General features: G+C 41.9%; 10 protein-coding genes across 15 annotated transcripts; 7 read left to right on the top strand and 3 right to left on the bottom strand.

The window, feature by feature from the left end:
* Positions 1-10,717: 10,717 nt before the first annotated feature.
* LOC308120791 (uncharacterized protein) lies at positions 10,718-15,700 on the bottom strand. Its single transcript, XM_080481618.1, has 3 exons — positions 15,596-15,700; positions 13,190-13,553; positions 10,718-13,084 (listed from the first exon to the last, which is right to left on the bottom strand). The coding sequence occupies exons 2-3, from the start codon at positions 13,537-13,539 to the stop codon at positions 12,835-12,837; spliced, it is 600 nt and encodes a 199-aa protein (XP_080337744.1). The 5' UTR covers positions 13,540-13,553; positions 15,596-15,700; the 3' UTR covers positions 10,718-12,834.
* A 224-nt stretch (positions 15,701-15,924) lies between these two features.
* On the top strand, positions 15,925-18,242 carry marveld1 (MARVEL domain containing 1). The gene has a single exon (XM_080481619.1). It carries the CDS (start codon positions 16,548-16,550, stop codon positions 17,043-17,045), a length of 498 nt encoding a protein of 165 aa, XP_080337745.1. The 5' UTR covers positions 15,925-16,547; the 3' UTR covers positions 17,046-18,242.
* Positions 18,243-23,921: 5,679 nt separating this feature from the next.
* LOC308121020 (phosphoglycerate mutase 1-like) lies at positions 23,922-29,005 on the top strand. Its single transcript, XM_080482039.1, has 4 exons — positions 23,922-24,194; positions 25,178-25,452; positions 26,566-26,746; positions 27,436-29,005. The coding sequence occupies exons 1-4, from the start codon at positions 24,056-24,058 to the stop codon at positions 27,603-27,605; spliced, it is 765 nt and encodes a 254-aa protein (XP_080338165.1). The 5' UTR covers positions 23,922-24,055; the 3' UTR covers positions 27,606-29,005.
* Positions 29,006-32,085: 3,080 nt separating this feature from the next.
* Positions 32,086-44,754, top strand: slf2 (SMC5-SMC6 complex localization factor 2). Its single transcript, XM_080481211.1, has 20 exons — positions 32,086-32,223; positions 33,461-33,507; positions 33,605-34,188; positions 36,788-36,836; positions 37,206-38,599; positions 38,730-38,812; positions 38,913-39,026; positions 39,133-39,300; positions 40,678-40,783; positions 40,871-40,958; positions 41,065-41,206; positions 41,290-41,374; positions 41,455-41,631; positions 41,786-41,880; positions 41,978-42,065; positions 42,193-42,303; positions 42,442-42,519; positions 42,626-42,712; positions 43,564-43,632; positions 43,739-44,754. The coding sequence occupies exons 1-20, from the start codon at positions 32,189-32,191 to the stop codon at positions 44,060-44,062; spliced, it is 3,924 nt and encodes a 1,307-aa protein (XP_080337337.1). The 5' UTR covers positions 32,086-32,188; the 3' UTR covers positions 44,063-44,754.
* A 1,507-nt stretch (positions 44,755-46,261) lies between these two features.
* Positions 46,262-57,136, top strand: washc2c (WASH complex subunit 2C). 2 transcript variants are annotated; one of them, XM_080481988.1, is made up of 31 exons: positions 46,262-46,413; positions 48,383-48,526; positions 48,684-48,848; positions 48,993-49,061; positions 49,158-49,331; positions 49,474-49,567; positions 49,650-49,711; positions 49,816-49,872; positions 49,962-50,063; positions 50,211-50,295; positions 50,504-50,563; positions 50,682-50,803; positions 50,897-50,987; positions 51,081-51,134; positions 51,223-51,399; positions 51,506-51,666; positions 51,744-51,854; positions 52,102-52,191; positions 52,277-52,378; positions 52,474-52,575; positions 52,670-52,842; positions 52,984-53,098; positions 53,222-53,647; positions 53,751-53,879; positions 54,015-54,116; positions 54,237-54,311; positions 54,454-54,513; positions 54,920-55,135; positions 55,231-55,938; positions 56,030-56,201; positions 56,286-57,136. In XM_080481988.1, exons 2-31 carry the CDS (start codon positions 48,383-48,385, stop codon positions 56,429-56,431), a joined length of 4,344 nt encoding a protein of 1,447 aa, XP_080338114.1. In that variant the 5' UTR covers positions 46,262-46,413; the 3' UTR covers positions 56,432-57,136. The 2 variants fall into 2 exon arrangements, with proteins under 2 accessions (XP_080338114.1, XP_080338115.1); XM_080481989.1 differs by lacking the exon at positions 54,454-54,513 and having other exon boundaries at positions 46,266-46,413; positions 56,286-57,134.
* Positions 57,137-57,757: 621 nt separating this feature from the next.
* Positions 57,758-70,699, top strand: zfand4 (zinc finger, AN1-type domain 4). 2 transcript variants are annotated; one of them, XM_080481658.1, is made up of 10 exons: positions 57,758-57,991; positions 59,506-59,813; positions 61,714-61,789; positions 62,508-62,575; positions 62,669-62,855; positions 63,145-63,289; positions 63,908-65,101; positions 65,752-65,806; positions 68,923-69,040; positions 69,619-70,699. In XM_080481658.1, the coding sequence occupies exons 2-10, from the start codon at positions 59,528-59,530 to the stop codon at positions 69,752-69,754; spliced, it is 2,265 nt and encodes a 754-aa protein (XP_080337784.1). In that variant the 5' UTR covers positions 57,758-57,991; positions 59,506-59,527; the 3' UTR covers positions 69,755-70,699. The 2 variants fall into 2 exon arrangements, with proteins under 2 accessions (XP_080337784.1, XP_080337785.1); XM_080481659.1 differs by having other exon boundaries at positions 57,758-58,087.
* A 6,170-nt stretch (positions 70,700-76,869) lies between these two features.
* marchf8 (membrane-associated ring finger (C3HC4) 8) lies at positions 76,870-162,323 on the top strand. Of its 3 annotated transcripts, none has more exons than XM_080481834.1 (7): positions 76,870-76,963; positions 98,375-98,578; positions 138,387-138,437; positions 148,512-148,591; positions 155,821-156,001; positions 156,908-157,043; positions 161,184-161,626. In XM_080481834.1, exons 2-7 carry the CDS (start codon positions 98,477-98,479, stop codon positions 161,486-161,488), a joined length of 855 nt encoding a protein of 284 aa, XP_080337960.1. In that variant the 5' UTR covers positions 76,870-76,963; positions 98,375-98,476; the 3' UTR covers positions 161,489-161,626. The 3 variants fall into 3 exon arrangements, with proteins under 3 accessions (XP_080337960.1, XP_080337961.1, XP_080337962.1); XM_080481835.1 differs by having other exon boundaries at positions 76,948-77,262; XM_080481836.1 differs by lacking the exons at positions 76,870-76,963; positions 98,375-98,578 and adding an exon at positions 125,914-126,405 and having other exon boundaries at positions 161,184-162,323.
* Positions 162,324-165,922: 3,599 nt separating this feature from the next.
* alox5a (arachidonate 5-lipoxygenase a) lies at positions 165,923-172,969 on the bottom strand. The gene is made up of 14 exons (XM_080481833.1): positions 172,601-172,969; positions 171,577-171,775; positions 171,376-171,457; positions 171,178-171,300; positions 170,665-170,777; positions 170,413-170,585; positions 170,191-170,337; positions 169,881-170,084; positions 169,718-169,804; positions 168,171-168,349; positions 167,888-168,009; positions 167,272-167,372; positions 166,679-166,849; positions 165,923-166,545 (listed from the first exon to the last, which is right to left on the bottom strand). The coding sequence occupies exons 1-14, from the start codon at positions 172,748-172,750 to the stop codon at positions 166,366-166,368; spliced, it is 2,031 nt and encodes a 676-aa protein (XP_080337959.1). The 5' UTR covers positions 172,751-172,969; the 3' UTR covers positions 165,923-166,365.
* A 2,938-nt stretch (positions 172,970-175,907) lies between these two features.
* Positions 175,908-182,798, bottom strand: slc25a16 (solute carrier family 25 member 16). Of its 2 annotated transcripts, none has more exons than XM_080481061.1 (10): positions 182,540-182,798; positions 181,524-181,670; positions 180,506-180,598; positions 180,262-180,395; positions 180,007-180,070; positions 179,646-179,767; positions 179,495-179,561; positions 179,230-179,392; positions 179,063-179,131; positions 175,908-177,520 (listed from the first exon to the last, which is right to left on the bottom strand). In XM_080481061.1, the coding sequence occupies exons 2-10, from the start codon at positions 181,615-181,617 to the stop codon at positions 177,364-177,366; spliced, it is 963 nt and encodes a 320-aa protein (XP_080337187.1). In that variant the 5' UTR covers positions 181,618-181,670; positions 182,540-182,798; the 3' UTR covers positions 175,908-177,363. The 2 variants fall into 2 exon arrangements, with proteins under 2 accessions (XP_080337187.1, XP_080337188.1); XM_080481062.1 differs by having other exon boundaries at positions 176,486-177,520; positions 180,319-180,395; positions 182,540-182,659.
* A 2,889-nt stretch (positions 182,799-185,687) lies between these two features.
* Positions 185,688-217,178, top strand: tet1 (tet methylcytosine dioxygenase 1). Its single transcript, XM_080481852.1, has 11 exons — positions 185,688-187,991; positions 206,915-209,141; positions 209,536-209,626; positions 210,197-210,290; positions 211,586-211,794; positions 211,901-212,051; positions 212,738-212,827; positions 212,973-213,110; positions 213,236-213,412; positions 213,668-213,812; positions 213,922-217,178. Exons 1-11 carry the CDS (start codon positions 185,820-185,822, stop codon positions 214,983-214,985), a joined length of 6,558 nt encoding a protein of 2,185 aa, XP_080337978.1. The 5' UTR covers positions 185,688-185,819; the 3' UTR covers positions 214,986-217,178.
* The last annotated feature ends 222 nt before the right edge of the window (positions 217,179-217,400 follow it).

Genomic DNA, 217,400 nt, shown 5'->3' with positions numbered 1-217,400 from the left:
GAGATGAGAGGATCTGATGATGGAAATCTGCCAACCTTGAAAGCACTGTACTCTGACAACCCCCCCCCCCCCCCCCCCCCCCCCCCGCACCCCTCACACCCCCCATACCCCCCACCCCCCCCCACACACACACGCGGCACGAATCCTCCTGTTCAGGGCCTGAAATGTGAGTAGTTGATGCAGCTGACTGAGCGTTACAGAACGGTAAAGTAATCACCTTGATTAACGCACAAAGCCATTAGGACCATCTCAAAGTATCACAACAGATGGTAACAGGCCAGAGATCTGTCACATTAAACAGATCACATCAAAGGTGAGACAGGAGGAATCAAGATATGGCCATAATTCCTTTCCCCTTGATTTTCTAAACCTTTCAACCTGAGAGCTTTAAATAGGGTGGCCAACAGCAGGCTGAGCACTTCAGTTAAAGCTCTCACCTGTCAGACACTTCATATTCTGGCCGTATTATATTGTGTGAACGTCAGCCCTTTCCCATTGTTTTAAGTCCTTACTTTCCACCGGGTATCCACTTGTCTTCTACACCGAACCTCAATCAAGTTCTCTTTTCAGAAGTGACGGTGCCTGCGGGGAACCATGTTCAGACATATTTGCGTTCCTTAGCGTTTGAATTAGCTCCTTTTGAAGAGAGTAATCTGAATGCGAAGCGATGAGGTGGGAAACGTCTGAGAAGGTGTGCAGGGTTTTATCTGCCACACACATTCTTTGTGTGCTCACATCAAATCCAGGAGGTTTAGTTGGCTGCAGGGGTCTTTTTCCATTAAAGGTCTCATTCGTTTTAGCCCTCTGCCGCGTCCTCCCTGGGAGCTACAGTCCAACTTCAAAGGTGTTGGTGGAAGCCTTGTAACAGCGGCCTATTCTTACCATCCATACCTTCAAGTGCATTATGTAAAACTCACACGGGAAGCTTTAGCTTTCCTCATAATTTGTCAAATTAGAGGAAGGTTTGTCACACATTTCATGAATTACATATTCATGCCACAAACTGTATCAGTGTGGAATTTAATTTGGGGAATCGTATACCTAAACTTGGCCAGGAGCTCTATAAGATGCAAACTTACACATATTGAGCTACTATATTCCCTATGCTCTTTTTAATTGAATTCTATTCATAGCCTAATTGTTTAGAAGGATTATCTGCAGTATTCTAAGGGATGGGTCACAGTCTGTTTAGATGCTCCACACCGAAACCCAGACAGTCATATTTACAGGAGGGTTTTTTTTATGCAGGAGTCAAATTTAACATCAACAATGCAAAACCTGGATGAGTGTTAGAATCTATGGAATTCATGAGTGTTTTTTTTATCACTTTCATTATAGTTGTACTTGTCCATTGACTTTAAAGACATTCTGTTCTTTCATTATTTCGCTTTTCTAAGATCAATGTTTGAAAAAAGCCTTTTGCTATTTTAGGCCAACGATTCAGTTCCTATGTTAACAGTATTTCACATTCCACTTAACTTAATTTGTCTTTTAATTAAACACGAACCTCAAAGAGCCACTAAATAGGAAGCATGGAAAGCAAATAAAACAGTCACTGGTAACACATATTACCAATAGTTTGTACAAAAGCGTAACGTGTAATGGTTATTCTTTTTCTATGTTGGCAAATCCCTGCCAAAATGAGCGAGTGCAAATGAGCTCCGCGCCCACGAATACAGGGGAAGCGACGAGTGCAACTTCAAGACAGCTGTGAATATATTATTTTCCCTACTTTTCTGCAAAGTTCATTCATTATTTCATGGCAATCCCAAAATTAGTTTTCTCCCGAGTAAATAATGTGAAAATGTTTCCACAGCTATTGTTGGGGAAAACTTCAGGATCGGTATAAAAGTTTCACTAGCTGAAGAGAAGTGCTGTGCTCAGAGCTGCTTTTCACCTCGCGAGACAAAATATTGAGTGCTGCGAAGACTATAATTAAAATAAACTAAAATAGACTAAAATAAAATAAACCGAGCTGATTGAGTTGCACTTGGCTCCCTTATAGATCATGCATGGATATTATTTGATCTTGCACAGTTTAGCAGGGAATCGTCGGCATATTGAGCTCAGCTTTTACATCAATTAGCCATTTCTGTCATTTCTGCAGCACAATATATTAGGAGGATCCCACCGTTGTGGTCAAGTCAAAAAATGTAAGACACCTCATGCAGCAGATGCACCATTTGGCATTCATTTATTGGCTTCTGTGTACCAACGCAATTACTCCATCTTTCAGCGAGCACCACGCAGCCTCAACGGTGGAGAAGGTGTAAACAAACTGCAGGGGATCTGCAGATCAGAGCCTACAGGTGGATGCTGGAGATGGAGGATGAGCTTATAAAATGTTTTCACGGCAGCAGCAGCAGTGCTCAGCTGAATTTGCAAATAAGCAGTGTATCAGCACCGACACAGCAGAGAATGAAAAGACCATAATAAATTCCCTGAAACCGCACTCAGGGCCCTGATATAAGCTCCTCCTGTTTTACCTGCCTTCTTGCATTTTCACTTATATATTTATATGCTTGCCCTTATATCACTCGTCTTTGTCCCCGTCCTTAAGCGTCTTTCAGCAGCACATCTCTGTGGCTATAGCTTAAGGGGTAATCTTTATAGGGATTATAGGATGACAGTAATGCCAACTGATCTTTGTTCTTTGTTCTTTTTCCCTTTTTTCATATATATAACTTTAATGTTTGTCCTTGTGTACGCATTGCTTTGATGTGCAAACCAGGATGAGAATGTTTGAAGTGTGACCCACACAGACGTACCTGCTTTACTGTGCCATATGCTATCTGTTGGTGCATTTGCCAGGAACGAGAATGCTTTAAAGGCCAAAATAGGGTCGATTAAAAAAAAAAAAAAAAAAAGAAATGTCTCAAGAAGTGCCTGTTATGTACTTTATTGATTTTATATACCCGGGTATTGTGGTGAAGAGGGAGCTGAGCTGTGAAGCGAAGCTCTCTGTTTACCAGCAAGTCCACATCCCCTCCTCGCCGATGGTCAGGAACTTTGGGTCGTGACCGAAACAATGAGATTGTGGATGAACTCGGTTGAAATTAGTTCTCTCTGCATGGTGTTGGGCCTCGCTCATCGTGACAGAGTCAGGAGCTCACTGGTGCTGCGCGCTGAGCGGACACAGCTCAGTTGGTTCGGGAAGATGTTTTAGATGGCGGGCACATCCCACTGGGAGGGGAACCCGGGGTCAGCCATGGCCCTGCTGGAGAAAACATGTCTCTCAATTTATTTGAAAGGAATGTGGGATTTCCTCCTGAAGAGCCTGAAGAAGTCACATGATTCTTTGTACTGCTGTATGGATGGATGGATGGATGGATGGACGGATGGACGGATGGACGGATGGACGGATGGACGGATGGATGGATGGATGGATGGAACATAGGGGATTACTGATGTCAGGTCCAACCTCTGAACATTTATTAAATCTGCAAGACAGAACACACACAAGTTAAGATTTGGTTTTACTCATGAGGAGAAACGGACAGAGAGATGTTTCAGGTACAAATCTCCAACCCGCTCTGAAAAACCTCTGCCATTTCCTCTCCATTTATTAGGGTTCCTCCCATCTGAAAACACAACACTTCACCATTTGCTGACCACTTCTCCTTATCATAATAGATCACAGGGGTCCTCTTATCTTATTACAAGGACTTCCCATCTGCAGACCACATTCCTCCTTACCATAAATGTTCACAGTGGAGAAATACAAGTCGTAGCAGATGAGAAAGAATGTTGGTACAATGAATGTGATAACCTTTCGTAAGATTATTCCAACAACTGAAAATGTTTATTTTTCATGCTTTGCTGAAGAAATGTAAATGTTTTATGTCTCTGTAAGAAGTTTAATTCAGACTGATTTTGTCAGGTGAAAGTTTTATTGATTATCACTGTCACAATAAAAATCACTTTGGCACTCTGTGTACGAGCAGCATTATAATAGAAATTATATAAAGCAATATTAAAAAATCTATATGACCAAAATAAACAACCATAAATATTGCAATTAAGCCTAAAATTTACACTTGACCGTAAATATTGCACTTGTGTGTGCGTGACATTATCAATCAAGTTGGAAGGAGAAGAGATTTGACAGCTTGGGTGTAAAAGCTGTTTTTGAGTCTGTTGGTTCAAGTTTCCCGTAGCGTCTACCTGAGGGGAGGTGTGAGGAAAGAGAGTGTCCTGGGGGTGAGTGGTCCCTGGTGATTCCCCTGTCTTTCCTCTGAAGTCTGCCAGTGTAAATGTCTCTGAGGGGAGGTATTGTGGTCCCAGTGACCCGCTCTGCTACTCTCACCAGCCATTGCAGGTCCTTCCTGTTCTCAGTACAGCAGCTGAACCACACTGTACAGCAGCAGTTCGGTAGGCTCTCAATGGCAGAGTGGTAAAGGTTGACAGTGGCTGGTCGTCCATGTGGTGTGTCTGTGCTGACATGGGCTTGACTAAAAATAAGCTCTTGATCTAATAAGAGCGAAAGAATGAGGAAAATCCATCTCTTCAATCAAGTAAAGATGTGGGTTCTCTTGTTGTACCCTCGTATAACCGGATAACCTGGTCCTGATTATCTGAACCTGTAGTGTCTCTGAAAACAAGGTCTTACATAAAAAGAAAAGAGGTGCACAGGAAAAAAAAAGAAAGCCAGACTAGATCTCTTGCATCTGCTTGTAAACATTTTCAATTTCTATTCAGCAGCAACTTCTCTCTCTGATAAAACCTTGAGCTTGACATCGACAATATCACTGCAGCGCTATCCTGTTTTAACTCCTGGATACATTTAGTGGATTTATGTGATTTTTTTTTTTTCCCAAGGTCTGCAATGAAGCTGATTTATTCGTATATATCCAGTCGCTGAGGTTGTGTTGAGGCATGACAAACTCAGTCAAATTCCTTCAGGTCGCTGAACAAACTCCTCTCCTGTCCATTGCTGTTTTGTGTTTAGCAGATATCACCCGGCAGGACCGGCAAAAACAGAAGCTTGAACAAAAGCTCGAGGAGGGCTGAATTCTCTTGCATGGTATTGGGACATTAGCTGCATGATTTTAAGACTGCGCACTCACGCATGTCGCTTCATGCATGCAAGCAAAAGAGTGCCCAGAGTGTGCATACGCGGATGTGCGATATATGAGTGGGCCTGCATGCCACTTTCCTCATCAACTCAAGGTTACTCTGCAAATACTGTCACTGGCTCTGAGCGTCTGTTTTGAACTGAATTATTCAGATGTGCTTTCCCTCTTACTTCCAACCCAGTGGTACATGTTAATATGAAATTAGTCCCATTTTACCCTGCTGATCTTTTTGTGCTCGGGCTGCTATTATACGTGACAATAAAGTAGACCCTGCAACCAGATCTCTGAATAGGCTGACGCCAAAGCGTGCCACATCAGTGGGCCATAAGAGCTTTCTCCTGTTGTTTCTCCTGGTGCTTCACGCAGTTTGCACTGAATCTGCAAAGCTGCACTGATAATATTGACAATGTCTGTTTACTTTTTCATGGCTCAGAATTGTCACAAAAACAAACAGACATTAAGAATTGCAGTTTGCAAATAGCTAAAACAACTCAGGGGACTTCTGCCCTGCACTCTGCACCGTCACATGACTCCCACATGCTCACAAAGAAACTGAAGCTAAAAATGTTTGAATATGATCTAATATAGAATAGAATAGAATAGAATAGAATAGAATAGAATAGAATTACTTTATTACTCCCAGGGGGAATTTCTTGAAACCGTGCAAGGCGCTCTATCCATCCACTAGGAGCAGTTTGGGGTTCACTGACTTGCTCAAGGACACTTCAGCATGTGGACAGAGGGATATGGGAAATCAAACCTGCAATCTTGCCATTAAAAGACGACTGCTCTACCAACTGAGCCACAGCCACCGCTACATGAAGGTGATAGGGTTCAAGCAATCAGTCAAAGAAGGTTCATTTTCAATTTCCAGACTTCGCAGCTCAATACAATTATAAATGACACATATAAACGCCACTTCATAAACATTTACATCTGTTTCAACCTGTTTCAACCTGCGAGAATTATGGTTTCTAAAGATAACACGTTTGAAAGTTAATCCCTGCGAAGCATGAAAAACGTTTCCAATCTTTCTAGCAAGTCCTTCAGTGGATTTGTTCATCGCTGTTCGTATGTTGGGAATGTGACAGTGACGTGACTGAGATGCTTTTGGTCGTGTATGTGGGAGAGATGATCGCTATGTGTAGAAAGGGATCCCGAGGATGATGCTGCTGCCAGGCAGGAGGGGAAGAGGAAGGCCAATGAGGAGGTTTATAAAGGCAGAGCGAGAGGGCGTGGAGACGACTGATGTGAGGAAGCAGAGAGAGGGTATTGGAAGAATATGATCCACTGTGGCAACCCCTAACGGGGAAATGCCCAAAGACAAATACGATTCTATATTATGGTTGAGTGTGAGAGAAATCAGCAGGCAATTGTATTTGTTTCATGTTCTCTAGTTTATATAAGTTATGGTAACATATTTGGGCCACACAATGCTCCAGTGGTTGGTACTGTGGACCTCGAAAAGGCTTTTTTCGTGCAGAGACTGTACAGTATATTCTCCCTTGTATGTGCAGAGGTGTTTGCAGAAGACAGGTGGAGTGATGAATGCATATCACCATATGCAACCCTGCATTGTCCCTATTTATAAGTTAATATCATCTTTAGTTTCTAAGAAGTGAAGGCTTTAGGAGAGGACATCATCTGCCAAACGAGTAAAGCTTGAAATGTAGTTAAATTAAAAGTCTCTGGCTTCTAAAGTCGCCAGCTCACCATTAAAAACTTGCCGGGTTTTGTGTCAACATTATAATTGCAAGAAAAGACAATATTCCATCTTCATATCTGCACACACATATCAGCCAAATTGAAACTTTGAACATTTTCACACACTCATCACACTCAAAATGAACTAATCAGGATTTACGGTCGGTTGGTTTTGGAAGGTGTTCAACATACAAATTGCTGTGGTCTAAAAATAACGCTGCAGCCCTGTAACCAAAAGAACAATGGTGTCTCTGAGGTGGTTTCAGTGAAAAGACAAAGAATAAAGGAGCGACACACAATCGTGCGGCATGTGAAACCACCGACTGTAGTGAGAAGAAGCAAGGAGGCTGCTCTGAAGAATCATGTCGACACCTCCTGATCTAAATAGAGCTTGAATTCAGGCGACTGGAGTGGATGATGTGGATTTGGTCTGAGTTTTGGTTGTTCTTATTTCTTCCAGTAAAGAATCACCCCAGATAGACCAGCTTTCATTGTAAAAAGTGCTTTGGCCTTTACCATCAAATTAAAGACAGCGGGCAGGTGTTGGCAGCGCAACAACGTTTTCTTCGCTGGGCCTGATGAGAAGGATCTTTCTTCCTCTTCCGTCAACCAGTTTTCATTTCAAATAGAGTTGCTGAGCTCCTCTGGGTTGAGTAAACTGAAAAGGTGCCAGTCCTTCGCTCAGCAGGAAACTGTTATTGAATCATGTTTAATGCAGAAAGAGAGCAGGAAAGCAGTTCCTTGTTCACGTTTAGATACGACCGAGAGCGTTGAGAGTTGTACAGTACTGAGAATAAGAGCAAAGGCACCCAATGACTTAAAGGAAGGAATAAGAGTGAGTGCAGTGGCGCAGTGTTGTGAGATTCTTCCATGAACAAAGACACTGCGTGTGGCACAGCCGCTCTATATATATATATATATATATGTGTGTGTGATTTGGGGTGTATCATAAGAGCACAAGGAGCATGTATTGTATTTCATTATACTAATTGCTATTCTGTCTTCTGATTGCAGTGCAGTGGGGACAGATTCTACTCTGATCTTTGCCTGTGCAAAGTCTGTATGTACAGTTTCTTTTAACAATCACACACACACACACACACACACACACACACACACACACACACACACACACACACACACACACACACACACACACACACACACACACACACACACACACACAAGTGGAAAAAGTTTGTTTTCATTCCCTTTGAAAATCAGACGGGCTCCCTGTCCTCCTCAAAAAGTTGTCGCTCTTCAATTTCTTCATCTTCAGCAGGCCACGCCTTGGCTCATCGACACAAACATTTCTAGAATATAAAACTGCACGAGCATGTGTGAGGTTTGCACTGAAAGAGCATGTAAGGGATTGTTGTCCATCACAATGACATCCCTATGACTGGTTCAGAGGAGGGCAGCGGGATGAGCCCAGTTTATGAGTACTACAAAGGAGGATTTCATCTAGATGCAAAGTAGATGTAAAGTTGGTGGCCCACCACTGGCTTTAAAAGAGAAACTACACACTGTTGATCCGATGTTAACTCACTTTGTCCATTTAATTCTAATACAAATTCACGGAACAAAGGAATGGGGCTACAAAAAATTAAAAGGCAGGTTTCTAAGAACATCGCAAGTAGATGCAAAATCTATTCAAACAAAAGAGAGGGGGGAAAAAAGAAAATGCCTAATTCCGGCTTATCGTACTCAATATATTATAAAATCATCATCAGATCGTAAACAAGATGAATGGATGGGCAAAAAAAAAAAAATCCACACAGTTCAGAGCACCATCTATGTTTCTAAGCAGTTAAATAATAAATTCCTCAGTAAACAAACACTCGTCCATCATCTCTGCCAACTTTGGTTCAAACTGTTTTGTAGGACATGTGCCAGAAAGACACATAATATACGAATGGCCTCAAAACATTACACTTTATTCTGTCATTTTTCATTAACTACTAAATTGGATTCAGAATTTTTGGAAGCATAAAGATATTCATTTACATGCACATAACTCAGAAAAGTGTTAAGATATGCGTGCTGCCCAAAAGGCAACAACACGCCACAAAGAAATCTGAGTTTGCTCAATTCAATGCAATTGTGGTTTCAGAATTATGATAATTAGTAAAGAGGTACAGAGGCCAGAATGATTAATGGTTTTCTCCTGCTCTGGGAGAATTTTCAATATTTAAATTCTAGTTTATACAAAATGCTAATGTATCGGTGCATTATAATAATAACACATTTTATTTAACAGCACCTTCCAGGGCATCCAAGGTCACTGTACAGAAACAAATTAATAAAAAAAATGATAAATAAGGAAGATTAGAAAGGCGAATCAATTTATTATGATGTATCTGTACATCTGACCAGTGAAGAAAATATTAACAAACAGTAGCACGTCTAAACACGCTGAGTCTCCACAGCAATGGTTCACTCCTTTAATAGTTTCCAGGAGGAACACTGGTAAGATCATTATGAACTGTGGATTTTACCAATTTCGGTCCATAGAGATTGTCCATGCAAAATACAGAATATTACAATTATGTACAAGACATACTAAATAAGAGAGACATTTAAAAGTATTGCACATGGACCAAGGTACGTTTGCAAGTCACTACTTCTCTTTTGTTCGAGTAATTCGACAATTTTTTCTAAGTAAAGTAAAGTAAGGTAAGGTTGTTCACTCTGCTGGAAATGTACCACATAGGGTCATTTCAATGCTACTGAAGCGTGACAGCAGATCTCCACCTGCTCTATCATCATTCATACCCTGGTGTTAGTCACAATGTTTACCATGATTATAGAGTTAGGACAACCTATCACTGCATAAAAAATTTCCTGTGCAAGGTGAAGAGTTCAGCAAACTGAGGATTACCCCCAAATCAGTTTACAGCTTTTTATGTAATTGAGGGCGTCTGTTAAAGTTTCACCACCTGAACTCTCACTTTTGTTGTTGTTGCACCAGTTAAACGCGGGTAAATAGATCCAACACACACAGATAATCACAGATGACCTTTAAATCCTGCAGGGTGCGCTGAGGAAAACTAATGGAGACAGCAGAACAGTGAAGAACAACCTTATAACAAGGCCTACTTTCTCATCTTTTGACCGGAGTGGATAACAAAGAAATTGATGCAAAGATGACTGAAGCTGCATATGGACACAGGTGTTTCTCAGATGCAATTAATACTTAATATTAATAACTCTCTTTCTTCATTTTAGGTTTTTCTGCAAGAAATATGTGAGATGAGTGACAAGCATGAGTTATTCCCTGGCTCGCCATAATGTTTCTTCCTCAAAACGAAACCTTTTGTGCCATCTAGTGACTGCGAGTCGACCAGCAGGGCAGTGAGTCCTGTAGCCACTAGAGGGCAGTGCTGCAAAACTGTACAAACTACAAAACACCTTCAATTTCAAATTCTGTTTTATTTTTGTCTAATGTCTTTTTTTTATTCTTCTTTTTACCTATCCTGTGTTGATACCTCTATCTATCTATCTATCTATCTATCTTTTTATGTTTTAGAATAATTAGTCCACTCAGTTGCTTCCTTTTAGATGTGCAGTATATGAAATTATGTAATGCTGTAACTGGATACAAAAAAGTGGTTAAATTGGAATAAGTTAATCGGTACCATTTTCAAAGAGTTTACCAGTTCTCTCTATACATGCATGTGTTTTGTCTGGGCCCTCTGGTTCCCTCCCCCAGTCCTTTGAGTTTGAGTTGAAATTCTGAAATTGCCCATACACTTAAATTAAATTTGTACGTGAGACTTCTTTCTCTGTGTTTCCCTTGAAACAGCCTGACAAGCTCTGCGGGACACACACTGATCACCCGTCGTCACCCTGCGACCCCGACATGGATAAAGTGGGATTGATAGATGATCGCGAGCTGCGATGTTAAGATAAATAAAGACAAGAAAGCAAACCAAAATAAAATACATTTTCCTTTATTCTAAAAATGTACACTTTTAAACAGTCAAAACATTTGATCTAGTTTTTTGAGGCATGTAACATTTGTCTTTCAGAGAGGCAGTGGGCAGTTTATTGTCAACAGGCACAGTGAGGCCCTGAACTCACTTTGGTTTCCAACGTGACTCACTTCCAATAAAAGAAGCTTTAGAGACGATCCATTAAAGGTCTTTTTCTCTCTGCACTTTTCCTTCCAATAGGGAATCCTTGCCATTGTCTCCTTTCACATTTCGATCTGCTCCACCACGCCCTCTTTCTCTCACTGTGGAAATTCCTTTTACTTCATCTGTGATGGCCATGTACTGAGCTAATCAGTCTGCTGAGGCTTGCTTTTAAATACCACTGTGCTTCTGGCATTTAACCATAATGACCTACAATTATGTAAACCATCAGGTCCCCATCATCACTCTGTCCTGCAGGATGTTGGAATAAGAAATTCAACCCGGTTTCACTTCGCAATCCGACCAGTCGTCCCATCCTCACTTGCCTCTGCTTATTGAGTGTCCATCACATTAATGATGTCTCTTCTCTACAGTCATCACTTTTGTTGTCTTATATTCTCACTATTGGTTGATAAGAGTCCTGATTCAACTACTGTATTACAGCACACCTTGAATTGGCAGTGACATGAATGCTTCCAACTCAAATATATAAATTATTGAAACAAACTATAAAAATAGCTTTCAAAAACCAGTTGTGGTGCATCTTTTTGAGCATCTGTGGCCATTTCATTTGCTTTGAGTTCCTTAAACTGACATTAATAACTACCTCGAACAGCATTGAAGAATAAGAACAAGAAAACATAAGTTTGAGGCAATCTGTTTTTGTTTGGTTTCAGTTTGTTTGACCAAAACGTCTGTTTTCATACTTGTGACTTACATTACTCACTCGCCTACCAGTTATAAAATTGTGTAACATCACAAACGCAGCAGGGACAAGCTGGGTAAATATCAAAATATCTCAACGTGACACTTTGAACCAGTGAGCGTACTTAGAAAAGTAAGAAAAATATTTTAAGGTTAATACACATCACATTTATCATCCAGCACCACATACAGTACATGGGTTTTGGTGGAACAAAATATCTATAGAAATGTTGATAAATTGCGTGTGCGGTCACACATGAGGCTGTATGTTCAGGTCAGTGCGTAACTATTGATCTGTTCACTCAAAACATGTGACTGTGCTACATACAGTGTTTGTTATTCACTTCCACTAAAATCCTACTGAGGCGTTACATTTTCAAACTGTGAGCTTAAATCTATTAAATCTATGTGGAATTATTTTGTTGTTTAAAACTCCAATTTACTTAAATCGCCTTATTTTGGGAAGCACAGACGTGCAAAATAGCCTGAAAACCATGTCCAGTTTTACACATTGATTACTTGAACAGGGACAGCTGATTTTGACAACCTTTGGAGAATTATCCAACAATTGATTGGCGTTGACTTTCCCAGTACATCTGCATGTACAATGTGCTCAGTACAATACACAAAATTCACATTACTAAAACAAATACGAGAACAAAACAAATGTTTCTATGGAAGAAACATTACAAAGTTTGGTAATATTGGCAAATTTTCTGGTGCTATTAAGACTAGAATAAAGCTACTAGACCTGAATAAAATATATGCATACCTCATGTTCTGGAGAAATGTCACAGTTGTGATACTTCATGAAACAGTTTCAGAAAAGTTAAGATCAATGCAAAAAATAAAAATAAAATAAAACCAAAGTGACTGACAAAAACTAAAAACATACACACACATACATAATTTTTATGATGTGTGTTTAATGTTGTCAGATGAGTTGAGGAAAATACATAAGGCAGTTTTTAAGAGGTAATAATCTTCATGAGAGACGTTGAACTAGTCGCTGCTTCATGCTGGAAGCAACAAACACAAGTGCAGTCTCCATGTAGTGTCTTTGTGAGTGCAGACATGCCAGTGTGAGAAAATATACCTTTTTTTTGGGGGGGGGGGGGGGGTTTGAGCCAGCAACAGTTTCACTTCAAACTGCAGAAGCTGAGATCAAGCTTATCTGAACCCACAACATCTCCCACCGAGTTCTGACTGTGCAGTCAGTGGAGTATTCGGTGGAGGTATCTCTCTGGGTTGCTTTCTCTTCCCCTCCTCAGTCCTAAGCTGCTTCTGACTGTCCGCTCGGAGGTCCCCGCAGGACCCGGGCTCTCGTTTAGTGCTGAAGTCGCTCTTCCTGTTGTCCCTACTGAGGTGCGTCTGTGAGGCTCTGGACTGCTCTGTGCTCCTGCATCAGAATCACTCTCCTCCCTGGGATCAGGGCCCTGGCTGCTCGCCGAGCCCTCCCCGATCCTGAAAGACAAAGATTCATTACAGATACAAATCAATTACAAAGTCCTAATGCTTAATCTTACCAATTGATGTGATTAACTTTTTTTTTTCTTTCTTTCTTTTTACCTGAGGTGATTGAAGGCTCGCAGCCAATGTGAACCAAGTGCATCTTTTCCATTCGCTCTCAGCCCTCGCCGGTGACCCCGGGCCCGCAGACTTATCAAAGCCTGAGCCAGCTCTGCCTCGTCTCTGTGGCCCCAAACCAGCTGGGCCCTCTGCTCAGCGTCCTCGTCCCCCGCTGCCCTGAACAGTCGCTGGAGCTGCCACAGATTCACGTTGCTAAAAATGTTTCCCGAGCCCGCTTTCCTACACCTCCTGTCGGCCAGCCGCCACAGTGAGGGGGGGCCCGCCACCACGGAGGAGGAAGGGGAGGCAGGACTGGTATCCATCCAGGGAGACACGGGGAAAGGTGGCATACACCTTCTTTAATCTGTTGAGAATTTAAAAAAAATAATAATTAAAAATCAAGAGTATAAGCTGACAGCCACATCAGATTTGTCTTTTATATTTTACATAAACAACACAGCATGGCAACGGAAAGTTTAACACTGAAGTCAGGTGTGAGACGTCTGCTCTGGTTCTGTAATCCTACTTCACCAAGCGAGTGATGACGAACTTTGCTTTAAAGCCTATTAAACTGCAGATGGCATCTTTATCTTGCTTTACGCACATGTGCTTTTCACTAAGACCTAAGTGGCACTAGAGTGACCAAGGTCATGGCTGCATGTCAGTCAGTGGTTCACAAAATATCCTCAAACCAAAAGAGAACTCTCTGCCATCATAATGAACTTTGACAACAGGCTGAACAAGTTTAAACTGCGAAGGTGGAAATAATGAATTACAGTCACATTATTGTAATTAAATACCAGTTTGGGTACTTTTTCCCCAAGTGTGCAATATAGTCATACCAAAGTACAATTTACACCATGTAATCCATCCTTTTACAATTTTTAGGCTGCAAATGAGTAGACCCACAATTTTCACAATATTCAAACATTTGATCAGTTTTTTTGTAGGCAAAAGATTTGATTGTTTAACAAAGAAACCTTCTGCTTTATTTACACAATAGCTATAGTGCGATTTTCTTTTTTTTAAACTGAGAAATCGGCTTTGAAAGTAGATATTTTAACACAAATAAATTCAGTAAAACACTTGCGATAGACAGTGCAATTAAATAACTAATACTTAGTTTTAAGGAATGGTAGAGTCCATCCATCTTTTATATCATTATATAATCGTTAGATAATCACACACACACATTCACACTTTGGGGGGATTTTCAGAGTCACTGATTAACCTCTAATGTATGGTTCTGAATTGTAGAAAGAAACCAGAGAATCTGTAGAGAACCCACTCGCACTCTGGGAGAAAATTCTAACTCTACACCGAAAGGCTCCCAAGCACAGACAATCTGGGATATTCTCTTGGTGAGGAGAGTATTATTTACTGCACCACCGTGCGGCATCCAATAGTACTTTCATTTGAAATGAATACAATTTACAGCTCCAGTGCTTTGTCTAATATGTTGTTTACTAGCACATTTGCTTCCGTTTCTGCTTCAGGAACGCTTCATTCCACAGGGTCTCCTTGCCCCTGTATCAGTAGACAAATAGATTGCTCTGGTCAGCACTTTTAATATCCTTTGTTTTGCCATTTCCTGCAGGATGTGTGTATCATGTCAACAATTCCCTGGAAGTGAATTCCCAAATAATCCAGACAGCTGCAGCGCATCCTGACCAACACCAAAAAAAAAAGTCAAGCACATTACACAAGCACTCAAAGATGGACTTTGAAGTTCTGTTACCTATAAAGCAATAAATGGTCTCAGCCAGGGCCTTCGTTTTACTCAGAAAGCATCCAAACCCTACAGCTCATCTGGACCCTACAGCTTGTGCTTTTACCTTTGTTTTTCAAGGTCCTGGAAATTAAATTCAATGCCATTTTAATGTTTCATTGTAATCTAATTCTGATTTAAAATGCTCTGTGCACTTTATAAATGCATAAACTTGCTTTGCCTCTCTCCTGTGCATAACTCATTAACAATAATGGGTCATTTGAGGACATCCTTTACGCTTATTATATATATATATATATATATATATATATATATATATATATATATATATATATATATATATAATATAAAACAGCAAAACATATTTACGCATTTGCAGACCACTTCTCGTTTGTTTTAGAAGTGGGTTAACCAAACGTGACTTACTTCTCTTTTAATCCACCCTGCACCGGGTTACGACAGTGTTGAGGTTGAATAACAAATGATTGCAGCTTACTAGTGAAGGCAGCGGGAGTTTCTGAGAATACATCTTCAAAACACTGGTAGTTGAACCGATCAGCGCAATACAATGACGCATTGTTGCACTGTGCCGTGTCGTTGCCACTATGTGCTGAAGGCAGTAAAAACAAATCGCATGATGGTCATGTGAAAATATAAAAAACTGGATACGAACTTACCAGCGGATCCCTGGTCTGTTCGCTTCACTCTTCGCTCTTGTTTCTCGCAGAAAGCTGCAGCTGTACAATGAGAGAGTGCGTCCAGTCTCATTTGCGAATAATTTGTGTCCTTGAGCTGTCTGTCAATCATGAATGGTTGCCATCAAAGCGACAAATAGGAGCCGTGCGGGTTGTTCCTGCGGCTCAGCGGCTTTGTTTCGTCCAATGACCGTGCTGGAAGGGGAGGGAACGAGGTCTGGCCCGGCCTCCTGGCCACGTATAGGGCGTGGAGGAGCGCGCAAATCCATTGACGTCAATGAGCCTGGCTGGCATAGGAGGCATCTGTCAATTATCTGAGAAAGAAGTAATGTGTGAGAGTCTTGCGCAGAGAGACACAAACACCGTGACGCATGGACTTATCTATAAACACAGCGCGCATTCACCATTTCTCCAAACATGGGGAAAATACCACTGAAAAGTAAAGAACATACTGGTTCATTCAATTAGTCATACGTCTGCATGACTAAAAGATAAGAGGGCAAACGGGATATCGCTCAAGATTAAACAACAAAACAGAAATTGGTAACCAGATGAGTGGACATGGATGAGTCCGTCAGTCCAGCAGAGGAGGAGAATGGGTTTGAATTACAGGCCACCCCCCCAATCCATTCCCAGCCCCCCTACACAGACGCTACATTCAACAGAGGAAACGGAAAAGACGAAACATACAAGAAGGTTTGTCATTTCAAAACCCCGGGGCTGTGGAAAGAACAGAGAGTTCCCTTTTTATTACCCAAAACTTCCCCACATTTGGCGTAATTTATCGGAGCGCAAAACCCGGGCCTTCCAGAAGTCTTTTTTCCACTTTTTGTCCATCTTTTCAACCAGCTGTTTGCAGCTGGCAAAAAGGCACCCGCCCTGTTCGGGGGGAAAAAGGGACCGATCGTGATCGGAGGAGGAGAGATAGCGAGAGATGCCACCCCAACCTCCGCAGCCGCAGGTGAGGAAGAACATCCTGAAGTTCCTCAAGAGTTTTCTGGGAGTCGTCCGGATCCTGCAGATCGTCTTCGGAGCCGGGTTGTGGGTCACCATCGCCGCCAACAAATACGAAGGGTCAATCCACTTCGTGCTGTTCGTCGCCGTGCTCTTCTGGCTCCTCACCCTCGCCCTGTTCTTCATCACCCTGCTGGAGAAGCAGGACCTGGTACCGCTGCTTGGAGGGGACCGCTGGTTGGCCACCAACCTGGCGCACGACGTGGCCGCTGCTGCGCTCTACCTGCCGGCGATAGGAGTCATGATCTACAAGACGGACCGCAACTCGTACTGCAACCTGGACCTGTACAAGCACCTCTGCCTGTACAAGGTCTACCTGACGGCCGCCGTGTTCTCCTGCCTGTGCTGCCTGGCCTACCTGCTCTCGCTTATTTATGGGGCCTGTAGAAAGTGTCGGGGGGAGCAGACGGTCATCTGATGGGGTAACAGCCGGGTGTGGCGATGACAATGGGGGCCAAAAGGGAGGAGGAAGAGGGTTTGGATCCATCCACAGCAAGATGAGGAATAGTTAACTTCACTGTAATTTTATCCAAAGTTACTCTATTTGCAGATTTTACTCTACTGTCTCCCTTCTTCCAGCTTTCCACCTGGGTGTTGATTCAAAACTAAAGCAGCTCCTGCAAAATCCCAAACGGGAGTTATATTGCTAAGGTGCCACAGTGACATGTCTCCGAATTGAATTTATTGTTGATGTTAGGTTGTCTCATGATAATGGAGTTCATGCAGTTTTTACACTTGAGTGGCTCAGTATATTTAATCCTAAATTGTTTCTACTTGCAGTTGAATCAGCTGCATGCTGACCTCAGGCCTCCCTCAAACCTCCTTCATTTAATCTTGTTAGTGAAATAATATGATTTTCTTTGCAGTCACAGTCAAAACACTAACACAAATATACTTGGGTTTTAGCAAAAGATATGTGCAGGGGTCATTATAGACGATAATGACACTTGTATGTAAACAAAATGTTGAAACCTCTTATTTTGTTCTGAATGAGACTATTTTTTTTTTATCCAGAAGTAGATTAAGTAAAGTGATCTGATATTGAGAACTTTCACACTCATCATACAACCATCATCATTATTATTTAAAAGCTGAATTTCTTGCCAAAAGCCCAAAAAGGCACTTTTAGAGCTTCCAGCAACTCAGGTCACTATTGATACCTGCCTGCTGGTATTAAACGGGTTAACATCATTTTGTAGATGTTATGTTGGTACTGTCCATCTCAGACCTCTCATAGCTCACAGTTGTTGTCACATGGGAATTTGTTTTCATTGCCTTTTTAAAGTTTATATTTTTTACATGTTTTATAGGTTTTTGGATGACAGCAAGCTATACTGAACAAACATGATGGATACAAGCACTTGTTGATGTCCTTTTTTTTAAATACCAGCTCTGTTTTGGTTTTGTCAAGCTCAAACATTGCGTTCAGTATTTAATTTTTTTATTATTTTTTTTTTTTAATCAGTATCTTCTGTCAGAACGCTGTTCACTCAAAAACAGCAGTCCAACAAGATGGATGTGATTGGTGCTACCAAGTGTATGCTGAATTTAAAAAAAAATAGCTTATGTGTAATACAAAGAGGAAAAAAGACCAATAATAAAGATGAGAACGTGAACTATAGAGATGTTTCTTGTCATCGTGTTTTAAGTGCATAATTCTTTAGATGGTTGCATGAGGGTTATGTTTCTAAAATGCTGCGACAATGTGGTTTCAGTAAAACTTGGAGAAAGAACTGTGGGTCTGACACACAGATTGTGTTCCTGGTGCCTTTCCCTAAATGAAACACAGACTTGGAGCAACGGAAGCCCTCGGGTACTTCCTGTTGGGAGATAAAAGCAGCGGCCAATCAGCGGGGATCATTTCTAAGCTGTGCCACTTTACCACATGAAAGGCCAACTGTAGAACCTTAGACCTGTCTGAGCCCCCAGCAGACAGTGAGGGAGTCACTAACTCATGCATGCACATACACCATGGAACTAACGGGAGTGTGTGTACAAACTGAACCTTACTGACTCGTTTTTCGAAACAGCATGCATGAGGTTTGTGTTGTGTGAACAATAATCTGGGAAAAGGCTTGTTCTTACCGGAAAAGTCTGCTGGGGGGGGGGGGGGGGGGGGGGGGGGGGGGGGGGGGGGGGGGGGGGTCTGGAGGTAGGCTTATACTCAGCCAATGAAAACAAAGCCAAACTGTGGAAGATGAGTCAATGTCTCGCTTATTCCAGTCAGCAAGCAGTTCCCAAGAACTTGAAGCAGCTTTTACAGCACCCAAAACTGCACCCTTTTTAAAAAAAAAAGCTACTTTAAGATTTGATATCTTTATAAGATAAACTTAATACTGGAAATGTGAAATATTATGAAATCACAGAAAGTGTTGTTGAACTGAAACTTAGTTTTTTCTGTCTGTGGTCTTTACTAAAGATTTTTATTTGTAAACAGCTGAAAATGATGTGAAGACTTGTATAGAACAATAGGGAGACTTAAGAATGGGAAAGGGGCACTTTTTGTATGGGACGTCTTTAACAGGGAAAACAAGTGGCCATATGCCTGAAAGATCAGAAGATGTAGTGCAGCAACATAGTCCCTATTCATAGCTTTAAAAAATAGTTTAGATGATCAATTACAAGGACACACGCACACGCCCACTGGATCTGTATGTTTACTTTTTACTTTGAGAAACTCTTTCTTCCCTCGTTTGAGTAAATAAGTTCAACCATTGTTTTGTTTTTTACTTAGTCAACATATGCACTTCTAATCAACTGAATTGAAAGCTATACTATTCTTGAATTAGAGATTATATACACGCTTGTTTCTGGCTAGAGACTCCACGCAATGAAAAAAAAAAAAAAGATTCACAAAGAACATTTTCCTTTTATGGTGCTTGGCTAGTGCATGCTTGGCACTAAACATGACAAGTTCTGGAAAGGAGCATTAGAGATAAAAATGTAATTACCAAAGGTCCGGAGACAAAAAAGGTGGAATAAATGTAAATTCATTTGATAAACTGGGTGCATTCAGGGTGACATCCACAGCCGGAGTTGCAGGAGTGGAAGAGTTAATGTTAACCAGATGCAGTAGCAGGATATAAATCTTGTACTTCTAAAGAAAGAAAGAAGCCCCCCTACCCACCCGCCACCACCTCACACTCAACCTCTCCCCTCTCTGAGTGTTGTCCTGTCCACGTGTCGGCCCCTGTGGAAACACACTGTTGTTTACACCCAAGGCAGTACACAGCAGCACCGTGTGTGATCATAAACAAGGCGTCACGTCCACGTCCGGGCTTCAGTTTGATACTGAGAGAAACCATAGGGAATCATTTAAGTTCTGGCCGACTCACTGCTGCAGCGTATGCTGACAATTAGGCCAGAAAAAAGGATTCTGCACATCTACTCCAAAAGACTTTATGAATGTGTTACATTTACAGGCTACCTATCGTCACAATGACCACAATTAGATTTTGTGGAGGAAAAAAAAGGCCGTTGGACATTTCTTCCTGAAACAACACATCCAGCACATGCAGTGAAGTCATTTAGTCACAGGTAATGAGACTGGAATACTCTGTCTCAGGGTGTGGACATCAAAAGAGTGAGACATTGAAGAAAACCCAGACAACTTGTTATAAGGACATATTGGGCCAGGCACTGCTCTGGAGTGCCAACTGTGTGATATTTATACTGGCCAGTCAACCAAAATGACATTTCCTGTATGTGCCCTCCCACCCGTCTGCGAGAGACCAGCGTCCACAAGCGGTCATAACCCCTTCTGATTTTCTTTACCTCTCGGGAGGCACAGCATCTGTGGCTGTGGACTCATGTTAGTCAAATGAAAAACTCATCCAGAATTCTGCCATCACACAAATGATATTCACAAAAAAGGAAAAGACAGTAAATCCTTCACCGTTGTCAGTGATTGTGAAAGGTTTTGGTTGCGTCGAAGCACAGATATCAAGTCAACTTCCTGACTCAAGTTATTTTAGCCAACAGCCTTAAACATTTCTCCCAAAAAAGGGCTTGGAGGGGGAAGTGTTTTTGCCTTGGAGAAACAAGGACATCCATTTGCAAGAAACAAGGCCATGGATGGTCTTGTTTCTTGTAAATAACACCATAGATGGAGAGCGTGTTAGTATCCTGGATGTACTCCCTCTTTACCTGATTCTTATTTTCAGTAAATGTCTTGTTGCTTGATGGATACCCAAAGGGATCCTTGTTTGAATATGTTTGGCTTGTTGTAATGAGTTTTAACTATGACCTTTTTATCAATTTTAAATCTACACGAGCGGGTCCCTCGGTGAATGTGCTTCAGACGACTTTCACTTGAGGTGCTGAAGCATCTTTTGAACTTCAGCAGTCTCTTAAAAGTGAGCAAAAGATCCTTCTAAAATAAGGTAATGTCAGTATTATTTTAAGGCAGACTTGAAAAAAATATGCATGATCAGCACTGTCAAGAGGGAAATTTTTACACCCAAAACACACATACGTTACAAATCTGGAATCCAGTCTTTTCACTGTAGCCTCTCGTGACTTTCATCTCAGCAGCTTTGTTTTTGTTAGACCTTCTCACAGACGAGAGTGTGGTATTACAGTGTAGTGACCCAGGTGTGTCTACTTGAATGGTAAAAATCCATTCAGCAGCAGCCCCTGCGGCAGGAAGAGAAGACATCTATTCACACACACCCAAAACTCTGGGTGGGTAATCCCCAAATGAAGCTGCTTCAGGCTATCAGCGCGTCTGCTTCACCTCTCGTCCTCTGCAGTCAGACCTCATGTCCCGTCTCGCTCGGGCAGCCGCATGTACTCACATGAAACATGAAAACACACACACACACACACACACACACACACACACACACACACACACACACACACACACACACACACACACACAGCAGTGCCCTGTTAACCACATTTTCATCGGCTACTGCTGAGATGCACATTCCAGGGCAGCAGAGGAGAGGGGAAGAGGGGAAGAGGGGCTGGGAGACCAGATGGAGGCCAAATGAACAAGTGAATGAGCGCGGGGGGGGGGGGGGGGGGGGGGGGGGCAAAGAGGGAGATGTACTGAATGTCTTTAAAGTCTGAGCAGGATTCTGAGACTGACATTTCCTGTCTGAGTGAGGCATGAATTGACACAGTGTTCCAGGCTGGGAGGCCTTGTTTGCCTCTGATACCATTCGGTTTACTGTTTCCCAACATAGTGCCTGAGAGATTACTGACTCTACATTTGCTACAGCAGCTTATGCCCAGATGGTACTCGTGAATGGACTCAGTGTTTGTGTGTTGAGTGAGAGCAATGGCAGCCAGTGGTGGGAAAAGATGATTCCTATTTATAGGGCATTGAAACTACCACAGCTTCCTCCACTCAGCCAAGACTTTGAGAGCGTCTTGCAGAGGGAACAAGTCTTGAGGGAAAGTTTTTCGTCACTGGGTGGGTGAATTCTCTAATTTCCTGCCTGACATTTAATAAGTCATTGCGTGCAGTTTGCATTTGCAACACTGCTTTCATTCGTCACCTATAAGCTCTGGTTTATAAGATATCTTTATGAAAGTTCCCATGACTTGAACGTTTTTCAGACAAACATGTTTCGCAAAGTATAGGCAGGCATGTGTTGGGAAGTTCAACAAACATTCCTTCCAAGTGTGGATCATGGAGATTCTGATAATAGGTCCCACAGTATTTCCCAGCAATTCTTTTTTTCACAGTTTTTGAACGCAAGAGTCCAATTCCTCTTTGTCACATCAAATGGGTGTTATTAGAGGAGAAAAAAGGGCAAATTTAAACGCATATTTAGCACACTCCAGAATAAAATGTTACCACAATTATACCTGAAGGGAAGAAGGAAAAGAACAAAAAAACAACATTATGCAAAAATATTTTGTGGCAACGCCAGGAAAATTAGGGTTAAGTAATATTGTCCACTGCCTAAAAAGGAATTGTACAAGAGAAGGTAAAAGTGGTCAAAGTAAGTTTGAGGTGTTCATGTTTGATGAGATCTATTTGTATAATTATTGAGCAAATATGGCTAATTATTCTACACACAATCATCCAGAGAAAATTATAATTCTTGTAATCAAATAAACACGATTCATCACTTCTCAATGTGATATTTAGAGTACAGTGTTAGAAGCAAAGTCTTTTACAAAGTTATTATTTCAAACCGGGGAAAAGTCCCAAGAGGCATATTGTCCCACAAGGGGACGCACTTGGGTCACACAGAATGTAAAAATTATTTCACCTCAACGTTTCAATTTATTTTAACCTTTAATCAGTCCTATGGTTATTGTGACTTTTAATCTCAGTCCCTAGTTACTCATAGTTTCATCAGGGCACACATGCTGAACACAATCAAGGACTGTTCCTGATATTTAGAAAATGATGACATAGTATCCTCAACTTACTAATTAATTTTATTAGTGAATGCAGTTGTTGGCTTCAAACATACTTGTAATGACATGGTCCTGGCATATTCAAAAATACCTACAATGACTTACTATTAAATAACATGCAATGTTTTTCATCTCACGTTAAGATACATTGTCATTAAAAATGGGTTTGGTTTTTTTAAATTGCTGTATTTTGTACAATTTTGAAACAAACAAAGCAGCTACTATAAGTGTAAAGGTTCCCTGTTGTGGATGACAAACACTTTCCTCATCAGTTAAGTTAAGAGAATATCAACAGGTGACAGTCTCACTAAGGTGTTTAGTTTGCTGTTCTTTACATATCAGAATGAAAGTAGTTAAAGTAATTTACACCTTTTCTGGAGGTATCAGGGCACAAAAAGTGTGTTACTTCAGTGACTCAGCTCCTATGTGCTCAGCTCTCACTAACCCTAACTGTAGCCCTAAATATATACTGCCAATGTACCATTGACTTGCAAAAACAATTCTTCTCTTCACCCTATTCCTTTCATACCGCACTCGAGATAAACAACTGTTGCACAGGCACCACAGCTATCATTGTGTACAGAGGCTCTTGGAGATTAATGTAATCATCAGGATACAGTGAGAGTAACAGTTATTTGGCAACTGTTGACATATTAAACAGAAGTAAAGCAACAGATAATTGCTAAATGGGTTTCAGGGATACTTTATTCCGAGATATATTTTATTACGTAGCTAGATAGATAGATAGATAGATAGATAGATAGATAGATAGATGAAGCTCAATGTTCCACATGAAGGTCAGGAGTCCCCTCCGCTCACGCCCACCTCTTCTATTGGTTGAAATCAAACGTACGTCATCTAGAGAAATCTCATTGGCTGTGGAAACCCGGAAGTACCGGTGGGTAACCAATCCAGAGAATAAAAGGGTCTGACGGCTCTGAGCGGACCTTCTGCCTCCACCGAGTTCACGATCCACCTTTCAACAACCCTCAGCATCCCTTAAAAAGAAAATATTACATCCTTTGTTGAGTCCTCTACTTACACACAATGGCTGCTTATAAGCTGGTGCTGATCCGCCACGGAGAGAGCAACTGGAACCAGGAAAACAGGTTCTGCGGCTGGTTCGACGCGGATCTGAGTGTAACCGGGGAGAAGGAGGCCAGGAGAGGCGGACAGGCCCTGAAAGGTGAGGAGAAAGTCATGCATTTTCACACCATTTCACTGTGATATCTCTGACTTCCCGTCGGCGGCAGTCAATTGCATAACAACGGCCTGTACATGCATCAGGTCGCGCAGAGAACCGCCCCCCTGAGTCAGTGCACAGTGTGCGGACGTGCAGGAGAGCTGTCTGCAGCAGCAGGGCTGCACAGCAATGCGCAATAATGTGTCTGCTCGAGGCTATTTTAAATACCATTGTAATGCAAGCATAAAGCATAGAAGGAACACGGCATGTTTTGTTGTGTGTCAAATAATCCTTATTCCACAAATAATGGCATGTAATATGGAATAGTTTGAAAAAACTGTTTTGTTTTACAACAGTCAGCTTTAACAAAATATCTGGGTGAATTTTTTTTCTATATAATATTAAAAATGAAAAGACAGCCTCACAAAGTTACTAGTTGATACACTTTGTTGGCAGATTAGATGTCATGCTACTCCAATCTCTGCTTCCTCTGTTTGTCAGGGGGAAAAGTAGTGTCATTCTGTTCAATTAAATATAGCCCACAGCATGCTAATAGTTCCTTGAAACAAACTAAATTCAAAGATTTTCATGAATTTCTATAATCCTACTGGACCCCCCTGATAGAACGTGAAAAGGGGACATGTCTGAGGAAAAACAGGATGCTTTGTCAACCTATTATACCTTTCATCTGAGAATGAGTTAAGATGTTGTAGTTAACAAGAAGCTGAAGACTTAATCTTGTTCTAAGGGGAAAATGCCATTTTCCAAGTTGTGGCTTTTAGAGCTGCCATGCAACACTTTGTGATTTCAGTATTCTTTGAACACAATCTTTTCTCTTTTCTGTGTAGTATTGTGTTCATTACTTTATTGTATTTGTTATGTATTCTACTTATTTTTGTAGAAGCACTGGAGATGTACTGACAAAATGATGCAAGCAAAAACTGTAGTAAAGAAAATATGTATCTCTCCTTCTTTTAAACTCACAGACGCTGGCTTCGAGTTTGACATTTGCTACACCTCAGTGCTAAAGCGGGCCATCCGGACGCTGTGGCTGGTCTTGGACGGCATCGACCAAATGTGGGTACCGGTGCATCGGACCTGGCGGCTCAACGAGCGCCACTACGGTGGCTTGACTGGGCTGAACAAGGCCGAGACAGCTGCCAAGCATGGAGAGGCCCAGGTGAAGATCTGGAGGCGCTCCTTTGATATCCCTCCTCCTCCCATGGGCCCGGAGCATGACTACTACACTATCATCAGCAAGGTGAGATTTGTTATCTGCAGTGTATAGACGCACAACCAAAGAGCTTTGTTGGTTTCTGAGACAAGAGATTGGGTTGGTACATATTGGCCAACTTGATCAACTGCCTCAGTGTACCTCTAACAAAGAGGAAGCGTGACCTCAACTATAACCAGCAGAATTGGCACAAACCACAAGACTGGTTGAGGAATAAATAGTGAATTCAAGGTCAGTTGTCTGTCTTTGAGCGTACAGGACAAATAGTCATCTAAATATTTCAATCTCTTACACAATGTGAATGAAACTTGACAGCTTAAGCAATGGGATGTTTTTACTCTTTGAGACCAGAGGCCTTCATCTATTACCTAATGGCACGTCCAAAGTTAGTTAATATGTGACTGACAAGATGAGCTCCTCTGCACCGGGTCAAAGTTCAAACGGAGACAAACTGTTCTTCTCCACACATTGGCAAGCCAAAGTTAAGATGCACTGTGTCTGTAGTCCCCAATGACAATAGAATTACATTAGAAAGCAAGAATTGTTTTTGAACCACCAAACAAAAGCACAATAAACTCTTCAAATCTTTTTCAATTCAGGCTCCATATAAAGCCCATTTGAACAAGCAGTTAGCCGGACCACTAAAATGATAGCATAAAAAGAGTAAAACTTGGAACAAGAAGACTATTGAAATGTGCATATTTAATGTGCTTTTTACTAATAACCTGTAATTGTTCTCTCCCCCAAAAAATAAATGAAAATGTGAAAGCTTCCGTGCGACAGTTATCTTCTGTTTCCTGATGTGGGTATAAGCCTGTCACTTCTCAGGTTTGAGATTTCTGCAGCTCTCTTCCAGCAAGAATCCCTTCATGCTTGCTGCTCTTCTGCCATTCTTCACAATGTGTTTATGACTCTTCCTCACACTGGCTTTAGATGAAGGTGAAGCCAACGTCTCAGGACTGCAGTCCTGGTCTTTGTGACCTCTAAATGAGATTACGTTGTAGGTGTAAATAGGTGTTATTTCAATTTACGCAGGAAAAGAGCTGATTTAGAAAAATAAAAGAAATACAGGGGCCAATCATTGCTTTATGGTTTCTACTGTCATTGGTGAATGTATATCTGACATGGCTCTATTTGCAGGATCGCCGCTATGGAGACCTAACGGAGGACCAGCTGCCTTCTTGTGAGAGCCTGAAGGACACTATCGCGAGAGCGCTGCCCTTCTGGAATGAGGAAATTGCCCCTCAGATCAAACAGGGAAAGAGGGTCCTCATCGCTGCCCATGGAAACAGTCTGAGGGGGATCGTCAAACACTTGGAAGGTGGGTGGTGAATACTGACTAGTCATGTGGAGGCAACTTCTTTACTATGTAAACAAATTTGTTATGGTATGAACTGTTTCTGGTTGCTCACCGCTATGGTGGCTATCACTCTGTCCTCATAGCAGGAATGAGTGAGTCTTGGGGTCCTTTCTTTGTAGGGATAGCATGTTCTCTGTATGTATGTTTGTGTGTGTGTGTGTGCTCTGGTTTCCTCACAGAGACTAAAAACATCAATTTGAGCTTTAGTGGTGATTCTAAAATGACTGTGGGCTTGGTTTTGAGTGTGTGTGATTCTTTTTCTCTGCTATGTGATAATGACCTGTCCAGTGTGAAACCGGCCTTCAGCACCCCGCAGCCCTGAGTTGGATTAAGCTTTATATTGTGTTTATGTTAAGTCAGTTTTTATGTAAAGATGATCTGTGGATTTGGGAAGATGCAGACATTTTCTCTTAATTCAATCTTGGTTAGATATTAAAGCAGTTAGGGAATATACATTTAGCAGATTTGACTTTTTACACTCAGTTTTAGTCCTTCAACGCCGATTGTTATTGAACACTAACGCAATAAAGTCATAATAGTTTGACAAAACTAACTGTACTATTTTCAGTTTAGTTTTACTTTGCCATAGGTAAGTACACTACATCTTCAAACGGTCTCAATGTTTAGTTTGTGTGTGCTTACACCTGCAGGAATGTCGGATGAAGCCATCATGGAGCTGAACCTGCCCACAGGAATCCCCATCCTTTATGAACTCGACAAGAACTTGAAGCCCGTGAAGCCCATGCAGTTCCTGGGAGACGAGGAGACGGTGCGCAAAGCCATGGAGGCTGTAGCGGCTCAGGGAAAGGCCAAGAAGTAAAGCAACAGAAAGGCCCCCCCCTCTGTGTACCATGGTACAGGTCATCCAGACAAGTGTTTTTTCTGAATCCTAATTTATTTTGGGTTGTAATATGTGATGAAAGTACAGAAAAGTGTCATCAATGGCAAAGTCAGAGCCGTAAGATGTGAACAACTGGGGTTTGTTTGAGCCACGGGGGACTAAAACTCTCAAGAGATTGTAAATAAATGTTACTGCAATGGTGCTATAATATCAAAATGTCCGCTCTCTGCCAACATAACCAACACTGTCACACAATGTAATTACTTATTATGTCTGTAATTAGTGAGTCCTAACACTGCAAAGCTGAGAGTGTTTTGTTCAAAGCTGAGTGATTAACTGTCAGAGCAAACGTTAAATATTTGTTGAAAGACTTGAATGTGTAGTGATGCACATGAAGCAGAGGAGGCGCTCAGGTACTGGTGCTTTCTCTACATTGTGTGTGTGTGTGTATGAGCGTTTGCTTCTCAAGTGCAATGACAGAGGTAGTGTTCACTTTCTTGGATGACTAGTCGGAGGTTTAACTTAATTTTTTGGGGAGAGTATGGACACTGTTGAGCTGAATTAAACAACATATACAGGTGTACATGCAGTAGTTTGCTCCTGGACTGTCTAAACAACTAAGAACCTGCAAGAATTAACCATGGCTCATATACATGTTTCATATTATATACAATGTTTGGGTCTTATTGACCGCCATTACTGATGGTGCAGATATAGAATAGGAATACTTCCGATGTCGGTTTGATTTCCGGCCTCTCCATCGGGAGATAGGAAGTAAATGTAAATTCTGACAATTCCATCACACTCACTTCTTCAGATTCAGTACGTAATATCTGCTTGCTTTCTTTTGCATTCCACTAAAGTGATGACATTTTACAATCTCTTGAGAACAATATGGGACCATTAAGACAGTTTGACTTTTATTCCCCCCATACTTGTCTGTAAATGTGTCTTTGCATGTCATTGTGTCCGACAACCTTTTTTTTCTTTACTCTGTCTACATGATTGATTCAGTTTTCACCTTATGGTCCCCCAAGTTTCAAATTCATCGTTGTGAAACAACATTTACAGTCGATCTGAAAATCTTGAGTTAGGCTATCTGCAGTGTTGGACCATCTTTGGCTTGCTGTTTCTTCTTTGTGTCATAGTATATATGTGCCTCATGCTCCTAATCTTACAGTGAACGCCTCCTGCTGGACTTGCAGCCTAAAAAAAGCAGCTGTAGTGTTGTTGCCCCGCAAAATAATTTGTGAATGGATCATTCCTGTTTTGTCTTAAAGTATCGACAATGTTACCAAATGTAATTCCCTTTGTGTTGGGTAATTATGCCCTAAAATCTCAGATCTAATAAATGTGCCAATTTGGGCATATCGACTTGGTGTGCGTGCATGTATTAATCTATTTTGTCATCTCGGATAAGGCTTTAATTCCAGACATTTGAGATTGGAGTTGCATGGCATTAACCTTTACTGGTAATGAAACGGTAAATTCCACTTAAGTGTATTTACTGGCAGGATTTTAACACGCTCTTAAAGCTATGTTCAGTCAGAATATCAATATAGATAAATATGACTTTAGTAGAATATTTGTATCATTAAAATAAAAACACAAACAAATACGGTTACTCAATACCAAGGGTTACAATGAAGAAAATACTTATATGGACTATGGTTACAAGATAAGTATAAGAAATAAAAAATATGAACTTTAGAATTGTGACTTCATCCTCAAATTTTAAAATTGATTCTTCAATTTATTTATTTCTTTTGAGACTGAAATGTAAGCAATAGCCTTTTTTGGGGTACTTGTCATCCACAATTGAAAGCATGCTTGGATAAAACCTAGGTATATATATATCCCTTGTATTATGTTAAGGGTCAATTTGACCCATTTCAGTTTTTGAGTTGACTAAAACATTGGTTCCCTTTTTTTTTTCTTCATGAAATTTTGTGACTTTTCCTCATCTAGGGTCATCAACAGGTGTGTAAAATTTGGAGTCTTTGACATGTAGTGGAATGTCTGTGCAGAGTTTACATACAAAGATGATGTTGCGGGTCATTTTGACCCGGACACTTTAATGTGGGTAAGTAGCTGTTCACATCCAACATATACCTGTCTCTTTGATGTACTTTGTTTTGACTGCCTCTGAACAGCCATTTAGAGAGCAGAGATTCAGGTTTCTGTAGGGGAGGAACTTTCTCTCCCTTCTCCTCGTCACTTTTCTCATGTCATTTCTTTGACGAACACACCAACAATGAGCTCCAGGAGATTTACCGCTGAAGAAGCTTCATCACAGATGTTGAACTGGGATCGTGATGCAGAGGAAGAGATTTCAGAGACAGAGGATCTTTCAGAGACTGAGGACCATGTTATTGATGATCCTGATTGTCAATTTTCCTACGATGATGAGGATTCAGAAGAGGAGTCTCCCGCCATCTCTCCATCAGATGAAAACCAAGGACTGCAGCGATCCCCATCCACAGAGAGGACATGGGCATCTAAAGACGGTAATATAAACTGGTCAACATCACCACACCAAAGCCGAGGCAGACTGTCTTCGTCTAATATTATCAAAATGACTCCCGGTCCAACAAGATTTGCTATCACACGAGCTGATGATATTCAATCAGCATTTCAGCTCTTCATATCCCCACCAATAGAGAAGATCATACCAACTTGGAGGGGAGGCGTGTATTTCAAGAGAAATGGAAGCCACAGGATCAGACTGACTTGCATGCTTACATCTTTCGAGCAACAATGTCTTTGGAGACATTTCACATGATATCTCGTGTGATCCGATTTGACAACCGAGACACCAGACCTGGTCGACGTGAAAAAGACAAACTCGCTGCAATCAGAGATGTTTGGGATAAGTGGGTCGAAATTCTACCTTTGTTGTACAATCCTGGTCCCCATGTGACTGTAGATGAGCGCCTTGTTCCCTTCAGGGGGCGCTGTCCTTTCCGACAGTACATGGCCAACAAGCCTGCCAAGTATGGCATCAAGATATGGGCAGCCTGTGACGCAAAATCAAGCTATGCAAGGAATATTGCAAGTGTACCCTGGAAAGTTGCCTGGAGAAGCATCTGAAAAGAATCAGGGGAGGCTTGAAGGGCTGCAAGGTCATAACATGACATGTGACAAGTTCTTTACATCCTACCGCCTTGGAGATGAACTTCAGAAGAGAAAGCTGACTGTGTTGGGAACAGTCAGAAGAAATAAGCCAGAACTTCCCAAGTCTTCTAACAAACCTGCGGTGGATCCAGTGGATCCAGGTGTAAAGAAATGGAAAAGATGCCATGTCTTTCCCGCTCGAGAGGACAGCAAAACAAGTACCTCCTTTGTGAAATGCAAGAATTACATCTGCAGGAAGCACAGTTACATTCTGTCCATCATGTGGACAACATTGGAAATGTTGGACAGAAAAAATCTGATCAAGCGGGGCAAGTTAAATAAAAAAAGAGAAATTTGTTTGTGATAAGAGAAAAACTTTAAATAGTTCCTAAATATAGAGTTGAAATTTAAAATGTATTGTATGTCACTTTTTTAAATGTTTATATAATCTTAAATAAAGTTAGTTTTGGTTGAACCTTGTTTTTTGACTGTTTTAGTGGATTTACACGGTCCGGGTCAAAATGACCCGCAACATAACCAATGTAATTTTTTTTCAACATAATACAAGGGATATATATATATATATATATGTGTGTATATGTGCAATTGTTTACCATTCTGTCATTCTTGAGCAAAGCAAGGCAAATCTATTTATAAAGCACTGTTTGGACGCAAGGCAAAGTGCAAAGTGTTTATGAGCAGCATGAACAAGGATAGATAAAGATAAAGCTAATACAATAAGAAATGTGTTGTTTAAAGAAAAGCCTAAGCAAATAACGTTTTAAAGCCTCATTTAAAAGAAATGAGTGTGTCAGCAGACCTCAGGTGTTCAGGAAGTCTGTTCCACAGGTGAAGAGTGCAGGAACTAAAAGCTGCTTTACCTTGTTTCTTCTGACTCTGGTAACACTTGGTAAACTTCTTCCTTGGGGTCTAGGAGGTCTAGATGTTTCATAGTCTACAGATCAGTCTGAGATGCATTTAGACCTATTCAAAACCTTATCAACAAGAAATTGAATTTTGAAATCGATCATAAGAAACGCAGGCAGCCATTGCATAGATAGATGACAGGTGTACTGTGCTTTTACATTCTTTAGCGTACAAAAACGTACTTTGAATACAGATATTTTATACAGGAGAGTTGGATTAAATGCCTGTTTTTGACATTGTACCTTGACTCTAGTGTTTCATGACAACATCACTTTACTTGCCACTGGGTGCAAATACAACTGTGACAGAAGTTGTGCTTGGGTATAACGCTCACTTCTCTTTGAACCGTTGAAGTAAACGAGTGGACTACATCTCCCACGATGCATTGCCAAACTGTGTCTGTCAAAGCAAGTACCGGCGGGAGCGTATGTTACAGATGAGCTCGATTTTAGCACTGGAACTCTGCAATGAGGCACTGCTACCGCTCTATGTAGCCGAAGACCACCTCCACAACCCGCAAAATGAGGAGAGCAACAGAAAACCACGCAAACACCCGGTAAGATTGCTCTAGGGGCTTTGTTTTGCGGCCCATTGTTATGTTGCATGCTAGTTAGCCAGCTAGCTCGCTAAACACTTCCTGGAACGACTTTACAACGTTCACCTGCTGCAAGAGTGCAGTAAATACATTCTTACAGTACTTTTCCGAGGCCGGGATTTCTTAAGTATAACCGTGAGAGTGAAGCAATCTACATGCATGAAAGCCATTGATTGTCATGTTGTCAAAACTGATCACTTTTATTGTCGTGGCCGGTGAAGTGACCCTGTCAGGAATCGATCCCCTTCGAATGTGAACCGTAGTGATCATATAACGACAAGCGGACTGCGTATCATATCATTTTCGAGGTTTATTTTCATCAGCATTCATGGCTTTATCGTATGTACACAAGCCTCTCCCATTTGTGGGCGAAACTGAAAGTGGTTGCTTGAAAATACGAAAGCCCTATGATTTGACTCCAACTCTTGGAGGACTCAATATAAAGCTGCCCAAATCCATGTCCATCCCACTAAAAGTACTACTTTTTGTCTCACCTTTAGAGTAAGTTGCATTCACATCATGCTTTCAAAGTCTGGGTTAACAATGGGCTCGTTGTATTCCCTCTCTGTCAGAAGTTACAGGTGAATGCAAATATCAGGCAGGAGTGTCCTGAAGAACATACACTTCTAACGCTAATGACCATAATCATATACCAATAATTATGCTCCTCAATGTTAGAATAGAGTGCTTTTGTTCAAGACGCTTAAGTAATGTCTGGCAATCTGTGTCTTATCGGACAGTAGAGTAAAACCATTAATTATTCAAATTTACAAAACGGTATGATACAGTCAAGACATCTCCAGAAAAATCCGTCACGTAATATTTTCACACGTGGACTGATGGGATGTCTATTCTGCTTGGCAACAAGATGTCATTTCCCAAACTGACCACATGTGTAAAGTCCAGCCTATTGTCAATGGTTTGTCCATACCCACGACAATCGATAAAGCGAAAGTGATTTTAACACTCATTTCTCAGCTCAGGACATGTCGTGTCCCCCTTCCATATTACGGTGTGATTGGTAAACTGTAGGAGCAGAACCTTCTTCGCAGATGTCTACTTTGGTTTGCGCGGTTGGTGGACAGCTCGAGCTTGGGCTGTCGTCTGTGCTGCAGCGGTGTCCTTAAATGTGCCACCGAGGTGATAAAATCAGCTTATGTGTGTCAAAATGTGACAATTTCTCTCTGTTTTCGAACAGAAAACTTGCAGAATACAAAAAGAATACAATCTCCAAGAAGACTATAGGTGAGCACAAGTGATGGACTAAGGATTGGTTTTTGGGGGATATTGCATTCGATCAAGCCTTTCATAACGCAAACATCCTTTTGTCTCTGTGTTTCAGTGAAGGACCTTGGAGGTCAGCAGTGCTCCCTATATTTCACATCTTTCCACCAGGAGACTCCAATGAAGCCCTCTCAGGTCCCTAACTGGCTTTCTCCTCCACTGTCCAGAAAAATATTACCACATTCCGGACCTGAGCTGTGCTGCAAAGAAAGACCAGGTGCACAACGGCACCCAACTCATTCTTCGGGGCCGGTTACATCGAAAGGATGTATTCCAAGCAGCCATACTGGTTCCTTGGTAAATAGACCTCATTCGAAGCCAAAGGACAGACTGAGTTCTCCAAAACACTCGGTTAAACCCCCAGGGCTTTCTTCAGGCGGACCAAATCATATTTTGAACTCAGGACCAGTGCAAACAGTACTGGGGTTTGTTCCAGTCAGTCCTATAAATGGTGACGGTCCTTCCATGCCACAGCCCTCACTTCCACATTTACTGCTCCCTGATTCTCCTCAGTTTGTGAGGAAATCAAAGCATGACTCGCAGTCCTCTCACGTCAGTGGAGACCAGATTCCTGAATCTAAAGCTACTTTGTCCACCTCCGGAACCAAGAATGAATCGTCACAAGGACACGACTCTGATAAGGTACAGTTTGCTCTTCTTTTCATGATTGGTCGAAGCCTTTGATGCCGTTCAGATATCTTAACGGGATGTCTTCAGTAGTTCAACACGGCTGAACATGCTGCTTATGAGTAGGGCTGCAACAAGTGTCTCTTTTTATTGTCGAGGTCATCGACTATGGAATCAATTTGTCAATTAGTGGGCGGTGGTGACCTGGAGGAGATGTGGACTCGGGATAGGAAGTTCACAGGTTTGAATCCCACAGCAGACAAGTCACCACTGTGGCTCCCTGAGTACTCGTGACCTCCACCAGCTCCCGGAGCGCCGTAACGTGGCCGCCCACCGCATCCTAGAAATAGGATGGGTAAATTTCCCCGAATAGATTAATTAACTATGGTTAGTTTAGTTAATTTATTATGTACCACAAATTATGCAGTGGTTATTAAACAGATATGAGCTGGTAAATTTTGCATTATACAGTTTTGATAGATTGCTCAATTGATATAGAAAATGACTCTTTGAAAAATGTAATAAAGATTTTAAGTATTGATACAAACTGGGGCTTCTTCCCTAATTTTCTTATTTAAATACCATAATGTATTGGCTTACATTTTATTTCATCACCTGGAGGTGAAGGTGGTACTTAGAATGACAAGTGTAAGGCAGGAAACGATGTTCTGCCAAAATATCAAGCGTAGGGCCGAAAGATAGTTTGTACAACACCAGCAACCTGATCGCCATTGAGATCTGGTTAGTCCGATGTCGCTCTTTAGTTTAACTGCTCAGCACGTAACTCTGAGCCATGCTGCATGCTGAAGAGTTTCAGGGCTCACACACTAGCGCTGCTACACGCTAAACATAAATTGTGACTGATAACGAAATTAGGCTTTATGGTGTTTTATAAGTATTTCCGGTATCAGCAAGTAGCTTAAGGTTATTACTGGTCTTTAAAAGAAGTGGTATTGGCACTCCTAAATATAACCTCTTATTGACCATGTGACTACCAATATCGTATCATAATCAAGTTGTTTTACATATTCAGTCCACTAGATGGCGGATTTTTTTTTTTTTTTTTTTAAAGTTAAAGGAAGTCGGGTCCTCAGTTACCGGGAAACCAGTAAAACCATAACACCCAATCTGACGGTTGCAGGTAAGTCACGGGAAGAAAGATAGCTCCAGCCTGGCCAGCGTGTAGTTTTATCAGGTTTTGCTTATTCTGCAGAGACATTTCAGTTGGACTGTGGACATTATTGTTTGTATTTTTCTGTTTGTTGACACAAAGCCACAAAGATGTTACGTGACAACATAATTCACGTGCGGTTTAGCTAATGCGTTAATAACGAGCGAGAACCGTCCTGCTAACATATTAGGAAATAATTATAATTAAAAAAAAAAACAAAAACAGGTCGGATAGCAGTAGTTACAGTGAAATTAACAAGGAACACGTTTTAATTTATTTGTTCAGGGGACGTCAAACTGTCCATGTTTTGACTTCTACTCGCCCAGTTTCAATTCAAACATGACAGTAAAGTATTCATCACTTCAATACTTTGTATTCTTTTTTGTGTATTTATTTATCTATCCAGCAGCAGTTAAGAACATTATGCTGTGGTATCCTCCCAAAAACTGGGGGCTTGACTTTAGCTTCAAACTAATAGCTCCAAATCCTCACAACTAGGACATCTTGTGTGCCTTCCTCTCCTTTGGTCTCCCTGCATGGCAACAGATACTGATCTCCTCTCCTCTCCTCCACGAGGTGCCTCTCACATCCGATTTTTGTGGGACATTTTTTCAGTTTTTTTCGTTGTCGTTTTTTTAACGGTTGCCGAATCGGAGCAACCTATTCATGAACGTTCTACACGTTTTGGTGTGCATTTTGTGTCCATGCTCCCAACGGTGCGGGACTAGTTACCGCAGAAAAAAATGAAAAATATTAAAGTTAAACGACTACCTGGGATAGCGCGAAGGCAGGCACAAGAATGAAACATCCCATGCAACGTGCAATAAATGTAATATTGTTGCAGAGGTCAGAAATGGGCTACAGCTGTATTTTATGCTCACAAGTGTTTGGCAGGTTTATACTTTCTGTGTGGTGTGATTCGCTTGTCTGGTGCAAATTTGCATGGGGAAAAGAGACAATGTTGCTCTAGTTTGTTTCGTTTCCTGACTTGCTTTGGACCAAGGGGTTTCAAAAAAGGTATTCTGGACATCTTTTGTTGTATATATTCTACAACATGACTTTATACAGTGACGGTCTACGTGCAATACACTAATTTCCAGATAGTTGTTACGATATTTAAAAAAAAAAATTTAATATAGGAACTGATCATCAGCTTGTAGATTGTGGAAAGATGTTAGAATAGCTGGATGAATTTCTCCACATGAGTTATATTCTGCTGGAAAGACAAATGGAGTTAATCTGCTTCTAGTGCAGCACACCCAAATTCAGAGATCATCATTTATACTGTTATTCTTACAGTTGTACAGGGTTTATTTTACTCTTGTAAAACCTGACAAGCATTAACACATGTTTAGAAAGGTCAAAAAGTACTCTATTTTGCAAAGGAAATGCTCATGTACGGCATTTCTCCCTCATGGAGTAACTGGTTTTTTTCTTTCGTAGTGCCAACAACAACTTGAATGCAAAACGTCAAGCCAAAATTTGCTTACAGGTAATATTGTTCAAGTCCATTCTATATCTAGTCTATTTATTCTCATTGCTCTATGTTAGATAGATGTTTTACAGCACATGATTGATTTAGACTTCTTTTTTTTTTTTTTGCATTCTTATAATTTACGTATTTTTCATACTGTTCTATTAACTGGAAAAACAATTGTACAGTCTGAGAAGGTGATAAATGTTCAGTTTTAATCTGAAATAATTGTAATGTTATCTCACTGATTGTAATCTATTCACAGTATGTGGTATATATGTCAATTCCAAGCACACTCCAGACCTGCATCTATCTCCTGTACACATGTGTTGGCAAACACCAAAAGTAGGCGGAAAAACTGTCATCTGTGCCTTTTTCTGCCTTCAGTTGTGGAATTTGATGGTTCATCTAGCAAGAACTACATGGACTCTGCGACGTGTCACGAGAACGGCAAGAGACTGCATCTTCAAAGTCCAAATTCTGGAGAAACGCAAACTGTTATTCCAACTGCTGAGGACTCACAAGGGAATTCACTCGACCCTCAGAGATACTCGTCATGCCTGGAACAGGCCGTCAAAGCCAGAGATAGTCCTCTACAGGCAGATGCATGTGAACAGTCAACGTGCTCAGATACATCGTCAACAAACAAACACAAGCAGTCACACGACATGTCGTTGCCTAAACATCACACACACATGCCTCCAGCAACGGGCGCAAAACAAGTCTTTTTAGATTCCGCTCAAACGGCAGCACTGACATCTCCACATCCAAAATCAGGTGAAGACGGTGTGAAAAGGAGAAATTGGGTACACAGCAAAACGGATAAATCTCACTCTTCAGTGTTCCCTCAGCTTCCTCAGAAAGACAATAGTTGCTTCACTTACAACCACCACTCGGGTCAGACTGCAAATACTACCTTGACTTCAGCAGTTAAGCCTGTAAACGGAAGTAACCAATCTGTGGAGAGAGTGAAACCAGACGGCAACCATCCGAAGCCAACCTCAAAACTAACTTCAGTGTCCTCGAATAGGCCAACAGTGGAAAAATCGAAAGCTCCACGTGCACGTAGACCTATAGTAATACCCGACGACACCGATCAGCTGTTCACCCCTGATCCCCTCACTTATGTAGTCGGCCCTTCGCAAAAGACGCCCAAGTCCAAGATTGAAGAAGTGCCAGATAAAACGCCCACCTCCGAGAAAGATGGTTTATCGCGAGCTGCACCCAGCTCCGGTGCCCCTGCTACTGGATCTTCATGTCACAAAACACAAAATCCTGCACCAGCCGCAGTGGCGTTGCACATTTCCCCCCAGTGTCCGACTTCAAAGCGACGGAAACTTGATTGCGTTTCACCTCCCTCCACAAAACCCGAATGCAGCCCAGTTCCTCCCTCAGGTGTGGAGCTTAAGAAAATTAATGTTAAAGTTGAAAAGGCTATATCGCCCCTCTCCAACAGTGCATGTTCGCACATATCATTGGACACCGCTGCTTTGGAACGAACTCCTGCATCTAGTTCTCTGCATCCTCAACTGGGAAGGCAGGCAGGCGAAAGGAGCAAAGTGCCTGTGAGTGAAGAGGACACCGTCGCCATGGACCTTGACTTGGACTTGAGCTTGGCTCTGGATTTCGACGTGACGGAGAGCTGTCACAGCAGCGATGACGACCAACTGATTTCCTTACAGGAAATAATTGAGCGGGCTACCAAGCCTCCCGAAACACCAGAGAAGAAAGCCTTTTCCGAGCCTAGTACACCTGGACATCACAGCTCACAAACGAAAAATGTAAGTTTCTCACAGATTGTACTTGCAGTGCATACAGTTACTAGTATATTACAATCATACAGTGATTTAAAACTCTTAAACTCAACGTTTACATATTTGGCTTCAACGTGTATCTTTTCGCTTCCTACAGAGGCTGTTGCCATCCAACACAAGGTCAGGCACCTACAAGAACAATCTGGACGACATGTTGAAGGAAATTAACACCACTAAGAGGTACATCGATTAGGAAATATCACCTGTTGACATTTTAGTTTTTGCTAAACTCTCCACACCAAGCAGAGGCCACATTCCCTTTGCTCTTTTAATCCTTCAGGACTAAAGAGATTGAAATGGAACATCTAACTGCTTGTGAGTCGGACCTGTTGAAGATCGCTGAATATGAGGAAGCCGAGGAGAACCGTGCTGAGGGCATCTCCACTGAAGAGCAGTAAGGCGCACACGGGCATGTCAATGCAAATCTCGTCATTGCGATATAGTTTGTAATTAAGTGTGTTGTACTTTTCTTTTTTCTTTTTTAACCGATTGTTTTGTAGAGAATTTCTGCAGCGCTACTCGCTGATGTCTAATGCAATCAAGGAAATGCCCCCGGGAGAAGTGGTGTTCAACACGGAGAAGGTTGGCCGGATCTTCAACCAGGACACGCTGCAGCTTCGGCATTGCATGGTCAATCCACTGCGGACAGCGCAGAAAACGATGCTTTGGTGAGCTGCGTTTCTCTGGACACATATGAGTCATAGGTACACTTGATATAGGAAAGGAAACAGTTGGAGATAGAAAGAGAGCGCAGATGAACAAGCAAACAATAAACCAGTTCTCTTCAGAGGGCAAACTGCTATACATAACTGCTAGTAGAATGCAACTGCAGAGAAACGATACATCATCACATGCAATGTTGATTTTCAGGTTTGTTGCATATCAAATATTTGTCTGGCACATTTTTCTCAGGTCACTTACGTGCCAGCGCTGCATCAAATACAACATAAGCGAATGAATCGTCAAACATGACCTTCACACTCGCCATAAGATAAAAGCATTCCTGGTTTTATCTTACCAGGATAGACCTCCATGAGCGTTTTCTTCTGCACTCAAAATTTCTTAAATTGCTTGAATGCAATCGATCAGTTTTTATTTATAAAGCGGAGTCTGACTCCCTATCGAAAGGAACCCATACCCACATACAAACTCTTAGACACACTCAAAAGATCAAGTGGCTGAGCACAGATAAACCGGGGGAGGAAACGCCGTCAATGGGACTGGCTACATCAGGAGCCATCACAGATGTGCCTGTCAGACACAACTTAGGCCCCATTTACACAAGGTGAAAAGTGAAAACGGCAAAGTTTTGCTGTGTCTTGGGAGTTCATTTACATGACAAACTGGCTCCGACTATACAACTTTCTGAAACTGCTCTGTCTGTACTGGTACTGCACAGGCACACTAGGGTCCTGATAAATAGTTCAATAACAACGAATGAAAAACAATGGATTTTTAATATGACATGATAGTTTTTGGAGGTATGTAGCAAACAAATAACAAAAAAATGTTAAGGTGCACACCTTATGAATGAATGAATTCATCTTTATTTTGAACATACAAACAGGAAAGGGAAAAAAAGAAACGTTTAGGCGAATAAAACAAAAGAAACGACACAATCCACTCAATCTACATTTGTGTGAATGAAAAGCAGTAGGAAGAAGTAAAACACTTTTTTACTCCGAACCCTCAAACACTCCTATATCCCCGTCAACAACTCAATGACAAAACTTCCTTCAAATTAAATTCAACACCAACAGATGCTTACAATAAACTATGGTACATTTTGATGCAATATTCTCCACTGAACAAGCAAACCCTGACAAATAACAGAAAATAAAGTGAAGAATAACTTCATGTTTCCGTTTGAGCACATCCCATTTCCAGCCGTACCACAAATTCACTAGAGCATTCTTCACTCACACCCCTGAACTTTGATACGTCATCCGTGTTTTGTTGGATCGCTCGGCTCTTTGCAGTGTGACCTGAGCAAACCTTCAGACAGTTCAATCTCTCTCCACCTGTCCTTCCTTGCTGTCCATCAGGTCCAGCCCTGATCACCTGAGATTGCATGTGGCCATTGAATTGTTCCAGAACGCATATGACTCTCACTCCCCTTGTCCGTCTCTGGTGACTCGTTTCCTGTTCAAGGTAGGCTCCGCACACCACCGGCACGCTGCAGTGGTTCTGTTGTCGATGCTTACAAGTTTGAAACTGATGATGTGACGATCTCTCCAGATGATGTCCATCCATAGTGAGAGGTTGGTGTCTGACGGTATGTGTCAGGCGCTGTTTGACATCGCTTACACCGCTGCTGATGAGAGAGGTCAGCCTTAAAGTTGTTCTTCTTTCGAAGTTGAGATTTATCATTTGTTTCATTGATAAGTGTGAACATGTCGCGAGTGTTTCTTTCTTTGTGTTGACTTCCTCAGTGAATAACGGGAGTCACCGGTTCAGAGTGTGGGTGCCCAGTTTAGCTGACGTGACGCTCATTCTGCTCAACATGGGAGCGGCTTTTGTGACACTCTACCCTTCTGAGAATCTGCAGCCTTTGTTTGCGGAGAGAGATCTGTTGTGAGTAGCATTGCTTCGCAAATCACTCACTCATTTGTTTGCGTTTGATTTCAAGAAGTGAGGAGTTGAAGCTCTGCTTGCAGGGAGGACGTCTATGTCAAAAGGGAGAGCGCCTTCAACAGGGAACAGAGTGGCTTTGCTGAACACAACTACAACAATGTGTTGAAGGTAAAACACAGCAGGAAACTCATAATCACTGTTTGAGCAGAACATCAACATTGCAATTCATCACCTTTGCTTGCTTGCAGTATTTGTCTTTCAGTTTGGGCTTGTGCCCCCGTGCATACAGCGACGACGAGTTGGTGCTGCTGCTGACCGTGGTGAGCCGGATCAGCCTGGACCCGCAGCTCATCCTCCTGTCCAGTCTGAGTCTTTACTCTGTTCACCATCGCATCGTCAACAACCTCATGGACTGGGACAAGATGGTGAGGACATCCGCAGTACATCAACATGTTGTCGTTATCTTTTGATTCATTCAAACTATGCTCAAAACGTTCTCAATCTGCTGTATAACCATTTTTCTTTTCTCTTGTGAATTCATCGAGCCAGTTAATTACTTTTTCCCCCCAATATTTGCAGCTGCCCAAGATCTGTGCAGCCCTCACTGACTTGACAGATGACCATCACAACATGTGCCATCTTGTTCATCTCCTGCCCAACAGCAAACGTGGAAGGTAAGTTGTCATGCTTTGTATGTAAGGATAGTTTAAATTTGGACTTTTTACCATTTTTGTTAAATGTTCTTTTTTTTTGTTTTTTTTTTTACAAAAGGCAACTGCGTCAACATTTAAGCCTGTCTATGATCTCGAAGTTAATCGAAGGACACTGCAGGTATAGACCTAGACAAAGCAACTTTCAGGTAATCCCTTCATTGCAACAAGTATTCATATTACTTTTGAGCTTCACTTTACAAACCTTGTTATATTTACAGTAGTGTTGATATTGATAATGCAAAGAATCCTTCTTGTCATTTGTGTGGTGATTAGCTCTCCGAGCTGAGGCCGTACCTTCTCCGCATGCAGCCCTCCTCCCTTCTCCAAAACATGCGGAAGTCAGGCGGCAGACACAGAGATAAAGAGACCACCCTAGACCAACAAGTGAGTGTGGGATTGGTTTGAAGTTTTAAAAAGTTCCACTGTAAAATCAATTTGACTGTTTTGTTTTGTTTGGGGTTTTTTTCTGTAAAAAGTTGATCAAGTGGATTAAACCATTTAACGCCATTTCTGTCGTTTCAGGCATACTACCTGTGCTACAGTCTTCTTACATTAGTAAATGAAGCATCGAATTTACAGTTCTTCACGGCTCAACAGAAGGTATTTTGGGACCGAACTGATTTCTGGGACTTTGAATTGTTAGGCTGATGATATCATCAACGCTTTAGTTCCAAAGAATGACCCACTATTTGTTTCTGAATATCAGGAGCAACTCTTGGGTTTATCATCGGAGCTGGAGATGCATGTCAAGTGTGACATCAGAGAGAGTGAAAAATGTCTTTACCGGAGCAAAGTGAGTACAAGTTCAGTTTTTTTTCATTGTATTTTTCTTCTTTTGAATGCAGGAAGAAAATACTATACATATACGAAATAATTGTAAACGTGCAGCTTTGCAAGGCGCCTGAGCTTGAAGAACTTTTTTTCTTTTTAAACTAATCCAACAAAGAATGAATGAATACATTGATTAAGCAAAGGGACACAGACGAGTAATGGAAACCAACATGTTTGTCAGTTCAGACAAACCTGATCAGGATTCATGGATCTGACTGTGATGTTGACAAATCTGCGTAGCTACGGAAAGATCACAATAATTATCTTATTAATCTGTCAAAAAGACTCAACCTTTAAATTTGTCATTGGCAAAATATGTCGAGTGGCAAACTTTATCCTAATGGTCCGAATCGTATTTCTGTGTTGACAGGATTTATATATTTTTTTAAATAAATAACTTTAATGGGCATTGAGTTGCCAGCTGTGGTGAGCATTGGGTACCTGGAACAGGACGAGAGCACGGACACGTTGACATGAACGCACGTTTAACTTTGCAACATTGCTGAACTGTGTTCCCGGTTACATACAGTGTCCTCCGACTAATCCTCATACACATCCTGGCTCGCTGCTTCAGTTTCAGGTGTTGTCGCCATCATGCTCCTAATATAAGGCAGCTTCACTTTTTCAGTTCAATTTCCAGTGAAACAACCTGCCGTGTATTCATACCAGTTTTACGTATATTTCAATCATTTGAGGAATTTGAACTAACTTTAAATAAAATATCAGCGCCTATTATTCAACATTGACTGCTTTCCTCTTCCTCTTCCTCCTCCTCCTCCTCCTCCTCCTTCTCCTTCTCCTCCTCCTCTTCAGGTTAAAGATCTTGTGGCCAGAATCTACACCAAGTGGCAGATCCTCCTTCAAAGGACCAGGCCTCTCCATGTACAGCAGTCACACACAAGCACTGTTCAAATACTTCTTATCCACTCTGTTGTTGTTTTTTTTTTCATTCTTAATTGCTGTTTATTTTTTAATGTTCTTCCTTTAGAATAAGCTGTACGATTACTGGCAGCCCGGGGATACTTCGATAAGCCGCCAAGAAGAGCAAGAAGATGGGGAGATTACTGTAATGGAAGTGGACGAGGCCACTTTGACTGAAGAGAGTGACGAGGAGATGGAAAAGGAAACTATGGAGCCAGAAGAAGACATGAAAGCTGGTGAAGAGCTTGTTGGAATGGAAGAAAATCCTACAACAAAGGATACAAGCAAAACAGAAGAAGCAACCGAACCAGAGTCTGACAACTTGAAGCAAGCAGCCCGTCACACGGAGAATGGAACGCACGGCGTGCCTCGACCCGTGGAGATGCAATGAGAAGCTGATTGTGTTTGCATGAAGGACGACTGATAAATGAATAAATAAATAAATGTCTGGAGAAAAGATCCTAGCTGGAGGAAGCAAGTCATTTAGTTTCAGAGATTTCGGAGTGGATTTATTTAGTGTAATATTCAATGTTTAATTGTTAAGTGAAGCTTTGCACTATTTGAATGTTCGATCTGAAACTTCATGTTTTATAGCTCGTTGTGTGTTTATATGTGAAAATATTTGAAAAAGAGTCTTGAAGCCTCGTTTTCTTTTTGTCAATATCCCACATTGAACTAGACGGGCTCTCAGTATGTAAATAGTATCCTTTCTTCCATTGTGTGTTCGATTATGGCTTCACATGCGTCTTTTTCTCCTAATTTCTTTGGGTGGGCTTTTTGTTGCTACTGGTTAACACCGGTTGGTTTTCCTACCAGAGAAAGTGTGTTAATTGTAACATTAATGACTGTTCATATTAGTTGTCTCTAACGTCTGATAGGAAGCCAATATAACGAACGCCACTGTTAACTTTCTTTTTACATTGCCACATTGTTTTCCTGTTGTAAAAAGATGTGAACATTTAAAGATGCACGTTCACTTGTATTATTGAATTACTGTAATTACTCTGCTGCACTGTACATTTAAGTTTCTTATGGAAGATTTTTTTTAATGAATAAAAATATTTTGATATCAGTCTCCACTACAGACAGTGAATGTTATTTGCAAATTCATGAATAATTTAATGATTTTATAAACCATATCTGAGTGGCGTTGCAGATTTAGTTTCACATTGTTTTCACTGTTCAAAAAAAAAAGCTTGTCTACATTATCTCTGTCTTCAAAGCACACAATGAAGTAGTTTGATGTGTCGATAGTCAATCTTTGTTTTTCAAATGAATTTAGCAAGCTACAAACATCTCAGAGAAGCAGATTTTGTAAAAGTGTGTTGGCCTAACCCATTATCATGTGTGTATGGTTTTGTGCAACCAGCACATGACTCCACTCATGCCTTTGAAGACAATTTTTTGATTGCAATGCAACATGGGTTCCAAGATAGAAAGGGCTCAAAATGTGGATCTTATCTGGGACCTGACTACAGGTTATTTAAAAGGTAGCACAAGGGCTTTGTATGCAGCAATTATTATGGAGACTGAGGGAAAATAATTCAAATACAGGAAGTGCAAAATACTGAAGGCCAGCATGATTTTGTCAAATGTACAATTACTTATGGATTACTTGGCTGTGCCACCATACCGACGTATGTCTGTCAGTCTAAGTTAAACGTACTGGAGTGTCTTACCAGCAGAAAAAATTCTAATGTGCGATATTTCATATCTGTTAATATGCTGTTAAAACAACTGAAAAAATATTTTATTTGTTGCTGTTTTTGACAAAACTTTCTATTTATTTTGATTTGATTCGTTGTTTTGAGGGATCAAATTAAAAAAAGAAGCAGCACTTCTTATTAAAGACTATCTGTGCCTCAAAAAGTCTGGGCCAAGTGCAAAGAGTGCAGATCTGGTGTAAAGGAATTTAAGTATTGAAAGAGTCCAGATCTGTTTTGAAATGTCCAGGTGATTTCAACAGTCCTGAATCTAGATTTATGAGTTTCTGTCGTGTTTTGGGAGAATTCACGTCTACTTTTCAAATGATTCAGTTCTGTTTTTAAAAAGTCAATGTCAGGAAACCAAGAGACCTGGTTTTAATTTTCAGAGTAAAAAAATCCTCTATCAAGAGTCTATTTCTGGATTAATAATGAAATAATCTACTTCTGCCAAGTTAGTTTATCAGAGTCTTGGTGTAGTCTAAAAAAGAGGTCTCTTAGGAGTACAGGTTTAGTTTGAAAAGTTCAGGTCATATATTAAGTGGACATGGGAGTCTGGTTGTCGTTATGTGTGCGTTGATGAGTTCAACTCTGGTCTAAGTAAATATTAGTTCCATTTCTCTTTCCTCGGAGAGGTGATGTTAAAGGGTTAAAACATTGGAGTCAATGAAACCAACCTCAAATCAAGTCAAATTAAAATGGTTTATAATGCGATTTATTTTAGTTTTGCTTTCTTCTTGCACCGTTATGTGAACTTTAGGGACATTAAGGTAAACCTCGGGAGCTCAGTTTGATGAGACGGCTGATCCGGGATCAGTTTCCGTGCTTCAGACTTTGGTTGGTCTCTTCCACTCCGCCCCACTTTCACTGGGTTGCTAGGCAACGGTAGTCAGGTGACTGTCTGCAGACAGAACATGGCTGACCTGTCAGAAGACCAATGAGGGAAAGGCCAATTTTTTTGCATAATCGATCTTAATTCTTTGGTCTTTTTTGACAACAGTCGACCGTCGCGGACAGCATTTGACCCGGTTTGTTCGAGGTAAGCCAAGGAGCGTTAGTTTGCGGCTGGATAAATCTCTGCGTGTCGCCTGACACAGCTGCAGCTGCCCGTTGTTGTTGGCTAAGCTAAGTTCGGCTAGCCGTTAGCCAAACAGTCGCCTCTTTCTCGGGGAAACTTCGTTCTAGACGCAGGAAACAACGCTTTGGAAACTTTATGCGGACACAGCATATTTCCTTCCGCACATTTTGCTGCGTCGTTGTTGTTGCGTAAGTCACGTAGCGTGGTTGTCTTGCAAGTGTGCCAGCAGAACTACACAAGTTGAGGCGAAGCGACAAGTTCAGAAGAGGTTTGATTTGGGATGTTTCACTTCAGATGAGTCAATATCATATACATATATACATAAATACGAGCAAGGCGCTTTGGATTTCCTTCTTTTATTAGGTTAACGTATGTCTGATCTTAGTTGTTTTGATTTTCGGAATTGAGCTATAATTGTTTACATCAGAATGGAAATCGATATGCATTGCCGTGTACACGACAGGAGTATATTACCCATCATTTACCTTGTGCTCTCTGTGTTTACGCTTGTTTCGTAGTGGAGAGTTTTAAACCTTTGGTCATGTGGTTGTTATTACTTCCGGTATGTGAAACAGTGTTGCAGTACTGCTCTGACCTCATTTTCTGTTTTCTCTTGTACGGAGGATGTAAATAGCAACACAGAAACACTGAAACCAGCAAATTATTCATTTATTGATTTCTCAGATGATATCAATGGATTTGTGATATTTTATCTTCAAGTCGTATTATTGTCATCTGGTTAACAGCCAACAAGACCACTTTTCAGAGCAACATTTTCAAATCTTTTAATGTGAAACTGTTAATAATCATCCAAGTGAATGTTCTGTTCTTCTGACATGTTGTCTCATGATCCCAAAGTGTCAGCTCTACCAAACATAATGATTCAACATTAAACTCGGTTGCCAGTTTTAAAGAGATCAGACCACTCATGACTTCATCAGTTTGGGGGAAAAATAAATATCCGTAGTAGTCCAGTCATCAAAACATCTCCTGTACCGCTTCGTCCAACTTGCAGTTGTAGGGTGGAACTGATGGCAGCCGTTTATAATAGTGGGTAGAGTACACACCAGACAGGTTGACAACCAGAAAGACAAACAGACGGTCCGATTAGAGTTATGGGTCAGTGGTAATTTTGCAAAACAATGATCCGTTTATAAAAACTAAGCTTGTCATGTATTTCCATGAGTAGAAGTAGTGTTCTGGTAACTTGTATTTCTTGTTTGTTTCTGCTGATCTTTTCTTCTGTTTGATTTAGATGTACAATGACAATTAAAATCTATTTTTGAACCTTTCTTTCCTTCACCCCACCTTTTAAATTGGTTGTCACCTGTAGAATATCAGTATATAAACTGACTTTGTACATAATTTCAGGTGTTTTATACTGCATGCTAAACTCGCCTGTTTTAGCCAGATACTACTTGAGACTGCGTACTATGAACCAAGTGATGATGACAACGTTTATTTGTTTATCACTTACCGAAACCAGCGTCACAAATTGCTCTACCATAAACATATAAAACACAACCACTATGAAAGTAGATGGATTACAAGCTAAAATAACAGGAAATGTGACTTTTAGTAATTGTCCAGGTAAAAGATCACCTATGGATAATTCAGAGTCACCCATTAGTCTCAGATGCTATTTTTTATTAATTGTGGAAGGAAACCAAAGTACCCAAAGAAAATCATCTTTTTCTGTATTGTCTATCTTTTTTATTTAATTAATTTGCACTTCTACCAGTTATCCCTGAATCTTCATATTTGAATGACAAATCAGTTTACGCTTCCATCTTGCAGATTGTAGTATTACTTCGGTTTATGACAACAGTCAGAGAATCATTTGCTGTTCAGTTTGATTTCAACCTTCATGATTCAACAAGCACTTAGAAGCATGTATTAAATATTAATTCCACGAGCAATCTCTTTGCAGATGAGTGGGGTGCCGGAGGGATTGGCAAATGGCCCAAGCAGGAGCGACCACTTTGAGAGAGATGCTCAGGTTTGGGAGAGGCCGTGGACTCTTGAAGAAATGCGGCAGAGCAGCGCCAACTGGTCGCTGGCAGCTGACTCAGGGGTACGTGCAAAATCTTTATCCCAAATCTGAAATACAAATTTACCATAATTTTTCAAAGTTTCAAAGAAAAGCAGTTAGAACTCAACGGGTGATCAGATTGTGAAATAGCCTGGGTGATGAAATTTCAACTGATTCTGTCTCCACTTTTGTCCCTCAGCTCTTTCTCTTCCTCCAAGACTTCTCCCAGAGAATGCTGTCAAAGACGCACGACATCGAAAAGCAGCTGGACAGTCTGATCCGGGACACCAAGGCCACAGATAGCTGCTTGCACTCGGTCTTTAATGACTTCCTGATGCTCTCCAATACCCAATTTATAGAAAATGTAAAGTATAATCATTCAAACATTTAGTTGCAGTTTACTTTTAATTTGTGTAGAAAATGATTGTCCTCCTGGTTTATGCACCATGACGTGTTGTGAAAAGCTTTGCAGCTCTATTTAGTTTTTTTACTTTGTGTGCTTTTGCAGAGAGTGTACGATGAAGAAATAGAAGAGACTTGTCCCAAAGCCGATGCCTTAGAAAAGCAACCTGAGCAGGTGTGTTACCATAAATAAGCTATAATCACATCTTATGCGTATACCTGAATAGAATGTTAAGAATTGTCTTTGCTTTTGTTTTTATTTTTCCTGAAGGAGAAGACTCGAGAGCAGAAAGAAGCAGAGTTGATCCCCAAGATGCAGGAAGCTGTGAATTTTGGTCTGAAGGTGCTGGAATCAGCTTTTGAGCATCTGGACATCAAAGCAGGAAATTCTGACTCCGAGGACGAGGAGGTGACAGACAGAGTGGAGTCTATACTAGAGCCCAAGGTTTGCTTTTTTTTTTTTTTTTCTTCTTCTTCTTCTTTTCATTGTTTAAAGCAGTGGAGTGGATTGAGACAAATTCTGCATGTGGTGGAAGATTGTTACGTTTGTGTAATCTGTCACATTTTGTTGTGTCCTCATTGGCTAGGATCTTTATGTGGACAGGCCACTTCCTTACCTGATTGGTTCCCAGGCCTTCATGGAACAGGACGATGTTGGGCTGGGTGATCTATCAAGTGATGGTAATATATCATCGTTTTTGCAGATGCTGTATATTTCCCATCAACATTCACACAATTGATTGATTATTTTCCATGTCCCCAGAAATGTCAGTTGACAGCGACAGAGACAGTGTAATCGACAGTGAAGACGGCAAAGAAGCAGTCGTACGAACATTTTTCTTAAACTTTCAAATAAATTTCGGGTGAAATTGAAAACCTGCTGATTCTATTTATTGATGTGTGTCTTTGTTTTTTTTGTTTTTTTACAGCATTCAGATGAGGACTTCATTCAAGATGAGGATGATCAATCTATCAATATAAAAAAGGTAACCATGCACCATTTAACCTTGCATTTCTAATAATAAATCAGTTAAAATCTTATATCATTTTGAATTTCCCCTCTGTGCTCTCCTAGAAATCCTCCATGATGAGTTATGACGATGATGAAGAGGAAGAAGATGAGGATTCTGACATATTTGGAGAATCGGACAAGGAGGACGACGATGATGACACAAAAGTAAGGCAGTGTGCATAATGATTAAATGAAACTTATCTGAGTTCAAACAGTTTATCTTTGAGCTGAGTTACTTTCATCGAAGACATTTCATTTTTTCAGCTCCACGTTACAAAACCTCTGATGAATGTGTACATTTCTCTCATTCAGAACACAGGCCCTTCATCCTTTGCAGACGAGCTTGCTGCCCGGATCAAAGGTGAACCAGTAAACAAACCTGAGGGAGACCGTGCTTGTAAGTCCCCGTCATTGCCAATCAGCACTGACAGTTTCTCGTATTATCTCACTTTGAATTTGCATTCCTCTCACTCATCATGTTCAATTTGACTACAAGTAAATTCATCCAAGTATAAGTTTTGGATTAACGTTGAAAAGCATGAACTCCATCCCTGCATGTGCATGTTCATGGAGCTTTTCTTTCCACCCTGTCATATCTCAAAAAGCATTGACCTCTAAGAAGAAGAACAAAGGCAGAAAAGAGTCAAAATCTTCAAAACCGCCGGGTAAGACGCTCATAGTCATCAGTGCATTTCAGCCTTTGTGTTGTGTTTTACACAAGTTGTTTCCGTTTTTTTCTTCAAATGGAAAGCTAATTGCCATTAATGTGCTTTGTAACTGCAGCTGACGAGGACAGTGACGACATGTTCAAACCACCAAAAATGGAGGACGACGACTTCTCCCCATTTGGTGGGAAGAGTGGCCTCTTCAGTGGAGGAAGAGGTCTGTTCGACGACGATGACGAGGTGAATTATTTGAATTTGCTTCTTTGGATTCATTATATATTAATGTCTCCCAGACAGAAACTTATTTGTTCTGTATGACACTGTGCCATTAAGGGTGATCTTTTCTCTGAGGCGCCAAAGCCGCCTCCCTCTGAAGAGAAAAAAGCAGCGAGTGAGAGCACGATAAGCACAGCTCAGACTACAGGTAAGATGAGGCCCTGATATCGATATGATATATACAGGCCTTAGAACAAATGGCTTTGGTAGATGTTTGTATACCTTTTCTTTTCTGTTCCAGGAGCCAGCAAACCTGGAAAGAAGATTCCAGCTGGTGCTGTGTCAATCTTCCCAGGTAGTTACAGTTACTATCTGACGGCTGATGTCGGGCTCCCGTCTGCCTCATCAGCCTCAAACAAACTTAAGTCTTGTTCTGTCAACAGATAACAACCTGTTCAGTTCAGGGAATCAATCTGACCCTGAGGAGAGCAAAGAGAATGGGATTCCACCTCCGAGGACAAACACCATCTCTCAACAGGTTGGTGGTGGTGGGCTGTTTGATGAGGAGGAGGAGGAAGATGACTTCTTTGGCAGTAAAAGCCTGAAAAGGTCTGATTCAGGTAAGTTTGTGAAAACACGCAACTTAGTGTTACAGTCCAACAGTTGAAGCTGAGGTTTGATGCCTTCCTTAAACTTCTCTGTGGGGACTTTTTTTCTTACTTTCAGCTGGACAGGAGAAGTCCAAACCCAAGAAGGCTATTGACCTTTTTGACGAGGAGGAGGAGGATGAGGATGGTGACATATTCAGTAACAAGTCCAGTTTACCTGCAACAAGCCAGAGCAAGACAGAGGCAGTTGGAGCACAAGTTAAAGCTCCCGAGAAAAAGGTACACAGACACTTTATTCTAGATTAGTATGAACGTTGTTTTTGTACGTTGACAAGTTGATAATCGATTATCTCCAGATTCCAGCAGGGGCTGTGTCTCTGTTCGGCCCAGGGACCAAGAATCTGCTCAGTGAGGGCCTGAAAAAACGTCAAGCATCTACCAGTGAGGAGTCTGAGAAATCTGAAGAGGTCTGAACAGATTTTCTTTTTTTAACAAATATTCTTTTTATCTAATTTATCCTGATAAAATCGAATGTGTTGTCAAAACAACTCGGTTCCAACAAAAGATCTAACGTCTATTTAAGCTGCTCTTTACTCCTGTTGACAAAGCTCAGTACTTTCTCCTTGGTTAAAGCTCGGACCCTCTTGTTTAAGAAGGAAAGTTTGAGTTTGATTGCTATCCTCTATTTAGTCTCGGTCCTATTGTGGATTTCAGACTGGTCCACCTCCAGATGTTGGCCAAGCTGCTGTCAAGACACACATACCTGAGACCAGAGGGCTCTTTTCTGATGATGAAGATACACAGGTAACGTTTTCCAAACACCACGGGCACAAACGCCGTAACAGTAACCAGAGTTTCGGTTCACAATATTTGTATTTGACATCCACAGGTATTTCCAACAATCCCTAAGAGCCAGTCTCAGCCCGAACCTACAAGCCAGAAAAGAAACGGCAAGGACACTCTCTGTTTGTTTGACGATGAGGAAGAAGAGGTGGGAAAGAATTTCACATTACAGAACAGAATTACATTTGGATTTTTTTTTTTTGTCTTGGAGAGCCTCACTCTAATCTGGTTGCTTCCTTGCAGGATCTGTTTGCATCTGCAACCAAATCGAAGCCGAAACCTAATCAAACTAAAGCCTCCACACCACAACCCAGCAAGACTGTGTCCCTCTTCAGTGATGATGAGGTATTAAATCGAGGAGAATTGTAGTATGTTCTTGTCTCTTTGATGTTTTCTGTCATCCGTGTAGTACAATACATACTTTTCTTTCTGATGACAGGACCAATGGCTAGGTTCTAAAACTAGTGAAACAAAGTCAGAGAAGAAGATTGGAGGGATGAAAGCCAGCGTCAGTGCTCCATCCAACCTGCCCGGCACCAAAACAGCTCAGAGGAGTAGCCTTTTTAACAATGACGAGGATGACGACCTGTTTGCTCCAACAAAGGAGTCAAGGTATGCACAGAAAATATGATTTTCCTGCCTTATAATCCCTAAACGATTATACAAAACTTAATCTGTAATAAATCCACTTCGTTCCTGACAAAATATTCCCTTGAAAAGTACACTTTCTGTATAACTTTGCTTCTTAAATAGTCAGAAGAAGCCTCAGAGGGTCGCTCTCTTGTTCGAAGATGAGGACGATGATGATAAAGGATCCCTCTTTGGCATCAAACCTGCCATTGGCGCACACACTGGTGCACCGGCTAAAGTGGGTGCACAATTGCGTTTTTATTGCACATAGAAAATGATCTTCTTTTGAACATTCTGCGATTGGTATTTCATCTTCGATTCATGCCCAGATTAAATAGCTTTCATATGTGTTTGTATTCAGACACCTGATGTGACTACGAAGTCAAACTCGCTGCCTCGGAAGAGTGACGAAATTACAGCGTCTGAGACGACACCAAGAGATAAGTCATCTGCGCTGGAGAAACCCGCATCAAATCCCCCCGACATATTCCCAAAGTCGCAACCACCGGAGAGCAGTGAGAGTAAAAAGAAGCCTGCTGGAGCGGTCAGTCTCTTTGGAGGCATTAATGTTCTTGCCAGCAAACAGACAAAGAGCCCATTGGATGAAGTAGACCAAGATGACATTTTCAGCTCCAAGGACAGCCCACCATCAATCGTGGAGGAGAAGAAGGAAGAGAAGGTGAAAACCAATGCTGTTAGTCTGTTTGATAATGAGGAGGAAGATGAGTCTGACTGGAATGATCCAATATTCACACCCAGTAAACCCACAGAGAGAAAGACACAAAAGGTTTGTGTGCCCAACTTAACACAGGCCTGAAGCATTTCTTTCTGCCTGTCTCGTTTCTTCTGCAAGAGTTTTATCACCACATCTTTTTCTGTATTGATGGAAGGTCATAGAGGAGCGGCCGCAGGCAAAGAGCACTGGTGTGTTCCAGGATGAAGAGCTGTTGTTCAGTCAGACGCAGCAGAAGGACAACGACCCAGATGTTGACCTCTTCGCCAGCTCAGGGAAACCAGCAGTCAGTATCTCACATGTTCTTAGTATTTTAATGTGCTTGTCTGCAAGTACATTGTCCGAAACATTTACCTATTGTGCCTATATTTACCTGTGTTTCATGGGAAATTAACAGAACATGTCTGTCTTCTCCTCTGAGAGCTCTAAGCTCAGCACAGCAAAGCCAGCAGCACAAAGCTTGTTTGCGGACGAGGATGAGGATGACCTCTTCAGCTCGCTCAAGCCAAAACCACCTCCTCCGGTACCAACGAAAAACAGTTTTAAGTGGCTCTCTTGGAAAGCTGGCCTTTTTACATGAGATGGAACCATCAGCTACTGAAAGAATCATCAACCCTAACTCTGCTTTCATTCTCATTCTCAGGAAATCCCAGAAAAACCCAACAAACTGAGTGAACAAGCCCCATTAGCAAGTCCAGAACCTTCATCAGAGAGTCAGGTAAGTCCACTGTGTCCATACCATATGGTATGGCAAAAAACACATCTACTTTTGAGTATCTTTTTAAAAAATATATTTTTTAGAACAGACGGATTGCTTTGCTCTGTTACATGTCTGATCTTACTGTAATCTGACCACACAGAAGCCTGCAGCAAGCCCTGTAAAACCTAAAGATTCCTCATCAAGGATTGGGAAACTCAAAGTAATATATTTTTGAATCAAATCAAATGTCTTCATCCTTGACATTTCACTCTGATTCCTTCTGAGGAGGAACTATTCTATTCTCCACTTACATATTTTCTCTTTAAAGTCTTCTTCTTCCTGGGCTTTTTCATGTTCCAACTTCCAATCTTGTCTCTGATTGAGTGACATGGCTGTCAAAATGAATATTCTCAGAATTTCTTGTCGTTTCAGAAGTTGTTTCTCACCCGTTTTACTCTGGCTCCATTTCCATTCATAGTCCTGATTTCTCATTTTGTCTTAATCTGCTTCTTTGGAAGATTTATAAAATGGGTATTCTGATGAAATCGTTTTAGCGCTCAAGTCTAACGTATCTTTTCATCTAAATACCTTAAATCTAATGCCTATCTGGGTTTTTCTATGTTTAGGCTAGTTTAATGATCAACCCAGCTGCGTTGCTGCCTGGTGCTGCTCCCAGCATGCCGGGGTCCAGTGGAATGGGCCCGAGTTCTTCGTCAGGAGTGTCCAGCTCCAGCCTGAGCCCCAGCCCTTTGACGAGCCCTGCAGGGCCACCGACAGACAGCGAAGGGGGACTGAGCTTTGACATTCCTGTCCAGGCCCCAACACTGCAGAGTGCAAACAAGGTGTGCTGCAGTATGGCACTCGCATTCTCTTATTATTTCTTTTACAGGTGGGGGGGTTTGTGATGTGACATTGTTCTGAATCTTGTGTTGTATAGAGCCGTGCCAAAGGTGCTGTACATCGTAGACCCCAGTCGAGAGCAGCGAGACAGCAGGCAGCTCAAAGATCTCTGCAGGATAAAGAGGAGATAGGAGGTGGTGATGTTTCTGGGCCAAAATCCGGTCTGTCTGGATTAGTTGTACCTCCTCCAGACAAATCCACCCTGACAGAAGTCAGTCCAACATTACCCGACAAGGCTGCGTCTCCAGCAGTTCCTGCTTCCACCATGTCTCAGCCTTCACTCTCCCAAATTGTCACCAGACCTTCAGAACTCACTCTGCCAGTATCGAAAAATGCCACAAAGAAAAACTCTGCTAAAAATGGCAACGATAGCAAGGGAGCGCAGTCTTCTGATGAGGAGGATCTTTTTGGCTCCGACGGTCTGTTTGGGGCAACTACCATCACTAACTCAGCTTCCACCAGACCAACTAACAAGACAACACATCCTCAGGCCAGTAGTGAGGTGGGAATGAAGACAGACAAGGACAGAAGCACACTGCCATCCATTTTTGATGACAACACTGATGATCTCTTTAAGAAGGTCAAGCCAAGGTCAATCACTAAAAAGGCTAAGGCCTCTGCCTTTTTGGAAGAAGACGACGACGATGAAGACATATTTGGCCTGAGCAACAGTTCCACTCCCACACCTACAAGTAGTAAAGAAATCAAAAGCAGCAGTAGTTTGTCAAAGCAGGATATCTTTCAGGTATGTTTCTACAGTGGTCTTGCCAATGGTCATCCATTGTTTTGAATGAATTTTCCTATTTTGATCTTTTATCGCCTCTCTATATTTTCAGGACGAAGTAACCACTGTGCCTAAAGTTCACAAGAAGCACAAAGAAAAGACCCTCGATGCCAGCTTGTTTGATGATAACATAGACATTTTTGCTGACCTGACAGACACTTTAAAATCAAAACAGAAGCCCAAGACGAAGGGAGAGACCAAGTCGATATTTAATGATGATATGGGTAAGCAAGCCTACAATCCTGAATTTATTGTGTGCCTTAAACCTATTTAACTAAATATTTTCTGTGTTTCTTTGTTCTTTCAAGATGACATCTTCTCACCAAGCACAGTAAAACCAGTGGCGAAGGTTTCCCATAAATCAAAGAAAACAGCACCGGCCCAGGAGACCACCACAGCATCAGAGTCAAGCAGCATATTTGATGATCCTCTCAATGCTCTGGGTGGGAACTGAACTGTTGTAGCAGGATTTGTATAAACGTGGATTCATTTTTGTCATTTGGATCACTCGAAGATATCGGATACACTGTTGATAGAGTATTTATTCAGATAAATTCATATAAATACTGTGGCTTATTTTTGGCAGAGAAAGACACAAATGAAAAAATATTCCAGTCATCATCCAACAGCATTATCAAAATCATAATACATCATATTATAGCCGCTTAGTCCTCATTGTACATGATAGCACTTTATAAGCATATCGAATGCTTTGCCTCAAAGCCGCAGAAATTAAACAGGTTTTTTTGTGTTTTTTTTCTTTTTTATATCTTTTGGCTTTGCCATGTGAGATTCCATGTCTTTGGGTTTGTGCCATATCCCATTTAAGAGAAATCCTTGTGTTTACTTACAGTCTTAGTCATTTTGACATCGTTTTTATTAAGAAATCCATCCATTTCTTAACTTTGGCTGTGATAAAGAAGAAATTCCATTTTTAATAACTAAAAAGAAACATATTTTATCCTATGTGAAATGTGTGTGCTTATTTTTTTAATACATTGGATTTCATATTTCTTGTCGGTCTAGAATCTAGCCATTTTTATTAATCAGCATCCTATATGAGTAAGACATCCATACAAACACAATGAATTATTGTTTTCATTAACACGATTTCAAATTTACTTGTATGTCACTATTATTAAAGCAAGGGTATCAGGAATGAAGCTCTTCATTCAAATTGTAAAACTGAACTCATCCTAGTAGATTAATCCACATAGGGAAATTCTTTTTTCCACATTTACCCACCCCAGTTCTAGGATGCAGTGGGCAGCCACATTAGGGTGCTCCGGGGATCTAATGAGGGCTCAGGGGTCTTTTGGTGACCTGTCAGTGGTTCATCCACTGTGGGATTGCGAACTTTCAATCTCCAGCCTCTCTGCCACCACTTCCACTAAATGACCTAACTACATTTGTGTAAATACAGATATACATATTTTCCAAAGGAGTTCATAGTACTATGAGGTTTTTTGTCTAATATATTAGATGGAAGATTAGGTATAACATTTTGTGATATCATCAATCTAAATTACATTAATTTAAAGCATTTCAAAAGCCAATTCAAGTCATACAAAAAGATTATAAGCCTGTGATGATTTTACAGAGGTAGAAGTGTCATACAGTAACTTACAGTTTTTTCTAAATTACCGTGATAATTATAGTAGAAAAGCTTTGCTGATTACAGATAAATTAGTATTTATGGATTGACTGATTGGCGGAAGTGACGCACTCTTCCATTGGGCGGAATTCCCGCCCACATCGGCCTGCCGTGGTTGGCTCCTTTGTCTGTCAATCACCTGAAGTCTTAAAGGTGTTGTTCAGCCGTCGCGGGCAGGTACGGTGATGTCGCCCACCGGGCCACCGCGGCGACCCACCACGGTCGGCAGTGTGTGCTCTGTGTAGTGTCTGTGGTTGAACGGGATGCCGCGGAGGTTTGAAACATCAACTGTTGCACTGTGCGGACTGAGCCGGAGCCCGTGGATGTAGCCTAGCAACCTGCTAGCGGCCACGGAGAAAGGTAGCCATTGTTTGAGTTGTTGGCTAACATGACAACGAAAAGCTAAGGCGAGCCGCGGCGGCTATGCGAACTATTGTGTCGTGGTCAGATATACTGGTAAGCGGTTTTCGACAGTAAATATATTAATGACGACTACAAATTCGAGCTTCTACAACAATCGCGAGTTGTGAAAAGTAGCTGTTCGACCTTTCTACGCCGACGATAGCCACTGAACCGATCTCCATTCATCTCCGCTGTCAGGCTGCAGGCTAACCTTGTTCATATTTACATACCTGGCTGTGCTGTGGCTCCTATTGTGATGGTTCAGGCTTATATCGTGTTGAAATATCTATAGGAAATCTCCAGATAGAGACGTCTGTAAATGTACGGCTTCTTCGTGGAAAGGCCTGATGTGGCTTTAAACGTCTGAATGTGTGAACTCCAGGCCCTGTTTAATAACACGACAGAGTCGATCTTCAACACGAGTTAGTTTTCATATTTGTTAGTGGGCTTTGCTGACGATCTAAATTCCTGTCAGATTAAAATCTTCGTTAATGATAAAGGTCAAACTTTACATGGAAATGTAGTTTATAGTGCCGTGTGATCAAACCTATGGAGAAATGTATTGTCAAAGAAAACTCCAACATCTGGTATGTATGTTGTTTTTTCTGCTGTAATACGATGCAATTGTGGCCACATCTTAATAAAGTCGTGAGAACAATAACGAAGCCTAATAATAATTCAATATAACGGACAACAGAGCGAATCGGTAAAATTAACAAAAAAATCTCAAAGAAATTGGGTCATGAAGTGTCGAAAATCCACACGCTGACGGTAAACAACTAAAGGACAGAATCACATTTCAACTGCACTAACGTAGATTTAAAGCAGTGAACCAAATAAAGCATTGACCGTGCCAATGTTGGGGTTTAGATCAGGACTCATTCAACTTTTCCAAACTGAGCTTCTTCAAACCTTCTTCAAATAAACATGTTGGGTGTACTTTCAGACTTCACACAAGGTCTCTCCAGGTCACCAAATGTCTGCAGGCACCACACTGCCGTCCCCAAGTTCAGATTTACTATTTTCTACCTTGCACCTTTAGTGCCGATCACTTGTTTGTTTTTGTTTTTTTGAGTAAAGTACCACAAGAGATGATCTATCGGAGTCTGTGGTCAGCCAAAGGACACCTCATACCACTCATGGGCTTATGTAACGCACCTGATCTTGAATTTTGGCCAGAGCCTTTATTGCCGCACTGAATGTTTTATGAGACGGTAGCATGCTATTAACAGAACAAATGGGAGGCTCTCTTTTGGAAAAAAAGTTTTTTTTTTTTTTTTGTTTTGTTTCTAATTGAATGTCCTGTAGGTTGTCGGTAATGAAGAGTTTGATTTAATGTTCCTCAATGTCAGAAACATCTGTTGGATGATATAAAAAGTGTACTTTGAACACCACTGTAGGTATGAATCAAAATTATAAGCACACCTGCTGCGATTGTAACATGTCATATTTTGACTTTTTATTTTCCACAGCTGTGGTTATCCTACAGGATGCATGCCTGCCGTGAGGCTTGTGAGCTGTCCCTCTCTCCCTCACTTTGGTCCACTCCTCCAATTTCACCATCTTCCTGAAGTCTCTCTGTCCCAACCCTCAAAGATGACCGACCGGAAGGAGCCGCCCTTCTTCAATGACGACAGCGTGGGAGCTTTTCAGTACAAGCTCCCTTTCTATGACACTATGGAGCTCTTCATCGAGACCTTGACGGGGACCTGTTTCGAGCTGCGTGTGTTGCCTTTTGAGGCAGTCATTTCAGTCAAAGCAAAAATCCAGAGGCTGGAAGGTAAAAAGTCCACTAATCTAAGTGTGCATATTTCGCTCAGTGCAGCTTCTTGTTAAAAAAAAAAAATAATCTATTGGTCATTCTTAGAATGTAAGGGCCGAAGGTGAAAGTAACACCTGCTGCATTGGTGCTTACATGTGTTTTATCTCTAGCTGAATTTAACTGAATATACCATTCAGGGTGGTGAGTTTAGTCCTCAGCTGTATCTAACTGCTGTGTGTCTCACTTACAATGGATTCTAGTCTCTTGTTGATTGTGGTGTTGTCTTTCCTTAGACCTGGTCAGTGTAACTGAGTCACTTTAGAACATTCAGTCTGTCGCCACTCTTGTTATTTGGCTCTTCTGGACTGTACAAAAGCAGAAATGGACTAAAAGCTCCCGTTGTTAAGTCTTTAAGCATCAGAAACAAACGATGCTCTTTTTATATAAGCTTTGAAAACTTTACAAAAAGGACTCCATAACTAGTAATTGTAGTGGTATTTTATTTAATGTGGTGAAATCTGTTGGCTTTTAATCAGTGTAACTAAGTTAAAACTGTGGTACTAGTTCTTGTGGTGAACATACAAGTGAAGTTCTTCCATGATGAGACAATAATTATGACCCGAGTGACGATTTGTGCTTGGTCTTTCATCTTGTAGGGTGGCCTCTTGGCCTGAACCAAAGTAGGAATAAAGAAAGGTGAAAACATATGCTCAGTAGTCCTTTCATACAGTCTTCTGCACTTTCTGAACAAAGGCAATGCCGAGTGTTGTGCTAAAAGTATGTGATTGTATTTTCACTCAGCAAATCGATAGAAAATGTAAGGAAAACAATAATGTTACAGAAAGTATTCCACCAGTGAACATCTATTGATGTTATCCTTTTAATGCTTAATGGAAGTTTTATTCATTGGTTTAAACAAAAAAAAAAGGAAAATATAGAATGACTAATGCCTGATTCATTGTATAATCTTGGCATGCTTTGAAAATTCATCAATTTGCTTGTCACATGTTACTGAGTCATTATTTGTTCTGTTGGTTTGTACATAATTGAAATGCTAACCAACAAGCTTGCTGAATCACAACTGCAAATCGTTTTAGGTAAGATGTGTACTTGAATGTTTTATTTTACGTCTAAAAGGCTCAAAGGTCAGGCAGCTTCTCTGAATTTGAAAAAGAGGGAATAAAATGTATATGTGTACATAAGAGTAGCAATAACTATCTGTGGATTCAACATCCAGATTGAACAAAGCAACATCTTTGTGTGCCGTGGACAACACTGATGTCTGCGTTATTTGTGCAGGAGTAAAATGTTTTTTAAAAACTTGACACACGCACACAAAAAAACATCTCTGTCACAGCTGTTTGTTTTTGAGGTTGCTTTGTTGTAAATCAAAATGATCTCCCATGCGCTCCTTCTGTTTTTAGCGTCTTTTGTTTTTGCTCAACTTTTGTGTTTGTGACGGAGCATACTACTCTACAATAAGAGGAGCGCTGCTCACTCACTGACACTGGCTCACCTCCAGCACAGAGTTGGCCAATCCACTTTTGTGGGCTCTGTGAACTTCATGACTGCACATACGCTCCTCTTCGTTCCAAGCAGTCCCTCTCGAGAGCCTTGTATTCATTTAGCCGGCTCTCTCCTATGGGAGTCTTTGGTATTCTTTGTTAGAAAATCAGATGAAATGTATCCAACCAATTCCAGGTTTCGTTTTTGAGCCGTCGACTTCATTGTATTGCACAATTCTGCTCGGTGTAATTTGGGTTTCTCTTTTACAGTACTTGCATAGTTCTGCCTTAAGGGGGCAGACATTAATCATCTTGGAGAGCGTCTGGGTGGCACTTCAGTGCGACTGTCTTTTATCTGAACATTGTTTGTTTGTAAAAACTGGAACAGATGCTTGTCAACTCTGTCTGTTAAGGTATCCCTGTTGCCCAGCAGCACCTTATCTGGAACAATGTGGAGCTGGATGATGAGCATTGTCTACACGACTATGGGTAAATCTCTTCCTCCGAACCTTTTAGTGCTTCAGATCACTGCCACGGAGGTAAAATCACACAGACAGCTGAGCTTGTCAAAGCTGTGTTTGAAAACACACAGTGGTACATTTAGAATTACTTGCAAGCGCACATTGAAATCCCCCCCCCTGCTGTGGCAGTGCCTCAGCAAGACATTCGACTCACCGTGCTTAAGATGAGGCAGGGAAGTAGAGCAGGGGGAGATGAGTGACATTCTGGTCATATTTAAAGAGCGTGCCCTTCCAATCCTGTCAGTTTATGAGATGCAGAACTCACCCTCCAGTGCTCTGCCGGCTGCAGATGGCGATATTGTTATGAATGCTTGTCACTTAATTTTCCACTCAAATGGCCCGTGGTGAGATGTCGCCCGGCTCTCCAATCACACGGCAGCATGCCTTTTTTTAAAGTTTCAGAAGCAGAGGGGGCAAAGTAGGCAATGAAACATCTGCTCACAGGCAACAAATGTTCCAGTGGAATTCCCAGTTCTGTACTTGTCATTATCTGGGAATCGTCGTGTCCCTTGAAGAGCTGTTTACTTTAGATCAGAGCCACAGTCTCACATGAGCAAAATTTTATTCTAAATGGAAATGGGAGAAGAGAGAAGAAATTTCCTTCTGTTATATCTTTGTACTCGTTCTCAATCACTGTATATTTCACACATCCGACTCTACTGACGAGCGTTTGGTTTGTCTTGTAGCATTGCGGAAGGCTGCACTTTGAAACTGGTGCTGGCTATGAGGGGAGGCCCAATCAACACCAGGAGAGGTAAAACCAAACAAGCGTGTTGTCCTAACTTTAATTCTGTGAAATCTTTTTTTCTAGTCACATTCAAAGAGCCCTCTTTCTTTTCTTGATCAGTAACAATGGAGGAGCCAATCAAAGACGTTGCCGACCTGATGGAGGGTACCAAGGAGGAGAGCTGGGAAAAAGGCCCGGCGAACAAGCAGGTCACATTTGTGGTGTATCGTGAGGGCGACCAGCTGAATTTCTTCCGGGTGGTGGACCGGGGTGACGGTACCCTGACGCCTCTGTCTGAATCTCTGAGGTTGGAACATGATTGTACTGTAATGTGTGTCGTTTACAATTCAGTTATCTTATAATCCGTCCATATCGGATAATAATAGGATGTTTGAGCCGTTTGAGTCCTTAAAGACGGTGTAGAGTTGACTGATGTTTGTCTTAGAATATTTGAAGGCTTTGGCAGCTGAGGCCATGTTCATTGTGGTGATGCGTGTAGAAGTGAGCACACCCACCACCAAGGGAACAGAGCTGCTGCTTTGTTGTCAGGACACCGTTAGATCGCCAAAAGGAAAACTCTTTGTCATGTTTTCCAGTGGCGGCTCCATCTACAATGTGTACGCAGATGAGGAGGATCGAGAGAGCTCTGCAGCCGCACAGCAGAGCCTGGAGAATGCCATCACCATGAACAAAATGAAACTGCTCAAAGCAAAGATGGAGGACATGAACCTCAATAAGAAAGTAAATAAAAAGCTCTCGCACAAACCCGCTGAAGTTAGACCCCCACCCCCCGTCTGAATGCAAACACGAGTTAGAAAAGGTCCTTCATCCTGATGGTACATTTAACGCGTCTAAAAAAAATGTTTACTTTTGCTTTTAAATTAGCCACAATATATAGATTTGTTTTTACTCCAAATTATGATGCGAACAATGTGGCTCTAATACATTCTTGGCGTACACTCTAAAAATATCTTCTTAATGAAAACATAGTTTATTAGGAACAGGCTTGACTAGAGAACAGTCGAGCTCAGTCCAGAGACTGCGAGATGGAATTATTTACTCATACAAATCCAATCTACTCAGACTTATTTGTGCAAAGCCTTTCTTTTCCCAGACAAAAGCTTTAAAGCTCAGAGTTTATTCCTTCACTGATTAAAAAAACGGAGGTATAATATTTAAACTTCCTAGAATTCTGTTGCATAATGTTGACACACTAATGGGAATATTTTTGTCAGGGATTGGACTTGATTACATTTAACTGTACTAACTCTATATCAAATTCCGTGATGAGAAAACTACTATGGTTACGAAAAACTTTTTTAGCTTTCCCTTCTGACGTGACTCTCTCTGGTCCCCTAGAAGTCGGCAAAGTTAAAACCACGGGCACCAGTCGGCCCACATCCCAGCGGAGGCTCCCATGGACCTTCAAGCACAAGACACCATCATCGCCTATTTCGCTCGCTGTCACAGATGAACCAGCCTCGGCATTCGAACGCCCCACTACCTCCTATAGTAGACCACGATTCAGTAGACCACTCTGCTGCTGTGACCTCTGCCCACCTGTCCCTCCATCGACGGCCTCCTCCCTCTTTTCCGTCACCCTCTTGTTTTATGCTTCAGGAGGAGGAGACGTGGGAGCCGTGCCCGACTTTTGCAAAAATCCGCCCTCCTCCCAAAGTGTCCCGGTTGGAAATTGGCAGCACCAGGTTGATGAGGGACTGTGTGTATCCGCAGCTGCCTCCGCTGTGTACAAGAGGGGTCCCTGAAGCCACCTTCGACCCGGTCGAGCCTAGCGGAGAGGCGCTCGGCCTGGGTTTATTAGAGGAGTCTGTTGGTTTGGTGGGACCGACACAGGCACCGTTTGGGGAACTGTCGGACCCGCTGGTTCTGGATGTTTCCACCCAGCCGGAGGAAGGATGCCAGCCCCTCGATGTCGGCGCTCAGCACCAGCTGCCCCACTCACCTTCTCCACTCAGTCCCTGGACACTTGGAGCGAGTGATACTCTCACCAGCAGAGCCGATGCGCCACAGCTCGGCACATCGTTCCATATTGGCCCTCCCTCCCCGTTGCCGACGGCCTCATCATCAACCAGACTGATGTCTCAGCCTTTTGATTCCACACTGTCCTTCTTACAGCCCAACTTTCAAGCACAAAGCTCTGTGAAGCCAGACAACACATCGCCCCATCGCCCTGCCACCTTGTCCACTCACTCGCCTCGTCTTCGATGCGTTAAAGTCGAGTCGCCTGGCAAACGGGCAGAGCTCATTTCAAAGAGAGAAGCAAGAGGCATCACCAAGATCGCGAACCACGCCTGTAAGGAGCCACTGGGGTGTCTGAACAACTCTGAGCTCTTGGCTTCTTTCTCCACAAGGACTCCAGACAGCAGCAGGGATCACCTGGAAGAGAGTCTGGGACTTGCGTTGCCTCCTGCCACTGCCTCGGGCCAGGGCAGCCTCGGCTCCAGGCTGCCGTGCATCCCCTCCAACAGGCTCCTTCAGGATGAACTCATTAGAAAAATGTCGCCCTTGCACCGAGCAGCTGCCTCCTACATGGTAAGAGGGTCTGTGTCGTCAGTGTCGGTTTTAGCTGCGAGTGTTGTGTTGGTGGGGATATTCTACATTCAGGATGTGTAGTCTTTCTTTTTTCTTACACAAAAGTGGGAGACATAATTAGAATTTTTACTTTATCCTTTTAATTAAAACTGAGTAAAGGTGAAAGCTCGATGATTGGAATTTTTACCTGTATTAAAAAGGAAAATCTCGATGCTCCAATATTACTGTTTTGAAGCACTTCAGAATCACAGCAGACTATCTGCCAAAAATTGACATAATATGCTTATGTTGTATACAATGAAGATGGAACATTAGTTTCAATTACTTTATATTATAGTTGCCGAATAACTGCAAAATGCGATATTAAGTGAGTTGAAACGGAGAATATTGAATGAGAATTGATGAAACATTAGAACTTTAACATTAACAAACACTCTTATCTGGAATGTGTCTCGCTGAACACTTGTTGCATTAACTAACACTTTTCACCTTCGTTTTCACAATGCATGGCTCATTAACTGGGAAATGGACTTAATGATTCTCATCTATGTAGTGAAGTGCTGTGCTGACTTTTAGCTTTTTATTTTTAGAACCTTTGACTTTGTGTTGATTTTTTTTATGACTAATTCATGTTACTGTCGTTTCCTCAGACCACCAATACTCTTGCATCAGTGGGCGGAGTCCTTTCTCCATTTGGAACAACAGGTGAGGAAGACACGCCGACGCCTTCACGTATGCATCGCGCATCCAGATGTTGTTGAATTGTGGTGGTTTGTAAAAACACATCGAACTTTGCATCGTATCTTCTGAGCTGTTGTCGACACAAGTGCTTCGCTAATGAGTCCGAACAAAGCTGGTCTTTCAAAGTGCAGCCTCCTGCAGAGAGGATGTCATTTTGCATGAGTGCAACAATAAAGCGCCACAAGGCTGTTACATATTCATTATTCCTGCATCGGCACAATAATCATACGGCAAAGCATACACCCCACCATGTCCACTGATTGATACTGGCTGATGGCATGTTTGGTTTGCTCGTACAGAGAATAGATCAGTTCATCAAGCAGAGAATCGGTTCTCTCAATTTCTAATACCACTGGACATTGTGCATCGGTTTCTCAGTCCTTTCTACAGGCTGATGATTTAATGGAGGCAAAGTCCTCTGGTGCACCTGGTATTCCAACCCGGGTTATTCATTCATCAGGTTCACTGATGCATGCTGACTGTGGTATTCATACCTGAATGAGTTATTTAAAAGAAAGAAATGTCCCCAAGCTCATTTTCTAGATTGAATTTATGACATCTGTTTTCAAAGACCGAGACGTCTGACTTTTCTTTTTTTTCTTTTTTTTTTAAGATTCAGATTTTATTTAGTGCTCAGCAATAATTGCACCACATGCTCTTTTGGGATCACCCACTTCAGTTTGACTCATTTTCCTGTGCCGGTACCATCGGGATTCTTGACAGAGAGGCTGTGTACTGTCAGTCTTTTCAAGTTTGTCCTCTTGGGGCGTCACTCGAAGTGTCAAATTCAAATTCACCGTGTTGTTTTGCATACGTTGTCGAGCCTAAGAGTGCTTCGTTCCTCCACACAGAGACTGTGCACAGTGAACTGTGTTTTTGTGCCTCAAAAGGTCTCCTTTGTGTTTTTGCTCAGCATGATATATTCCACCTCAACATATCCAAGGTCAAGGATTCCTCATCATCAAACAGTTTGCAACCTGTGCATCATTTTTAGAGAAGAAGTTCCAATATCAATCTGTTGCAATTCACGTCTTCCTCAACTCCAGTACAGTAATCCAGTACTATCATGCAATTTATTAAAATTGAATGATTTGACTAAAGTAATTTTATCAAGGTGGTGATTCTGATCAGATAACTGGTAAAACCTCAGTGAGCAGCAGGTGCTTCACCCTTCACGGACGTCTTCATTAAAACAATGTAATGTTCTCCCCCCGTCTCCGATGACTGAACGGCAACAGAAATATCTCGCCACGTACGACGACAACAGGCTGGGGAGCCTCGAGTCACCTCATTCTAGTTTTATGGTGCTCCGCAGTGCTGCCGTGTGCACAGAAAATGTATGAAGATTGAATGACTCCTGGAGGATGAGCAGGACAGCAAAAATGTTTGTTCACAGCAAAGACTTTAGTTGAATAAGGTGAGAAGAAGCGTCGGGCTATAATGAACCTGCTGCATATCTGTATGGTGGCAGACGTACAGTACGGTCCTTAGAAAGTGAAACACCAGCATGCTGCGCCTTCATCACACAGCAAGGTGTCGGGTTTATCTCTGAAAGCTGTGAGAACAGAATCAGAAGGAGCAGCGTCATGAGTTCCCACATTCAGGATTATCACCGATACACACCTGCAAAAAGTTTCCTCAACTTGTAAAGGGTGTTTTTTTTTGTTTCCTGCATCAATCTGCTTCCTTAACTCCACATTTACAAAAGACAATAGTCATGATGTGGACATTTTTTTTACAGAATTAATTTATCATGTCAATAGTACATCCGGGCATTGACAAACAGGAGATTCTCTTTAAATCAACATTTATTCAAACAAAACTCCAGATTGTTTTTCAGAAGTCAAAGAAATGATTTGGTCAACACAAAGACTGAAGAGGACATGAGCGATGAGAGAAGTGTCTGCTGCAGCAGCGCCTCATACCAACATCCCCACAGTGCAAACATTGATGCTGGAGAATGCTTTACTTTTCCCCCCGATGTGACGAGTCGGGATCAGAGGAAGGTCATATTCCCGGGGGTCTGAGGCACAAAGCCTCTGCAGAGTCCAACAGAAAGCCACATCCACGGTAATCCGGTCCAGGACATTGTGACAACCACTGACTTCACTGCAAAGGGACAAATCCAAAGAAAAGCAATCCGACTGCTTTGCTTTTATTTGTTCAGATCTTTCAACACACTAAAGACGGTTATGATATGAAATAAGGGTACCGCCTCCAAAACAAACATCCCCGCTCAAATCATGGAAAGCGATTCACAAGCTTGACTCATGTAGAGCAGGAACAGTGGATTGTATTATTCAGCAGAACTTCGTCTACAGACCTCCGTGGTCATGTTGGACGCGGGCCGCCTCAGCATAATCAATTTCTCACCTTTTGCAGCGGTCTCATGTCATGTGGAGCAGCTCTCGGCCTTTATGACAGGTTTCCTGATCTCACAGCCTGCGAGCTTCGTCTTTGACCTTTCTGACGTGTGATCAAAAAAACCTGGATGTGACTCAACACTTCCTGAGAAACCGATACAAGGACATATTATCGGTGTCGGGTGACTTCGGGCTGGAAGAAATGTGATATGAAAATGATTTGCTTGCACCTGGTAAAGTTTCAATAAAATAGTCCAAACGAAAGCGGATGAAGACAAAGCTTTCAGAAAAATGTTTATTTGCGCCATTCAAGGTCGTGATGTCACGATGGATGTTTTTTTGTTTTTTTTCTTGAGACAGAAGATGAAGATTGCAGCTTTCACGTCTCCGCTGTGGTTCAGTCGGAAACTCGATATGTCTAAAAGCACTCACTAGAAAGGAATGCTCTTTTCCTGCTTCTCTGCCTCTGGTGTTGATAGAACCTTTCAGAGCTTCTCGATCACTATGACGAATCTGACTTGGGCAAACGTGAAATCTGAGAAATGTTAAAGAAGCGCAAACGAAAGCAAAATGGTTCTCAGAAAGTAGGAGAAAGTCCCCCGTGCTCCTGATTCTTCACTTCTTTTTTTAAAAATAGTTTTGCCTAAACTACTACATTTAAAAAAAAAAAACCCTATCTGGCAGAGTTACCTCAGGACTTGTCTCCTTTGCTTTCAGGCACTCCAACGTACCACCTACCTCCAGTCAAGGCCCCCACCGGCACCAAGAAGAAGAGCACCAAGCACTGCTTCCTCTGTGGCAAGAAGACGGGGCTGGCCACCAGCTACGAGTGCAGGTAGGAGAGCCGCCAGCGTTTCCCACCTGCAGCTCATTCCCTCGCCGCCCCGCCCCGCACCAAATCAAATCTCCCGCCGGTTTTTCTTCATCATTTTGCCTTCCTGCCACATCTCCAAAGAGAGTGCGCCTCTGCTTGTTCTGCCACAGGTTATTAGCTTTATCAAAGTTTTCCCTCCACCAGCGACATCAGTATGGATCGTTTCCGCCGCTCTGGCTTTGTCCCGCGCGCGCGCACACAGTCTGACGCAACTGCGTGAAACTCTAATCTCTCTACATCCACCACTTGAGGCGGTCCAGCTCCCCGCTGCGTTCAAAGACTCGCCAGTTTAGTCCGCTTGTGAACCTATTTTTTTTTTTTTTGATTAAACAATAAGTGTCATTCCCTCAGTGTAACGGAAAGAAATCTGTCTGGAGTCGTTTTTCAGTCACGGTGAGAATGAAAAGATTAAAGCACAATAAAGACGCGTTTCATTCGTCTGTGATAGAAAATAATACCGGGGCTGTAATGCGGCACTCGGCCGTGTTTTATTTGCCGTGGTTTAAAAGTAACCCGTCGGCGTGTTTTGAACCTCTCAGGTGCGGCCACAACTTCTGCGCCACCCACCGCTACGCTGAGACGCACGACTGCAAGTACGACTACAAGAGCACCGGGCGGCGGTTCCTGCAAGAGACCAACCCTCTCATCAGCGCTCCCAAACTGCCCAAGATATGAACCGCCGACACCGATTCACCCGCCGCCGCGACGCGGCGGAACCCAACGGCGGAGGCGTCTAGGTTTTTAGTAGATATGAAACACCACTTTGTGCTCTTTTTCTTAGCCAAGTTCACTTCATGTTAAGGTGACTCTCCGTAAAGCCAGGTGTGGACTGAAGTGGTACCAACTAATTCTCTCCTCTTGACAATGTGAAAATATTTATCCGTTTTATGTTACTTTTTTTTCTTTCTTTTTCGTTGCCTAAAAACTAAACAAACAAACAAACAAAAAAAAAAAGTCCTGCATGTATTTAGGTAGGTTTTGCTAAATATATCAGCTGCACGTTAAGACATGCGTTTCTGTCTTGATGGCCTTTATTTAATTTTTTTTCTTAATCCATTTTAAGTTGACAAGTCTTTGACAGATGCACTTTAGAACGCTCATATTTATACGTCTTTGTCGTGGGGCGATACGCTGCATTCATTTCTGTGTTCGTCTCATCAAGTGTTCATGTTATTCAGATTTGATTTCTTTTTTTCTTTTTTTTTTATATATATATACCGTGCACATTAAAGCATTTCTCTTACATAGGCACATACATACGAACATCACTAATGAAATCTTTCTAAAGGGAACACTACACCCATGTATTGATGAAATATTTATTAATGAATACTTATTTAAATTTAACGGTTGGTTTTTGAGATAGCAAGTATGCAATGTGTGTAGGTGTGAATGTCAGTATGTAACGTCTGTATGCCTATCGAGTAAATTGTATTAGGAAAGGTGGGGTGGGGGAGGGGCATTATGGTATTTATGATGTGTCTACTGTGAGGTGGTTGCCATAAAAAAAAAAAAAAATCTTTTTTAAGTCTTTTTTTTATCGCTGAGTTGTTGCAAAAACTTTAAATGCTGTTGAAGTATCTACAGGGGTTTGATCTATTAAAGTTTCTTTCCATACTTATTGTACGTTGTCGGCGAGTGTGTGTGTGTGTGTGTGTCTAAAATTACATCACAGACTGATTGTTCCACGTTAAAGGAAATCCTGATTCCACCCACTTAGAGAAGCTCTTTCAATAATTTCTTGTAATTTCCTTGCTGTGTCCTCGAGTCCAGACGTTTCCGTTCCTCATTATGTGATCATTGAATATTTGACCTTTCCTGCTCCGGCTCTGAATGCTTCTCGACAAATCGCTGTGAAGTAGATGGGGAAATGGGTTTTCACTCATTCCTGTCACATTAAATACAGATTTTCTCCCTCTGCCGATTTCTAAGCAACGGAAATGTTTTTTTTTCTTCAACCTGTTGACCTCATCAGAGCTTCAACTTTCCTCATTCCAGCCACAGTTGGAAGAAAGCGTAACCAAGGACGGCTCCTACTGTAGCCATAGATCCACTCTTGTTACCGTCTCGGAAAGTCAGATCTTATGGAGCTGCTAACTGCTCCTTTCTGTTATTCAGGAGGCTGTGTGTGAAGTGCTCCAACATGTTAACACCTTCTGATTAAGAAAAACGTCTCTTCACTGACACATCAGGGACGCTGCGAAATGGTAATTTGTTCCGAGAGCTTGTGTGTGCAATTACATGTAAATCATACGAGTGGGCTGTACGGAGGGGTGGTGATTACTGCTCTGGAATCGTTGCCAGAACATTCAAGTCTGTCTGTGTGTGTGTGTGTGTCCCCTGTGATGGACTGACGACCTGTCCAGTGTCTGTCCTCACTTCAAAGTGTTGATAAAAGATGGAGAATGGTTGTGACGGTAAATGTATGGCGAGGCATTCTCGACACTTGAGGGCTTTCTTTTAACGGAGCCTGGAGCTATCCTGAGGAGCCTCTCGACTCTCCGGTTTGTTTATATGCATGCATGCAAATTAATCCTGGAGAGTCGAGTGGAGATAATATTTTAATCAGAGAGTACGAGAGCGCTCTGCGCCGTCAGAAGTGTGTTTCCCGTCTTCACTGTGTGGAAATATTCCACCGAAAACTCTTTATTGGCCTTCCTTTCACAGTGGAGGCCGTTCCCATGCAGCAGAAAAGGCCTGACCTGAGTCACGTCTCAGTGCTTTTTATCCTCACTTTCCTCCTTCATGTTGTCTCCCTTTGATCCATTATAATTGGGCCGTGCAGCGTGAACTGCCGAAACACTGCTCGGCAGATAAATGCACCTCTACGTGAAGAGGATTGAGTTTATCACATTTTCTGCTGAATTTTTTGAGGGAAAAAACAAAAAACAAAACATCATACTGCTTGTTTTTCTTTGTATTATTTCAAAACCTCTCACCGCAGCGGCGCCAACCAAGTTTAACAAAAGCAGTGGATGGACATATGGAAATGCACCGATTGGGAAAACTTTTAATCGGACGACTTTGATTGTTGTGAGGCGTGTAAAAATATCATCCTCACTGCCGAATTATAACTGAGCACGTCTATCACAAGGATTTCTGAGACGTATAGCAGCTAACATGATGAAGGACTAGTTCAATCCCTTTTTTTAATTGACCACCATTACCTGCAAAACGAACATTTTTATCGTTTTTGGAAGTTGATGAAAGGGTCCACATGTGGGCTGCGAGTTGCCAATGTCTGTTTTAAATCACAGCACCCCCTTGAAAGCTTGATTATCACAGTATTAATGTGACGCAATAGATGAGCTGTCAGCACTGTGTGGCTCAGTGTTAATGGTTCTATATAAAATCATTTCATAAGAGTAATCGCCTGACGCTAAACGTTAAGGCGTCGTAGTTAGTTTGTAACATCTTTGTACAACATTGACATCCAAATAGTGTAAACTCGCATGATCAATGTAGAAGTTGTTAAACATTCGGATGTCATAATTTCACAATACTTGCTGCATTTCATTATTAGAGATGATGTTTCATCAGCTTCTGGTTGAATAAATTGTCCAGTTATTGCAGATGCTGACACAATAGATCAACACTACAAGACACCAACCCCAGGATAGTAAACCAGTGAGTTCAGGTCTCCCTCTCACTGGATATTTGACAGGAACCACTGAAGTTTACAGACTTGAGCCTTTCTGTACTGGCTTGGTCTCGGAGATAACACACTATAAACAAAGGCTGCGATACAAACCAGGATGGTGATTTAGAAAAACAAGGATATTTATAAATCATCTCAGCTCGTGCTGCATCGGGTTTGATCCTTGTTTTTTTGCCTTGTGAGTCTTATGAAAGCGCGACGCGAAGTCACGGCTGTGGGTTTTCAACAGTTGTGCTCCTTTTGTTCCCTTCGCCGGCTGTATCTTTTCAGAAATGTGCAGGTTTTGTGTGAGTTTGGCATTTGCCTTTCTTCAGCTGCTGCTGCGCAGTGTATCACACCAGCGCACCAGCCAAATGCCTATTTTCTACTTTCTGTTTCAGGATTGCTCGACTGTCTTTTGCAACTCAGCCAAGTTCTGCAAGTTTATACTTTGCACACGCTGAAAAACAATGACTGTCTTTTTTTATTTTTTTCCCCCGTATGGTTACACATGTGATACGCCTGGATGCCCATTTATAGACAGTGTGTGTGCGTGTGCGTGTGCGTGTGTGTGTGTGTGGTTGAGAGTGTGAGTATCGGGGTGTGAATGTGTGTCAAAATGTCTGAGTTCACAGTGAGAAGAGGGTCTCGCCTGTACTTCTCTATTTCAACACATGGATTTGAAGGTTGTATTATTTATTTCACTCTGATATGTGTACAATCCCGGTGAGCACTACACAATTGAATAATAAAACAGTCAAGCTGAGTAATTTTCCTTGAAAACTGTCAAACTATAAATTAGCTTGAGTTGACATGTAAAGAATCGGCGGTCACGAGTTGAAACCAACCAAGAGAATGACAACAAATAAAAGGCAATTCATAGTTTTACTTATTTCATGCATCCGTCTTCTGCACTGCTTCCTCCAATTCAGGGTTTCAGGGGCCTGGAGCCTGGAGCCAGTCCCCAGTCCCAGACAGTGTGCTCTGGATGAAGGCACAGTTCAGCCTGTACATGCGGCCAGTCCTTCAGAGTCACACACACTCTCCTACTCGCCTACAGTCAGTTTCGAGTCACCAGACCACCTCAAACGAAGGCTTATGAACTGTTGGCGTCAACTGGAGTGCTGCAAAGCCCACACACGCAGTGGGAGAACATGCAAACTGCACTGAAAGGAACCGGGGATCTTCTAGCTATGGTTGAGCCCTCACCACTCTGCCCCTTCACGACCTCTGCTTCTGCTTATTTCTATTCAACCTATTATGACTCTTCTCAGCAAACTGTTTTTTCCAAATGTGAATGAAATAAATGCCTCTGCAAATGTGACTCATGCACGCAGGGCGATGGAGCTCAACTCGTCTGACAGGTTTTGAAGGAGAACCGGAACCGTGTACAACATGAACATGTTCACGATTTTTTTTTTTTGTTTTTTTTTTTTTAAATATATCATCGCATCTGTTGCAGTTTCAGTTCCACCTCCTGACAGTCGACTGACCCCCCGGGAGGAACCCATCTCACTCTTCTTAGTATCTATTTCAGCTTCTCCTTTCTTATGAAGACATTCTCTCTGACTCTACAGTCCTGGGTTGTCAAGTTAAGCACACCCTTCCCATTGTGAAATAAATTGTATGTTTGTTGACCTGATTGGTAGGTCAACCATGTAAGTATCCTCACCCCAGTTTAAAAAAAAAAGAAAATCATTGTGTTTTAAATGTGTGGTGGGGGGGGGGGGGGGGGGGGGGGGCTGTTTAAGTACCAGCTGTGCTTCGCTCTCCTGCCACTGTGCACATTCATCACAAAGGCCACGTCCTAATCCCTCCAAGACATGCAGCAAGACAGCCTGTATCTCTCAGGCGCAGAGACACATGCATGACAATTTGGCAGACTCACTTCTGAGGTGCCCACTCCGTCCAGACGGAGCACAGAGGCGCCGTTGTCCCACCCCAAGGACGTGGCGGCGGTCTGCGCATTAGTAATAAGCCCAAACACAATGACAGGTTTCACAGAGATAGAGCCGAGGCACTGAGTCAACAGAGGATACATTCCTTTTTTTTTTTTTTTAACAAGTGATGCTCTCCCAACATACTGCCCCGGGGGGGGGGGGGGGGGGGGCAGTATGTTCTGGTGTGGAATTACAAAACATGTTGGGATTTACTTGAGTCACACTGCAGGCCGTTCACAGCCTGAAATAATGATTACTGTACCACACTCTATTAAAACTGTGCAACAACATGGAATTTTTTTCTTGTTTCTTTTAATTATTATTATTTCCAAATGTGGTTTTGTTCAGGCCAATTACAGATCCCCTATAATCTAAATCAAACCGTAAGCTTTGGTGGGACCATTTGAGCAAATTGGTCAATCAAAATTGCAGTTAGTTGCTCAGCTTGTTACTTTCATATCATACAAATATGATTTAGGTGAACCGATGACAAAACAGATGATTAAGGTTTGGGGTGGGTGGTGGGAGAGGGTAAAAAAAAAAGGGGGGGGGGGGGGGGCATGCTAGTCAGAGCTATCACAGTTCACGTACGAGCACGTCTATCATTCTGTCTTGAAACCCAAGTGCAAATAAATAAAAAGACAATTCATGGGTATGTGATTCATGGTTATGTGATGGCTTATTTCCTGGACAGGACAATCCTGGAGCCTCCATTTGTTGCCAGGCAACTGCTCTAAGTCACTCATCCATACAACCCATATAAAATGTGTAACTGTCAATTTTACATTTCCATTTTCCATTTATAGAGTAAACAAAGATGATATCCATCTATCCTCAATACAATGTTGGGTCGCAGGGAGCCGGAGCCAATCCCAGCGCACTCCGAGCAAAGGCAGTGGACCTGTGGACTTCTTAGCTCCGTTTTGGCCTCGTGTCAATAATTAAAGGGGAAATCAAGCTTGCAGTCTCACAAAAACACTTTGTTTTCTCGTCAGTCTGCCGTTTGAAGAAGCAACTGGTTCTGATGTGTTTGATGGAACAATACTGCTAACTAAGAGCCGGTTACTCTGAGAGGAAGACTGAGGGCAGACTGAACAGTGATTCACAGCTACCACATGCACAAGAGTAGAGTTTTATTTTTAAGCCCCGCTCCTTGAAAGCTGCAAGTGGGAAAAGTTACACTGCGGTAAACTGGAGGTTTGGACGAGCTCCCAGAAACGGGCCTGACGTCACACAACATGGCGCAGGTTTTAGTGAAAAAATTGCTATTTTCATCTTATTTTCGTCTCATGCTCACAGACATATAGCATCCCCCCCCCCCCCCCCCCCCAACACACACACACACACACACAAACAGCCCCCCCACCTCAGTTGGTTATTATAGGAGCTTGTTTTTCTCTTTCTGTTTCGACATGAGCAATAAAGCAGAACTGCTGGAGGAGGTGACTTTGCTTATTTGTAATACTCATGTGATCACTGTAAACTGGAACGTGCCAAATGGTAAATATCCCTGTTCCCAGCAGCAGGGATGCAGTGTTTGCTGGCAGATGTGGGATAATGAGTTAGTTCTCTATATCTCATTTGGATGAAGCACAATGAGATGACTATTTTGTATTCGGAGCTACATACATGTACATGTACATGTACATGTGAGATTGACAATATTTACTATAAAAATGTGGGTAATTTGACACCAGCCTCTTGCTGGCTCCTACTGTATCAGGATAAGGAAACGTTTTTCAAACAAACCAAGCATTTGCAGTCATCCGAAGGTTAACACAATGTGATTATTCTTATCATTTCACCCTGGAGCAACTTCTAAAACAAACGGCAACAATGTGATTGAAAGAGAGCAACATTTCTCCTTGAAGTGCTCGTGTTGTTTTCAAGAGGTTTGTGGCTTAGAGCTGAAGAATTTGGACAGAAAGTTGGATTTCTTGACTATGAGCAACACTTTCACATCACAGTTGAAGGCACACCTATAAAACATTGATTATTGCAGCATTAAATATTGCATCCATCTGGACTAACATCAGCAGTATCACACTGATACAGACCAAATCCACAGCCAGCAGTGTCATCATCCCCTCCTTCATCTTCTTGAGCTCCATCTCCTCATCAGCCCACAGACCCCGGCGCGCCCGCGTGCGCCACCTGTCCTTTAAATTTATTATTTTCCTGGCGTTTTTGTTTTTTTTCTCCAACTCCATCTTAACGCGGAAGTCGGTGACGCACCACTACACTCAGCTGCTCAGCTGGGGGCAATGAAATAAACAAAACGCCGCGGTTCTGTGCAGAGGACAGTTGGTGAGTGTGTGTGTTTTTTTTTCTTTCTTTTCTCCCGTTGTATGTGTGTGTGTGGCATGAGGAGCAGCGTTTGGTCCGGCCGGCGCGTCTTTGTGTGCGTCCACACTGAAGCTCCTGTGTCCGCTGCGCCTCCGGAGGCGGTGAAGACTGAGGACTGAGGAGGGGGTCGCACGTCTCTGGACTATGCTGGGATGTGATACTGTGAGGATTTGCTTTAAAAAAAAAAAAAAAAGAAGAAATTGTATTAGTCCCTTACAATCGGCTCCCGGAGACGGTGGCTCTACTCTGTTGTAATTAAGGTATGGACATTCAGTTTAATACGCGCAAGTGCGCTCTGCAGCAAAAAGCAGCCACGCGCTCGTATCTACTCTGCACAGGTGGCTTCGTTTTTTATGTATTTTTTGTGTGTTGAATGCAGTTGTTTGTTGGGGTTTCTTCCTGCGAGTGAGGAGGTAACTGTGTGTGTGTTGTTGGCCGTGCAAAGCCTTTGTTAGTTTCGCGGAGCGCAGCCTTCATGACGCGCCGCCACTTTGCGGCGGAATGGGACACCACACCGTGAAGACATCGTTTATAGCGAGGAGACAAGATTGAGCATTACACAGGCGATTGTTTCGGGATGTCCTGCCATGCTATGTTCTTAATACATGCAGGGGTCACAATGACAGCAGGCTGAGTTCACTTAATTAATGTTGTTAAATGTGCAGGTTGCGCCCCATATGTGTGCAGCCTGTGTTCCTCTCCAAGCCCTTTTTTTTTTTTTTTTTTTTTAATCTTTATCCTTACAAAGGCGATACATACTCATAAGGAGGCGCACTTCCCAGCCGGGTGTTGCCTTATTATAAATCATGGAGCTCTAACTGGTTGATGGGCGCCCCTTGTATTCTGGCATCAGTTTCTGTCACACATTTCCACAAACTGTAGCTTCAGATCTGCTCATTTGCCTAAAATAATCAAGTCAGCTGTTACATTATCTCTCCCAGCTTGTTGGCTGCAGGATCAGAGCTCTCCTCCATCATCACTCCCGTCATGCTGCGTGACTCTTATCCTTTTCAGTCCACCACTTGTGCTCCACAGTTGCAGTTTGTTTTAAGGCTTCCTAACGCCTCACTCCAGTCCACTTTCAAGCTCGCTGCTCCCACTCCCTCTGTGCGGCTGCCTGCTGTGGAATCCGCCTTGTCCCTGGGAGGGCAACCCTCTTATTCCTCATCAGTTGGTGGTAACAACTCCAAGCTCCATGTCAAAGATGTCTTCTTACAATGCCATCTGTATGATGATGCAGCGTTCACTGTGTTGGCGTTTTGCCATCATTGGAGGAGGAAAGAAGAACCAGCTGTGTGTGTGTGTGTGTGTGTGTGTGTGTGTGTGTGTGTGTGTGTGTGTGTGTGTGTGTGTGTGTGTGTGTGTGTGTGTGTGTGTGTGTGTGTGTGTGTGTGTGTGTGTGTGTGTGTGTGTGTGTGTGTGTGTGTGTGTGTGTGTGTGTGTGTGTTACATCACTTTAGCCCTGGGTTATGTCTTCACCAGTGTTGTGAAATACTGAGGGCTTCTCTCTATAAGAGGGCTCATTGTCACGTTGGTATCTGGAGTGTGCATGCATAAACATGCCAACAACAACAAATTGCTTATTTTGCGTGCGGTCCTGCCTCCTCGCGTGGGATTACTACAATATAGATCGGCTTCTGTTCCAAACGAGCCCAGTTCAAGTTTCCGGCACGGCTGAGCGTTTGAACTGTGGTGATGGACGGCTGTGGTCTTTTTTTTTGTAGGCAAGCAAGCAATAGCTTTGATCTTGGTTTTATAAACGAGCTGATAAAATACAAGTCTCGTCCACCAAAAGGTAATTGGGAGGGCTTTTAATCTACAGTTGCAAAAAAAGTAAAAAAAATAAATAGATAAAAAAAAGGCAACTCAAAACTGGTTTATTCATGAGGAGCTTTTATGTGGTCAAAAGTTCAGTTCTATTGTTATTAATCAAAGCACACCTTGATATCAACGCTGAAGTGTACTTTTTTATTCGTAGTCCATTTTAGGTTGAAAACCATATAAAGTGAATATTACAGTATTATTGCTCACAGCTGTTTTCCAGTTGCTTGACGGTGAACTTGTTGACTTGCACAGGTATATTGTCACAGTTCCTCATAAAGACATAAAGACTCCGGGTCTGGTCCTCCGTCATGAGCAGCCGATTGTTTGCTGTCTGACAATGAGGGATCTTGCTGGTATCAACAAGCGTTCTGCTGTTATAAGAAACCTCATCTCTCCTTTAGCCGGAGCCGCCCCGGCTGTCGGCTCGACTCTCAATTCGTTGGTCGTTCTGGCAGACTGCACGCAGAAATGAAAACTAAAGCCATAGTTTTGATTTCAAAAAAGAGGAAGAGGCTGATTTGAGGCTTCGTCTGCTGAGCTTTTTAAAACTCTGCGGAGTATGCAGCCTTAATGGACTTGCCATTGTGCGCACCTGCAAATTAACTCGTACTTTCTGTCTTTTAGAGTTGGGCTCCGAGTAAAGTAATTGTAGGGTGGAAAAAATGCAATCAAAGGTATCTGAAGGCTCTGATAGGAGCGTTCTGCCAATTAACCACCGTCATTGTTTGACACAATTCGCTGTGATGCGAAACGTGCCTCCCACCGTATTTTACAATATGGAACCGAGGACTCGGTTGACAGCTGCTATTCTGTTGTTCTATAGGGGCTTCAATCAAATTACAGATAACAGCAGGCGAAAAAGCAGTTTGACTGGAGGAAGGGCTTCAGAACAATGTTTTTCATTCTGCTTCATGTCGTACGGCTCACATCTTTGTTCGAGCGGCACAGCAGCTGATCAACACACGGAGCCTGTTTCAAAGTCAGGGGTTCTGAAAATTTGACATTTTTACTTTTGTCGACTTATTTTCAAGATGGAACAGTTGATGTGTTCTTGTTTAAGATAGAATAGAAACTTATTTTGACCTTTCAGCTATCAGTTAATCATTTTCTGGTTAGGGAGAAGAGGTGACGTCCAGGATGGGCAGGGCCCGCTAAAGTAACACTTGACTTTCTCTTGGAGTTGCTCAGTGTCTCTGGGGGGGTGGGGGGTCCCCTAGTCTGCTCTGCTGTCTTTTCCACTTGTTGCAGGTCCAGGAGGTTGTTTGAGCTTCCTGAGCCTGAGTTCATTCTCTGCAGGGCCTTCTTCGCCTGTAGCAAGAAGTTTCTAGTCCATCTGGTGTTGGTTGAAAAGTTTAAGCTCTGCGCGACAAACATACTGCTGGATAAAACAAGTGTAGGATGAGTGACACGTTTTGAAGGTGTAGCTGATGTTATCCAAGCCATTTCTTTGTTTTACCAGTGGGACTTGTCGTTTCCTCAATGCAGCATGAACACCTGTTTACGCGTACCGAGTTCTGCTTTGTTATCCTGACGCCTCTCAGTGGTAATTCAGGCTCCAGCCAATCAACAGCATTTTTTTTTTTTTTTTTTTTTGGACCCTGCTATATTTAAATATCTATTTTTGCTCAAAGTCCTTCTTCAAAATGGCACTCACTGTCTCGTGCTGCATTTCTGTGTTTCACCACGTGCCTCCATCTCTTCATTGCTTATAGAGTATGCGTTCCCTTTCCTTTCACTAAATACATGTGTATTGTCCACAATGCAGATTTTATTTTCCTGGACTTCCAGTGGCTGTTAAAAAGTTGTGATGGCATCAGGGATTGCATCCCTTTCCAAGACCTCTGCATTAGCAGGTTTTACTTTTCCTAATTGGTCTTAGGCTGAACTAATTAAAGCTTTTTGAACAGTATTAGCAACATATGGCAGCTGCAATCATAGCTCAAGGTTTCCAGGGACATGTAGACTTTGTGCAGCTGCAGCACACAGCTTCTGTTACCTGATTGCAGACTATAATTGTAGGAATATGTCCCCTGCTAGTATAGTCGTATCAGCGTCTGGCTGAGCTGTAATGCAATAATATAATAAAGGTATCATACTGCTTTGCTCTCTGCCGTGCACTAACCCACTCATCCTGGCCTGCCCCGTTCCAGTTTCTCCCCGTGGCCGCTCTGCTCTGCTCCTGTGGAGGAGTATTGCTCTATAGCCTAATGACTTCCTCCTATGGATGATGGCATCCACCTCTGTGGATTGAACCTCACTGGCATTAAGCTAATGGTGGTATTTGAAGGTGTAAAAAAAAAAAATGCAATAAAAGGTCAGTGTTTCTGATGGGTTTCTTTAGGTGTTAAGTAGCTGTCCTCACTCAGACTTACAGAATTTGTGTGTGTAGTTGTGCATGTGTGTGCTTGCTGCACCAGTGTGATGAAAGTATAATGTGAGATGAAGGCGGGGGGGGGGGGGGGGGGGGGGTGCTCGACAGCTGCTATACATCAGCCCAGTAAAGGTGCTGGCTCAGCTGAACGGTCCGGGGATGGCACTGCCGCAGGTTGCTGGATATGGTTGATGATGTCATTAGGGCTTTTATTTTCTCCAAAGGTTTCTGTCTACTGATGGAAATGAGACAAGAAAAGGGGCCCCCCGGGGGGCCTGTGGGGTTAGGAAGACGCAATGGTGTCATGCTGCGTGTATGATGGTCAGACGCAACACATATTGGTGGAAATGCAGCCCTGGAGTGTCGTCACGCAAATAGACAACGCAGTCGGGATTCTGCAGAACTTTGTGACGACACGCTGACTTAAATCATGTGTCCAGCGGCAGGGACACATAAAAAACATGCAGACTATTTCCTAGAACCACGGATGGACTTGCTGTCCACATTTACGTGGACTCTGCAGAATATTGAACCTGAATACTGAATCCACAACCCAAGCTGAATGACCCTCATTCAGTTTAAACACGGTGGGTTTAGTACATTAAGGCATTCTATTAGCTTGATTTTTGATCTTTTTGAGCAAACAAGGCTTCCATAATTTAAAACACATGAATTTGATGAGTTCACCTTAAAGTACCTTTGCTTGGCCAAATGGACCGGTCTTCAGAAATGCACCCAACAGAGGCAAAATAGATGCAAAACAACTTCAATTTCATGCTTCTTTGAGGCAGATTACGATGTTACCCCGAGGTCAACATTCTCGCGCAGGGCTGTCCGCTGTCTGGTTTAGCTAATTGTTAAATGCAGCTGATACATCAGTGTAGATGGCGCAAGGAAAACACCCAATTATCTGAGCTACTCATCCGTATCAGAAAACCCTCCCACCTGTATTCTGCTGCTCTGCTCTCTCTTCGACTAATAGGTGGGAATAACACATTTCTCTCCTCAGGCTTCCAAGAGTCAGCAGGCCCAGATTGTCTCTTTCTCTTCTCCAACTTCCTTTGAAGTTTTTGATTTGGTGTCTGTCGGATTGTCTGTAATCTGCTGCATTGCAGGAACATTAAATGGGTTTTTTTTTTTCAAAAGTTTAGCTTAATACATTTTACATAAGCATTTTGCAATAAAGACCAATAAACTCTATAAAGTATCCCACTGCCTGCTGTGGTATTCCGTGAGAAGCAACAATGCATGTAAATAGGGAATCGGAAGACTCGTCTTTATAAATGACTTTATTAAGATCAGGCAGGTGTGAAAAGTTCCACAAACTGAGAACAGATGGTCACACCAAATACTTGATTCATGATTCTTTTGCGTTTGCTCACGTTTGTTGTAAGTATGATGCATCTACATATTTAGATTGTTTAGTGCACCCGATCATGTGGTATGCCCAAGCTTTAGCATCAGGACCATGACGTGAAGGATAGGTAGACAGTGTAGGTTGACAAGAAAAAGGCAATTCATTAGAGCGATGACAAACCTTTTCTTCAAAACACGGGAATAAAAGGTGGTGTTGTGAAGAAAAACAAACTGCAAAGTATCAACCAGCAACACTTGCTAACTAAGGGGGGGGGGGGGGGGGGGGGGGGTGGCTGCGAAGCTGATCTTCATTAACAGGATAAAATGGTGCAAAAGGGGACGTCTGCTCACCTCTATGGCTGAAAACCTAAAATCTAGTTGCTACTTTTTATAATTGTATATACAAAAAGTGGTCTTTCTAATTATCTATTCACACATTGGTGTGTTTGTACATGGGACATAAATCCCAGCAAATACTCCAAAGGAATCTGTGTAATAGTGGCAGTTGATCTTTATTCCATCTGGTTAGTGGATTTCTTCCCTGTATTTACTTTAATTGACACCACACATGTTATAATGAAACTAAAGCTATTCTAAAAGTGTGATAATATTTAATAACAACTCTTAAACAAAATATGCTGACCAGTGAAACTTGTTTATTCATTAAAAACCTTCCATCTATATTTAGAATACATACTTTTTTTAACTCTGAAGTATCTTTGTACAACTCTCATCAGATGCAGTTGTAGGTATAGTACACCAAGACTATTGGTATTATATTACTCGCTCACATTCGCAGCTGCATCCCATGACATCTGATAATGTTCATGTATCATGTGGAAGCCGTGGGACTGTGATGAGGCATAGCAATAAATGTAAAGCTTTGTGTAATATTACGAAAGTATTATGAAGCTGTGCGAATGCAAAGCTTGTCCAGACTCGGTTGAGTTTTTAGTTTTTAGAAGAACTGAATGCTTTATCTCATAATCATCATTTTGTTTTTATTCAGACTTCAGAAAGCCAGTCAGCCGTCTATTCCCATTACTGGTATTAAAACCTGACTAATAGAGACTGCATAGTACGTCATCTACCACAGTGGCCATACTTTACTTCATAATTTATCTTTTTTTTCCCTCCGCAATTCAACTGTGTTGCAGACTTTCTTTTTTTTCTTGTACTGATATCTTCTTGTATGACAGTTTCCACATTCAAATTCCGGTTTATAACATTTCTGAGTAAATGGGAATCATGCAGTCGTTCTCAGTCGTTTTTGTGATCCTGGTCCTGGAGGTGCCACTGTGCTGCATGTTCCATGATGTTGCTCTACACCATCACACCGCGTTATAATGACGGGCTCGGTATCGGTCTTCTGTAGACCTTCATGACGAAGCTTTCATCATTCAGGTGTGATGGAGCGGTGACACACTGAAAGACGCCTACAGACTATCTCACATTTATTACATGTTACACTTTGTGACATGGACTTCTCAAACTTGGGTACAGCATTCGTTTGGCCTGCGCAATGTCCACCTCCACTGAATCGCTGACGGCCCACAGCAACCGAATGCAAGAATTGCAACATCATCTACGGCTGGTGTAATCGGACAGAAATAAATTCATCCAACCAAAGCTCAAGCGTTTGGTCAGGTGGCATTTCTGTACATAGAAACATCTTGGTATAGAACGCAGACATGGCCCACTGATTTTAAAATAGAATATAAATACTTTATTATTCCCAGGGGGAAGCTCTTGAAGTCTTACCTCAATGGAATCGATTTGTTTTCTTTGATAGTTGCATTTCGGGTAGTATCAAGTATACGTAGGTGCTTGAAATTACCAGAAATGTATCTTAGGCTCAGAGGACTCTGACAATGTGCATCTGCAACCCCTTCCCACTGTTCCACATAAGACCACAGTTGTTAAACCATGAAAAGTGAAATGTATAGCCGCCTTAAAACAGTCCAGCGAGGCCTTTTCGGATAGAAATTTGACACATCTGACATACATATAGCCAGGGGAGTACATTTGTAAAACATAGAGGTTCTCCCGAGTCTCACTTGATACTAATTCCACCTCTGGAACACATTAATGAACCTTGTGCTTCTTTTTAAAGGCCAAAATGGTGCTTATGTATTATCGTATATAGTGAATTATTCATTTGTTTTCACATCAGCTGTGTGTTGTTGATTAGGTAAAATATTGATTTACTCTGTAATTCTTTATTTAAGATACATTCTGCTTTAGCTGACTTGAACTAAATGGGCTACTTTTATTTTTGGAGTTTGCAAAATGGCTTCAACAGTAAAAGTAGATGAGTGAATGAATGTAGAGCAAGCCCTCACTTATGCCCACAATAATGTACTTGGTTTACATAAAAGGTTAGACATTTTAGTTTAATTGTATACTGTTCAAATGCATGGAAATTACTGGCTGAATTGTAGTTAAAAAAAACAAAACAAATTACAGTACACAGTTAAACTGTTTATCCGTGACCTTTTTCTGCTGACATTATGCATGAGCAACACAACCTATCCGCATCGCATAAAATGTCTGTATCTGCTTCTGTTGGGGTTTTGCGGAGGGAAAAAGCGTAATTGGTCCGAGCAGCAGCAGCCACTGTGGAAACGCAAACAAAGAACATAGTCTCGGCATCATTGTGTACTAAACTGTGGCTGTAATGTAATCTCCGGGAACAGCCATGCCAATTTTTTAGATGTAGTTTTTTTTCCTTTTGGAACGCGATCAATCTCGCTCTTCACGTGTAATTACCTTGGCTGTTTGTAAACAGCGGAGAGAGAGAAACCAACCTCAAATTCCCACCAGCAGAACAAGCCCCAGCCGTCATTTCATTATGAATATCAAACGAGTTTTCATTACTAATGACTTCTCTGCTGTTTGCCACTGCCACCGGTGTTTGCGTCGCCACAGGAGGTTCTGCTGCTTGTAGTTTTTAACTAAAGTGTATTCACGACTTAAATCTCATCACAATGCATCCATGTGCGAGACGTTCTCCATTTACGGCTGCAAAGTAATTCCAGCCTGAATCTCTGCTCTGCTTAAAAAACACCCTGCATTTCTTTGATCTTTGTAATCCAACCCTGAGCCTTTTGCAGTTATTAATATTGCCTTAAATAATTAATTCACCATGCTATTGCTCATTTAAATTGACTTTGCAGACATTGTGCAATGCAGCGGGCTTAAATTAGTTTTTGAGAAAGAGCGGAGGATATTAAACCAGCTGATTGAACGCAACAGTCTGTATGTGTGAAGCTGCTGTGGCCTCACGGACAGCTGTGGCAACACTCAGCCTGCAGCCGTTGCATTAATGATTGGCCAGCGTAGAACAGCTGCTTGTCTTTAGTTGGCAACCTTCGGCATTGTGTTCCTTCAACAGAGGGATTAGGATCCTCCTGTGTCAGGTCAGGACTGTGAAGCTATGTGACTGTTTGAGTAGTTCCTCACTACAAAACTAGCAGAGGGTTGTTTGACTGACAGCTGTGCATGTGGCGTCTCGGTGCTGCTCGGGAGAAACTTTCAGTCTTGTCAGGATGTGCACTCTCAAGGTCGGATTCCTGGAGTCAGGTATTTTGGATTATCTTTTTTTTTTTTTCTTTTTCTTTTGGGGCGGGTCAGGGTGGGGTGGAGAATGCTTCTCCTCCTTGTCAAACCAACCCGACACCTTTATTTGCTGTCTTACCTTGGGTAATAATATGTGGGGAACAAAAGGGGTGACGTCTGAGACGCTAAGGCAGCGGTCACAGTTGGACGGTTCGGCTCAATTAAAATGGACTCTGGTCCAGTTACTGTTAGTGCAGTTCATTTGTGAAAGTATGAACATGGCCACAACCGTGAACCCTGTCGTGCATCGAATAAGTGGACTATGACGCCTTGAGGAGCCGCTTCCACACCAGTTCTGACATGGTCCTACTGAGGTACATCATATAAATGTAAAGCAGCTAAAACCAAAGAGACAGGGATCAGAACTGTCATCTCATTTTAGAAGATCTTTTTTCTTTTTCTTTTTTGTCCTTGTAGTTGAAGAGTTTGTCCCATTTTGACTATTTCTATACATTTTCTTAAGCAGTCAGACATCTCTTACATTAAAACTTACCTCTGCTGTAATCCGAGTGCATTTGCTACATCATTGTTGTGTAAGTTATGAGTTGTAGTACAAGTTCAGTAACGTAATATGACAACCTGGCAACCTGTCCATGATGTCCCCGGGTTTCTGCCCATAGTCAGCTGGGATCTGCTCTCTTAATGTGACATTAAAGCAAAGTGAAGTCGATTAAAATGTGTTTTCTGCTGCTTCGCACTGACTCACTTGGTTCACAGGAAGAATAAAAAGTACCATTTTCTCGTGATGTCGAGTCATGGCTCCCTGATCTGTACCAAAGGTGAAAGTTCCCACTTCACACTAAGTTCACTCTGTAATTGGGCTTCTGAAACATGCTATCAGAACATGTGCTTTTTATCTTTTACAATGCTATGTGCTGAGCTAAATGCTTGATGATTCATGTTTGTTTGTTTTTTGAGTAGCTGAGTATTTCCCAACAGCTTGGAAAATGTAGTGAAGGTGACAACTTTGGGTACCAGATGCAATGACTGTTTCAAAATGTTGAAGACATGATTTTTGCTTTATTTGAATGGAGAAAGACGAAAGGGACAGGAAGCGTTATTAAGCGGATATTTGTTGACAAAGGGCCTCTGCCAGAATTGCAGCGACATTTCTCTTGCATGGTAAGCTTTTAAATCCCAAGGCTGTGAGGATGCACTGAAGCTACTTTGTAACAGGAGTAATCCTCAAACCACCACACATAAGTGACAAAGAGCAGGAGCCCTAATATAAAGACCGGAGACGATTTCCTTCTGCCAGCTACAATGTTGTGTTTCCATAATTAAGATTCAGTGCTTGCAGTGGCGTGTTTCATTGCAGAGTGTATTTGCTGGTTAACTGCTGTAAAACTGGCTGCTGGTGGCCAGTTCTCCAACTGTCCTCCACACTGTCATTTAGCTGCTTTTTGCTGCTGCTGGCCTCCGAGTCCCCCACCAGACAGACCAGCAGACTCTCAAGCTGTCCCCCAGTGTGTAGTTTCCTGAGTCCACATGGTCATTACTGACGGATACACACACACGCACACACACACACACACACACACACACACCGACACACACACCTTACACTTCTGCTGTGTTCATGGAGCACTGTGGTGGGCCGTTGCTGCCTGCTGCTCCACAACTCCTCCACACAGAGCCGGGTTACTCTGCACGGTAGAGGCAACACAAACACTCGCCTGAGGGACGGAGCGGCCTGTGTATCGAGAAGCACACCCCTACCAGGAACAGCAGTAACAGGGCCGCGTTTACTGGTAATGTCAGGGACAGCGATCGGGAACAAAATGCGTTCAGTTTTGTTGGTGGTGTGCAAGTTTTTCATTTCCTTTTTCTCGAGCTGAAGTGGCCTTCTTTCACTGAAGGCCGGTCACAACATCGGAGAAAAGAACGAAGCTGCACAGATCGACAGACTGTCGGTCGTTTTCAGACTGCAAAGAGGGAAAAAAAAAAGACTGTGGATACACCAGCAGCTGTAGTTTCCTGGAGAAACGCAGCCTGCATCCTGTTTGATTCAGCTGGACAGATGCTGCTCATGTCCTTTTTTTTTTTCTTTCTGTGGTTAAACTCAGGTTAGTCATATTGATTACAGGGAAACGTGAATTCCGCATTCCTCTTGAGCTGAGATGGGACATTTTTCAAAAAGAAGCTTCCTTGTATGATGGATGCCGTAAAAAGCGAATTATTTCCTTTTGCATTTCATTAGAGATTAATGTGGAAAGTCCTTGCTGATATAGTCCAAATGAAATAAGTGGCGTGATCTGAGGAAAATGTCCACCTGTGTTCGCCGTCTCCTACCGTTTTAAGAAGCGATTACTATGATTAGTCTTCTTATAACTTCCTGGGTTAAGCTGCAACTTTCAAGTGCTAACATTTTTTCCAGAATTGTGGCTGTGCTAAAATCACAGCGAGCCACAAGTATATGTTATAATAAAGCCTTTATTCAACACATGTATTTAAACCAGCCGCAGAGTTCATGCTTAAATGTCCCGAACTGATGGTGTGAGCGCTGCATTTATGAGATCAAGTGCAATGAGGCTGTGTTTACAGTGCAGCGTCGCAGATAAATAACAGTGTGACTCCCTCTTGTCCTAGAGAGGAAACGTCCCACCTTGTCCTCAGAGGTGCAGCGATGAGAGGAGACTGTGGGCTGTGATGTGCGGCAGATACATTCAGTATTTAGCAGGTCTTTAGCTCGCGTTATAATAACAATATCCCCGGTTCTGTGTTGGGATCGGCTGCAGCCCTGAGTTGTAGAAAGCGATATATATACGAGATGAATGGAGGAGATGTTTGCTCCTTGTCCATGCAAGGACTCTTAAAAGCAAGGTAAACATGCATGCTTACATTGTGAAGCACTTTATATTCAAGGCTGCAATGAAACCTCTCTCCAGAATCCATCTTCACCTGTTCATACACATGCTGTGTGCGTTTGTGAAAACAAGTTTGCCAGGTTTATCGCCGTGGTTTTCCTGTAACAGCCTCCAGTGCACACTCTCAATCTATTGTTTTCATGTTGGAAGTGACTGTTATTTCAACATGTGCTGACAAAAAGTGAAACTGAATGTCAATCTTCAAATCTGCCCGCACACACTGAAGATAGAAGCTCTGGCTTCCTCTATTCTGCTTCCCTTCATTTACTGTTGCTGTGAGATTTTCAAAAGCTGTTTGCATCTTGTAAAGTACATCTACAACGTGAGTGACCGTTCTATCTTACAATGTCATTCCCTGTCTCATTTTTCTGGATTTGTGATGTGTCTGCACTTTTATTTAAGCCTTTTTTTCTTTCCCTTTTCACATATTTAATTCTGCTTTTCTAGCAGAATCGCTGCCCGTCCAGCTTGTACTGTATCCACTCTGTTTACTCTCTTGCTCTTATCCTGTCATCACACACAAAGCTCCTATCAAGGCGTCTTGTGAGTCAGTCGTGCATTGATATTTTCCCTTCATTTCTATTTCTTTTTTCGCTTGATTAAATGCTGTTTACTTTCAGCTCCTCTGGTTGAATTATGTCCGTAATTCCGTATAGTTTTCTGTCAGAAACATGTTGTTTTGATATCACATGTATCTACAATTGAGGTTCGGCATCTCATGCATTCATTTGAAATGGAAAATCTCCTTGTGTGGAGTATAATTAACCAAAACTCGCATCACTCTATTGAGTTAAAGACATGGCGAAAACACTGCAATTCAAAGGGCAAGCCTAGTGTTCCCCAACAATACATATTAACCAAAATTTCAGCTTGGAAGGCCTGAGAGGAATTAACATCAATTACTTGCAGGCTAAAGCAGATAATCTGCTGTTGGCAAAGTTTCCCTGAGCTGGAAATCCACAAGCTTCATTTTCACAAAATGCCAGGCCTTTTACCTGAATGCTCTTTGCATAGCTCAGTGTTAATGAAAAGAGTAAAGAGACAGGGTTAAAGATCGTTTTGTACTGGAGGACATCTGCCTACTTCAAACCAAGTTAGAAATGCAATCATTACCAGTCCTAGTCACTCCGCATTTTCTTTTTGTCTTGTGATTAAAAAAAGATTTTTTCCCCGGCAGTGTAAAATGCTTCCTCTAAACGGAATATATTATGATTGTTGTCACCAGTCAATAATATTTCAGTGAGGTGTTTGTGTTAGTCGGAGATAAATTCTCCCCGTCAACATCTCTAAAGCTCATTAACACGTTTTGGTTCTTGTTTTTGTAAAAAAAAGAAACCTGCGTGAAGATGAAAAGTAAAGATTCAAGTATACTTTGGGAACGCTTTATCTGGTTCCTTGATCTGGATCCAGAGGAGGAAGTCCCTGCAAATGATTCCTGTAAACAAGAGTGACTCTTCGTCGGAAAGTCCTGAAAAATGCCTGAGGGAAAATGAACCCTCATTAGGTATGAATTCTTAGAAGCCAATTCCGTGTTGTTTCCAGGATTATGTGACGCCCTGAAAGATTTAAAATGTGCTTTCATAAAAGTTACACCAAAAGGTGCATCGTCTTAATTTGAGGGGTTTTTTTTACTCAGCATGTTCCCAGTGACTTTTATTTTTTATTTTTTCACAAACTTTTAAGGGTGAAAGCTTCCTTAATAATTTAAATGTGTAAAACGAATGATCTCGTCTGGGCTCCAGATGACAGTGTGGCGGTTCGCACAGTCACTTTTTCACAATGAGAAGATCAAGATTGAACATTGTTTCTGCAATTCCAATTCGAACGTCCATGTTGGGACAGGTGTCAAATGTCTGCGCTGAAGGAAACATGTGACACGATATTTCATGTGTCGCACAAAACTTTGCATTGACACAAACCTCCTGTACAAAGGAGGCCACTGCTTCACCACCATTTCAAAACCGATACACATTTGTTGACGTCTCCGTTGACTTCATTGAACACAGCGTGTTTGGGAGAGGAGGAGAGAGAGGGAGGGAGGGAGAGAACGGGAGAGGAGGAGAGAGAGGGAGGGAGGGAGAGAACAAACTGATTCCTTGAAAGAATTGTCTGAATTAAGTATTTAGTTCAACTTTGAATGACCCACTTCGGTGTATCCGGAGCAGAGTTAATGTGTCTGTTCTTGCACTAGAAATAGAACATAAAGTGTAAGATAAGGAATCCTCCATCCTTTGTTTTACCCCCTGAGATTTGCTGAGGAGAAAGTTTCAAGGATTGCCTTTAATGTGGACACAAAGGACGCAGTTTGTCTATTCCTGCTCTGGTCCTTCACACCTTCCCGGAAGAGTGCAGTAGAATATTATTGATACCAAATAATTTAGTTGGTGTTTATGAACAGCTGCAGCTCCTGCGCTTTTCCAGTCAACAACGTTCTTCGTCTCAGACGTCTGTTCAGAGTTTACATTGCCCAACTCCACAATGAAAGTCATCCAGAGTGGGACTTATCGGCATTTAATCAAATGTTACAGCTAATAAGCCTTATAGATGCATTGAATTTGATAATCCAGCATATAGAAGAAATAGTTGTGGAGACCTTGGAGCTGGAGAAGAAGCCACAGTGATATTCAGACTAGACCAGTGATGATAAATGATGTAGCTGCATTTGAAATAGCAATGATCCCGAAAAATGATGATGATTTATTCCCAGGACGTTGTGAAAAACTGTTCAGGTAATCACCAGTTGTCTATCCCAGTGCCACACGTCCCTTTGTATTTGTGGAAATGTATGAAATTTTAACACCTCATTTTCAGTGAAGATATGAGAGATAAATTGTCAGATCTGTTTAGGGGTTTATCTAAACTGCAGTGCCGGATTTGATGTATTTGATGCATTTTGTGTGTGTGTGTGTGTGTGAGTGTGAACGGTAGGAGGCTTTATCCAAAGAGTCCATTAGAATTTACTGATGCTCTGTTAATCTATGTGTCGACTGGTGAGTGTCTGATTTCTGGCGCGGCATTAAGTCCAGTCACTGCTGCCAACACCGTTATAGCATCTGCACCATGATGAAATTAATTCCTGCCTTCCCTCCACTGACTCCTATTTTTCTGCAGAGGCATCAGTCCAACATTAAGCCAAATTTGTAGCTTTTTTTTTTTTTTTTTTCCCTCCCACTTTTTTTTTTTTTTTTTTTGTAAAGTCACTCTTCTCATAAAGGGATTCGGTGACAAAGTGACACATCCCCGGAGGGAACAGCAATCAAAGCAAGAAAATTACATTTTCATGCGTTGTTCTGTACTTGCCAAGTGAACGCTGAATACATCTGTGCCACTAAAAATCCTGAGAACTGTCTTAATTAGGGACACCACACATTCGCCTGCGTTACCGCCGTGGCCACTATACTGTCCCATCAGTGCTTCATCTTCCTCACACGGTGTGAAAATCGTGCCGCGTTATTATGTATTATCCACATAAAATCCCTCTTAAGAACGCAGAACGAACTCTTCCTTTTCTAACAGAGCTGTGAAATTCATGAATTCAAACTTGCTCGAAATCAAGCATACAGTTCGTTTTTCTGATTGGTGCCGTAGCCCTCTATTGTTCCTCTGGGAGGACACCTCTTTAAATCTAAACTATAGGCTCTACTATAGTGGTGTTGAGATTGATTGATACACAGCTGAGGTTTTCTGCCTGGTTGCGCATCAGAACGGGAGGACGGGCTCTCGGCCATATCTCAGGTCTGATCTGACAGCAGGGACACAGAAGGGCCTCTTGGCAAACTGAATAACAGCAGAGCTCAGCTGAGCAGAACGCAGAGGAGACAGGCCTGTGATTTACCTGGCACGGGAGCACGGACGGGAAGAGCTGCAGGGGAAGGGGGCAATTGTCTTTCTTTAAAATAAATTGACTTAATATGAGATAATATTTGGACGGCCTCGTCTCCCAGTATGGATCTCCCTCGGTTAGGAGCCGCCTCTGGCAGGTGTGTGGTCATCGAGAAATGGGCGGTGAGATGGGCCTTGAAACCACTTTTAGGAATCGTTTTTCTTGCTTCTTCAGTGTCCAGGAAAGAGTGATGGCTGTTCTTAACAGCTCACAGGTTGTTTTTTTTGGTTGCAAGGTTGTGGATTGGACTCCTCATCTTGTCCCGTCCATTTGTTGAAGTGTCCTTGAGTGAGACATCGAACCCCAGATTGTTACAAATGGAGGTCAATCACCATGCATGGTGAAGTGTGTGAATGTGATTGGCCGTGTGACGCACTTAGGTGGATATATGGTACGTAATATAATGATTCTTTAACAATTGCAAAAGGTATTGTGTATCAAATATATATGAAGCATCTGTAGCATATAAAACTGGTTAACAATCGATCAAAAGGTCCTTGAGCTATAATGACTGGGAAAGACTTGACGTTTGAAATTCAATAAAAAAGTCTGACTTATTAGTTGGTAATTAATTAAGCTTTTTAAAGTCTTACTGCTGCTCAGTTACTATTACTTTTTTGTTTGTTCTATTTTTGCGCAAGGTTCCAATGCCTATTGTCAATCAATTATCCACTGTGATTATTCGAAGGGAAAACCTTTCTCGTCTTCAAACCTTCTAATACAGTTTTTCTTTTCTCTGACTGGACATCCATATCCTCGTCTTTTAATGGGCAAACTACTTTAGTAAATCACTAGTTACAAGGTGGGCACAAGGTTCAAACTAACAAAAATAATTTATAAACGGCAGGTGTCTGCTGAAAACCACACTTGACTTTTACTTCAGCAGTCTTGTAACTCGCCAGTCTGTGCATCCATTTATCCTGAGCTATCGTCCCCTTAACAGCTTCGTGTGACCCCTAGAGCTGCTGCCATGGCAACAGGTCAACTTTAAATTGGAGCCACAGGAGGCCTGAGATTGGTTGGAGTGCTGCTGGATTTGTAGCATTTAATATTGTTGCAGTGAACTCTTTGACTGGCAGGCGGCCTGGAGGACGGACGGACACACACACACACACACACACACACACACACACACACACACACGGGAAATGGCCTCGCTGCATTAAAAGGAACCTTCTGACAGCTTGATTGACAGAATGGGTTTAGCTTTATTAATCCTAAAAATATTCATGTTGGAGCACTGGAGTGGATGTTACTAGATACTGTAAGTGTGGCCAGTGTAGTCCTGTCCGACTCATTTCTTCTCCCATTAGTGCTCGCTCTCTGGCCAGCAAAGACCTTAGGCCTGAAACACAATCCTAATTAGGAGTTGAGTTCGGGGAGGGAGGTTTACTGCAGTTGTTGCTCTTTGCATGTATAGTAATGAGCTCGTCGGTGCAGCAGCAGCCTGTGTTGTGGCCGTGGCTATGGATTATTTGTTCTTGGTTTTTGGTTCATTGGAAACATTAAGGTGAACCGCTCCTTTGCACACGCGATGCCTTCTATTTTCTCTTAGTCTTTCTCGTTTCGGCTCAGGAAATGACACAAAGTGATTTGTAATTGATGCAGACATTTGCAACTGAAATCCAGCAGGAGCTTTAACGATATTTCCATCTGATGACTCCCTCGAGCTGTAACTTTGCTGCTGACCTACACTCATTTACTTTATGTCATTGTTCCTGCACACACACACATCTACACACACAATCTGACTCCAAGTGCTCTCGGCTCATCAGCGTGACCTGTATTCTTCAGCTCTAGTTCGTTGACTCACAGCATGGCCGTATAATGGCTGATAATACACATATGAAATTACCAAAAGCGTTTAAATGACTGAACTATTCATGCGTATAGGGCATATTATACACTTGATTTCAGAGATAATAAAGACTGACTGTTTTCAATTGGCGGAAGGAAGGACTGTGTGCGGAGAGTACGGCAGCTCATTTGGCCTCTAAATGAATAAAACAGGCCATTCTAGTTTTTTATTGATGATGATTTCCATTCTACAAATGGGAAGAGCTGTAAGCCAACACTGTACAATCGAAAAATAGACTTTTAGATGTGAAGTAGAGCTTCAACTTTGGGTTAAGGATCAATTGAAAGAGGTGAGTCATCCATGCTGCAGCATCTGAAAAGCTCCACCATGACGACCTCCACATATGGTAAAGGGCACGCCGTCTCCTGCAAGAGCTCGGCAAATTGTGCACTGGATCGTCAAATAAAAATGCTTTTTGTTCCCTCTGGGAGGCTGCTCTGCTTTGTTTTTATGTTTCACAGCACAGAAACATTTTTGGTGGTGTGTGATTCAGCAGTTCAAAACTAGAATCTTTGTCTCGAAAGTGCTTGTTTTCAGAGTTAAAATTTTTCCTCATTGTGGTATTGAATTTACCTTGTTTTGGCATAACTTTAATTTAAAAGGTAGGCACCTTCTTCCATCAGGTTGTGTACTGTAACAGGAAAAACCTTAGTTGTTTTTAAGCATGTATTGTGATGATGATGCTACAGACTGCTTTGATTATGAGACTGACAAAATGCTTCTTTTGTAAACAAAAAGTGCAAAAAGTTTGAATCTCCCTGTTTATATGGTCGGAATATCATCTGATTCAGTCATCAATCCCATAATGCTTTGCACAGCAATCTTGTGTTTTCTCTTTCATTGTCCAGCTGTGATTTCTCAAAATGCGGTGCAAATGGACGTCTTGCAACGGACATGTTACGGATATGTTTGACACGATTTTAATCAGACGAGTGTTTCAGCGGATTACTCAAGCATCATTTAACAATGTGTGTTTTTTTTTTTTTTTTAATGAAATTATGTTAAATTATTAAATTTAGCAATTGTTTCCTCTTCTATAAGAAAATAGTAGTTGTATATCGAGGTACACATCTGTTTCAAGTTCTTTTATATCTGTCTGCTAATATAAATCACTGGTCGACAACTCAATGGCGTTTACTAAGTAAATTTGAAGCAAATGGTAAATACCGATCTAAACTATACAACCCACAGTCTACTGGCATGAAGCTAGAACTGCCAGCTGTTGCACAATAAGCTGATATAACCACTGGTGGTGCCTGTGTGCGTGCATGCACGGGCTGATATTTGCGTAATCACCCCTCCATCTTAATGAATACTTATCAGAGATAGTCCGGTGCAGCGAGGAACTGAAGTGACAGCTCTGGCTGTGCTGGCCGGCCTCACAATCTGTGAACCTGCGTTGGATTCTGATTCCAAAGAACACGCCCACAACACCAGCCAACCCAAACCCAACATCGGCTATCCTCTCCGATTACTGCCATTCTACGCCCCCGTTTGTCTGCTTGCTTTTTGGTTTCTTATTATCTTAATGCTGTGGAGGTTACGGGGTTGTGCTTGGCAGACGTTTCTGCACACACACACACACACACACACACACACACACACACACACACACACACACACACACACACACACACACACACACACACACAGAGCTACAGCCCAGTAGTGCGAAGGAGCTAAAGCTTAATTGCTGTCAGTGGCAATACAGATGGCTGCATTAAGTGAAGTTAAAGCGACCCCATTTGTAAAACCTCTTGTGTAACTCTCCAGGTCGCCGTCGTACTGCTACTGCTGCTGCAGCTGCTTCACGTCTCTGTCCGTCTGAATCTGTCCAAGACTGACGGGGAATCACAGTCACACCTCTCTCGCTCTCTGCTGTGAAAATCACTCCTCTGACTCCAGGTTCCTGCACACCTCTGTGACTGTGTATTACACATGGCAGGGATAACCTCTCTGTTGTGGAAAATCACAGGATTCAGCCTTTTTGAGTCTCGAGAGAGATGAAAGTTTTTGTACTGTGGAGGGGAAGGCCTGAGGTAGAAAAGCGCAAGATCCTGTAAAATTTACAAAGCTTTCATTTTAATAAAACCTACAGAGACCTTTTGAATTTTCTCCTTGAAGTCTGGCTTCATTATTGACATTAGGGATGTTCCAGGCGACTAATTCTCTGTCAATGAAACCCCCCAAAAAATTGGATAAAGACTGTTTAAAAAGGAAAAATGCTCTGAAAACAGTCCAAAGTTTTCACAATTTAAAATGCTGTTGAAGCACGACACACTGCTTTTCATCCTGTCACATAGTATTCATTTGACATATTCCATTAACTTCCTGTAGTTTGTACCTTCAAGAAAGTTAAGTGGCAGCATATTGATTTTGATGACGGAGATGTGTTGTTTCGATATGGATGACAGTTCAGCAGTGCCTTGTACATTAATAAAACACGTAGAAACTAATAGTTTGTGCTGAGCGACTTAACGAGGGGGCAGATGTTTATTTGTCTTGTCATAGCCGCACGCATCCCTCGTGAACATACTTTTTGACATTTTGATTTCAGATTTAGACACTTTTGTTGTTATTCTTGGCGTCAACCTCAAAGCGAGACATGAAATGTCCAATGTCGTGTTTTCCTCTGTAGTTGACATTATGATGCAAATTAGGGAAAAAATGTTTTATATGACTTAAAATTGACTAAATAAACATACATTTGTTGGCTATACCATAAAGATCCATAAGTGAAAAAAGTTTTTTTGTCCAAATTCATGACCATGTGTAAGATTAGTAGTGGCTTCAACAGGCTACATCACGAGCCATTTTTAATTTGAAAACTATGTGACTAACTGTTTTAAGGGAGCTGTGGGCATCATCGCAACACTGTGAACTTTAAATTTGCTTAAATTTAGCAAATGCATTGCATAAAACTATCAAAAAGTGAGGTTTGTTTACTACTCCCCTATCAGTGTCTGTATGTGTGTATATATATATTTAGATATTTTTCCAGATGGAAAAGTGCCGGGAAATTAAGTTTTCAGACCCATTTTGTGCAGCAAAATAGCAAAGCTTGACTTTGAGAAAGTCAATATGACTCCCTGAAAGTCATGTGTGAAATTAAAACATAGTTATTGGTTCCCTTTGGTCTTCCTTCTCTTTTTAAAGCATTGCGTCATTCAAATGGATGCACTGGAGATGTGACGAGCCAAAAATGTGTGTGTTGCCTGAGGGCACCATCGTACCACGGAGGGATAGAATATGGATACCATTGCAAATTACTGACAACATATTCACATCCAAGAAGAGATCTTACGGTTTGGTTGACACACAAGCTTTCAGAATGTTTCTCGGCTTGTCTCTGCAGAGGTTGATGAGCCGCTCTCTGAAATTGAATTTAATCGATTTGATGTCCGAGCTGAAGAAGTGTGAAGCATCAGAAAGAGTCAATCTGATGATGAGCAGAGAAAATGAAAAATACACTTCAGTATTGAACTGTACCACTTCACCACTGTCACTTGTCTCTCTATTGTTTTTTGTTTTTTTTATTTAAGCTGAATTTTAGCTGTGTGTCAATAACATCCAATGTGGTTTGTGTCCTCTGCAGGGCGGTGCAGGGCGAGGAGTCGAGGTTAGGACCATCATGCCCTTTGCTCTGGCGGTGGGACAGGAAGTTTGTGTCTGAGTGTCGCCGTTCGGCTCTGCTGGGATGAACATGCCACTGCACCAGATCTCTGTCATCCCCCGCGATGTCACCTCGTCCCGGGTGTCGGGCAGTGGGAAGGCCAAGGACAAGGACAAGGACAAACAGGTAGGTGAAGAGTTAACGGATGAACTGGGTCACACGGCGAAGGAATGTAGAGTGGGTTCATCTTCAGTTTTCATTCTGCAGATGTGTCCCACAGAGTCATTTTGCAGATTTAATATTGCACATATAGTTTGTGACCCAGCGTTTTCAGAGGCGCTCGACACGTCGCTGAGAGTTGGAGGCCGTTTTATCAGTTGAGAGACGTTCTTTCAGCAGATAGCTGAATGTGACAGATTTGTAAGTTAATTTGACTGAACCATTTTTGGAATCGCCAGTCTTGTCCTCGAGGTGCAAATGAAGTAGTCACATGCTGTCCGATGCCTTGTAACCAAGCTGTGATGCCTTTGTAACCATGACAACACAAATCCTTTCAGGTAATGAACTATTATGTCTCTGCATCAATAACTTATATTCATTCTACTGCAAATCATCTGGAAAATCTTCCCAGCCAGGTTCTTATTTTACTAAAACAAACATTTTTATTCATATCTAAGTACTGTATGTACAGTACAGTATGTGTAATATTCCTTTCACCAGTAAAAACCTTTTCTTGGCCATTTTTGCTTTTATGCAATATAAGAAATACTCCCCTCAGTTTCATCTTGAGACTCATACAATGACAAAACAACTGCCACAGTAAGCTATAACACATCGTTCCCACTCATAAGTGAATATTAAAAAATAACTAACAAAATGTTTTTAAATTATTATCTAATGAGATCGTTGAATCAATTAGACATGGGATAATTTGAACGTTTATAAGAAGTAAGCGTAATTATTTTTCCATTTGTGTTTGATGACAATATGACCAAAATAATACATTTAATTTCTTATGTCTTAAAAATGACTCTACATGGAAACAAAATAAATCTCCATTTCTGTGAAAAGATCTGTGAAAATGTATTTTTCTACATAACTGCACTTATTAGTCCTGGGGCAGAATATGATGGTTTATTTGCAAGAAAGTAGACTGGATCTGACGTATTGATGCACTGGGTTCAGGCTTAAAAATCGGTATATAGTACCTTGTAGTAGTTTGGTGTTCATATCATAATATATGGTGTCAAAGAGAGAAGTATGAAGCAGGAGCTTTTTACCTTTTAATGCAAGATATGCCTATTTTTGTCCTGCACCATTTTAATTATTAACTTATCTTTAGTTTTAAGGTTATAGGAAGAAATGTGAAATTTCCAAATACAGCCAGTTGCCTAATAAAGAGTTGAAGAAAAGCGCTTTGTTAAATAGACTAAAATGCTGAAAATCCATTGAATGGAAATGTCAATGAAACATAGACGCGGCAAGCATGTTATTAATTTTAAATGACAAAATGCTGGATTGACTTCTGAGGAGCCGAAAATGAAGAACGTTGTCCCTGGTGTCCTGCCAGAGAACAATCAAAAGTTAATTTTTCATTGCCAGAGGTGCCAATCCCAGCGCAGCAACATAAATTCTTCATTTGCAACCTTTTTTTTTTTCTCTCTCAAAAACAAATTATTTCTGCGCCGCCTGTGGCTTGAGCTGAAGTTGTTCATCTAACGGGCTCAGTTCAAGTCCGAGCAGCTCTTTCATTTTGGCCCCGAACCTCCTCTGGGCGATCTGGTTTTGCAGTTTCATGTTGGCACCACACACAAAGTCGTTGGCTACTCGACTGACAAAATCAACCGGAACTACCAATACTTGTTTTTCTAATCTTTGGTGATTCCATGACTAATTCATTCCAGTCGATATAGTTAAAGTATTCAGAAAAAAAGACCAACTGAAAATACACAATTATTGTGAAAATAAAGAGCTTACCTATCGAGCTAATCCCACGACTGTTTATACAGGAGATGATCAGTGCCACGTCTGAAAACTCAACTTTATTGATCTTAACATTGAGCTATCATATTGAAGATTTCGTTTTTTTTTTTTTTTTTTAAACATTTTCTGGTGTCATCATGTGTGATTTACCAGCAACTAATACAAAAGAAAAACTGATGTATCGTGGCTCACTTCCGCCTCGCGTGCACCTTGTGAACTTCTCTGTTCCTCTTACCTTTGGCTGCGCTCCGGCGCCATCAAACACTGCAGTGAAGTGCTCTCAGAGTGCGGGGAGCTTTTTTTCGAGCACAGGAACAAAGCGAGGTGCTAAGACAATATGTGCGTGACCCGCTCTCTCGCCTTGCCCTCCTCGGCTCACAATAGAGCCTCAGCCGAGTGCAGCGACACAGGTGTTCTTAAGGGGCTTCTTCATGCTGCGTATGGCAACACGCTTCACGTGGTTTTGCAGGGAAAGTGATACAAAATGTAAACTGCACTGTGTATTTTTACTGGCGTGCACGCATGCGAGTGACGGCTCATTTGGTTTACCCATCTGTTTTTTGTTGTTTTTCTTTTACGAGGAAGCTAAAAATGTTTTATCATCGCACGCAAGTGAAAGTGCGTTGGAATTAATTGAAGCAACCATCAAAATACCTTGAAAGGTCAAGGTTTTTATCAACGCCAGTTATTTCCCATTAATGTGGCTTGTTTGGAACAAAGACCGTTGTTTAATTGCCCCCGACAAGAACCAATTAGACCAAAAAGTGGCATTGTTGTGCTTTTTATTTGTGTCCACGCTGCAGTCAATGAAATGAAACCAAAAAGTTTGAATACACTCCATAATGAAGCATTTGAGTGAAATTAACACAGGGCTAGATTTTCCTCTGCAGCACACACAAAGATCTGCTTTGTGTTTGTGGTTAGTTAAGAAACCTTTGGTCATACTTGAGTTAAACCACTTTGTAAAGAGGTGGAATCCTGGAGAAGTCACTTTGATTCCACTTTTTTGGGACATACCGGATTCAGGCCACGTTTACATGTACCCGGGCGTTTACATATAAACGCAGATACGAGTCACCACAAACGAGGATTCCCGAAAACTCCGGCTACAGCGGAGATCTGGGAAAATGTGTCTCCACATGTCGCCAGTTCACTGTTTTCTTTCTTTTGCCCACTTTGGAGAGATACTGACCACTGCAGACTGGCAACAGCCCAGAAGAGCAGCAGTCTTGGAGAAGCTCGTCAAGAAGTCCTCTCGTCATCATTATTGATCCTCGTTGGGATTATGCAACGCCAAGTGTGTCAAAACCGACCGTTTTGCTAAATTTGTCCGAGATTTTTATCTGCTGATCAACTTGACCACTTGTTTATTCTTCCACACATGGCAACTGGTTTACATAAGGGTGTAGCTACAGTCTGGACATTTCTCATTATTCATGTAAACACTACTTTGGAGAGGTACAGAAACACCTTCTTGTGATACCTGATAAATGATGTTCACGTTCCAAAGGAGAGTTGTTTTGTGCAAAATGTGCACTACACATGATGTCGCAATGGCCATGATAATGGTGGGGAACAAAAACAAGGATTCTCCTTTGAATGTTTGAGGGAGTTTATGGACACACTGCACCGTTAACAGGATTAAAGGTTTTAAACTCCTGAGAGCAGTTTTGGAAAGGTTACCTCAGTCTGTTGACCAATAAAAGTGAAACTGTAAGCTTTGTGATGTCTGTGGGGCGTTTGGTCTCCTCGCCGCCATGTTTGCCAACAGTGAAAAGGTCCAACCCTGCGTCTCTGCTCAGCATCGTCTTCTGCTTCCGTCTGTCTCCTGCTGGCTGAGCCTCCTTTTTCCTCCCTCTGGGGAATAAGTGGATAAACGGCAGCAATTCTCAGCCTCCGTCAGTCGATCCATCGGCCGAGTGGAGAAAGGGGATGACGAGGGTAGAAAAAGAAGAGCACAAAAAAAACAAAAAAAAACGGCTAGTGCTTACTTTGAATGCTGATCAACTTGAGGGTCTTGAAGGTGGGTGTGTGCGTGTGCGTGTGTGTGTGTGTGTGTGTGCGTGTGCGTGTGGTTTAGTCACAGAGCACAGGCCCATCTGGCCCTCTTAGACAACTAAACTGGTCTTTTACTGCCTCGAGGAAAAAAAAAGAAAAACAAAAAGCTGAATTTTCTGCTGTTTAGAATTCAGAGTTAGTCAGCTGCTCCTTTAGAGAGCAACACATCTTTAACTGTTGCTGGCCCCCGTTTGGCCTCGCTGCTCCAGCTCCACTCAAGTTCATTTGTCATCTTAGAAACCCTCTTTGGGTCCGTGCTCGTGGGCACTTTGTGCACCGTGGTCCTTGTGTTTGGGTAGATATATTAAGGTTTGAAAATATTTCGAAAAGAGCATCAAATGACTCTTAAGTATTTTTTATTTTTTTTGACATATATCTTGTGGAGGAAAGGAAAACTTCCTTGACAGTTCTCTGCCGTTGTAAATAATGCGGTCAGATTTATTTGTGTCTGCAGGTTTTGATAAGGCGTGCAGAGAATGGATTATGCATGAATTGACAATAAAGTGAGCTCCTGCTCCTGTTGGCAGGTCCGGGAGAGAAAAAAAACCCCCAAAACAACAGACTGACTTTGAGATTTATGAGAGCTGTGGGAAAGGTTTTCAGAGTTGTCGGTGTGTGCTGATTGTCAAACCTCTGTAGCTCCATCCTCGATGCCACTTGCTGGCATATCTACTGTAAATATAGTAATTTACATGAGCAGCATGTGATCGCGTCCACAGAGAAGAAGAACTCCGTTGCAGCTTTCATTTTCACAGCAACACGTAGATTCACACAAACATACAAGACCTCACTAACACCGCCGCTCATATTTAGCATAGACTCTGCGACTGTGCCAACGCTCAACAACCGACACTCAATACCTGCGACTATTGAGGCTGCATTTATTTTTCATGAAAGCAGAGAGTCCTGCAGGCTTTGTCCTTCAAGAAGTGTGTGTCGGAGTCAAGGACAGCAACGACTTTTTCTCCTCTGATGTTTGGTGGTTTGATAAGCGCAGCAACCCGCAGAGCTCCTGGGCACCGACCGAGCGCTGCAAAGCTTTTGTAGAGCGTGAGATCAAACACTGGCCGGCACGGCGAAAAAAAAAACTTTTAACACAGCCCCTAGGCCAGACAGGGACTATTTAATGCGTCTGTCTTTGCTGACTTAATGAACCACTTCTGTTATGGTGACATAACCTGTTTTTGCTCCTCCAGCTGGATACTGTATGTCCACCACGTTTGCAGGAGTGCTGCTCAGAGACAGGAGGCAGAAAGCCGTGCTTTATTTATGAACATTGTCCAAAGAAATTCTTCAATGGAAAACTACAAATGTGGATGAAAAGTAGTTTTGAAATATGTTGCTCGCTCCTGAGGCGGAGAGACATTTCCCAAACATTTGGTGGATCAAACTGTCGGCATCATGCCCCTCCGGATTTCTCTGCCCACAGGCTTGGAAATGGAAATACCAGGATAACAATTATCCAGAGAGCCTTGGGGTGGAGGAAACTAGGGGTAACATGCTGAATTACAAGGGGAAAAGGAGTGTCTGCTTGTGTGACTGGAGTGAATCAGCTGCATCTTTTTGTCAGAGGATTCAGCCCATCAATTATGCACTAGTTCAAGCTACTGTTAAAAATATATACTTTCTGTTAATAACTACGACTAAGTGATCTCTCTCTAGACGGTACACTGGTGTATAAACTGTCTCCTTTTGACGCAGTGTCTATGACTACACTGTTAACCCAGGTTATATATATTCAGGTTACGTAAAAGCAGACATTTATGTGGACAATTTCCCTCCTATATTCCTCTTTTGTCTCTTACCTACACACACACGTGTGCATACATGTACGACGCACACACAGCTTTGCACTCGTTCCAGTGTGGATGTTCCGAGGCCAAAACAGGTGCTCAGCCTGTATGTGAAGCAGAATCTGCAGAGAGAAGATAACACGTAGGCTTAATGGGGTTCTCTGTATTCTGGCAGCACTTTTCATAAAGGTTTGAATGTTGTGTGTCAGCAAACTAACCTACTTTGCATAGAACAGAAAATGATTTAATGAAATGTAGAAACTCCGCACACATCCTGCCTTAAGCTTTGATTATGAAAAATGGAGACTGAGAAAAGTTATGGCAATGCTTTAGATCATCGTTCCGTGGGAAATTAGTAGTTAATTGAACTTCATTTATCGGAATGCTTTGTCAGCAAACAATTTAATGATAATAATGTGGTTAGTTATTAGAAATGCTGTTTGATTCAGCCACAACACATAATAATAACCTAATCTAACAGTGCTTACAATCAAAGCTCTGTATTGAATTTTGAGGGATTTAAAGCATCAGATAAGTTGTCATAAACTTTTGGTTGATTAGAGTTGTCTGATCATTGTACTGAGTATATTAATGAAAAGGAAAGTTCTGGTAATGCATTAAACGATGCCATAATTGTTGAATTATAAATGTACGTGTGTGGGATTATTCGTTTGAAGAAAAACAAAATAATATCCGGACAATCGACAGAATTTGAGGACATTTACATCATGTCAGCATTGTTAATCGTATTTAGGAGTGGTGCTGCAGAAACACTATCAAGCGAACAATTCGCCCCAGTCTTGCAATACCAGTTTGTACCACAAGATGGTGTAGTGAGCCAGTATAGCGACCAGCCTAAGGTCACGTGTTGCAAACGCCCAAACTGTGAGCAGACAAGAAGCTGAATAGACGAGAAGTTATATTGATTCAACAAACTACAGTGACCTTACTTAAATCTGACATAAAGCCCGTTTTTATTTTATGTTGCCAGATACAATCCCGGACACTACAAATAGGTGATGAGAGATAGGTGAAGTAGGGTGGTGCAAATAATGATTTGTAGAAATAACGGTAACAAAACAAAAAAACTTTGTTAAAGATCAATTTATGATCTAATATGCTGTTATTAGAAAATTAACTTCCGCTCTTTGTTTGCTTGTTTTATGTGCTGGTTCTTAAATGGGTGCCACTGTTTTAAATGATCAGATTCAAGAATCCAAAGATACAAAAGTTGATTAAATGAGCTTACTTCAAGACCGACTTGCAGGTTTTCCTACCCGACATCGACTTCTCTGTGAAACTGCTAGTTTTGCGAGTTTCTTTCCCCTCCCTTGCTTCTTTTCTCTCCCCCTCGCTCTCCTTTGCGCTGCCTCGCTCTCCCCCATAGGGGGATGTGGTCGGGATGCAGGTACACACACGAACGTCCCGGCAGCTGGTGTTGTTAGTTGGTCCGTCTGTGCAGAACTCTCGCGAGTCTCCCAGAGGCCCCGGCTGCGCTGAGCCACTTGAGGATGGAGTGCTAAAAAACATAATTAAATGTGGAAGAGCTGACATGACAGGCGGGCCTTTGAGGGCCTTGACTGCTGCGAGGAAGGACTTTACTTCACCTTGTTCAGGATTTCATTTCATTAGCCCGGGTGATTGCTCTATGGGTTATTTTTCTTCATTCTTGTAGTGGGGACAATCCGCACTATCTTAAGTTTTATATATGTGATTACTGGTGACCCGTAGCTGCAGAAAATAGAGTTAGAGGCACGGCGGGGAATAATTACAGTCCCCTTAGCTACTCTTTGTGCTCGTACTTGTGTCATAATGTGTACTGCTGCACAGTGGAAGGAGTTTACTTTGTCCCCAGAGTGGAGAACTTCTCAGTGAGACTTTCAGCTTCAGTGTCAGAGGAGAGGCTTTCGGGAGAAAGAGACTCATTCGAGAAAGACTTTATTTTCTAATTATCCCCTGCCACGTTGCCTTCCACCACCTCCACTCGCCTACATGCACATACATCCAGTACAAACACTGTATAAACTGTCACAGCTCAAAAATTAACACTTCGCTGTGAAGAAAAATAAGACTCAGCAAGTAAATATGCCTATACGTTAAGCTGCTCTCAGATGTACTGTTTGGGAAAGCACACATTCAAAAGATAATCTCATGATTTACATATTATGTGGGCGGTTGTATAACTTAATCCGACAAATGCATACAGCCATTAACCTACTAACCCACAGAAATTTGTTCAGCCCGTCAAACACAGCAGGAACGGTGCTAAGCTAAAAAAAAAAACCCTCAGGTGTGAATTAGCTAGTTCACCAGAATGAAATGAAGGGAGCCAATTTCATTTCTGCACTGTTACCAGGGTGCAATCCTCAGATTGTGGATAAAGCAGTGAGTCTGCTTGCAGTGCGAAGAAACGAGTGAAGAGCCAGCAGGTGACCACCGAGCATGACGCATGAATAAAAATGTAGATAAAGTTAAATCCATGTGGAGGAAGACATGAAATCACCACACGAAACCTCCAAAGCTGCCGGTGCTGCTCCTCTCTGAAACTCTGCCGCTTCTGTTTCTGTCCCATTTGGAGCATTCTGTGGCGCCTCTGTTCACCGGAAGGTGCCTCTGCGGGATGTCTGAGGACGCCATTTAATTGCCTGTGACATGCTGACTCGACTCTTGTGAGGCTCTTGGCCCCAAACGCTCAGCCAGATCAACGAGCAAAGATTTCTCATCTCTCTCTCTCTCTCTCTCTCTCTCTCTCCCTCCAAAAACCTGAAGTCATCTTCTTTTTGAAGAGGTTTTCCCCGCTGTTGCTCTCGACAGACTCTGATACAAAATGATGTACGCCGTTCATACGGGGCCGTGTAACCCCAGGTGCATGACGAACGTCTGACAGGCCTCGCAGCTCCGTCACACTCCATTGTGGTGACCAGTATGTAGTGTGCACACGCACATGATGAGTCTCTTGTGCATGAAGTGGAAGAAGTAGTGGGCCATCAGGCGATCATTTGTCCCAGTAAGATATGATAATGAGATTCCCAGTTGTTGGACATTTGAAGAGATACTTTCTTTTTTGTTTTCTTTCTTTCACGGGCCACAGACAGCCTCTTTGGCTGCATTTCTGTTCTGGCCGATTCCTGACTCACTTCAATGTCTGGATCAGTCTTCAGGTTCTCTCTTTCTTTCTGCGTACTCCATCATCCTCTCATGGCGTTATCTGGGGGAAGATTAGTGCCGTTAATCTCTGCCTATAGACTCAGTGCTGTGACCACGCTGTGAACTCCTTCTTGTTGCTGTCTTTCTGATGAAGCATATGCCCGGCAGCTGTAAACGTGGCTGCAATTCCCCACTTGTGTGAAAAACATGCCAACCGCTCGCACTTCTGAATAATATAATGTTGTGATATTATTGATTGGAGAGTCACTAACCCTGCTGGCAACATGTGTCTCTTTGATTAGTAAAAATGTTCTTTTAATTATAAGCTTTACAAAACCTTTTAGGACCTTTGATTATTATGGCATATACAGTGAGTGTGTTTATTGTTTCTTTTCTGTTGTTGGTAATTGTTTTTTTGGGTTTTCTTTCAAGTCTTGTTTATTGCTTGTTAAGTGTCATGACTACATCATCATCATCTGCTTGTTGTTAGGCGGCATTAAGCTTCCTGACTGGCAATTATACAGCTTTAATGTAATGAAGTGTTACTGTGCATGTCGCACCTCCATTAAAACAAAGCTAGAAAGACAGATACTGTTTTGTCTGTGTTGAAATACTGATTCAACGTTTCCCTTGACTTAAGATGCAGTATGTGTTACTACTTGTGTATTAGATGACAGAATTTCGACATTTGGTTTTTTAGTTCGTGATATTCAGGACTTCCGTCCTATGTTATATACCATGTTATTTGTCTTGCTATAGGATGGAATTGCAGAGCTGGTTCCTTTGTTATTTTAAGTACTCACACCTCCAGATGAACACTGACGTCAAAAGAATTATATAATGACTGTTTGTTTTTAATAACTTGTTTTTTAAGTATTAATACAAAGTAGACGGTTCTTAAAGCATTACGTTTCAAAGCTTACTAAAGAGCATACTTATTTGTGCTTCCTCCACTTTGAGCTGATTTATTTATTTTTTAAACCATGTGTTGAGTGTGTTGCTGGTGTGATAATGCACCATTGACAGTGTTATGTGGTTGTTCAGCCTGGATAGTTAAGACACTTTGAGCAGACAAGATTATGGTCAAGAGACGTTCTGGTCTCCTACGTTCTGGTGCTATTATCCCTTCAGTTTTTCATTTGAGTTAGTTTTATAGAAATAAAGTAGCACTGTCAATTTAACATGTAAAAGAAAAACAAACTAAGTCACACTTACTATTTCCACATGCACAGACCTGCATCACTCCTAAATTTACCCGAACCTAATTTTAGGAGCATTACAAGGGAAAAATACAGTATGAAACATTAAACCTGATCAAAAGAGGCTGATCTGGCAAGAAACCACAAAAGAGACCATTCAGGTTGAAGTCTGTCTGGATGTTGAGAATAAAAATGCTTCGGTGGTCAGAATGTCAGGTCAAAGCCTGCATGAGGTGGTTGATGATGGATATTTAACGGTCATTTATGAGCAAGATGAATTGAGCTTAGTTGCTTCAACTGGCTCAGTCCTGTGGTATCGGTTTTCAGTGTCATTTGCCAGAAGAGAATAGAGGTATTTTGTTAGTATTAATTTGTGACAAAAAACTTTTAAAATGGGACTCTTAAGTATTAAACATGGGTTTCATACATGAGTCTTCAGTGGCAAAAACTACTGTGTGCTCCCAAAAGAGACTTTACAGTCGAGTAAACATTCATTTTCAAGACAATTACAAGGACTTCTCTCAGGATGGAACGAAACCGGACCAATTTACTGAGGCTGTTTATCCCATAGACCAAATAATGGAGACTATAATTGGCACGTCCAGAGTCACTCTGAGAGACTGGAATAAGAGCTGATCTGGATACATGTTAAATAAAGAAATCAGCTGTACTGTAGTTAACCCAGAATGATTCCAGTTCTTGTCCTAAACCACCACATTGCTGCACGACTCTGCCACGCAGGCGTCACAGAGGTTCACGTTTTCAAAAGCTGCAGTGCAGATCAAATGTATGAGCTGCTTCAAAATGGAAAAGAAAGCACTCCAGACATCACTCGCAATATTTGCTCGGCCCTAAATACTGGTTATGAAAATAACACAAGTGGTTATGGGATTGCTTTTGTCACAGTGTTAAAGAGCTGCTTTAAGTGCCTTTTTTCATAATTGGAGGAAAGAAGCAAAGAATGCGTCTAGTTTTTCTGGATCAATGAGGCAAATCACAGATGTTTTGTTTTTCCTACCTGGCGAAGCTAACAAACAGTTCAGCGAGCAGTAAAGACGTCTGCCATGTCCTGCTCTTTGAGTTTGTGGTTTTAGATTAGTGATATTACGCAGTTTCAGAAAATAAAAAGATCAAAGCGCGAGAGGCGCTTCAGTCAATTTTCCAAGCAGAACTTCAATAAAGCCGAATTGCTTTTCTCCCTTTTAAGTGTGCCGCAGCCGCCGACGTCGGATATTCTACAGAATAACCGACATGCAACCGCCAGATTGTAGCAACAGATCAGGGACATTTGTCGCTGTTATTGGCTGCGTGTACTTTGCATGTAAAGCATCCATAATTCAAAAATGTTAATCAATTATGAAAAATGTCTCTTCCTTTTAAATGATCATCCTCGGGGATAATTGCTGCCCACATGCTTCATCTGTTGACGATGAAATTTCATAACCCCGTGAGAGTGCTTATGCAACATTGTCATAACGGATCTTCCAAGGAGCCAAATCAGCTTCAGAAATGCATCTGTCATTCACATTATGAGCAGATCACTAGAAATCCATCAGCTTTCTGTGTGATGCTTCACAATTTGATTTGTTGCTACTCGATGGGAGGATTTGATCCTGTTATCCAAAAAAATTAAAGATGACAATCAGCGGACATTTTCTACAAGGAGACAAGACTGTTTGGAAATTGTAAAAAAAAAACAACCTCAAAGCAAAGAAAAGACATTTTGAAATATTGCAGTCCATCATCAACGTTCATGAATGCACAGAGTGTGGCTGTTTAAGTAGACAGTGCCTGCTCGCTAGACTAAACGGTCTTCATGTGAATTAGATTTAGCTTAAAACAAATGTTCCCCTTGGCCTGTGAAGAGGACACTCCGTTTCCCGCAGCCATGCGCCACTAGACAAGTTGACAACGGCGGTATCCAGATAAAGATAATGGGCAGCAAGAGACACAAGGACATGTAACACGGGTCATGAGTTGCTCTTGAACCCATGAAATTGTTTGCACGGCGCTCATCTTCTCCCTGCTTAGCCCGGCGGACGCCGCAGCTGCGTGAATACAACAGCTCCGGGTCTTCTGACGAGGCACTGCGGAGTGCAGAGGACTGCGGCCCGGCATTGACATTCACCTCCACCGACCAGGAGGGGGAACGAGGCGCAGGGAGAGTGTGCGCGGAGAAGAGGAGTCATGTGAGAGAACAAAGAGATAAGGTGGAAAGAGAGCACAATTAGAGTATGTTGTTAACGGCGTGAAGGAGAGCCTGTGTGAATGAGAGAAGGGGAGCCTGTTGTTGCCGTAGAAACAGAGCAGAGACTGAGTGCTGTTGGTAAGACTGAAGCGGCAGAGGCAGACTGTGGAGAAATAGTTTGCCGTTCATCATAGACGTGCCTCGGCTCGGCTTCTGTCAGAAGCTCTGTGTGCCAGCAGGGCTGTGGGTTCCCGCTTTGCTCCGTCAATGAGTACCGTATTCTGGTAGTGGGTCCTCTGAGGCGCGATACACTCCACCCTCCAAGCCAATGCTTCATATTGCACATCTCTTTCTTTCACAAACAAACAAACAAAAAAAAAACCTACGTAAATCTGTAGAAAATGGCCTCTCTGTGAAATTCCAGGTGAAGCTTGTAAGAGCAGGAGCTGCGGATACTTGCTGTCAGCCCATTGTGGTTTTGATGGATGTGTTGATTTGAACTCACGGCTCTCTCTGAGCAGGCCTAAGGAGGCTGGTGGCTGCTCAAATATCGTTCCCTCTCAGGTCACGCTGCCAGGGGTGACGGCAATCAGGTCGGGCCTTGCAAGTGCTTGTATGCATGGACAAACTTTCCTTTACCCTCCTCGTCCAATCTTTCTCAGTCCCGTGGCCTCCCTTGGGCTTGGTAATAGATTATGCGGCTGCTATATGAGAAACATGAAAATCTCAGGCTCCTGAGACAAGATAAACACTGGGCAAAGCAGAGAAGAGTGAGTTTGTCGTCACGATGGAAACCACCTCCCAACGACTCTGCACTGCTGTCTGTTGGTCCAGAGGCCGGGCCAGAGCAGTGCTGTTCACAGTTATAACACTTCTCATCAGGTGATGTCTTGATTTTGCTGAGGTGTGTATCTCAATAAAAGTGTTCATCCTGAGAACATTGTCATGTTATGAGTCTGCATGTCGAGCTGTATCAGTGTCTTCTAGCCACGATTACAGTCCAGAGTGATGACTAATGATCGACTGTGGGGGATAACTGCTTCTTGTAGAGCGCATATTTAGGAGTTGAGAATATTTTGCTCTATTTTTGTTTCTGGATCTCGTATGAAAAGCAAATTTCAGGCAATTTTCTTTTAACATTTATATTCCCTTTTTTCCCTATTGCATTTTCACCCATTGATTTTTTTTTTTAATTAAATAAATAATGTTTTCTCATTTCAACTTTTCTGTAAAACAGAATTCATGTTGAGAAAATATTTATCTAACATAAAAACTTTATGCCAGAGCAGCAATGAAGTTCACACTTGATAATCATGAAGCCAAATGTATTAGCTATAAAGGCGCATCTTTAAAATGTAGAAATGAAAAGCTTATTTTTCTATTTCTGCATTCATATAAACTGAAAGTTTAAACTTTTTTAAGGTACTGAAGTTAATACTGTACTTAGTCATTTTCAGACTTATGAGCAGGGATTATTTCAGTTATGCGCTCAAATTCTAGTTTCACAGTTCAAGAAATTAATTTTCTAAGATCTGCACACATTTATTATTCTATTCATGTCTATCACGCTTTAAAAAAGAATCTTGTTCTTACTATGCTATCAGTTATTGTGTTGTTTCCTGCACCTTTTTTTTTTTTTTTTTTTTTTTAAGACATCTCTCTTTTCAACTCTCCATATAGTAATAAATTACTTGTTATCAGGCTTTTTTCCAGAGCACAATGATGTTGCATCGATTATATTTAGGTGACATGTAGCAGTAGAGAGACATTTAAAACATACAGCTAAAGGATCTGGGACCTAAATCCAGACACCCATTGTTTAGACCTATACTGAGAATTGTTTTTTTTTTTTAATGTATTGCACATTACATATTAATCATTACAGTTTCACCAATATTACAACACCGTGCATGTTTGGCCCAAGCTAAATGACTAAATCAGTGATTTTCCTCTCAGCTGTACAAATCATGTTTACTTACAATTAACCACTCGTTACAATTTACGGTCAAGTATGATTCATCACTCGGCACAGCGAGGTCATACTTAATAGGTAAATACAAACGTAGAATTTCTTCTCTCAACAGTGACGAGAGTAAATTAAGAGAACGTCTATGGCAACTTGCACTACTGTAGGGACTCCAAAAGAATCTAACTGGCTTCCAGAGAGCTAAGTTGTGCCTGACCACACGCACTACAACAATATGCAGAAATCATAGCTATTAGATATATGAAAAAAATAAAATAATTTTAACTGCTACTGTACACAGATTACATCAGATTCAAATGTGGTCAAAATAACTTTCCTCCTCTTGGAACATTTGAAACCATTAATGTGTTTATTTAGCTAAATTTGCCTGCATGCTGATAAAATAATGGGGATTGGAGCCGCTCGTCACACGGCCTCAACGCACATGCTTGTTCTCAGAGAAGAAGACTAGTTTGGTTCTATTGTTTGCTTAATTTATTTGTTTTGGATTTTTTTTGTGTTGGACTAAAATAGTTTACCGCATGCTCGCAGTTTGCTGTGGTTCAAGCTGTGCAGTTCTGTCCCGGACCGAGGGACTGTTTTATTGGATTAGCAGCAGATCTTTTAAACACAGGATGTTTGTGTGTGCGGGCCACGCATCTTTTTGCACATGCTTGACAAAACAAAACCTATCACTTGGTTGAAAGCTGAAACCGCTAAACTATAATGGACTAACACGTGGTCACACAGGACCAGGCAACTGCGTCTCCAAAGCTTGTGGAAGAGGATCTCCTACGTCGCTCCTATTGACGTTTTAGAGTACTGCTGTCTTGGCGCTGATCTCCTTGGGAGCTGTTTTTCATCTCTGAGCAACCATCTGGAAGCTTTAATGTAGAACATTGAGCCGTTTGCATGCAGGAGGAGAAAGCAAAAGATCTTGTTTCCATTAAAACGTTATCACTGCTCTTTACCTCGGGACATTTGATATCCTGCTTAGTGGCTGATTGATGTCGCTTCTCCCTGCAGTGTCTCATAAATCCTAAATAGAATTCTTCATCTTTGAATCTCCGTGCAAAACAAACAAGTTTGTCTAAGGGAAATGAGAACGTTGTCACCGCATAGCGATTTAGTTTAAAATAGTAACAAGGCACTTTTTTTTCCTCAGCTTGGTACAGAGTCGTCACGTAAAAGGTTTGGCGCTAAAAATCATTGCCGTGCTTGTACCTTTAACACTGTTGGCACATTGCAGAGATTAAGGCTCAAGCAGCTCACAAGCTTCTGAACTTTCCGGAAAGTTTTTTTGAAGTTTTTTTGTGAGGCTGCCATGTGATGAAGGAAGGAAAGATGGGAGCAGTAAACATGAGGTCTCATTTAAAAGCCAAAAGATGTCATCAGGAAAGTATCACCATCTGCTTCCTCTCCGAGAACTGATTTCAGTCTCATTTTGTGTGGAGACGCTGCACTTTTACCGAATATATTTGCTTAAAGCCGAGCGCACACAGACGGAGACCTGACCAGACAAATATTGACAGGGCTGAGCGCGGCTGCAGCAGTGATTGGAAGGAGGCTGGAGTAAATGGAGTGTTTGCTGAAAATGTTGATGAAACGTCAAAAGAGACAATGTAGAGGAGGATGGGGAATTACAAAATGTGTTTCAGTTGGCAGCAGTGGGAGATGGAAATGTGGTGGGGGGAGAAAAAAAAAAGAGTGGAGGATGGAGTGTGGGCTGGCTGGGAGCGATGGGACTCTGCCTTCATGCTTATCACTTAAGAAATGTCTGCTCCTCTGCACACCTTGCTCCATCTTTCTCGCTGTCTCTCTGCTTCTCACCCCGGGTGAAGTGGATCATTTGGCCCTAATATAAACGGTTTGATTTGCTGTGCAGTTTTCTTTTCACCGAGAAACTTCTGTCCCGGGGAGCTCGCTCATTCAGTGCCGCATTTAAGCCTCGGCACTGCTTTTCTCTGCTTATTGTGAGCCACCGCAGTCATGGAGTACAACGATTTCACGAGTGTGTCAGTGTTGCTGTAACATTTGGGGCGGGGCGGATGGGACCCTCCGGGGGGGGGGGGGGGGGAGAAGGTAATCAAATTCATGCCATGTAAACACGGGATTGTGCTTTAAAATATGACTCTGCTTTGTTTAACGCCGTGATGTGCTTTTCATCAATTTTATGATCACTGCGGTGTTTCATAGTGTCATAAAAAATGATCCGAGGAAAGTTCCGACAGCACGCTCATCACGAACCTGTCATGCGACATCGAGCAATCCCGAGGGATACCGCGGGATCGTCACAGATGTGGGACCAAAATGGCGGCGAAACATGTTGATGAGCACAGGGCTGGTTAGGACAGGAAACCAGCGCTTCTGTTGCCCGTTAGTAGAAAACCACCAACGTTGTGCCAAACACAGTAATAAGGTGGAGGGATGTCAGATGCTACATGAAACGGCAGGGAGGTCAGCAGGGGTGTGATGTGGGAGGCTTGAATTTTAAAGAAGAAAAAAGACGGTCATAAGGGAGCATGAGTCCGAAACGTGAGATACTGTACAAGTCAAAAGTGCATCATGATGCTCAAGTTCAGTTTTTAATGGAAATCTTTCGAATTAAATAGTTTAGGTATCTGGTAGGTAGCGGCTAAAAGTAGATTAGATTAAATGTTCCTTCATTCATTAGTCCCACATCTGGGAAATCCCCCACTATATGTAAATATTAATTCAGGCTCTACTTTATTGCACTCTGTTTATACAACCTTATGCAGTCAGTTTCAATTGATTCCAAAGAACTATTTTACTCACAAAAGGAGTAAAAGGAAGTAAAAGGCCCGAAATGTTTACTTGGCTTGATGAGAATTGTCCGTCTCTCCGTCTCTCCGTCTCTCCGTCTCTCCATCTATCCTATATATATCTATGTATCCACTGACAAGAGCGTATGGAGGACAAGAAACATATTGTAGTCAAATTGTATGACTTGGACTAGATATATATAGTTGGATTCCCATAATTATACCAAAAATTGTAATAATTACGAGCTTCATAAAGTAAAATATAACAATTCGTCAGTATTGAGCTGATTGTGAAGATGTACCTAATAATGTAGTTATTGATAATCATTGTAATATCATAGAAATTCCCTTCTGAAAATCGTGTTCTTTTTATTATCTTTAGTCAGGACTAATTGTACTGACTAAGGAAAAAAAACCACTGCATATTGCCAGCCAGTTATAAAACAAGTGTAAAACTGGTTAAACCTGACTCCTTCAAGTGAAGGAAAGTCTGTGATGTTTTGATGTTGGGTTGAGAACATGTGCTGGACTAAGTCAGCAGGGGGCAGTAGAGGAGACTGTGTCTGAGCTCAGAGGAGATCTTTGTCCCTTCTGGGCCTGCAAAACCTGTCAAATCAGAATACAAATCTCACCTTTTGCATCAACTTTCCTTCTAATTATGAGTGAAAGTTAGACTGTATTGCAGTGTGATGGACTGCTGATGACTCAAACCTCAAGTCGTGAGAGATTAAATCCTAAATGTGTCTGTGTTCCTATCTAACTCTGACTCCTAATCTGAACAGTTTCTTTTTAATCACGGGCAAAATGCTGCAGTCAAATCCCAAATACTTTAGCTCCTTGCTTTCACCTTCAGCTGCTTTTTGGGTCTGAGGGTTTTTATGCACCTTCCAGCAGATTGCAGGCGCGAGGCCAGAAGACGAACAGCCTTTTAATGCAAATGACTGCTGCTGCTCTGGACCATATTTATCTGGAATCCCAATGAGACTGGACCTTAAAGTGGTGATTGGAGAAGGTGGGTGGAGGACAGATTCATTGCTCCATTCTTCATCCACCATCGGAGCACTGAGGTTGGAGAGGAAGAGGATGTGTAAGTCCAAGGTGAATTGCCTCAGGTAGCTGTAGTGGTTAGGGCTGAACACACACACTAGTTTACTGAACATCAAAGCACACTGCGCTCCAAACAAGCCGAGTTGGGAAGAAATGAAGCTGTCTGAGGAGTTTGTTTCATGTGGTCTTTTGTTCATTGGCAAAATGACTCCCCTCTGAAGATGATGTCCTCTGATGGTTGGACTTTGAAGAATTATTTATCCTCTGGCTAACTAGATCAGAGCTCAGAGCAGCACAATGCCTTTTATTGTTATGTCCCCATTGTTACCTATTGTCTTAAAACATCATCTCTATTTAAATGTATCTTGTCACCTGTTTTCTTTTTTTTTCAGCCTTTTATTCTACTGATATGTTTCTAATTTTCCAAACTGTTTTGCAAGATGTTCCTCCGTTTTTCTCCGTTTTTTTTTCTTAGTTGCAACTTGCATTTATGTGGTTTTGTTAACCTTGTGACAAGTTTTGTTGCGATGCTGTGTGCGTGCGCGCGTGTATCACAACCACGGGTGCAAACAGGCATTTGAAGCTTAGAAGTTGGACAAGCAGCTTTGTAGCCCCGTGTGTGTTTGAATGCCAGGAGCCCCCTGCTGAGGACAGGGAATCAGCACACAATCCTGAAATCCTGATTAGGTCCTTGAAGGCATGCAGGACATAGAAAATCACAGCTTTGGCTGAAGAGGAAATTGTTTCTTTCTTTTTTTTTTTCTTTTTTTTTTCTGAGCATGCATCCATTTAAAATATCTGCATCGCTGTATTTGCAATGCAGACTTCTCCACCTGTTGGGGTCAGTAATGGGGCGCCATCTGTTCAACAGCAGGAGATGACTGATGATGTCAGGGCTGTTGGATGGAGTGTGGTGGGCAACAAGGAGAGTGTTGCATTAGTGGTTTTAAGAGGCTGAGGTCATTCCTGCAGCAAGAAGAGGAAAAGTTGAGCGGATGATAAATTTAATGATGGAGAGCTTCACTCCTGCACAGTGTCTTTGGGAAATCCTCCTTACTCCTCACCTGCAAAGGCAGAGCTGACCTTCATAAATCTTTTCAAGCCACCGTCTTATTTGAGAAGGAGACGATAGCATACTTAATTCTTCATCAGGCTGCTATCTTTATAGGAGACAGTGCGAAAGCTAAACTTGGTCTGCCTACTGATTATATTTCAAAGGATGGATACAGCTACCGTAATAACCTCTCCGGTGTGATTCAGAATGAATCCGTCCAACACCGAGCGGCGGTGGTCGTTTTGTCTTAACTCGGGAGTATCTGAGCTGGCGTTTCAGCCTTTCTTTTTCTTTTTTACTTTGTTCATCTGACCTTCGATCACACTAATTGTCTAAAGCCGGAGACATCGGGTCAGCCGGGTCGGGAGTTAAAAAGTGCGATGAGCTCTGCCACCGTGGCTCCGCGCCGCCGTCTGCATCTCAATGGCTGTTTGACGACTCGCTTCATCAAGCGCACACGCATGCATACCGTGGAGGTTTAATGAAGTGAGGAAGGTTTTCGTCATACTTACCAGCACTCTGCCGCAACTTGAATAGATAGCATTTAGGATTCATTGATCCACTCCTGCTGAAAGTGATGATCCACATCTGCTGTTGTCCTGCGCTCCTTACAGACCATGAATGCGCCACTGAAACACTTATCTCATTCCGGGGGTTATCACTCGCCTCGGGTGCTGAGGTGGGTACAGATAAACGTGTTGCTTCAGTCTGCAAAGCAAAGACTGCAGGTGCTTTTTTCCACAACCTGATAAACAGAGATGCTGGCAGACTTTTAAATGAGAGCTATGTGGCTGCTGGCTAACACAGACCTTCAATGTGACATATAGAGGCAGGAAAAAAACGAACTTATTGGAATTGTCAGGATTTGTTTTGATAAAGTTTTGTTTTGAAATGGGACCAGATCTTAACTTCATTTAAGAGACAGACCTCCAATACAGATTCATAGAGGTGGGTTATGACTTGCATTGAACAGATTAGAGATTGGTTGATTGGAATGCAGTAGAAGGAATTCTCGAAAGTAAACTTGGTTGATTTGCAACATCCTGCCATTTTGTCCAGTGTGAAATGGACTATTACAAGAAAGCATCCAGCCAAGAGGATTTCTAAAGGCACAAGAACTGAAGAAATAATTCTAGCGAGCTGCATAAATATTTCCTTTATTCTACTGGATATCTCGTCTCATTCTCTTCTTGCTTTATGAACAACAAAGAAACAAAACTTCTCGTCTGAAGTTTGTCAAAGAGCAAGTTCATCTCACACAACACTGCAGGAAAGAAATGTTATTTGAATGAATAGAAATCAAATATTTGGGAATATATGTGGATGGTCAAAACCATATATACGAAACTAAGTATGATTATTCTCTCCTGCCTGGTTTTGACCATGTTGCATGATCAACTTAATATAAAGTACATGAGAGAGTCGTCATAATTCCAAACTTTCTGTCAATCTGACAGTATAATATCAGGATGGTTGTCCAGCACCTGGGTAGCAGCTGGATGACGTAATCACAATGAAAGTGAAGATCAAAGTAAATCCAGTGCCAAACGACTTCAGACAATAATGAAAATCGATCTGTTGGAGTGGCTCTGTCGGCACCTGGCTTTAAAATGGCAGAGATGTGGGAAGAAGAAAACACACACTCAAACCTAGATTGAACCCTCGACACTAAGCTTGGGGTTTTTTTTTTTTCTAACTTGAAGTATTTTCACACCAGATCGGTGCTTTTACCTGCGCTATCATTTCAAGGAGGAGGATGGAGTTCTTGGCTTGATAAAAACACCTCGCCTCCCCTTTTCGAGTGTCAATATATCGCAATGACATTCACACCCATTCCACTTTTAGAGACATCCATCCATCCATTCCTCTGTCTTCTACACCACTTCATCCAACACAGGTGTGTGTGTGTGTGTGTGTGTGTGTGTGTGTGTGTGTGTGTGTGTGTGTGTGTGTGTGTGTGTGTGTGTGTGTGTGTGTGTGTGTGTGTGTGTGTGTGTGTGTGTGTGTGTGTGTGTGTGTGTGTTGGCAGCAATCACATTGAGATTGGAGAATATCTGCGAGCCCAGAGAACTCGCGCTCATAGAGAACCCCAGGCCCAGAATCATCTTTGAGATCCCCCCCCCCCCCCCAAATAGAAATAGCCACTTATTAGATATTTATTGCTAACATGTATTTTCAAATGGATTAGTATTGTATTTAAGATTATTGTCATTTTTGTGTACTTATTAGATACAGCACAACTCGGCCTAATGCATTATCTGCTGATTGTCCTCCGGCGGCTGTGCTGACATCATGGTGTTTATCACCACATTCCTGCTCAGTACAGGACATGTTTGCAGCTGTCTGATGGTCTCCGGCCAGGATAATACCGGGAGACTGTGAGAAGACTCTGCATCGTGACTGACGTGTGCAGACCGCGCTTTCAGAGAAGAACAACGTGTTCATAATTTCCTCTTAAGAGGACAGATTGGGCGAGACGCAGGCTGAATGAAATCGAAAGTGTCTGACGTATATGTGGTGGCTGACTTGTTTAAGGCTGAGTAAATAGAGGATTAGGGTGGAAATTTCAAGCATGTTGTTTACAGCTCCATGCTTCCATTGTGTAAATTGGGTTGTCTGAAATATGAGCTCAACGAATAGGCAGGAAATAAATTTGTCTTTATGTACTTTACGTTGAATGTGAAGCTTCAGGTAAAACGTTTGTATGAACAGACAAGTCCTAAGAGTAACTGACGGGGATGGCTAATAAACATCAAAATGCTTGTAAATGAGTGTTACATTATCAACTCTCTGCTTGCTGTGAATCCCTTGTTTTATTTCCAGGATGATGGCCGTTTCTTTTAAATTTGAATACTTTTTTTCCACATTTAAGCAAGGTTCAACCAGTACTTGACCTCTTTCTTCTTTATTTTTTTTTTAATCCTCATGTGCTTCCAAACCAGTAATAACATTTCTTATATTACAAACATTGAATCAATTCCTGTTAAAGAAAACTTAATTATTAAAGAAAATTTATACATAACACTATATCAGTGAATTATGTATGAATAGATAAAAACCTATATAGCATCGTATGCTCATGCTTTTAACATTATGGTTAGTAAGTATAGTGAGTTCATTTAAATATGCTCATTGAGCAATTTCATTATATCGAAGACAATAGAGGACAAAATCATCAGTGTGTGTTGTGAAGCACAGTCTTGGCATGGAATCAAATGAAGCTGTCAAAACATGCGGATCTACATCTCAGTAGAGGTCAATTTTACTTCATGTTTCTCTCATAAGTCTGTTTAAAAAAAGGGATTTAATGATGTGAAGACTTTTGTTTTTTGTTTTTTTTATCCAGTGAATTGAGCATGAAATAGAATATTTCACTTTCAATCCTCATTTGCTCACCATTAAACGTTCTTAGCATTTTTTTTTATATTGCAGATTGTATTATTCCATTTGTTTATCTGAGGTTTAAACTGGGCCATATTTTGATTGAACGAATTTTCCTAGTTAAAATCTTTTTCTTGTTTTGTGGCTTGTCAATATGGGGTGATGGTGGGATCTGAAACCTGACAAGAAACACTCAATATCAACACGTCCATCTCACATGGTCTATTCAATTCACTAATTATTCGTCTTGCATGTCATGAGATTTTGACTTGACGTACCAAAAAAAAAAAAGGACTTTATTGTTTTTCTGTTTAAAACCAAGAACTTATTTTATATTATTATATAGTTATTTTAAAGACAACTTTTACATTTGCGCCACATTTGACTTTTTTCACATTTAGCGCCATTGAGCATAGCAAGTCGTTTCCTGGAGGTGAATAAAAGAATCACATTGCACATTTCAAATTGGGTAAGAATTCCCTCATGTGCAACTATCAATAAGTGATGCTTCTTCAGCGATTATTTACATGTGCCACCTGCTGAGCAGTGCATGTTTTGTGTAGTTACTGGCGCATGTGACACGCTCTGTTGTCCTGTGTGCGGCCTTGCAGCTCGGATGGAAATAGCCTGTAAAACTGTGGCTTCCAGAAACGGGTCACTTTAAAGTTTGTGTCCCTCTCGGCCTGACCGTCCTGCTGCCCGTCACGTGCGTGTACAGCAGAAGCCCCTTTTAGCAAATCTCCATCAGCTTTTGCGGGTCGTGATGGATGTGCTCCGTTGGGTGTGAGGATTTAGAAGATGCGGAGATAGAAAGCAGGGGGACAGTGGGGTGTGGGGGGAAAAGCTGCAAATCAATAAAGCTGCTACAGTCAGCCACTTGTTATTTTGGGATGGTGAATTGATGGCTTTGTGCTGTGCCTATGCTGCCGCAGTGACGGCACATTTAATGTCTGTGCATGTGTATTTTTGGTCTGGAGATTATTTTCCGTCAATACACAAGGCTTCAAAACAATTCCCTGCCGCATCGCGCAGAGATCCGTGAATGAAAAGCTCCATATCAAAGTGGGCCATATGGTTAAAACGGATAAGGAGCAAAGAATCTCCTGCAATTATTCTCCATTTTACAGAGAATTAAGCAAGTTTAAAAAGAAAACTGGAAGAGTTCGCTTTTCTTATGGACCATCTCTCCTCTTCTTCATTTCCCTGGTTCCCCTTGCCTCCTCCTCTTAATTGTAGGTAGATTTGATTGATGCGGCAGGCATACAAGCTGTAGTGTTGTACTTCTCTGTATGCATGACTGTATTTGAATATGAACTGAAAAGGCTATTACAGCTCAATTTCACGCCCAGTGGGATATCTGACATGTTCTTCCCTCTGTAGAAATCGGACTGTCAAGAGTTCTCTTTCCACTTTCCATCTCTCTCTCTGTCCCTTCAAATTTTGCCTTAAATTTTTTGTCTTTGCACTTCTCTCCAACTTTCACGATTTCACCTCCTCTTCTCTGACCTTGTGCGGCCATGCTTCATCACCATATACTTCCAACAGCTCTGATTAGGAAGATTGAACAAGTTTTTTTTTTTTTTTTTTTTTTAATTTGACATGGCACAATTAGATACAATTTTACACTGAAGCATATTGAGAAGACATAAATTACAGTGACACAATTATCTGCATGCAGATTGATTGAATGATTGGTTACACCACTACATAATTCCATATAGGTATATTTCTAATACATCCTATAACCTGGATGTTTGATTTGGCACGAAACCAATTTCTATATCAGAACTTCTATAAGTTAGTAAAATGTTAGAGGTGGCACCCGGTGCTCTCTGAATCTGGCTGCAATATCAACTGACCAGGTCAACTGTCTGAGGCGTTATGGGAACCTGCTTTTGTCCTTTAGCATGTATATGAAAAAAGGAGTGAGACAGCACACCTGTGCAAATGTTATTTCATTCATTGATGATGCTTTTGGAGTTTTGATGATGTGAAGGAGTTTTCAGTCTTTACAAACTTCCTTCTTCTCGTATTTGGCTTTTTTTTCTCACCTTGAATTATTAATCTGCTCTTTTTTCTCCTGTTTTCTTTCCATTATGCTCGATGACTCAATCCTTCAGTGGGTTTCATTTGTCGCAGCATTTTCATTTTTAGGAACTGTGCCACTGTGAGTGGATTTAGGAGTTAGTTCTACAAACCATCCACACTCTACAACTCTCTTGTTGCTTGCTGTTGCCTCATTATTTACCCTAACTACTGCCGGCTTCCAATTTCACAGAGTTCGTTCTACAAACCACAAACTGAGGGGCAATGTGCTGCTTCTTGTTTTGCTTATTATGAGTTTTTATTCATCATTAACATACACACAGGGGAATGTGTATGCACAAATATCAGAAGTGTTTCAGGGGAGCATTTCACTTTGCGTAAAAAAAACAATCCAAAGTGGATGTGTAAAGATTTAATAAACTGGATTTTGGCCATTGATGAGAAGAAAACTCATATGATCTGACATTTCATACAATGATGTAGTGTTTTTGGGGAGTCTTTCCAACATCATACATACCCCGTTTATCCAAGTTAGGGTTGTGAGGAGCTGAAGTTGATCCTGGCTAACATTTCAATCGATTTGAAATGAGAACCTTGGAGAATCCCACATGGTCACAGGGAGAGAATGCAAACTCCTCTACTGTTGTCTTTGCCATTGAAAGTTGGGCGAAGGTTACGGTTTTGGCCATGTTTGTTTATTTATTTAGTTATTTGTGTGGTTGTCTTTTGTTTGTTTGTTTGTTTGTTTGTTTATAAATAGGTTTGTTTGTATTTTACCAACTTTTCACAAAAACTATTGACCCGAATTGCATAACATTTTCAGGGTTGATTTGTTGACCAATCCATTAGATTTTGAGATCGATAGGTAAGGTGAAACATCTTGAGCCATCAGTTCGACGGTAGAGGACGAAGTAAATATCAGGGCTGCTGCAAGAAAGCTGCCATTAGCCGTCTGCTAGCACACTGCTAACTCTGCTCCGAGCTCGCGGCTAATATCTCGGTTCAGCAAGTATCTCGAGACACCGGTGTGAGCACATTAACTTGGGTGGTGGTTCATCTGTGTGCCCCCGCTCAGTGTTTCACTCAGTGATGTCGCTATCTGACATTCTTTAGCATCGATATTAGCTAATGGCTAACATGCTAGCAATACTAACTCTGCTACGAAAAGAAATGTGGCGTTGGCGAAAGCATGTGCGCTACCGAGTGCCCGTTCTAGTTTTGCGATGAGAACAAGCTCTAACCTTTGCACAACTATGTTTTGCCATTTCAAGAATGTTCCATCTTAATTTATGGACATTCATGTCAGCTTTTTATACTGTAGTAAGGTTTTAATATGTATTTAAACTTAGTACTTTGCACAGGGTTTTTTTGATTTAGTATACATTTGTATAGATACTAAAATCCTATAACTGTTGTTTAGTAGTGGTGATAAATAAGTAAAGTTCTAGTTCTAGTTCTAAGAATATATCTGTTCCAAACAAGGTTGATGTCGTTTACATTTTAAGATGTCAGTGTCCAAAGTCCATGAGCCAGATCAGCTGCTGTTAAACTGTATTTAGACTCCAAAGCTGTTGTTAAAGCAGTGTTACTCAATAAATGTGAAGGCAGCTCATTATTCAATTGTAAGGACTCAATCCATTCTCAAAGTGTGAGTAAAGAACAAAAACAAAAAGCACCATCTGTTGGAAAATACTTTTCCTTAACTGTGACATTGGCAGGACTTAAACAAAACCCACACATGCATACAGAGAACTTCACACACAGATGAATTCACAATAATGTATTTGAAAAACAAACCAATACAGGCCATTTCACCCAGGAACACATGTAAAAATGGATGAAATCATTCATAAGAATGTAAATATTACAAAAAGTGTGGCCTGGTAGCATGTTTTAGGACCTTGTGACCTAAAACAAAATATGAAATTGTCTTTATGGTGACAATAAACGATCTTCATATAAAAACCTCCTCATTAGGACGCTGAGCTTGTAGAAAATTCAAGTATGAATCCAAATGAGCTCTCTTTGGCAATGTTTTTCTATCAATACTGACCTCTCTGGAGAGTAAGAGAAGTCCAGACTGTGAAATTAAGTACAAGAAATGGTATACACATCATGAATTAATGAGTGTTTGTGCTCAGTAACACTGCTTCAAATGCTCTGGGCCTTCCTGGATCACTCTTCTGCTGAGCACTCTGTATAGGGAGACAGGCCCGGGGATGTTTACATGCTTACATCCCATCCATACACTGCTTTCTACTATCCTTCCTGTTTGCTTCTTGCTCTTAATTGGTTTATGTTTTAAATCATGGCACTACCAAAGTGCTTCATCAGTGTGTTTAATAGTGAGCTTCGGCCTGTAACAGCCCATAGTAGTTCTCCATGTTTGAGTAATTGTGCCGTGCTGTAGCGTTGCCCTTGAATTCAGCTGTGAGGATGCATGTTATAAATGACCCTCTGCCTTGTCTTGCTCCACCTTGTGTCCCTTGCTACCTGCTGGGGATTGGTGGAGGCTGCAGTAAGGGCCTCTCTTATTGGTGTACAATGATGCGGGGGTTATAACAGGTTTTGTTGCGGTTGAGTTTGTCTCTAAAATAAAAAAAGAGGTGGAGAGGGAGCATGTGCGTTTGGGAATAAATGTGCGTGGTAGTGCGGGACGGGCCTACGAAGGGTCAGAGGGGAGGTACTGTGAGGTTAAGCTCAGTGTGCAGAGCAAAGGGAGTCTATTTAAAGGACACCACCTCCCTCCACTGAATGATTCAACAACAGTTTTGCCCCTCCCCCACCTCTCTCATCAAGATCAGCTGGAGGAAGTGGAAGCTCGGCCAATGGGATTACAGTAGCGGATTGCCTCAGTGTGTATGTGTGTGTGTTTTGCAGCTGAGAGGGAGACAAGCCCGGACAAGCAGCAGCCTCTTTCTCTGTGTTTGGATGTCTGTCTGCATGTGCGGGGAATATGTAGGGCAGCCACTTGTCCTCCCTCCCTCTACCGTCTCTCTCCCCATCTTCTCCTCTGTCTGTCTTTGTCTCTGAGCTCTGCTGCCATAGCTGCTGTCGCCACAGCGACGGCTGACATTGTTGCCACGGCTCCACTTCCGTATTTGCGGAGGATCTCGTCTCTCTTTCTCTTTCTCTCTCCCTCGCTCTCTCTCTCTGTCTCTCTCTCTCTTCCTCCCTCTGTCTCTCTTGTCGGCATCTCCCTCCGCCTTGACTAACCTCAAGGATTTACCGAGGGGGCATGTAACCTCCCTCAGCAGCCATTGTCTGCGTGTGTGATTGTATGTGTGTGGAGATGTGTGTGTGAGACAAGAGAGGTGAGGTGCCTTGAGGATCCAGACATGAATTCCTGTTGGAAGATGAAGATTCAGGTACAGATTCTTCTTCTCCATGATGCTCTGGGTGTCGTGTTTTGTGGATGTTGCTGTAGTCGATGCTGTCATTGTTTTGATTCGATTTTTTTTTTTATTCTGCAGCTTCCCCTCAGCAATGTGTAGCTAAGAAAATGCATTTCATGTCATATCTGCATCCATGCAGTGGTCGATGATATTTCTGGCATGTGTGGAGAAAAGACGACGATAACAAAAGAGAATCGAGGGCTCATTGTAGTTTTCTCTCAGTGGTTGTTATGGTGAGGCCTTCTGTCTCTGCATTTCTGCTGCAGTAGCTGAAAGAAGAAAGAATTACCAGGAATGTGTGGTTTTATCTCTCTATGTCTGCATATGACTGGAAGGAGTCGATAGATTGAGAGCAAAATGAGCTGTGTGTGTGTAAAATCTGTCAACCGAGAAGCAGCAATGTTGGGGTTATTGGGTTGTGGATGCATCACAACATATTTTGTCTGTCTTTTGTGTCTGTTAGCATATGCAGTCAGCTCCTCTCTCCTTCTGGGACTCTGTCTCTCTGTGTTGAGTTTCACATTCGCTGCATGTGTCGGGGTGTGCAAGGCGCGTGTGTGTGTGTGTGTTTGTGCAGTTTAGAAGAGCATCTGCCACCTCTTCAGTGTGAAAGGTTGACCCACTTTCTCCTGTGTCACTGGCCTTTGTTCAGCACGAGTGGGGGTGCCCGGAAATACTGTATATCACTTCCTATTGTTGTTTATCTGCATGCTGATGCCAGATTGTCAAAGTACACGATGCTGTAAAACCTTCATATCTAAACTGACTCAGTACGTATGAACTCGCTTAACCCTCTGCTTTGCCATGGTGTGTTTATCTGTTTAGTCTGTGCTTAATGGCACTCCTTGTATGAAACCATATCAAAACAAAAAAAAACTCCCTGAAGTGACCGTTTGCTATTACACACTCAGAGAGGCTCTAGACAAACACACGAGGCATCAGTTGCAGAGCAGTCCGATATATAAATATATATTTTCCCTCTCAGTCCACAGCTTAGCATATCACATCATCGTCTGATGCACCAAATCATGGAGCTTTGTGTCAAATCTGCAGCTGGGGGAGGGTGGGGGTTGGATTAGTGCAGTCACATGTCATGGCTGAGCTTGAAAACCTGTTCTGCAGGAGAGATGGAGGGACAAATCAAGAAAGAGATGAGGCCAGACAGGAGTTATAAGCCAGGCAGAGGGCATTTAGCACACATTAGTGTGGCTTTCCTGCACCGCTGTGACCATGTCACTTAGTAGCTGGGGTGTTTTGCAACATGCCCACATGACATTTTCATCGGTTTCTGCTTCTTGTTCCTCTCTGGAACGTCTTTAAAAATCATGCGTGTGATTTTAACATTTAGATTACGTGAGAAATGAGCAAGCTTAATAAAAGAGAAGCTATTCGGATGTTCCTATGTTTAAAAAAGGGTGTTCATAATCCCAGCAGATAATGCTTCCCTGTCCTGCTCGCTGTAAAGAAGCTGCTCAGTGGGACTGAGCTTCTTGGTGTTGATGGACTCCTGTGCACAAAGTCACCAGTAGAGTTTGCAAACTTCATGCCTCCATTTATTGAATACTTATTTTCTACCAGTTGTTTAATGTGTACCTCTGTCTGTATGGCTCTGCTGTCTTTTCCCTGTGAAATGTTCGATCTCAAGTTGACACAAAATTGACGAGTGTCAACCTGCGTGCCTCTGGACTAATTATATGCAGCTTGACTTTTCAAACTTTTTATTTATTTATTTATTTATTGTTAATCATTTACGTCACGTGAAAGAGCACAACCCCTACAAGTGTAGCTGTTGAAGAAATGTTGCTTTCCTGCAAATTCGCAATATGTCCCATCTTTGTAGCTGTTTCTTTCAATATATTTCACCACCTGCCCTTTCAATCTGTCATCTTTTGCAGCCTTCATCATACATCCCCAAGAGATGACTTTTGATACTCGCATCTTATTGGATTCCGGCTTCGGATCTATATTATTGCCATATGTCCGTGCTAGCATAGGTCACGTATTGTGGCCACTGTCTCTTTTCTTCCATATGGAAATTAAAACATAATTATGCTTCAGATGAAAGAAGATGAGATGAAGAAAAAGGTGGAGGTGGAGGAAGAGGAGGAGGGTTAGTGGTGGTGGTTGTGAGAAAACCACAGGCTCCCGTCCTGCTGATGGGAGCAGACAGACGTGCTCAGTTACACACACGCACACACAAAAGCAGTTGATTTGCGCACAAACCGAGTCTGGGGGTGTTTCCTGCCGTCTCACTTTACTTCAGTTTGATGCGGTTTTACAATATGATCCCCACACAAATACTCACAGATGCTGCGCGCTCACATTTTGCTTGCTTTAACGTATAAATGACCGACAGAAGCCTTTAAATAATAAAGTAGACACGTTAGACCGACGTTTAACTGCTTAGTTCATTTTTGCACGTCTCTCCAAAATGCACGGCCCTCTTGCATTTCACCACCAGATGCACTTATCGTAGTTTTGTTTAGTTGTCTGCGGTCAGGCGAGCTCTCAGGTAATTGTTGTAGCTGCACATAGTTGAGATTTCGCATCGGCCTCTTCTCTCCTGCCCAGCTGCCCACTCAGTCGCCCTGCATTACCTCCTCAAGTGGCCTCTGGACACTGACAGTGAGAGGAAACCACTTAAAGATCAACTTCCTCTCTTGATGCCAGTCTTTGTTGTGGACGTTTGATATTATATTGCGATCATGTGTGAGTGCGACCCCAGGACAAAAGAGGAAATCACGAAGGCAATGTTTACTCAGCTTTTCTGCCTCTCATATATCTGTCTGTGTGCATGTTTCTGCATGCCAGCTGTAAGTTCCAGCCACCAGGGTATTTATAAGTTCCTTCCCCTGCATTTCTTACTTTTGATTTATGTGATTTCCGTGAGGGTGGCGTCAGGAGTTGGAATTTCAGTTATCTATGTCGAATAGTTGGTAATCTTGTGTCAGCTTGCCTGCAGTAAGTTTTAAAGTTGGGTGGTCTGCATTTTAGATTTGCATTTAGTCAAAAGATGAGCCCCCAAAAGATATACAGTATGCTTATACACATACCAGGAGATTCAGGAGTTTTCTTCCTTTAAACAAAAGTTGAAACTTTTGGTTTAGCACAAGGGTCTTTATCTTAGAAGTGAAGGATATTTTGTTTTTGTTGGCTTTTGTTTCAGTAGATTTCCCTTTAATGACGATATTAATCACAAGACTCAAAACGAAACTGTTCTGTTGAACTAGAGATGCACATACCCATGTGCAGAGGACAAACTGTGCATACAACTGTGGTGCACTAAACCACATAAAAGGCTGCCAGTACTGTGAAAGTAAAATTTACCATGCAATGTAGAGCAGTTTCACGCTAAATGAAAGCCGAGATGATGATCAAGGGTATATCACAACATTGTGCAAATTCCAGAAAAAAAATCAGATGCACAAAGTGGTCAAAGTTCATTGATTGCCAGCAAATGATCTCTAAAAATGTCCCTTTTTATGGTGACAATGAGCATCAAGAATTGGATATTCTACTGTGCACTAAACATACATTTTGTTTATTTCATTGTATGACATTTTCACTGCTTTTGAATGACTAGTGCTCAATGCGGGTGTGCTGGATCACACCGTTGAATTCACATACAGGTACACTGGGGAAAGCCAGTAACATATTCTGTTTGAGTTGCGTGAATTTAGCCTGCACATGGGACTCATACTTTTTATTATGTAGATTTAATTTTTATAAACCATTTCCAATCCAGCCTTTTTCCGTCTATTCACTTCATATTTAGGTTTTATGATTCGTCCTTGCTGTAATTTGTGACCCTTTCCATGTACGTTTTATTAAACCTCTTTTATACAGGCAGCCTCTCAGTCTTGTCAGCCTCCATAAACCGAAAAGACTATTTTTCATTATTAGACCCTTGAGATAAACTTTTCAAGGATTCTATACATGGTTGGCCTGCCAGACTGATTTGATTGTAAATTATCTGCCATGCTTTTGGTCAGATTGTGACACTAGATGTCTCAATGTTGCCCATAATGTTTTATGTTCTGCTGATTTTGAAAGTTTAACATACAACAATGTGTGCAAGACACTTTGCAATTCCAGTGGTTGTTAAACCTGTCGGAGATGGAGGTGTAGGTAAGCTGCAATCAGCTGGGATTGAACTCCACTTAGTAGGACTACTGAACAGTCCTACATGCTGAAGGCTTCATGATGTTAGTTGAGTTGGTTTCAACGCAACTTAATTGTCATTTCAGTCATGTGCACAAGACGGGCGCAGAAGGAGGACGTATCAATGGATCAAGAAACTCCACCTATGTCCAGCATAGTGTAGAAAAGAGTGAAGGTTTGAAGAAGTTGTTAGAGAAGCTGTAAACAGATTGTCAATAGGATATAAAGCGACATTGTGAATGGAAGCAAAGACATTCAAACTGATTTTACAATTAACATAGTACCCAGAATTAGATAGAAATAGGCATTTGCATTCTTTTTTCTTTTTTTAACATCTTTTCTACTTCTCTCGGTCTGAGAGCTTTGTCACACACCAAAGCTCAGAGACCGGTTGTTCATGCAACAGTAGTGATTAAGAAATTATCCGGCTCCTGCAGAATGGAAGAGTTCAGCGGCTTTCAGAGGTCACTTAGAGATGTAATGAATTTATAGAGGAACAACAAGGGAGGAAGCAAGAGATGTCAGACTCAAACACTTCTCATTAATTTCACTGATTTAGTCCCTTCGACAGTCACATCATTACTACCGACCGTCTTGTAGCTATCATTCATTTTATCTTTTCCTTTTCTTAGTTTGTCTGGTCTCTCTTCCCTTCCTTCTCGCCCGCCCTCGTCTCATTGGGATGTCAGCAGTTTGGAGCGAAGCTGATGATATGATGTGCTTTGGCATATTTTCTGCCGAGAAGCTGCCACAGTACAAGTCGGTGTTAGATTACTTGTTGTTTGAAATCTCTAAAGTGGTTTTAACTTGGTATGTTGTGAAACTTAAATTGTAATCAGGATATGTGGCTGAACGTTTTTCACTTCAATACATGAGGAAATTCTGTCTTCGGGTTGTTGTTTTTCTTATTATTATTATTATTATTATTGTCTTGACCTCCTGAAGCAAGATGTTGTACTCCAAAAAGCTTTGTTCTCTGGTGTTGGGTGGTTCTATTAACTGGTAGAAACAGGTCATTTGTTACTCCTGTTGACACTGGGGTTGCAGTCTGTGATTGTCTCTGAGGGAGAGAAGGGAAGCTGAAAGAGTTATTTGGGTCTCTGCAGCAACTTTAAAATGGTTGGAGCTTTTTCTTTTCCAAGGATAAAACATATTTGAGTATCTGTGATGCATTTCTATGAGATGAGACTGCTCCAGGCATCAGAAGTGTTGGTTATTGAGCCCCAGCTGCTGGAAATGATGAGATCTTGAAGTTGATTTTTGGGTTTTTTCTCGCTAATGGAGCCAAATAAAGTACTGAAGTTGGTAGACTTACAGTAACTAAGCAGCTGTAATGATGCTTATCCACTGTGGGGAAAACAAGCTATAGTGCTGTTATTTCTATGAGTGCCACAATTACCGTCAGACTCTTGACTGAAAACAGATTCAACAAGTCCATGCTTGTCTTGTGTGACAGGCTGGAATCCACTGTTGGAAGTGAAGAGTCCTAATGAAGCCGGTTTGTGGAATGAGACCTGGAAAAGAAACTGAAACGAGACAAATCGGAATTTGCGTGTGTTGGTTGTTTTAGAAAAATGTCTCGGTATGTACAAGACGTAAACAGCCGTAAACTAGGCGAGCAACTTTCGCTTGTAAACCTGAGTGGCGCGTGTTAAACCCGTCTCACGTCTGGTTGGACCCGGGACTGTTGTGCAGATTGTGTTTTTCAGTAGCTGGAGATTTGTAGACGGTGACTCTGTTAACCTCAAACAAGATGTCTGCTCTCTGGCATTATGCTGCTATTAAATGATACTGGAACCGCAGGGAGGCATCAGCCGGCAGGATTTACTTCTTAAAAATCCATCTGTCCGTTCAGTTAGGGTCACAGAGAGCGGGACCTGAGAGACGGGGGGCTTTCAGTCTGGAGATGTTACTACTCCGTCGCAGGTTGTCGAAAGTGTCAATTGTGAATTCAATAACATAGTTTACGATTTGGCTCGTCTCTCAAGACTCTAAGTTTTTTTTAAACTTCACCGTTTCCCAGATGATACACATCATTTCTCTGCTTTCTATAATTTATGTAGATCTGCAGTCATTGCGTGGTTCGACGCACGGTAAAAGCATCGCTTTGAAGTTGTGCACTAGTTTCAGTTTCAAATATGTTCGTCAGATTTGAAGCTGTAAATTATATGTAGACAAAAGTATTTGTTTGGATAATCCTAGAGAAACAAATCCTGCACATTTATGGTATCAGCCAACTAGAGTAGAACAGAAAATACCATATATTATTCCCAGGGGTGAATTCCTTACAGCATTGCTCCACACAGATGTTAATCGAATATTAGTGTCAAATAAGTAGAAAAAGTTAAATATTTAATAAGAAAATAATAGTATGTACAAGGCTTAACAGTGAATAAATACAATTTAATGTATATATGAAGAAAGGCTTGACAGTAAAAAACAAAACTCTATTTATAAGGAAGAATTATAAAATCTGATGGCCTCAGGAAGGAAGGATCTCCTGTGATACCCTTTGGTAGAATAAAATCTATTGTGGTGCCCTTCACCCGTCTACATTGTCTGTTAGTGAGCTATAGTTAGATAATACCTTTTACAAGATGAAAGACAACAAGTAAACCATGTCATATGTCTCCTTTTGTTCAAAACATGAGCACAAAAATCTGCATATTATACCATTAAAGAGGTGAAACCAACATGTTTTTAATTTAGCTTCACTGTCCAATTGAAAATGTCCATCAGCTGACTGAAAAGTGAATCTATTCATCAAATATTTCACTTCGAATACAGGGGAACTTCTATGGTTTATAGAAACTTTTTTGAAAACGCAGATTTCAGGGTTAAATCCACAAAGGTTTTTTTTTTTTCTTTCTTTCTTTTTTTCTTGAGATTCGTTTCTGAAAAGCGAGCTGAACCCTCGTCCCTGTGGGCAGAGAACAGAGCCCTCAAAAAACACAGCCATCCCTCTGAATGTGACCTCCTCTCCTCTGTTGTACTCTCTTAAGCTTCTTTTTTACAAGCTCAAGTCTTCAGAGTCCAGTCTGAAAGTTGTGTTATCAAAGGCCGGGGCTGCTAACAGATCCACAGAGGAGGCCGGGGAAGACGGACACAGCAGACTGTGAAAGCTAAACCCTTCTTTATCAGAATTATGCATGAGGCCAGAGAATAAGGTGCTTTAAAGTCTTCCAGTCATGGTGGCAGTGAAGGTGACTCCCCGACGGTGTAGCTACTGTAGGTCGGCGAGTGACGGCTTCAAAGGGAAATTTGGGTTTAAGAGAGAGGACAAATGGAGACATATTTGCCTTCTCATTTTTCCTCATCTGCGTTCAGTTCCTCTGCTCTAATCACTTCTGTCTGTTAAAGCCACGACTTCATTTGTGGCCTTGTTATTTGCAGAAACTCTCAGTGGAAGTATATCTGCTTGTTACTTCATTTCTGGACCAAGACGGAAGGATTAAGTGCAAGGATCATCAATTTGTTCTTTTTTTTTTTTTTTTTTTTTTTTTTTTACTTTTTACTGCATTTTTTTATCCTCAACTGTCATCTCTTCACAAAAAAATGGACTTTTTATGCCCGTCAACTATCTGACAACTCATTTGCTGAACAAATTTCATCCACTGGGCTTCTTTTTTTGTTTTTTTAACTAAACCACTTTATGATATTGTATTGAATGAATTAAGGACTTCGAAACGGCTTCATTTTGATCTGCTCATAAACCAAGTCATACTTTTCCAGAGTTGTGTCGATAATAACTAAAGATAAAATCAAAACTTCAGGGCAATTGGGTCCACTTTTGTCCCCAACCACAAGTGAATTCCTTTGTGACCACCTACCTCAGGCTCATTTTTAGACACTAAAATATGATGTTGTATTATGATGGTCCATCCGTTTATTTTAAGCTATGCTCTTAACATGTTCCTTGAGATTTTCACTTTATTAAATGGAGGTTGCTTTTGAAGCTGGTGTGTATGAACTGTGGCCATCCGCTGGCTTGGGATGCACTTTGTTACATTCTTAAAGCCAAACGCTCCAAGGTGACTTTGACATGCTGCCACTTTAAAAAACATTTTCAGGAATCGGCGGCGGGCCTTGCACTTGTACCGTCATCTGTTATCAGGGAGCGAATGGGCCGAGATAGACGTTGGTGGTTTGGACGTGTCAGACTAAAGCCGTGATATATGCTCGCACACCTGATCTGACCCCGTTTTGCTCGTTCCTACAGTTTTGTACTTGGATTTATCGTCTGTCAGCCAGCGCCGTGTGTTTTACAGGAGGACGTCCGATTGAAACACGAGATTATTACTGGGTGAAGATTGGAGACAATCTCCATGAGCTTGTAATCAACGTGACAGGAAAGATGTTTGGAGACTTTTGTCCTTGTTCAGCTCATTTGCCTCACGAGGCGTTGAAATAGCTTGTGCTTGTTTTTCAGAGCACTGTACACCAGCCTTTTTCTTAGCAGGGCAACCAAAGAAACTTGTATCTGAAATGTAATCTTGGTTAGAAAGAGGTGTCGGTGTATGTATGCATGGAGCAACTACAGTGTGAGTGTGTGCGTCAACCGTTAAGTGAAATGGGAACAAAACAGTGATGGAGATAAAAAGGAAGTGGAGAGTGAGCACAGAGCCTCACTATATGCAGGAGCCATTTATCACCATGGAAACTAGTCACAGCTCACACACACGTGAAGCACTCAAGTAACTGTGGTTGGCCGTGTGTTTCACAGTCTTGTGTGTGTTTAGACTCCTGATTTAGTTTTCTTTTGTCACTTCTTTTAACAAAGTGAAGAGACGTCTCAAAGTTTGCAGAACTCCTCCCTGTCAGTCCATTTGTCCGCAAAAGGACATGTTAACTGAAAATGTCTGTCACCTGCTGAACCTTTCAACCAGAAAATTGGAAGGGCCGTCTATCATTTTGACAGGTTAGATTACTGGGGGCAGGGATATTAGTCGATGACATCTCGCAAACCTTCAGAGTGAAAACCGCTGTCGCAACCCAAAACAAACATGTGAACGTTGGAATGTGAAACCGAGACCGTCCCTCTGTTTTCTACATCGCTTTGTAAAACTCGGGGTTGTGGGGTGCTGGAGCTGATCCAGCTGATTATGAGTGAAGGCAGAGTACAGCCTGAACAGCTTGCCAGCACGTCACAGGACAAACAGAGACACACACGCACACACTCGCATTCATTTTGAAAATTACACCACTGCACAGCTTCAAATCTGCACAAACCTGCACAGCTTAAATTACTTGTAACCTGCTGAACTTCCACTACAGACCGTATTATTTTACCTCATCTCATGTTGTGTTTGGTTAGTTTTTCCACTATAACTTGAAGCTTTTCTCACTATAGCTTCATAAATGTATATTTAGTATGAGAGTGTTTCATATCATATTGTCATAATGTATCACCACATCAAAATATTAATTTAGTGAAAGTATCTGCCATGGCAGCATTATGCTTCTCTAAATTGTCTTATCATTTGAGAACAAAAAGGAAGGTAAGGAATAACCGGTAATTCTGACAGAATTTTTACTTCTATGTCTGTAACAACAATATGGCCCAACACAACCTCTCTGTTGATAGGCATGTCATCATGCTTCTCGTTGTCTTTCTATGCGCATATGTCCTTCATTTCGTCCTAAATTCAGTTTCAGGACAAGCATTGAATAATGTCACTGCAGAAAACTTTTGATTTTATATTGCGCCAATGGATACAGAACGCTGATATACTTAAAGGTATCATAACAAAGTGTTGGTGTCTCTCAGGAGGAAACTGAAGTTTATTCCTTCACTACGGCACAAACATCTTTAAACCTAATGACATCCCCGTCCTGCACGCCTGACCTTTATGTTTGATGCTAAATTACAATGCATTAGTGTTCTCACAGGTTCAGCTATGACGCTGCATTGCCTTGCAGCTCAACATTAGCCTGTTTACATTGTCACATGAGGATTAGAATCACACTTCTAAGTTTTCTTTCTTCAAGTTTCCAAAATTGGAAACCATTAATTCAGTGTTGTCTCTCTGAGCAAGTCTTTTTATAAAGGAATAATCTTGAGGAACAGTACAAGAGCCATAGTCTGAATATTTCTGAATCTCTGGATGTACACTGAAGCTTCCTTGTGTGGTCTGCAGAGCGCAGAGGGAAATGCAGCCTCATACTAACAATTTTCACCCCTCAGTAGTTTATTCAGAGCCTCCTTTTTAATGTATTAATAAAGTTGAAAAACTCTCCCTAAAGACTGGAGCTCTCTTTGCAAAGATGCCTGTGTGTGTCCGAGGCGCTCCCACCCTGTCAGCCCTGGTGTGAACCCAGCATTGTGTAACTATGATTGATCACTCATTAGAGAACTATGCAGAGCTTTAATGCCAACACCGAATTCATCGTCAACATCCCAGTGGCTCTTTTTTTTTTTTTTTTGCTCTTTTTTTTTTTTTTTCCCCTTCTGAGTCAAGAGCATGGAGCAGGAAAAGAGGATCATTACAGCCTCAAAACAAGACTTGACTGCACCGAGCGCTGGAAGCATAGGCCTGCTTTTTGCTCCCTCAGTAATGATACAAATATTGTGACACCAATATGATTTGGAGTTTGGACAGATGTGTTATGCAACCTCCTTTAGTTTTCTGCCAGAGGATTGGATTCACCAAGTTAAGATGGCAAGCGGCTCCGACTCACCGAGCCCCTTGGCTGCTGAGAAATGTGGCTTTCCTGTCCTCATTACACAGAAACGATCTCAGAATTAGCCTTGTTTAATCCTCCTTTATTCAAATTTCCTCAGTCTTACTACCACGTTAACCACTGGCAGACACTGTTAGGACTACTTGCATCGTTCACCTTTCAAACAGCCCGAAAGCTTTTTGTCCAGATTCAGTTATGTTAGCAGCTCTGACAGGAAAGTTTGTAGAGACGAGACAATTTATGAACAGTTTTATGCATTCTTTTGAAATTTGGTAGATATTTATCACCCCGTACAGGATTAATTATATCCTCTTTGATGATGCTGCGATCTCAGTTTAAAGAAAACACCGTTATTTTCATTGATGGTAAAATTTCAGTAAGTTTAAATGACTGTGTGAATCAGGTGTTTACAGTCTGACATCTTTTCATTGTATGCCACAATTCAGTTCAGGAAAAGTTGATTTTTGAAAGCGATCATCAGTCTGACAGAAAATCAGGATTTTGAGGTTGTGCTGATTCAAAAAAATAAAAAAAAGTCTTACATTTTTTCTTTATTCTCTGAATCTTTACAGCATGATGACTGACTGGAAGTTGTTGAACTTGCAACACTATTTTGAAATTTCTTCACGCTGCTGCTTATATTGCACTATGAAAAGAATGCCAACAACAATAACAAAACCCAAGACTTGAAATGTTTCCCCATATTTTTTCCACCACTTTCATCCCACGTTCCTGCACAGTGATAAATAGACATCAATTTGAGCACGACAATATTCATTAAAATCTATTTTCGACAATTATCTCACTTAATGCTTTCAAAGTAATGAACTAAATCTCAGAGGTTTTCTGCCATTGATGTAATTTACTCACTGCATTTTCGGAGATTCAATAAAAAATTACTTTTCTTAACTTGAAATCTCGGATGAACTCAAATAAATTTTTTATTGCTGTGTAATGTTTTTTACCCTCACATACGCAGAAGTTTTGGGACCACATCAATAATGAAAAAATGTCTGTGAGATCTTGGGAGAGAGTCGAACCTGGCATGTGCAGATTTTGGACCAATTCTGAATGTTTCCACTCACTGCAGCAATGTTTCTCTTCTTTTACAGAATGAAAAGCCTCTGGGTCACTCTGCAAGCAGGTCCAGCAACATATCAAAGGTGAGCAAAACACATTACAAAGTTTGTCCAAAAAAAAAAAGAAAGATGTGAATAAAAGACAGGCCGTCAGGCTCTCTGACAGAGGGAACGGATACAAGCATAAAGACAAGAGGGGCTGCCTCAAGGTGAGCTGTGGGAAAAGACAGCGATTGACAGAAGTACGAGACAAGCAGTGGAGTGAGAGCAGCTGATGGATCGCCTGCCTCCTCCTCCTCCTCCTCCTCCTCCTCTTCCTCACGTATCATCCCAATGAGTGCCGCCTCCCTGTTCAGCCTGTCTTTCTTTATTTCCCCCCATGTCCTTTCTCCTCCATCACTCCTACAGGAACAGCTCCAGATCCCATTGAATGTGGCTCCACTGTCTCAACCCACGTCCTCCTGAGCTTCTTAGAGGATAAACCCTTTACTTGTGCTAATCGATGTCGGAGTCATTTTGTCACTAAGGGACGGCTCCAGTGACGCCTGTTTGATCCGTCGGACGGTTGCTCTTTAAACGCGAGCGGGACCGGAGTTATTTGCAGCCGAGTGGCGGCTCTGTACCGATCCTATCGGCGAAACTGTGGCGGTTTGATATGAAAACGCTTCTTAAAGACCGCGCGCCGGCTCAGGACTGATGGGAGTTGACAAATACTGGCTGCTTTCCACCGACTGACTCATGCCGATGGTTCAACATGTTGGTCTTATTGTGTTTGGCATTAATTTATTGAAATTAATTCACAAATTTGGAAAAGACTGTTCCAGTTTGTGTACACACAGCAAATGTTTTAGTACATTCGTTCTTGACTTGTCTCCAGATAGCTTCATGAAATGAAAGCATTATCGAGTTATTTTACCTATCATAGCCAATTTTTCTTTTAAAGGATTTAATATTTCAGTATGTGCCGATAGATGCAATGTTTATGTATTCCTGCCACTCGCAGTGCTTTTTATTGCTCTGAAACAATTGCATGATGTAAAATGTACATTTTGCATCAGGGGAGCATACGTTCATCTCAAATCATGAAGCCGTATTCACATGTTTGCATGGGATGTGCAGGACTTTTATAAGGGACATTAACTTAAGCAAGATAAAGAAAAAGTGTCTATTTCAACGTTTCTTTTAGGATATTGCAAAGCAACATTTTTCTCTGACCTGAACCTGGTTAAACTATCACAGCTTCATAACAGACTTCAGTCTTCTAACCACAGGAGAACAATACACTTGAGACAAACTGTGATTCATCCTCTGAACCTCACAAGAGGGTCTTTTTCTCACTGAGACCATCCACAGTCCTTCATCTTTTTCCTCAAGTTGTAGAATTTTTCCACTACCACAATCTTGACAAACCGTACTAATACCAATGCAGAGATTAGCATTCTTTTTTCTTTTTTTTTTCGGATTCTGCACAATTACATAGAAATATGTGCCGTAATCAGTCATGATTTTGAAATAATCTTACTCGTGTGATAAATTTGTGTCTCCAGATTCCGTGTGACCTTTAGTGGTTCATAAAAACCGAAACCTGAGATCATGAAACTGAAACGGGCGTCAAACGAGCTCTGATCAGAAGGAATTGTTTTTGCTTTGTGGGAAAGCTGCTTGCTTTTGGTGTGAGACAAGAAGATTGATGCACTGAATGTCTCTCAAAAGTGGAGTTGCAACCAGCTGTCCATCGTACTTCACCATCCTTTAAAATACACCTGCATGCGCCGGTTTTCTCGTGATTTCAGTTGTCAAGTAAAGCTTCTGGTTTAATGGACCAACAGTGTTTTGTGCCGCTCCGGTGGAACGAGCGATGTCGGTCTGAAGATTTCTCTCTCTCTTTCTCTTTCTCTGGGTTCCACTTTATTTCTCTGTACAAAAAAAAACAAACCAAGATGCAAAAACTGGTTAAAGTAAAAAATAACGTTTCATCAGTAGAAATATAACCCCCTTCAAAATGAGAAACCTAATAAATGGCTCTTCTTGTTTTTCTGAGCCAACAATTTGAGACGTTTCTCTTTTAAAGAAGGTCACAGACGAGGAATGTGTTGCTGCTGTGAATCTGCTTCGTCATGATTCTTATCTGGCTTGTGGCTCCGAGCTCTTCCTCTCGCACACAAACTATTTAATGATTACCTCGGCTCCATGGTCATGTGTCCTCTCTTGTCTTAATCTACTTTGCACTGTTGTGTATTTAGGGATTGTCTTCTCTTTGTTATGTTGTACCATATATTTTGTATGAATTTTTGCCAAAAAAGAAAGTACAATTTCACAATCCTTCACAAACTGAAGTAATGATGTATTGACGATATAAGCGGCTAAAACTGCCAATTCAGACGTTTATATGTGGAAACATATAAACAGTTAGAGCAACACATGTCTGGACAATGACACTATTTTCAAGCATTTCCTCTCTTTCCTCCGCATTTCCTCTCGTCTTTAAGTAGAGGCTTTCAAATTTATTTTAAAGGTACTATTTTATTCAAGTCAGATAAATGGTGTAGGACTAAAACACATTTTACCATTCACTCTTCACAATTAACCATTTTTAACAAAAAATAATTGGACAATTGCCTGCTAAGTTGTTCCATGGTCAGGTGTGGGTTATTTGATTTATAATATATCAAAAAGGTCATGTGGAAGTGGGGTTGTGGATTTCATTGGTTTGAGACACACTGTACTGTTTTTTTTAAATGTCCTACCTTTCCTGCCATTTGTCTGACCGTGTGTGATAGACACAAAGCGAAAAGAAAGTTCTCAGGTTTGACAGCTTTAATTAATAACCAGCAGTCCCTCTGCCAGCTGGTGAGTCCCGCTCCTTTCTAAAGAGAGATACGACTGACTGGCATGTTTTAAATTGGTATTAATTGTTCTCTGGACGGACAGGTCTGCTGAGAGTCGGGAGTTAGAGCCTCCTTGTGAGTCTGAGAGCGCTGGTTTGAATTAGCAGACCTGAACAAAGAAATGGTACAATAAACTTTTGACAGATGCGGTGAACGAGTCAAACTGAAAGCTGAAAAATTGAACCGTGGATTAATCTACGCGTGTAACATATTTTCAGTCGCACACCATCTTCCTGCTACTGCTCACCCTGGAAGCTTGAATACAAATATGATCTGCAAGACTACAGAAGATTATTTTATGCATATATGTGCTGCATTTACAAGTCTGCACTCTCACTGCGGTAAAGATGAGATGAGAGATTTTCATATTTCCAGCAGTGAATCAAATGTTCCTGCGTGCTGAAAGAATACCAAATGTAGGTCAAGTTAATTTATGTTGCAAAGCTGGATCATTGGTAAAATGCGTCACTAATAAGGTGCTCACATTATTTCCGCATGCTTTGTGAGAGGATCTGATGAGAGTTTTCCTGGATGAAGTTTGACGGCCGCTCAATTGTCGTCATTCACTTTGATCCGAACTGCAGCCCGACTCCATACGACGACGACGGCGACACAAGCGCTGGATTGCCATCTCACGGCACAGACTCGAGCCGAATCAGATCAAAAATGGATGTGCTCCCGTCCAATTGTTGACCTATTTAAGATGCGTCTCTGTATAAATAACCACAGCCTTGAGAGCAATGTTTCCTAACTTCTCCAGCTTGGCGTGACGTTGCAGTTTGGCTCATTTGTTCACACTCTCAAAGCTTCTGCTCTAGTTTTACACCGCAAACCCGGCAGGATTCCTGTGGTCCCCATGGGTGTCGATACTTCTTTTGGGGTGTGTAAACCGTCAACAAACTGCTGGAGTTGTCTTTCATCAGGGAGTTTGAGGGCGACATCTAATTTCCAGGCTTTCGGCTGCTTGTGAGACTCCCAAGAATACCTGTCATCAGACTTGCATAGCGGTCATATGGCAAATTCTTGAGACTGTATATATATTTATATTTATATATATATATATATATGTATATATTATCTCAAGAATCTGAATTTAGCCATTTGGTAAATAGTTTCCAAAAAGGGCTGTTGCTTCGATCACTGTTTGCTACTGGAGGGGATTTAGGTGGTGATTTAGATAAACGTACACTTAGAAACCTAAAGCTACTCATTATCTCCAATCTACTTCATACTGGTTCCCCCCACTGGCGCATGTATTCAATAGGCGTATTTTATCAAGTTCTTTGCGAAGGAATTGCTTTGGGGAACGTGTTGGAAAGAGGCCGTCGAGGGCAAATAATCAAAAAAATAATAATTCTCTGTGTTGAAAATGTATAAGGGCAGTCCTGAAAGCTTTATCTGAGCTCAGTGTGGGCCGAGGATTGCCCGCTGATTTGGCGTGAGTTGATTTTCCGCTCGGTGAGGTCAGGAGGCTTAGCTGTAGCCGTTTCTCCCGTTCGCACCGTGCCAGGGAGCTGTGCTATGCCTCCTACACAGTTTGGGAAGGAATTAAAGTATTACCGTCCCCACAAAGACACAAAACAGTCAGTCTCCGCTCAGTGAGCTGCCGCCAGTCGTCGGCCAAACATCTGGTGGTGCTCTGAAAATTCAAGCTGCTGCAGTTTTGTAACGTTTCAGGCTCCGTCGCTGCAGTACATGTCCCAGTTTGTCCTCCAAAATGTACGCAGGACAGGGTCTGCTGGCCACTACCAAGACCACTGCTGCTAAAGCCAGGCGCTTAGCCAAGCTATTATTTTTTGAAGAAAATGAAATCAATTGTTCTTGGAGCAAATCAACGTTTGTTATGTTTGTCTATCTGGCTCTGTTCTCTGTTTTTATAGATTTAGCTGAACCACATGTTTTAAAAAACAAAACAAAAAAAGGTGAACTTTATCTCTGAAGCAGCCTGTTGACATTTTTAATCACAGCTCCAAAAGTTAATCGTATAATTTTACTGTGCTGAATTACAAATTGTGATTTCTCTTGATTGAATTGTTAATTTTACATTTTTTTATTCCCCCCCCCCCCCCCCCCCCCCACACCCCCCAGCCCCCATCAGATAAACACAGAGTGGCTTCCCAGACAACATCATGATAGTAACTTCAGCCAGATTGCTTTATATTATTTAAGCAATAAAATGGTAAAATTGTCACATTGGAAAAAACCTGGGAAGTTAAAAACCAGCACATCCATCTGATCTCAACTTCATTCACTAGATCTGATTCCTCAATCGGGATGAATCAGGTATACAAATAAGTTTCCATGTAAATGCGGATTGTTTATTAAAATGCAAATCATCTTTACAGATTACAGTTAAATGTCACATTTCCAGATGAATGTGAGATATTTGGTACTGCAAGACCAAATAAAATGTTATTAATGTTTAGAAGAAGAATAAATGTCTCAAGTCTTAAATAAAAAAAGTCATTATAGTTTTTTACTTTTCACCCCAATGACTGTTCAATCATTCAGTCTAAAATATTGTTATTAAATGCTCTAAAACGGTTTATGCATCCTGAAAAGTTATAACCATGAGAATATTTCCCTTTGCTATCATGCAGACGTTTTCTTCCATCTATGCGTAATATCCCAATTTCATCAGAACTGGCTTTTTTTGTCAATGATTATTTTCTTTGATAAGATGTGTGGCTATATTTTTGGGAGCCGTCGCTTTAATACCTTCCAGTTGTCGTACATGAAGGCAGATTTAGCCGCATTAAAATGACTGAGGTCTTTAATCTGTCTCCTTTTAAAGAGCGGCGTAGCCACATTGAAACCTGTCCAACAGTTGAAGCTACGGCACTGATTGCCAGTTTGTAGAAGCTCGCATGAGGTCCCATTGAAGCAGATGGATAGGCATGATTTTAGATCGTCTCAAGTGCCAGAAAAATGATTGCCCAATCAAATCAATCAGCTTTTCTGTGCCTTACTGCTGCCAAATCACCCTGATTAACGCCTTAATGTGCATGTAGTTTTTCAATTTAAAAAAAGTATTTTTCTATGACTTCTCCTTTACTGAGGAGTTTATATAAAGTAACACCTTGAAGACAGTGGATTTCATGCTTGGTGGCAGTGGAAGAGATTAAGAATGTGATTGAATTTTTGTAGTGATTTAGTGATTTGCTCCTGCTTTATAGTTCAGTGATGTTACACTGTACCAGTATGCAATCGTTGTAACTACCCTGTCCTCCTGAACTATTTACATGCCTCGTTTCACATTTGACTTCAAGAGAATTGGTTCTGAAATCTGAACTATTCCTACATTTTTCCCTTCGTCATATAACCGCAATGGACACAAACTGATCGGCCTTGTCATTATGACCACTGACAGGTGAAGTGATGAAAATATGATCTCATTGATTCAACACATCGTCATGTCAGCATTGTCTTGAAAACCAAATGGGCCCGACACAATGAGGCATCAAATTGTTGTGGCAGGTCAAGTGTCTGTTCCGTCTGGTTTTATGAGGCAGGCAGGTGGAAAAATGAAACAAAATGAATTGAACCTGCTAGAGATTGTATGTCAAAGAATTATTAACTGCATCTGCATGAGAACAGTAAAAGAGGGCGCTGTATAAAAAAAATCTAATTTGTCCTGTATTTGTAAGGGGCTCCTTGAGAAAACATCTCAGCAGTGATATTCATTTGTTTTGTGATTATCTTGTGCTGAGGTTATTATCAGATACGTCTGTGGCTTGATCTATAGCATACAGATCTGAGTGGTATCGACCCTCTCATCGAACAAGCAAGATTAATATTAAACCTTTTTTTTTTTTTAAATGTCAAGTCATTTCTGAAAAATTAATTTATGACCTTGAAAACAGCCGTACAACTTATCTCGAGGCCGACCAGCAGACGTAGACCTTGAATCTGTTGAAGCTCAGGCTGGAGGCCAGATTGTGATCTGAAAGCAATGTCTGCAAGTAAACTTTAACACCTGTGCATTGATTTGTTCTGTTTCTATAGCGGAGAGCTCACTCTGTCTGCTGCACTGCTTCTCTGCTGGTATCTTGTCAACATATGGTCAACCCACATTGTATGTAAGACTTGCAGGGAGCGTCTCAATGGGAGCCAGTGATTCATTGCTCCTGTTGGACTTTAAAGGTTACTCCTTTAAAGGCTCCAATGGCTGGAAAACGAGAGCTATAGTCCTCCCCAGGTAGTAGGCCGTAAATTGTGAGCCGGGGGGGCCAAGGCGGCAGCAGATGTGAGAAATTAAGTGTTTGAGGGAAAAACAGAAGGTCTTCCAAGTAGAAAAAGAGGATAAATTATGCAGGGTTGAAGTGCGTGTGAGTGTAGAAAGGAGTGGGAGCGCTCAAGGAAAGAGGTTAAATAAGTGGTTATTATAATGAAATGGGAGATTGTTTCCGCACACACAATAAACAGGTGTTCATTAGAGGGGGTGTGATGTTGTGAGGTTGGATTATATCTAATTAGCACATCAGAGGACGCCGAGGAACAACAACAACAGAATGGATGAATTCAACTGTGAATATGTTTTCTTTTTCACATTTTAGTCTTAAGAATGAAGTGTGGCGAGCAGCAGCGCTGCCTGAGACCGTATTTCACCAGCTGTGGGAATTTAATTAAATAAGTGTCTTTGTTGCCCGTTAAACGCGGTCACTCATTGACTCATCAAAGGTCCTCGTCGCAAAGCGGGGCCGCTCCGAGAGCGAGAGCAGATGTTTAATACAAGTCTGAAGAGTCATACATGCTGTTAGCAGGAAGTTAATCATTACTATCCCGTCTGTGTTATCTCTGCCTCGTTATCTGCAGAGCCGGGGCTGGTTATCTGTTGGCCAGCTTGCATGAGATGACAACGTGAATGATTAACAGCAACCAAGATGAAAAATAACAAATAAATACTGCCAAGTGCCGCCACAGTCAACATTGGGATTTCAGTTGTGTGACGTTCCGGTGCCACATGAGTTCTCGCTGTGCAGATAAATGCGATGCGGCGGTGCTAAATAATGCCGCTTTTGTTGCCTTTGTTTTGGTCTTTTCTCAAAACTGTCTCTTTATTTCACATTTATAGTTCCTGAAGGAACGCCCCCACCCCCCCCAAAAAAAAAGTCAGCCTTGAATGTGGGAGCGCTTGAAATAAGAGCAAAATTAAATAATAAACAGAGAGGTAATAAAAGATTTAATAAAACTAAAACCTTGGATGAACTGTTAAGACTGAAACAAAAAACCAAAAAAAAGAGAAGGAGCTCGTGTCTGTGTGTTTGCATACAAGTGGAGCTGAGATGTTCTTGTACAGACGGACGGACTGAATCTGAAGGGCAAAGCTGGACATTGAATTTTCTATTGATCAGGCCATGAGCTTTAAATTTTCCCTTAGTTAGAAATCAAATCAATAGGTAATTAGTGTCTAGATGAAAATAGTACCCGTCCACCCAACAACCACCCCACCCACCCCGGTGTCGGAATGTTTAGTCACCAAAACACTATCGGATCCCATTCTTTATTTTCACATTATTGTGCTGTCACTTTGCAAAAACCTGAGAATGGAGCGTTGAAGGAGCAATTTTGTCATTAGGAATTCTTTTTCTTCACTTTATTGATTTAGAGTTTGAAGAGAAAGTTTGATTTAAACTTGACGCTTGAGTGAAAAATTGACAGAGGTGACAACAAAACCAATATGGAGTCCTCACACTAATGCTTGTAGCTGAATTTCAATAAAACTATATTAATACCTAAGGAAAATAAAAGTCTTGCCAATTTAACACTTGGTTCGTATCCTGTTTCCTTTGTTTTGGGTCACAATGCATTTCCTGAGGTCGTGCTGCACTGAAGCTCACAGGCAGGCTACACCATGCACTCCCTCTTCGTTCAAACACACCCACTCCTCACGTTCACCCCGTTACCATCATTAAACCTTATACCAGAAGGCTGTGATTTGTAGGTGGGAGATAGAGATTTATACCCCCTTCTGGTTTTCATACCTCCCTTCGGATGCAACTTTTATTTTTACGACAACTTTGCAAGTCATGTGCAGTTTGCATGCATGCCCATTTAATAAGACTGGCAACAAAACATTGGATTTGTTTCAGCATTAGTGTTTCACTGTCCTGAATTGATTCATTCAAAAAAGGGGATCAAATATGTTGTTCATCACTTTTAAACTTTTTGACACGACTTGGCAGGAATATTTCTCATAACCTTGTCACCTAGACTTCCCTACCGGAAAGCAGATGAATAGATCCCTGCCTCCATTATTCCTGCACTATGACTGGAACACATTTTCACGCTGATATTGATTAACTCTCAGATAGTGAAGCTTGTGGTCTTGTTAAAATTGGCAGAAGCATCCAGTCACTGCATTATTTTTTTTTTTTTAGTTCTATTATTCTACAACCTTAAAATGAAAATAAATCCATTCATCCTTGACATAAAATGGCAGAACATTGTTGTTACTAATATACTTCTTCTGTGTCACCTCCAATGTTTCTAGTATGGTAAATATGCTCTTAAAACAATACCGCAGCACTATTATATGAGGTTTTCTTGCTTAATATGGTTCATTTTCTGGACTTTTTGTCTTAGTTATTTTCTTCCAAGCAATGCAGCTCTTGTTCTGCTAAACTTCCGGACCCCCCCCCCCCCCCCCCCCACACACAAAAAAAACAAAAAACTTTTGCTTGTTTTGTTTCTTGCCTTGTCATACAGAGCGGACACTTTTGTAACGGACGCTGCTGTCGTGTAGAATAAATATTAGCGAAAGCTGCAATGCTACCACTGATGGTATTTTTATGATGGCAGCCTGGTTCCTGCAGGTGCATCTGTTTAAAGATTCTCAGTGGAGGCTGAACAAGTCTCTGCAGTTTTGTGTCCTCCAGCTGCATCTTTCTCTGCGCCTCGTTCTTCATAACTCTCCTTCTGTCTCGTCTTCTCCTCTTGCGGCGGCTGCCTGGTGTTCCTCTTGTGCCGCGACGCACCCAGACAGATTCTGCCTGGCGCAACTTTAATCAGATAGATTAAGTGCCAGTATTGTGTTTTTCCCTTTTTATCACCCTGTACTTTGAGTATGCAATGTGCTTTTCACTCTTTATGTGAAGATAAGCTTCAGACAGCCTGTCACTTCTTCTTGCACAGGACTTCTTGCAGCGTTATAGAAAATAGGATTTTGGCTCAAGAGAGTATTTGTTTTGCCATAGGGTTTTCTCTCAGAGTTTATGATTGTACTCACTGTGATAAACTTATTTTTCTGTTTGTGTGTTTTGCTCCTCAGGCAGGGAGCCCGACCTCAGTCAATGCTCCTTGCAGTTTCTCCAGGACCTCGGTGTCCCCCTCCAGCCAGGATATCTGCAGGTACGGAGTACTTCAGTCTCAGTGCAAGCTCGTAAATTTCTTTTCTTCTTTTTTTTTTTTTTTCAGTGACATAAACTCCCAAAGAATATGAACTTAATACATTTATTAGCCTGTTATAGGTGTAGTAACTTATCAATGGGTTCTGTTTGTTTAGCCTTGAGCAGAACAGTGAGAGTCGGTCTCGTTGTGTGTAGACTGCTGTGAAAAGGGATTTTATAGTAATACAATTCATCCTGTGCTTGGGATTGTGATGCAGAGGCAAACCTCCCCAAACAGCTTATCTCCTTTTTGTCAAATTCCTTTATTTTCAAGTGCATGATGGCTTTTCCATGTCTCTCTCTTGTCTTTTTCCATGCCTTATCCCGCTGTGCTTAACCGCTGTTGTCGTTCACCTGCTCCTTTTCCATACATGCACATGCACAAACAATCTCACAACAGCAGTCAGGATCAGGACACTCAGAAGCAGACCGCGGTGGTTCTGTTGAATTCAAACGGCAAAACCTGTCAAAGTTCAGGAGGTTTCTCGGTGACCACCCTCTGTGTCGATGCCCTGCCGGCCGGCAAACATGGCAAACCACGAGACTGGCTCTCTCTGCTCCGCTCATCCTCCGTCAACATCCGGCCCACCAGCTCGCTCAGGTTTTCTATGTCTCTGAATGACGTAGGCCAGCGTGTGGACAGTCTGTGCCGCGGCCTGCACTTTATAGATCGCACATGCTCCGAGGGCGAGCTGGAGCTGAAGTCCGAGCCCGCTCAGTCTCACTGCTCAGATCGAAGGGCGCACACACTCAATGGAAAGCTGGGCGTACCCCCCTCACACCAGAGCACAAATCGGGCCCTCTCAGCCTGCACGCACCCTCACCTCGTCCCCTCCTTGACCAAAAACCACATGCGGGTTCCCACCGATAATTTCCCATCTGACTCCACTATTGTCACCCCACCTCCTCCTCCGTCCGGCACACTCCTTCACCCTCACTACTCCCCGAACTCCAACTTCCTGCGTCTCCTCCTTCCCTTCTCTCGATCCTCGACATCGGCCAGTCTGCAGTGCTCTGAGCTGGGCAGCTACGCTTCACACCTCCACATTACCAAGTCCTCTAGTGGCCTGCTGGAAGGCAGCGAGTCAGGGTTTCCCGCTGAGGATCTGCTGGGAGATGACGACGTGTTTGAGGAGGATCGATCCATTCCGGCTCTAAAGGCTGCGGGCCAGCTGGAAAAGCCCCAAGAATCATGCACTGCGGCAGGGTCAGGAGCTAGTCTGGCTCCGCTGTGCTATATGGACGAGGACAGCGACTTGGACGGCTGTCCGTCGCCTTTTTCAGTGAAAACTGAGCCCCTGTCACCTTTTTCTCTGTCAGGGGACTGCTGCAGGTGGGTGACTGTCTGGATGCTGTAATTCACACCCGCCCTTCCTTGTTGGTAATGCAAAGACCATCCTTGTGCTGTGGCTGTGAATCCCAGAGCCCCGTGGAGTAGTGGAGTGCTTCTCGTCTTGTAGTCCCACAGATATTGCTTACTACAGCCACGCTTGTCCTCTAAACTCCTGCAGCTGTTACTCAGAAGAAGTTCACACATAGATGCTTTAGTCTACACACACACACACACACACACACACACACACACACACACACACACACACACACACACACACACACACACACACACACACACACACACACACACACACACCTCAAGCTCCTCTTCTTCCTCTTCCTCATCAGTGGTCCCATTTCAACCTTTCATGTGCTTCGAGAACAAAAATCTGTTTTAATATGATTCCATACCATCTCATTTCACCTCACAATATGTGGATGCTCTCCATGTTTTTCATTGCGCTGTCAAGTTATGTTTTTTAAATAATTTTTCATAGTTACAAGATCGATGAGGCAGTAAAGTGTCTCGCATAGAGTGCACAAAAGTATGATTGATTTTGCTCATAAGCCCGAAGCTTTGCAGGGGGAATAGGGGGCAATGGTGTTGTTGAGGAATGAAATACAGGGCCAGAGGTGATGGTAGAAAATGTAATAGTCTCGAGAAGTGGAGTGTGTGTGGGTGTGTGTGCTGTGTGTGTGGCACAGCAGCAGAAAGTGAGCCCTAAATGGTGCTGAACCAGTGTGTCTGATTGGGTCAATGTGGCCCCCATCAGTCTCTATCACATGACAAACCGCATGTATTCCTATTGGCAGAGTCAGAGCATGTTACACAGGGCAGGTTGTGAGTAATATTTGATTAAAGACCTGGTCACAGCCACATGGCACCAACAGATGAGGCCTGCTGGCAGCTGATCTCACAAGGTCATCAGGAAGGGAAATTCTGAGCATCACATCGAGCCCTTCTGGGTTACAGTTTTTATCTGTCAATACTCTGTCTGGCAGCAGCTCACTGCATCGATTGCGTTTCAGTCTTAAACACAACGACATGTCATTTACGTACATCTGTCATTGTTGTCCCCTCAGCTGTGGTCTGTGTATGTGCCGCCATCCAGATTACTCCTTTTACGCGTCAGCTGTGAGCTGATCGAGAAACACGAGCTCGGAATTGGCAAAGGTGAAGGCTAGAGATCAAGAGGCAGATTATTGGCTTCAAATAGCCTGTGTAGCCTCTGACTGTGTGCTCACACACACACACACACACACACACACACACACACACACACACACACACACACACACACACACACACACACACACATCGTGCCAGCTTCTCTGTCAGGTGGCCCAAAGCGTGAGCTCCGAGCCGAGGGCAACCTCACTTATAAAAATGCGTGGGTGGTTATTTTTCCACTGACAACTTCCTCGTTAATGATAAGCCATCTTTTTTATTGACATCATTTCAGCAGCTGCGAGCAGTCGGATAAGAGGTGACCTGGTCTACTTCCCTTTCATAAGAAATGTCACGTTTTCGAGAAATCCATTGACCAAGTATCACGTCACCTAAAAATCCATTAACAACCTGAAGTGACGACGTCAAAGGCCTGAATTTGATGCTTAATAGAATAGATTTATTTATCGCAGAGGGAAATTTTGTTTGTCTGTTTGTGTTTTCATTATTTATTTATTATTAGAATGGTATTACTCACCTTTTTTCAACAATCAACTCAACTGTTGATTTTACCCTTTATTTTTTTGTAAAATAAGACTCTGCTGCCTGCACGGCTTCTTCATATATTTTTTTACCTTTTGCTCTTGCATGACTGACTGCCAAAATCGTCTGGCAAGAGGGGAAACAATTGTTGCATGAATGCAAGTGTAATCAGAGATTTTATGTAACATGAGGAATAACTATTTGATTTATAGCTGCTCACTTAATGCACAAAATAAACTTGTTGCATTTCTGTGTTATGAGTGAGATCCGGCCATCTTGTGTACCGTTTTATCTAACTGATGGGCACAGGTGAAGGCAGAATACACCCCGGATATGAGACGGGCCATTTAAAGTTTCCAGTGAACCTCAACAGTCAGTGTAATTCACTAACCTTCCTTTCGTCTTAGGAAATTTAATATTCTCTTTCAAAGCAAAGAATGACCATGCAATGAGAGACAAGTAGCCTCTTAAGACATGTAGAGAGTGGGAGGGAGGAAGCTGCCTCTAATTGAATTGTTTCTCTTACTGATCGGCGTGTCTCTGGCTGTGCGGAGGATAAACCGTTCAGACTGAAAATACCTCAGATGTTGCACTCTGCGCCATATCATCCACATGAAAATATGTTTTGCAGGAAGGCAATAGAAAACAGATTAGTTTAAAAAAAAAAAAAATCATTTGAGAAAAAAAAATACATAAACATTTTAGGCTGAGGGGAGGAGGAGGAATATCTGGCGGTGGGGTCTTAAAGAGAGACATAGAGAGGGTACGAAATGCAAAGGATGTCTGAAAGACACCAGAGTGGGGGGAAAAAAACATGAGGAAATGAGAAAAGAGAGAAGAGGAATAAAGTGAATGCCTCAGCGGGGCTGTATGGTTTGCCGAGCTTGTTTCCTTCTCAGCTTGTGGCGCTTGTGATTTCCTGACTCTGTTTTGCTTCTCACATTTTAATGTTGCCATACTCTGACGGCGCCTCTGCCATCTCAAAATTACAGATGAACAGGGTGTGTTTTGGCTGCTCAAGTGACGCAAATTAAATTTTAACTTCCTATGTCTAACAGGGCTTGGAATGAGACACTGCTCGGGCAAACACCGTTAAATTAGCTGTATGTTTGCGAGAGGGTTTGAGATTACAAACGTCACTCTGTTGGATGTATGGCTGGTATGTATACATCTTTTGAGAAATTTAGGCTTGTTGGTAAAAGCTTCACAAAACACGAGATTTCTTTGTTCTCATTCTTCTCCCTCACTTTACTCCTCCATGTGGAGGTGTTGACACTTCACTGTGGTTATCCCCTCCTACATGACACATACAAATCCACGACAATTGAATAATTTGTCAGGTTTTGTTTATTAATATTCTTTATATAAGACAGTCCAGTTCCTGAGGCATTTTTCTTTCTCTCCATTAATTAGAATAGGAATACAGTGTGCGTGGGAAGAGAAGCTGTGGTTCATCAGCTCGTCAACCATACAAACGCACAAAGCAGCCTGTCCTCGACCAGCAACAAGAGAAGTCTTTCAGGCGACTCATTCCTAATCATTCCACTCCTTGTAACACCTCCTCCCTCTCCTTTTATTCAGTAACCTGTGGAATCGACTTATTTTTATCCTCCCTTTGTTTACCCTACCTTTAAATCTGGTCACGCTTTGGCCAGATCAGAGACGTCTGCAAATAGACGGGATCTGACTCTCTCACATGGGCAAGCGCATGTGGGTGTGCATGTGTTTCGTCATGTGTTCTTAGCCTGAACCCAGATAAAGACAATCCCATCTGAACAACCCGCTCCTGTATACTCCTAATTCTCTCCAGGCTTCCCTCCTCCCCAGAGTGGAGCTGCTCGGCTCCCAGCATCTCACTTGTGGGGGAAACACTAAAGAAAGAGGCTGGTTTAATGCACTTTCTGCCGACAAAAATCACTGGAAGAAAGTGGATTTGAAAAATGGATTAATAATGCTCGTACTTGCTCCTTGAGGAGTTTGCTTTCATTTATGTGTGGAGGCATCTTGTGCACTATATTTTAAAGCACCTTAAAGACGTCAGATACGCCTGCCACTGCTGCCTTCCAGGAGTAAATAAATGAAGCTTACCGATAATGCAGTAGTCGCATCTATACTCATGAAGGAATCTACAAAATATTTTTGGGGGATCAAGGAATTAGCTGTTGTCACAATTGCCTACCGATAGCCAACATTGCTAACTGCCTTCACAGTACAACGTTTTAATTGAGTTGAAAGTCCAGGCAGAGACATTAGTGTGACCTTTTAATCAAAGACATGCGGTGACACAAGCAGCTGCTGTGTTTGAAGCTTATTGCTTATTCACCAAGGACTCTGTCTGCACGGCCATGACAAGGTCAATGCCCTGACATTGGATTTCTGGATCATAATATCTTTTTGCTTTCACAAGTGAGGTGTGTGTGCGTGCAAACGATAATGACTTCACTTGGAAATAATTCTGTCTGATAATCTCCACCGACCACTATCTCTGACCTTTACATCGAGCAATCTTTGTGAATTGGTAGACTCTGGCTCACAGGTGGAAGTCTTCGTACCATAGTTTCATACCGTATATCTATCTTGTCAACTGCACAGACACACTCTTCATCACACTGAACAGACACACACACACACACACACATCCTTGGTAAAAATGACTAATGGCTCCTACCGATGTCCTCCTACCTGTCAGACAGTGTCCGTTATGTGTGATCTCTGAAAGAAGCACTGCTTCGGTATGAGATGGAGATATATATATATTTAAAAGGATTGGTTCCTCTCACTTACAAAAGGCTGTCCAGCAGTCCTCAGAGGTAGCGGACGCCTAATCAAATGTTCCAGTTGTCAGTGTGTCTGTGCTCAGAATATCTCACAGAAAAACTTTCCAAGCCTCTACAGAGGCCAAACACAGTGCGACCAAACCACTGGTGAACCAAAAACAAATACAACCTGTAACATTGGAAATAATTTGGTACCCAATTTAAATCAACAGAGGTGTGTTTTATGGGCACTGAAACAAGAATATTTGTACAAGGAGAGATTATGAAGCAATTCTGCCCATTAGAAGTCAGAAATATTCATAATCTCGCATTCGAGCACCAGATGTTGCAGTTAACGGTCTGAGACAAATAATAATGACTGAAGTCAGTGAAACGAACAAGAGACAAAAGCAGGATCACTTTTGCAACAATACAACGTCAGTATGGTTGTGGGTGAATAATCCATTCATCTGCTTCACAATGACAGGAAGAGCCAACGTCAGAGGATCAAAACACTGCCGTGCACACATCCATCCATCGAGTCTGTCACAGAGACACACACGCTCACATTCACATTTACAGGCAATTTCAGAGTCACAAATCAACCTCCGATGTGTTTTGGGGCTGTTGCTCAGGGAGAACATGCACACGAAGTGAGATCGAGTGAAATTATGTATGAAACCTAACAAAAGTATTTTGACAGTGTTGGGTGGATTTTAAATAATATCAAGCCCATAAATTTATAAAGATAAATTAACCATTAAAAAGATCTTCTTTAAGCTTGTTCAACTTTTCAAATGCCAGCTTGTGGGAGTTGGTTACAAAACTTCATGTTTCAGACATTCAAGCTGTATTTTAAAACCGTTTGCAAAACAAGCATCTGTATTAGTTCTGGAAACACTGAAAGTAGGCCTCCGTAATATCTGAGATCAGGCGGAGCTGTGTTCACATTCGTGTCGCGACTCTGTAAGAATGTTGACTATTTTCTGAAAACCCTGGTGTGTATTTGTAAATGAAGTGCTCTGGATCAAATTAGGTTGTCTTGATTGGTTTTTATTCATGTGGGGCTTGTATTGTCTTCTGCAGCCAAGGAAACTAATACGCTTTTATATTTGTGAAATCGTATTCCCACCTGTCATGTTCTCCTCAAGCTATGCTAAGTGTGCAGACAATGGCAGTTTCTAAGCAGTCTTAACACAAATACCACTAGAGATGACTACAAATTTGCTGACATTCGCTCCGTCTTTCAGACCTCAGGTGTCTCAGCTTTCCTTGCCAACTTCTCTCTTTTTGATCTTTCCTCTCCTGTCTTCCTCTTGCTCCAGCTGTCTTGCCTCCAGCTCCATGCTCACTGTATTTTTTTTTTTTGGGGTGGGGGCGCTCCCACAGGATTTGTCACTGTGAAGGGGATGACGAGAGTCCTCTGATCACCCCGTGCCACTGCACAGGGAGCCTGCGCTTCGTCCACCAGGCCTGTCTACAGCAGTGGATCAAGAGCTCCGACACCCGCTGCTGTGAGCTCTGTAAATACGAGTTCATCATGGAGACCAAGCTCAAGCCGCTGCGCAAGGTAAGACGGTTTGTTCTGCCGTGTTTAAAGTTCACACCTCTTTTTGCTACAAATCTGACTGGCAGATAAGAAGGACGTGACAGCGAGCTTCGAAGGCTTTCTTAATAAGCGGAGTTCATTGAGTGGGTTGTGATTTATTTCAGATGGTTGAAGCAGTGCACTTTCTTTAAAGGCTCTTATCAATCGCAGTAGCCCAGAGATAGCAGGACACTCTAATTAAAATTCCTCTGCCCTTCATTAGCTGCACAAAAGGCCTTAAACAAATGTGCCGCTGTTAATGGCTTCTGAATCCCACTAGTGAATATTGAAGTTGCCCAACGAGTGAGTGCAGAGAGACGTTGAAGATGAGAGGGAGATGCTGCTCCAGGTATGAAGTGTTTATCAAGGAATTCTTGGTTTCACGTCGTCTTTCGACACCCACCTCTCGTAAAAGTGACCCTGCAACCGTGGCGCTCCATCGCTGAATTCACGAGTGCTGCGCTTGTGAGAAGCTATACTGTTTATTTGCAGAGCTGATCTGCTCGGGGGCTGGCATTGTGTTTCATGTGTTCTTTGTTTTGTCGGGCTCATCTCCAGCCTCGGTGAACAACAAGGTGCCGCGTGGCGTTAACCGAGCTACCTGGCAGGAGCCCGGCCTCGGTGTGCTGGGCGCCACATTTCTTCTTCAGTCTTATCCTTCCTGCCAGGAAGCAGTGTGTGGCACTAGATCCTGAGCACAGCGGCTGAATGCTCGCCCATCAAATATTTAGTGCGCCCCCTGAGCGGCTCCAGAAAGCGTTCAAGAGAGCCAAGAGTTTAATTGCTTCAAGTGTTTGAATGATTTTTTTTTTTTGTGTGTGCGAATGTATTATTGTTGCACCATTTTTGACATCCTCATAAACTGCTTTTGTCTTTCGTGTCCCACAGTGGGAGAAACTACAGATGACGGCGAGCGAGAGACGAAAGATCATGTGCTCGGTCACCTTCCACGTCATCGCCATCACCTGCGTAGTGTGGTCACTCTACGTCCTCATCGACCGAACGGCAGAGGAAATCAGACAAGGTCAGCGCAAAAAAAAAATCGAACACACAAACTCACAACTAATCGTCGTCTGTATTAGATGTGTCGGGCGTCGTGCGTTCATCCAGTCTCTCACCACCTCCACGTCGATTGTGTTGCAGTATTTAGTAACAAGTGTAGTGTTTGATCAGTTTGTGAATACAAGTAGTGTGAAGTGTTTCCTGAGACTGGAATATGTGTGTGGGTGTAATTCACATGCAGGGACTCAGCCGGTATTAAAGTAAAAAAAAAAAAAAAAAAAAAACATGCAGATGAGTTTTACAGCAATTTCCGTCTTTGTTGTGTTTGTGTGCCTCTTACTTATGACTTGAATTAGTCTGTGAAATTCGATTTGCCGATTTGGAAACAAAGAACATCCGTTTTGGGAGTCTGGTGACGATTTCTTTGGGATTCAGTTGTTTCAGCTTTGCCGTGTTGAAGGTCAGTTAGTCTTCCTTGTGAAGCAAACCGTGCAGTCAGCAAAAGATCCTGACAAGGATGGAGTGTGTGGGTGGTTTACGATCGTGTGCACCTGCGTGCCTCCAAAAACTGTTGGTGTAGTATGAACGGCGCGGTCTATCAGCCGCGTGACAGCGGTAGATGTAGAAAAACTCAACTCGATGGAGAAAAAGCAAAGAACCTCTGTGAAAATAGTATCATTCTGATTTCTTCTGAGATCATTCGTTGTCGCATAAAGTGGCCTGGCTTTGTTAATTAAATACAACAATAATAGTGGCACCAAGGTCGTTGGTTGGCGTTAAACCAGCACTTGTGTGATTCTTCTATCAAGACCTTATATTGACATTACATTGAACAAGGGCGTCCAGGATAGAAACTTGTGCCAAATCAAACATGTGCAGGTCACGTGATCCGTTACGGCGACCCCCAGAGGAGCGATCGAAGCGGCTCTCACTGAGTAAATATCGTGAGCTTTGAATGTGCCGCTGTCCAGAAGTTATTTCCGTGACCGTCAGCTGGGTCTCCTTGTTTTCAGTGTTTGTGCATCAAGCAGCTGACAGACTGCGATTGTTCTAAAACGTACCAAAAAGGACTAAAAGATGAATAGTTAATGATTCTTATTCTTTAAAAAAATTAATTAATTAAAGATACCGTGGCAGCTGTTTGGCTTGTGCAAAACTTGAATCCGCTCTTGAGATATATATTAAAAAAAAAAAGGACAAACATGAAGATTTAGTATTTGTCACTTTAAAGTAAACATATGTGCACAGTATTTACCGAGTGAATACAAGTATTTGATTGAAGTGTTGTGAGTTCATCGGCAGTGTTGTTCATTTCAGTGAACAATAAAGCGAGGAGCCAGCCGCCCCTCTCTGCTGTAGAGCGCAGCTCCTTCCATCCGTACTGATCACAGTGGACAGCAGCACTTAGTTATGGAAAGACTGACGCCACCGCCGTCCTCGCGCTGCTCCCGAGCCATCGGGGCTAAAAATGGAGGCGGCTGCCGTAACGAGGGGCTGTTGTAGTGTCCGCTGGCACCGCGTCTGCTGCTGCTCATCCCTCCCCGGCGTATTTGGCGCTGCTGAGACCGTGTGCAGATGGAGGAGCAGGCTGTCCCTGTTTAGCCCAACCTGATGATTCAGACTTGTTGGAGTCCCTGAGGCCTGTCAGGTTCGGTCGCCATGGTGATGCCAAATTGTTTCTCGCCAGCCCAGCTTGTCCTCTGCCAAGTCATACAGAAACCGGTTATGCTTCTTTCTTTTTTCTTTTAACCTCTCTTTGCTCACTATCGGAGATTGCAGACGAGAGGAAGTGTCTTGAGTTTTGAATTGCGCAACGGCTTCAGTGTTTGTTTGCATGATAAAAAAATATACATCCTCATATGTGTGTAACATTTGACTTCAGTATCTTCGCTTTGCCATTTTTTTTAACCAAGCTGTTTGTGTGTCTTTGGTAATACATGATACTTACACTCTCTTTACTCATGCAGCCGGAAGAATCCCAGGTAAACATTTCCACTTTAACCTTTTTGACTTTGTGTTTTCCCTCGTCAGCTTCTCTGTCGGCTGTATCCAGTTCTTTTCCAACTTCGCTTTTTTTTTCTTTTCTTTTCTGTTTTTTAATGCCCCCTTTTCTTCCCCCACCACCCAACTCCTGCCTTGATTTTAAGATAGAAACCGTATCTCTTCCCCCTCAAAGGCTGGTTACGTTCACACCGCTTCATGTTCCAGCCTAATGAACGCAGGCAGACACACAGTGGAGGAACACGCTGTGATTTATTTGGCGCGCTATACTTTGCGACTGAGGGTTTTGATTAAAACCAACCTCGCTGACATATTCCTACACAACAAATGACACGTTAATCCCGTCTCATAAAGTTGGATAGGAACCGTCTGACATTTCTGTCCTGCATAGTTAATACCAGACTGATTATATTATATTTGCCTTGTTTGAACTGGCATTCCTCCCCTCGACACGGCCATGTTTGTCTTCCTGTCTGTATATTTGTTCCATCAGGCTTCAGTCTCACACTTTGCAGACTTCTCTCCTGATCACGCCGTAAAATAAGACGGATGGGTCCGTCAGGTCAGCTCGAGTGTCCCAACCCCCCCCCCCCCCCCCCCACCCAAACAACTTTTCAGCCTCTTAGTTTTTCTGTTGGATTTTTAATACAATTCCGTTTAAATATTTATACATTCCAAAACATTTTCACCTCCTAACTCGCAGCAGTGGGGTTAAGGAGTTTTGCATTTTGCAGAAATCCTGGAAGAGCCTCTGGGGTTACAGGAAGGTTTTCGCAGTTTAGCAAATTCACTACAAATCATATCCTCCTCATTGCTGGTAACCATCTTGTGAAAGCTGCTGGAGCCGTCTGTGTGCTGTTCCTGTTTCTCTTCATCAAGACTAATTATTTTTGGGGGCATTTTGTGTATTTTATTATTCGAGCCAACGAGAGCGAAATATAACGATGCAAGCATGACAAATCAGGTGTCAGACTTAAAACTCACTCAAGTACGGCAATTATGGCGTGAACACTGTCATTATCATGTCATGATTTTATTTTTATTGCTACTTTTATGTAATGTCATGTAAGTGTAAACTGATTTGAGAAGCCAGCACGTCATCAAAGATGAGAAATCCATAACACTTTAAATCTCAATATTGATCTGAGACGGTGTTTTCTGAAATGAATAATTCTGATGACGGAACCATTTTGGAAGAAGACATGACATAAAACACACTTTCAATATATGCCATTATTATTTACATGTAATATTTTATAGTGCAGCCATGTTGGTTAACCGCAACCACAATCCAAAGAGACACCGACATGTTCTGTCAATGTCAATAAAGCATCATGAATGCATTAAAGACGATAAAAAAACCAGCATAATATATGTTGTTGCTTTGTAACTTTTATTGAAATCGAGCTATATTTTCAAATTGTGCAACGTTGAGAAAATATGTAAATGTTTTTAGCTTTTATAGCATTTTTTTTTCCCACTGATTCAACAGTCCCTTAAAAAAGCTTCATGAGTCACATTCACGCACATTTGTCTTCTCGGTACTCTTCAATGTAGGGATTTACGTTATCTACATTTGACACTCAAGCAGAATATCCCACTTTGGTTATTATACATTTTCTAATGAACGGTTAAATTTCTAATAACTTTAAGACTAAATACTGGGCAAAATGTGATTATATGAGAAAAAAAAAATACAGTTCAACCTGAAAACTTTACAGTTTGCTTGACAAACTAGTAATAGTAATGTGAAATACTCAGAATATACAGGCAGAACTGTGTGGCCTTGTTAAAAACATGTTAGAAAGAAGAGGAGTACATCACATTACATACTGTATATTGACTGATGTTTCCCTTTGTGTCCCCTCGCTTCCCCCCGTCACATACCTCCCCAGTTAGTGCATACTGTAGGTCAGGGTCGATATATTGAATGATTCACTGAGATCCATTAAATTTGCAGCAGTTTATTGAGCTGTCCCGCACAGTTTTTTTTTTCCCCCTCCTGTGTATTTCGATCTCCTAAACTTGAGTACAAATTAAGTACATATACCAGAGTACATGTTGTGCTATTTTGTTTAGCTTTTCTTTTTTTCTTTTTTTTTTTACTGTCTGGCCGGTATCTGATCGGTGCATTTCTTTCTCTTTTGTCGTTGCTCCTCAGGAATCCTGGAGTGGCCTTTCTGGACGAAGCTGGTGGTGGTGGCCATCGGTTTCACGGGTGGACTGGTTTTCATGTACGTCCAGTGCAAAGTCTACATCCATCTATGGAGGAGACTGAAGGCTTACAACCGGGTCATATACGTGCAGAACCGGCCGGACACGTGTAAAAAGGTGGTGTTGGAGAAGCCGCCGCTCATGGAGCCCAGCCTGGAGAACAAGGAGGCTCTGGCCCCGACCCAATCAGACACAAACTCCTCCCAGTACACAGAGACAGAAGACTACAGTATGGAGGTGCTCCACGTCTGACGCCTCCATCCAGGCCATCGATTGTCCTGCTCACAATAAAAACCATTAAACAGGCCCACGATTAAAAGGAGCCGTCATGGTGATGCTTGGTGATTGAGGAAGAACCAGAAAGTCTTGTCCTCTGATTCCAGACTGACCCACAGTCCTTCTCTGGTTGTCTTATATCCCCCCCCCCCCCCCCCCCCCCAAACTCCACCCTCAAAGACAGAAAGACGAACCATGACTCCACCTGTCAGACCCTATTCCTCCCTCCACCAAGACCTCCGATCCTTTCCCGGGACCGGACTGTTTATACTGACTTCTGTAAATGTCGGGAGCGGCCTGGAGCGCACCACCCTCCACACACAGATACACGTCTGTTAGAGCAGGACTGAGACAAATAGACTCACAAACGGCTCCAGAGGTCGACGCGTCTCTTGATGCGTCTTTTCTTCTGTTTGTTTTTTCGCTTGTGGGTATGTTACATTTGTTCGTTTTTACCTCCTGTGAGTGTTGGGCTAACCTGTCGTGGATCACTATGTAGCGTCCATGCATCGGATCTCTGGAACTTTCCAGCTACTGCCATCTGTGTCGCTGTGGTCTGTCGGCTCCGCGCCGCTCCGAATCTGGACATGCATCGAAGCACTTTTTCCTGTTTTTCTTTTTTAAAGTTGAAACCACACGTCCCCTTTGCTCGACTTCCTTCTTTTCTTCAAAATCTTATACTGTATGTTGTATGTGGAGGGAGAGCACACACACAAACGTTTCCTCAAATGCACATATGCTTACAGAGTGAACCCTCCTGTGGATGACAAAAAAAGGAAACCGGGGTTAAAAAGTGGAACCATGCAGAAGGAAAGAGAAAAAAAAAAAGAAATGTCTCATAGCGCTCATGTAGATAACGGGAAATCCAGCTAATGACGTCTCTACCCCAACACAAGCTTTCTGAAGGCTTTGAGAATGTAAACTTTTTACAAAAATAACTTTAAAAAATAAATAAATAAATAAATAGGGGAGAAAAAAAAAATCTTTTTTACCGGTCATAGGAAATTGCTGATAATTTCCATGTCTTCAGATCGTAATAAGAGCCTCTGGGCATAAACAGTGTCGCTCTTGTTTTTCTATCCTGCGAATGACACGGTCTTTGCGGTGTGATATTCCATGTGCAGTTTTTAATATGTTGAGATGTTTGCTTAGTCATGGGATATGTCTTGGGAAATCCACAGCTGCCTATTTTCGGAGCGTTGTCGTCGCTCCCATTCGGCCGATTAATTGAACCCTCGCAGATAGTTTTGATTACACACCAGGCAGACTGTAACTGTGGCTCTTGGAAATTAGCCTCATTAATGCTGTGCAGGTCCAGACCCACTCATTTACTGGTAATCCTCAAGATTTTTTTTATTTTTTTTTATTTTTTTCTTGTTTCACACATTTCTGCAGGGAGCTGAATGTGTGAGATCTGATGTTTGGATGTGGTGTGACGGATCATTAATGAGCATTTCAGGCGAGCAGAAGTCACACTTTTAATCTACCCGTTTTGTTTATTTTTGCTCATCTTTCACACGTGGATGAGAATCTATTTTATTATTATTATTATTCATACATTTCATTTAACTTCTGTCAAAAAAAAACAACCCAACCCTTTCACAGCTTAAGTTTAGCCTTCAAGATGCATTTTCTGTCAGGTGTTCTAGTTCATCACATCCATACTTTGGTGCTTGTAACAGACTGCTTTGTGGCTGACTAGATCGCCCCCTGCTGGTTTGGAGCTGAAGGTGCAGCTTGAGTTAGGCGGCCGTGGATTTCTTGAGGTGGAGTTTTTTCTTGAGCTCATTGTAAAGTGCTTTTTGTTTGTGTGGGAGCACAGCAATGCCAGGCTCATGTTGAGCCTCACAGCCATTCCAGCAGCACACACATTTAAAACAGAAAACAAACAAAAAAACAACTGTCTTTGATAACAGTCTGTGAATGACATCGGTCCAACAACACAACTGAGGAGTTCTGCTCGGCAGCAGCAATAAATTAAATCGGTTCTCTGTGGTTTTTCGCAACAATGCATACTGTATTTATGTACATGCCCCATGTGGACCTGAGATCTGGAGTCTAATATAGTTTTAAAGTGATAATGTGAGCCGAGGGAGTTGTTATGTGTCGAGTTGGACTTAGACCCAGTCAGGAGATGCTTCAGTACCCAGGAGGCTCAGTGCAATTAGACAGATAAAAAGTGCAATTACCCCTTTTTATTGTTATTCTATTCTACGGTCTACTGGTGTTCAACGTCCAGAGCCTCCCTGGAGGTGAAATTATTTTTCTTTATTTGTGTTGTATTTATTTTTTAACCGAGAGCAGTACTGTTTGTTCATTTAACCCCACCCCTGCTCCATCCTTTCCCTCCATTAGTAACTTTATGCAACTTACACATTTATCCCAGACGTACCGAGACAAAAGTCGATTCCACCCTTTGTTTTGCACTTTTAAATGATTTAGGTAATAAAGTTGTGAAAAGCTTGCTTACTTGAATTCAATGTGAATTTCTGCTCTTTGTCAAATTCCAGGTTAATCCAGTTTTAAAAAATGCACATTGCAGATTATCCCCATTCCACCTCATTGTAGAATTGTTCAAAAAAAAAAAAAAAAGCGACTGGATGTGCAGATTCCCTGAGACGGGAGATGAAAAGTAGACTTTAGGTTGTTTTTTTTGTTTTTTTTTTACTTTCTACTCACAGGAGCTGGCTCCTTTCATGAAGTCTGACGGACATCTTGGTGTAGTTATGATGAAGATTGAGGCCACTTTAGGATGCTTCTTTTTTGAGCACCACTTTTCTTTGTTTCGCTTTCTTTGTGTCTGTCACCATGAAGAGATTTCTTCATCTCCTCATCCTATTGAGCGAGACACGGGCTGAGGAAAAGGTTGTATTTTCTCAGTCTCAATATTTTAGACTGGGATATCTCTTGTCTTTACACTGTCTTCTAAATTGCCATCATGTCTGGGAAGAGTGTAACTTGCATAAAAGGTACATTTGTTTACTACTGACTGGACTTGAACATAAATGACTGTTCCCCTGTCTTATGATATCATTCCACAAGTTTGTCTGTGAAATTACTTTGAAATAGTAACTGTAAAGAATTTGGTATATTAAAAAAAAAAAAAAAAAAGTACTTCTGTTTTTAAAAATATGGATGTGTTTTCAGTTGATTTCCCATGTTTGAACAAAATATGTAGAAATAAGAAAAAGAACAACCAAATAAAAATTAAGTTGCTTTTAATACTGGTGTGAGTTTTTACAGTGCAACTACACTCAATGGTACACTCTGAAGTGGAATGTTACTGCAGCAGGATTTGTCCAAAAATGGTTAAATCTGTCTCGGTATCATCAAATGTGTTACTGTTGTGGACTCGCTTCATGCGTGTTCATGGATTTTTTTTTTTTTTAAATTCCTATTCAGATGAATTTCTTAGATATCTATAAGTATTGTGTGGAGCGGTGGTGCAGATCTGAGGTAACACCACCAGAGTTTGATGTAAATCATAAAGGAATTGTATCCCAAATTTGAAAACACAGATTTTGTTATTCCCAAAGAGAATATACCATAAAAGGCAACACAGTGTAATGTATGAAAGACAAGTCAACACCTCGTATATCACTTCAGAACAGTCGGGCACAAGACAAGAATGATGAGCTGATGTGAAGCCGGGGAGCGTTTCAGGGACATCAGGACAGGTTGTGGCTCCGCTGACAGAGCGAGTCGCCCCCCCCCCCGTGTTAAAGGTTAACGGCTCAATCCCTCGTCCTGACCTATCCGTGTGTCGAAGTGTCACTGAAGCCGGGTTTCTACCAATGGTGTGTGAGCACCTCACATGGACGCTGTTGTCATTGTGTTGGCGAATAAAGCACAAGGGGAAGCGGAAATAGTGAAATACAGTGTATATACTGTAAGTAAAGACCATTCACCGAGGTGTTGTTTATCTAATTTGGTGAAACACCAGTGAGTCAATACATGCTTACACCTTCTTTATATGAATTTGAATTGCATAATGTCACACTGAATCCCATATTAGGTGTGTGTTTTCAATGCCAGCATATTATTCAAGATTAACCAAATACCTTCACTGGGCACTGTGTGGTGCTACTGAGTCACTGTAGAGTTCAACTCATCCTTGACAGGCTTGTTTTTTGGCATTTGTTAAAAAGATCAGTGAAATATAAAGTGATATTACAACACTGGATGCAATAAAACTATCCACCTAATCATCCGTTGTTTGAGTTGGAGGGAGTTGATCCTATAGTTGTCACAGGGAAACCCTAGAGACAGACACTCACACACACATTTGCAATGTCTGGTCTCTGATTATTCTTTTGCAGAAAGGGAAAAAAAAAAAGAAAAAAAAAGTACCCTGAGATAACTTGTGCATGCATAGGGACAACATGCAAACTCCAATCAGACAGGCTGAGACTCAGTCCAGCACACACCTCCATGAGGTCAGGCATTTATACTCTGCGTGTATTACAATGAGGAAATCCACAATTTAAATCTACAGATAGAAAAGACCGTCCGAACATAGAACCCTTACACGTCCCACTGTGTGGTCCTTGTGTTCCTGAGCCGAAAGCCCCAACTGGAACCACAAAAATAACTTGAAGCTTTTCCTTTTGAAAGCCATTCAGGAAAAAGTGACTTCAATCAAAATGGCGGAGAAACAACCTGGAGCATGATCAAAAAAACTGTGACATCTGAAAAAACTTTCACAGAAATGGCCCTTGGCATGAACAAAAACAACGAAAAGGCTCCTAGATTAAACATTGTATGCTTTCTAACAGCCTTGCATCATCGGCAGAAGTTGACTGCGAAACAGGAGGCGGAGGCTTTCTCGGCGTCCCCTGCAGAGGCTTCCTCTCTCAGGTAGCGACACTGTTTGGGATTTTGTCAGGGGACATATTGTCATAAGGCAGCTTCTTTCCCTCGTTCCTCTTCTTAATGGAGCCGGTTATCTCGACCAGCTGCTTCCTGAACTTCACCATGGCCGCCTTCACCGGCTTCTCAATGAAGTGCTCGTCAGGATACATGCCCAGGAACAGCTGCAGGGGGGAAAGGTGACAGTTGAAATGTGTCGCTGGTTTCAAACTTGTGCTTGTTTTGGAAGATTAAAAAGAAGGAGCCGGGAGACGAGGGAAAGCGTTTGAGTGATTCCCCTGCGCGTTGCCGCTTTACCTCGTTGTCCTGGAACTGGCTGAGGGCCCAGACGGCTCCCAGGTGCCAGCTGGAGCGTCCGCGATCAGGGAGGGTCTCCATGATCAGGTTCACGTCTGCCAGGCCCTTCTGCGTGGGAGGGGGCTTTCGCATGGTAGACGGAGCGTTCGGAATCCAGGAACACCAGTCGTACTGCACAAAGTACACAAAGACAGTGAATTAGATTTATTCAAGGAATGTGCTTATCTTGAACTCTGGGGGTTTCTTATGTGAACTCCAACACAGAAAATTACAAGGTGGAAAAATGGATCCATTGACAATGAATAGCATTTAATAATGTGTGCGAACTGGAGAGGTTCACTCTGAAAGACAAAGCAAATCTTTAAATATGGCATGCAATCATTGCGCATGTTGCACTGATGGTTTTGCTCAATAAAGTTTATTTTATCATTTAAATTGGTCCCAAAATCGGGTCACAGAGGGATGGAGTGTGATCCCTAGACCCCTGTGCGTGTTTTCTCTGTAACCTTAGGTATGTGAAAAAAACAAACAAATGATAGCATGTATTTTTGTAATTCTTTATCACTCTTAATTTTATTTTATTTTTTACTCACCTGTCCAAAATTGACGGCTGCGTGCTGCGCTGAGGCGTTGAACACAATAACAGTCAGGTACTCTGTCAGCTCGTCACGGGATTTTAAAGATTTGGGAAACTCTGTGCACAGATTGTAGAAACACAGAAGTGTCAAAATGAACCAAAATCTTTACAAAACCTCCCCTTTTTTTGTCTCTTTTTTTTTTTTTTACTTTTGCAAGCTACTGTTGTGTGAAAGGTTCTTGCACAATGTGCTCGGGAAGGTAATGATGGGGAAATGCGCAGAGGGGTGCCGGGGTGTTACAACACTGGGGCTCTGAAAGTGACACCGTCAGACATCTGTGGCTTCTTTTCTTCACCCTGCAACCGTTCATCCATAACAGAGCAGATTTAAATTTATAATGCTGTCTGTTCCCCGTCGTACCTGTCTTCTCCGGCAAATCCTCGGCTAATGAAATATTGAGAGGCAGACAGCTTTTTCTCGTCTTCGAAATTTGAAAAAAAAAAAAAAAGGGGAAGGTGAATGGATAGCCTTGAAAATTGTGTCTTGTTTGTGGCTGCAGAGCTGGAACAAACAAACAAATAAACCAAAAAAAAAAAAAACATACATTCGAAGATCTGTAATGTTCACCCACCGCAGTGATCGAAGTCCTGCATGCCGAAGCTGCACACGTCTTTAACGAAGCCCTGGATCTCTTCATCTCCCTGCACCGTTTCATCGCTGGCGTAGTAGAGACACACCACATCAGACACAAAGCTGCCGGAGAGAAAACAGGACAGCTGTCAGGCAGGGAGGGAAGAACAACAATGTCGCTTGCTGGCAGACTCAGGAATGTTCACTCAGCTCACGCTGCGTCTTCTCTGTCAAGGTTACATTTCTGTTTTATTCAGTTCTGTGACGACGGAGCTTCTTCTCACCTCTTGGTCGCGTCCCACACCTTGTTGCCATCGTCCCTGTAGAAGTAGGTGGGCAGCTCCTCCTTGCTGTCCACGCCATGACTCTTCATCATATCAGGGAAGCACAGTGACCTGAAGGTCAGAGACTTCATGGCCTTCTGAATCAGCTGGATGTGGCCACCGCCGCCTGTCGCATTCGCCTTCAGGAGAAGTTGGAGAAATGCTCACTTTTTTTTGTTGTTGCACTTTTCAGTTATCAATAGTTCATTCGAGTGTCACTTTTCTGGTTTTGATCTCGATGTTAGGTGGTCTTGACTACAACACTAGTTTTAACGATTTCAGTTTACTATTGGGTGTGTCTTCTGGGGTGGCCATATTTCCATTTCTGACAAAAGAGGAGGTCAATAATACAAAAAGTCCATCATTAGAACATATTCAAAGCATGCCTCCTCTGTGCAAAAAGAAAGTTTAGTCATATAACAAACAAAATATCAAAGGCAAAAATTCAATATGCTTCATTAGGGCTACATTTTTCTCTGTTCCACAATAAACGGTATAGAAATATCTTAAAAATCTAAATTCAACAAGGAAATAACAACTAACTTTATATGTTTTACTGGTCAAATAAATGAATAAACAATACCAAATCATGTTCAAATACTCTCATAATGAAAACAATGAATCGGCAGCCTCCCAAAGAGTTTACCAAACATTTAGTGGGAAGATCAGACATAACGGTGGCAGGATGTGAAAAGTGAACATGTCCAACCAAAAGAGGATATTTAGTCTCACTCTTCTTGCCAACATGATGATCGATTTCACCCTCAATAGAATAAAACACTGTTAAAAGTCTCTTTGTGTCAGTTGATGTGTTTCACGCACGAAGACATAAAAACAAAAAAAGCTGTAACTTGGTACAGAGAAGAAAGTGGAACATGGAGCCGAAGAAAAGCTGCGAGTGACAGGAGGAACTTATAGACGAGAACCAGAAACGACTGACAGTGGAGCTGCAGAGCGGCGTTTGACGAAGACGTCACCTTGAACAACAGATGTTGTACCAGACCTACTCAACTCAAACATGTAGTCAATTTTCCACTCCAGCAGTCACTTATATTTATTTTTCTGATGTTTCATTTGACACATTTGCTTTTTCCCCCAAAAATCAAAGCCTCAATGTACTGCTGTTGTTCATGCTTGCTTATTGTGTGCAATTTATTGAATCATTTTATACCATTTATTGTCTTGCTTTTATCTTTTGTTTTAAATCATCTCGACTTCTTTAATGTTAGATTTTAATATTCTTCATATTTCCAAGTTGTAATGAGGTAACTTAACTATATACCTTAGATTGGATTTCTTAATCTTACCTTCTAAATAAATAAAGCCTGCTTATGATTGTGTCATGGCATATTTAAACTAAAGTGTCCCTTAATTTCATATATATGTATATATATATCGACAATTTTTTTTTCTTATGACTACACAATTCATCTCTCTTTACAACTCCCTTTTTTATTGATCTGTCATTGCTTTTCTTGTTTTTTTTCCTTGAACAACCACAAACTCACCTTGTCAAAGATGCCACACTCACATATGAGCTCTTCTCTGGCTTTGGTGTTGATAGCGATGGTAAATTGAATGTGTGGGAGGAGAAGCTGTGAGAAGGAACAACAGATCAGTCAACAAATTAGACATAAAATCAACCAGTCTTTTAACCAGTCCAAATATTACCTTATACACGGGGTGAACAGCAGGAAGTTGCCTGTACAGGGCAATAGCGAACACCTCTGTGATCAAATGTGTTCTGAACAGGTGTGTGATATTCTGGTGGTGTTGGAAGTCGGCAAAACGGGCCCAGATCTTAGCCAGGAGCCAGTCGTACTGACTGTCAGTGGGCAGGAAGATTGGGTTGTCCTCACCAGGAGTCTGGCTGAGCTAAAATAAAAAAAGAAGAAGACCCATGGCAGTGGGGACAGCAAAGTTGTGATGCCATGCCAGATGGAAACAGAGACAATGAGGTGGCACACTCACACCTGTGTACCTGTATGGCGACGGGCACGATCTTGTTACGAGCATTCTTGTACAGCAGACAGATGGGAGCAGTCAGGTACTGCAGGGTGCAAGGGTCTGTGCAGTTCGGAGTGATTCCATCCAACACCTCGTAGTCTGTTATGTAGATGTTCCCTGCCTGGAGCCGGAACGCAGGTTTCTTACTGCAAATCACTGGAGAGGTTTTTCTAGAAGCAGACATAACAGGACCTACCTCCATCTCCTGGTCCAGGGTCATGTCCCTCTCCAGGCACACGGAAACCATCTCATGAGTGACGGGAAACTTGTCGGGAAGTTCGGTGCACTTCTGGATCACGACAGGGTTGCAGCCGTTCAGCAACTGGTATCCAAACAAGAAGTCCTCTCTCCAGTGTTGCATCACATACTCTGTATCATATAATATAATGTGAGGAATAGAATAGAATAGAATAGAATAGAATAGAATAGAATAGAATAGAATGCTGACCTGAGATTGTGTTTTGGATATCGATTCTCATATATATTGACTCAAAGTCAGCAAAGTCCTTCCAGGAGGACTGGAACATGTGCATGAACTGGTTCAAAAACAGGTTTTCAATTCTGGAACAAAAAAATCATCATCATAATTACAATCACCATCATCATCATTAAACGTAAAGGTTATTAAAGTGAGAAATGTGTCTCATGTTGTGTTTTCAACTTGCCAAACATTATAAACTGCTGTTTTGGTTACATGTTAAGCATGCGCCCTTTTGAAAGCACAATGCAAATGTTCCTGCTGACAGACAGACAATGATGTCTGTTTCTTTCTTTCTTTTTTTTTTGTTGTTGTACAGAACAAAGATGAATGTTATCAGTCATCTTAACATCTGATAGTGGCCTTACGGAAGTTAAAAAAAAACAAAAAAAAAAAACACTGAAGTCAAAGCTCTACTGACTCCCTCTCCTCCACAGTAAAGAGTATTATATCCAACATCATCCACTTTGCTTGAGCACATACGCCTTGGAGAAGTTCAGGAGAAAGTCCACGCCCTTCTCACAGTCAAACTGGATGTCCCGGGGGAGATCCTTGTGTCTGTTAGAATCAATGCTCAAAGGGAAGCCAGGCTGCCACTCCTTCCACCTATAAAGGACAGCAGACCTGTTAGCGAGCGGCCTCCGTCTCCTTCAACAAACTGCAGGTGCAAAGGAAACTTGCCTGTATGTTTTTCTTCTTATATCCAACTCTTTCTGTCTGTGTTGCTTGACCAGGCTGGATTTATCATCCTGAGGCAGATGTGCTACAGCAGACATTTTTTTTTTAGTTTTTGTTCAACTTCTTGTTTTGGCTCCACAAACTCTGACTGACAGAATGGTAAGACTGGCTGCTCATTGAGTAAAGTAAAGAGTTAATGACTACCTCGTCCATCTCGCAGCACCACTTCCTTGTCATCCACCAGCCAGCGGAAGCAGGGGAACTCCACATAGTCTCCAGCTGGGGTTTTGACCGTGATGTACTTACAGTACCAGTCATCCTGCACCCAGTATTTCTTCTTCTCAATCTTCACCAAGACAATCTCGCCGAGGTCCTCTCCAGCTATCACGTCGTAGGAGTCCACCTGCAGTGTGGTCACGGTCAAAAAAAAACTGGGCTGATCATTTGTAGTCAGAATCAACTATGGATGAATCAAACGCCACCAGATGTGTGAAAACCACAGTGTCTATATTGTAGATTTAGAAGTGGAATTACATGTTAACCAACAATGAGAAGGTACAGAGCAAGATAGTATGTGAGGTTTCACAACACAAAGAGTATCCAGTTACTCTGGAAAGCTATCTATTGTGTCTGTTAATAAGACATGTGTGTATAATAATGTTATTTTGGTTTTGTATTCAGTTGATGATCCAGAGGAGACAGAAACCGTGACGCTCTTCAACTGTTTTTTTTTTTTATGTTTGAGAAAAGCCACAAATATCTGGCTGAAGGAAACGTCACTGGTTTGAAATTGAACCAGTTGTATGTGTGTAATTGTCAAAAGAAGTGACATTACATCCTGGGGTGAAAATTCAGTGTCACAAAGGATATAGTCCATGTAAATGTACAAAGGAAGCTGCTACAGACATGAAAACAAGCAATGAGCACATCATATGCTCTGGTTACAGTTGAGCTCACAACTGACTCGGTGAATTAACCCTGTATGAAACCACATTCAAATGACGAGGTGTGCTAATATTTACCGCTGGGTTCAATCTGTTTTTTCTAGATAGGAATATGATCTCCATTTACTTCCAACCAGAACTTACCGCATGACCGTTGTAAACTTCAAGTTCCAGTTTTGTGCAACCTTCTTCCTCTTCGATAGTCTCAGAGTTAATGTGCACAGTTTTGCTTCATCGCCCACCCTTCACCAGCAGATAAACTCAAATCATTTGTCATCACTTACCGCCCCTCTCTCAAAGTCATTGTACAGAGGTTTGTCCAGCAGCGTCCTCTCGCTGCACCGCTCTGCGCCCACCAGAGTGACGTAGATGTAGTCGTCTGTCCCTGCGAACCACTGGCTCCCTGTGGCTATTGTCACTGTGTAGGAATACATGGCGCTCCCCGCAGCGTCTACAGACCTCCAGCAATGCCCTCTGAGGATGAAGAAATCTGCAGAAAAGTGTTTCAGAGCACGACCAGTCAAAGACTTGCCTCAATAATCTGAGAGTTTCCTCTAGTTGCTCAAAGCCTGTATTTCACTGCCATGCACTTCTCTCTTCTCCACACGCCTGTGTGTGTCTGTGTGTCTGTGTGTCTGTGTGTCTGTGTGTGTGTGTGCCTGCAACTAAAGTTGTCTTATCAAGCCAAAGAGGGAGGTGCATGCCACCAATCATACACACCTTTATTCTACACAGACATTAGAGGGGGGAAAAAAAAAAAAAAAGCTCGGTGGTTCTTGGGAATGCGGACTGGGTCTCCCCTGGTTCAGCTCGGAGTGGGATGCAGGAGAAATCTGGGGATCAGAGATAAGATCTTTTCCAAGCAGAGTATCTCCATCTCATGGAGATGTCAAACTTACTGTGCGCCATGTCAGGAGGAAATCTGACGAGAGGATGATCTTGAGAGGAGAAAATCAGTTCAAACCGCTCCTCAAGATGGTTTGTCACAAACACAACAGAGGCGGTAACAATGATGAAGGCTGTGAGCAGTTGAGCTTGTGATGCATTCGGGTTTAATAATTATAATCTGCATGAGTAGAAACAAAACTTTGACCCAGAGCATAATTTCTTTCACGTTCTAATGAAATGCTGGCGCAAACGCTTTCATAATCTGTTCAGTGTGAATATAAAGCCTTGCCAAGGAATGTCTGGTAATTATTAGGCTCAGAAGAGGTTTATGAATTACCTTCCTGAACTTAAAAGAATGCCAACTAAATAATTAATTCAATGTCAAAGCAATAACTCAGACCTCAGATTATGAACGGAATCATACTGTAAGATCAGGGCGGAGTTGTGGCTCTGGTAAAAGATTAAAACATGACAATTCCCACTGACAGTGTAATGTAATGCAGTCAATGAGAATATGTTTATCAAACAAACCAATAGATTATTTTCATATAGATTTTAAAAGGATGCATTGGAAATCATTAACCGTCAGCAGTTTGGTAAGAGAAGGACATCATTAGATAAATGAAGAGTTATTTCAGCAGTGGGGAACAGTTTTGTACGGTTGTGTAAAATTAAATGAACTGCAGAGTCTCACAAGGTACAGCTCTGGACCCCAATTGTTGTTTTATGAATGTTAACATAGAAAACGTCTGAAAAAAAGTTTCTGGGTGGGATATTGGTTCATAAGATCTTCTGGAAACCTTTTATAAGATATGAGTGTGAAACCAGTGCAGGGCATTGGAGCACATGTCCATTTTGACTAGTAATTTGTATCGCTTTATGCTTTTCAATGTTTTCTGTTTCTATAAATAGTTTATTCCTTTCATTGTCTTTTGATGTTGTTTTCTTTCCTGTGTTTTTTTTAAATAGAGATCATCAAGTCCAACTATGAGCATTATGCTAATTGAGGTCACATTATAACACAGTTTCCTTCTTCTCCTCTTTATCAGCAGTTATTTGTAGAGAAATCAAAGGTGTCCTTTACTAAATGTTGATATCAAATAACTTTTTTGTCTTCAAACAATACGAGCAGGTTCATGAGAAACCTCGACAGAATAAAGTGATTTTGCAGAGGGAACCTGAAACTAACAGGGCCAGAATATATTCAGATGTTAAAGACACTAGACGGGGCTTATTTTTCATGGTATTTACCAGTCAAATTAGTGGGCGACTCGGGACAACAACATGCCGCCTGTTCCACTTCTGAAATAAATGCAAATGCATCACAGAGGTCCCTCTGTGGCTTAACAGGTGAAACTGTAACATCTACAATTCCGAGGATCTGTGTATGTTAAACTCAAAGTGACAAATGAAACTTACTCATTACTGCTTAGCAAATTGGAATTTAAAAAACAAGTACTCTTTTAAATCATTACAACGAGCAGTACAACTCTTCCTACAGGGTGGCATTGGCAGGACAAACTGAAGACAAAACTCTGATGGTTTAAGAAGATGTTTTCTTTTAATGTAATTTAGATACTGCTTATAAAACTAGAGTACAAAGAGAAAAACAACTTAGATGACACGCAATCAAAAAAGGCATTTTCAATCCTCGTTCTGAAATGATTTAATCGGTTTTCAGTCACGTCAATCAGGTATATTCACTTAGAAATAACTGAATAATGCTATGTCAGTCGGAGTGATTCGGAAGAATGACGACAAACCGATTGAACGGAAATGACAGACATTAGAAGGAGTTGGAAACAAACAGAAATTAGGCAGCAGCTCTGTGAGTGAATGATTAACTGGCAGCACACAATGCTCGTTGTTTCCCACCTAGATGCTGCTACTTGTCATCAGACATCGTTTGATTATACTGTTGAACCCACAAAGGAAGGTACAACTGGGAACTGCATTTAATGTTGGTCTGGGAAAACACACACACAAAAAAAAATGTAATCTTGTTTTTACTTCCAGACCCGTTTCTTTTCTATTACTTCAATGCAAAATGGTTCAGTAGTCCGAGTGGATTTAGGAGCGGTTCTCAAGCCTGGAGTCTGGACCGCACACATAGGCCACATACTCAATGTGAATGGCCTCAGTTTTTAAAAAAAATATATATACATGATGTTAACTAAATGGTCAAAAGACGCAAAGTAAGTGTTGAATTATCTTTTTTTCTAACAAAGTCTATGTTTGTACAAATGTGTGTTTATGAACTACATTCTGCTTTATTGTGACACAGAATAGAGTCCAGCATTTAATGAAAATGTGACTTTATGAGAAGGTGAGAGGGGAAATTTATTCCTCTTCCACGGTTTCATATGATGAGTCACAAGCCCAAAAGGTTGAAAATTACTTCGTTAAACAACGGTGCCTTCAAATGTTCCCGTTGACATTCACTGATCTAAAACTGAGGCCTCAGCTGAAGCTTGTGCACAAATCCCAACATTGCATATGAATCTCCGAGATGAAGTAAGACGTGGAAGTCAGCAGAAGGCAAGAGGCTGAAAACTAGAAGAAGAGGTTCACATGAACTCAGTGGAAGTGATGTATTCACTTGTTAATTCAGTCGTTAATGATCGGCCTCACTCGGACGTTAGAAGTAATCAAACAGGAACTGTAGCGAGTAGTCAAATAATTCTGCTGCGTGAGATCAGAACCACTGTGTAAACAATCGTCAGCATTATACGATTACTTTATGAAGAAAAAACCCTAACCCTCAAACAGGTAGAATACAATGAAGAAAAACTTAATTTTTCACATCATTTATGTCAAACTCTAAAACTTCTATACGTTTTGATATTTTTTCCCCCCCAAGTGCATTTCAAGTCGTTAGATTCTGCATAATTTGAACAAAAATGAGAAACTCCAAAATCATTAGATCTGATCTTTTGCCCATTTAGGCCTTTTGAAATCTAAATTACACATTTTTATGTTATAGGTTTAAAAAAAAAAAAAAAACAACTAACTGATGATTTTCTAATTTCACTGAGACGCACCTGCAGTTTGTTCTGTTAAGATCCGAACACAGACTATAAAATGTTATCTCAATGCTGCCACCCAGTGGCAACAGGTTACTAGAACCAAATAAATAAATAAACGATGAAAAAGCTATCTATAGTCATGAAGTGCAAATTGCTCCTGAGTCTACTCAAAACATTTTAACACTAAAGATACACACATCATACATTACCACCCGTCACAGCCACAGACAAAACAGTGCACATTGACCAATATTTCCCACGAAAAGCATTTTTTTTTTTAATCATAACCTGCATACTGCAACATAATAGTGTAATGGTTTTAATGAGAATCGCATATGGTGTACCTTAAAAAAAAAGAAGATAAGAAAAGTGATTTTTGGTGAACTGGTTTCTGAGTAGAAGAAAAAAAACAAGGCAAATCAGCACAAACTGCAACATTCCCTAAAAAAAAAGCCCAAAATGTATTAAATTATGACATTATTTTTTTAAATTCCTAACCATATTTCAGTTTTTGCTCAACAGCTCCTATGTCAGTAAATTAAGAAGACATAACCATAAATTATAAAAAGAAATTTGTGTAGATTTAAAGTGAGGGCAATTATATACATTTATTACCAAAAGCATGAATACTGACAATCTGAAAGAGTCCATTTGATTCTTTGTAGGGAAAAAAAAAACTGCAAAAAACCCACCCTATTTTGATAAATAATTTGATAATGTTAAAATTATTCCATCAAGTCATGAAATGGAGGAAATAGCGAGAGCGTCTGGATTTGTTGAAGGACTTGAGGTGTTTCTACACTGTCAGAGGTGTTGGCATGTCGCCGCTGCAGAAGACACCGACGACGGAGTCGCTCACGTTCAGGTCTCACGAGTTCCCATCGAATGGAAACCGTCTCCTCGGAGGCAACGGGGGACAAACCCAAGAGGGGTGAAGCGGGACAGACAAGGCGTGAATGTCCGCTGTTTAATGGACGACTCCCATGGTGCCTTCAATGACCTCACGGAAAAGGCAGCTTCCACACCGATGAGATTAAGACGTTGTGAGTGGTGATGGAAGTGGAGCAGGCTTCTGACTCAGAGCGTACATGGAGCCTCAGTGCAGAAAAAAGAAAGAGAACGGAAAACAAAACCTAGTTGAGGTGGAGGACCTGCTTCATGAACTCATAGGTGGTGAAGGCCACAGCCTGCGAGGGGACACAGCGGATGTAGTTGAGAGAGAGGCCTCGGTACAATCCCTTCTTAATCCCATACGACTTGTGCACGTACTTCAGGGTCTTGATCAGAGATCTGTTCAGACGTAGAAAGAAAAATCACAACCTTTAAGAGTAACAGAAAAGGTTTCCTCTGTGTGGAGAACATGCTACAGGTTTTACATTTCTGACGTTTTCTTTTGAAAACGTTAGAAAACCTTGAATACCAGGAGCAGATCATGCAGAAAGAAGTGTGCATGAACTGGAATTACAGGGACATTTGCATGTGTGTGTGCGCGCTATTCTACTGAGTACATCTACTCTTAGTACACAGTTAATCAGCACAGTGTTGCACTGGATTCCTGCTTTTACTATTACTTTATGAACTCGAGATTATTCCTCATCAAATTCTCTTTTAATCTAATCTCATCCAAACCAATCAGGAAACAACACAATGACACAATACTGAGGTGAATTTTAGTGTCTTTGTTAGTAAAACCTGAGAAATCAAACAAATCCAAACAATATTGTTGGCTGATACTAACCAGAAGTAGCAAGGATATTTGGATTTCTTATCGAGATTATTTTGAAAATCTGGTTAGAGATCTTGATTCAACTACTTCATTCCTTCATGTGACTTTAGGGAGAATTAAAAAGGCCTTTCTAAAGATAGTTTCACCAGATGTTTCTATTCAACATGAAAGTGTCACATGTTTCTTTTAAGTAAAAGCCTTGACAGGAAATGTCTGGATCTGGTTTGACATCAAAGTTAATCTGATTCACTTCAGTGATGTGGCCAATAGTTCTTCCTGTCACAGACGACACAACTAAGAAAGTCTTTCCTCTTCGGTCAAGTCTTCTTCTCCAGTCTGGGAGCAACAACGTGCATTCAATGCTTTAACATCTGCTGTATGTGTGAAACACAAGAAAATAATGTCTTTTATGCATCATCATCATCATCATTCGGGGGGGGGGGTCTGTTTGTACTTGTATTGTGATACAACGCAAGGATGCCAAAACAAACCATCTACTAGATAGTTTCAACAAACACCATCCAGTTGGAGATTTAGAGTCCTGAGAGTGAAGACCACACGCTCGTCGCTGCTGCTTTCCTTTAAAGTCCTGATCGGTGAGCGCCTGACCATGCATATCTTTTAAAACTACGATTGCCCTTCGTCCTGGTCTGTTCAATGAACGTTTGATTGCAATGCAGATGTCCTCTGCTGCAACAAATAAAGTCACACTCAACCATGAAGTTATCGTCAGTAACTTGTTTCTAAAATAGAATAGTGCTTTTACTTTCCCCAATGAAATCTGCTGTCAGTCCAGGGATCCAAACCAGCAACTTTCTGGTTTCAAGTACACTTGTAGTGGCCTTTTTTTTAATTAAATGTGAGGACAAAAAGATTATAATTACAGATGTTAAAGAGTCATGAATGAAAGAAGAAAACACATTTAGGAACACAAAAGAGAAAAAAAAACTTTCTTGATTTTTTCCCCCCAACAGTGTCACTAGAAAGAAAACCTTTCCTGAGGGACGATCTGATGATAACACACGACGCTTAACGACTGATAAAGTGTACCACATTACATCACAGTGCAAAAGACCATGAAGACTATGAGTGGTGTTCGTACTTACACGCATTTGTCTGAGTCTGGCAGCACGGTGCCTAACTGCATTCTCCTCCGGGCCACGTCCAGAGGATACCTAGAGAGAAGATGTACGATGTGATGACTGACAGCTGAAACGACCCAGGAAGCGGAGATGAAGCTGCTGCGCTATGAGTCGAGCTTTAAACCCCTTACGATATGGTCTGAGCGATGGCACCGGCGACGCCTCCACAGAGCAGGTTCACGTGGGTCTTGAGGATGAGGACGTCGGGATTGTCTGAGGAGGGGCGTCCCAGCAGCTCCGGGAAATGTTTCAGTCCGAGGCTCTTCAGAGTGCCAAAGGTGAAGAATGAGAGACCTGAGAGGACATCGGTTCAGAGTTCAGAGTCACTTCATGTCGTTCTGCACGACGCTCACGTCGGTCTTCGATCAGTCCAGGCAAAACAATCCCAGTGATCACCTGCGTATGGAGCCATTCCTATAAGTGTTGGAGTAAGTCCTCTGTAGAAGCCCGGTATGCCGCCCTCCTGCACGGAAAACAACAAACAAACAATGCATGAATACTTAAATCCAACATAAACACAAACGGAAACTGATTACAAGAAAATCACCTTAAGGTAGATGGTTTGGAAAGCATTGATGATTCCAGTGTAGCGGTGGTCTCCTTTCACCTGGAAAGCCAGCCTGGCTCGGACCACATCCAGAGGGTAGGTACATATCACTGCAGTCATCCCTAAATGAAAACACATCCATCTATTCTACACCACTTTATCCTCGGATAACTTTGCAGCTTTAGAAGTTTTAAAGGCCGATTCCTGCGGACCACGGTAGAGGGGCAATTTTATCATCTCCAATTAGTCTCAAATGCAGAGTGAGAATATTAGTAGGAATATAAACCCTTAATGTAACTCTTCTCTTTTTCTTCTCATAAGGGGCTTACAAATGGCACAGCGTGAAGAGTCTTATCAGTACCTGCCATAGATCCTGCCATGAGGCGGTGGATGTGTCCAGAGATCCCGAGCTGTTTACTGAGCAGCTGTAAAAAGAGATCATTACTTTCATTGGTGACATTATCAACAACATTATTATCAACAGAGGTTGAGTCCATTAAAACAAACAACACAAAGGCGAAACCAAAGTCTCGAACAGTAAAAGGTTCATGAAACAACCTGCTACCTTCAGGTTCAATTGTTTTGATAACAAACGTTCTGAAAAATGATTAACCACCTTTTTATATCGATCAAAGGCCATGAACTGGATTGCTCCATAAGGAAATATCCTGACCATCATCGCCCCGTTCCCCTTGTACAAGCCGAGGAGGCCTTCTTTTTTCGGCACAGCTTTCAGGGTGGAAAATACTCCTGGGGGAAAAAAAAAAAAAAGCAAGTCCACAAGTTTCACTCCTGTGAAACAGATGTGTGAAAACAAACACTTGCTGGTTTCCCATGTTTTGCTTTGTAAGAAGTCTTACCCAGATGTTTGTAATGGGGGCTCTGGGCTTGGAGGAGAATCTTGACTCTGTCCAGAGGAGCGATGGTACTTTTGGCACAGCATCCTGCAACACCTAGGTGAAAACACAGAGGCAAGGCATCGGCTATTATGAATAAGCAATTATTTATGTCAATATTTAAAAAGTGCCAGTCAATATCAGCTAGCTATTGAGAGGCCGTCTATTGTGGTTATTTAACACACACGACTGCAGCCGGAGCAGAAGCAGCCCCGAGACAATGAAAAGAGTCCGTCTGTTCAGACGGTCCCTGAACTTTACTGTGTGGTTCCGAGCACAAAGCAGAAACAAACGGCTTACACATGTGTGTCTGTAAGTATGTTGTTTCTATTAACTTTTTATGTTTGAATATTAACATTGTGGCTTTGTACTAAAAGCAGAAATGCAGGTTTCTTTTTGTTTTTTATTACATGACACTTTGACAAGTAATAACCTTCAATTAAATGATCCTGTATTGCTGTTTCATTGGCATGTTTAAAGTCTTGTTGGAGTATTTGAGGAATTCTTTAACTTTAGAGTGTAATTATAACCTTATAACAATAAAATCGACATCTGTTTGGAGAAACAGACTAAATCACTGCAGTTAAGTAACACAGTCCAACCAATGTCTCCAAACTGTATAAAGGTTTCATCGCAGCCCAGGCTGGAACCTTCCTGCTGTGAGGTGAGAGTGCAAACCACTGCACCACTGTACCGCACTCCTGCTGGTTCCCTTCGCAATTTGAATCAAATGACAGAGTTGAAATATTTACACATCATTTTTTGGGGGGGTTAAAAACAATACAACACAAACATTTAAAAAAAAAAAAACAACTGCCAGAGTTAAGTAGATGCCAGACAAAATGTGTTGGAGGTTTGGTTGCAGAAGCTGGACACGACATTGACTCACTGACATTAGGAACAATTCAGGGTACAAACCAGGCAGACTGCCAGTCCATCGCGGGACTAATACACAAGAACATATGTCTCTCTTACATCTTACCTCCAGAAACAAAGGATCGAAGCCAGTAGTAGTCCCTGTTGGCAGGGGTGCTGCTCATGGTGGGAGAGGAGGAGACCGCAGCCTCCGACTTCATTCTTTGGGCTCAGGAATCTGCCACATCAGCGGCTGCTTGATCGTGTGAAGACCCTGCAAACATAAACACGACCGTGAGGCATGCAGATATTAGTCTTTAAATGGAAGAAAACACACTGTGAAAAGTAAAAGACGAATGAAAATAAAGATTATTGAAGTGGGGGTACGACACAAGAAACAAGTACAAAGTGGCACATTTCTTTTTGATTGTGCAAAATGATCACTCGATTTTTATTTTTTATTTTTTAAAACATCACACAACGATAAAAAAAACCTATGAAGGGAGACACAATTACGACCACTAACACTACTACAAGCAAACAACACCATTAAGGAAATTAAACAAAACCGACACACAAAACAATTACAAAAATATATCAAATTAACACAGATACAACATTATCAACAGATGTATTTGGAGACATACAAAAACAACCACAAACAAACAAACATATGTGCACTGGCCTCCAACAAAAAAAACTCGAACAACTCAAATATTATTGATACGAGAGGGAACAAGAGGTGTAAACCAACGTCAAATATACAGAGCACTATCAGGAGCCACAAAACAGCCCCAATGACTGCAGACATATTTTGGACATTTGCTTCCAGGAAGTCGCGATGAAATCAATGAGTTCAATGTGAGAAGAAGAATTGTATGTGTAAACAAAGTAGATGACCCCGGCTTTATGTTACTTACAGTTTAACGACAGGAATTAGTAGCACGCTAATTTAGCAGATAAGTAACTCTCAAACATTGACACCCAACAGAAAAACGTGAGCTTTGAGAGGCGTGAAGAGATTAAAGTGGATTGTTTAAACTCGTCTGTTTCTCCTCCGCGGAGCTGACACTGTCTCGTCATTCCTGGAAATAGTCCCGTCTGTTGAAACGTGGCGTTGTGAAGGCTGTTATCGCAGCTCACCTGATCATGAGGAAGTAAAGCTGGTGAATCGATTTAAGGTGCTGATCTGAGGCGTTGACATGTGTCTCTCATCGTGCCCTTCGTCCTCAGACTGACGGCTGCTGCTGCTTGACCAACACTGGCGCATGATGATGACGTAAGGTGACGCTCCCTGAACACGTAATATCCAGAAACAAATATGGTAATATCACTGTATCTCCTGGAGAGTTTGCTGCAGTGTATCTCTAAGGACAAAACTCCTGCTGTTTATTAATGGAATAGACATTTTGGATCATAAACGTAATAATAAACATGTAAGAAACAGTTTTTATGAACAAAGGAGAATAAGTCCCAGACGAAAAGCTTTTTGGAATAGTAAAAGTGTAATTGCATATTATGATAACAAAATAAAGACTTAGAATTCATAGTTAATGTAAAAATTCTAATTGGATGCAGATTGGCAAAAGTAAATCTATATTGAATTTAAAGGACACATTAAAACACTAAGTATCATAAGTGAATGCTAAAAAGCAATTCTACTTTCCTGATCAATCTTTTATTCCATCCTAAATTATGATGGGCCAGGCTAAAACCAGACATTCTTGCCCTGAAGCAAGAGTTCTTACCACTGCACCACCAAGTAGCCCTCCTTATATATTTTAAGTCGTTTTTGTGTTGGTTTAGTGGTTGTTTAACAGGGCAGTACAATTGTGTATTAGTTAACACACTCGCCTCAAAGCTTTCCAAATTTGCTTGTTCACCCTGTAGATGGGATACTTGGGTTTTGCTCCAGCAGTCTTAAGGTATTTGACTATAAAATTGCCCTGAAGTGAGGCTGAGTGCTGGACAGTCTTTCTCTCTCTCTGTGTCTGCCATGTAATGGAGTGGTACAGAATGTGTAGAAGATGGAAAGATGGATGTTTGTTAAGCGTCTGTTTGTCAGTTTGTTTCATTGTTGTTGTAATCTTTAGGACATGGACCCTCACCTCAGCTCACTTCGCCAATTGTTTCCAGATTTTTGCACATTTGATATTCAAAAACCCCTTTCTCACAATTTAATTTCTAATTTATAGCCTTGGGTCCTCGGGTGGATCTCCTCTGCTTGTTCCAAAGTTGAAGCTTACGTCTACGAGTGACCGTGCATTCTCTACCAGGGACCCTCGGCTTTAGAATGAGCTGCCGGAGGAGGTAAAGCTCGCCAAATCACTGACCTCTTTTAAATCACTTCAAAAATTCACTTTTACTGACTTGCCTTAATTTCAAGTTTACTTTTAGTTTTAATTTATTTTTACTCAAAAGTATACTCTATTCATTTTTATATATGTTCTCCTTAATAGCTGCCTTTTGTGTGTTGTCATCTGTACCTTCTGTCTATTACTTCATTGCTTGTCTCCCCATGTCTTGCCTAACTTTTTAATGTTTGTGTGTATTTAATGTCAAAGCACTTTGTGAACAATTGTTCCTAAAGTTGCTATATAAATGATGTAATGAAAAATTATTGTTGTTGTTGTTTTGTTGTTATATATTTCCTTGAGTGGCAGGCTACGCGCAGCCACCAACCAGGAAGAAGCAATACCACAAGTCATCCACTGCCGTTAGTCTAGTCTAGTCTAGTTCAACAGCAGGAAACTGAATGTGTAAATACCACTACCCTGGCACTGATGAAGACTGCATACTGTAAATACTGTAAATATTACATCTACTGTGAGTATTTCAACCATATATTTCCCCCCGTAGTTCCATGTGTATATAGGCATATATAGTTTTCTAATTATCTATTTATATATAGATAGTCTATTATCTTGTGTGCAACTATCCTGATTGTCTTTAAGTATCTGTGCAGTGTGGAGCTGCTGTGATGATTTCCCCATGTGGGATTAATACAGTCTGATGTTATCTTCTGTTTTTATTATCAATGCTGTTGTTGTTATTGTTATAACGCTTGAAAAACATGTTGAACCTGCAACATGTCCGCGATAAATCCTTAGTTACACCCCTCGACTCAGTCCATTCCTTGTTACCATCAGCTTTGGCGCACTCTTGCGTGCACTTGCCGCATGGCGCGGCGGGGAGCGGCGACCGCTGCGCTCCACTCCGGGTTTTCTCGTGCGCTCTTCCCTCCGTAGCCCGACGACGAGTTCTTGGCCAGCGGAGCCTGTAGGTTGCGTCTGGTGGAGGGAGAGTGAGCGGGGCTGCCCTGAATGGATTGACACAAGAGGGATTTACATTTTTTAACGGGTGTTGTGCCCCGCAAGAGACTACAACGGAGCACCGTGAAAGACCAGCAATCCCGCTCGATGTGCGTCCACGCTGTCGGTGCGTGCGTCCTGCTCATGTGTCATCGCCGTGAGAGGATTGAACTTGCCAGCAGTCTATATTTGCCGAGGAGGGAAACCAATACAAGGTCTCGCTGTCTCGCTGGAGCGGAGTATTATTAGCAGTTCGGACCGTGCAACTGTCTCTCTGTGGTATGTAAAGCATTTCAGAATAAATAATATTCAAAAAACACGGGGCAACAAAACAACCTGCGTAAAAGTGAGGTTTCCGGACGCGTCGGGGGAGGGGGCAGCACTACACGGTGATTTAAATGACAGCGGTCAAGTGCAAAATAATAATAAACAGCGACGTCTGAGGGCGTTTTTTTTTTTTTTTTTTTCCACGGTAATATCCCCCTCTTCCGCCAGTCAGAAAGACGAAAACAGGATCCGACCTCCGGCCAGAGCGCTCTCCTCTCTGCGCCTGCCCTTTAAACTGTTAAAGCCGTTTATCCACTCCGGATCCTGCTGTGTTTGTTTTTATATATAGTCGATCTGGTTTTATGATACCTTTAATCAACATATTTTACTATCAAGAGGCGCTCGGACTTTATGTTGCTTTGGGGTTTTTTTCCGCACTTCTTGCCTGTCCGAGTCGATATTCCAGGCGGGGCAGAAAAGTGTCATGAGCGCACAAAGTAGAGAAAAATGTTGGCTTACTCGTAACACTATAATCCTGTCATATTGTTGCTTACAATTTGGTGAGGTATTTCCAGCGTCTTTGCAATAATAATTTAACAATTTAAGGGTATAAAATTTCACATTTTAAGTAAAAAAAAATTTCTTTTCTTTGTCCTCCATAGGTCATGTACTGCTATTACAAAGTAACAACGGTAAACTGAAAAACCAATCACAAATAAATAATTATATTTAAAAAGAAGAAGAAGAGGAAGAATAAAAACAAACATAGTGTGCCACGCAAAGGATAAACATTCACCTTGCCCCCATGCTGGCTGACAGCAGTCCTCACATCCACACCCTCAGTCATGCCTGCTTCCACCAAACCCGCCAGGAGACGGACACCTGCTCAGCGGAAAAACGGACAGAAAGCGATCGGCACCAAGAGGCAAACCTGCAACTCAAATAAACCCAGAGGAAGAGCCACAGAGAGATCCCAGAAAGCACCTGCAGAACCAAAGCAATCAGCCACCGGAGCCGAGGTCAGCCGGAGCCCTCGTGGAAGAGGCAGGCCCGCTGGCAAGGGTCCTGGGAGGTCCCCTGGCAGGGTAAACCATGCCCTAAATGTAACAGGATCTGCAAGGCTTAGACGCTCGAGCAATCGGAGTGACCATTGTGTTCAGTTGCAAGACCCCCTGGTGCGTAGGAAGTCTCAGCGGGGCACACAAGTGTCTGTAACTCCCTGCCAGCCTCCTAAACCTTACAGGAGAGGTAAAACCAGCAAAGGGAGGCCTGGGAGAAGAGCGGCATCTCCTCCCCGAAACACAAGCAACCAGCCACTGAGTACCAGCATCAACAATTCAACTCCTGCCAAGGAAAATGAGAAATTGGACAACTGTGATGATGATAGAAATCTGCCAGTTCATCCAAAAACCGATGTTGAAGTTCCTGCGAGTATTAAAGACGCAGTGTTTGGAGTCAACAGTGGTAAAGAGGTCAGCCCACTTAAAGCTGACTCACCACCATGTGAAGACACACTGGAAGACTGTGTGCAGCACAGCTGTGACAGTCCTGCAGCCCAGCAAGACAAAAAGGCTGTCAGCCATGACAGTGAAGGTGACCTGAAGTGCGACGTCGAGGCTTCAGAGTGTGATGGTCTTGATGGACAGCTAAAACTCTGCAGCAACAGGAGCAAAGATCATATCTCTGAGCCCTCAGAGCTACTGACCGCTGGCTCATCTGGTGTGCCGCGCAGCTACGAGGACAATGACAGTTCATCTGTCCTTGGAAATAAGCTTGATCATCATGCCAGGGATGTTAAGCACGATAATTTGTCTGCTGCTCAGCGACAGGAGGGTAACATTCTAGTCTTGAATGACCGTGGGACAGAGGAAAGAAAGACACCTGTCAAAGAGGAGATCGATCATGATAGAAGACAGAGCCTCGAGATAGAAAAGGCTACTGAGACTATGAAAGAGAGAGCGCAGACTATTGTGAGGCCGGGAAATGGTGAGAGTGGAGAGAAACACATCAATGTAAGAGAAAATTTCAGTTCTGAAATTTCTGCTGAATCCCAAACCAGCACTCCAGCCTGTCCTGCCCCAGATCCACCTCACTCTACTGAGGGACTGACAGCACCGTCAGAATCACCTGCATGTGAGCTACTGGTCTCCAACACAGCTACCTCAAACCCCACCAAAGCCCTCTCCACCGCAGAGGCACGTGAGCCAGATGGTCTGATCCAGGGTAACATAGACGGTCAACCTACCACTGATGGTGCTAAAATTCAGTTCTCAATGTCTCCAGTCATCCCTGAGACAGCCCTGATGGTGCAGACTGTTGTTGTGAAAAGGCACATGCCAGTTATTATCTGTAGAGACTCTCTCAACCCTAAAAGCTTGATGGATTCAAGCCACGTTGAACCACACCAACCACAGAGCCAAGAGGTCCCTTCTCCTCTGGGAGAAAGACGAGCTCGCACGCCACCAATGACACAGACCAAAGATGCTAAATCCAATCCAGAGTCACCGGAGCACAACAGACAGAACGAGACATCTTCAACGTCATTGGTAGTTTGTCAGTGGAGCACAAATGTCCCTGCTGCTGAGCGTGAACCAAACTTAAGTGAGGACAGAATCCAAGTAGCAGCGCCAGAACAGGACTCCGTGCCAAAGATTTCGAGTCTTTCTCTCGACAGTAGCTCCACCTTCTCCTGCAGCTCGGAGAGCACTCGCTCCTCTTTTTCTTTTGAGACTGAATCAGAAACAGGTTATGGAGAGTCCAGTCCCTCTGTTCTACCGGGATCCTGGGGGCCGGAGGGGGGTGGCTCGTTCCCCTGGACAGCATCAAACTCACAGAGGAGGGAGAAGAAGAAGCGGAGCAGGTGTGGGGCGTGTGAGCCATGCCTGAGGAAGATAAGCTGTGGCCAGTGCAGCTGCTGCCTCAACCGCAGTACCGGTCATCAGATCTGCAAGCTGAGGAAGTGTGTGGAACTAAGAAGGAGAACACCTACATCTCTGCTCGTACACTCCACTGCACAGGTGAGGCTTGTTTTACACCACATTTTAATGACCTTTACTAGCAGCTCGTGTGGAAGTTTTATTGCAGTCACATTGTTCATCTATTCCACTGATCGCATGCACGCAGCCTTCGATTGGATTTAAAGAGATACTGGAGCTTCTTGCATGTTTACAAAGTGAAAAATGAGCTGTCATCACTGTCTGACAGCATTATTGTTTTTCATCTTGGACATTCAGTTGAGTGAACCAGAACATGTGAAAGTGAAAGTTTCACGTGGACTTTTTGGCTTCAACTGAAATTTGTAGCGTCTTCCTCCTCAATACAGAATAGAGAAGTGTGTGTGTGTGTGTGTGTGTAAAAGAGAGGAAGATACCATCACATGACTAGCAGCAGTTCAACACATGCTTGATGTGTGCCTGCATTGTGTGTGTGTGTGTGTGTGTGTGTGTGTGTGTGTGTGTGTGTGTGTGTGTGTGTGTGTGTGTGTGTGTGTGTGTGTGTGTGTGTGTGTGTGTGTGTGTGTGTGTGTGTGTGTGTGTGTGTGTGTGTGTGTGTGTGTGTGTGTGTGTGTGTGTGTAGTCTAAAGTGCATTCAAGTGAATAGCTATTTCATGAAGAGCACATGGTGACTGTGTGTCTGCGTGGAGGAGTAACTCAGGGCAGCTTTTTTAAGTTGTGTTTCTTCACAGTTGCACCGCATGACTGTGACAATGGAGTAACCTCTCCAGGTGACTGTATTCACATTGTCATCAGCTGCAGTGAACTGTGCAAAGGTTTTAGGCACTAAACTGCATTGGGTATATTTCTTTAAAAAGGCTAAATTGAATCAGTGTGCCTACATGTGGTTCTTCTTTGCGTTCAGACTGATCTTAGAGTTGCTTCTCTCTCCTCATGTAATCTCATACTGACTCAGTGATGTTGAGCTCGGGGCTCTGTCGGGGCCATACCATCTGTTGCTGGACTTCATGTTCTTCTTTGTTGTAAATATATTCCTGAAGGATTCCGCATATGTGTTTAGAGTTGTTATGTTGCAAAGGTTTAATCCACGTTCTTTCCTATCTCGTGAGAAATCTGAACATGTTGAGTGCCATTTCCTTGTTGTAAAACTAGCAGGTCTCATGGGAGACCAAAATCAGACTTCGGACAGAAAATGTAGACTTTATCAACATGAATGATAATATTCTCCCCAACTGTTGAAGATCAGATTGAAGCGATGAACTTAATGGATGACATGTCAGTGTTGTGTTTGTTTATATCATCCTTCTGTGTCTGCAAGATTTTTTTCTGTTTAATAGCTGTGTAACTTCTAGTTTAGTTACTTGTAACATTAAACTGCTTGACTAATGCGTCTTTATTGAATGCAATTGAAATCAAACTGCATATTTAGAAAACTAATGTGTGCTGTATTGTTATATTTTTCCTCTCTTATCAGTGTTTGAATTCAGCAGCCCTGAGATAAAATAAATACATAGAAACTGACACCAAGAAGCAAACAGGTCAAATTTGGTGGAGGAAAGTCTAGATTTTGGTAATCTAAAGACCCTCATATTTTCTCAGAACTTGGTCAAATTGACTAATAAACATTGAACGCTAAATATTGCTCGGTGTGCCTGCAGCATACGCCTCAGCAACCAGTTGAAGTCTGTATGGAGTTGTTATTTCAGCAATACAAAAACTGGCTATTACACTGTCTAATGACCAAAGGTTTGTGGCTGGTAATGCAGGTTTAAATTGTTCATAAGCACAAGCTTCTGTAGTCAATAAATGTCTCATATTATTCGTCACAATGGCGCTTTTACCCTATCTGGGCAGACAGAGGGCTAAATGATCTGTTGCTGGTCATTTTTCTGAGTTGTGAAAAGTTCCTTGCAGCAGCTGACTCTTCAAGCTACTACATAACCATGTGCATAATTCAGTGGTGTCCATGTGGCTGGGGGGAGGTGTATGTGTGTGTGTGTGTGTGTGTCCATGTGTACTCTGCTGTGTGCAAGCGTGCGTGCATGCAGTGGCGGAGCCTTCAGAGTCGTAGCAGTGGCAGCAGCAGATTAAACCTGATTATATAACACCTACAGTATTAGTCCCAGAGACCTCTGTGTGCTATTTCTGAGCGTATGAGTGGGCAGAGGGGGGGAAAGATCAGGCCAGGCCGAGATTTGCAGCCCTGCCATTTGGATTGGCCTCAGTTGTGGGTCAGCATATGTGCATTTTACTGACTCAGTGACACACTTGTAGTATATCTGCTTAGGACTTTCAGTGTTACGTAGTGTTTGCATGTGTGTCTGCATGCACTCTGTTGGTAAAAGACTTCACATTGATTGGTACAGAACTGCTGATCTACTAACTCTCTCGGACAGACCCACTTGTTTTGCCATTACTCTTAAGTGACATCACGCTGGCCAGCGTTCACAGCGTGGCCTGTGTTTGTGGATTGAAAACAGGTTCTTGTTTGAGTCTTTGAGCCTGCAAGGGTGGAGCTTCAGCAAAGTCAAGCAAGACCGACAGTACTGACAGCTATTGTTGTTTGGGTGGATGAAGTTTATCTTCCCTTCATAGGAAGATAAAAACTATAAAGTTAGTTGAATTAGGGCTAAAGTGAAACTAACATGATCATGTTAGATATTATTAATGACTGCTTGGATTTGTAGAAATAAAAAGGTCTCTTGGTAGCTTTAAAGGTTTGACACAAAGTCTTCATCCAACTTTGTTCTATACAACTTTCTCCAACTCAGGGTCAAGGGGGCTGTAATCGATCCCAACTTATGGTTGATGAAAGCAAGACTCATCAATGGACAACAGTCCATCACAGAGCAAATACATAGAGGCTGGCAGTCACACACACACACACTCATTCACACCTACAAGCAATTTAGCAATTTGCCCAAAATGCACGTTTTTGGAGTACGAGTGAGAACATGCAAACTCCACATGGAAACCATTATACTGTGAGATGGGAGTGCTAACCACTACACATCTGTGTGACCCAGAGCTTAGTTTTTGATTTATAAAGAAGTGTTCTCTTTATATTTACATGTCAATCAGTTCCAAATTGTGTTTTAGTGAAAAATAATAATAATTATGAACTTTGCTCTTATGATTTTTGTTAAATATTAAAACAACATGCAGTGTAAGCGTCTCATGCTGTCAGTTGAAAGCAGCCTCTGTTTGTTTTTTCCACACAAATTTTCACCTTGATGACGAGTATAGTAAAAAAAAAAATCCAAACTTTCCTGCTAAGTCCTACACACAAAACAAGTAGAGCAAGTTTATCTTTCTCTTTGATTCATAATCTACTACGAGTCTATGTGGGTGTGTGTGTGTGTGTGTGTGTGTGCGTGTGTGTGTGCGGTGAGCGTGCTGTTCGTGTGAGTAGTATGGTAGCATGGTGGCCAGTCTTGCTGATCAAGCTCACACACCCTTCAAACAAATGTTTGTAACTCCACAAGACTGGAAAAAAAAAAAACTCTGAGGCCAGAGAGGAGTTCATGTAGGGGCATGTGGCTCCTGCTGCTGGTTTTACCAGTGTGAGCTGCAGTGGTTGGTGTGAGGCTGTGGTAGTCTTTCTTCTTTTAAGCCTCTTTTAAAACATTTACAACGTCTAAAGCATGCTTACACGTGCAGATGCAATGCAGATTTGTACAGATTAAACGCAAGTACAGGTTACAAATAGAAGAAAAAAAAAACCAGTTACTATGGTTTGTGTGTTTGGATGAAAAAGAATGAAGGTGGTGAACAGCTAGAGTGGCGCTTTCCTTTTAAAAATGTCTGTTTTCACTCAGTGCTGATGGCCCCCTTGTGGCCTTGCCTTGTATCAGGCAGCGTGGCCAAGGCAGAGACCTGGCACTAAACAGAAACACACACACACACACACACACACTCACTGGGAACAAAATACTAAGGTTCAAAGAGTGCAAACTCCAGTGTGTTGGTAGAGTGCATTTGACTGAAAGAGTTCTGACATGTTTAGAGCTGTAGGCTGTTTGAGCTCACTCAAATTTTATGGACTGACAAAGGAGATATAAGTACATTTTTTGAATGGAGACCTGTTTCTCCTATCACGTTCAAAGGGTTTCATTGTCATGCGTTGGTATTAAATGTGGATGAGTTTGAGGTAAACACATGTCGCCTCGTGTCAAGATGGATACGTGATCTTCCAGTGTACAAAGAAACTGCCACCTACATACGTATACGCTGGTTTTGTGAGGGGACAGCAGGCTCAGGCTGGAACCAATATTTACAAATAAACAGAGCGGAAGCGTCAGCTCCAACAGGATGTGTGGAAAAGATGTTTCCAGTTTTAATAGGTCCCCTGTAGCATTACAATCCCCACGTAATAGTGCAGATGTGAATGTTCTAAACATACAGCCATCATCATTACTTGAGGAAAGAGACAATAACTCATTGTATCTGCAAAAGAACATATGCCAATGATAATACTTACTCTTATCTATGCAGTTGTGACTATTTGCACCATTACCACACATATTTATCCCCAGACTGTCTCTAGTTCCTGGATTGGTGTGTGTTCTGGCAGAAAACTATCAAACACCATTGCTTTTGCATTTTGTGACATTACTTAGACAAATGCTAAAGACCCAGCACTCACAGGCGCTCTTGCTACCTATTATTTGGGAGTGTTAGTGTCTCCTTCTGCTCTGTATTTTTCACAGTCAGGCACCTGGCAAAGCACTCTCCTGTTAATGCTGACATACACCATAATTACATCATACAATACACCATTAATTCAGTTCAGCACAATGCCGCTGCAGCTGGGTGCCACGCTTTGCACACACCGAGTAACCGGCGTGCTTCTTGACTGCTTGTTAGCCCAACCCAGCTCCTCCTGCAAACTCATTTATCTCCTGGCTGCACTTCTCCGGGTTTTTTTCTGCCACAATGCATTTGCCAGAAGGGTAACCCAGCTGAGAGTGCACGTGTGTTGGGAAAACATTCGTCAATCCCTCATGAGGAGCTTCCGAGGGAGGACAGGCTCCCTGCAGCAAACAACAGTGGCTCTTGCATTAGATGTGCTGAAGATGTTCACCTTAAAGAGAGATATTCATGCATATTTCTGAAAGTGACCTTGCGGCGAGGCTGCGTACAGCTTGTAACACCGTCTTTGTTCGGGAAGAAACCAGCCTAACGTAAAGTCTGAGTGATTTGTCTACGTAAACGCTCCTGTCAGGGATAAAGCACTCTTCCCCCCTCTCATAGACAATACAGCAGGTTCTCAGCTCGGACGGTTGCTATGGTGACCCTTCTTTGTCTGCTGACCTTTGACCTTCCATGGTTGTCTGATTGAGTATCCTTCAGGGTCATAATGAGGATTTGTGGAGATAACTAGTAGGCATCCACCACTGTGGATTCAGGACTTTGAACTCAGTAACCTACATTCAGGTAATTAGGTTAAACTAAGCAGGTTGTCCCACTGGCAGTGGGTCAGCAGTAATCTGGAGCCATCCTCACGGGATGATCATCCCAAAGGCAACACAGATACCTCCATGTTATAATGAAATCCAGGAAGGCAGCTTTCAAAAAGCAATAGCCATACACGCAGTACTTTTATTATAAAAATGATCTGGCTTTTTTTTTTTTAACCAATCTGACAACAGATTAGTACTCACCATAAATGGTCTGTAACTGACAGGATAGGTAACTATTTATTATTTCTGCATTTAGCTCTTGGTTTTACAGAACTTTTGAAGTAGAGAAAAAAGATGTTTTTAAATGTGCTTTAGTCTAAAGATAAGGTTCAGTTCAGACTTTTCAAATATTGGTTTATGTAAAACTTTCTTGATTTTGTTAATACTTAATCTCACAAAAACACTGTAGAGAAGGACACATCTGGGGGTCAGGGGGATGCCTTTCCCCTACATAATGGTTTTGTTGGAATTATTATATTTAAAATGTTTGTAAAAATAAAGAAGTTAAAAAAGAATTTATTACTTTTCATACTGAGGCATTTACTTTATACAACTGAACAGATTTTAAGTTTTCTGGAGAACAGTTTTTTATCTTATAAAATAAGCTCTATAGATGGAACAGTTGCACACTTGAATAGTTACCAGATATTTCTATTCAAAAGCATCTAACGAGCACAGGAATACGTTTTTTCACTACATATAGATTGCAACAGTCTCTAAAAAATGTTCTTATGATGTGAAAACCCCTGCTAGAGTAATCTGTGTCAAGTTTTATCACGATGAACATGTAAAACACAACAGACTTCATCATAGACACTTGACAAACACACAAAAAATTGTTTTTAACCTATTTTCTTTCATCAAGCATTGAGCAGTGCCACATAATTGGATCTATATTTCATCAGCCTGTCATATCAGGAGGGCTGTTGAGCCGGATTGGGAGTTTTACTGCCATCAGTCTGACCTACAATAGTTTACTGAAATACGTTATCTTGATAGAAAGAGGAACATCGTCTGTATTATTCTATCACAGTAAATACGACAGGACATGAGATGCTGGTTATCCGGCATGACCACAGTCAACCTCACAGTGAACCCAGAATAATGTGTCTGGTTGTCTGAGATTGAGATTCTTAATGCTTGTTAGCTCCAGCCTTGTTTCAGGCAACCACTTGCAATCAAACTAATAATTCATGTAGCTTCAGCTATGTTTGGAAAGTCACAGATTACTTGCTTGGGCCAGAATATATCCACGTGCTGCTGTTACTGTTGAGTCCACAGTCAACTCTTCAAAACAGAGGCCAAATTTAGCATCTCTTACAGAACCAGCATTCAAATGCGGATTAAAGAGACTTAAACTCATCTTTAATGTAGTGATTCTGTTTGTAAATAGTTATTCATTCTGTTGATATTCACACTCAACAAACAATATTGACCAAAGCGCACCTGAAGCCAATGTTATGACTCACACCATCTGTCATACTGTATTTGGTACATCACACAGTTGGACCAGTTTTCCCTTTTACTCATTTCAGGTTTCATTATAAGCAGAGCTGTACATAAACAGTATTCAGCCAGTGCGACGACACAATCAAACACAGGTTAGAGTGAACATTCACGTCAGTCAAAAGGTGAGCAGGCAAAATCTTTATAGTCTTTTCCTCCTTAGTTGCGGTAGAATTTGGTTCGTCCCTCTCTAATCTGTCTCTGAATTCAAAATGTTCTCTTTTCATTGAAAATGAACACAGACTTCACCACATATGCACGTGGGCACATTGGCAGTGAGCTGAAGGACAGATGCTCCTCACACACTCACTCTTTCTCCCCTTCGTCATATGAATGTGTGGGACAGAAGGGGGCCGAGGTAGCGAGGAAGAGTCGTGAAATGTCAAAGACACTGCCAACATTTCACCAGAGCCAGCTCATTATGACCGATGAGGGTGGGTTGTGCTTTACCGTCCTCTCTCTCTCTCTCTCTCTACTCCGACGACTCCTCTTACTCGGCATGGACACGCATTTTATTTCACGAGCTTTCCTGTGATTAGTACTCCAGTGGATTTTCTGTTAACCTGGGCCAAACCACTTAAATTTAAAACAACATCACTAGGCAGTTATCTGTAATAGCTGCGAGGCTTGTGTAGCTGTTCAGAAAAAAAAAAGGCTCTGTAGACAAGAGGAAATGTCTGTTTTATTTAATGTGCAACCCGGTTATTTGCCCACTATACAGGCTGTGCCAGGTCGAAAGCTAACATACTATCAGAGACTATGATTTAATACCAAGTAACTACAGATTTAAAGAGTTTAATAAAAAACGAAATGGTTTGTGTGTGTTTTACTACAATATTCTCACTTTGGCTACTAGTATCAGAGTTAAACTCGACTGCTAGTGAAATGCTGTTGACCCCTCTCAGGATCTTTGGATCTGAGGTTTGTGTTGTGTCCTGACTGTTTGTGAAGCGTTAAGTCTCTGGAGGAGCTTTGAAGTCGTGCCACTTGGTTTGTCTGGGTGAAAAGAAATCTCGACTTTGCCCCCCCCCCCCCGAACGAAATGCCACTCAAATCCTGCCGAGGGCACACAATGGCTGCCCCCTGGAAAAGTCAGGGCTTACAAGTATTACTTCTACACCTGAAGTACCTTGACCTCACAGTGACATCCATTAAGTTGTGATGAATGTAATGAATTCATTGTCATGTTTAATGTGTGTGTGCGTGCGTGTGTGTCTACGTGAGATTGCCTGGAATCTGTGCACACACGCGGTCATATGGACAACATGCCTATTCAGCATGTTGCAGTAGAACAAACTTGAGTGAAGCTTTTCCTGTCTCTTTGTGAGAGGATCTGAGGCCCCTGCCTGCATAGTTTGTGTGTGTGTGTGTGTGTGTGTGTGTGTGTGTGTGTGTGTGTGTGTGTGTGTGTGTGTGTGTGTGTGTGTGTGTGTGTGTGTGTGTGTGTGTGTGTGTGTGTGTGTGTGTGTGTGTGTGTGTGTGTGTGTGTGTCACAATGCACAATTGACTGGCTTGCTCACCTTTCTCGCTTCTATATTTACCCAAAGCAACCAAAGCAGTAGCACTGCCGGACTGGAAGTTGAGGTTGTCAGAGAGGCCTTTACTCAAGTTTCGGTCAAAAGCAGTACTCTTGGTACTTCTTTTTATTTCACAACTTCACATTTGTAATCGAGTCTACTCATGGGAAGGGTCTCACTCCCATGAATCTGCTCTGTCGTTGGTTATGTGTCCATTTGTTTACCCTGTCACAGACATCACCTCAAGAGGATTTTTTTTTTTATATATTTTTTTTTTTTAATTCTTAGTATTTTTACATTGTTTTCAGCACTTTATGTCTGTCATGAAAAGACAATTCTGGTAAATACATTTCAGGATCTTTTTTTTTTTCTTCATTTTATGTGTTACTTTTCAATCCACTGAGGCTTAGCTCTGTTTTGATGTTGGGAGAGCCCATCAAGTAACAGTCCTGACTCTTGAAAAGTGAAACATGCCATTATCACTATAAATGTCAAGGGAGTTAAAGTATAAAGATGATATTCCTCTTAATTTACAAAGTATTTGTACTCTGTTATAGTTCACCTTTATGCTCATGGTTGTCATTTGTCTACTGGCCAACACCACCATGTTTATACACCACACACTGATACAGAAATGTAAGAAAAAGCAGGTGCAAGACTAAACATACTACATTTAAAGTTTATCCCTCCATTCCTGGATGGGGGCGCGGGGATAAGAGATGAAGCGATATCCTGTTCCCTCGTGCTGACTACCCACTTTTGGCCCTTAAATTAGGTCCATGTGGGTTTGAGGTGTGGTTCTGAATGGTGCACATTTTCTTCCTAGAGTGGGATTGTTGCATGTTACATAACATGATATGTGTGTTAAATGGGGACTGTCAAATGAAAGTCCTTTGTGTTCTTTAAATAACCTCCCATGTGCGTTATAAATCCATGCAGGAAGTGCAGAAACTACAAACATGCATTTTGTGTGTGGTGAGGAAGCAGAAAGCATGTAGAGAAGTGTGCAGAAAGTCACCGTGCAGGCGTTTAGTCACAGTCTCGAGTCTGCAGATGTTCCTTTGGAAATGAGAGGAGTCTGATATGTGAGCAGCCTCTGGGGTCTTCTGCAAATGAGCCAGACCGCTGCCTCTTCTCAGGTATCACAGACTTCATAGTTTCAAGGTTTTCTTCAAGGATTAATTCATATGACCTTGATCGAGCTTTACAGGGTTGAAAATCCTGGCGCAGTTCTCCTTCTTACCCGCAGAATGCTTGTGCGCACCGGTCCTTTGAGTTTTGGCCCGTGCAAGGACGTGCTCAAGTGTGTATTTGCATTTTCTATATTTTTTTTTTTACATCTTCTCCTGATCGTTAACTCTCCCTTTCAGCACCTCGAACACGCCCGAATCACTCAGGCCAATCGCTCATTTAGCACAGCTTGATTCTTGAGTCAGAAATTCCCTCAAACGTCTGCCCTCCATCAAAAAACAGCAGCCCTTTCATACAATTGACAGACAAGTTTACATGAGCATCTGCAGTAATGGCGGTAATGACAACTACTGGCAGCAATCATGTCTGGCACGGCTCCATCGCCGGGCCGTTCTCCAGTGGGTCAGCCTCCACATGTGTCAGAGACAGTTTACGACTGCATTGCAGAGCAACGTTCTTTACCTTGCTCGCAGCACTTGAGTACTGTAGCTGGTGATTAATGTCCAGACTACTGGTTCCTAACGAGAGCCGGGCCGCTCGTTAAAGAGGGAAAACCATATGGGACACTTAAAGAGCTGAAAATTAAGGGTGCGGTGGAATATTGTTAGGAGCTATAGAGTATTTTTGGCTGAAGGAATGGAGTGGCTGCAGGAGGTGAAACGATCTGGAGGCTGAGACGCTCCGTTGTGCAGACGCACGCACGCTGTATGGTTACATTTCTGCTGCACTCTGCGTTTTGCGGTAGCTCAGAAAATTTATTCAGATTTTGAAACCGAGCACACACAACGTGGAGACTTATTGGAGTGTACTGCAAGATAAAAACAATAGGTTCTGACTGTTTACTGTATGGCGATACATTTGATTATTTTGATAAATTGCATAGTTCATATCTCAAACTCTGATGGGGTTTTCAACCGTTATGACTGCATGTGGGCTTCTTGAGCTCATGTCAGTCGCTGTTTGAAGAGTAACGGTTGGTAGGTGTGTACACAGACTTACGTTATTGTTTGTGTTGGTGTAACCTGTTTGACTGTGAAGTGGATGTCTTAACGTCAAACCTGTTGGCCTTGCTGCTGCATACCTGAATAGCGAAAGAGGTCGGCTGTAATATAACGCCAAGAATGTGTGTTTGTTGATGCTTTATTTTTAATATGATTTTGGTAGACTTTCAGTAAATCTGGACTCTACCTACATGAGCTTAACAGATTGGATTTATAGTTTTGTTTTGTTTTGTTTTGAACAAAGTATTTTACAAAGTGCTGTAGGAGATCTCTTTATTTATTTGAAATAGAAAATAATTTGGTTTATCAATGAATAAATTACCATGAAAAAAAACGTTCTCAGAAGATATGCCGCTGTTATTGTGGTGAGAAGCATCTGTGGACTTCACTATATCGTTTTTTCTTTGTTGTGCTCCAAACCTGGACTTTGTCGTCTCCCATTCTGCATTTTTCTCTTTACCAAATACAGATTTACTTCCTGTCAGGCTCCGATATGCTTGATAATTTCCTCCACTAACATGTCTGACTCCATAATGTCATATTAAAATTTTTTGCTGGTGGAGGCTCTGCGCTCCCTCTAATGCTTCCGTGACAACAGCGGGCAAACGTGAATACAATACTGTTTCCAGAAGATCATTCTTGTGCAAACAGAACCTAATACAGGAAAAACTCTCAATTTGAATAATTTTGTCTGTTTACTTTCACTCATAGATTTATACAAAGTTGATCACTTGAAACACACACACAAACTGAAGGTGCCATATATCTGTGAGACTTTACGCAGGATCTTTGTTAATCAAATCCATAATTTTAAGGATCAGATTATTAATATCCATCCATTTTCTTCCGCTTATCCATTTCGCGGGGGTGGCAGTCTGAGCACTGTCACCCAGATCACATTGCACCGATTAAGAACCTTTCCTGCGGGTGGTTTATTTTATAAATTCTCTTGGATATACATTCATATATCCATGGTAGTATGATTCCTCTAGCAGCAGACATTAATAATCGAGAATAAATACGCCGTAGTGATCTGGAATAGCATTTTCTTTCACTAAAAGTGTGTGGAAATTATATTTTCAAGCGATAAAGTTCACGCCATTGTATATTTGAAGTGTTCAGACTAAACCTGGCTCGTTTTACATTCCGCTGGAGAGCTGGTGACTATTACTGTTGGCGGACTTTTGTTGGTTTTATGCTAATTGTATTAGATATTACACAAGAGTACTGAATACGTTAGCAGAGCATAAGGTTTTTGATCGGTCTGTTATTTTTGGTGGTACAACGTTAAGCAAAATAAAAAGCTTAAAGACGTTCACAGTCTGGAATTGTTTCATGTCCTGGGCACTGCCAAACGTTTGGCATCAAACCACACCATGCAGGGGTTGGCCCGTGATAAGTTGCAGGCAAGTAACTGACTGACTGACTGTTGAACGTGGTGGTGTGATAAAAACGGAGAAAAAAAAAAGAAAAAGAAACACAATCTGGGGACATGATCCTCAGTGCACTTTTCTTCAAGAAGACTCCTGGGTGAAAAGAATATTGTAGTTGAGTGTCAGCATGGTGTGAAAATGTGTGTATCTGTAAATGGATGCGCCTCATGCTTGTCACATATTTTTGCATATATTCCCTTCTATAGAGCACATCATGTGCCATATGGGCTGTCAACCAGGGTGTGACATGCTCATGAATAACGTTTGAGATTTTGACTTGGCTTTACTGGTAAATCCATCAATATGACTGGAGCGTCCACCGCGACATACTTCCACTGTTGTGTCATGCTCTTGTGTAGCATGCTTAATACAGGGTGTTGGCTACGCCGATATAGTTTTTACATTTGTTTCTGGAACGAGCTGCGTGGTTTCTGCACTTTTAACACACGGCTGCTCGACGGTTCGCGGCAGCGCCTGCTCTGCCTGCATTTAAGTCTCCCTGTCCTGACGTGACCTCAGCTTTCTTGGCCACGTGGTTGCCTTTAAAAAAGGGGGCAAGAACTTTACTCTCACTTAATGTTTTCTGTCTTCGTTTTTTTTTTTTTTTTTTTTTTTCGCTCACAACAGCTTTTCCCGAGGGAATCGTTTGAAAAGTCAAAAGGGAACTGGCGGCAGATGATGTGGATGCATCATAGTTCCTGCGTCCGTCACCGTCATTCACATTTCTAAATCATGTGGGAATGAGGCATGCTGCAGAAAATTACTCTGCCAGGCGTGTGTCATTGTGTGCAATCACTTAAAAGGCACAGCATGATATAACTTGTCTCACTCTGTGTGATGATGGAGCAGTCTGCATCACTCCCTTATAATGAAATAGATCACATGGCCTAAAACCGATGGGGACACACACTCAAAACACATCATGAACAGTGTGTTTATCATGTGATTTTAGCTTCTGCTGAGACAATATGGATTGTTTGGTTCTTTAGGTTTTGAATATCATGTGCTTTTCCAAACAGTTTCATACCGTATTTTAAGTTTGTTAGCATGTAATTGAGTCAAACGGATCCAACTTCAGTGATGGATGTAGGTTAATTCAAGTTATGAGGAGAGCTTATGATGAAATCAACTTAATCATTGATACATTTCTGAAGAACAAACAAAATAACGGATACATGCTGAAATGGTAAAAGCCTTGAAAAGGATCCAGCTTAAATGCAAATAGTGGCCCTTTAAAAGACATTTCCCCTAATTAATGACATGGGATGTGTTGCTTGAAAAATTGCCTCATTGTCTGTGTTATCTGGTTCATGTTCAGCCATGTGGCTTCTAGTATTTCCTGTCACAGACTCACATGCTAGTGAAGCCTCCGTTTCTTCCATATTTTGTCATTTGTGACATTTCGCACTTTTTGTGTCTACACTAATGTAGGGATTATCATTTCTCTTTGGCCATTTGACCATGTTACCAGATTGAAATAAGTTTGCCATTTAAAGAACACATGATCGTACAGAAAAGTAGGAACAACGGCCATATGTTTCAAAATGTAGGGAGTAAAGACGAGTTAAGCTTGTTGGTAATCCTGGTTAAAAAGTAAAAAAAATGAACAGTCAAAAATCTAAAGAAATATAAATGCCTGGTGCTTCTAGGTGATGGGCGCGATCTACCAATTGTGTCGTACAAATAATAGATCTACAATTGGCGCACATATTGGCCGATCCCTTAATAGTTAAGGTTAGGGTTAGGGTCAACTAACCCATCACCCAAAAGAGCTTAACATAAACAAAGTCTATGATACTCTATGTTTGCCTTTTCTTTATATTTTTTGCATTCTGGTACTAATTAAGAATTTGTAATTGCTATTTTCCCAACTTTGATTTCAAGTATTAGGATAGATTAATTATTTCAACAGTGAGTCAAACAAATTCAGTGAGCATGAAAGAGTCCTAAGGCTGTGTTGGTGATGTGCTTCAGGGGTTAATATTTCAGTGGCGATGGAGTCATTTTCCTGTGATCCAGATCCAGCCTGTGCGCGGTGTCCATTCCACAGCTTTCCTCCACTCCCTGTGCGTAGGGCTGGAGTAAAAAGCCCACATAGGGGATCCTTTGTTTAGGAGAGTCTAGGCATGGAAGATAATTTACAAGCCGCTAAGGTCCTCACGCCATTGGCTGATGCAGCTCTGTCTGCGTCTGCGAAGGGCATCCCATATGTGTGTGTGTGTCTATATGTCTGTGTGTGTGTGTATATGTGTGTGTGGCAAGCGTGCACCCATCTGCTGTAGCAGGGCTTTGCTAAGGCGGCTCACAGTCGCCCTAGTCATGACACCCGGGAGCTTGCCCTGCACACGGCTACTGTAGCCAGCGTCTTCTTGAGGCTGAAAGAAGGCAAAGCAAGATGGCCACCAATACCTTTTAGGGATATGCTGCCTAAACCGGAGGGGCTTCCTCCGAGGACAGACAAGGTAAAAGCAACCAGAGTGTTTGCCCAGGGGTCTATTGTCTCTGCAGATGGGTCAGTTACAGTGGAGCTCAGAGAGCCGTTATTCTCTGAGCGTTGTCTGCCTCGCTCTCTCTCTGCTGTCCTGGATTTAGCTGACAGAAGTGATTTATTCAGAAGCTGCTGTTGTTATTGTTCCCTGTAAAAGACGAAGGACCTTACGCTTCGGTCTATGAGTGTTTGGCTTGTCTTTTCCAGGTAGGTTGAAAGGATGTGACAACAAACTTAGCAACAAAGAGGACAGTTTCCCCGGTAACAGAGACCCCTCTTTTCTCCTCACTGCTTGTCTGTTTGAGCTGTATGAAGAGCCCCTTTTCTTTCTTGCGGTGTTTTTTGGACAGCCATATTTCTGCACCTGCTGTTTTCCGACTGCTTAGCAGAAAAGTGGAGTGCTTGTAAGCCGTGGGTCGTAACTGGCTGTTATTTGGCAGGCTTTACTTGTTTGGCTACAGCAGCAGTGCTGTTATTATTGTGCGGTTCGGTGAAAAGGTCTCTCTGTTACTGATACCATTTTAATCTGTGTAATTTCAGACTTGATCAGGCTTTGATTTATTCCGGTGCGGAGCCAGCCAACTCTTTTGCGTCGACTTGGGTTATTGCCACCTGTGTTTTTGTGTGTAAATACGTGACATTGCGCTGAGCACAGGCAGGAAACACTCACTCAATGAATGGGGAAACTCTCACGTGTTCAGTGAAACACGTAAAACCACGACTTACGCTCACAGCCAGGAAGGAAGCATGCTTTTTTATTGTTAGTTTACTGAAGTGGAGATCCTAACGGTATCACTTCTGAATAATAGAAGCACAGCTGAATGTGAGGTTTGTTTTTTTTCCGGTTTTTTTAAGGTTGTAGTAGCTCATCAAACATGTACATTTGTGTGTATTTACAAAATCTGCAAACGGATACAGCGGATGCATTTATCCAGTGACGCGTCCACCTGAAAGCTCAGGCCAGCGTAGTAAAGACAGAGTCTGGACAGTTTGGTGACTACATCACGGTTCAAGCATGTGACTTGCAGACCCCTCCGACCACTTGACCTCATGTTTGTCTCTGTTGTTTAGTTGTGAAGGGATCCACTCACTCCTGCAGTCCTCCTCAGAGAGCCATTTCCCTCATGAGACAGACAGCACGGGTTGTTAGGATTCAAGAGGTGGTTACACGTCTGTTGCTAGGTTAGGCCTCTGTGTTTGTCCATGAAGTGCTCACTCTACCACAGCAGATGTTAGGGTTTTGTTTTGTTTTTATTCTTATTTTCAAAGCCTCGATGAGCACAGCAGTTGGGAGTGTGTTTGTGCTACGCAATAGAAAAGGGCTGTCGTTCTATTCAGAACTGTACATTACCATGTGCCTGAGTGCGAGTGTGACTGACTTTCGACGCCTCGAGGCAGAGGCACAACAAACGCAGCACAAAGGCAGAGCCCTCAAGACATCACAAACCCAACTGCCTCCAGAGACCCGCTGACTAAATGAGAACACATGATGCTGCGTTTACGTCCTGCTTTCGCCTCTTTACTATCATAAGGCTTAATGTAACATAATTAAAAACTGCGCCTGCACTTTGATGTTGGCTTTGGATCATAAACACTTGGATGCACATGCATACACGAAGACGCGTGTGCCTGGTGCAGTGCTGGAAGACAGCCAGTTCTGCTTTGTCATTGAAAGCAGTTTATTGTGACCCATTACGCACCCCGCCACCCCCTACTCTCTTGTGCCTGCGCCTCTTTTTCCACACTCTTCTTCTCACGCTCTCATTTTAACATGACTGTGGCCAGTTTTTGCACAATATTTGGAGCCAGTATGTGACACGCTTATGTTAGCAGCTTTGGTTTTGCCTCGGCCCGAGCTGCTCCTATGTGTTGTATCAGCATGTTTCTGGTAGTAACAGTAACAGTAGTCACAGTGACAGGAGTGAAGAGCGCAGTTTGCTGAGGAGGACGATGCAATATGCCAGAAACAGATCACAGTGTCCAGCATATCCCAACGCAAACATGGAGTTTCCTTTTGACTGTAAACACATGCACTTCGATAGAAACTGTTACTGAATTATAGGGTTCTTGCACACTTTTTAATTGGTCTGTTTTTGGAGTCAAGATTTGTGCCAGTATTTATAATTTGAAGATTTTGTTGGTCAGTAGAAGCCATTGGATGGAACCACACACTTCAATAACAAATAGAGCGGAAAAGCCTAAATGTGACCGTTTGAAGTAAAGACATAGTGCACGTTCATTATGTATGCCAATTGTAATGATTTCCATCTAATCTGGAAGCTGTTATTTGAGTTGTATGTACTTTGAGGCATAATAACTGTTTACTTACCATTCTGATGTGACTACTACTGGTGTTCTACTAAATTCAAAAATCAAATATATTCGGGTCATAATTTCTTTCAGATGATTCTTATTTTTTTTTGCATGACTTTTTACAAATTATGTTTAAACCAGCTTTATTTGGTTAATTGGATTTTATTGAAAAGTAATAGCATTTTTTAAAACACAGTTTTGATCGCTTAGTTTAGACTAAACATACCATTTGCCAATTGTGATGAACAATAAAGGATCTTGGGAGAAAACCATGACTCTGACTTCACACTATACACTAACAGATCTTTTCTCTTGACAACCGCACACAAGATTTCTAAGGATTAATCCTCTTAAGCCTCAGTGCCGCCTTCTACACCTTTTTATTTCCCCACTTTGGATCAGCGTGTTTAGCTCCAGACGACTGCCTCGTCTCTTATTTTTCAACACTTTTTGTTTAGCGGCCTTCACATACAGGATGTCCAAAGTCTGTTCTTTTTTCACCATTCACGCTTCAAAGTCAAACAGGATGTCTCAGACCATTTTAAGTGAACCAAGCCCAGCTTCAGCTTTAAGTTGAAATTCTTTGCTGTAATAGGACTTTGAAGATTGTTAGGCAACAGTTAATAGTGGTTATATACAAATAAATAATCTTGCAATAGTATATCAGAGTAAAACTGGTTAATGTCTGATGGCAATAAAAAGAACAAATCTGACTGGAGCACATGTGAGTAGTAAACACAAGTGTTTTCTGTTTGGTCTGTGGGTTCACATGAGTCATACTGAAGCGCTGTTACTGCTCACTTTTAATCTGTCTGCTCGGAGTGCATATCTCTATCTGTAAAATGCTTTTAAACAGTGGCTGTGGTGGAGCATAATGGGTGTTTATGCCAGGTAAAGAGTGATAAAGAAAGCATCCAATGCTCCCCTGCAATCATGCCGTATGTCTCATTAGACTAAAAACTGGAGGCCAGCTCTCCTACACACAAGCACACGCATACATGCACACACAAGGGATACACACAGCCACCCAATAATGCACAAGTATCCTTGAACTCCTGCAATTCATTTTATGATGCTTTTGCCAGCTGTGTCGCGGCACGTGACTGTGATGTGGTTTTCGTTCAGAAAATGAGAGTAAACTCATGTTGATCATGCTTACAAAATGATGACAAATTAAGAATACTTCATTGTTTAACCGGAAAAATACTGTAGATGTGATTTTATCAGAGATAGTTTCTCTTTCTGGCTTCTAAAAAAAAGTGTGAACATTGAAAAAACTAACCTACAAGCACGGGTAAAGACTTTTTTTCTCAGATGCTGTCATACAGTATGTGGAAGAAGTTTCTCCTTCAAACAGTTTATTATGGTCTGTGTTCAATCAAGCTTTCAATCTGGAATCAATTTGTTAGTACTATGGACCTTCAGATGATTACAGCTCTGCTCCCAGTGAGAGGCTGTCTTTGCTGAAGGCACAAGCGGTGTTGTGTTGAGCCCTGAGAGGGTTAATCACTCACTCTACAAAGAGCGGGGCGGCACGGCTTTGCTGCCGTGTTAATAAGTGCATGTGTTTGCATACACATGCATGCATCCCCCGGGAGGACGCTTCCAAACACCAGCACAAACACAACATGTGCATGCATGTTGCAGACATGCCCTCAGTGACCTGCCGGCAGTGACGCAGTCATCAACTGTGCGTGACTCTAATTGTTTACTTGCTGGCTCTGGGCTACCTGTGGGTATGTTGCTCTCACTGCTGACAGCTCAAAAGGGAATGTGATCCCGATCGAAGCCTTAACTGTGAACTAACTCAGTCGAACATTTTATTAGTTCTGTTTAGAGATTGGTTTCGACAAGATTTATAGAAAGCAGATTTTTTGGTTTTTGTTTTTGTTTTACCATGCCATAATATTTTCCACAGCCTTGATAGTGGCTGCAGCAGATGCTCATGCCATGCAGGGAGACAATCTGTTGTGCTGTGACTGTTCAGACCAAGCTGACTCATTGTACACTGCCAGAGCTTGTTTAGTCAAGTCTTCATGTTGCCCTCTCTCTCTTTCTTTCTCTCTGTGTCTCAGGTGGTTCCAGAAAGTGGGTCGGTAAATGGCAAAGCCAAGGCACAGATGGATGACACCCACATGGCAGCAGAGGAAGATGAGGGGGAAGACGGCCACATACCTCATACACAAGCCCCCCCCATCAAGCACTTGCATACTCACAACCTGGCCTCAGACCAAACAGGATGGCCAGCTCTTATCAAAAAAGAAACTGGGCTGGACCTGACCGGCATTGCACTTAACCATCACATATGCTCTTCTGGAACTTTTCTGAATGGTTCTGCTGAGAACCTGACTAAATCAAATGGTGCTAACACGGCCACAGGGTCACACTCTGATTTGAAGTCTGCATTAAAAAGGACGACAATTGCATCAGAGCCTCAAAGGACTATAATAGCTGCAATCACTAAAGACTGCTCTGTGAAGGGACCGACGACTCCTCCAGATGACATGTCAGTTCCACTAAAGAAGATCAAACTGGAAGAGCCGTGGGTGTGGGTGGCTGATAAGACCACCACACCACTGAGTGATGAAGATGAAGTATGTGAAGACCCGCTGTCTACCCTGGCAGCCGTTGTGTGTCTTTCTGTCACTGAGAGGAAAGGACTCGAGGAGAAACTTTTCAGCTCACGTTCTTCCATTCTTCGCTCCATCAAAACAGAACCGCCAGATTTGCTCTTTGTCAAAAAAGAGAAGGATGACTTAAAGAATGACTTTTGCCAGAAAAGCATTCCTATCAACCAACAAAGGTTCTGCCAACCCATCAAAAGTGAACCTCCTCCAAGTGATTTGCTACCAAGTGTGCAGTCTTTGGCAGAGAAGAGAAATCTTAGTTTTGATCAGGCTGTTGCTATCGAGGCCTTGACTCAGCTGGCAGCTATACCTCAAAGCACCCCAGGGTCCATTAAAGCTGAAAGTGAGTGTGAACGTCCCATCTCTTCGGCCGCCTTCCATTCAAAAACAACCCCGCAAGAAGCCAGACCTGCTGCAGCGATCTGCTCCAACAAAGTCTCGGTCATTAGTTCATCACTACACCAGACATCAGTCATACGCCCCCCTGTGGCCAGACAAGGAAATGTTATCCAGTGCTCCCGCGGGGTGAGCTCCAGTTCAAAGCTCTCCCTGCAGGATCTTTTGGAGGCCAGTTCAGATGGCGATAAAACACCCTGCAGGCAGACAGAGCGGAGCTTTGGTTCTTTTGTGATCAAATCAGAACGCAGTGACGTGAAGTTCAATCATCAGCGGCTGTGTGTTGAGGACAGAGGTGGGGTCGCTGGTAAAGCCGGGAGGAACAGAGATGAGGAGGAGGTGGCCGCTCAACTTGCAGACTTGGCCTTCATCATCCAGTCCCGGCACAACCAGCAGTCGGAAAACAACCCTCCACGAGGAACACCAGTGTCGGCTATCAAATACAATTACAAAGTGCAGCAACTGCCCAGTCAGAAAAAGACTGTCGTAAAAAAACCAAAAGCTACACCTTCTAAGCCAAGAAAGAAGAAAAGTGATGGATTGCAGGAGGGAATCAATCGCAGAACCCCCCTTTCAAAACGCATGGCAAATGGAGAGACGCCTCACAGAGGCAGAGGCCAGAAGATTCTCCCACAGGGAAAATCCGGCATCCACCCCAGCAAGAACCTGTTTCTGCCACAGGCTCAAATTGATCTGAAGAGATACTTGGCTGAGGCTCAAGAGGAAAGGAGGAAACTCATCCATAACAGCAGCGCACATAATGCAGCTCTCTTTGGACTGCAGAATTGCAGCACTCTCACAAGGATAAACCACACATCTGGTCATGAAAACCTGTGGTCTCTTTCCAATGGTCCACTTCACCAAGGCAATCCATGCAATGGTTATGCTGCAGGACCAGAGGAATTTGAAAGGCCTCTGGTATCTCAGGTAATGCAGCCCTGTGGTGGGCTGCAGCATGGTTCTGATGCAAACACCAGCCCAGACAAACCTGCTTTTCTTTCCCACACCGATGGCTACCACGGTCTGGCAAATGGCGTCTCGGGGGATCGTCAGTCCCCTCCGCCGAGCCAGCAGGGCTACTACAAACTCGAACAGTCAGGACCCGTCACCATCCTGTCCACCGCCACTGATGGCGTTTACTCCGCCGAGTCAACTCCATCCAAGAACAGTGTCAACAGCTTTTTGGAGTCTCCTATGAGTTTTATGGATACCCCCACCAAGAACTTACTCAACACACCTTCCAAAAAACTGTCAGATCTTCCTTCCTGTCAATGTGTGGGTGAGTGACTTCTAAGAGTGTTTATATCTCTGCTACATTCTGAAATGTTCACTTTGTCACTAAATCTTCCCCCACAGTTTGCTTTCAAGTAAGACGGCACCTATTTGACCTCAAACTGACTTGTTTTTCATTTGTCTCTCCCCAACTGATCCAGCAATTTACGCTCACATTTACACACACAAGTTGTGTCCTCATTCAAAGGCCAATTCAAACAAAAGAAGCCTGTGCTGCTTTGCCATATTTGTACAATTATGATGTATTTGGTGTTGAAATGTGAACCGACAAGATGATTTTGAAACTGGTTTGAAGCTAGTCTTTGGTGCTAAATAAAGAGCAATGGAACACGGTGTAACTGTAACAAAAACCAACTGAATATCATGTTTGTTTTCCACAGAACAAATAATTGAAAAGGAGGAAGGCCCTTACTACACTCACCTTGGAGCAGGACCCAGTGTTGCTGCAGTGAGGGAATTGATGGAAAACAGGTAGAGTGACTTTTACTACTCTGCGAGGGGGCATGTGCAGGTGTGTTTACTACAAAACAGGCCAAGAGCCGACAAGTCAACCACAGGCATGGCGGAACGGGACAGGGTCATTGCTTCACTCTGTCATTAAAAGGAAGCATTGCTGAGATAGCTCAACACATGCAGCCTGTGTCTGCCTGCACACGTGCACCAAACGTACACTCGCGGGCAGCATGCTGAAACAGGAAACCCCTGGAGCTGAGACGAGGGGCCCGTAAACCAAGATGACAGCATGTTTAAAACAACCTGTGGTTCATCACCGTCCACTTGACAGCAAGTCTCAACTGAAAATAATGATGATGCAGTTTTCAGCCGCCAAAATGATTAGTTTAATGCAAACAACTTTTTGCATGTAAGTCTTTACAGGAATGAGAAGATGTGTTGCTGCAGCCTGTGTTTAATTGTACTGTTTTCTTTTGTTAGTTTGTCCTCAGATTCATTCTTTGTCTTGTCTACACTGTGGGTGGCACATACCTCATGCTTTACGGTACAAATGTATTATTAGTGAGATGTGTGTTTTGTGTGTTACAGGTATGGTGCCAAAGGAAATGCAGTGCGAGTGGAGGTTGTTGTTTACACTGGGAAAGAAGGCAAGAGCTCCCAGGGGTGTCCGATAGCCAAATGGGTAAGTAATTGATTGTGATAAGTATGGAGGCAGGTCACTATCAGGATGTTTTTAGGAGAATAGCATGAAATGTTGTTGATGATGTCACTGCGGGACACTCAGGGTGTGATTTTCTGCATGGGGATGAGGGGGATCCACGCAACTCAATGCATCCCTGCTGTTAAATTATTTTCATGGCGGAGGGGGATCAAATATATATTTTCTCACATTGACTAAAGATACTTTACCAGCATACGGGACCATTTCAAAAGCCAAGTAAAGTAGAACTGCCCTCTCTTACACATCAAGAGTGGAAACTGGTAGAAATAACTCACGTTGCATGGTTTTTCAAATATGGAGCAAATTGTGGTTGCTGTCAAATCTCCACAAGAATTTCCCATAAAAAAAAGTGTTGTTATTGGCTCTTTGGAATCGAAAAGCATTAGTGGAGGCATGGTAGTTAGAGGCTTTGAATTGCAAAGTGGAAGTAAGGTGGGTCCATATACTGTACATATTGCTGCAACTGTCATATCTGACACAGAGTGAAATAAAAAAAAAAAAAAATCTTTAAATTTAAAATTTACATTAAATTCAGTTCTAAAAGTGTGACTTCAACAAAATAAGTATTTGTTGATCATGAAAATATGATTTCGTCTGAAAGAGTAGACTCCCAGTAGTAGGACTACACCTGTAATGTCTTTCCACAAGTAAAAGGGAAAAGTAAAAAAAAAAAAAAAAAAGTACAGGTCATGAAATATATTCACATTACGTAAGAAACGATCCATCCATCTTTTATACTGCTTCCTACTATTCAGGGTTGCAGGGCATCCCAGCTAACTATGAGCAAAGGCAGGTTACGTCCCGAACAGGTCGCCAGTCCATCACAGGACAGAATCAGACAACCACACACACTCACAGTCACACCTACAGGAACTTTAGGGACACCGACTTACCTCACGTGCATGTTTTTGGACTGCGAGGGGGAAACTGGATTACCCGGAGAAAACCCTTGCATGTACAGGAAAATGGATTTGAACCCATAACCTATTTGTTATGAGGCGAGAGTGCGAACAACAGTCACTGTTACACTGTTTCTGTTAAATATGTTGAAGATTTCACCTCACAAAGACCATGGATGCCTTCCTGAATCTGCTCCATTATCACTGTTATCACCTTCACAATAAAACCAAAGTGACAGCCCTGTTTGTTAAAATAAGGGCGTAGCCTCTAAAACCGCATCCTTCTTCTGTGTTTTCTTTTCATATAGTTTCTATTTTAACTTTTCTTTGTGTCTAAATACAAAATCTCCTGTCCAGGTGATCCGGCGTGGCAGTGATGAAGAGAAGTTGCTGTGTTTAGTTCGTCAGCGGCCAGGGCACCACTGTGACGCGGCCGTGTTGGTGATCCTCATCCTGGCATGGGAGGGAATCCCTCGACCGGTGGCTGACCACCTCTACCAGGAGCTGACACAGACCCTCTTCAAATATGGCTCCCCGACCAGCCGCCGCTGTGCGCTCAATGAGGAGTGAGTACCCCTTCCTTTGTCTTTCAATGGCAGTAAATCTTCCAAGCTTTTGAAAAAAAATTTCTTTCTTTTCTATCCATCCGTTCACTCGTTTCTGTCGCTACAGTCGCACGTGTGCATGCCAGGGTTTGGATCTGGACACCTGCGGAGCCTCGTTTTCTTTTGGCTGCTCCTGGAGTATGTACTTCAACGGCTGTAAATTTGCCCGTAGTAAAGTGCCCCGCAAGTTTCGTCTGCTTGGAGACTACCCAGAAGCGGTGAGGGTGTGTGTATGTGTGTGTGTTGTTTTGTAGCAAGAGGGAGACCACAGTAATAAATCTTAGTAGCTTATTCCTTTTTTTTTTTTAAACAAGTCATTGCAATTAAGACTGTTAAGATTATTTTTTTCAGTGGATATCATTTCATGTTTAATGTGGAACAAGTGTTTTACTCTTTACTTGGTATAATATTTGGTTGGAGTTTTTACACTCTAAGTTGAATCAAGTGTGGATCAAGAGATCTTCTGAAATAACAGGATATGTTTTTACATTTAGTTTTGGTCTTTTTTCTTTCTTTTTTTGCAAAATTTTACATTTGAAAAAGATACCAAAAGAGAAATTATAATTTACTCATGTCAATCCCCTATTGTAAATCATTCGGTGTTGTAGAAAGTCAGTCTGAACAGGATTAGCTGCTCCAAACATCTTCTCAAAACAAAAAAAGCATGTCTTATTAAATCAGAAGCACAGGTCCATCTAGCTAATCATTCTAGATAAAAGGCAAATACACTAATTAATAGAAATGCAGTACTTTTCAATTCCCAAAGAGAAATTCGCTCTCATACAAATATCTCCTATTAGTGGTTCATTTCGAACATAGCAGTCACTCTTGGACAGGGCTGTTTAAACCAAACACATATTTCAATAAAACGATGTTCTCTCCAAACCTCCAAAATCACTTTTAGGAGGAAAAGATTGAAAACAACCTTCAGAGTCTTGCCTCTGACCTTGCACCTCTCTACAAAAGACTGGCTCCCGAGGCTTACCACAACCAGGTACAAAATATACTTTGTTCACGTTAATTTAGTTGAATTCACTCAAACATTGCTGATAGATTGCAGAGCAATTTATGTCATCATAGCAATGTACTGTATTTACAAATCAAAATACTTTCTTGCCTTGTCTTTGCACCTCTTATAGGTAGAAAATGAGACAGCGGGTGGCGACTGCCGGCTGGGCAGGAAGCCTGGACGTCCTTTCTCCGGGGTCACAGCATGTGTTGATTTCTGTGCTCACGCTCACAAGGACACCAGCAACATGAATAATGGCAGCACTGTTGTAAGCAAGCTGAGGGTTTCATATTATGTGATTCACTCCTATCTTGTGCAGTCTCATTTTGAGTGTCAAGTATTGTAGTTCCATCTTTTCATATGTTGGAAAGATAATGTCTGGTCCTCTTTTAGGTTTGCACATTAACTAAAGAAGATAATCGTGCAGTGCGTAATATCCCAGAAGATGAGCAGCTCCATGTGCTGCCACTTTACAAGATGTCTGATTGGGATGAGTTTGGCAGGGTTGAGGGCCAGTGGGCCAAAATCCAAACTGGTGCTCTGCAAGTTCTGTCTGCTTTTCCCCGAGAGGTGAGTGAAGTAGGTTTCTGCTTTCATTCTTATACGCCGAGGTGGGTAAGTGTAAGGGTACTGTTACTTTAACATAATGTAAATAAAAAATACTGCTCTGGTAATACTGAAACTAGTAATACATTTTGATCATACTGCTTAAAATCACTAAGCAATAAAAACTGAGCAAAGCAAATGAAAACCTGTGCTATTGTGTGAACCATAACTATTTCAACACGCATCTTGTTTTAATGCACTGATTTTGTACAATATCAGGTTCGTCTGCTTGCTGAGCCTGTGAAATCGGCCCGGAAGATGAGGCAGGAAGCTCGTCAGAAAGCTCAGGCCGAAAAACTGGAGAAGAAGATGGGCCTGACTCCTCTCACACCGGGAAAAATGAAAATTGAAACACCCAATAAAGGTACTAGTCTTTGTTTCTCTTTCATCTAAACTGTGGTAATGCATAGAAACAATTGTTAATTATCACAAATTATCACAAAACAAATGTGTGTGTGTGTTGTTTTGTTAAGATCCACAGAGCTACTACGATGCTTACAAACTACCACAAAGGCCTGCCAGCACTGGAAGGTACCCTCCAGAGAGGAATGAACCTGGCACTTACAACCAGCCCAACAGCAGCTACCCTCCCCTAGGTGCAGGGTTCACTCCTCAGGGGGACGTCCTCTCCCCCAACCACCACAGCCTGTCCAGCCACCAGATGGGACAGAATGGCTCGCCTCTCCATTATAAGACAATAAGTGACGCCATGAATGGTTTTTCTCCGGCATCCAGTGATCAGAGTCCTCTGTCAGGACGTATGCCTCCACATAACACCCTGAATAACTACCCCAATCCTTTTCAAACTGAGCCCAGCGAGGCACACTGCTCACCCCTGCGCAGACTGTCCCACAGTGGGAATGCTCCTCCTCCCCCGCCCGCCTCCTATTCGCCCAGGCCTCCCTCTGAAGGCCTCTTCAGCAGACTCAACGGACTCCACAGGCCTGCGGGAGAGGCCACGGCAGAGGTCAGAGTTCACGACCTCTCTTCGGCTTCATCTCTGCCTCCACCCCTACAAACTTCCCCAATGGAAACAGAGGATGTCAAACAGGAGGAGGTGTGGTCAGACAGCGAGCACAACTTCCTGGACCATGAAATCGGTGGAGTCGCTGTGGCACCGGCACACGGCTCCATCCTAATTGAGTGTGCCAGGCGGGAACTCCACGCCACCACCCCTATCCTCAGGCCAAACCGCAGCCACCCAACCCGCATCTCTTTAGTCTTTTACCAGCACAAGTCCCTGAACGAGCCCGGCCACGGGATGGCAATGTGGGACGCCAAAATGGCCAAACGAGAACGGGATCGGGAGGAGGAGGCCGAGAGGCTAAGGTTGGAGGGCAGCCCGGGCAACAGCGTGGGGAAGAACAGCAATGGAGGGGCGGAAGGAGAGGACGACATGGGTGAGGCGAAGGGGGAGACGAGGACGATTAAGAATGTCCCCACACGTCAGGCATGGACTCTACCGAGGGACGGCGTCATCACCGTGTCTCCTTATGCCCTCACTCAAGTGACGGGTCCTTACAATCGCTGGACTTAGCCGATACGTTTTGCACCTAAATACACTCACACACACACATACACCCAGAAAACTCCTACACTGTGTGCTTCTGCCTTACCTCAATCAACTTCATTCTGCTACTCTTATTTTTATGTCGTTTTCATAGTGCTTTTACAATATCTGTTCACTTTTGTCTTTCTTCGTCTCGTCTTCGTAGCGATGAGAAAGACCCAAAGTTTATTTGGCTTTTTAACTGTGAGTTTCGGTGTTGGTTTTTATTGTAATGAGATGGTGCTTTGAAACATTTAAAGACGTTTTTAAAACTGGTTTTATATACCTGATTACGAACAAAAAGATGTGATTATTTATTCTGATCATAACGATTTCTATTTAATTTCTGGTGTAAGCCTGTTTACTGCAAGATTTCTATGAGACCCTGCTTCATGTGTTGACCCTCAGATTTTATGCTGTACAGTTGGACTTTTTATTTTTTTTAAGCCAACGGTTCTCCTCTCATGAGACGAATCTCATTGGCTCATTGGTGCCATTCTCACTGAAATGTCTGTTTAAGCAAAGTCATTACACCACATATTGTAGAAAACCAGACTAATATTGTGCATATAATAACTACAGATTGTCACATGTAGCATTATGTATTTCCTTTTCCTTCATCTGACTGTAGTTGACGGTTGTGGAAAGAAATGTACTTCTTTAGTTTGTTTTGTTTAATTTTTCACTTCATCTGGATGATTTGTCTTTTATTCGCAGATGTGTATAACATATTAAGAAGCACTTTTTTTTTTATTTTCCTAAACTTAACTTGAAAATGGCCCCGGTCAATCGGCCTGAATATGTATGTACAGACAGAGTTATATATGACAGTTCTGCATGAACCCTGTTTCGTTTTTTTTTTTGTTTTTTTTAACAGTATTTCTGCATTTGTTTGCTTTTCATTCAATTGAATGGAACTGGCATACATATCTAATGAAATTCCAAACCTAGCACGACCAGGAATCATGAAAGGCTGCATCAGTGCAACGTTCATCATTATCAGCACTTAACTTGTGTGTTCAGCGTCTGAAAACAGGAACTCAACAATCTTTCATAGGGAACAAGTGTGATTATAGGAAATCAGAAGCTCACTTTGCATTTTAATGGTGCTAACAAGACTTGTTTTTATACAGAAACCACAAAGTGTCTGATGCATCCACTAAACATTGCCAGCTGTCATGTCCACTCTGTATTCTGATACAAAACTGTGTTAGCCACTGCTAAATAATGCTGTTTCCTCCTCTCTGTTTTTCTTTGTAAAACCACTCGAAACATCAGATTCCACTATGACAATTGCCGAAGACAACTTTGGGTGCTCGGCCCTTGTGAAGACTGTGTTTACAGTTAGTGTTTATACAGGGTTAGACTAAAGGTGTTGGTGTCAACTTCCACCGAATCAGGACTTTTATGAACTTAAAGTTAGCACAACCAGTAAAAGAGTTTTTGCTTGTATTCACAGTAACACTGATTGCATGGCATTTCCTGTAGAAACAGTTTTAACTTAAAACACTTGTTTTGGTGCTAGTAGGACAACCTGTCAAGGGACACATAGGCTTCACATGGGTCTTTACTTACATAGTTGTGATGGCATGGTGCTTTTTTAAAACTCAACTGTCACTGATCTGATGGATTCACCGTAACGGTCACCAGTTCTCTCAACAACAACAAAAAAAGCAAATTACTGCAGATACCTGTCTAGAGTTCAAACGTCTTCCACAGATAACTAAAAACTCAACCATTCACCAGAAACATAACAAACATGCAAAATAAATGAATGTAAACTGGTTTTAAAAAGTTGACATTTTTAAACATCGTGTGATAATCTTACAATTGTAAATGTTTCTTTGGATATACTGTGGGGGACTACCTTGTTCCACATTGAGCGTTTTTTGTATCAACAATGAACTAACAATGAGCACCAGCATTCAAAAACCTGAATAAAAAACCTTTCTTAGTAAAAAAAAAAAAAAAAAAGTGTAAATATGTATGTGAACCACATTGTTTTTACTGTATTGCTAATGGTGTTTTGACAATGGGTGATCTTGCTTATTTTGAAACTGAATTACTGTACTTGCTGAAAGTATATCCAGTTTAGACTTGAGAAGAGACTACATTTAGCATTCCTTTTATGGAAGGCTGATCTCTTTCAGGATTGTGAAATAAAATCATATTTATATTTTGGACCTGACATGATTTCCTTTCTTTTTTATTAGAATTTCCTACTCCTGACACTCATTGTCTATAAATGTTCTTCTAAGGTGATGATGGTGATGCGATGGTTTTTATTTATTTCAAATCATTTAAATTTAAAGAATCTCAAATCATCTAATGCTTCTTTTGTAAATTTGGGATTGTTTTCACATTTAATATCATGGACGCAGGTAATGCAGCTGAATGTCAAGT

The sequence above is a fragment of the Lipophrys pholis genome, assembly GCF_963383615.2.
Source record: "Lipophrys pholis genome assembly, chromosome: 15".
In the NCBI taxonomy this organism is placed as follows: Eukaryota; Metazoa; Chordata; class Actinopteri; order Blenniiformes; family Blenniidae; genus Lipophrys; species Lipophrys pholis.
This window is presented reverse-complemented; position numbering and strand designations above follow the sequence as displayed.

Bases quoted from the DNA above. Each gene is read 5' to 3' on its own strand.
- LOC308120791 (XM_080481618.1), bottom strand. From the start codon at position 13,539: ATGCCACCTTTCCCCGTGTCTCCCTGGATGGATACCAGTCCTGCCTCC. The intron at 13,085-13,189 runs GTAAAAAGAAAG...TTTGTCTTTCAG, and splicing joins CGAGCCTTCAATCACCTCAG to GATCGGGGAGGGCTCGGCGA.
- marveld1 (XM_080481619.1), top strand. From the start codon at position 16,548: ATGCCACCCCAACCTCCGCAGCCGCAGGTGAGGAAGAACATCCTGAAG.
- LOC308121020 (XM_080482039.1), top strand. From the start codon at position 24,056: ATGGCTGCTTATAAGCTGGTGCTGATCCGCCACGGAGAGAGCAACTGG. The intron at 24,195-25,177 runs GTGAGGAGAAAG...TTAAACTCACAG, and splicing joins AGGCGGACAGGCCCTGAAAG to ACGCTGGCTTCGAGTTTGAC. The intron at 25,453-26,565 runs GTGAGATTTGTT...CTCTATTTGCAG, and splicing joins ACTACACTATCATCAGCAAG to GATCGCCGCTATGGAGACCT.
- slf2 (XM_080481211.1), top strand. From the start codon at position 32,189: ATGAGGAGAGCAACAGAAAACCACGCAAACACCCG. The intron at 39,301-40,677 runs GTGAGCTGCGTT...GCTGTCCATCAG, and splicing joins GCGCAGAAAACGATGCTTTG to GTCCAGCCCTGATCACCTGA. The intron at 40,959-41,064 runs GTCAGCCTTAAA...TGACTTCCTCAG, and splicing joins CACCGCTGCTGATGAGAGAG to TGAATAACGGGAGTCACCGG.
- washc2c (XM_080481988.1), top strand. From the start codon at position 48,383: ATGAGTGGGGTGCCGGAGGGATTGGCAAATGGCCCAAGCAGGAGCGAC. The intron at 52,843-52,983 runs GTATGCACAGAA...CTTCTTAAATAG, and splicing joins GCTCCAACAAAGGAGTCAAG to TCAGAAGAAGCCTCAGAGGG. The intron at 55,136-55,230 runs GTGTGCTGCAGT...TGTGTTGTATAG, and splicing joins CACTGCAGAGTGCAAACAAG to AGCCGTGCCAAAGGTGCTGT.
- zfand4 (XM_080481658.1), top strand. From the start codon at position 59,528: ATGCCTGCCGTGAGGCTTGTGAGCTGTCCCTCTCTCCCTCACTTTGGT. The intron at 59,814-61,713 runs GTAAAAAGTCCA...CTGTCTGTTAAG, and splicing joins AAAAATCCAGAGGCTGGAAG to GTATCCCTGTTGCCCAGCAG. The intron at 62,856-63,144 runs GTTGGAACATGA...CATGTTTTCCAG, and splicing joins CCTCTGTCTGAATCTCTGAG to TGGCGGCTCCATCTACAATG.
- marchf8 (XM_080481834.1), top strand. From the start codon at position 98,477: ATGAACATGCCACTGCACCAGATCTCTGTCATCCCCCGCGATGTCACC. The intron at 156,002-156,907 runs GTAAGACGGTTT...CGTGTCCCACAG, and splicing joins AGCTCAAGCCGCTGCGCAAG to TGGGAGAAACTACAGATGAC. The intron at 157,044-161,183 runs GTCAGCGCAAAA...GTTGCTCCTCAG, and splicing joins GGCAGAGGAAATCAGACAAG to GAATCCTGGAGTGGCCTTTC.
- alox5a (XM_080481833.1), bottom strand. From the start codon at position 172,750: ATGTATTCCTACACAGTGACAATAGCCACAGGGAGCCAGTGGTTCGCA. The intron at 170,586-170,664 runs GTCAGCATTCTA...TATATGATACAG, and splicing joins TATCCAAAACACAATCTCAG to AGTATGTGATGCAACACTGG. The intron at 168,010-168,170 runs GTGAGAAGAAGC...TCTCTCCGGCAG, and splicing joins GTGTGGGACGCGACCAAGAG to CTTTGTGTCTGATGTGGTGT.
- slc25a16 (XM_080481061.1), bottom strand. From the start codon at position 181,617: ATGAAGTCGGAGGCTGCGGTCTCCTCCTCTCCCACCATGAGCAGCACC. The intron at 180,599-181,523 runs GTAAGATGTAAG...GTTTTCACCTAG, and splicing joins TCGATCCTTTGTTTCTGGAG to GTGTTGCAGGATGCTGTGCC. The intron at 179,132-179,229 runs GTAAGGGGTTTA...TCTTCTCTCTAG, and splicing joins GCCATCGCTCAGACCATATC to GTATCCTCTGGACGTGGCCC.
- tet1 (XM_080481852.1), top strand. From the start codon at position 185,820: ATGCCTGCTTCCACCAAACCCGCCAGGAGACGGACACCTGCTCAGCGG. The intron at 210,291-211,585 runs GTAAGTAATTGA...TCTCCTGTCCAG, and splicing joins GGTGTCCGATAGCCAAATGG to GTGATCCGGCGTGGCAGTGA. The intron at 213,413-213,667 runs GTGAGTGAAGTA...GTACAATATCAG, and splicing joins TGTCTGCTTTTCCCCGAGAG to GTTCGTCTGCTTGCTGAGCC.